Below are 288,358 nucleotides of genomic sequence, written 5' to 3' on the forward strand. Positions count from 1 at the left end.
CCACGTCTGGATATACATACTAAAGAATGAAAGCAGGGACTCAAACAGACGTGCGTACACCAGTGTTCACAGCAGCACTGTTCACAAAGCCAAAAGGTGGAAGCTACCCAAACATCCACTGGCAGATGAATAGACTTAAAAAACGTGGTAGATACACACAACAGAACACTATTCAGACTTAAAAAGGAAATTCTGACACATGCTACAACATGGACGGACCATGAAGACATTATGCTACGCCAAAGGACAAATACTGTCTGATTCCGCTTATACAAAGTACCTAGAATAGTCCAATTCATAGAGACAGAAAGTGAAACGATGGATGCCAGGGCCTGGGGGAAGGAGGGGCGACGAGTTAGTATTTAATGGGTACAGAGTTTCAGTTTGGGATGAAGAACAAGGAAATGGATGGTGGTGATGGGTACACAACCATGTGAATGTACTTAGGGCCACTAAACTGTACACTTAAAAATGGGTAAGCGGTAAGTTTTATGTATAATTTATCACAAATAGAAAAAAGAAACACAAAGGTCTCAGTGTTGTTACCATGTGGCCTTGCAGACAGGACGGAGAGCGTGCTCCCCGCCTGCACATCCACCACGGGTGCAGCCCCTCGCTCCTCGAGTCCTACAAGGACCACAACTCAGTTCTCCACTGAGCCAGCTGTGAACGGCATCCAGCATTCCACCTAGAACGTGCACTATGCTTATGGATCTGCAGCAAGAAAAACAATTCTCTTCCATCTGGATTCTCTTCACGCACATCACGGCTGCAAACCGATATGCTTGGCCAGGCTGTGTTCTCAACTGCTGGCCACGGGAGGGCAAGGTCACGGTGGCAGGAGTGAGCTGTGGCATGAAGGCTTGCCCTCAACCCTCCAGTGAATTCTGGGCAGTAACACCTACACACACAAGCACGTAGCACTTAACCAAATTCCTCAGGATTAAAATACACATACGTTTTTCCCCTTTCATTCAGAGAAGTCAGAAGGAGAGAAAAGGAAGGGATTAATTTAAACTCTTATAAAGGAAAACTAAAATTTTTTCTTGTTTTAAGAAACTTACTCTCAACCGCCTTGTCCCTACAGGCAAGTCCTTCCTAGTAGCGCTTAGTTTACTGAGTTACAAAAAGGTTGGGTCAAGGCTTGAAATAATAGAATTCTTTCTTAACCAACAATATTGGAAGCGTGTCCTAAAAACCCGGAAGCTGAAATTCTGTCCACTTGATTTCAGAGTAACCAAATTCACTTAAGGAATGTGTCAAACGTGTCAGAAATAATCCAGGACCTGGAACACATCTGTCAATGTGGCAGAATTTCAGAAAAACACACTGGTATTATTTAAATGTTGAAAAGAAAAAGACAATTGTTACTATTTAACTCTACAAGTAGACGTGAGGCAGAACTTGGTAAACAAAATTTTATCCTATTAAAATATGCATTTTTACATGACCGTGGAATTAATACATTTTAAAAATCATTTCTGCTACAGCTATTTAAGTGTTATCGCCCACTTGAACTGAATCAAAACGAGAAAAGAAAACGACAGGACACAAAGTGAACAGACCATAACTTTATTGGAGAATTACTCGGCTACAATTATTACAAAAAAATGACGAAAGGTAATTGTGACCCATAAGGTGCAGACTGCAAATTTCTGCAGCATGATAACTGAGTGAATGAATGGCATCACGTTCCTAAAGCAGCTGCAGCAAGTGATGGCAAACATCTTATTGTCAATCCAACTAGATGTGTTAGTTTTACTTGATTTTAGTCATTTTCCTTCACTCTATTTACAGCAGAAAAGCCAGAAATTTTACTTCCTGTTCACCTCGGCATTTTTGCTACACAACCTGCTGCTGCGGTGAACTCTGAGTGCACCTACAAAATTAAACTGTCTGTGGTTGCTTCCAAATAACAATGGGCTAGGAAAAAAACAATGAATGATTCAAACATATTTACAAGTCAGTTTCGAAAGACTATTTTCACTGCTAGTGGAAAATACAACGGTCTCAACGCAGATCCCCTAGGTATTGCTACTGGCGTCTCCAACAACTTTTAAAACCATTTTAATATTCTTGGTCTTAAGCATATCTTAAAAACTTTTCATGTACAATATAAAATAAAGAAATTTATTTGGAAATAATTAAGTTCCTGAAAAGTAATCAGTGGTTGAAAAAATATACCTATTTAAATGTAATTAAAATAACCATATAGGTAATAAACGTTACAGGAGTTTCTCTTCCGCAGATAACACAAACTGATCAAGGATTCTAACGTGATTTCAGAGGCAAGCTGAATAAAGATATCAAGGTCTCGGTTTGGTGGCTTAAATTTTGTGTGAAGGATTAGATACCCCAACAGAGCAAGACACCAAGTTTTAAATCAATGGGGCTTCAGCCTGACTACGGTGGGTCTGGATCTTGACCACCCTCTGCTCTCTGCAGTCGCCATCTGACTTCAGGTGGCGACTGGAAGGCTGACTGCCGGTTGAGCAGCTGTGCTTACAAACTGAACCAGCAGAACCGAAGCAGCCTCAAGTCTCCTGCTATCTGGGCAGGGTAATCTGAATGTTTCTGAGAGCAAGCTATTATGAAGAAAGTAAAAATACCAGTATTTTAAAATATAATTACAGGAGTGTTAAAGGTCATTCGAAATTTAATCATTTCACGTAATGTAAAAAAAAAGAAAGAAAAAACTGTAACAAACATTTTTAAAACATAATTAAGAGTTCAGTTAACAAATCTTTGTCATACTTTCACAAACAGTAAAAATGCCACAGACAAAAATGACCTATTTAAGTTGTGCAAGTATATGACACATTGCAGGCATTATAATTATCTTTTTCAAATTCGGTAAATCCAAACAGCAGCGAGGCCAAACCACATTTTTTCCTCTCAGTTAAGCATATTTTCCTTGAAATGAGGTAAAGCACGGTACCAAGGGCAATGCTTATCTGTGCTACATGAACAGAACAGAGGGGAGAAAGCTATTACAAACGCAGCATAGTCAGGACTGCTGAAAGTATATTATAAAAGAAATTAAGAACATTTACAATGAAGGCTCAAACCAACTGACCTCCACACAACCATGGTAAGGAATTTCCGTAGTTGCTTTTTCAAGACACGTTCATCAGTCCGTCACACGTGTGCTTGGGCACAAGCCCACCTCCCACTAGTACAGATTTTCCATATTACATTCGGTCTCACATTGCAATCACAGGAACAAAAGGTGACATACACGGTCGGAAAGTGGGGCAACATAGAGTGATTTTTTTCCTTAATTAATGGATGCAAAACATTTCAACAAGCTAAACTGGGGAAAACTTTACAGCATTAAAAGTCAGCAGCACAAAAGCGTTCATAACCATTTCATATGTCTAACTCATAGTTTTCATTTTTTAACTTAGTAACCAGGGGATCAGAGAATGCTTCAAAGCGTGAGTCACAAATTAAAATCAGCTATTTTTCTCCAGCAACAAAAAGTGAAATAGCTAAAGTTTGCTGTTGATAAACATTTTGAATGGTAGCAGGAAATTTGAACCCCTGAGAATGTTATGACCTAATCATACCCAAGTCTGAACTTTTTAGTATTAACAAAAAATACTCTTCTTACGGTTACAAAATATATTGAGGCATTTTTCTCCCAACGGGAACTGTAACTGTGAAACAATCTGATTTTGGTGCCAGGAGCAAGAGAATCCCTTAACACTGGGACGAGTGCATTAGACCCAAGGCAAAGCCCTCAGCCCCTGGCATCAGGTAGTTTATAAATCATCAAGAGATCTGTGACACAACTTCATCAGACATCACCCTCACGGGTAAAATTCACATCCAGCCTTACTGGTTAATTGTACATGTTTACCATTCTATAATTCAAGAATTGCTTGGTTTTAACTTGCCAAGAGACCTTACACTGACATTTTTTAAAAAACCAAATAGAAATCTAAGGTTCCAAATCAGAATTAAATACTTTAAAAACGAGTCCACCCAAATTAATTTGCTCAAAAACCCATTTAATAATTTAAATCTTGATTTCAGTTTAAGATTGGAGACAACAGACCATGTTGGAGAAGCTTCACGTCCCCTCACTCAGCCCCGGGGAAGCGGAGCTGCCAGCTTTCTGTGTGCACACATGCAGAGGTGTCTCCCTGGGGTGAGTGGTGCAGAAAGAGCAAGAAGCACAGTATTCAATCGCAATTTGAAACAGAAATGCAGCATCACATGAAGCATCAAGTTCAGAATGATGTGCTGGAAAATATTAGACACCTCTGCTCAGCCTTCTTAAACTTCAAGCATAATTAATGGGGCAAATTGCAGCAAACCTCTACTGGTATGTTGGTGGGAGTGCAAGACTGACCCACAGCTTTTAAAAAGGTAAATTAAGAGGTATTATAGTTACAGTGCAAAAAAAAAAATTAAAATTTCAAGCATATACATAAACATAGCACCAAACAGGGGAAAAACATGCATGCAAAAGAAAAGAAGAACTGAGGTATTTAAGTGAAGAGTGCCCTACAAGTCTAATTAAAGAAACTTAGGCAAATGCCTAAAAACGTCTTTTTTTTTCTTTTCCAAAGATGGAAATAATGAGCTAGTTTATCTAAATTAATGATCTAAATCACAGATGTATCAAAATTACGGCAGTTTGTGGCAGACGTTAACCTTCCATGGCATTAACAGCACAGCTTTGGTAGGTGAAATACGCATGCAACATCGTGAAAAGTACAGTAAGAAATTTACGTGAGAAGACTAAGGGTAAAGGTGCTCTGTTTTGCTTCTTTAAATAAGCAACCAATCAATTATAAAATCTGCAGCATATTTTAGGTGTGATATGTCTAAAAGTTTATTTTGTTAGAGCAACAGCCTACAGGGCAAAATTATTTGCCACAAACAATTTCCATCAGTGGAACGACCTAGCAGGAGGTTGTTAGTAAAACTGGGTATTTAGCCAAAGATCATGTTTATTATGGTGTTTAAAAAAATCCATAGACTACATATTCTGGTTTTTAAAATGTCTTCAGTACACATATAACAGAAATCCTAATATAATCCTGTAATAAGTTAAGTCACAGCCATACTAGTGAGTTGTAAATATCACGCTGTCTCAACATCTAATGCATAATAACATGAAGGGAATGTAAAATAGTTTGTTCCAAAAAGATCAGAAATTAAAGAATATCCATGAGGATTTTACTTTTAAGGCAAGAACCTTTTTATGCAAGACTACGTGGCGTGAGAAAATTAAAATCTGATTTAACAACATGCCAGCCAATGTTAATCAAAAGTCTGTCCCTTAATATTAAGTGCAATAGCGACCAGGAAACATCATCTTACACGATCTAACATGGAAAGAAAAGACAACACGGGCACACTCCTCCTCTCACGAACCGCGTCATTCTACGGGGCTTATCAACTACGTGGGACGGTGCTACCGCAGGAACGGAGGCCTGTCAGTGTCGCTTAGTTCTCGGGACTGCTGGAGGTTAAGCTCCTTGGCCTCCTAATACTAAGCCAAGCTGACAGAAATTAAACTAAAAAACAGAAACAAAAAACAAAAAAAAACTGTCAGTGATTATTCTGACCACTTGCTAAATACCATCATTAAAGCACTCGTGATTTAAACGAAGCAGAAGTGAGGAAAGACAAGATTGTGTTTGCGCAAAAAACTAAAACTACCATTAGTTCCAAAGTTTTTATACATATGTTAAATGTTTTATTCTGTAATCTAGCTTTTTATCAAACAAACTTTAAATTCTGCCTTCAATTCATTCCACTCAGTATCAACTTTAAATCATCCCTTTCAATTTAAATATTTTCCACCTTAATTCTGCTTTTTTTTCTTTAATTTTAAAAAGGGGTTTCAGCTGTTGGGAACCTGAGGTTGATTGGCTTTGAGGCTTCGTAGGGCTCTTCTTGCGGCTGCAGATTTGGCAATCCTGTAACTTCGGCCAACACCTTTAAATTTCCCCTTTCCTACCACTTCCACGGTGACTCTGACCTTGCCGTCATAAGTTCTCTCAGCCGGGCTGTAAAAGGGCCAAACAGCTTGAATGAGACGTCAGAAGTATTTATTATCATTGTCAATCAGCACTGAGTGTGCACTCTCAGGCTGAGAGCCTCACGCACAAGCCGACAGCACACAAAGGAAATGTGCACTACGGCTTACTGCACAGCCCACAGACAGGGCTGCTGTTTCTCCTTTAATTCAGCATGCTTCATAAATAAAAGAGAGAAGTCAATCAGACTACAAATGGAAACTGCTAAGAGCATGCCCCAGTGTAAATATTTTTCAGAATCCTTCATTTATGGTAACTTTGAGAACTTTTCACCCCTTGTTTTTAAGTAAGTTAACTTTTTTCCATGCACAATTTTGCTTACCTAAATTTGGCAGTTTCTGGTTCCATTTCAAGCAATTCTCGCACAGGGGAACGGGGCACATTAGCAGAAAATTTTTCTGTAATCAAAATGAAAGAATAATGTGAATAATATCCTTGAAGCTGTTTTTAATTTTGCTTTTGCTTCTTTCAAAGGGGAGCCCACAGTACCTATTAGCGGACGCATCATAGGATAGTACACCTGCCAAACCATCTCCAGGGACATCCCACTATCCATGTAAATGGCACCAGCAAGCGACTCAAAAATATCCCCCATGGCCTTTGGAACTTCAATATCCTCTTCTTTCTCTTCATCCTCCTCAGATCTCCTAAGCTAGTACAGAGAGAAAAGGGACTCGTAAGCAAAAAGGCCACTTCTAAAGGCAGTCCACAGAGGTGTGTCTCTTTTCTTGGATATGATTTTATTATATCTTTAACAAGGATAACAATATCAACGATTTATGGCATGCTTACTACATCATAATAGGTTCTTCACACACATTATCTTATCTAAAAAAAGAAAAAAGTTTTCTCAGACTTCTCAAAAAAAATCCCCTCCCATTTAGTATGTCTATATTCAGCAAAGGAAAAAAATTACTTCTAAATAAAAACAAAAACAACTTTTAACATAAAATTAGAAAACAGTCAATGAATGTATACACAAACTTCAAATTCACCGGTAGTCAAAGAACTGCACATTAAAACAGGTCTACTCTCGGCGGCGTGGCGAGGAGGAGGCAGAGTACTAATCACAACAACGCTGACAAGCGTGCATGTGGCTTTGGGGAGCAGAGGGGCAATTTCCCTGTCATTGTTTGGCAGGGAAATTCTATTTGGAAGGTATGTTCCTCCAAGCTCCCTTTTTATTAAACCACTTATAAATGTATACTATAAGAGAGTACTTGCCACAGACTAGGTATTCAAATTAACAGAATAAAAACTTACACATGTATCAAGTGCCTTTTTAAAGTTCATAATTCTCTGATGCAGCAATTCCATCTTAACAACTTTATCTTAAGGAGGTAAGTGGATATATAAGCATATTCACCATATCCATGCTTATTAAAAGCTCTAACTAAAAACAACTCACATATCAAGCCACAAATGACTGTTCAAGACACTACATTATAGCCATATACTGACTAGTGTCTCCTACTGAAAGTCCTAACGCCAGTCAATAGACGGAAAGTCGTCCACAACACTTTAAGTGGAAAGAACAGGTTATAGTATACCATGCAGAATATAATTCCATTTTATATTCTATGTATGCTTATGTCTCTATACATTAACAATAAAACATCACCAAATGGTAATTTTGGTTATTTCTGAGGTGGTATATTTGCATAATTTAATTTTCTTTTGGCTTATTTGTATCTTCTAAAATAAACACAACCTACGAAAGAGAAGGGCAGATAGTAATTTTTAAACAGACTGTTTAGCCATACAAAGCTCTACATAACACATTTATAAAGCTGACTTCTGGAAAAACAAGACACTTATTGTTCCTATACCATGGTTTTGAGGTCTCAAGTTTAATTCTCTCTTTTTACAGATAGTAAGTTAGAAGAGCCAGACCAGGACATTCCAATCAGTTTTTGTAACTTCTATACATGTGTTTATATAAACAAAAGGATGAACAAAACTAAGAGAACCAGTATGTCCCACTGTCATCAAAAGAGAACTTAAACCTAATTTTGGCTAATTCTTCAAATTCTAACCTTAAATATTTCTAACGAATGAGAGTAGGAATCATAATGAACACATAGGAGATGGTCCTAATTCCTCAGACCATCCATCCCGGAGGAGGGCACGGGTGAGAGTGCAGGGGAGGATGCTGCCTCCTGAGATCCCCTCAGCACATCTTCTGTGCAGCTCACAGTCTCAGACACTCTGCCCTGTGGCCAACCTCAAAGCCCAGACTCTTAATTTCTCTCACAGAAAGTCAAGGAAATGTACTACTTCCCAACAACGGTTTGGCGCCATTAAAAAAGGGAAGGTACAAATTAAAGAAAAAACAATTAAAACCATTACTAGAGTTATAATTAAATTCCTTGACTCCTTATAAGAAATCTACAAAAACAGGACAAAGGAATCAGAAGGGGAAGAATAAGGAATGAGAGTGCTCTCCTGGGCACACAGGTATGCAGATAGGTGTTTGTGAAGGCTCAGAGGAGACTGGAAAGATCTAAGCAATGTCTTTTCCTACAAAACTTCAAAACAGTTCACAAACACATTAGAACTAGCTCCATCATCAAAGAACCTTTGGCTGAACCTACAGCAGAAGCCTCTCAAATTCCAATGGTTAAAAATTTAGAAGTTTGGTTTTTAAAAGAGATTTTCCCATTTCAAGTAGAAGCAGAATATATATTCGTGATGTTTACCTGAGATACTGGCAAATATTTCTGATCCATTTTAAAAAGACAGACAGACAGACAGAATGAAACATGCTGAGCTTTCACCAGGGTTAAAGCCACTCTAGGGGCGGGGGGCGGACTCGCACTTCTCTGGCACGCCTGGACACTGGAAGCCCGAATCAAGGCCTGGGAACGGGACGATAACGGAGCGCCACGGGCTCCTCTATGCACTGGAAGGACCACACCAACCAGAGCGTGGGCAGTCGAGTTTAAAAGGCCAGCCTGAAGACCACAACTCAGTAACAGTCCTCCCCAGAGAGGGACTGCGTGCTGGGCACCACAGCCCTGGCCTTCAGCTGTCTCTCGGGACAGCTGTGCAGCCAGGACTCTGAGACTATGGAGCACCTGGTTGGATGGCTTATTTTTTTTTTATTTTTTTGTGAGGAAGATCAGCCCTGAGCTAACATCCGTGCTAATCCTCCTCTTTTTGCTGAGGAAGACCAGCTCTGAGCTAACATCTATTGCCAATTCTCCTCCTTTTTTCCCCCAAAGCCCCAGCAGATAGTTGTATGTCATAGCTGCACATCCCTCTAGTTGCTGTCTGTGGGACGCGGCCTCAGCATGGCCGGAGAAGCGGTGCGTCAGTGCGCGCCTGGGATCCGAACCCGGGCCACCACCAGCGGAGAGCGCGCACTCAACCGCTAAGCCACGGGGCCGGCTCTGGATGGCTTATTTCAAACAGGGAATTCAACACGCTTTCAAAGGGCACCAACCTCAGAATCCATTCCCTGCATTTCATTCTTCTCCAGCTGGAACTGCACAAAGTCGTCGATGACGTGGAAGAGCTCGGGCGACACCGCCTTGAAGTACTTGTGGTAGTCGTACTTGACCGCCAACGACGCGAAGATGGTGTTGTTGACTAGCGCAGAGCGCAGGTCGGTCAGGACCCCCGGGGAGTGCTGCCGCGGGTCTTCATAAAGGTGCTTGGTTATGAGGTAGTCCAAAATCGCATCTCCCAGGAATTCTAGGCGCTGGTAACAATCTGAGGGAGGATCCCAAGTGGAGCCATAAGTTTGGGCAAAAACACTTACACGATTTCCACGGAATAACTGATCCCAGACCCACTTTAGAGAGTTTATTGGGGTTAATTTTCACATATATTCTTCCATGACAAAATTATTTTTCATATCATACTTACTGAAGTCTATGGAAATTAAATTTTAATGGCAAATTAAACACATTTCTGATACATAAATTGGGGTCATAAAATCTTTAAGTGGCCCAAAGACTAACGGTTGTTAAGAAAACAACATTTCCCAGGCGATGTCATTATCACTGAACCTTTCCCTTGGGCACTGCGCTGGCCAGGCAGGTGCTGGGCATTATTCTGAAGTCCCCATCACACGTCGTCCCTTCGGCAAAGCCAGACCCTCACACACTCCCACCCACTCCACCCTGTGCTGCCATCATTGCCCTTCGTCTCACCCACGCTCTGGAGTGTGTGTAAGCGATACTATGCCCTGCCACTCCTGGGTTATATTTGCTAAACAAGATGACAGTTAGTACAAGAAGACCCTTTTCTCAGCTCGAATCAGAAGTGCTGAATTTGAAATAAACCAAGAGATTGAGAAAGAAGAGCTGTGGAAGTGAGCAAAGACCTAAGGCAAAACGGCCAATTGTCAGAACGTGCAGTTATCTGTGCTATCCGCACCTCTGCGTTCTCACATGACTACACAGAGGAGAGGCACAGGGACAGAAGTGACTTGTCCCAGCACCCCCAGTGCGTTAAGAGGCAGGGGCGGAGACAGGCTGGAGCCCAGGTCTCGTCCCAGCAGGGTGCAGCAGACACCACGCTTCCTTTCTCTCCACAAAGACAAACAGGTTTGAGTTTCACCTGAGTCTTTCCAGTCCAGTGTCAAATAATTTTTCACTTTTTGGTTTTACTTTTTTCTGATCATCTTAACCTACACTGTTTTTCTTATACAAACTTGATACTTTGCTTTGCTATTCTGGGTTTGAGCACTGATTACTCTGATAGAGAAGACCACATATTGACCTGAGCTGTGCTTCACAAACTGAGGCTGATTTGCATTTAGGCCTCTAGTCTCCCTCCTAATCTAATAGTTTGGGAGCCTATTAAACCAAGGAGGGAAAAAACAGGAGCCCAATGCAGAGAAGATGACAGCAGAGCCACAGTAAGGGCAATGAAACCTTCCATGAAGCAGTTTCTTTTAATCTATTCATCTTTAGATTTAAAAAGACCTTAAGAGAGGGGCCTTTTTGTTCAGAAAGAACAATCAAGGATGTGGAAATACATCCAGAATTTACGAATAGATCAAGAACCAAAAGCAGCACTGAACGGGCATCAGAAAGATAGTGGGGTAGGATAAAATGGGAAAAACACACCAAAATAACTAAGGCTCAAATTTCTCTAATTACGCAGCATATAAACTGACACATACGCAGGTACGTAAGACAGCTATATACTCCCAACTATCAAAGCGCAGGAGCATGCATGCTCCCAAAAAGACGAGAAAAATCAAGCTTCTTTCATTTTCATTTGCTTCCTCCCCCCACCATGCATATTAAGCACTAACTCCGTACATGCATAGATCATTTTTTTCACAAGGCTAAAACAATGCGATTAACACAAGGCCTCACTTTCAGAGAAACGAAGTTTGGTCTGGGGCTCCTTACCAGTAATGGTATTGTAGTGGTAGGAGGCATGTGTAAAAGCCTGAAGAAGGTAAGCCTTATTCTTGAATCTGTAGTTGATTTTCTTTTCAAAATTTTCAAAACCCGATATAAGGTGATTCAGTGTTTTATCTGCATCTGGATGATCAAACATACATCTCGGTGGAATCTTCAAACAACCATATTCCAAGTCTTTAAAGACAGGAGAGCGTGAGCTGGCTACGGAGGCAGCAGCACAGCCCCCAGAAAGGTTCTTGTGTTGGGTGTTGAAATTCTCCCTAGTTGGGCACATGGCCTTTTCCCGATCAGTCCTTTTAATTACCGGGAGCACCTTCAGCCCCAAGGAACAGAGGAAAAGCTGAGCAGCCCTCTCACCACAGCTGGTTAAATAGCAGCCCAGCAGGGCTTCCACACAGTCGGCTATGCTTTTGTCAGCAATACACTGCTCAGTGTGCAAGTCGTAAGAAATGGACTGTTTCCCTGTGTCAACACCACAGTTTTCTTCTGAGGGATTCCAGAACCCCACCACAAAGTCATCCTCTTCAACAGCTTTGCTAGGATCCAGATAGCACATTGCATCCCAAGAGCTATAGTCAAAATCCTCAAAATCTGATGAAAATGGCATACTACCTAAGGAGGATTTTTTGGGCATTTTCCATTCATATGCAGAATCAGTGGTTGAAAAAGGAGAAAGAGAAATTTTCTTTACAAAAGCTCCTGATCCCATTAACATGTTATCTATAAACTTGATATGTTCCTGATCGTACTCCAGGAAGTCATCCTCATAATCGGCGTCCTCCTTTGGAGCCCTCCACATCAGGTCCTCCTCCTCCTCATCATCCTCCTCAAAGTCCTCGTCCAGTTTGCCATTAGCCAACATGCAGTCTTTTGTCTGAAACCAGGGGGAATGGGGAAGGAGGGGAGACATAGCTGCTGTTTTTAAAAGGGTTTGAAACTCAATAAAAGCAAGGGTTATGGATAATTTCAAATGACAACCACAAATACTAAAAGGCAACTTTAAAATCATGGCCATTTGTTTTCAATTAACATAAAATAAGTTATTTAATCATATAAACAAAATAAAACATGTTCTTTGAACGTTCATTCTCTAAGTTATAAAATGACCTCTATCCAGTACGAAGCTTTAAGCTAAGGATTTTGTACACGGATATAAAGTTAAAATTAATGTCCACAAGCCAAAACTTCAGCTAAGAATTCTAACTCCGGCAGGATACACAATGAAAGTACTCATACGCCGATCAGACAGAGAGCTTCAATTTTGCTGACGAAGTTTTAAAATGTTTTCAAATTAATAAAATTAAATTCCAGATGTAGAAAAAGCATAATCTTTGCCATGAAGAGTATAATATGAAAACTGATAAAATTATTTTAAAAATCTTTATAATATTAAAAATGTACAAGAGGGTTTTATGAAAAAGTTTTTGTATCCCTATTTCCACTTCTAAGTACATTTGCTACAATGTGAAACTAAACTGCTTTGCTTGAAAACTAAAAGTGATCACTGAACTAAGCTACGAATTTGAGAAATTTTGCTCTTTTCCTCTACTGAGCTACAGTAATCAGGGTAACAGATTATAGCATAACTGACAAAAATAGAAGAAAATTTAGACTAACATGAAACACAACAATCCAATTTCTGTCAGAAGCTCTTTGCTAATTCCAGTTTCTTTGGCAAAAGCTTATTTGTGAATGACAACCTTCATAATGGGCTGGATTCAGTAACGATGTAACTTTTTTGCTAGAAAGATGCCCCATTTCTGTTGTGCAATAACAACAACAAGTTTTTACCTCGAGGGGAAAGGCAGGAGGGTGTGCTTCAATTTTGATAGTGTCAACTTTCCAGAGTATTTTGACAAAAATTTTTCAAACTTTCTGTCAAGCATTTTTTAAATCCTGCAAATATTTCATTTTAAGCCAGACTCAAAGAGATACAGCATATTTGTTTGAAAAGAAATACGAGCAGCGAGCCAAACCATATATCAACAACTACATACCTTTACATTTTATTTAAAAAGTTTATAAAATTTTTTCAAGAAAAAGGAAAGAACACCAAAAGAAACTACAGCGGCAGGCCTCTAGGAACTATTTCCCGTTAAAACCTTATATTTTTCTAAGGTAACATGAGATATTTTTGACTATTGTTTGGTCTTTAAGAAAAAAAGGCCAAATTGCAATTAAAAAAAATCAAAATGAATAATTTTTTTAACTAAAAAAATCCTTATATATCTTTAGTAAGATGCTACCATAAGCTAAAACTGGCAGAGCTCAAAAAAACAAAGGAGTGGCTTTTATCAAAAATAAGCTGTGTGATCTTGGGCAAAGTTCTTCAATACATCTGCATTTCAGTTTCCTTATCTGCAAAATAGTGGGATTCCACCTCACTAAATGGTTTCCAAGAGCCCTTCAAGCTCTTTAAAGAAAACACCAGCATGAAACTCTTCTCTTACAGTTCAAGGCAACTTTCTACCTGAGTTATTACCACCTTCGACATTCGTGTGCAAAGGTTTCCCTTAAACCTATTTGCTGAGGAGGGAGGCGGGTAGAACAGGAATGGAACAAGCATGTGCTTTCCAGTATCATGTAAGGACCTATTTCAATTTATTAAGTGAAAATATGAACGGTATTTTTAACGTATTCCAAGAACCAAAATGCCAGGTCACCTAAAATGTTAAGGAAAATAAAATAAAAATTTTGTGTTGTATCTTGAAAAAATTTTTTTAAATCAAAAGGACATGCCAATGTCACCTCCCGCTAAAAAATTTTTGTAAAGAGCCAATTATATTATGAAACAGTATTTACAAGACAGGATAATTGTTACTGGAATATTTTTCATAGAAATGCAATATTTTCTCTAAGTTTTCAAAATTTACACATTTTCCTCTAAGGCTCTACCTATTTCTAAATTAATAACAAAATGTAATTTTTCTAACCTAACTTGCATTAAAATATTCTCTTAATGCTTTTCCAGACAAGTTTAATTTCTGGAATAAGTCAAATATTGAATGAGTTAAAAACATACTCCATAAATAGGTAAAAATCAAAATAGAGCCACAGAGCATGCTACCTGGAAATACTAAGTCAGATATGTAGGATATACATGTGAGATAGAAGACAGGAAGAAAATGCATATTTAGAAAATATAACCTGTGAAAGAAACGGTAGTCTCATTGTTGGCCTAAAGCAAAAATGAAGTAAGAACTATCCAGTTTATCATTAATACAAAATAAATGTCCGAGAAACGAAACTGTCTGAGACGCCTGTAACTTGGGCAGAGGCACCAAGTCCTTCCCAGCCACCCACAGCTGGACCAACTGCTTTCACAGCTCCGAGGCCTCCGAGGTGCCCTCTGGCGGCCTTCAAGACAAGACAAAACGAAGCAGCTGTAGCTAATAATCTGGAGTCTTCTAAAGTCAATGGCAAGATTTAAACTATTTCTAGAAAACTGCAACCTTTATGTATGATTTTTTGTTTTTACGTCACAAGAAGAGAAACAGTCCTAAGTGCAAAAACCCTGAGCTGCAAAAGCAAGATTTTATTGCAATTATTTCATAGACAGCCTAGAGATCAGAGTTCATTGGAAAGTCACTTCACTGACCAGAGCTAAGGATCCATGATAATTTAATACACAATTTATCATAATAGTAATACATAATAGTAATGTGAAATGTTATGGGATTTTGCTTTTTTCTTTTCTGGGTCACATCATCAGATACTTTTCAGCCTCTGGGAAAGGAAGATAATAGAAGTCGTCCTCTATCAAAATTACAACACTGTTTCTAAATTCAATGAAAAAACAGTCTATTTAGAGGAATTAATTCAACATATCAAATATCTACTCTATTTTAAACACACCAGGGAAAAGAAACAAAAAATTAATAGAACAAAATTGTCCCCACTTCACCAAAAAATAAATCCTTCCAGGTACCAAAAACTTACCATTTCCTCTTTTTCCCATTTCTCTGTGTTACTTTTGTCTTGATTTACTACATAACCAGGAGGAAGCCAATTCACAGGGGGGTCAAATATCGACACCACCATGCGGCTGGGCAGGCCCTTCTTCTTTCCAAGCCGATAGAGATTACAGTTGCTGACCTTCAGCAGAAAAAACTTTCAATGAGACACTTGTCCGTAAATGATTACTGCAGAAAGTCACACATGGCACAGTAACGTAGTCTCAGCTAAATGTTCTTCACATGACTATAACTGGGCATCAAGGATAAGACTGTATAGCTTTTCTACCTATTCACAACAGGAAATATTAAATTCCCATGTATTCTATATCCTTTAGTCTAGTTAGATGAATATTTCTGAATATAAAATGCAGGTCAGAAAAACTGATGTACGTACATACGTAAATTCCTTATAAAGTCAGAAAAAACAGTTCAAACAATTTCAAACTTTTGAAAGCACAATCTGATAATATAAAGTGCAAATTGCTAACTGGGGCTATCAGAATAGAAGAGAAAATAATCCATATAAAAAGTCCAAGGTGTCACAATACTCTCCATGAAATAAAAGGGGAGAATGCCATAAACTAAAGTGAAAATTGGCACTGAACAGAGCTAAAATAATTTTACATTCCTAGAATCTAAGCCACAAATATGATTTCAATTGTAATGTTTTCTCAAACATTATTCCTTTGTTTTGGATGGCACTTTAAGATATTTTTGTTCAACCCTTTTAAAGCAGAGCAAAAGGTAATAAAGAACAACTCCATGTTTATTCACATCAATAAGACAGCTTTACTGTCTACTCTCTGGTCTGTTTTTCCTAAAGCTTCCATCTCTTCCCTAATTCACTCAAATCATTGCACATCTGTCTAGTTTTTACTTGGAAACTAGGGTCTAGAACTATCAATCTCATCTTTATCTCCTAAAGACTGGGTTCCCTTGTATTTAAGCACCTCATGAGCCCTTTGTTCACACACTCAGTATCACTGAAGGAGCACCCACCCTGGGAGAGGCACCGCCCGGCACCCCAGAGAACAGAGCCAGCCAGACCGAGGAGCAGTCTCTGCCGACCACACAGCGGGGGGACAGGAGTCCACACAGGACACTCCCGGTGCGCTAAGTGCTCTCCCACACGCCTGACACCTAGCAGCTTAAGTCAACGCTGGTTTCCGTTTCCATACTCGGAGAACACAACATCACAAATGCCAACAAGAAGATGAAATGCAACAGGGACTTGAAAGGGATGGAGATCACACTCAAAGTCGACAGAAATGGTCGGCAGGATGGAAAATGAAAAGAAGTAAGTAAGGACCCCTGTGAGGCACAAGGGAGGACAGGCAGAAGTCAACAAGGAGAAACGGGGGCGAGCACTCCGAGGGAAGGGACGCAGCGCGGGGGTGGACACCGAGTCCGAAGGAAGAACAGCAAGTGGCTTAAGCTGGTTAGGGCACAAGACGCACGTCGGTGTGAGCAGTGAAGGGCCTCCCACACCAGGCTGAGCGGCTGATGACGACGTCTGCCGGAAACAGAGGGGCAGAGCTTTCTGAGCAGACGGATGGACGAATTTTCAAAATATAAAATAATTTCTTTCTTACCTAATAGACAATACCATTACTTTATACTCATTTTTAGCCTGATATTTTCTTCCTGCAACCAGCCCTTAGAAATCTCATTTGTTCTCAGAGCTTCAACTATCACACTTAGAAGACTACTCCCTCAAACTGTATCTAAGTCCTAAATTTTCAATTATCTGGACATTTCACTTCAAAATCCATGAGGTCTAAAGACCCTAACCCTGACCTCCTTCATTTCTGTCTCCTCACCACCTGCACCGTCATAGCCCCAGCTTCCCAGTTTATACGGTTGTCATTACTGCATCTCCAGTCTCTCTTCCTCCAATCAGACTTCGAGGCAGCAGAGAAGACTGGGGAATGGTGTGGGCTCTAGCTTCAGACACACTCCTGACTAGCCGAGACTAGCTAGATGACCTTATACAAGCTAATGAAACTCTCCAGCCAAGAGCTTTCTCACCTGCAAAATGGGGACATGCTCTCTACTCTCAGGGGCTCACTGAGAAGATTACATGAGAGAAGGTCTGTAAAGGCTCAGTGTAGTGCCTGGTGTTACAAAGCAGTATCAGAGGCAGGTCAGCGTGGTGGTGAAGAGCCAGGCTGTCTGGGCTCTGCCACATACTTGCCCTGTGACCTCGGGCAAGTTAACCTCTCCTGCCTCAGTATCCTCATCTATAAAATGGGGATAGTAAAAGTATACATGAGTACAAATAAAATAATAAAATAAAAGACACAGAATTATAATGCAAATTAAATTAGGTAATTAATATACATGAGGTGACGAGAGCAGAGTAAACCCTTTGTGAGTGTTAGCTAAAATTATTATTTCCTCTGAACTATCACTCCCTTCAGTCCTTTCCTCACTGCCAGAACTCCAGATCTATCCCATTTTCTGCAAAAGCTTAGACTTCAGAGGCACAGCCGACGGCTGAGCTTGGTTCAGTTTTGCTTTTCCACTCGCTGCATTCTGCTACGAGAGTGAACTGATCCTACCACTCACTGACAAAACCCTCCAACAGCACCACAACTCCCGAGGGCACACTCCTCGGCCTGGCACTGAAGACCTTCCACCAGACAGCTCCAGCCCACCTGTCTTTCTCAGTCTTCTCAGGTACTTCCACACATGACTGATGCCACAGTTTACTCCGAGGGCTGCCACTCAGCCACGTGTTCATTGTTTATGCAGCGTGAATGCACCTCTTCCATTAACACCTTCCCTGATTACAAGTGACATTCCTTCCTTCTCGGTGCTTAGGGCAATTAGCAGCTTTGTAAATTACTTGTCAAGCAGGTACATGCTGCCTTGTGACACCTCTTATCTTCATTTAAATATTTTACCTTCACTACTTTTCTTCCTTACATCTTATTTCCACACTAAGTGGATCATGCCCTTCCTTTGGGCTATCAGAACTCTGGTAGGAGTCATTCTCCTTACACTGGAGAGTCACTGAGCTTGGGGAAGGTACTGTTCCCTCCTCTCCCTGCTCTCCAAACCCTTGAAGACAAGCTCCTCCATGAAAGATCAGTGTCTTATCTATGCTTGTTCGCCTTGTATGCCAACACAGCACCCTCCCAAGTAACTAAAGCACAAGTTCCTTGAATAATATTTCGTTACACCAGCCTCAGGATCTAGGAGGTACACACATTCTCACAAATAGCTTCATTTGAACTGAATTTCTATCATTAAATAAGGTACATACAGATCAGCTTAAGCCCTAACCCCTGAGTGCTTCCTCCATGGACGACAGATCTGTGTCAGCTCCTGAGCGGGGATGCCCGGGGCTGCGTCTGCACGCGTCAGGTGCAGCAATCCCCATGGGTAAGACTCTCCTTCCTCTCTGAAATTATCCAGTACTTTAAACCACTCTGATGCACAATGAATAATTACTCTAACTGCTCAAAATGGAAGAATTATTTCTTACCTTTTTGCTTCTCATATATGAAAGGCGGCCCTCGTGAGCGTCAGGATAAGTGCAAAATAGATAGGTGGTGATGGCATGCTTCAAAAAGGAGTCACCAAGCATTTCAAGCCGCTCCAGGTTAAATCCATCACTAGCATTTGAAAGGGTCAAAGCCTGAAGAATAAGTCCAGGATTTGGGCCCAGAGTCCTCGAGGAGTACCCAGGAGAAGGGCTCAGCTCAGAATCCATCCTGTCCTGGAGCGCTTTAACAGCTTCTGCAGTACCAGGCGTCGCAGCCTTCATGGGACTTCCATCTGAGGTAGATGTGTTAGCATTTCCATCAAGGTATTTATTACTCAGTAGAGTACATTCATCGCTGGGCTTGGGCTGGTTCTCGTAATTGTATAAACTCTGAATGGGAGATGAGGTAGTTGGTTGTACAGGTATTTCCTGCTTGTAGTCATTCAGCTGATTTCCTTGGCAAAAGTCTCTGTTAGCTAAGTCATAACTGCCATTGGCAAGATTTCTACTGTAAGAAAGACCATTAATTGCCATCAGATCTGTGGAAACCTCAGTTTGGAGCTTACCCGGTGACTCACTGAACAACGTTCTGCAGTTCACAGACATTTGGTCATGATTTTCTGGAGAGGAGGTTCGATTAGCACCTTGATGTGCAGCATTTTCAGGGACTACAATTGTGCTGTGCTTACAGTAATTATCATTTTCAGCTGAAGAGGAGTTAGCAATTGAGATGAAAGATTTGCTGTCGATAGATTTTTTCCACCCGAAGTCTAAGTTAGGGTATCTGTAAAGACATTTTTATAACTTTTCATCAGATCCTTCAAAAGGGCTAGGCTTAGAGCAAGAGCAATTTGAAGGGAATTTAGAAGGGAAATGCTTCCAAGACAGAAATCAACATAATGGGAATTCTGCACAACGTAAATTACTAAGTGGGACGTAGTTCACTGCCCCACTCTAATCCCCTGCCCTAAAGCACATGGTTAGACCATGAAGCTTGGGGTCGGCCTGCAGGACCTGGAGCCACAGACTTCATGGGTTAGGATCTCAGGCCCTCCGGTGACTAGTTGGGTAACTTCGTGCAACATACATAACCTCTCTGTGCCTTAGCTTCCACACTTGGAAGAGGGGTTAAAATAATCCCTACCTCACAGGATTGTCCTAACAATTAAATGATCTAATACAGGCTATAGCTTTTAAACCAGTGTTTGACACTGTAGTACGTACTCAGTAAATGTAGTTGTGATCATTACCATTATATTTTAAAGTTCCTCAACCCCTAGGACCATCTTGGTCTTGCCAATTGGATAACCAAAATTAATTTGAGTGGTTAAACCAATAATTTCCTTAGAATGCAGAGACCTTACTAGTGGGAAGAACATAATGGAGACAAAGAACATACTGACGCAATAGTCTTTTAATACGTATTTGATTTCATAAAAGAGGAAGCAGTCTTAAAATGTCAGCACAGTAACGATGAACTGTTTCCATTTTCACTTCACCTGCCATCACTGAAGGAGGAATAATTATTTTTTACCTTAGATCTCATCTCCTGTAACGTTACAAGAACAGAGGACTCAAAGATCTGATATATAGATTTTCACTTAGGAGTCAAATGATGCCTTTATTTCATGTGTTTTCTGTCTCATCTTGTAAGAACGGTTTTACATGAAATTAAAATTTGAGCTTAAAATTCAGTTCTTTTGCAATTAGGATTTCATGACCCGTGTCCTTCCTGGCCAAGAGCACAGGCGTACCTAAAATCTACGGGGAGGGATCGGACTCCCACACCAGCATCGCTGGCCGTCTGGGCTCGTAGCTCCTCTGCGGTCAGAAGGCAGTGAAGGCGATAAAGAATGCTGGGGAGACAAACTGCTTTTCTCCACAGTGATGCTGGAATTGGATGGATAGCACAGAGTTCTGGGACCAGGATCTGAATGAGGAAAAACAGAGAGAGAGAAATATAAAGCAAACACATAGAAGAATAAAAAATAAAGTTTAAGACCAATTTCACTAACAGATAAAGAAAAAAAATCACAAATACTAGCAAAATCTTGTTTTTTAAAATATTCTTTTATTTTTATTTTATTTATTTAAAAATATTTTTAAAAATAATCGTTTTTGGAAAATGGGATTTATCTTAGGATTTATAAGGATGATTTCATGATATAATTGTACCAATGGACCAAGTATAAAAGCTAAACCTCTCATACTTACCAAAAAGACATTCAAATAAAAGTCAACACATAATGCTAATTAAAACAAAGCAAAACCTAAGGGCTGGGCAACTTCCAAAAAATTCAGGTTACTTGATAATATAAAATTCAAACTTATCTTTAAAAACATTAAGTTATGCTGGTAACAATAACTCATTACCTGTTTATTCTGCAGACTTTCCCATTTGGCTTTCCTCTTCTCAGCACTGCTTAGAGGAAGAGCTTTCCCCTTCTGATTCAGATGGCGAGGTGTCAAAAGATTAAGTCTATAAAAATGTCAAAATAACTTTATCAGACAGACAGAAACAAGTACACTCTCACAGTGGTCCTACAACGTGAGTGTGCCTATAAACCACCAACTGCAGACCCAGGGGTACAACTGGGCAATTCTGTGTATAACGGATCTCCTGATCTCAGACAATTTAAGGGGGCAGTGCAGACAGCGAACCTCGACATTTGCCTACTGACTGCTGGAAATAATGCCTCAAGGGAAATCAAAATGCCGTTTCTGAAATTGCTCACCTTGAAGATGTGTGGTCCACATCCAGCAGCGGCTGGTTGAGATTGGTCAGATCAAGGTTATACTTTGTTTTATAATATTCTGCAAAAGTTTCATACTCAGGGGAAGGAAATTTACTCAGTGGGGTAAGATCAGTGTACACATCAGCTACATAAAATCGATGAGGTTGATCAAAATTGCGATATCTAAAAAAGAAAAACAATCAGCGACTTTTTGGTTTAAATCAACTATTCTCAAAACACAACTGTTTTTAATATGGAAATGTAAATTATGATTTTAAAGTAAGAGTTCAAAAGGTTAAAAATAAATAACATTAATGAAAACTTCAATTCCAACAAGACCTCTATCTCAAGTAAAAAACTAACTCCATTCTCCCTGCTTTACTATTATGCTTCTTCTAAATATCTACACGTTGATGACACATGAAAGCTAAAAGGCCCCTTTAAATCTCTCTTAATTTCATCAATAGAAATAGTACAGAAAACTTTCAATATCCAAACTGAGTAAATACTTTGTAGATTACTAAAGCTAAACATGAAAGACACTTGCCACATAAACTGCACCATTTATGATACTGATAGTTTGATGATAGCTAACATTTAAAATATGGCTTTGAGGTGCAAAAAGACAAAAAAAAACTCAAAGAAAGACTGAATAATAGCCGTACTCTAATTCTTTGAAAAGTGTCTATATTTAATTTTATTGCTCAAAAATTCCATCCCCTAAATTTTTACAAAATAAGAAAAAAAGCATTCTGATTTACTATTTTCATTGCACTTAATAACATTATTTCTTATAAAAATGTTAAGAAAAGAAACTATTATTTATGATCAAATTCTATTATTGGGGATTTGGGGATTAAAATCTATGCTTTTTATAGACTACATTATCTATCAAATACAGATATAGGTTATCTGACCTTCCCAGAGTAAAATCCCTTCACCTACAGTGTTTTCACACTTTGTTTTTTCAGGAAGTAAACTGGAGAGAACATGTCCACAGTAAGGCGAGACCTCAATTTGCTATTAGTAATATCCACGCCGAAGTCCCAGCACACTCCCTTCCCAGGTGAACCAGGGAATCTTTCTGGATCCTGGAAACAAAGGATCACCACCACTTGGCTTTCCATTTAAACACCTACCTTGGAATGATAACTGCATCTTGGTAATCTTCTAATTTAAAAACAAAGGGTGTTTCTTTTGAATACTTTGTACTGGGAATGCCTATGCGAGCTTCAGATTTCTCAATGTCTTCCATGAATTTAAAGTCAATGTCCAAAGTGCTGGAGTCATTAACTTGGGGGGAAAAAAGACTCTTTAGCTTGTTAAAATATAATAATACAGGTAAGATTCTTACTTAAGCTGTATATTCATACACATGTCTAACTTAGTTATCCAAGTAAGAGATTTCTGTAGTATATACAAGCTAATTGTCAAGCAAAACTTGAGTCTCTTAGCTCTCTCAGTGCCCACTGCAGAGTCTGGGTGCTCCTTACCAACGTTAAGAGGTAGAACACAGTATGCTGAGTCAGCGTCTGTGGGCTTAAATTCTAGTGCAGGTTTTTCAAGCCGAAGAATATGTGAGAATATGTACTGGTGAAGTCTTGTAATCAACTCAAGCATTTGTAGAGACAACGTGAAACCAGACTTCTTCAACTCAATAGATATGGTAACCTCTCCAGAGCGGGTGTACACAGGAAAGTGCGGAATCTTAGCAAAAAGAAAAACAAAGCACCCCTCAAGGTTAACAGGCATTTTATTCCATCACGAATTAACTTCAGAAGAGGAATGATGCTTTCTATCAGGGAATAGAAGAGACACCTCAATTTTTAAAAATTAAACATAATGAGGTAACAAAAGGCAGTTACTCTTAAGTAGTTTTTCCTTTTTTTAAAAAAACAAGATATTTTTAAATAAATAGTCATTACGAAGTGTCTACCTGAGGTATGGGTTTGGCTGTCAGTATTCCAAAGCATCTTGCGGTATCCTCAGGGGGATAGAGCTTCCGCCTTCTGAAGTTGAGTTCATCTGGTAAAGGTGTCGTCAGAACCATTCCTATCACATACAGGTAACAGGGTTGATCCGGTTTGGGATAGCTATCCCGCAGACATTCTGGAATCTGGAATTGTAAAGAAAAATTAAGCATCAAGCTAAAGTATAATCGCCTCTTCTCCAGATGTTGGCAAGAAAACAAATATATTCCTGGCTTTACTAAAAGCTGATGAGAAAAAGCTAAGAAAATACCCAAAGCATGAGACCTCCCAATTGTTTAACCCCACTGGGGCACTCAGCATTTCTCAGGTCTGAGCTGCAAGGTGGCCCATGTTATCTACCTTATAATACACTGTTAACTATACAGCTAATACCAAAATTATATAAAACAAACACTTTTTAAAAGTGTTTAAAAACAAACATTTTTTAACACTTTTAAAAAAAATACTATTCATTTGATCTATTTCTTTTGACTAGAGAATTCTTTTCTTCCTTGGGCTTTTTAGTGTAGAATATGCGAAAATAAAGGTACGCAAAACCTCCATATAACCCTATCACTCGAAGATAATCTTCATTAACATTTTGATATACTGTATCATCTCCCAGACTTTTTTCTATGCAGAAATGTATATAAATGTATACACATACATATCTTTCATTACAAATGGAATCACATAACAAAGACTGTGCCAAAACCTGATTTTCATCTCCAGTTACTAAAATGAGAATATCTTTCGGGGTCAATATGAATCAATATCAGCATTTTTAATGGCTATCTCATTATACAAGTAACCCATAACTTAATTAATCTGAGCTTGTTTCTAAACTTTCAGTATTCATACAACCCTACCCAATAGTCTTACAGTTTCTGAGGCTCAATGACATAAATGATCACATCTGTAGTTAAAAGGCATAGAAATGCTGGCAAGAGATGGCTATAATTAACAGAATATCAGATAATACAGAATGTATCTATTATTAAACAGGACGCAAGGCAGTACCATGCTTCTCAAGACACTTACTATTAGTGCCAACAACTGTCATATGAAACTAGTCCAGTGATCTTTTGGGTAAATGTTAGAGCAGGAAAACTGAGGGAAACAAAATTTCAGGGAGATGAGTAACATTCATGATTTTTGAAAAACTGACATGATTTTGAGCCTTGAAAATGCTTAGCTGGGTACAAGTTTTTCAAAAGTAAAAACTCAGTAAAATTGCAAAAATAAAACAAAAGAACCACATATTTAGGCTAAGATGAAAAGTACATAGCAAAACTTTGCTTTTGTTTGGGGTTCTTATGAGGTAACAATATTAGCAAATATTTTAAAAGTAAGTCTTTCAGCCAGTATGGCCCTAACTAGAAGTCAGACTCAGGGACACTGTGGTACCTGAACCCTGCTAGGACGTCATGTATCAAGCTGGACATGACACACTGAAAGAACCGATTTCTACTACTCTTGTAGGCCCATCCTAACTCCTGACACATACTTGTGCCTACACCTGCTGATGTGGCCCACATCTTGAACAGGCAGCTTTCCACTTGCCTGTTTCTTCATATAAATCCTCTGTTGTTTTAGCCCCAAACATAAAAAAGTAAGAATCTTACCACTGAAGTGAATGAAACAAGAAATGTCTCTTTAAATGAAATAAACTCATTCTGGATAGAACCTGACAGATGAGTCCAAGAACACTTTTGAGAAGAAAAACAAAAGCAACGTCTGAGGTAGGAAGGGCACCGAGTGCACATATGAAAGTGCAGGAGCTGATCTCAGGGAAGCTGTGAAGGGGAAATGAGCTGAGATCCAGAGTGGGCCACGTTACAAGGGTTTGGGAAGCCAAGCAGAGGAACCTAGATGTGATACGGCAGGAAATAAAACGTCAGAAAGTCTCGATTTTTATTCAGGTCTAACCAATACTAACTGCTTTTGGGTAGCACTGTCTTCGTTTTGTGGAACCTGGTCTTCCCGGAACACTGGTCTCTTCTTCATCATGTAAATCAAGCTCTTCCTCATATTTAACAGTCTCTTTCCCAACTGGCATCAAATGGTCATCCAGTTCGCCTAAGAAATTTAAGGAGAATTAACTTAACAATCCCGATTTTGCCTCTCTAATTAATTAGTAAATAATACAGAACAGCACTGTGCTAGGAAGCAACTGGAAGAGGGATGACAACCAAGACACCTTTGCTCTTAACAATAAAGGAAGCAGATGTGATACTTGAGGCAAAGTCTGTCTTGGCACTCATACATTCAATGGGAGCAGGATCACAAATTCTGTTCTACAATTCAAAAATAAAAACATCTAAACAAGAAAACAGCACGTCAGCACGTTACAAAAGCTATGGAGAATTTTCTAAAAAATGGATTAATCTGTACACTAATATAGACTAATTTGAGAGACTGATATATTAAAACACAAATGTTCATGATTCAACATTAAAACAAACGCTCGTGATTCAACAATATGAGAAACCTTTACGTATTTAAAACGGGTCAGCAGAGGGAGCGAATAAGCGACACTTGTTTGCGGTCAGCTGTGGAAAGCAGAGCTTCCCCCACCACCAGACCTTCAAGTCGCATCCTACGTGCACCCACGCTCACCAAAGCACACCAAGGGCAACGGGCTCACAGCTCCACAAAATCCTGAGGGACCTACACAGTCCTCGATATGCTTTTGTTTTACAGTGTTTTTAACTTGATCTTTATTTGCATGTACTTTCAAACACTCTTACCAATTTTGTGCAGTTTTTCACAGCAAATGAGAGCTACAACTCTTTCAGCCAACCGTATACAGCTCATTGGTGGACCCTAAAAGTAAAAAAGCATTTCCATCGTATATGCACGCAGCTATATTACCATTAGCACATAAAACAGCTAAGAAACCTCTGGCCCAATAGCTTTCAAGTTGAAATTTACCAGAGCAAAGTTCTTTACGTTGAAAAATGTCAGCAAGTTTTAAAAAAATCCTAATCTCCATATTTGAAATAGCCATCTTTAAAAATCTTGCACAGTAAAACCTAAGTTATAACTAAGATTTGACACTTTTGATGAATTTAAATTTCTGTAAGATTTTAAGGTATCTTATTTTCACTAATCTACAAATATGTAATAAAACAAAATAAAGATATATTGAGACACGACTAACACATACATTAATAGTACTGAACAACTTTCCATGTACAACAGAAATGAGTCATCCTGGAATAGCCAGAAATCAGTATTGGAACCAAGGACAGCAGCCACACAAGGGCTGCTTTTCAAGTCCACAACAAAAGAAGCAGAGCAGCCTAACTACATCTAAGGAACTCTGCGTCACTGTAAGTACCAAGCCACAGCTAAAGGATTCCGTCAGAAATGTTTACACTAATAAGATCTTAGAGGAAACTTCAGAGGTCACTGAGCCCAATTCTAAGAATCTGTAGGTTATATAGTCTATTGAAGATTTGAACAGGTAGATGACTACAAAAAAGATTTATAAATCTACTTTTTAAAGTAGAGTTAAAGCCAAATTTATCTATAACTTGCATAGCTTAGAGAAGCTGAAAAAAAAATCCATTAATAACATACTTTAAAGACACAATCATTTCTTTTTCTAAACTTACAACAATGGAGGCTCGAAGAGGTGAGTTAATTGGCAGATAAAGAGTTGAATAAAATGTACCATCAGGCAACTCTCGGGTTCTACATTTAGGAGCTAGATGAGTAAATGGATCACTTGGTAATCTAGCACAATATCTGTGAAGAAAAAGAAATTCTGATGCTGAATCTACAACTGAGAAATAAATGAAAAACATCTGTACTGATATTCATGTCCTCAAGTTTGATATTTTACGTCCCTCTCCCCTCTACTGGATTGGTATTTATATGTGCAGTTTGAACTTCATTGCTTTAAACTTTCAAAAAGCTGGAACAGTGTTGAAACTTTCTGGATCTTTCTGAGATGATGTTCTATAGCTGCACTGTCCAACAGGGCAGCCACTGAGCACCTGAAATGCGGCAAAGGCAGCCAGGCAACTAAATTTTTTATTTTATTTTAATTACAACTGAAATTTGAATTTAAATAGCCATATATGTTTAGTGCTATCGTATTAGACAGTGCAGAAATACTGTTCTGAATCCATTAAGAGAACACATTGCCAGTGTTTATTCCTCAACAATCTTACATTTGCCAGCAACCACTGGGGCCTGCAAGGAAGACATCACGAGAGGGTGGAAGGCCAGCCCAGTACTGATAAAGGAGGGCATGAGAACAAGACCACCCAGGAGCAGCACAAGGAGAGTGCTGCAGCAGGGCAAAGCCAGCTTAGAGGAACTGAGGCCAGGTAAGGAGGGTGCTGGGACAGGAAGGCAACTCAGCGAAGGCCAGAACCCACGCAAGGAGGGCACTGGATTGGGCGGCAGCCCTGCCGGGTCAGGACCTGTGCGATTAGGGTGCCCAAACATGGTGGCAACCCTGCAGAGCAGGGAGACTGGCTACATACAGGGAGACTGCTCATAAAAGTAATTATTTTGAGGATGATGGGAGTCAGATTTCTCACTACTGAAGAAGCCAGGAACAAAGAGGAAAGCCAGAATAAACTCTCTGGTGTCAGCCTAAAAATGGAGGTAACAACAGATAGGTAGTCAGATACAGAAATAAATATAGATATAAATGTGTGAAGATATATACATGTATATGCATAAATATATTTCCTAGCTGTCTACTAAAGAGCCTGAGAGCAGCAACACTCCACTGGCAATGAACATACCTAGTGCTCAGATCTTGGTTTCTAAACACCACTCATTCTCCACTAAAAGAAATCAGGCCCTTTTGGAGAAACAGGCGATATCCAGGCTAGGGCAGGGAAAATATGAGTTGAGTCTAGAACATCTTAGTGTGCCATAAAATAAGCAAGTGTTCAAAGAATCATGGTGACATGTTAAAAAGACATGGAAGCTAGCTTGAAGGGGCTCCCACCAGCCAAATCTGAGGCAATTTTAACATCAAAATAAATGATAAATGATAGTAACAGATTATAACCCACTGAATAAAACAGGAGTCCATTAGTTCACATTGGATAAAAAAATAAAAAGGAACAAATAAATGGAGAAAAAAGAAAGCTCCTCCTTACAGCAGAATGCCAACTAATAAATGCAGAAAGATTAATGAAATTAGAAAATCATTTTGCAGACATCACAGTAATAATCAATTCAGGCAAGAAATATCAATGGATAGTTAAACTAATGGGTGAAACTGGGAAGAGGAATAAATTTTACATAGTCTCAAAGTATCTCCCCATGAAATATTCACAAATTATAAAGGGGGAAAAAAGGTAACTTTATAATAGAGAAGGCTGGCAGACCTTACATAAGTGATCAGGTCACCACCACCACCAGTAAGAGCACAAATTGACAACTGAGTGCACCAGACAAGATGGAATGAGAAGAACACAGCAACACTTCTGTGATATGCTGGCCAAAAGTGCATAACCTGGGTCTAATCATGAGAAAATATCAGGTAAACCTAAACTGAAAGAGAGACTACAAAATGACTGGTCTGTAATCTTCAAAAGTTTCAAAGTCACGCAAGTCAAGGAAAGACTGAAGACTGGTTCCAGGTTGAAGGAGACTAAAGAGATGAGAAAAATGGGTACAACCCATGATCCTGGACTGAATCCTTTCACTTCAAAGAACAACGTGAAAGGGTCTATCTGGGTGAAGGGTATATGGGAGTTCTTTGTTTCGAAATAAAAAGTTAAAAAGAAAATCTTATATGTTTGCCATTCCTTTATTTTGTCTCTGCATGAAATTTATCTAATATACAGTCTAGGTATGTATATGCTTTCCTTAGCTTTTAGAAATGTTATTACCAACTCAGGACAAAGTAAATTAGAACATACTCAAAAACACAAGTTAATTTATCATAATCTTATGTTGTTGCTAATGGAAAATTCAACATACCCCCAACAGGTATGGCACAAAGCAACAAATTTCAGGATTTAGGAAAAAATTAGTGAACACTGTAAAATTAAATTAAATCTAATTAAAACAAGCATGCCTTCATTATGTCAGCCTTGCCAATGAGAAGTAATTATTTATTACTACGCAATACTGTTTTTGCCTTTTAACCAAAAAGAAGAATGAATGGAAAAAAGCAACTTTTTTTCCTCTCATCAAAATATTACAACCCCATAAATGAAAAGACTAGTGATTGTTTGCAAAAGGTAAACAATAATACAATACATACAGGTTTAGATTTAATCTTGCAATACTCATAGGTTCTCCACACAAAGGATTCGATACTATACCTATTGATGTGTCCGATGGCCGTGTTGATTGTGACTCGTGGACCGCCGTCATCGGGCCTCAACACGTATGGTGGGAAAACGTCATCGTCATCCACAACAGGCTCAATGTCAGTCTCACCAGTATCAACTGACTTGGAACATTTGTTTCTCAAGATCTGAACATTTTAAAAACAGAATTTAGGATGAGCAAATGTCTTCTTTGCCATCCGTTAGATGCCTGCTTCTGCACCTAAGAGAAAGCTCTCTTGACATGAAACATCTCTCTCTTCTAAACACACTTCAATACTCCAAAGTCACCTGCTGCAGAAAATTTCTCCCAGTGCATCCCTCCCAGCTCCAATCACGTGGAGACACTCACCATACAGGTCTAAGGTCTACACTGTACTGAACCTACACAGACACACAGACACACGTATGTGACTGCCAGGCTTTCACGAGTACAGAGTCTTTGTCGTCACTCTCAAATCACTCTACAACTCAAGCAACCAACTGTTACGACACTGACCACCCTAATAGTACACCTTCACTTTCTAGGCATTCTTCCTCAATAATCCATGCGACCATTTTCACTGCTATTTTATTGTGAGCTTTCAAACACTTTGTAAAATACTGCTGGTTCTTTGTAATTATTCTTGACTTTCTTATAATGTGCACATTGCATACCCCTGTTGAGACTATTCTCTGTAGATAAAACTGTTTTTATCTATTTCTAGGCACAGAAAAAACAAAGATACCATATTAAGTTTTAAATCTTACCTTTTCAATAGCTTTGTATGTTTTAAGGTCTTCTTCAAAACTTTTTATTTTGTCTGTATCGGCTAACATTATATAATTAGAGATTGGTGCCCTTGCTCTTCCCTTAGATTGCACATAGGATCGATACTCTGTAGGCAAATCAAAACGAACCACCAAGTTGCATTTTGGTATATCAACACCCTCTTCCACAATACTTGTTGCAATAAGCAGGTTGGTCTCATGTGCTCGAAATTTCCTAAGTACCTAAAAAAAAATCCACCAAGAAAAGCAATTCTAAGAAATTTTCCAAAGAAAACAATATAGTAAAAATAAGTGATAACTGTCATTTCTGATGCATACTCTGGGCATGCAAAATCTTTAAGGCCAGGCTAAAGAAGATGACATCACCACAGAAAACTCCAAATGCATAAACACTTGAGCAAAGAAATTCTGATTTAATGATAATTTTCAACTGAATATGACTTGAAAAATCAAGGTGCCTTTCCACTCTACAGAAGTACCCATGTACAAATCACAGAAAGCCTTCAGGTTGAAGGGGCTGACTTCTTTAATGACCACAAAAGAATCTAATCAACAAAGTGACCAAATGAACCCACTTCTGGAGTCCTGTTGATATTCTGACCTTCATATGATACCTTATGTCTCTGAGACTGGGCCAACATATTTACAAAGACTTCCAAACTCACTAAAATCCCCAAATCACTTGGAATTAAAAATTACAAGTGGGGCCGGCCCCGTGGCATAGTGGTTAAGTGCGCGCGCTCCACTGCTGGTGGCCCAGGTTCAGATCCCAGGCACGCGCCAATGCACTGCTTCTCTGGCCATGCTGAGGCCGCGTCCCATATAAAGCAGAGGAAGACGGGCACAGATGCTAGCCCAGGGCCAATCTTCCTCAGCAAAAAGAGGAGGATCAGCATCGGATGTTAGCTCAGGGCTGGTCTTCCTCAAAAGAAAAAAAAAAAAAAACAAGCAAGGTATAATTTACTTTCTGGCATTTTGGGACATTTTCAATTTAAGGAATCAGAACTGATTAAAAAATGAAGTGTAAACTTTTTTCATACTAGATTTAAAATAACATCATTTCCCAAACCTAAAAAATAAGTTAAATAATAAAGTAAGTTGGTTTTTAAACAGATCTATCAGACTCTGGCTATTGAACTCACCAAACTTGGAATATTATCAAAAAACTATGACATAGAAAATGAGTTCACCATGAATTATTCTGCTACTTTTAAGTTAAATAACAAACTGTAAGTAGGTTTTTGTTTGCAAGCCAGAACACTATATTAGGTTTTAGCATCTTTACAATGCTGCTTCCTATATTAAAACCTTAAAAAAGACGAAAAAATTTAAACCAACATCTTTAAAATATAGTGTTTCTTTTAAAGTGTTCAACCAAGCCAGGACTTTAAACAGAAAACAAAACACTTTCTAAAAAGATTTCAGTTTGTTGCTTCAGGGTTTTATGGAGTCAACGTTACACATGCTTTGTATTTCTATGAAATGTACTTGTGTGCCATCAGTCCAATAAAGGAAAATCGTTGATGGCAATTAAGACACAAAGTTAATTTACCAGACAGTGATTCTAATTCTGAACATATGAATCACTATACACTCTCTCACAGGAGACAGCTAGTCTATATACGAACAAGTATTCCATATTACAAAAAAAATGCTGAGGAACTGTAAAGAAAGGGAGCTCCTAGGAGCAGAGTTTGTCTGTATATGTTCTGAAAATTGTTATTGTACAATTATTTTAAGTTACCTCTTCCTGTTTTCTGAATTCTGCTTCCATCTGTTTGTTCCGAGGCTGATTCTTTCCAATGCCATGTCCAGTTATAAAATTGCTGCTGATGTAAGCCAGCTCTGGATCTTGTTTGCCAGCTTCCTTTATCAATCTAAGAAAATTATACACATTTGGAAGTTAAGCATTGCTGAGGGAAAAAAAACTTAAACTTTTGTTTGTAAGGTCTCCCTTAAGACGGAAATACAAGCATTTTTTGCCAACATACCTAATAAAATGGTCTTGGTATTTTTTTCCAACCAGCTTAAACAGAAATCACTGCACTCTCCACTGCACAGATCTGTGGACCAAACACTTATAACAGCAAGTACAGGGCTGATTTACACTGACGAGTGAAATGGTCACAGCGCCTCAAACTTCCTAACTGGGCAGTGCTGACTGAACAGAAATGCGGCCCAGGACGGGACAGAGCTAGGCAGAAACCAACATGGACTCCTCATACTCCCTGGCTTTAGGCCAGGACTTATAATGAAAAAAGCCACACACACTTCTCTAAAATCTCAACGCAATTCTCTAAATGCATGCACAACTTGCAGCAGTAGCAGGCACGCCCTTCTCTCCATGGTCATGCTAACAAAGAATAAGTACCAAAGGCCCTGACACCAAAGCGAGAATGTCTACAGCAAAGGAAACCTCACTCTCCCTCTACACGTAATAAGAGAGTTCCAGCTGTGCATGAAAGAAGCACAGTTCTTTCTTTTAGTCTTACCCCAACACCCTGAATCACTGGAAGCAGAGCTCTAGGGAAAGAAATGTCTCCTCCATAAGCATCTCCCTTCCCACCACTTCCCTGACCCCAGGCCACTGACCACAGTTCTGCGTTACACGATACTGAGCTGGGCACAGCAATACCAGAGAGCCCCGATCCCATCCTGTCGTGAAAGAGAAGAGACTCCCAACGCGTCCCTCTTCCTGCCTGCTCCTCTGTATTAACCCAGAATGCTAGCAACCTAAAGCTGGCCTTTCAGCTGAGAAATGGAAAAGAGCTACAGGATGGGATCACGTTACCCAGGTACAGAAGGTTAACAGTTAGTGTTGCCATTACAGCTATTTTGGAAATATCCACATTCAAAAACTCAGCACACAGGATAAATGGTTCCACACCTGATGTAAGTGATTCCATATGGTTCTTCTGAAGGCGTACAACATAGCATAAATTCCTAATAGAAAACTGCGTTTGTAAGTCACACCATTTTTTTTTAAATACATGAAACAGACTAATATCAAAGAGCTTGAAGAAACCTTGAGTGGCCATCTAGATTATCTTCCTGCCTCCCAATCAGCAAAACACTTGCACATCTAGGTTAGAGAGTCTGTTCTACAGGTCAAGTACTTAAAATGTTCAGAATCAGAACTTCCTTAATATGTTCCAAGCTTTGCTTAGTTATTATAATAAACCTATGATGTCAGTAACAGAAAGCAGTGTTACATGTAAAATAGCAAAAACATCTAAAATATGAAATTATCTTAAAAATAATATGTACTTCCAAATTTTAGTTTATGTAAATAAGCATCAATTTGAATGTAACAGAGGTAAAAATTGCATTTCAAGTTACTCCTAATTAGGCAAACAATGTATTTTACTTTGCCAAATGATCAGTCTGGCAGACTTCAATTAGCTGAAAAATGGAAGCACTGAGTAAATCTGCTCCTCCTTAATGAAACCCACAGCAATACCGCAAAGAGACAACATGCACATCAATAATCAGAATCTCTTGTAAACAAGAATTAAATGCTATACACCTATGCTGATAACGTTTAGAGAGAAAGCCTTTATTTCCCTGTACATCAGTTTAAGGACTGCCTATCATGTGCCCAGGAGGAAGCTCGAGGCTCCTGGAGAAAGAAGACTAGGTCCACTGTTGTCGGGAGCTGAGGAGTGAGCGACACAACTGCTCCCAGAGCTCACGGGACCACAGGACTGCAAGACAAAGCCTTGTTTCTTGTTATTTTTACACTGAGTTTAGGCGAGCTGTTCTGCACAAGCAAGCTGTGTGATGAACTACACTGTTCTCTAGTGCGCAGAGCTTCTCAAACGATCTGCAGTGAAGAAATGGTTCTTTTTTTTCTAATTTCAAATCCATCAGAAACTGAATTAACCATTAAGAAAATAAAACTAAAAAAGCATTAAAATCCAAGCACCAACTGTATTATATTCAGCTGACCTAAGTTACTGTCAAAACTCAGAGTTTCTAGACGCTCACCCCTCAGTCTCTACACCTCACTCACCACAGTTGGCTCCAGCCCACAGACCACACTGTGTGTACATGCACACTGCCTCCCCAATTACATCAAAAATAGCACGGCCCCAGAAAGGAAACATGTATGCTAGATTCAGAAAACTAGTAGATTACTAGTGAAAATTGTGATTTGATAATATTAAATGTGCTAATTCACACAGTCAACCATAAGGGGAAAAAATTCAAATATACAAACACATCATTTGAAATCTCTGTCAGGTACCAAAGTACGTTATCAACAATACCTTTAATAGTACCCTTCCTACTTATATTTTCTTGTGAATGTGAGACAATCACATGCAATTCCTCTATGTCCTACCAAAAACTCTACCACTGACAGTTACAGTATACTGATACTGTATCCCCCAAATGTGTTTAACCTAAGAAATTAGCACCTACTGTGTCAGGTGATAAAACAGCCATTTTATACGTTGTCTTCTATTAACAACCCGATAAGAAAGGGAGGTATTACTACTATTTTACAGATGAAGATGCTGAGGCGTTAAAAACTTAAATAACTTTCACAAAATATACATCTAAAAAATGGGTAGAAATAAAAGGAACCAGGGCTCCTTGGAGAAATGGCTGCCTCTACAGCCAGAGCAAGGAGAAGGCAAGAGCATGGAGCATCTCGTGACACCAAAAAGTAAGGAAGTGCTCAAAAAACAAAAGGATGAGATTAGTCAAAGGGACCCAGGAGCCAACCTCAAAGAGCTCCCCATGGCCCAGGGGCGAGCAATCTGAGCAAGAAAGGAAATTACTAGTATCAGATTATAACCCAAAGTATAAATCAAATAAACATGAATCCCACTGATAAAAGAACACAATTCAGTAAATACAGATAGATAGATAAATCGGATAAAAGAACAAGTTTTCCTTACAGAAGAATTCCAATAACATACATAGATAATACCCCCTCCAGGAATGGAGCTTAACCCCTCCCTCCCAGGATAAGCTGAACTTGGTGACTTGCTTCCAAAGAATACAGGAAGAAAAGGGAAAAATAGTGACTGTACAGTGGAGAAGCCAGGCACACACCATCAGGACCAGGTGACGAAGTCTACCATCACCAGTGATATTTCATGTCGATACCATGAATCCCTGTGATGAGAAGGGCACGTCACCTCTGTGGATTCTTCCAAATGCTAATACCCCAGCCTACTCCCGAGGAAAACATCAGCTAAATTTAAACCGAGAGGCACTCTACAGAATACCTGACCAGTACTCCTCCACACTGCCAAGGTCATCAAAAACAAAGACTGAGAAACTGGAACAGACCAGAGGAGATTAGGGAGACAGAATAACTAAATGCAATATGGGACCTCGGATTAAAGAGAGGACATTAATGGAAAAACTGATAAAATTCAAATAAAGTCTGGAGTTTAGTTAATGGTAATGGTGACACACCAATGTTAGTTTCTTGGTTGTGACAAACGTACCATGATAACAAGATGTTAATAATAATAGAGATGGGAGAAACCAGACAGAGGTATAGGGCAACTCGGTATTATCTTTGTAACTTTCCTGTAAACCTAAAATTATCCCAAAATAAGAAGTTACTATGAAAAAAAAAGGGGGCGATAGAGATAGGACGTGAACCCAGGTTTGTCCAATGCTAACGTCACACAACACTAGTAAATGACACAGTGAGGGAACACTGGACTTGGAGGGTGAAGCCATTTCAAGCCACTTGATAGCAGTGTCATTTTGGGAGGGTCACAAACTGAATCTCAGTTTCCTCATCTATAATATAGGAAAAATATCTACCTTCCTCCCTTGTGGAGTGTTGTGATATTTAAAAATATATATATATAGGTAAATCAAAAATCATAAAGCCCTATACATATAAGGCAAAGAAAAACAATAAACCTAAGGCTATGCACAAACATACATATATACAGAAGTAGCTGTCCATTTATTTTTTTAATTAGGAGAGCAGAAAACTACCCATGTATTACAATAGTTTATATTCCCATCAAACTTCACTGAAGAAGGGTTTTTCCTCCCATTAAATTGATGGAAGGAAAGAATCTGGATTTCTGGAAGTTTTTCTAAGCTTATTAAAGAGCTTACTGAAACAAGACCTCTATTGTATATTTAATTAGCTGCCCATAAAGTCCACTCTCAAACTGCTCTAGATTCATCATGCAACACTAAATTCTAGCCACATTTTATGAAAGTTGATCACAATTAACCTGATCCTCAAGTTAACAGGAAGTAACTGATCGGTTTTTGATAAACCTTTTCGGGCTAATATTCCTGCAACGAAAACTGGCACATCTCTACATTTAAAAAAACACATAAAGAAGAGAAAGGAAGAGAATAAACCCCATTTCTGCTCTTCAAGCCCCGGAACATTTATTTAATTCTTAAACCGTCCTGTATGGGGGCAGGGAATATGTCTATAACTAGCTTAGAACTGTGCCAATATTCAACTTTTCTGACCCCTGAAATGCCTTTCCCCCATTCTGAGAAATGATCCCAACAGTCATGCTCTCCCTGGTCTGTCTCCTGGCAGTCTTCCATCGTAAAGCACTGGTTTTCAGTGTTCTCTGAGGCCCAGGGGCATTATGATCGTAGAGAGAACTGGAAACCAGGAGGCAGGATATGGGGATTCTAGAATTGTCTCTGCCACTGACTAGTAATTTAACTCAGAGCAAATCACTTTTCCTCCTGAGGCCCTTTTTATAAAAATAAGTGGGTTGGATTAGATAGTCAGTGAAGTCCCTTTCCAATCTTAAACTTCTGATTCCAATGTAATTCACTACCTAAAGTTATTTTACTTCATATTCATCATAAGGATCAGGCCCAACGACTATGAAAATTACAAGACTGAAAATCGCCAGATGACTACCCCAGAGTCCAATTTCTTGTTACTCAAGTAAGTTTTCAAAGCCCCAAAACAGTCAGAAGCACTTTAGAAAAAAAAAATCTCAAATTGCCTCAGGAAACAAAGCTTAATTTCTCCTCAGAGATCACCAGTTGCAGAAAAGGCTCTTAGGGATCAACTTTGGCCAATTAATGGATCTCGTAGAAAAGTAGATTGTCTGAAGTATAAAAGAAGGACCCTTTTTTGCCCTTATAAACAACAGAGCATCTATCCACAAACCAAAAGGACCATACATTAAGTGACCACTGGACACAAATTTGAAGTCCAGCTCCTTGGCTAGGTCTGTATTCAGGAAACAAACTTCTATCGAAGGAGTGGGAGGGGTGGAAATCCACAACCTAATTTGGATTCACTGTCACCTTTGCCAATATTCTCAGAATTCTTCCCTAACATTTTCATTCTCTTCTGATTCAGAAACCTTTAATATGTGGTCTATGAAACAATCCAAACTACAAATCCAGTTGTTCTAAACTTTTTTCACTGCAAACTTGAATCAACATTTGTTAAGGAAAAAAAGCTAACATAAAAAATGAGCCACAATAATACCCAGATGAGGGGCTGGCCCGGTGGCGCAAGCAGTTAAGTGCGTGCGCTCCACTGTGGAGGCCCAGGGTTCACTGCTTCGGATCCAGGGCGCGCACCAAAGCACCACTTGGCAAGCCATGCTGTGGCGGCATCCTACCATAAAGTGGAGGAAGATGGGCACGGATGTTAGCCCAGGGCCAGTCTTCCTCAGCAAAAAAAGAGGAGGACTGGCAGATGTTAGCACAGGGCTGATTTTCCTCACACACACAAAAAAATAATAATAATATCCAGATGAAATTTATCCTAAGATTACCTGAAGGAGAAAGCTTGGTGTGAAATGCTTAATGCAATGCCTAACACATAGTCACAGATGAATAAATATCTGAACTGAATCTAACAAGTGAATACAAAACAAGAAATGCTTTACTTTAACGTAACTTAATTTGTCTATGCTTGCTCTCTATTTTAGATGAATTAGAACGGATTAGCATCCTTTAAGAAAAAAAACCTCAGTCTTGTCAAACCTAGCCTTTTGGAAAAGCTATCGTATACATAATCATCCTCTCTGTCAATCCCAGGACAGCATTACAAGAGAATTATGATGGTACCAAATGAAGGACACTTACATAACCCTTCTGCTAGCTCTTAACACTATCAGAGCATATCACTTCACAAAACAGAAAGCTGCCTTGTTCTACTATGGAAAAAAATGTTAATCTTAGAGATTTACCTGTTTAAGACAACTGCCGTGTATCTTCTTTCAACAAAAATAATTCCACACAAAATATTGGTAAATGGAGAAGGAAAATTTGTCTCTGGCTTCTCTTTTTCTTCAATTTCTTCATCCTCATCATCATCCTCAGAATCACTCCAAGACACATAATTATCTTGATTCCTATTATTATACCATTCAACACTTTCAAACTGCTGTCGCTCATACGGTTTATATTTGCGTAAGATTTCAAGCAGTTTTATGACCTTAGGAGTTACAAACTTCAGGTCAAGTGAGGCAGGTGAGAAGTGCTCTTCACATAGTGCATGGATTTTCCTTAGGAAAGTGTCTGTAAACAATAGAAATTTCCTGTGCAGCTCCTCTTGTTCATGTTTGATATATTTCTGTAGTTCTCTTACCATCATTCCAGCTACTTTATCTGCACACCAGGGTCCCAGAACTACCAACACCGCACGACAGTCTGATAGTATCTACAAAAAAATGTAAAGAGCCAAATGCTAAACAATAATCTTGTAGCATTCTCATATGGAGTTTAACCAGGATTTGAGCTGTCTTCAATCTGCCCCTGCAAAATAAATTTACCCCACTAAGATAAACACTGAGGTTAATTCCTAAGGTTGGGGGAGGGGCCAGTGGTCTTGTCAAGCTCTACTTTCCCATATATACGCGCCCAGAACCATCCTTTTCTTTTCCTCAGCAAAAATAATCAAATAATAGAAATTAAAAGATGCAACTGTACAAGGTTAATAAAACTTAATTTTAGATCTGTGATTACTTAGAAATATAACCGAGTCATTGGCTTCCAGGTAAATATGCAAGAAATTATGTAGAGGAGTAATTTTATTTTAGATATCAAAGAAGAGGAAGACAGTTTTCCTTGAACTTTATCTATGTCCAGAGTGCCACAACTTACTACCCTAGTTCAGAGCAGAACGTAAATCCATAGCAAGGCTATAACTGAGGAATCGCCAGTTCCGCAGGCAAGTAAAAGACACACCGGGTTGAACGTGGACTTAATGAGAATGTGGGCTGAGGAGAGTCTGGGCATTGCTGCTCCAGAAAAAGTCAGCAGGAGAGAAATTAGGACTCAGACTCAACAGTGTTAACATTCACAAATGGTTGCAAAGTCCTAGGACAATGGTTCTCAAGTTTTAATGCATCAAGATAACTGGAAGGCTGGCACATCTCAGACAGCTGGACCCCACTCCAGAGCTTCCGATACAGCAGGTCAAGGGTGGGGCCCACAACGTGCATTTCTAACAAGTTCGAGGGGAATGCTGATGCTGCTGGTCTGGGGTCCACACTTTGAGGACCACTGTCCTAAGGGATCTCTTCTCAAAGCTGTACCACTCAAGGAGGATGGGCTCATATCCAGTTACATACAAGGAAACAGCAGAAGAATTTGTTTAGGCCCAAGGATTTGAGCAAGAACTAACTCATCTGACCAAGAAAAAAAAATTGGACTCACTCTTCATACTTATAACCATACCATGAATCCTAACTCATCTCCTTAAACCAGGGAGGTCTATACTTAATAATATAAATGTCTGTCAGGTCATAGTAAACTCAACCCAATATGATATGTTCAATGAAAAACATCCAAAGACACAAGAAGTAAGGCCTTAAACTAAAATGTACAGAAAGTAGCCTCATTAGAAGCATATTTTCATTTCAATATTAAAAATAAACACAAGCCTTTTATTATACTTCCTATACTTACTTTGGATATGCTTACCTGTTTAGAAATTAAAGTAGAATCTCTTTCTTTTGAATGTACAGATATGTTACAGTCATTGATAAAATTAAGTGCTTCCTCTAACTCCATCAGCAGTCTGTCATAAAGCCCACTTCTGTCAGTAAATGGTCCACAGTCTACCACAATCTCACACGGCTGAGAAGTATATCTTGAATATCAGAAACAAAAGTTGTCAATACCACCACATATTCCCTACAGCATTACAATCCATTACATATCTAAACCAAAAAGAAGCTTCCTATTTTCAGCCCGTGTACCTCCTTGGGACACGGGCAGGTCACCACAAGCCTTCCTAAAGAGGCACTCTTGTCTCTGTGCTGTGTTTGCCTGTTAGGTCTCAACGAATGACTGCTTAAGGCTGACAGTCAGAGAACTGTGTGAGTTTTGTGATTTCACTATCATCCCAGGTTTTCTGTTTTGTTTTTTCAGTTTAGACTTCCATCTTTTGCCGCCTCAGGCATTCAGCAGGATGAGGAACAATGTTAGCCAATATACTCAAGAAACTCAATAATGATTACTTCTCAGAAGCAGAAACAGGGATGGGGGGTAGATGACAGGGTGAAAGCATTATCATTAAATTTATTCATTCCCATACTATTTGAAACTTTCACCATTTGCACGTATCAATTTTATTTTTAACGTATTTTTAACATATCCTTGTAAGGAAAGCTCCCCTAACTTCCAATCCATTATGATATTCCTTGGATCTGTCATGTCTTTCATAAAATATGACAACCAGAGTGGCACATAATATTCTAATTAATACAATGATTAATTAAAGGAAATACAATAAAGACATATTTAAATACTATAGTTTTAATTATTCTCAATTAGAATTTATACTTAAGCAAAGAATCATGTTTAGAGAACTAGGTAATGCCAAATTCAATAGATTACTTATCAGTTATACTTAAATGCTCTAATACCTGCAACTTCTCCTGAAGACTAACAAGTACTACAGGCCTAGCAATCTAATTCAGGTCAGATAAAAGCAAAAGCATAATAGCCTTTTACTTTTACATCACACATGCAAAACCATGGAAGTCAGAAACAGCATGTCCTAAAGGTCATGAGATTTGTATTTCATTCGGCATTTAGATACCCAAGTTCCATGAATCTGAAACATTACCTTTTCTTATTCTACAAGGAGAACTCTTCCCAAATTCCTACAAATGAGAGGCACAGTGCAAGGTGTTTTCCATGTGTCAATGTAATTGATCATGAAAGAATCCCCAAAACCACTGTCAATGCCATTTTACAGGTTCAGGGACAGTAAATGACTCACTTGAAGTCACACAGCTTAAATTAGTGGAGCCAGTATTCAAAACCCATGTCTGATTTAATTCCATAACGTGAGAAATCAGTCTTCTTTATTTATTATAACTGTTCCAAGAACCACCACTTGGTAATCTTGAGCCTTGTTAAAGACTGTATCCAATAAGGATATAAGGATATTTTAATATAAATTGAATTAGTTACATTTATTTTAAAACCTAATTTATATAAGCTTCCTTCCACTAACTTAAACAAATCAAAAAGGTTGTGTGTGTGTATGTGTGCGTGCACACATTTTAATGAGACTCAAAATAGCAACCTCCTCAAAAAGAGACAAACCTAGAAATCATAAACAACACCTTTCTCAGAAATTCATACCCATTTTCAAAACTATAAGGTGTTTCCGATTATTTTAAAGCATATTGTAAAATACTGAATTCTCTAAATAAATTGATGTTCTTTCAAAGCATCATGTGGGACATTTAGGTCAGAACAACAAAGCACACACATTGACAGAAAGGACACTAATTTACTGTTCAAATTCCCAGTTCTTATCAACATCAGCAAACAGGAAAGGCCGATGTTAATGCAATATTCTCTCAAGTCAGAAACACCTCCATCTGCCACTCTCTGTGGAAACAAGGTTAGATTCCTGCATTCACAGGTAACTGTCCTGATAAAGAATTCTTAGTCTTGCTCATTCTTTCTAACAGCCATTTGTTCACTTAAACAGGTACTCTCTGCAAGGCACTATGAAAGATCCTCAGGCTTAAAATCAGTTATAGCTGGTCTCCTTAAAGCTGAGTTAGTCACAGTACACACCTGTCCAAGACCACCAAGTGAATCGTAGTGCATACCTATCCAAGACCAAGTCAGTCGTGGTGCATACCTGTCCAAGACCACCAAGTCAATCACAGTGCATACATGTCCAAAACCACCAAGTCAATCGTGGTGCATACCTGTCCAAGACCATCAGGTCAATTGTGGTGCATACCTGTCCAAGACCAAGTCAATCGTAGGGCATACCTGTCCAAGACCACCAAGTCAGTCGCAGTTTCAGCGTTACTCTTAAGAATTTTCTCCAGTTTCTGAATCTTTTCTTCCAATTCCTCTGGATCACATTTCCCATTTAAAATGGAAGCAGTCAGTCCCAAAATACGAGGACATGATGGACAATTTTCACAGAGCTAACATAATAAAAGATACTGACAGTAAGGAATTTCACTTTGCAAGGCCATAACAACAAAGACATCACCATATTAAAACATGTCAAAAAGAATAACAATACTAAAAATATTACTTATGGAATTATTGTAGCTTGTTTAAAAGATGTGTTTATCAAAAAGTGACATTTAAATAGGCTATGGCAGATTATGTAATTCATTTATGACAAATTATGTGATTCATTTATTTTGTTTAAAATTTTATTATAGATTTAGAGTATTAGAGATTATTATAGTTTACTATTATAGATTATAGATATAAATGAACATTAATTTAATATTCATTTTTTCATACGTTGGAACCACATTTCCAAAGCTAGTAACTAGTATTATTGCTTTTGATACATAAAAACATTGCTTAGACTCAGTAATTTAACTTGAATTATTAAGACAATAAAATCTAAAAACTTACCTTCATAATTTCTCGGTAGGGGTGATCTAGGATTGCAAGATGACACTCATCAAACACCAAAAGGTTAATGTCTGACAGTGATAAGTAACCATTTTTCAAAACATTCAAGGCGACATAGCAAGTCATAATGAGAACCTAAAATAAAATGAATATCAGCTTACAAAACATGCCATTCACCTGCCTGGACACACTCATATGAAATCAGATTATGGAACCACTGTACTGCAGATGAGGATTAAGAAATTCATTAGTCACGGGCCAGCCCCATGGCTTAGCGGTTGCGTGCGCGCCCTCCACTGCTGGCGGCCCGGGTTCGGATCCCGGGCGCACACCGAAGCACCGCTTCTCCGGTCATGCTGAGGCCATGTCCCACATACAGCAACTAGAAGGATGTGTAGCTATGACATACAACTATCTACTGGGGCTTTGGGGGAAAAAAATAAATAAATAAAATTATAAAAAAAAAAAATTCATTTGTCAAAATTTAAAAATTCTAAACATACAGAAGCTCATACATTGGAACCAACTACAGTTAGGAAAACACAGAAACGGACTATGACAAAAAATTCTTGATAACGGAGACCATGTTTTATGATAAATCTACTAAATCTATTTCAGGTTTTCAGGTTCCTACAGCCATATTTCAACTGACGAGACCTGTTAATTCAATCAAATCAAAAAAACAATTCACACTGCTTTTTCCCTTTTTTCCGTTGAACTGACAGGTTTTCTAGAAGACACAGACTAAATGTTATTTTGATGGCTTGTCATTCTGTGGACATGTAAGTGTTACTATTAAGAAGGACTTAACCCAGTATGTGAGACACACTAGTAGACGGTGGACTGCTTACGGTTAGTTAGGAAGCATTTCTTAACCACTCCAGATCCACCAACCACCGACACACACGAGGCCCTCAACGTTTGCTGGCTACACGGAAACATCTAAATTAGAGGAAGTCTCTGTCAAAGACAAAGATCTCAACCAAGAAATGTCTCCAGTTTCAAGACATTTAACTCAAGAGTAAATTTTCTGAAAGCAGGTTATTTGCAAGTTGGAAATAGGTCGTAGAAATTTGTGTTTTTTAAGTAAGTACATTGTATGGTAAAGCTGTTTCTTCTCCAAGTAGTAAGAGCAACACAAATCAGTCATTTATCTGGTTCAGGATGAGACTTACAGCGAGAAAGAGCACATCAGGGCTGGTTTCTAGGCTGACAAAGGACAGGGAGGCAGAGTTTCCAATTCTCACTCAGACACCCCAGGCACAGGCCATCTTATAAAGCACGTCAAGGATCTGCAGGCATTTATGAAGAGCAGTTTCTCTACAAGTCTTACCTCGTGCTTAGTAAACTCTTGGTTCCATTTCTCTTTTGTCCAAGATGCATTTCCTTCCAGGTCTGAGTATTCCCCAACCTTGAGATCTGAATGCGTTCTGACAGCTGACACTTGTTGAGCAACCTGGTTGGCTGATTACAAATATAATACTCCATGTAAATACGAGAAAATTTACCTAGTTGGCTCTCTGGACGAGTAATGATTAAGAGAGTTAAGGAAATCCTTATTATTATATATTATACCTAATCACCAATTTTTTAGATAGCCAATTTAAAATCATATTTCCAAGGTTATCCTCCAAAATGCACTTACTAGATTCACCACCTGCCTTTTGTCCTTCACTTCAGAGAACCTTATACCACCTTCCTTCTCTGAAGCTGATTCACACCAACCTAAGAATGTAACTTCTAGGCTGGAATGCTAACTACTCCAGATCCACCCTTCTTGTTTTCTTCACTAAAATTAGATCATTTCACTAAAAAGTAAGGCAGTTTAATACTTATTTAAAGCACATGAGAACACCACATGCTGAGACAATCTAAAAAAAAAAGGAGAGGGGCAACAGGGTTATATTAGTGCCCTAGCAGCTTAGGTTCACATTTTATACTTTTTCTCTTAATATATGATCCCAAACACATAAAAACCAGTATTTTAAACTCTTACTGAATATCTAACTCTTAAGAAGCATCTAATTTTATTTCTGCAACTGGTATAGCAAAACCATAAATCAAAAAGTTACCTATCTCAGAATCAAGCACCTTCTGACATACTTTGTGAAGCTAAAATATCAAAAACAAAGTAACTGTAACAACTCAGATTAGATTATGTTCCCAAAGTAATCCATTCAAAAGAAATGCAGAATCAGAATTAAATACAATTACATTTAAGAGAAAAGCTTAAGTTTAATACCTGTGAAATAAAATGGCTAACATTTAAGAGAAATACTATAAAGTTAAGAAATAAGACAAATGATATTTCTGCTATCAGAGCTTCAACAAGCACATTATTCATCAAACTCTCTACACTTCCATAACTTAACTTAATATCCATAGGGAAAATCTGCTTAACCATAAAGTCTCATCCAATTTCCCCCACGCAGTTTGATAAAATAATTTTTTGTTACCAGAGTTGACCAAGAACACCGTCCTTTTTCCATTTCTGTTGAAGTCTCCCCTGATCTGATAGGACAGCTCTTTCGTGAGTAGTACTGCAATAAACGTCTTCCCTGAGCCAGTGTTTAAACAGACTATGGTATTATGATCCAGAGCTGCTTCAAGCAGTTCAACCTAAAAACACAGTGGAAAAAAAGATTATACACTTCTTATCTAAGTACAAAATTTAGAAAATTGGATTTTGTTCTAATTCAGGAAATTTCATTTTTTCTAAAATCTTCCTCCAATAAATTTTCCAAAAAACATACTTTCCACATCTTTATATAAGACTAATAACCAGAGGCATTAAAATGCCTGTTATATATAGCTGTGCTGTGTAAACAGATGTTGAAATGGCATTTACAATCTCTTTAGGAGTTATTTTTGCACGGACAGAATACTTCTCTAGAATAATATGAATGACCAAATTTACAGTAACCGTGGTTCCGCCGGTTCATGGTTGTTCGAACAAATCTCAATTCCCGCCCAGCTCATGAGGACAGACACACCCAAATGGATATTAAGGAAGAGTGAGGTTTCAGAGGAAAAAAAGTAAGAAACTTCACGAATAAAACTAGCAAATCAATTACCTAGCAGATGTTAGAAAAGAAAAGGTCTATTAAGAACAAAAGTATTTGGAATGAGAAAATTAATCAGAAGAGGAAAGCTTAAAAAAGTAAATGAGTTTTATATAAGTTGTGTCAACTCTATGCTAATTTATTCCATTTTAGTGAAAATGCTCCAGTATTAGTGTTCTCATTAGTACCTGATATTTTCTTGGCGTGTAAATGTTATCATGAATTGCTTCTTGTTGCCATGGCAGTCCAAAGAAAGGACCCATTGGTGAGGAAGCAGGGGTCATGAGCTGCAGGCCTGCCATGCTGAGGGGTTGCAAAGCAGGGCTTTTCATTCATCCAGTGTTTCTTTCATTGCATTTTTGTTCTAGCACAGCTTACTACAAAAGGGAAAAAGAATACCATTACACAACCATGCAGGGTTAAAAACCAAAGAAAGTACAGAAACAAGAGAAACATCAGAATATCATTCCTATGGGCCTTTTCAAACTCTCCCTATAATTGTTTTAGCTTTTTCTTGATCTAAGAGGATCATTTTAAAAGTCAAGCATTCTATCCATTCAACCCAACAATTCTACACCTAGAAACTTATCTAAAAGAAGTAGACAGCTGCACAAAGATATAAGTACATGAATATTTATTGCATTATTACTTAAGAACAAGAAACAACTTTAAAGTGTATTAATAAAATTAGCTAAGTAAATTATGGTATAGCTATATAAGGGAATACTCTGAATCCATTAAGATAATACACATCTATATTTACTGACATAGAAATGTGTCCATAATATACCTTTAAAAGAAAACATGCATAGTATGATGTCTTTTTAAATATATATGTGTATACATAAAACACGTAAATATATACATCAACAGGTTTCAAACATTCTTTGCAAATTCTGTGATGCTATTATTGATAAAATAATGAGACAACATATGGAAGGCACTTACTGTGCCTGCACACAGGAGAGATTCAAATGTCTGCCAACATTCTGTCATTGCATCAAAAGACCATAAACATGGAAGGTCATTTTCCTCAATTGACAACCCATCACAACTGCACAGCTGATCGGCTCTTTATATATGTACCTCTAAAATTATACATATCCCAGATAAATTAAAACAAAGCACACCATTCTGTGAAATGGAAGTTTTCTCATGGTATTGAAGCACTCTTCCATATTTCATGTATTCTTTTTCAAAGATAAATTTGATAATGTAAAATGACAAAACAAAAACTGAGTCTTTAAAATTCCTAACCTGCAGATAGAGGGTTAGGGTTTCAAATCTCTATGTGAAAGTCCATCATCAGCTTTCCTGACTCTCAGCAGAATTTACCTGCCCCATAGAAGGGAATTTTCTGCCTTGTACTGCTTTGGTGTGTTCATTGTTATCACTCTATGAAACCAGAAAGAAAGAATCCCGCTCTTTGTTCCTTGACAACATAAACTTTGAATCTCCTGACATGTTAAATTTATAACCATGGTACAACACTGTGACTTAAGTTGTTGCATCTAAGCCAACAACAAGTCTCAAGTGTAGAGGCTCTTTTATGCATAGGCGTAATACCAAATTCTGATTTCAGAGATTAATTCATTTGACAAGAATTCAATATCCAGCTAATACGAGTATGATCTCAACTAAGTGGCACAGGAGCAAATGGCCGCAGGAGCCGAGGACTTTGGCAAGGCAGGCACGCCTGCAGCCAGACAGTACCACCATTCCATTATCCTCTCAGAAGATGGCAAGCCAAGTACCCCAGAGTACAACACAAAAGACTATCATGTTAGCATTTTCCCTGGATCAAACAGAACTATGTTCTTCATGAGAAATCATCTGCTCGTTTTCTACTGAACCAAAGCCCAACAGCACTCCTCGCACTGCACACTTAGTGCCTACTTTTCTCAACTGCACAGGCCCACAGGACGCAAAGCCGCAGGCTCATAATTCAAGCTTCTTACTCAACACAGCTGCCAAGAACCTGAAGTGAAATCTATCTTACCTCCTTTCCTGAGATCCGACGGGTCACTCTGAAGGCCCACGGCTGAGGTCTGCGGGCACGTCCCCCTGGCCGCCACGCCTGCAATACCTCTACACTTCTCCTGCGTTTCCGTAGGCTGCTTACTGGTAGGCTATTTATCCTGAGGCCTGACTCCGCACTTTTCACCCAACCCAAATGCTAATCCAAGACCAGCCAAAGACACGCTGGAAGGTGTCAGGAAGCAAGCCTAAGTCCTCGTGGTGGATGGGAATAAAAAAGGAAGGAGAAAAGACGGCACCGCAAGTCCCAAACACGCCTTCCTCCACCTCCAGAAACCACATACGGCCAGGAACCAGCAGCACCCCCTCCTCCCTACCACTGTCACCATTTCTTCTCATAGAAATAACATTAGTAATAATAATAATTAACAACTCTGCAAGAAAAACAGTTTAAAAAATAAATGAGAGGAATGTTCTATTTTTTAAAAGGGGAGGGACTATATTCTTCAAAAATATCAATATCATAAAATAGAAAGACTAGGAAAATTTTCCAGATTAAAGACTATAGAGATGACAACTAAATGCAGTAACTGATCTCAGACTGCGTCCTAGACTGCAGAACATGCATAAAGGACATTACGGAGTCCGCTGATACACCTGTAGACAACAGCATTGTTAAGTTCACTGAAGCTGATAACTGCACTATGGCTAATGTAAGAGAATATCCTTATGCTTAGGAAATATACAGTGAAGTATTTAGGAGTAAAGGGCCATGATGTATGCAACTTATTCTCAAATGGTTCAGAAAAAGAAACTACCTGTAGATACAGAGAGAGAGAGAGTATGTGCAACCGATAAAGCAAATGGGGCAAAGAGGAAAAGCACATATTCCTGTCCTATTCTTATTCTTGCAACTTTCCTGCAAGTTTGAAATTATTTCCCGATAAAGAGTTTTAAAAAGTAAATAAATAAATACGACCAAATAGACTAGGATTTCCTTGAGTATAGGAGCTGTATGTCTCACACATATTTGTATCACCCACTGTACCAAACCACGCCCTGGACATGGCAAACAAAACACTGCAGGTTTGTAGAATGAAAACAGTGTCCACATGAGTGATGTAAAAACCTTCAAACAGCTCCTATTTGCGTTTCATAATTTATATCATGTTGCATATATTCACACAGAGACACAGACATACACACCTTTTTCTTTTACTGGCACACATGCTCCAAAGAACAAGATGTGTGTCATTCTTTGCAGCTCTTAAATTTCCTGGTACAATGTACCACATATACATTTAAATATTCGATGAAGTGAATCAGAGATTCACGAATGTCCACACAATAACTAACGTAAAGAACAGAATCATTCAAAAAAAAAAAGATCAAAAGATATGTCTATTTGGTTTAGAAATTTACACCCACTCCATTCCTACTCACCCTGAAGGGGGGATGCAGGAGAGGATTTGCAAGGAAATGGAGGAGAGCAATTTGATCCTCTCAATTATATTTTCCATACGGTCATAATATTTAAATTCATTTTCATTCATTTAGTATACAGTGGCTGGCACCAGTAATACACCTTCGATTTAGGGAAAGCAAATCCAAGATTAAAAAATTCAACACGTAATCCAATAACGTGAAAACAGAAAAACCTATAATTTTGCCAATTTTTACTTTCTTTGGCATGTTTAAATAGATTTTTTTTTCCTTAACTTGGCCTTAAACAAAAGCTCTGAATCCCTGCTGGTAAGTAAAAGTTCTATAGTTTCACGGATTAACTGACTATGGTTAACTGCTTTAGCAGAGCCAACAGAGTAACTCCATGTGACTGTTTTTCAATCACAGATTTTAAATTTCTGGTCAAACAATTTACACTCATGAAATTGGTGAGGTTGTTTCATAGCTTCCATATATTATTCACTTAGAAATAACTTAGTAAAACACATGAATAAACTCTCTTCCTCTCTCCACATATGATAAATCACAGATTTACCGTTTTAATGTTTGAGATCTCTGTGTTGCTGTTGTCTGAACTGCATTTTGACATTGTGATAGCAGTTTTTTGGAAAATCACAGCATGCCCAAGCTTCTGCTCTAAAAATAAATGCAAAAATAGCGAAGTTTAAGATTCCTGTACTTAAACTGAATACAAACACATCTACAAGAGAGCCCTATTGATAAGAGGACTTGAATAAAGGCCATTATTTTGTATTAAATTTTAAACAAAGGACATTTGGATTATTTTAGGATACTAAGTCTTACTCTAAAACAAAGAACAAGAGAATGAGCTGCAATAATAGCATGCCTAATTCCCAGAGATCTGGGGGAAAGAAAAAGTTAGAGAAAAGTTCAAGAAAAGATTTCAAAATGAATACAAGGAAATCAAACAAAGTAAATAAATTCTAAAGATAGTGACTAGGAAAATAAATAAATAAAAGCATAAGTATGTGTTATTTCCTAAATTCACATATACAGAAGAAATAAAGAAGGTCATCAGAAGAGGGACTTGGCTGAGAAATCCAAATCACTACTAATAAGTATTCAATACGTGTATGGACTCTACCAGCAATTCCAATTTCTCAAAATGAAATTAAAAACACCAACTCAAAGAACAGTTAAACCCATACTATAAACTCTGTTACAGGAACACAGTTCAATGATGTTAATGTTGTGGAGAAATTTAAATTTCGGGGTGCTTCTCCTAAAAAAGATTATAAATCAAAAATGAACGAAGCATAAAGTACTGAGATGAAAAGCTTAATTTAATTAACAAATGTTGATTTTGTTAGATTTGACACCAGATTTCATTTATACTCATTAACTTACTGCAATGCCTCTATTACCACAAGCTCAGAAGAACAAATGAGCAGTGGTCTTTTACTTATCTATGTCTAGTCTAATCATTTAAATGACATTCCTGTGGAGGTTAAACTTTTCCACTTCATACACAAATTTGTTTTGCTAATCAGTTAACAAAGCAGAATGGGGAGACCTTAACACTACTTTAGCATGTACATATTTACCTCAAAATGCTGATTCTAAGTTCTTTCAGTTTCCAAGTCTGTATTAATTCATACCCTAGGTAACCTAAAAGCAATCAGAGAGAATATTTTAGAACATAAAACTCATTTTAAAAAACCAACTTTAAGAAATTACCTACTTGACAAAATTTTCATATTTAACTTAGCAGAATAAGATCTCTGAAAAAATAATCTATTGGGAGTCAAGAAAACAGCTTATGTCTGAAAGAGCTGCCCTTTAAAATTAGTAGTTATTATGTTATAATACAAATGAAAAATTTTTTAAAGTGTTAGTACAATCCAATCAGATATAAGGGGAAATTCTTGGCACTAAATTACATTTTCCCCCAGTAAAATCTGGCTTTAAAAATACTTAAACACGATGGTCAGTCAGTATGGTGCTTTGCATGAGCTGTCTTTCTATCTCCTGGTATGTCGACTTGTTTTCTAAAGCTACCTCCTACTTTGACTCTTCATTCCATTCTGCACTGTCAGCTGGTAAGATGCAAATTCAACACCCCCACATGGCCTGATGCGCCACACTCTACATCATCATCTTCTCTTTTGGTGAGGAAGATTGGCCCTGAGCTGACATCTGTGCCAGTCTTCCTCTATTCTGTATGTGGGTCGCCGCCACAGCATGGCTGATGAGTGGTGCAGGTCCACACTCGGGATGCGAACCCATGAACCTGGGCAGCTAAAGCAGAGCGTGTGAACTTAACCACTATGCCACCAGGCTGGCCCCTCTGCATCTTTTCTTAGCATATTCACCTCTTTTTTAGAAACACCATAACCAAAATAATAAACTGATAACCCTTTAAAATTTAATGCAACTCCACTATTACAAAATTATTGCTGAGTTATCCACATTATTTCCCTAGACAATTCTGTATACAGATACATTAGAAAGTTAACATGCCAATTATAATGACACCTTGTTCATAATACAGAGCCAAAAGGTCAAGTTTTCTAATTTTAATTGATGACCGCCACGATTTAAATTACCAACACGCAAACTTCTGTTGGATAGGCCCCCTTAAGATAACTCTGAAACAAAGGCAGGCCACTTACCAGACACTCAGTCAAGTTTTAGTATAAACCAACAAACTTAACCCACATTAGCATCTAAATCCAGTATAGGGCTGTGCTCTTTCAGACCAAGGTCTGCAACAAGAGGCCGCTAACTAACCCTTCTGGTCTGAAGTCTAGAGGCATCTAGAGCCTCCTTGGTGCGCATACTCAAAGTGGGTAACAGAAAACTTCCAACTTACTCGCTTTATTACAATGTGTCACAGATTCTGACGCTACTAACTTTACAAACATTACTGTCCAGATTTCATCCCTCCTCTCAGGAAGCCCAACATGCACAACTACCATAAAGTACCACAGTGCACAAAAGGAAAAAAACACACAATATCAACAAAGTGACACTAAAACACTGTCAAAAGTACTTCTTCTGTAAGCTAACAGATAAAACTAATAAAGGTTTGAAGAGTTTTTAGTTCTGAGTAACAAATATGCTATGGAGACCCCAAGGCATTATTTTAACTCTAATCGCTAAGGGCACCCTCAGCTATGGATACAAAGTAACAGGTTTATATGGTTGTTGGTATAAAGGCAAATTAAAAATAAGAGGCTTAATTCTTCCAATTGAAAATAAAGGGAAGAAACTCTTCCTCCTCCCTTTTCTTCAGAATTTCTTTCTCAATCCTTTTCAAATGTATGTGAATCTTTTTCAAAGGTAAATAAGCCTCTAGCCAGCCTCACCTCTCAGGAATGTTTCCTTAAGGACCTGTGAGCCATCTCTGAAATGTAATCGTCATGAAAGATAATGCCCCATCTCCCAGTTTCCTAGGAGGAGATGGGCCTAATTTGTCACCCGACTACAAATTGCAAAACCTACCTCCAGTCATAAATTACAAGAAAACTAGCAATTTTATCTTGAAAACATGGATGTAAAGTGTTGTAACACAACTATATGAAAGAGTAAGATTTCTTTCTGTCTTCGCGATCTCTTCCGTGAACAGCCTGTGGTGCACATCACATTCTGGTTTAATGCTTGCTCAAAAATAAAATCGTTTTCTTCCCTTCTACTCTTGTGGAGTTATTTTCTGGGTTGGAAGGAGATTTTTGTTGTTTTTCTTTTGTGGTTGTTGTTGAGGTGGCAGTGACTTATAACACTGTATAAATTTCAGGCGTACATCAGAGGAGATTTTGTTTTTAATTATATTTCCCCAACACTCCCTTTAAAAAAAAAAAAAAAGTCCAATTCTCAAATAGTATTCACGCCAAATAACAAAATTCCATTTCTCGGAACTTAAACACTAGAGAAATTCTAACGTATACTGCCCAAGTATACTAGTGAGAGGAGTTTTAAGAAGGAAGATGGAGCTAAGAAGGCAAACATTTAGCTGTGTTAACAAGGAATCTGCACATAGAAAGGATCCAAGATGTTTACAAACAACTCCTACCAACCTCCCTTTTCTAAATTAAAGTTAGAGGAGAGAGTCTCTGCTGTTTTAAGCTAACTTCATAAGCCAAGCTGATGCTCTCACCTCTGAACACTTTCAACTACACAGTCACTCCCTCCTCACAGAGGCCTTATGAGGCAAGAGGGGCACTGAGGAAGGCCAGGGGGGATGTAGAAAGCAAAGTCACTTTTTTTTAAGTATCTTTCATTTAAAATCATCTGAATGCCAGCAACGGGTCCACTGTCAGGAAGACCAAGGTTTATCAGACTCCACTAAGTTTCCCTAGGGTTGTTTCCTTGCCTGTAAAATAGGAACACCTGACTATTATGAGAACTAAATAAGATCACACAGGTTAAGCCTGGTAGAGAAAAAGGGCTTGTAACACAGAAAATGCTCAATAAATGGTAGTTTTTAATAAACCACACTACCATCTCTATCTAGAACCATTCTCAAACATTCTTAAGACTTTAAGGAACTCAAAGAAAACCTAAAATGTTTTATTAATTGTAAGATTCAGTATAGAAAACTTAAAGTATGTATCCAAGATTTTATACAGTATTTTTAACCAGATGAACCTGAAAAACCACAAACTCCAAACTACCTAGTCATTATGAATTCACAGTAGGATCAAAACCAAACAAATTTAAATCATAAAATATGGTATGTAATGTGAAATAAAATTAAATAGCTTTGTGTCCAAGAGTTCTCTTTAAAAACAAAAACAAAAAAATACTATATGCTACTTCGGTTTGGCTCCACAGACATCACTGAAAATATTACTTCACTTAACTGTTTCTTAGGCAATGAAATGGTACACAGCTGGGCAGGAAATCATCATCAAATAGACAAGTTTTAAAAATATAAAATATAAGGAAAAACAAAAAGATAGGAAATATCCAAAATATCCACAGTATATAAAATAAATATTTCAAAGATTTATCAACTACTATTTGGTGAATATAGATTATGAAAAGACTAAGGTCAAACCAAAGATTGAGAGACCAAAGAGAAAAGAAAAGGGACAATAATTTCAAGAATTTAAACACTGGTATCTTTAGCTAATACACAGCAAAAGAGAAATATTTCCATTTTTACTTTTGTCATATCTGTCATTATTAATTAGAAATCCTTGCATATTAATCTAGCCTACAATATTATCACAAACTTCACACAGAAATGCTCCCTTCAGCATTACCATTTATAATAGCAAAAAATGCCCCCCCCAACCCCGTGTCCCCCTATGTCTAACAATGAATGAGGGAATGGTTTGGTAAACCATGGTTCCTTTTACATGATGCAATTCAACTGAGCCATTAAAAATGATGACAGTTTATAATGAACAAAATGCTTATCTTATGGCATTCAAGGAAAAAAGCAGAACATTTTTATTTATAGTAAGATCGTGATTTTTGTCTTCAAGTTAAAACTAAAGAAAAGAAGGGAGGGAGGGAGGAATGGAGGAAGAGAAAATTCACCCCAAAATTGAGGATGGGATTACTACCATGAGCAATTTCTTTTTCCTTAAAATTTTCCTGCATTTTAAAATTCCCCACAGTTTAAACACTTTATTACGTTTAGAATTGGAAAATAAACTTTCAAACTGAGGATGATTTATACGAAGACAACAGTTTAGAGATACATGATTCTGTTTAAGGTATCGAAAAAGAAAACTTCTCCCTTCTTAAGCCATTAAATGTGGTAAAATTTACCCTAGTTTCTATAACTTAAACCACAAATTCACTAGCTTTCTTTTCTTGCACTACTCTATGAACCAAACAAATTTGTGGGTTTCTCTAAATCTGTAACATAAACATATTATGTTTACATTTCAACGTAATTATGCCTAAAATTAGATTTGTCCAAAATTGCAGTTGAATACAGGTCAAATACCATCTTAACAAATTCCATCCATCAAAACCTCCATATAAAAAGTATCTCTAGGCTGCCAGCCAATGGCCCACTTACTTGGAATACTTCTTAAAAAGACAACATTCCAACGTATCAAAATGGCACAGGCACCGCCCCTCCCCTTCAAGTTACCTACAATGACATTTACCCTGCAGTTTTATTTCAAGACAGGTAAATCCTTAATACAGCACTAGCTTTCAAGGTGAGTTTTAAGGTTAAAATTTGATTCCAAGTTGCTGTACTTTACTCAATAAAACATGGTTCAACAAGTGCTAGAACTTGACCCAATTCATCACTACCTTCTGCCTATCTTTTACAGCAGGGAAGAACATCCACGAGGAAGAAAGGGCCACAATCTTTTATGTCAAGCTGTTTTAAGACAATACAGTGTGAACATTTTAACAGTAAAGAGACGTCAGTCCTGAGACAGAATGAGCCCAAGCGACTGCCGAGTATGATGGATGTTTAATCAACGCTGAGTCAGGAGAGCCAACATATCAAAAGTTCCGGGCAAGAGGTGCAGCACGACATCACAGCTGTGTGCAACCACTCATGTCATCTGCCTTCCCTATAACTCCAGAACCAGGACGTCCCAATCTCTACAGATGAGCTTCTACTGCTGGGGCCCCTCCCCCACTCACCCACCCCAAACTTTCCCTAAAAGCCTGACGACTCTCCTCTCACCCAGCACACATGAACTATACCACCAAATCGGGGCCTAATTATACCTTCTGCTCCATATTAGATGTTATTGCTTGCTATGCCCCCCCAAAATTGTAAGATCTTTGAAAGGAAAGACACTCTCATACTTGACACATAGAATTTAAGGAAAGCTGGAAATATCCATAATATATTTTCATTAATTATTAATTATAATTCTGTGGTGAGAATAAACCTTATTGCTCTAACAAATTAAGATATATCTTTCTGTAAGTTGAATAAAAAATTCAATTCAGATACTTCCTACTTTCAAAAGACTTTAAACAATCCATATTATTTTAACAAGTTTAATGCCCCCATCCTTGTTCCCACACCCCACAAAAGTTCAGGGCTGACCTGAAAAAGCTGGAAAGGCATCAATTTGTACAATGATAATTTTGACATCATCCAACTATACCCATCCTCCTATCACAGTCCTCCTCCAGGAACTCCAACCTACAGAATCCTCTTCCACATTAATGCAGTCTGATCTGACACTAACCTTGAAAATGTTTCAGCAACAATTTAAAGTTCCAAAGTTACATAGTATAATTGGAAAAACCCAGATTCAAATAATACTTCTCATTAATTTTTCATTTTAGAAACTGTACTTTATTAAGTTTAAAATACATATAAAACTCTATGCAACGTCAACTAATAATGTAGAAGGAATGACAGAAAAATCACCATTTTTAACCATCACATTAGTAATTGAGGCAAGAATCACTAATGAATGCTACAACTATTGGGTAAAGGTTACAAAAGAATACTTACATTGTCTCAAAGTATCTCTGCACAGATTACCTACTAATTCAGATGAAAATTGATATTTTTACACTGGAAAAGCCTGACAGATACCACCTTAACTCAAGTGACAAACATCACCAATATTGGGACAGACAGACAGAAAACATGTACCTCCTACTGAGAAAGAAATATCATGTATGTCAGAAGTGCAAAACCTGAATCTAATCATGAGGAAACATGAGAACCAAACCTGAGATTCATTTTACAAAACAACGGGCTTGTGCTCTTCAAAAATGTCAGTATCATAAAAGATAAAAGCTGAGAAATTATTCCAGATTAAAAGAGTAAAGAGACGTGACAACTAAATGCAGTGCACATCCCTGGACTGAGTCTTCTATCAGGGAAGGAAAACCGCGATCAAGGACATTACTGGGATGAAGGGGGATCAGAATACGCCACCCCGAAATATGCCACTTGGGCATAAGGACTGTCCTGAGCTGAAGGCAACAGAGAAACAACACAGGAGGCATTCAAGAGACTGTTCTTGTTCTTAGAAAACATATCTTGAATATTTAGCAATGAAGAGCCTAACACCTGTTACTACCAAAGGGTTCAGAAAAACAATAATGATATGCAGAGAGAGAGAGAGAATACAAATGTGGCAAAATGTTAATTACTGGTAAACGTAGGGAATTCTTTATACTGTTTCTACAACTGGTAAGTTTGAAAATATTTTAAAACAAAGTTAAAAACAAAACTCTACTAAACACTGATATATATGTTTGGCTATCAGTAGAACACAGAAAAATGGAACTTATCCAATTTTATTTCAGAGTAGTATAAAAAGTAATATTTAAGGTGGTTTTCCCCACTTAAACTTTTGTTTTACCTCCTGCCCCTTAAATTATTCATTCATGCATTCAACAAGTATTTATTAAGCAAGACATCTCGAATGCAAATTTGTATTCTGGAGAAGGTGAGAAGTGGACTTGAGTTCCGTTTTGGAGAATGAGTAGTCATAAGTACTGGCAGGGTGGGGGTAGAGGACATCCTGGGGGAGAGGAGCCAGCAGGTGGAGAAGCACTTAAACAGAAAGAAGGCAGGTCACGCTGAGGAAACGACAAGCAGTGTGCTGGAGCTCTCATCCCACGGGAGGATGATGCAACAACGCAAGTGGTGAGACAAGCAGCAGCTGGATCATAAAGGGCCTTATAACAGAGCTCGACGGGGATTTGAACCTCATCCTGGGGGCTTCAAGCGAGATTCCAGCCTCTGCCTTTTTAGTCTCAGTGCACACCAAGAGTTCTCACCTAGTTAATCTCAGCCCAAGAACAACTCTCTGGCCAAGGCCCACAGTCAAGAACATCGGAACACAACGAAGAGTCTCCCAAACTTGAGTCTTTCCTTCAGAGAAGACGTTCCTTTTCCTGGTTACAATCACTGCCTCTACTCATAGTGGTTTGCCTGGAACTGTCCCTGTTTGTGCACTGGAAGTCCCTTGTCCTGGGAACCACCCATCCACCTACCCCAACTGTGGACAAATCAGGATGGTTTGTGACCCCATCTCTAGCTCCAGTTCTCTATACTTGACTGCCTACCGCACATTTCCACTCAAGAAATGTACACATTTCTTAAGATATATTTCATACTTTACTACTTATTTTCATTGTCACCATCACTTAGAAACAATCCTTCAAAGAACAACAAAGAATATGTAATTATAATTCATTAGTCAAATTAATCCAAAGTGAATTTTGGCCAAAGATTAAAAATTCAGCTTCCAATCTAATTACAGATTTCACATACCAACAGCTTTTGAATATCATTAGTTTTCAGGGAACTAACTTTGTCCATATAAATCACACTTGTGCCTAAATTTTAAGAGTACAAAAAGCCTAATTTAAGTGGCATTAACCACTGCCTATTCTTCCATACACCACAACAAAGAGTATTCTTTATATTAAATCACTTAATGATCTCTTGAAAAGTTGTAATTTTTCCAAATGGAGCAAAGGTTTATCTGGTTATTTTTATTTTTAGTATCAATTATTTCTTAGGGGCCACCAAGGAAATACTTGAGATTAAGTGGACACACAATTTACCTAAACTAACATCTAAAGAAACAGAAAATTTGAAACGGCCTATAGCTTTTAAAGAAACTTGATTATTAAAAGTTGATTAGAAAACTCCAAGCCCAGATGGCTTCACTAGTGAATTCTTCTAAACATTTAAAGAATAACTCCAATCTTAAAAAGAAACTCTTCAGGAGGACAGAAATAAGAGGGAATACTTCCCAACTCTTTGCACGAGACCAGCATAAACTTGACACCAAAACCTGACAAGGACATTACAAGAAAGTAAAATTATAGACCTATCTCTCAAACAAAAAATGTAAAAATATTAAACAAAATATGAGCAAATAGAATCCAGGAATATATAAAAAGGATAATGCATCATGACCAGCTGTGGTTTATCATAGGAATGTAAGGATGGCTTAACATTAAAAACTCAACTGATTTATGAAGGCAGTATAAAGCTATAATAATTAAGGCAGTGTGGGTACTGGCACTAGAATAGACAATGCAACAGAACAGAACATGGAGAAAAAGACCCATACATATACGGTCACTCACTTAATGGCAAGAACAATACTGTAGTACAGTAGGGAAAGGATGATCTTTTCAAACAAAAGCTAGGTTAATTATGTATCCAGATGGAAAAGTGAATCTTGACCCCTACCTCACATCATATACAAAAATCAGTGCCAGCTGGATTACAGATAGAAAGGTACAAAGTAAAACAATAAAGTTATTAGAAAAAAACATAGGAGAATACCTTCATGTCCCTGGAGAGAGCAAAACTTTCTTAAAACATAAATGCATTAATCATAAAAGGAAAAAATTGACAAACTGGACTACATTAAAATTAAGAACTTCTGTTTATTAAATGATCTGGTTAAGAGAGTGAATAAACAAGCGAGAGTAGGAGATAGAGAAACAACTCCTACAAATTGGTAAGAAAAAGGCAGACAAGCAAACAGAGAGTGGGCAAAGGACTTCACAGCACAAGATATCAAAATGGTCACTAAACTTCATAAGCAATTAGAGTAATGCAAATTAAACCACAATGAGCTACAACCACACACCCATCAGAATAGCTAAAATGAAGCAGACAGACAATATCGAGTGTGGGGGAGAACGCGGAGTTTAGAGAACTTTCATACACTGCTGGTAGAACTGTAAACTGGAAGTATCTGCTGAAGCTGAATATATACATACCCTATAACCCAAGTAATTCCATTGCTAAGTGTACCCAACTGAAACATGTACATATATTCACGAAAAGACATGCACAAGAATGTTCAGAACTGCACTATCCATAATCATCAAAACTGAAAACAAGCCAAATGTCCATAACAGACAAGTAAATATCGACATATTCATACAATACTATAACTAGATGATGCAACAAGGAATGAATCTCACAAACTTAAAATGGTAAGTTAAAGAAACCCAACACAAAAGCTAACATAAAACCACACCATATGACTTCCATTAAAGTAAAAATAAGGAAAAGTAATTAAGTCAGTATGAAAAAGTAATTAAGTCAGTATGATGTGTACTTTTGGGGGGGGGGTGTAGTGCCTGGGAGAGGGCACTGAGAGGAGCTTATAAAATACTGGTCATGTTTGTTCATTGATCTGGGCACTAGTTACAGGTGTGTTCACTTCACGTATCCTTATAATTGATGCACTTTCCGACATATCAACTAAAATTGATTTCATTTAAAGTTTATTTTAAAAGAGAAGCAAACAATCTTTAATATAGTATGTAAAAATTCTTCATTTACCATGGTGAGATTTTGGTAAAACCCCCAGAATAAGAGGGGAAGGGAGAATATTTACCCTTATTGAGCACTTAAATTCTATTATCTCGTTTAATCCTCAAAACAACATCAAGGCAAGTATTATCTCCATTTTACAGGGATCTGAAATAACTTACCCAAGGACAGTTGACTAATAAATGGGAAAAGTGGAATTCTACTTAAAATTTTGTCTTTTACTTCCACAATATACAATACGCTATGGTCTCATGGGAGGTGTCTATTTACACCCATCTGCCAGTCAATGTAAGTTGCATCTCGATGTGTTCCTTTTGATCTCCCTTGGGGGTTGAAAAAGAGTGGACCCAGAAGCAAACTGAATATTCTATTTTTAACTGAATCTGCATAAACACATATAAGTAAACACTGCTTTAATTGTAAAGCCTTAGCAACTGCAATCAGCCCTGTCCAATGGCATTTCTCTTGGCCTTTGTAGTCTGGAACATAGGGCTCAATAAATAACAACCACTGACTACAGAGCTCACCGTCTTTCCCAGTATCTGTATTCCATTCAGCTGAAGACTAAACATGATTTACTGCTTGACACAAACACTACATAATGACTTCTCTCTCTAGTGAAAGGAAGAGTGCTACCTTAAGAGAGATTATCATCATAAAGGGGGCTCAAACATAGTGAAATAAACTAGATAAATTAATATTGCAGAAACTAGAGTGGACTGCGTAACTTTTTCCTCACTCAATACAGATAAGAGGTAAGCATTTTGCCAGAGCATCCGCTGCTGAGGCAAGACAGAGATTTCATATGTGTATATACCTATGTAAAAGTGCGTGTGTGTGTGTATGTGTGTGCATGCTAAAGAAGCCTTAAGAAAATTATCGATTTCCCTACTCTTGGCCAAAGGATGGACCTAACTCATGTAAAAAACTTTCCGGAATTCTCCTAACGTCCAGCAATGAAAAAGCTAGGGATTTACAAAGATTGAGTATGAAAACAATATTCTCCTTCAGAATTCTGTCATATGTTGATAGAAACTTTTTTTAACAAGTGTACCCCAAAAGGAAAGCATCCTTTGACAACACCTCATTTCACATATTTTATTGAAGAAGGGTTGGAAACTAAAGTCCATATATTACATAAGCAATAAAGAATTAATGACTCTTTTAAGATGGTAATAGTGTTTAGAAATTACAGCTTGCCTTGACTCCAGTTCAATTTACATACTGCATTTAAATGCCTAATTTAGGTTGTTCTATTATTTGTTCATATATTTTAATCAACAAAATTCTGCATTTTTCTTAAAACACTCAAAATTATGTTTGGTCTAAGATTAATAAATTACTTGAGTTTGTTACATGTAACAGGTACATATAAAGATTCAAGAATTGGGTTTTTTTTCTTTTTAATGTTAGCTGTACAATATACAAGACCCTGAAAGAAAGCTAGGTAATCTCAGCACAGTGTTACATACAAAACACAACCTTTTAAAATTAAAATACAAGAGCGCCTATGAGATACTTTTTCCTCATTAACAGTATCAGAGGCCTCTCAACGGGTCACTTGCTCTTCGTCATATTGATCAGATCGAAAGCTTTAAACAGTTCCTGTCAGATTCTCATTCATTAACAAATATTTACTAAGCTGTACTAGATGCACAGATAGAAGATGAAAAGGCTCAGCTGTCTCTGAAAGATTCTGCCATTCACTCAAGGCACAACACGACTTTACCTACTTGTCAAGCCTTATTTCCCAGGGTCTTCATCTCACATTTCCTACTCAGAACATCTCACAATCCCATCATCTACTCTCCTGTGGTCACTGTATACAAATCTTAGTGCTCAACAATGCAGTCTCTTCCCCATGTCTCACATTTAGTTTAGAGTCTCAGCCTGAAATGGAGAAGTCCCTGAATTATATGGGCACTTCAAAGATCACCGACTATAAGATCTCTTGGAGACCTGTAAATGTTATCATTTTAAAAGTGGGAAAATTAAAACAAAGTCTAGAAAGGCCAGGCTGACCTGCCCTTAACACACAGCTTGTTACTTAGAAGTAAAGCCAAATGAAAACCCAGGTTTCTTAACCACGCATTATTTTACACTGTTCACTGAATGCCACCAATCACATCTGCCTCCATTATCTGGAATGTTGTGGTTGTTCTTTTGTTAACCTATGACCTGTCCTTACATGTGCAGACATAGCCTAAATCAGCATCTATGGATGGGGTTCAGGAGGCATCCCTGTACCTCCTATAACTGTATATAAAAGTACGAGTATGTACGTGTACATTTCTCTGGGGATAAGATTCATATCTTTCATCAAATCAGGGATCTCCAAAGAGTAAGAACCACTGGCCTACATCAAGTGCACATGACAGACATTTAAACAGTGTGCACTGGTCTGAAACAGAGATTCAAGGACAATGCATTTATTTGTGCTTAATAGAAGAATAACGGTTATTTAGGGAAAGTTAGCAATATTTAAGGCACTATGACACTTGGTATCATTATTATAGAGACACAACTAAGACAGCTGAACAATCTGATCCAGTATACACATCCTCGATACAGAAAACTTGTCTGTGAAATATTACTCTCAAAGACTCTTTCCTTTCTCATCTTCCATTATAAAACTGGACATACATCTTAATATTTATAATTTGGGGGGAAAAAAATCACAACATAATCTAATCACATTAAGAACATAGCAAAATTTTCTCTAACGTACATATTTAAAGCAAAATAATATCAGCTAAATTTTTTCAAGTAGTAGTTACGTGCTAGAACTGGGCTAAGAGTTTAAGAAGCTCATTTTTTTCCTCGCAACCTCAAGAAGTAGACACTATTATTATGACCAGTTTACAGATGAGGAAGCTGACTCAGAGAGGGTGCCATACACCCTGTGTTCTTCAGCTATAAATTGGAGAAATAAGAATTTGAACTCTGGTCTCTCTGACAGCAAGGACTTGCTCTTACACATCCCTCTAATGCTGTAATAAAACATTAATATTTAATTTTGCAAAGTGGAAAAAGCTTAAAATACCACTGATCAGAACTACCCAGGAGCGACGGCTGTGCAGCAGGATGTGTGCAAGGAGGAGAGGCCATTCAAATCTCTGGGTTCATCATGTTAATCTTGTCCTCCAGGCTGTTACCAACAGAAGGAAGAGAGAAATTCTGGAATCCCAAAATATCTCAGTGTACCGGCTAAGCTGACTGCCTTTCTTTTCCCTTCAGATAGGGTTACCGATCTAACTCCTTAATCACAGAACCTTTCTACATCACTGCAGAGATCAGTCTCTAAATTGAGATCCTTCTCTCATTATTTGAGTTCTTTAAGTACGTTATCTCTTAACTTGTGAACTGGTTTGCTGACATTTTCTAATGCCCAAAAGAATTTCCAAATGTGTTTTCAAAATCCCTACTTCACTGTACACACTGAGCTGTCACCTAAAAAAGAACCACCACCACAACTATCAGGGGTAGCCTGCTTCAACAATGAGAAAGCCTAGAGTGGCAGTAAAACTCCCAACTCTTACAGCAACCTTCTTCTACAGAATGCTTAACACTCCTCTCAGCCCACAATGTTTCTACGCACCTAATCATATGTACCTCACAAATGGAGAACCAGGCAGCATGATCTGTCCAAAACCCGAACAGTAATGATCTTTTCAAAAGCCTTAATATACAAGCAATATTATTCTCCATAAAACTGTGTTAGTTTCTAGTACAGTAATGCATGGCATAAGGACGTTTCGGTCGACAACAGACCGCATATAAGACAGTGGCCCCATAAGATTAGCACTGTACAGCCTAGGTGTGTAGTGGGCTACGTAAGTACATTCGATGATGTTCGCACAACGACGAAATTACCTAACAATGCATTTCCCAGAACGTATCCCCATGAATAAGCGCTGCAGGACAGTACTGCAGAAAGTGCTATAAAGACAAACTACTTTATTCACTCAACAAACCTGAGCACCTTCTAGTGCCAGGCACTGTCCTGTTCCATCCTTACTATCCTTACTATTCTATACACCTTAACACAGCCAAGACACCGAATGGCACTTTGAGCCTCAAAAGTCAAAACATTAAGGCCAAAATTGAAGACTTGCATGTATTATTTCTAATAACAGTCTTACCGGCATCCTCAGACAATGTTTCCTGGTGGCATCTTCTCAGCCACTTATTTAAAATGTACAGCAACGTTGCATACTGAAGGAGAACCAACAATTCACTGACAATTTTAGATAAACAGGAAAGCCGTTTTGTACTCAGAATTTATTTCAACAAAGGCCTTCTTTCTTGACTGAAAACTTCAATTTCAGCAGCTGGACCTCAAAAATAATGCTCTTCTCTCCATCGTGCTCGAGTCCTACTTTCATCCATCGTGCTTGAGTCCTACTTTCTAGACCAGCACATATTCCTAAGGATGGGCAGAGAGAATGTGGAAAACCCTGACAGCCTGTACCGTCCAGAAAGGAGTGCATCTGTGAATGGACTCCTATCCAGCATCTGGCAAAAGCCTGAATGAGACAATTGGTATTTGACAGACGGCATATGAAAGATAAACTAACTAAATTCTAATAATTCAAGTCACCAGAACAATGTACACCTCTATTACTAAAGCTTTTCTATTATGCCTGAGGCTTTTATCCAGTTTCTCTAAAATGGCACGTGAAAAATGTTTCTCTATCACTGTAAAATGTAAAACATTTTCTCCACATATTGTTAATGTCATTTTATGTAAGAATTTAAACTCTTATTCTTCATACGAGAGAAAAGTCTGCTTCTCCTGATTAATTGGTATACTTCCTTTCATTCATCAATGCCAACTATAATTAGTCCTGTTTCCTCTCTTGCTTTGACTAATAAAATTTTTTTAAAAAAGCCTTGAGTTACAGCAGATGCTGAGCTATCCTTCCCCAAGCTCCTCATCAAATTCCCTGCAGCTCCCTCCACTCTACCCCTCAATCTTTACCTTTATTTTCATAGTCCTCTCAAACACCTATTCTATGACCATCTCAAATCCTTTCTTGAAGTAGACAAATAATAAAACATCTGCATCCATTGGGCTTTTAGAATGAGCTAAACTCCTAAACATCTAAAAAGCAGAGCAGAAGGTAAACAGGATAAGCCACTTGGCTCCAACTCACTTTTTGCACAAGTTCAACGCGGACCTTACTGGTGCCTTCCTCAGCATGCAACAGAGCCAACACAGCTCCATGATGATCAACTGAACAAATCCAGTTATCTGAATATCTACCCGCCAAACACTAAGAGGAACTGAGATCATAAAAAAGAGTAAATCCTGGGCCTCAAGGAGATTAAGGTCTTTTACTGACACAGAGGAATTGTTTGTAGGAAAGTATAACTATCTGAAACAGCCCTGAAAAAACTCATATTGCAATAAATGCCGAGTCTAGTGTTTTGATGATCAAGAAACAATCTGACCACTTCTGGGTATATACCCAAAAGAAGTGAAAGCAGGGACTCAAACAGATATTTGTAAACCCATGTTCATAGCAGCTTTATTCACAATAGCCAAAAGGTAGAAGCAACCCAAGTGTCCATCGATGGACACACAGATAAGCAAAATGTGGTGTGCGTATATACAAAACGAAGTATTATTCAACCTTAAAAAGAAAGGAAATTCTGACACATGCTACAACATGAATGAATCCTGAAGATGCTATGCTAAGTGAAACAAGCCAGTCACAAAAGGACAAATACTGTATGATTCCACTCATATGAGGTTCCAAGAGTAGTCAGATTCATAGAGACAGAAGTCAGAAGAGTGGTTACCTGGGGCTGGGAGGAGGGTGGAATGGGGAGTTAGTGTTTAATGAATAGAGCTTCAGCTGAGGAAGATGAAAAAGATCTGGAGATGGATGGTGGTGATGGTTGCAAAACAATGTGAATGTACTTAGTGCCACAAACTGTACACTTAAAAAGGGTTAGAACAGTAAATTTTGTTATGTATATTTGACCACCAAAAAAAAAATCTGACTTATTCAGATAATCAGAGGTCCCCTGAACATTTAAGGGTAGACAGTTTCACTTATTCAACAAGTATTAGCTAAGGTCTGACCTATGTGTTATGCAGGTTTTCCCCTAAAATCCACTTGGAATAGCAATGCAATACAACACAAGGACTCTGAAATCAAACCATGATTCAATCCTGGCTCTGCCACTTCTAGAACCATAACTTGGGGCAACTATCTCCGAGTCCTAGTTTCCTTGCGTGTACAATAAGGACAGTGTTGAGTTTGTCTCAGGGTCACCATGAAGATTAAATGAGAACGGATATAGAGGCACCTGAAACATCCTGGCACATAATAAGCAGGCACTTATAAACGTTATCATTCTCTCCTTTGCCACAGTGATGACCACAGGAAGCTAAGGTCACAAGTGAGAGAATGTCTATGAAAAACCTACTTTCTCAAACAAAACAAGCATCTCCTGTGTCAGACAGTGGCCGGGAATAAATATCTCAGTGCCATAAAAGTCATCCTTCCTAGAAGGCAGCACTACTCTAAAAGTACAACCCACCATGTAACACCACAACATCACCATCTAACAAGAATCATGAACCACATCAAAATAAAAGCCTTCCAAAGCCAAGACAACAAAACTCAGCAACGGCAAAACCGCCTCGTTATACAACTCACACACGGGGCCTCAGACCTAGCACAGCAGACAACTGAACCTTCAGTGATGAGATGAGAGCATAAAAAGTAAAACAAGCCCTTACTAAAATAACTGCAGGAAAAGACGGTCTTTTCTCCCCAAATTAAATTCAACTAATACATCTTTACTTAAAACAGCATTTTGATGCCATGAATTAATCCATGAACCAAAATTACCAATTTAAATGTTTACAGCGACCCTATTAAAAGCAACCTTTTAGTATTTCTAATCTATAGACAGTTTTATAAAATATGGCCTAAAATAAAGTTTCAAAACAATTATGTGTGTGTGTGTATATACAGCACATATGACACATAATATACACGTGCCACAGGTAGCTAGCTAGCTTTAAAGACACTCTGCAAAATAAAGACACTCTGCAAAATAAACAGATTATTCTAGAACCTAGCTAGTTCCAAAGATATTAGTGATACTAAAATTACAACTTACTAGCAGCCTCATTCAGAATCCTGTACCATCATCCATCCTTCAATAAATTATTGGAGCTCTTGGTTAAGATGGGTATTTTTATTTAGAAAACTTAATGTTTACACCAACACATTTTCAACTTAACCTTTTATTAAAGCATTTTTTTAAAAAATACTTTCCAAGTTTCTTAACTCCTAACTTCTGCCGTTTTCCCTTCACTGAGTGCGCTGTACTTGAAAAACAAGCGACACGAAGACAACTGAAAATCAAAACCGTCAAGATTCAGAAAATCCAAAGACAGAAGCATCTCAAAGACACAGACTTCAAAGTAACACTCTTGAATAAGATGAATGTTTTTAAACCGTGAAAGTCTAAGAACGCTTAGACTTATCTTGTGGGTCAGTAACGTGTCCCTTTAAGCACGACTTCCCCACAAAAGCACTGACCGAACACCATAGAGCCAGGAGTCCCCACTCATCTGTTTTTGCAAATCTTCAGGCTATTAAAGATGCATTAAGTGGTTTGTTAGCTCCGTGCTGCGGGCAAAGCCATCGGGGCAGCTCAGCTTTTCTAGACAATCTACAGAAATCTCACGGTCTAACTTAAAACATACACTGATTTCCTAAAGATTAAAAATCCTTAAGAAAGGCTCCTTGGGCAGGGTCCAGGCGTTTGGGTACAAAAACATCGGAGGGGAGGGGCGGAAAGATGGCCTCGGCCACCCGCCCCGTGGGACCCAGATCTGGTCACCTGCCAATAAACACGAACAATCCTCCGCGGGCGGGCCCCGAAGCTCGCGCTTTCCTGCCAGCACCGACAGCCCGGCTTCCTTCCCTCCCAGCCCTCTCCAAGGGGTCCGCGGAGGCCCAGCGGAGCGGCCCCCAGCAGGGCAGGGCCCGAGGATGCTCCAGGTGCCGCTGCGCACTCCGCACCTCTCGGTGCGCCACCCGACCCGTCAGAGCCCCGCTCTCCACGGGCTGCGGGCGAGCGGGGAGGACAGGCTCCAGTCCGCGTGCCCACCCGCTGCCCGGGCGAGCGCACGGGGTCCCTCCACAGCGCCCACCCAGAGGGCCGCCGCGGTCGGGGAGGCGCAGAGCCCGGCGGGGGCCCCGACCCCGCAGGCCGCGCCGCCCGGGACCAGGCGAGGCCGCGCATCGGCCCGCGCCGGTGTCCCCCGCGGGCCAGGCCGGAGCGCGGGCCCAGCGCGCCCATGCGGGCCTCGGCGTGGAGGCGGGCGCGGGGCCGGGCGGCGCCGCTCCCCGCCCCGACACAAAGCGGCTCCGCGGGAGCCCGCCTCACCTGCAGCACGGGGCGCCGCGGGCCTTCGAGAACCATCGGACCCCGCTCCGGCGCGCGCGTCACAGCCCAGGCCTCCCGGTGCCGCCCGGCGCCGCCGCCGCCGCCGCCATTTCCTCCCGCTCGCCGTCGCCGCGTCCCCGCTGTCAGGTTACTCCATTCACCTGGGCCTGGAGCCGCCTGCGCCGCGCCGCGACCCCTCCCGCTGGCGCCTGCGGAGACTGCGCAGCGCCCGGCTCGCCCGCAGCCCGCGCACGGCCCGCGGCAACGGCGCACCGCCGCTTGGAGAATCCCACCGGCGCCCGCGCCGCCCCGCCGCGCCCCCACGCTCCGCTCGCCCGCGCCGGCATGAGAGCGGGCCTGTGATTGGACGCGGCGCGGCGGTGAAAGGTTAACCCCGGCCCCCCAGCCACTCAGGAGCCGGGAGACAGCGGACGCGGGCGGCGGAGGCCCAGGCGGCGTTTGCGGCCCAGCGCCGGGACTGGAGCCGGCCGCCCACCGCCCGCCGCCTCTGCAGCCCCCGGGCCCCGCGCGCTGAGGCGGCGGACGCTCGCAGGCTGGCAGAACTTCCTGGCTCTCTGCATTCGCCCGCCTCCATTGTTGCCCGTCTGGCACCCACCGCCCCCTAAACGTGGCCCTGCCCCCCGGCGGTGATTGTTCTCCCGAGGGCTGCGCGCCCCTTTTGCCACTCCCCCCTTCACTTTGTCAAGACCTTCCCGCTTGCCTGCTCGTCCCCCGCGTTAGTGGTGCAGGGCCCTCCGCAATTGGGGAGACGACAAACCCCACCCCACTCCCACCCCGGAACAGGGATAACCAGAAAACGAGATGGGGACAGCGGCCCCGGTTATGTAAGTCGTTCATTTGCTGGGGTCGCAACCGTGTACCATACCTTGTAGCTGTGAATTAAAACCTGGAGGTCAATTAGGTGACTAGCTTAAAGAAAGTCCTGTTAGTTTATCCCAAAGTGTAGGCAGCTCTGCCAGAGGACTCAGTGATACACTGGTTTACTGCAGAGGAGGGATGGTACCAGCAACCATACTTCTGCTAGTAAGAGTTAGCTCTTGGCACCTACTCCCCAGACTGTCTGGGTTTGCGCGGTTCCATACAGTGGTTACTAGCCCCGTGTGCCTACTGAGCACTAAAAATATGGGTAGTGCTAATTGAGACGTGCTAGTTGGAGCTCAGATGTATGTGTTCTTTACCAAAAGAGAATGTAAAACATCTCACAAATAACTTCTTATATTGATTACATGTGGAAGTGATGTTTTTGATATATTGGGATAAATCTAGTTTCATTTTTTTTAATGTGAGTAATAGAAAAATTTTAATGTCTTAGGTGGCTAGCGTGAATTGACCAGGGTAGTGTAAGCCTGTGATCTTTATGTGGAGCCTGTGAGGTAGGTGCTGTGATTGCCCCCTGTTTTAACAGATGAAGAAAATTAATAACCTCCATCAGGTAAGCAGCTACTAAGTGAATAACTGAGATTTGAACCCGGGTAGTCTGGCTTCAGGGCTGATGTATTCAGTCACTGCGGTGATCAAATTTTAATCATATATTTACTGTAAATTGGTCAGATAGAAGTTTCACCTAAACATAGAATGTTCATGGGCAAAATTAGGAAGTAGTCAGAATGCTCTTGGCAGACCTCCGTAAAAATAATGTTTCTTGTATGTCAAGCACTGTGGGCAGTAGACCTCCCCAGTCATATGCGTAAAGGCTTTTGGGAGATAATCCTTTATGAGAAGGATGGCATCTCAAGGCGGGGGTAGGCACCACGGTCCACTAGCAGTGGAAATTTGTGGGCAGGTAAAACTTGCATCCCCTCCTGCTGTTGCCTCAGTCTGTCAAGATCAGCTGGGTTTCTCCATCAGCAGGTTTGTCTGATTTTCATCAATTTTTTTAATTTTTGAAATAAGTGGTACAACAACTCGATTAAAACATGGGCAGAGGATCTGAACAGAGATTCTCCAAAGAAGATATACAGATGGCCAACAGGCGAATGAAAAGATGTTCAACATCACTAATTATTAGGGAAATGCAAATCAAAACCACAGTGAGGTATCACCTCATGCCCATCAGAATGGCTAGAAGACAAGAAATAACAAGTGTTGGAGAGGATGTGGAAAAAAGGGAACCCTCATAGACTGCTGGTGGGAATGTAAACTGGTGCAGCCACTATGGAAAACAGCAGATTCCTCAAAAAATTAAAAATAGAGCTACAATATGATCCAGCTATTCCACTTCTAGGTATTTATCCAGTGAACACAAAAACACTAATTTGAAAAGATGTATGCACCCCTATGTTCATTGCAGCATTATTTGCAATAGCCAAGACTTGGAAACAACCTAAGTGCCCATTGACAGATGAATAGATAAAGTTGATGTGGTATACATACACAATGGAATACTATTTGGCCATAAAGAAAGATGAAATCTTGCCATTTCAAACAACATGGATGGACCTGGAGGGTATTATGCAAAGTGAAATAAGTGAGATGGAGAAAGCCAAATGCCATATGATTTCACTCATATGTGGCAGATGAAAAAACAACAGACAGACAAACATATAGATAAAGAGAATGGATTGGTGGTCACCAGAGGGGAAGGGGGGTGAGGGGAGGGCAAAAGGGGTAAAGGGGCACATTTGTATGGTGACAGATGGCAACTAGACATTTGGTGGTGAACACGATGTAGTCTATACAGAAGTCGAAATATAATGATGTACACCTGAAATTATATAATGTCATAAACGTATGTTACCTCAATAAAAAAATTAAGTAGTACATACATATGGTGTATCCATCAGAAAGCATAAAAAGGTATACAGTAAAAAGAATATCTCCCCCATACCTGTCCCCATGCCTCAAACGGTAACCATTGTTTCTTGCTCCTTCTTCTAGAGAACTTTTTTATGCATATACAAGCCAAGACGTTCCTCATTTACAAAAGTGATAGTGTGCCATACACGTATACTATACCTTGCTTTTTTTACTTAATATATCAAAAAGATATGTCTACAGCAATATATACAGAGCTCCTTGCTATTTTATTCAATCCCCATAACATTTTGTGTGTGTGTGTGTGTGAGGAAGATCAGGCCTGAGCTAACATTCCATGCCAATCCTCCTCTTTTTGCTGAGGAAGACCGGCTCTGAGCTAACATCTATTGCCAATCCTCCTCCTTTTTTTTCCCCAAAGCCCCAATAGATAGTTGTATGTCATAGTTGCACATTCTTCTAGTTGCTGTATGTGGGGCGCTGCCTCAGCATGGCTGGAGAAGCGGTGCATCGATGCGCGCCCGGGATCCGAACCCGGGCCGCCAGTAGCGGAGCGTGCACACTTAACTGCTAAGCCACGGGGCCAGCCCCCCAATCCCCATAACATTTTATTACAGAGATGTGCTATAATTTATTTAACGAATTCTCTATTGATGGAGATTTAGACTTCCAGTCTTTTGCAATAAAACACTGATCCATTTGGAAATGATTCAATATATGGGGTGAGGTATGGATCCAAATTAATTTTTTTTCTGGATGGCTACACAGTTTGCCATTTATTGGCCATTGTTGAAGAGTTCACTTCTAGGCCCTGTATTTTGTTCCAATGGTCTATCCATGCTCCAGTTGCTGGTTTGTTTTAAATCTGGAGACATAAAATCTTGTAAAGGATAACATTTCACACTTTGTATGGATCACTAGAAATCTTGGAGCTAATATTTCAGCTCATGTTAAGCAACAGTACAGTACCATGTGGTATGCATTTTCTGTGTGCTAATTTTTATTTTCCCTTTGCCATGATTATTTCTACAATTTGTTTTATTTTTTGTAGCACATTCCAGGATATAAATATACCTTGTTTAAGACTCTCTGTTTGCAAGTAACAGAAACCATCATGAAGTAGCTTAACCAAAAGGGAAGAGTTTGTCATAAGGATGTAGGAGCTTCTCACAAAAGCCAGGAGCGGGAATACAGGTACATCTTAGCAAATAACTGGAACCAAGAATTGGAAAGCTTCCGGGAACTTAAAAGTTGCTCTCTCTGTCCTTCTGTGATTCTTTTTTGTGATTCTGCTTCATCTGTGTATCTCCCTCTACTGACTGATTCTGCTTTTTCATCTACATAGGAGAATATAGCCACCCTCATGTTCAGCTAGGAAGTCAGCCCCGTGTGGAGTCAGAGCCCCAACAAGGAAGGTGGGGCGGCTGTCCTGCAAAGGTAGGTGGCCATCTACAGGGGGACTACACAAAGAAAAAACTATATGGAAGATAATGGAAGCCAGAGTTCTCACTGTTGGAGAAGGGGCTACAAATACAGAACAGGGAAAAGCAAGAAGGCTTGAGAGATTGGATTGGAATTAGAAGTATTGATGTGAATTCAAAGTTTTCAATATATATAGATATAAAAATAAATATAAACGTAGAAGTATCATATACAGGAGCCTGGAACATCTTATTGTGCCAGAAAGTATGAAAATGCTCAAAGAACGATAGAGACATTTCAAAAGGACAAAGCAGTCAGCTTGAAGGGGCTCCCACTGGCCAAATCTGGGAAATTTGAGCATCAAAATAAAATATGATAGTAAGAGATTATATTCCATTGGAATAAAATAGAATCCATGAGTCCAGACTGATGTTTTTTAAAAATGAATAAATAAATGGGGAAAAGAGACAGCTCTTCCTTAGAGTAGACTGTAACTAATAAATTTAGAAGGAATAATGGAATTAGAAAGTCACCATTTGGCAATCGTCAGACAAGAAATAGCAATATTTGCTAAATCTAGTGGGTAGAAGTTGGACAAGGAATGAGATATTTGCATAGGTTCAAAGCATGTCCCCGTAACATTCTTATTTTAAAAATGAGAACTTGACAAAAGAGACTCTAGCAGACACCACCTTACTCGAGTACTCAAAGTTAACTGTCATGCAAGGGTCAGACACACACCCCACCGGTGCCACATGGGGTTTTTGGGGGGAAACTTACATGCAGAGAAGTGGCAGAGTGCATGCTGCCCCCTGAACTTAAATTGTTGCACGGCATAGGCCAAGCATAGCTGCTGTGTGTGCACTGTGGCCAAGGTTCCAGCAGCCAGGTGTACAACAGACAGAGCCAGAGCCCAGGATGGAAAGTGGGCCCCACTCCCACACTGTGTTACATATTTATATGTTAGCCTAATTGGGCTTAGGGAATTCCTAGTTTCTCTGAGTAGTAAGAAATACATCAAAGGAAACCCCAGGTAGAGTGCCAGGAAGTAAGCACACCAAGGGCCAAGGTCTGCTCAGAGGGCCCTGGGGACAGCCTTGCCCACTAGGAATATTGACACTGGCCCAAGGTCTGGTCTCTCTGCAGACCTACTCAGTCCAGCTTAGCGGGCTCTCAGCTCTGCTATGAAAAGAGGGACGGAAAGGAGCCTCCAGGGCCATCCAGATTCGTCTCTGATCATTAATGTCACCTGTGATGGGACAAATCAACATCAGGTGCTACAGCGTCGCTTCTGTAGTATTTCTGCCAAAAATGCATGTTTTGAATATTAGAGGAAACATTGGACAAACTCAAATTGAGTGTTAGTCTACAAAACGATTGGCTCATAATCGTCAAAAATTTTAAGATTATGAAGGTCGAAGAAGGACTAAAAAACAGTTTTAGAATGAAGGACACTGAAGGTACATGACAAGTAAGTGCAATGTGTAATCCTGGTTTAGATCTTTTTGCCCTAAAAGATATTATTGGTATAATTGGTGAAAAGTGAATGGAGTTTCTGAGTGAAGGGCATATGGAGTTCTTTGTGCTTGTGTATTAGTCAGAGTTCTCCAGAGAAACAGAACTAACAGGATATATAGATAAATATAAGAGGAGATTTATTATGGGAATTGGCTCATGCAGTTATGGAGGCCAAGAAGTCCTACAGTCTGCTGTATGCAAGCTGGAGAACCAGGAAAGCTGGCAGTATAATTTAGTCTAAGTCCAAAGGCCTGAGAACCAAGGGGCCATTAGTGTAAGTCCTAGAGTCTGAAGCTCTCTTGTCCGAGGGCAGGAGAAGATGGACATCCCAGCTCAAGAAAAGAGAAAGACTTTGCCCTTCCTTTGCCTTTTTGTTCTGTTCAGGCCCCCAACAGATTGGATGATGCCCGTCCACACTGTGGAGGGTGGCGGATCTCATGACTCAGTCTACTGAATCAAATGCTAATCTCTTCCAGAAACACGCTCACACATACCCAGAAATTATGTTTTACCAGCTATCTGGGCATCCCTTAGGCCAGTCTAGTAGACACATAAAATTAACAATGACAACTTTCTTGCAACTTTTATGTTTGGAATTATTTTCAAACAAAAAGTGAAATTAAAAGCAAGAAAAAGAAGTAAAGCTGTAGAAAATTCTAAAGAATCTGCAAAAGACCTACTAGAACTAATATATGAGTTTACCAAGATCACTGGATATGAGGTCAATATGCAAAAATCATTTATATTTCTATATACCATCAATAGACAATTGGAAACTGAAATTTTAAAGTATCAGAATAACATCAAAAGACATGAAATATTTGGGGATAAATCTAACAAAATATGTGCAAGAGTTTTATGTTGAAAACTACAAAACACTGATAAGAGAAAGTAAAGAAGACCTAAATAAATGGAGAGGTAGACCATGTTCATGGAACAAAGACTCAGTATCATAAAGATGTCAGTTCTCCCCCAAATTGATCTATAGATTCTAGGCAGTTCCAATCAAAATCCTAGCAGGATTTATTCGGAGAAATTTACAATTTGACAAGTTGGAGGGTGCAACTACCTGACTTCAAGACTTACTATAAAGCTACAGTAATCAAGATGGTATGGTATTGATGTAAGGACAAACATATAGATCGATGAAAAACAATAGAACATCAAATAAAAAAACATATATAGTCAATTGATTTTTGCCAAAGATGGCAAGGCAATGCAATGGAAAAAGGATAGTCTTTCCAACCAATGGTGTGGGAACAATTAGACATAAAAAAAAAAAAAAGAATCTCAAACCATACTATGTATATATACAAATACTAACTCAAAATGGATCATAGGCCTAAATGTAAAACCTAAACGTATAAGACTTCTAGAAGAAATCACAGGAGAAAATCTTTGTAACCTTGGGTTAGGCAAAGGTTTCTTTGATAGGAAGAAAAAGTCTGAACCAGAAAATTTTAAAAATTGATAAATTGGACTTCTCAAAACTTAAAACTTCTGCTCTTTGGAAAAGACATGCTAAGAAAATGAAAAGACAAGCACAGACTGGGAGAAGATATTTTCAAAATATATATCTGGTAAATTATTTGTGTCCAGAATATATAAAGAACTCTTACAAGTTAAGAATAAAAAAGTCAAGGGGCCAGCCCCATGGCATAGTGGTTAAGTTCACCAGCTCCACTTCAGTGGCCTGGGTTCACAGGTTTGGATCCTGAGCGTGGACCTATACCACTCGTCAGCCATGCTATGGTGGTGAGCCACATACAAAATAGAGGAGGGTTGGTACAGATGTTAGCTCAGGGCGAATCTTCCTCAGCAAAATTAATTAATTAATTAATTAAATGAAATACCAAAAAAGTCAAATAACCCAATTAAAAGATATGGGCAAAAGGTTTGAACAGATCCCTTACCAGTGAAGATACACAGATAGCAAATAAACATGTAAAAAGTTCCTCAACATCATTAATTGTTTAAAAAATGCAAATTAAAACTACAATGCATACCTAATAGAATGGCTCAAAAGACTGACCTTATCAAGTGCTGAACAGGATAAAGAGTAATTAAAACTCTCATACATTGCTGATGGGAATGCAAACAACCACTTTGGAAAACAGTTTTGCAGTTTCTTATAAAGTTAAATACGTACTTTCCATATAACCCAGCAATATTACTCTTAGATATTTACCTTAAAGAAATAAAAACAAATGTCCTACAAAGACCTGTACATGAATGTTTATAGCAACTTTATTCACAATAGCCAAAAACTGCACACAACCCAAATGTCTGTCAGTTGGCAAATGGAAAAGCAAATTGTGGTACATCCATACAATGGCATACTACGCAACAATAAAAAAGGAATGAACTATTGATATATGCAAAACACTGTTGAATCTCAAAAGTATTATGCCAAGTGAAAGAAGCCAGACACAAAAGGCTACATCCTATAGGATTCCATTTATCTATCGTTCTGGAAAAGGCAAAACTATAGAGAAAGAAATCAGATCAGTGGTTGCTAAGGGCTAAAGGAGAGGGGGAGGGGATTGACTACAAAAGGGCACCAGGGAACTTCTGGGGGTGATGGAAATGTCCTATATCCTGATTGCGGTGGTGGTTATACACTGTATACACTTGACAAAACTCATTGAACTGTACACTTAATTTTACTAAATTTAAATTAGACCTCAATAAACCTGACTTTACACCAAAAATCCCAGTGGAGACTCCTCAGTGGAGCTCACTTACGTTTTCCTGGTCACCCTAGGCTCTATACAACTAGTGCACAAACCATCTTTGCTCAGACCACGTTGACTCAGACATGAAAGCCAGCTTTCCCTCTATTTCCCCAGCAAGCTCCTTCTCTCTCCCTAAGCATAACAACCCTTACCAAAAATGCATGACGGTGTTAGGAGGAAGGGAGGAAGGCAGAATGGGGGGGAAGAGGAGAGTTTGCCTCGTATCAATGAAAATAACTTCAGTTGAATGGAAGGCACCGTTGTCCTCGAAGTGACTTCTGGACACCCCATCACCATAGAGTTCCTTTCTGCCTTCACCTTGCTTCACTCTCGCCTTCTCTCCTCGCAGGTGGTGTTTTTTTCATCTCTTGGAGTCTGAGAATAAAACTTCTCGCCCTCCACCCTCCCAGAAGAACTGATTGTTCTTCTGCTATAACAACATGTAACCCCCAGAAACAGTCCAAATTGATCAACTCCACACGAATACACATGCTCCTGTAAACCGGCCAGTCGATGACAGCCCCTACTTTCTGAAAGTCAGCTGATTAACAACCCTCAGTCCAGTAACCACGTCTCCATAGCTAATGGTCCATCAATCCCTGACACTCTCGTGTATGGAAGTCCTCTGATCTCTGAACACCACACTTCCCAGTGCCTGTTTAAGATGAGCAGCCTGCTTTGATCAGAAAGACCATGCCCTGCAAGTACAGCTCTTCATCTCTTAAGCAAACAATCAATTCAGCTCTTTAACTCAGACATTGGGTGGCGGCGTCTTCCTCAGACAGGTCTTAGTTCTTGTTGACATCCGTAACTAGCAAGGGCTCACCCACCCTGATCAGCTTTATCAGAGTATTTCCCCCAAGAGAGTTCCTTTCCTAAGGGGAATTCTGAGTGTTGCTGCTACAATATTTTTTCTCACTTCGTTACAAAAACACTCATTTGTTCACTAAATATTCATTGAGCACTTCCTTTGTATGAGACACTATTTTAGGTTCTAGAGCTATCGAGTTGAAAAGGGTAGACATAGTCCCTATTCTCATGGAACTTACAGTCCAGCAGGAGAAAATGTCAAATAATATCAATAAACTTTGAGGATTGCTATGATGGCAGATGCGTATGGGTGGATATGGGGCATGCAATAGGGGAGCCTAACTTAGTCCATGCGGTTAAGGAAGTTCTTCCTAAGCAAGGAATCTACCTATGCGCTGAGGCCTGAAGTACTAGAGCCAGGTGAAGGGTAGGGAGCGTTCAGGTAGAAGGAACAGGATGCCCAAAGCCCAGAGCCAAGAAGGTGTGGCTCATTCGAGGAACTGAAGGGAGTCCAGTATTGACCCAAACACGGGGCAAGAGCTGAGGAAAGACGGGAAAATGGCACCAGAACACAAAGGAACTTGTGTATCGAGTTAAGGATTTACTGTTTCATCTCAAAGACAGAGAAGCCATAGAAAGGTTTTTAAGCCAAAGGTGATGTGATCAGATAGACCTTTTTAAAAGTTAACTCAAGGCGATGAGGGAAATGGAGAAGAGCAGAATGGAAGGGTTCATTTGCAAGAGTGTAAAAGATGTGATGGCTTTGATGAGGATAGTCTCAACGGGAGAGGGATGTAGCTGAATTAGAGAGATTTCGGATGTAAAAATATGTTTTACTTTCCTCTTTTATGTTGTGGTTTCAAGGCCACGAAGACTCTAGAAGGTGCAGTTAGGGTAGAACATTGCTGGTATTAGAACTCTGGGATCCAACCAAAGGGTTGACTCTGATTAAGGTTAGCAGTCTTTAACCACAAGGTTAAACTTCTTTTGTTGTTATTTTGCTTTGTTTTTAACAAAATAATTAAAATAGCTAAACAGGAACATTAATCTAGTCAAATAACATTTTCATTTAGAATAAAATGTGGAAAAAATGATACACCAGTCAGACTCATTCAATACCTTTTTCACTGTCACAGATTATATCCTGCTTCTCTTTAGACTTGAGTAAAATTAACTCAATATTTCTTGGCATCTCCTTTTTTGGCGTGACTTGCGCCTCAATTGTGTCTTTTGCCCTCACATCAGTACTGAATGCCTGAGGCTTAATTTAGAACTGAAGAACTTCAGACTATGCAGTGTTTTACCAGGGAACGTTATCTAAACCTACTTTCTGCTTTTCCCAGTACCCTGAAGAGCTCTCCTAGGGAGTGTCAGTATCTTTTCACTCCTACTGGGAAAATAAAACAAGAGAAAGATTATAGCCATGTGGTAACCATATCAGTGTCATGGTATTTGATTTTCCCCCCAATTGGAATACAACAATTTCCCCATATCTTAGCATCAACTCTTTTTCATTTGGGAAAAAAAAATAGTGAAATCTTAATTTATATTGAATTGTTACTCAGTAAATAGCATTCAGGCAGCATTAGCAGTTCTGCTGAATACGTTTCTGAAGAAGGTTGGAATTACAAAATCAAGTTCGCCCACATTTTTTTTAATGCAGTTAAACAGAACTTTAATATTGATTTTAAATAGCTCTGTCATTCATTCCTTCTCTCGTCACTACCATTCACCAACCTGTTTTCCTAGAAAAATGAAACTTATGATTTTTTTCTCTTAGTTCTCACACTCCAGATTTTCTTCCTGCAATTCTCTGACATTCTTCCCCATGTGATAATGAGCCAAGCAAATCAGAATAAGGCAAATGCCGGGGTCACTCCCTGCTATTGTTGAATGTTTGTGTCCCCCCAAATTCATATGTTGAAATCCCAGGGTGATGGTATTGGGACGTGGGGCCTTTGAGAGGTGATGAGATCCTGAGGGTGGAGCTCTCAAGAATGGGACTAGTGCCCTTATACGAGGGACCCCAGAAAGCTTGCTTGCCCCTTCGACCATGTGAGGACACAGCGAGAAGTCAGCAGTCTGCAACCTAGGAGAGGGCCCTCACCAGAGCCCGCCCATGCTGATGCCCTGATTTTGGATTTCCAACTGCCACAGCAGTGAGAAATAAATTTCTGTTATTAATACCAGTCTGTAGTATTTTGTTATAGTAACCCAAATAGTCTAAGGCACTCCCTATGTACATCTAGTATCTGGGAGCACCTTGACATACTGTATGTATTAGCTTGCTAGGGCTGCCATAACAAAATACTATGGACTGGGTGGCTTAAACAACGGAAATTTATTTTCTCATGGTTCTGGGAGCTGGAAGTCCAAGATCAAGGTGTCAGGAGGTTTGGTTTCTTCTGAGGCCTTTCTCCTTGGCTTGCAGATGGTCACCTTTTCCCTGTGTTCTCACATGGTCTTTCCTCTGTACACCCGCATCCCCGGTGTCTCTTTTTTTGTGTGTCCAAATTTCCCCTTCTTATAAAGACACCAGTCATACTGGATTAGGGCCCACCCATATTTATCCATTTTACCTTAATCACCTCTTTAAAGGCCTTATCTCCAAATACAGTCACATTCTGAGGTCCTGGGGGTTAGGGCTTCAACGTAGGAATTTTGTGGGGACACAGTCCAGCCCATAACACTATACAATGCTTCTGCCATCAATGGGGTCTCAGGATGCATGTAACTGACCCCTAGAATGCCATCTCAATCTGGACACTGGTGGGAGCCACCTCCCTTACTTGTTCACTGTCCAATTATGACATTCCCTCTTACCTAATAATTCAGAGGAAAAAAAGAGGCTATTAAGTGTGAATTTCCTGAAATCACCTTAACCTCAAAACTCATCTCTTTCCAAATCTAGGATCACCTCTTTCCATTTCATATACTATGTTGGTCTAGACTGATTTTTCTAACACATAGATCTGATTGGATCATTCTACTACTCAAAACTTCAGTGGCACCCCAGCCAAACTTTTTAGCATGGCATTCAAGGTCCCCCATAATCCAGCTTCTACTTGGGATTCCGACCTCACGTCCTGCTTCCCTGATCTCCCTGTACTCTATGTTCTGGCAACACTGACCTCCTTGTGCTGCTATGAAGACACTCTCCTTCCCAGAGACAGGATGTTTGAGTTCCTATGTTTTGACTTGTTACGGTAGTTATTCTACAGGTGTTTGCTGGAAAGCCTTCTTCCCCTCATCTCTGTCTGCAGAGCCCCTTGTCCTTCAATCAACTTCACTCGAATACCGTCTCATCGTGTCTCCTTCCCTGACTCCTCTCCCACAAAGAGAGTTAATGCTCCCTCCTTGGTTTTTTGGCAGCAGCTTCACCCCTGATTATAGCACTGATCAACATTGTGTTTACTCTTCTCTCTGCCTCCCCACCTTCACCCCCAGCCCACATCCTCACTGAGCAGAGCTCCTCGAGGGCACAAGGAGTGGTGTTTGGGTCTTCCTCAGCTCTGTATCTCCAAAGTCCCCATATAGCAAAAGTAAAAAGAAAGAAAGAGAGGGAGGGAGGGAGAGAGAACAAAACCCAAGTCTTCCTTCCATTTCCTAGGATTTAAACATATATTCACCCCTCATGCCACTAGTATGAAGGTACTCTTCTCTGTTTAAAGTTTAGCTGAAAATACCTTCTTTTGTGCAGTTTCAAGGCAAGTTACACAGCACACTAACTACCACAGAAGGCAGTGGCCCATTTTTCAGTGTAGCGCACACAATCATTGTTTTGTCTGTCCCAGCACATGCTTTCAAGTAGGAATTCTCTTCCCCATGATCCCATCTCTGACACTGTAGTTCTGTGGGACTGCCAGTCACAGACCCTACCCCTAACCTTGGAGCTGGACATTGGACATGTGAAGGCAGGAGCAATCACTGAACACCTTTCTCCTGGCCACGTGACCCCAGCCTGGCCAATCAGAAACCTTCTCTAGGATTTTTCTGCCCAGAATTAGTGAAGATGAATCCCTTTGCCTCACTGGTCAGGATTTTGTGTGTGGTCCTGGAAGCTGCTGGCACCATGTTCCCCAAGTGTAGGGAAAGCCCATTCCAGTAGAAGCAAATGATGCCAAGAAACAGAAGAGCAGAGGTAGGAGATGGAGGCAGGGAGTGGAGGAGGAAGGAGAGACAGATTGAGACTAACCGAATTTATTTGGTTTAAGTCCCTGATTCAAGGTATCCTTAAAGCCAACTTCACGCCTTCCTGTCCCCATTATTTTTAAGTTGTTTGAATTGCATCTCTGTCATTGCAAGTAAAATGATTATGAATAATAATAAGCTTGAATTTCCATTGATTCTTGGCAATTTCCCATTAACTGTGGTCACAGGACTGTATATATATATATATATATATATATATACACACACACATATATAGTGGGAGAGAGGTCAGGCTCTGCAGTCAGGTAATCTAGATTGGAATCCAGTTCCATCTCTTACTAGATCAGCTTATTAAACTTGCCTCCTTCATAAAGTGGGAATAATAGTTCCCATGACGTGGGGTTGAGAGAATTCAATGAAATTACATATGCAGAGTGATTAGCACATAATACGTATTCCGTAAGTTGTAGTTATTACTAATATTAAAGACACGTAGCAAGAATAACTGAAATCAACTCAGCAAGAGTAGCAACAAATACATTTGCATGTCTTAAGTATAGATTCTCTACCCTTATATCCCTGAGCTGCAGAAAGAGGGAATAGTACCTGGTCTATGCCCTCAAGATGCTGACAGTCCTATAGGGAAAAGAATTTTCAAAATGTATGAGAAGTCACAAGGTAGGCCAAGATTATTTGCCAAAGAAGAATTGTAAATAGCAATTTAAAAGAAGAAAAGTTTGCTTCAGTATCAGTGACAGAGGTTGATTAGATTTTGAAGAGCAAGTGGGATTTGCAGAGGTGGAGAAGAGTCTGGACTTGAATTTCCAGCAATAGAGAAAGAGTGTCACAAAATTAAGGAGCTGGACATTGGGAAATGCACATCAAAACCATGATGAGATGCCACTTCACACCCATTAGGATAACTTTTATCAAAAAAGGAAAATAATAAGTGTTGGCAAGGATGTGGAGAAATTGGAACTCTTGTGCATTGCTGGTGGGAATGTAAATGGTGCAGCCACTGTGGAAAGCAGTTTGGCGGTTCCTCAAAAAGTTAATCATAGACTTATCATATGATCCAGCAATTCCCCTTGTAGGTATGTACCTAAAAGAAATGAAAGCAAGGACTCAAACAGATACTTATGTACCAATGTTCATAGCAGTAATGTTCATTATTGACAGTAGCCAAAAGGTGGAAACAATCCAAACATCCATGGGCAGACGAACGGATAAACAAAATGTGGTAAATACATACCGTGGAGTATTATTCAGCCTTAAAAAGGAAGGAAATTCTGATACATACTACTAAGGTTTTGGATGAAACTTAAAAACATTATGTTAGGTGAAATAAGCCAGACACAAAAGGAAAAATATTATATGATTCCACTTACACGAGGTATTTGGAATAGGCAAATTCATAGAGACAGAAAGTACAACAGAGGTTACCAGGGGCTGGGGGAGAGGGAAAGGGGGAGTTAGTGTTTAATGGGTATAGTTTCTGTTTGGGATGATGATAAGGTTCTGGGTGTGGATTGTACACTTAAAAATGTTTACCATTAAAAAGAGTAAATTTTAGTTTATGCATATTTTACCACGATTAAAAAAAACTTAAAGAGCTAGAAAGCACCAGGGGTTTGTAGAGGGATAAGCAGACCAGTTTGGCCTTAGCAGAAGGTTCATGAAAGGCTGGATCCCAACACTTGTGTCAAGAGAGCTACTGGGAGACTGAGGGAGATCATTTAAGGAAGAATTTGTAACCACAACAGTGATTCCTAGTGGTTATGAGAGAGGAAGCGCCCTTTTCAGCTTGAGATCCTGGTAAGCAGATGGAATGTGTATCAGAAACAGCCATCTCCGTGACTCTTGCAGAGGAGCTCTGGTATGGCAAGGAGTGAGATAAGGAGGAGACCTGAGTGTTGAGGAAATTAACTGGAAATCCAAAAAGCTAGTTTGGAAGAGTAGACTGCATCTCCTCTCCTGCCCGACCATTATCTGAGCTAAGGGCTGTCCTGTGCTCCATGCTTCAGCTGCCTTATTCCACTGGGTCAGCACAAACCCCCAGGTAGTAGTAACTATTGCTATCCCATTTTACAGATGAAGTATTTGAAGTCCAGAGATTTCAAGTTTTTCCAAGGTTAGCCAGCCAGTAAGTGGGGAAGTTGGGTTTCAAGTACAGGTCTGTTCTGATTCCAAAATACGTTAAGTGTGCAGATCCTCAGGACAACTCCTGGAGATTCTGATTGAGTAGCTGTGGGGTGGGGCCTGGGACTCTGCAGGTATATGAAGCTCCCAGGTAATTCTGATTCACAGAGTTGGCTATGGGCCCCAGTAGGGGAAACCATTCTCTCTCCTGCTCCTGGAGCCCTCCTGGCACCGCTAAGGACTCAAGACAAACAGCACTGCTGTGAACCAAATCTGGTGTCTCCCAGCCATTGCTGCACTGGGCCATACTTCATCCGAGCAGACATCTGGGGACCCCTGCCGTTTGCAGGCACTGAGCCTGCTAGGCTCCAGGGCTACTGTGGCAGGTCGCTCACAATCTTTGTCCTTCCAGGTCTGTGCTCACCCACTTTTTCTCCTGCCATTGGCTCCTTGAAGGCCAGAGCCACGTCTTTTAAAGTCAACTTTGTTTTCCAGGATTCTGGCCACAGTCCCTGGTATATAATAGATGCTTCGCCAAGTATGTATACAGGTTATAGTTGATTTTTTGTGAAGTAAGAGGCTGCTTGTTTTTTGTATTAATTTACCTGCAGCTCAACCTGCCTGACACCCTCTGCCTTACAAATCTCTTTCTAGAAACTTGTTCACAAGAGTGTGAATCATGCCTCTATGCAACAAGGGACACATTTTATAGTTGGTTTGGTCACTCTTCGTCTACATGTACAAACTGGCCTGAAACGTTGGCAGATTTCCTATTACTCCAATCAGCATAGACCATTAGGAAAAAGAATTCACAGTAAGATCAATTTTATATTTGTAAATTATCATCAGTCTTTCAAGACTGGCCAAGGCAAATAGGTAACCACCAAGCTTCCACCTTACTTGGTAAGGGGGTACCTAGACTTTGTACCCCAAACCTCTTTCTAAAAGGCTGCCTTTCCTCTTAGTTTGCAAAACGTAAAACCCAACCCACAGTCTTTGATTCAACTTTCTCTGCTCACCTTTCATGATGAAGATTTGAGCCTACACTTAACATTCTAAGTTGACCTTCAGTTTTGAGACTTCCCATGGTGTCTACTCAGCCAAGCTAGCCTTCAGCTAAAACCTACTCCCATCTCCCATTAAAAGGAAACTGCAAAGAGATCCTGTCTCACCTGTAATGGTACTCCACCGACCTGTTCAATAGAGAACTGTTTATCCAGAGGCCAGCTGGGGGAATTTCCAGCACCAGGAACACCGACCAGAATGCAAATTCAGCCCTGCTCTCCCTGGCCTCCTCAAAATTCCCCACAGAAGCCATCCCCTCAGGCTAAGGGTCAGACTGCTGGCCCTGCCCCGTAGAACTTCTGTCCATCTCTCCAGCCTCAACTCCTCCACTCCTTCCCTCCAATTGTCCCTTCCAGCTGTGTGCAAGCCCCGAAACTTTAGAGCCTCTTGAGGGGTGTCTTTGAGAATGCTGCTTCCTCTGGCTGGCATGCCCTCATCCCACCTTCCTTCTTCACCTGGCTGATTGTCACTCATTCTTCAGAGTGCAGCTGAGATGTCACCTGCAGGAAGTGTCCCTATGTCTCTAGTTAGGATTAATGCTACTTGGTGGCACTTGGTACTTAGCACTACCTCAGCGTTTATCAATCGCGTAGAAGCAGGCCGTTCTCTGTGTCTCCCAACCTAAGCTAGCAGCCCTTTGAGGGCAGGAAACGTGTCATATTCCTCTTGGTGCTGCACGTACTTTGCACCAATCCAGGGGCAAAGCAGTAGCTCAATAAAAGTCTGCTGAATGAGTGAACCCTAAAGTAAGACACATCTGTCCTTTTGATGTGACTGTCACTGAACTGGCTCTTGAACAGATACCAAGGAATATAAAGTAGGCTAGACAGAGAAACAAATTCCTTCCCACGGGCTTCTTCCACAGCAGCCTCTCGTGTGGCCCCAGGGTGGCTGTAGTCCTCCTCTCTCTTAAAGGGTACACACTATGCGGAAGTTGACCACTTGCCCCGTGTAATCATGAGTTTTTTATGTTAAACTATCCATATTTTGTCTTTCCCTGAGAACTTTGGCCATTGAGCAATGGGAATGTTTCTCTAATTTCCCACCCACAGCCTCAGCAAAAATCCAGAAGTGTCTCAAGAATTGTGCAGCTCTACTCAGAATGACATTTCCTCGAGGTTTCCCCCCAAAATGAGCTTCCCCGCCTCTGGCTGGGCCAGGCCAGGGTGAGCTACATGTTCTCAGCGGTCCAGCATTGTTAGGAGTTTTGCTTTAGGAATGGCATTTGTCTGCTCATTGTTCACTTGTGCTGCAGAGCGTCTTCTCAGGGACCGCTGCTATCTGCTTTAAAGCCACACAAGCCTGGACTTGTGCTGCCAGAAAGACTGCAGGCCAGTGGCTTGTGCAGACAAGCTGTTTTCCTAGTTGATTGTTCGTTACAGCTTGTCTGCATTGATCAATTTTTGGGGGTGACAGTTAACAAAAATGAAAGCTAGCTACCTCAATTGACAAAGGGATTTTGTTGGAAGGATACTGTTAAATCCCGTGATATAGCCCTGCTATATCTGAGGGAGAGCTGAATAATCAATGGGGAGGGCAGGTGGCAGGACAGATGTGAGAACCTCGGCGGCAGAAGCTCATGCTCCATCTCTCTGGCATTCTGCCATTTATGTGACTCAATACCCACAAGTCCCAGGTCAAAATTCTGAACCCCTGGGAGGAAGAATCTCATTGGCCCAGCTTAGGTCACTCTTAGACCAAGGGAGAGAAATATGGCTGTTGACAGTCCCCCACTGTGAGTGGGTATCTTAGTTTCCTGTTTCTGCTGTAACAAATTACCACAAACTTAGTGGCTTCAATGTATTCTTTTATAGTTTGGGAGGTCAGAAGTCTGAAATCAGTTTCATTGGGCTAAAGCTGAGGTGTTAGCAGTGCTGGTTCCTTCTGGAGGCTCTGAGGGGAGGATCTGTTCCCTTGCCTTTTCCACTTCTAGTGGCCGCCTGTATTCTTTGGCTTATGGCCCCATCCTCCATCTTCAAGGGCATCATTCTGCTTCCAACGTTACATCGACTTCTCCTCTTCTGTAGTCAAATCTCTTTCTGCCCCCCTTTTATAAGGACACTTGAAATTACCTTTAGTGTTCACTTGGATAATCAGGATAATCTCTCCATTTCAGGATCCATAACTTAATCTCATCTGCAAAGTCCCTTTTGCTGCATAAAGTAGCATTTATAGGTTCCAAGGATCAGGACAAGGATACCTTTGGGGGCCATTATTCAGCCTACGACAGTGGGTTAGAAAGTTTTCAGAGAAGGACAGGTGGATGAAAAATCCCAAAGATACCCACAGATACCCGCTACTGTGACATCGACTGATGGTCGAGTGATTGCTATGCCCCAAGCATTGTGCTAAATACCTTACATGCATTAATTCATTTAATCTTTAGTGCTGCGGTGAGTGGATATTATTGTTATCTCAATTTTACAAATAAAGAAATTAAAACAACAGATTATCAATAGATTATCAATAGAAAACTCATTAGACAAAGGACACAGACACACACCAGTTAGTAGTGCATTTGGGATTTAATTCCAAGCCTGACTGACTTCAAGGCCTGAGTCACCAGGCTTTTTATTGCCAGGCTATGCTCCCCAAAAGCCCACCTGTACTGTTTCCAAGTTCGTTGACATATGGAGGCCTATGGACACGGGCAGATTTGTTAAGGCAAATTCTAAGGTCGGCAAAGCTTGTCTTCAACAGTCTTCATGGCATTTTGTCCTCTCTGACAACCTTTCCTCAATACTTCATGCTGCTCCTTGGTAAATTCAATCCTTCCTGCAGATTTCCCTTCCCCAAATAAAAACTCCTGCTCTAGACCCATCCCACTTGGTTAAGGTGACCATATAATTTATGGTCCAGACCTCAGCAGTAGTGAAACGGGATACTATTGAAATAACATTGGGACGACACACGTAAACTGGCCGGATGGAAGTCAATCCACACTTACGTGTTCTGTGACTTATCTCCTCAGGGCTCCATTTGTCGACAGCTTATTGAAAGCAAGGATTGAATAAGACACTGTAAGTGGTTAATAGATAATAATGGCTTATTATCCCTGTCAGGGGTATGTATTAGTATTCTGAAAGACATTTCTGGAATTGCAATGATTTAAATCCAAAAAGAAAAATCACAAATGGTAGTATTCCTAGTATTGAGAGAGCCAGGGGCAAGGTGTGTGTTTGGGGTGGAGGAAGGAGGGAGCGGGGACCAGAAGAAGGAAAGGAGAATATTTTAGCTGGAGGGCTTCCTAGACTCCCCATAACAAACTCCACAGCAGTAGAAACCACCTCTGCCTGTCCCTAAGGCCAGTCTTCGGTCTTCCCACCTTTGTTGTTGACTGCCTGATGGCCTTAACTGCAAATCATCATGGATTTCAGCAGTGGACCAGCAGGATAGGGCACAGAGAAGGAACTGGATGGAGGTCAGGGTTTGGGAGAGTAATGCACCTGTAAGCTGGAGTCAACAAGGTTCCCAGGATCCAAAAGATGTTGATAGATCTGGGCTTGGTCCAAGAACACTCAGTGTGTTGGGTAGGGCTCAGTAGCAGATGAGGTTCTCAGAAAGCATCCTGACCTCACATAATTTTCCGGTTTGTGATAAGATTCCAACTGATAAGTGAAGATATTTGGATAATAGTTTTGGGCTTCATGGAATGAACTAGAAAAGACTGAACAAAGTCTCCAAGTTTCAGCCTAGTCACCAGGATTCAGGGCTATTCTTGCACCTTTGCTTGGAGAACTAGGAGACGACCAAGAACTTGAGCAGAAGCCCAGAACCATAGATTGGGCAAACAAGGCTGGAGTATGGAGGAAAATCACAAATTGGTGGTCAAACAAGGGCTATTTGACCAGCCATCAAGCTTAGAGCATCACCATGTACAGCAGCGCAGGCAGGTCCCCTAGCATCCCACTCCCACAGCGCGGGGGGCCTCCCCAGTGGCCAGTGTAGGGGAGGAAAAACAATCTTCTTTTTACCTTCTGAGTTCTTGGCTGAGACCCCTGTCATCAAAGACAGATGAACAAGAGAAATACGAAGTTTATTAACACGGGCAGCACACATCATGTGGGAGAAACCTAAATCGAAAGTAACTCAAAACGGTAGCTTAGAATTCCAGCTCGATAGCATCTTCCACAAAGAATGATAAATGTGTAGAGAAATGATAGGACAAAGGGAAGCAGTTTTAGGCTTCCAAGGCAGGCAGACATGGAAGGTGGGAAGGTAAGCATGTAGGAGGAAATTCACGGCGTAAGATTCATTTGCAGATTCCTCTGGTGCTGTGTCTGGGCTGATAAGAATGTCTTCTTTCCTCCTGGTACAGAGGGGGTACCTCTCACATGGGGGTTTAATCTCTTGCTTTCAGGAAGAAAAAGGAGGTTCAGAGTGTCCTTCTTGTGCCTGCTGTTTCTCAAGTGCCTTTAATGCAAAATAATTAATATGCCAAAATGATGGTATATTTTGGGGTGACATATTCTGGTTTCCTTCACAGTGTAGGTGGCTTCCCCAGAACATGGATTCTGCAGTACACAGTGCTCAGCGGCACCCAGCACCCAGCATCCTCCACTGGTGGTTTCATAGTGCCTCCATGACTGGCTTTCCCCAACACCTAGAGGATGGATGCCAGCAAGTTCACCAGCATGGCACCACAGCAACTGCTCTGCCATTCCGTAAGCCATGCTTTGCCCTCAGACAATTCCCAGATCTCAGCCCTCAGCCTTCTTTATATCTGCAAATCCTGTATGCTTTAGCATTCTCTTGACTTCTTACTAGGCCATCCCTTGTGACACCAATCTCTGTTATAGTTAATAATTCTTTATATTACAGTTTTCCTTTTCAAATTTCTCTGTGGTTTCTGTCTCCTTACTGAATTCTGATTAATACAGAGAGTGTTGACCACAGAGACTGGGCACGTTCTGAAATGGGACATGTGGCCAGCCCTGTTAGTGCTGCCATCTCCATTCATCTTATTCTGTTAGTGGGGGTCCTTAAACTAGGTTCACAGACCCCAAGAAGCCTCTGAATAGAATTCAGGGTGTTCATGCACCAGGATGAGAAAAAGTTACATTTTGTTTTGACCAACCTCTAACTGAAATTTAGCATTTTCTTCGCTTATGAATGTAGGTGATGGCCACGGTAGGGTTAATAGTGCCTGTGACTCTGTCACCAGAAGGAATCAAAGGTATTTTTATATCACATTACAGTTGCAGATAACTTAAAATTTTGCTTATGCTCATCATGACTTTGAAGTTATGGTAGTTATTAGACCTGCTGCCATCTTTGTTGTTAATGCGATAATAATAAGCAAAAATGCAAATATTTCACAATTTTTTTTTTTGAGGAAGATTAGCCCTGAGCTAACATCCGTTGCCAATCCTCTTCTTTTTGCTAAAGAAGATGGGCCCTGGGCTAATATCCCTGCCCATCTTCTCATACTTTATGCAGGATGCCACTACAGCATGGCTTGATAAGCGGTGCGTAAGTGCGCGCCCGAGATCCGAACCTGGGAACCCCGGGCCGCGGAAGTGGAGCATGTGAACTCAACCACTACGCCACCAGGCCTGCCCCTTCACAATTATTTTTTAATGTAAATATTTAAAAAAATTTTTCTCTTATAGACTTTGAGAATTCTGAGAAGTAGTTTCGCCAGATTGCCAAAGGGATCTGTGCACAGGAACGGTCGGGACCTCTGCTCTGTAATGATAGAGGTTTTAGCCAGGCACGTGGATAGCCAGCTAAATGCTTAATTTCCCAGCATCCGTTGTTGCTAGCATGGCCGTGTGACCAGGTGTTGGCCAATGAGATGTGAACAGAAATAACGTGTACAACTTCTGGATCATACTCTTAAATTAAAAGAAAATGTCCTCCCCTTCCTTCCTCTTTTCTCCCTTTCCAGGGCCTGGACTAGGGACACAGTGGTGGGGAACTGGAGCTGTCACTTTAGACAAGGTGATAGAAGCTGCATGGTGAAGATGACAGAGCTACAAGATAGAAAGGACTTGGAAGCCCAATATCTTGGAGCCTAAACTCTTAAAGGAGAAACATGACCTTGTATTTTATTTAAATCCCTGGTATTTTGGGGTTTGTTCCAGCAGCTGAATCAATATCCTAATACAAAAGTCTGTGAAATCTGCAGAAAATCTGAACAATATTAGAAACTGAATCCAAATTATTTGGGCTGAAAACTGCCCTCTTTGAAGAATCTATTCAGCTGAGAGAACTGCTCTGGAGAGGGAGAACGTGGGTGGCTTAACATCAGCTGCCCCTGAGTAGGAAGCTGATCGCCCTTGTTGATGGTGGATTCCAGTGTGCCAAAGTGTCTGTCCAGGGTGCATTCTACTCAGCCCTTGGCTGGATCATTGGACCAATTTCCGAGCATGATACACATCCTATTTTATCCAGAAGAAGGGATTTTTTTTCAAGGATTTAATTCTCTTTGTTGTTCCATTTATCCTTTCATTCATTTAGTCATTCATTCTTCAACAAAGATTTCTGGAGCACTGGCCATGTTCCAAGATTCCCCTCCAGACTGGCAAATAAGTCACAGCATCTGAGCCTGGGAAGCTCTCAGTCCAGTGTGAAGGCAGGAGGCAGAGAGAAAGGAGGTATAGTAACATCCTAATGCTTCACAGTTGCTTTGTGGGGCAACACTGAATAGACTAAGTTACCAAGGCTCTGATTTAAGAGTTCATGATCTTAAACGCAGTAAAAGTTTTTCTAGTGATCTCTGGTATTTTACTTAGTATGAAGAAATCCAATTATATACCTTTCCTAAAAATTATCTATGAAAATGAGTATTTGAAAAAAATCAGCAAAAGATGACTTAGTTTTTGAGATAAATAAAAATAGTAATAGTAGTAGTAATAATAATAGATAACACGGCTGGAACACTTTTTATGTGCCAACAGGTGGATCATAATCAAATGCCTGATCACTCCTTCTCTGAATGTCCCGTTTGGGCTAAAGATGCCACCCAACTCCGGTTAGTGGCCCAATGCTGTCCCTTCTTTTTTTTTTTTTTGTGAGGAAGATCAGCCCTGAGCTAATATCCATGCCAATCCTCCTCTTTTTGCTGAGGAAGAGCGGCCCTGAGCTAACATCCATTGCCAATCTTCCTCCTTTTTTTTCCCTCTTTTTCTCCCCAAAGCCCCAGTAGATAGTTGTATGTAATAGTTGCACATCCTGCTAGTTGCTGTATGTGGGACACCGCCTCAGCATGGCCCGAAAAGCGGTGCCTGGGTGCGCGCCCAGGATCCGAACCCGGGCCACCAGTAGCAGAGCGCACGCACTTAACCGCTAAGCCACGGGGCCGGCCGCCAGTGCTGTCCCTTCTGAAGGTGAATTTGAACTCCCTCTTGTGATTCTGTTTCCTCCTCTTTATACTGTCGCTGTGCTGGTTCTGAACCTCTATTTCTCTTCTAAACTCGTTACCATAGCTTCCTAACCTGTCTCTCTGACCTCAGTCTTAACCTGCTACAATCCACCCTACGCTTTGCTTCCAGGTGATTGTTCTCTGGTCTCTGCCCTGCTTCAAAGCTCACAGTATCTGCAGACTTTTCACCCTGCAGTTCAAGGTCCTGCAGAAGCTGCTCCCCGCTTATGTAACTTCTTGTCCCGCCATCTTACTAAGCGCTAGCCACACCAAGCTACCCTGTTTCCTAAATACGTGATGGAATTTCACCCTTCTATGCAGTTAGCTGTTCATGCTGTTCCTCTTGCCTGAAATGCCCTTCCTCTCTTCTGTGCCTTTAGAAATCCTACCGTTCTTCAGTGTTTATCTCAACTGTCTCCTCCTTTGTGAGGTCACCCCATTCTGAGAGCTGACAGCCCACTGCCCAAGCCCCTACTCCCTGCAGCTTTCTCTCTACTTTCAAGGCACATTGCATACACTTTATTCCAGCACTTTTCACAGGGTCTGGGTTTTTCTTGAGTATCTTTTTCATCTACCAGACAGTAGTTACTTGAGGCTTCTCCCAGTTCAGAACATGCTATCTGGCCTGTGCTGGGCATGACTGCTGTAAATGAATGACTGGCCTGTCATGGAACCATCACCTCTGATCGCGTCCTTGAGTCGCTGTGAAATGCTGGTCAGCCCAGGACAAGCGAGAACACCGTGGCCTCTCCTTACTCTTGCTCCTGGACCTCTGTTTCCCTACCCACCTCTCCAACACTTTCCAAAAGTCCTTTCCCTTCTCATTTAATCTCATCCCACACCAACGACTGTGGCTTTAGGTAGAGTAGAGTAGCTCCTTTTACACGCTAAAACCTCAGCCCTTCTGAGGCAGCGCCAGATCAGCAGATCACCAGATGTCAGCCTGAACTAGTGGCCGCCTTAAAACTGCTCCACTAGGAGATCCTGAGGGCAGCATCCTCACGTTAATTATGTTTGTATCCTTCAGAGTCTTTTAAAATGCTCTCAGCATGACAGTGCTTGCAAAACTCCTAAACTAAATTCATTATGAAAGTGAAATAAGATCCATAAAGTCAAAAACCCAGAGACAATCAATTCAAAGTATTCACAGTAGATGGAGCTATATATTTCACTGTGGTCTACTCTGTATTTCATATATCATGTGAAATTATTAACATGACGGCAGTTCTTAATCAGTTCATGCTTTTGCTTAAATATATTAAAAGCCATGGGACTCACTTGCCTTGTTTATCCTTGTTAGCTACAAATTGTTAGAAAATGTTATTAAAGAGTTTCCCTAAAAATCGTACTGTGATTAAAAGCAATTGGTACAAGTAGTTCCAGACATTATTAAAAGCCAGAGATAAACACTAATGTAAACTATAGACTTTAGGTGATGATGATATATCAATGAAGATAACAAATGTACCACTCTGGTGGGAGATCTTGATAATGGGGGAGGCTATGCATGAGTGGGGCAGAGGATATATGGGAAATCTCTGTACTTTCCTTTGAATTTTGCTGTAAACCTAAAACTGCTCTAAAAGAAGAGAGTCTTAAAAAAAAAAAAGAGCCAGAGATACAATAAAATCTTAAGACCCCAATAGATAAATTGTGCAAAGGACATTTACGTTTCATATAAGAGCAGTCAACTCACAAATAAAGAAGTCAACTGTACTTGTAATCTTAAAAAGGCAAAAAGAAAAAAAGAGGTATTTTTTATAAATATATTTCTAAAATATATTTTCTAAATTAACCAAAAATGTAAATGACAATGCGCAAATCCGGTGAAGTTCTGTTAAAACTGTTACATTCATAGTAACGATAATTGGTGCAGCTCTCCTGGAAATCACCTTGGCAGGAAACATGAAAATAATCACTCTTTTGAACTAGTGATTATATTCCTGGATACTTTCGCTAAGCAATAATCCAAAAGGAAAAAGATAAATTCATGAAGTTGTTTATTATAGCATTTTTTTCATAGTAAAACATTCAAAAAAATATTAAAAGACTAAGCAAAATATGATATTAGAATGATGGAATATTCTGCAGCCATTAAAATGTTTGCAGTCTATAAAAAGATATGAAAAATGCTTGAGTGAGGGGAGGGTTGGACCAAGCATTTCAGAAGATAATCCTATATCCGTGCTTTAGTTAGGCTTTGTAAAAATTGTACATAAATATAAACGAGGACTGACATAAATGGAAAAATTAAAATAGTGTATATTTTAGGTGGTTACCAGTGGAATTTTCTCCCTTAAAATATTTTTGTTGTTATAATGTTCTGCAGCTAAAAATTTTTGAATAGCTACTGCATCCTTTTACCACTCAGATCAAGGCAGGTAGAAATTTGTTGAGATTTAGAATTTTATATCTAATCAGAAATATAACATTGTGCTTGGTCTTGGAAAGATCTTCTATTTTCCATCAATAGTGCACATATTTCTGCCCTCAATCTTATATAAATTAAATCACTAGACCACAAGATCTTCAAAAGGGGGAGAAATAATACTTATTAATCTGTTTTCTTCAGACCCAGACCCAGCATAGTGCTTGGCACATAGTAGACGCTGAATCTGAATTTTCCTTAATCTATAGTGACTATAAGTAACGGCTAAGAAAATTCCTTAACAAGCTGTTTTCCAAAGTTCCCAGCTTTTGGCTGTGAAGTTCACAGATTTCCTCCTGATTACTGGACCTAAACCAAGCTAATGAGGGTCTTCGTGCATGGGGTGTTCAATACATGACATTCAAATGAATGTCCACTTGATGTAGTCATAGAAATTAGTCCTAAAATAGGTCCAGAGAGATGGAAGTATCTTTCAGTCTCATCTTTATGTAGTCAAGAATAAACTTCTGAGGTTAGGGAGCAATGAAGGGTTCAAGACTCCTTGGTTCCTTTTCCAGTATTTCTGACTCCAGCAGGATAGACATGGGACATGGCAAAGACCAGGGGAACCATGTACACTTTGTTTAAGAACAAGGCCCCTGAGTAGCACACGGCACGTTCACTTAGATCTTATTGGTCAGAACTTAGTCACATGGCTGCACCTATCTGCAAGGAAGGCTGGGAAATGTAGTCTTTACTCCATTTACTAGGTGGCTAGGTGGCAGCTAAACATCTAGAACAGATAGTAAGGTACAACTAGTAGTCTGCCGTAATAGGATATTTTAAAACTTTTTATTATGGAAAATTTCAAGCATATAAAAAATGTATAATGAATTTCAATGTACCCATCATAAATCTTCAACCACTATTAACATTTGCCAACCTTGTTTCATTCCCCCCGCCCCCACTTTCCCACCCTCTACATTTTTTTTCTGGATTTTTAAAAATTGTGGTAAAATATACATAACATAAAAGTTGGATTATTTTTAGCATGACATTTTACCCATAAATACTTCAAAATGCCTCTCTGATGACTTTTTAAAATATCTGCCATTTTTATATGTAACCAAATTAACAATAATTCATTAATATCATCTAATTTCCAGTCTGTATTAAAATTTCCCCATATGCCTAAAAAAAAAGCCTTTTTATAGTTGCTCATTCAAATCAGAGTCCAGACAAAGTCCATACATTGCATTTGATTGTTATGTCTCATAAGTCTCCTTTATCCTATAACATCTCCCCACACCTGCTTTTTAAAATGTCACTAATTTATTTCTGAGACCAGGCCATTTTTCCTGAACAATAATATTCCACAGTGGGTTTTTAACTTATGTTGAATTAGGTCCTCAGGAAACATTCTTTAGAAGAAATTTCTAGAATTTTCTGGTCAAAGGGCATGATCATCTCTGTGGTTCTTGCTTACACGCGGAAGTGTTTATTAAGTCTACTGACACCAGTTGGGAATTATCCTATCACATTCCTCACAGCTTGGTGAACACCAGGGGGCATTTGAAATTGTATGCTAATGTGTAAAATAGCACCTCTATTTACAGTTTGTTAATTTAAAATGTGTAAAGTAGTACTTTTAGCTTACATTTTTCCAGTTGTCATTTTCGCTCATATATTTACTTACCATTCATGCTTTCTCTTCTGTGACTTGACTGTTCACATCCTCTCAGTAGGCAAATGGTGTCCCCCTCTGACCGCTCTAGGTAATTCTGTAGTAACTTGTTATAATCACAGCTGTCCCTCATCGTTTTTGTTTATTGAACTCAAAAAAAAATTGTGTTCATATTTTTAGAGTTTTAGGGTCAAGGAAAAATTGAGCAGAAGTACAGAGAGTTCTCATATACCCTACTCCACCCTTCCTCAGGTTCCCTGATTAGTGTGGTACATTTGTTACAATTGATGGACCTACATTGACACAGCATCACGCAAAGTCTGTAGTTTACATTAGGGTTCACTCTTTATGTTGTACATTCTGTGGGTTTTGACAAATGCACAATGACATGTGTCCACCATTACAGTATCATACAGAATAGTTTCACTGCCCTAAAATCCCCTGTGCTCCACCTGTTCATCCCTCCCTCCCTCCCCTGTGAACCTTGGCAACCACTGATCTTTTTACTGTCTCCATAGTTTTGCCTTTTTCAGAATGTCATATAGCTGGCATCACACAGTATGTAGCCTTTTCACACTGGCTTCTTTCGTTTAGCAATATGCATTTAAAGTTCCTCCATGTATTTTCATAGCTCATTTCTTTATATTGATGAATAATATTTTATTATATGAATGTACCACAGTTTGTTTGTCCATTCACCTACTGAAGAACATCTTAGTTGCTTCCAAGTTTTGGCAATTTTGGCAATTATGACTAAAGCTGCTATGAACATTCACGTACAGGCTTTTGTGTAGACATGTTTTCAACTTCTTTGGGTAAATACCAAGGAGCACGATTGCTGGATTGAATGGTAAGGCTACGTTTAGCGTGGTAAGAAACTGTCAAACTGTCTTCCAAAGTGGCTGTCTCATTCTGCATTCCCACCAGCAACAAATGAGAGTTCCTGTTGCTCCACAGCCTCATCAGCATTTGGTGTGGTCAGTGTTCTGCATTTTGGCCGTTCTAGTAGGTATATAGTGGTATTTCATTATTGTTTTAACTTACAATTCCCTAATGACATGTGATATTGAGCATCTTTCCATATGCTTATTTGCCAACTGGATATCTTCATTTGTCGGGGTGTCTGTTCAGATCTTTTTTTCACTTTTTAATTGGGCTGTTTGTTTTCTTATTGAGTTTAAAGAGCTCTTTGTATATTTTGGACACAAGGCTTTTATCAGATGTCTTTCAAATATTTCCTCCTGGTCTGTGGCTTGTCTTTTCATTTTGTTAACAATGTCTTTCACGGTTAAATTTACTTTTGAGATAATTGTAGATTCACAAGCAGTTGTAAGAAACAGTACAGAGAAATCCAGTGTACCTTTTCCTCAGTTTCCCCAATGGTAGCATCATGTAAAACTATACTAATATGTCACAATCAGGATATTGACACGGATACAGTCAAGATACAGAACATGTCCATCACCACAAGGGTCCCTCCTGTCGCCTGTCCCTCATCTTTTGAACAGTCTTTCCAGCCTGAGAGAAATTCTTGCATGCGGAGTCCTGCCTCCCAATGAGAATGAGAACTCAAGTCGAAGCTGGGATAGAGACACGGACATATACGTGTAAGATTGATTTGGAAGTGGGAAAGTGAGAAATCAGGCTCACGAGGCTCTTTTGTTTTGTTGGCGTGGTTGTGGCGTGGGCATTGGGCTTTCAGGGAGGCAAGAGAGGTGGAAATTTGCAAAACTGAGCTCCTGGTGTGGAGAGGGCATGGGGGTAGCCCTTGTGCTTTCCCTGCAGAAATTTTCTCATCGGATTGGGTATTGTTCTCTAAGTGTTAGCCTCAGGTCTGGTTCTTCGTCTCTCCCAACGATTCTTCTCATGATCCCATATCCTTTTATTTACTTATTTAGTTTATTTGGGGAGAATTTATAGCCTTTAATTATATAAACAGAATAAACAAACAACCACCTCCCCCCAGCTTTATTAACTACCCCACCCTTATCCTTTTAATTTACTTCTTTCTGTTTGATCATCCAGAGTCAATTTCTCTTGCTTGGAACGAAGAATTTTGACTGAGCATTTCCCTAAGACTCAGGCTCCACTGGAACCTAAGAAACAAGTGAACTTTAGAGTATTTGTGTTTACAGGAGTTTTGCTACAAAAATATTTGTGGAAACCAAAATAACGCAGATGGCCATCTGAGACTGGACACCAGATCGTTTATATCAGTGAGTTAACCTGTGAGATAGGCAGCAGAGGAGAGTAACCAGAATACAAAAGATGCTGAATTTAGAAGAATAATCTTCGGTGTGAAAATCGCTCAGCACCAGCCCTTCCTCTGAGGCAATAATCAAGATATACATTGGGTTATGGTGGAAAGTTAGATTTTAGGGATAGAGGCACCAGGGTTAAATTTTTGATCTTGTCATCTATCTGCCTGTGTGATACCTTGGACAAGACACTTGACATCTCTCAGCCTCTATTTCTTCATCTATAAAATGGGGATAATAATAATCTACCTGCAGGGTTATTGCACGGATTGAAGGAGAAAATGAACATCAAGAGTCTGACAAACTTTCCAGTTTATGATAGATACTTAATAAGAGGTCATTATTATTAGGTGCCCTACTGGGAAAATAATGAGGTAACCCCATTCCCTGAGATGAACAAGAGGAGACTGGAGCAGACATGACCAGCTGTCTTCCCAATATTCATCGTCCCCTTCTTCTTCATGAACAGAGAGATTTTTCTTCCTTACAGGGCAGCAGTATTCCTAGCTAAGAACTACATTTCCCACCATCCCTTGCAGCCCAAGGCCGGTCATGTTCCACAGTGTCAGCCAATGGGACTTACACGAAAGTCTACTGACACTATTTTATTTTCTCCCTGTGGCTTCCTTCTACTTTCCTGGCACAGAGATGTGAGGTGGCAAGGGAAGCTCTCCTGCCCAGTTTTCCTCCCTACGGCAGGAGGTGGGCCCCAGGCCAGAACCCTGGTGGCCACTCTCTCCCCGTGGGTCTCTGTGAGCCCTGCCCAGGAGGTTCACCTTCTTTCAGAGGGGGCCACTTCTGGGGGCATAGAAGGCAGGCTGATGTGATGGAAAAAGTCTGGTGGCCCCAGGTTCCTATTCTAACTCTGTGGGGTAGCATGTGGATGAATTCATTTTTTCCAACCTCAATCTTCTTGTGGGCGGGATGGGGCCACCCACCTCAAGGGACGTTTTATGATCGTGCAATGAGTCCCTCATCTAGGACCTGCAAAAGTGCTCAAGAAACGGTAACTCTGTTGCATATACAGCACTATCCTCTCCAGCTACTTGGTGAGCTCCTTCTGAGGATGGACTTGATCTTATTTCTGACTCTATCACCAACACCTCGCCCCATGCACCCAGCTGGCATTCCATACGAGAGTGTTTAATGAACAAGCTGCCCCTATCTGGCCCATCCTGACAGCCAGAACTTAGGCAAGTGTCACCGAGGCTGCTAGTTGCTGTCCCAACCTACATCCCTCCTCTTGTTAGTAATTCATTTAGCAGAGTGTTCAGCCAAAGGACGCCCTTCCTGACCCCCTAGCAGCTAGGGTCAGCGACTCAGCTTGGGCAATGAGATCAAAGCTGACGTGTCGTGTGGTTCCTCTGGGAAGTCTTAAAAGGCAGGGCAAACCTATTTTTGCCTCTTCTTCCATTCTGCAGCACAGAACTTGTGTTGTTTGGATGGACAGACACCACTTTGCACGTGAGGTCAAGGATAGTAGTCTAGAAGAACGCCGGGAGAAGCGAGAAGGACAGGGAAGCTGCCAAAGCAACCTTGGGTTGAGGGCCTCTCTCTTAAGAGAGACAAAAATAAAACTTCCATCATGTTTAAGCCATTGCTTTTTTGGATTTTCTGTCAGAGGCACTGAAGTTAATCCTAAATGTTACAGCAACTAATGGAAAGAAAAATATCACCCCATCTTCACATTTGAGCTTTTATGGCATTGCTGCCCTGTCCAAAATAAGACTCGAGCCACCAAGTTAAGACACGATTACACACAGCTGGTTACAGGCTCTGGCGATCCAGGCGCAGGATCTATCTTCCTATCATGTGACCCCCACCCTCCGCCTCTTTGGTTCATGCGGCCAGATATTGGATGCGTTTTCTTCCTGTATTTCCTCCATTCAAGCAGGGAGCAGGCTCTGCACAATGTCAAGGGCGGTTTATGAAGGGCCTCCTGGCAGCTGTGTTCAAAAGATGACAAATGCGAAGACAGCAGAGTGAGAGGAGGGAAGGCCCACCTCGGGGTGGGGTGCAGAGGAGAAAGTGGTGAGAGAGAGACCAGTCTGGGGCTCTGCAGGAGGCTGGTGGGAACGCCCTCATGGGGCACTGGGGACCTGTGATGCCAAAACCCACCAGGGATTCCCAAGCCTCAGATGTGACACATTAGCAGAGCAGCTACGGGGCCGTTGGGGCTGGGCCCTTCCCAGGGTTGACAGATGACCCATCATCCCCAGGGCATTTCCCACACCATGGGACCCGGTACCCTTGGGCACGGAGAGGGGAAGGAGACGTGACAGGCATCTCCTCTTAACGTGTGCAGAGTCAAACTTGAAACCTGCTCCTCCCATGTCTCCCCATCGCAGCTGTAGCACCTCCATCCTTCCAGCGGCTCAGGGCAAACCTTGGAAGCTTTCTTGATCCTTCTTTTCCTCTCACACCCCACACCCAATCCATTAGCAAATCCAGAGGGTCTGCTTTCAAAATACATCCAAATTCAGCACTGCTCACCACCTCCCTGCCCCCACCTTGCTCTGCGCCATTGTCGTCTCTGTCCTGCCCTATTGCCACGGCCTGCTGGCTGCCTCCGTGCTCTGCCCTTGTGCCCCCAAGTCTATTTCCATCGTGGCAGCCAGGGTCAGCCTGCTAAAATGTGACTCAACATGTGCTCCAAACCCTGCAGTGGATCCTGGCTCACTCACAACATCCTGCAAGGCCCTACCTGACCTGCCCCAGTAAACTCCTCTCCTACCTCTCCCCCATCGCTCCCGGTGCTTTAGCCACACTGGGCTCTTTGTTGTCCCTTAAAAACACCAGCCATGATCCCAACTCAGTGCCATTGCACTTGTTGTTCCCTTGGCTTGGAAAGCTCTTCCCCCAGATATTCGAGTGACTTGTCCCTGTATCTCCTTCAGGTCTTTAGTCAAATGTCTCCCCCTCAAAGAGGCCTTTCCTGACTACTCTATTAACATTGCATCACCTCCCCATGTACCCCCAATCCGATCCTCCTTCCCTGATCTTTCTTACAGCACTGAGTGATACGTATCTGACATACTGTGTCTTTTACTTATGCTGTTTATGTCTATCTCTCCCCACTAGCACATGAGCTCTAGGAGTACAAGGACTTGGGTTTTGTTTATGACTCTATTCTCAGCAACCAGAACAGAGCCTGGTACCTAGCAGACTTGCAAGACATTTTTGTTGCACCACCTTTTATTCCCTTTTCCTCCTTTTTTGCCTCTCTCTTGCTGCCCTGGGATGGCACCCACCCCCCAATGATGCATCAGCATATAAGCTTTGACTGAGGCTCTGTTTTCTGGGGAACTCAGGCTACTATAGTAACTTGCTGTAGGTCACACAGGGTAAGAGACAGACCCAGGATGCAAACCCAGGCAGGTGGTCTAACTCTAGAACCATATAGCAGCTGCTTCTGCTGTTTCTTCTTGGAGCTTCATGTGAAAAGGCTCAAGGCAAGGTAATAGTTAAAAAGGGTACCTTCCCTACAATATCCACAGCTCCACAACCAGTTGGCTTCCCTGTTACCCTGGCAACAGTACTATTTGTTGGGACAAAGGAAAGAGAGTGTAATTTCTGGCTGGCAAAGACACAAACACACATGGAAATAAGAATTATCCATGAGATGGTCAGCTCGTGAAATTTATACTCAAAAATTTCTTAAGAATACATGTAAGTTTACAAGATCATTCATCGTAGCACCAAGCCTAATATTCCTTAATAGAAAACAGTCAAATAACAAATACTCCAGTTAATTTCCCACAGGTATAAATTATGCAAATAGTCATATCTTCATTTACAATAATCAATAAATAAGAGTGCACATTCATACAATTTTTTTTACAAAGATCCTTTTTTACAAAGCTACAGCTATGTATATACTGAATAGACAAAATAGTCCTTGTACTACAAAATAACGTTTCACTTTTTTCAATAGTCCTCTTAGAGCTCTCAGTAAAAATGTTCAGACATTGTCCACTAAGTCCTGCCATGACATTACGGGAAACTGTAGCATCAAATCTGTTAAACATATTACAGACCTTGAAAAAAGAAACACTTATCACCATCCAATACACTATGCTCTGAACAAACTCCTGTTTCCAGGTTTAGGAATTTGTACCAACAATGTACCGCAGGAAACAACCATTTTTCCATTTTTACTATTTGTCTTTGGCTGACGTGACCAGCACCAATGCAAGTGATACAGGCAGCTATCTTAAGGTGCAATTTGGAGGGCAAAGGGCCCCGTCCCTTCTTCATTGCTCCCCTCCCCCCAGGTACCGCGCCCACCCCAGAGACATTCTACACAAACGGGCCAGCCTTTGGTTTAAGGGATCCAGTGCTAGAATGCAAAGAGCCTCTGATTCCGAGCGGAATTTCTGTGCCTAGTTATTTTGAGTCCGTTAGCAGAAGGGGGAAAAGATGGGAGCAGAAAGGTCCAGTCCTTTATAGCTATTTATTCCTGCAGCTGAACTTCTCAATTTGAAAGAAATTCCTCTGGGAAACGGCCTCAGATGCTGACTTAATTTAAAGAGACCAGTTTAGTTCTGGGAGCCCTAGGAAGCAGATCTCCCACATTCTATGCCAAACTTCCATCCCCACACCTTTAACAGACGAACTTTGTCTTACCAAACCCTTTCCGAAGGCACCTTTCTTAGATACTAAAACTGGGAAGCAACGCTCTAAGCTTTGGCATTCACTGACAAGTACAGAGATGCATTTATTTTAAGCAAATAGGCCACTTACTGAGATTTAAAAAATAAATCTAACTTGCTAACCTTTGGATTTTTAAATCCAGGAAGGACTTTTAAAAAGAAGTCTTCAATGTCCCACCCAGATAGGTAAATGAATTATTCAAGGTGTCACAGCAGGTGAGCCAGAGCTAGAATGTGAGTCCCTAATGCACAGGCCAGTGTTGTCCTCCTTTGGAACAATGTCAACTCTCCAGGTTACAGACACCCCCAGAGCCTCCTTTAAAAAAGTGTTCCACTCTTTGCATGACATTTAGGAACACAGGCATTTTGTGGCTGTCCTTCCTTACAGCACAGTCTTGCAGAGAATATGCTCTCATTGACTTTGGGTAGGGCTACAAGAAGTGGTAGCTGCTGCAGACGGAATAAAGCTATCAAAAGATATTTTTCTATTTGTTTTTGCAACAATGCAAAAATCATGACTTTTACATTTAAAACAAAGGAAAAATAATGATCCCTACCTCACAGCCAACGCATTATGACTTCATCCAAGTAAGCCACATTCTCCACGCCCATTTTAATTGTGCTCTGCCCAGCACAATGAAATAAATTTGCTTTTTGAAGGAGAAAGCCTAATTTCCTACCCTGAAAAGCACGTGCTGGAGGTGGACAGGTGATTAGCTGTGGGCAGGATGTGTAGTTAACTCAAGTCGCTGAAGTCTTCGACATTAGACACTGAGATTTTACTGCTAAAGGCCAGTCATTTTGGTTGCAAATTTGCAACCATAGGCTAAAATATGAATTTGAGGCATCCCCAGTCATTTTTATGCACATGTGAAGGAGATATTTAAGCAGTTTTGATATGAGGTTGGGAGTCAAAGTGCAGAAACTTGGGGAGGGGAAGCAAGATATGAGGTGGGGGATTGCAACACGACTAATAAAGCTTGCTACCTTCCCAACCGGGAGAATTTCCACCCACACTTGCCAACTAGGCCAAAGTCACCAAGAATCAGAATCTCATATGTGCCTGGTTCTGCCCCTTACTTGCTCTATGACCTCGTTGTTGCTCTTTCCTGTACTTTAGTTTCCTCTCTGAAATAACCGCCTCCCAGCACTGTTGGTAAGGGTCCAATGTGTAATGAGTATACAATGGCTTCAACTTCCTCTTGTAAAAGCATGAGTTAGATTTGAGACAGAGCAGCTGGCAAGGTGAAGGCAGACTGGCAGAGGGTGGAAGAAGCTAGGGTCAACTGAATGTTAGGACAGGAGGTATATTCAAGGCTTGGAGGGGAGGGAAATGCAGAACAAGGAGCTCCTGAGCCTTTTACAATGTCACAACAAACTGCCAAGGAAGCATCATTCATTCAACAACATGTCCTGAGTGTCTGCTCTGCACAGAAGATGCTCAGAGAGGTTAATTTGCCCAAGATCATCCAGATATCTGAAGACAGAGCTGGGACTTGAACCTAGATCTGGCTGATTCTCAAATCTGCCCTCTTTCCCTGTCCCATAATACCTCCCGGAGAAGGAGGAAGGGAGTGATTAAAAAAAAAAAAATGGGTTGTTTAAGAGACCCCTGCCAGATGAAAGCTAGATTTGACATCTGAGTATCAGGGATTTAAAAAGTTAGCAGTGCGATCAGGACCAGAGATTGTTGAGTTGTGTGTGTATTTAAAATAATGCAGTCCAACAGTACAGAATACTGGTTGTCTTTTTCCCATAAACCAGAATGTTTTCTGGCTTATTGATGCTACAGCCTGGGCTGGGAAGAATTGCTTGCCTGGTGTGTTTTCATCAAGGTTCTCAGAACAAATTATAAACACAAATAAGTCATTCTTCCTGGCATGGTGGGGTCTGGCCATTCCGGAACAGTCCGAGGAGCTCTGGAGCTCAGATGACCTCTGCTGACTCTCGGAGAAGCAGGAGCTGTGAGTCTCCAGGCCTTTGCCCCATTCCTCGAGCAAGCTCACCCCACAATGGTGGAGAAATCAGAAGGCCTGAAGGTTGCTGTGGCATTGTTAAAAATCAGAGCGATAAGGCTGGCCTGGTGGTGTAGTGGTTAAGTTCATGCACTCTGCTTCGGTGGCCTGGGGTTCGCTGGTTCAGATCCCAGGCACAGACATACGCACCACTCATCAAGCCATGCTGTGGTGGGACCCACATACAAAATTGAGGAAGATTGGCACAGATGTTAGCTCAGCGACAACCTTCCTTAAACAAAAAGAAGAAGATTGGTAACAGATGTTAGCTCAGGGCCAATCTTCCTCACCAAAAAAAAAAAAAAGAAAAAAAATCAGAGCAAAGAGGGCCATGTGCTCATGTGCAGCCTGAAGACATGGTGTCTGCACACAATGGAAACAGAAGGTTCAGAGCGCAATGCATGCAAAGCCCATGCCTCTCAGGCACCAGGCTCACTTCCCCGAGCTGCTGAGTGTCGTTCTTCAAGAAAATGCCTGACAAGAAGCTGAGTTGAAAACATCTGTGGAGCTCAAAATCCCGCAAAGAAGCTACATCTCATTTCTTGGCTCCCTGACACTGGCTAACTAACTGTTAAGGCAAACTCCACAGCAATTTTCTGCAAATGGGCATGACATCACTCATGCCAGCTCTCAGCCTTCAACCACCCACCCCAGGTCCTGGACCTTGTCATTAGGGCAGCCCTGCTCACCAGCCGGATGAGCCACAGGAACAACCTGCCTTTCAGGGGGGCCCCAGATGGCAGCTGCAGGCCCAAGACGTTAAATCTTCCCCAAAGGCGGTGTCAGCGGAGATTATGCAATGTCGGGAAGGAGAAATAACACATCTGGACCCAGAGAGCTTTATGTGCTCTTGTTTCTTGGCAAGAGCACCACTGAGAAGGTTCTGAGAAGCCGGGTTGGCTTGAAGCTCCAATACAGCCCACTTCGGGGACTCCAGGATGTGAAGCTGAACGCAGCAGGGTGACTCAGCAGAGATCCCTGAGGAAGGTCTCCAAGCAGAAAGGAGAGAGAGGTCACAACTCAAAACTCCAGTGGGCCTTTGGGGTCCTTCTGGAGATTGGAGATAAACCGAGTTCATGAGAAAGAGTTTGTGTCCCGTGACTGCAATGACATAACCACGGAGAGAAGAGTTCTTACAGAAGAAGCCATGACGAATTCTGACATTCGGTAAGACACACTCTTTACTCGCTTACTCTGACCTGAGTTTGTGAGATTAGCTCCACGATGTTCTGAGTCCTCGGCGAGGAGGGAGGCGCAGGTCAGCTTCAGTGACTGGAGGCTTCAGTTTTGTAGGAAACTAAATTGGGAACGTCCCTCCCGAGGGCACTAGCTAGCAGAAGTGACTAGTCACTTCTTCCTGATCTTCAGTTTTCTTATTTCTTAAATGAGGTGCTGGACGCCCCCGTGATTCCTAAGGCAACCGAATAATCGATGACTTAGCAAGAGGGACCATACAGGCACTCCAAATCTTCTGCTTTCTAAAATGTTCTACCCTTACAAGGAGCAGGCAAGCACTGCGTAGGGCGGAGGGTTGGGGGGACTATGCTGAACCCCGGGAGGGAAGAAGCCACGTGTACCAGCGACTATCCTGGGCAGCGAGGGTATACTCCCCGGTTGCTGGGAGCCATCTCCCCACAGAGGGCGGGTTTGGCCGGGAGCAAATGCTCGCCATGTTCCACACAGCCAACAACAGAGGATGCACCCTGTTTGTTCGCTGGCAAACACCAGCGTGGACTACTTGTTTCTAAACAAAGTGAGGGTGGCAAAGAAAATCTTGAAACTATATGACTCTATAGACCGGAGCTTTTGGGGAGGCGGGAGATCTAAGACAATTTCCCGGGGGTAGGGGGTGAGCAAGGGGGAAGGAAGGAGCACGGCTATTTTAACTGCGGCATTCAAGTGGAGCTTCCTCGCGCTGGGAACCCTCTTCTGCACCTGGCAGAGCGTTACACGAAGGCACTCAGCAGAGACAGCTCAGCGGGATGGATGTTGCCACTGCCCCAGCTGGACTCAGGGCAGGTTCACAAACAAGTCAACAGAGCAGCGAGCTACCTAATGAAGTAGTGAGGAGGCTCCAATGGGACCTGCGGTTCAAGATGGTGTACTGAGCACATGGGCTCCTTTCTTCCCTTGTGAAACTCCACGAAAATAAGAGCAAAGGAACGGAAGTGATGCAACGCTGAAGATAAAGGGATGGAGATGAGGCAACAGTAGGCAAGAGATGCCAACCCACGTATGGCAGGGGCAGAGCTGTTGGAGAAGTGAGCAGGGCAGAGGAACCCTAATCCCACCCAGGCACCTGTAGAGGCATGCCACCGAGCAGTCAGGGTGGCCGTCATACTCCATGGGGAAGTTAGAGGAGCTCCAACCCAGGGACGCCAGGCACAGCGAAGCGGGAGAAATTCAATGAGTCTAAATACTGACTGTGATGAGACTGCCTGCTCAGAGGTCAGGATGGCCACTCAGGTGTGCGCTGGGATATCTGGGTACGGCCCTACAGTCTGTGCACTGCACAAAGGTGCTTGGCTAAGGGGGTAACTGGGAGTTAAAATCTAGCCCTTGCTCTGCTCCTCAAGCCTTGTCCTAGCTCATGGCTGTATCTTCCTGGAGGAATGGGCACAAGGTACCCTCTGCCAGTCAAACCAAGAGCCCATGGGTGGCTTCTGCCCAGGGCGGCACCTTTTTCTAAGTCATCCACTTAGAGGGGACACCTTTTTTGAAATTGTATGAGGGCACTGGCATAGACCAGTAGCAGCCCTGTAAGCGTCCCTCTTTCCAAGGTAGGAGAGAAGTGGAAATAGCTCTAAAGAAGGGTAATGAGCTCCAGAGAAAAGACCTGCAAATATCAATATGTGGGGACCTCCCATGAAGAGTCCAGGTGTCCACCTGGTGACCCTATAGAAAAGCCCACCAGTGGACACACAGAGCTCCCAGTCCGTTTTCCGATGCGTCACGATCCATAGGATCACCGGATAGTTGAAGAAAACTTGTAACATGAAAGACAGAGACTGAGACCAACCCAGAGAAGGGAACTCAGAGAAAACAAAAGCAGCACAGGGAGCAGAAAAGAACTCCTAAACCCCACTCTCATGACCATCCACAGAGAGATCCGATCTGCACCCACGAAACAAGAACAGGATGCGATAAAACAGAAACAAGAGATCAGCAACAACATGTTTGGAAATTAAATAAAACATTCATCATGTATATCGGGAAGATAAAGCTCAGTAACTCTCCCTGAAAGCAGATCAAAAAAATAAAGAGACGAGAAACAGAAAGGATAAAAAATATTGGAGGATTAGCCTTGGAGGTCCAACACAGGAACAATAGGTGGTCCAGAAAGAAAGAATGTGAACAATGACCAAAAAATTTAAAAAATTTCCTATGAGAACTCAGCATGAGGTATGACATCAAGGGTACAACACCATCAGGACAGTTCAGAACACTAAGAAGAAAGAGATCTTAAAGTTTTCCTGGGAGGAGGGAGAAACCCAAGTCACATCTAACAAAGTCTTCCTGGGAGGAGGGAGAAACCCAAGTCACATCTAACAAAGTCTTCCTGGGAGGAGGGAGAAACCCAAGTCACACCTAACAAAGTCTTCCTGGGAGGAGGGAGAAATCGAAGGCACGTCTAAAGTCCCGGGAATCAGAACAGCATCAGAAATCTCAACCACCACGTTGGAGGTGGTGGGATGGTATTATTTTCCACCTGCCATTCTGTATCCAGCCACATCTGGGTAAGGGCAGAATAAAGACATTTTAAGTTATGCAAAATCTCAAAATATTTCCAACAATATTTACCTCCCATGTTCCTTTTCTTAGGAAGTTACTAAACAATATGCCACAGCAAAAGAAAAAAAATGGACCTGTAACCACAGTATACTATCTGGCTCAGGAGTAAACAGTCCTCATACACCTAACCTGAACAGAGATGTACCAAATAACATGACCTAATTATACTGGAAAAACAAAGTGAGGTACAGGTAAGAGCAAACTCTTCATCCATCATAATAGCAAGTCAGTAGATGTTTCTAAATTAATTCAAAAAATAAAAGAAACGTAAGTATTTTATGTAGAAATGCAAAAGTAAACATTAAAAGAAATAGTTAGAGAGTGGAAAGTGTTACTTCCAGGCAGCAAGACTTAGGGGGCTGAGAGTTCTCACTAAAAGCCTTATAGTATTTGTTTCTTTTTAAACTATGAACACATATTAGTTGGATAAGAATTAAAAATAAATTCTTTAAAAAACATTACAAGCCATGGGGTGGTTTGTCCTGCAGGCTTCTATATCCACCTTCTATACCCAGCTTCTTCCATATGTGCCTATACTCCAATGAGAATCCTTCTTTTGCCTTAAAAAAAAATCAGTTTACTGCCAACCTGAACCAAATGACGCTAGGCATCTTGCCAGTAGATGGTTTTCAGCAATATTACACGTTGTAATAGGGGAGAGAAGCCTGCAGAGATTTTTCTGAACAAGGTCTAGACCCATAAAATGAAACAATTACCGTCTGAGTGAGCTCTTCCCTGGCTCTTTAAGCATCTAATTTAGGCGACGACTGCATGGTGTCCAGGGTTATAAAATATCACACATAACCTTTACTATCTGTACCTTTGAGCCTTCCATGATGCCAGGGAGCTCATTAATTAGCTCATTTTCCAGGGGACACTTGGCCTTCGAGATGGAATCACTCCAAGTTCCCAGCAGCTTTCAGCTTGGAAGGCTTAGCTTCACTCGTGGAGAGAAGGCAGGCTCTAATCAGAGCGGGTTAGAGGCCAGATTGCGACTGTCATCGACTAGCATGTGCTACGTGAATTCTTTTGGCCATGCTAGAATTCTGTAAACTTGAGACCCACTGCTTGAAATGAGCAAGTCCTTGGCTTGCTAAGATGGCAACGTGATTCCTGAGGTAAGAAGAATGCTGGAATGTCCATGACAAGCTGTTAGAGCTGTCATGGGTCCTCCAGAAGTAAGAGGGACGAGCCTGAAAGTGAATACAACTTCCTCAAGGGAAAAGTAGGAGAACAAAGCAAAGGCTGATGGTTGGCCTAAAAATTTTGGTTTTGTTTCAATGAGGACATTTTTATCTAGTCATTTAATCTTTTTTGCAGGACATTCAGGGGCCCCATGGAAGTTTCCTAAAAGAGGTGACAGCTCTGGACTGGGCATCAGGTGGCCTGGGTGCGCTTGCAAGTCTGTTTCTGGTTGGCTGTGTGACCTTGGTCAACCTGCTCTGCCTCTCTGGGTTCAGCAGACAAGACGCTGTCTGAGGGCCCCTCCCGACCTAATAGTTGGTGATTTTATGTGTCGCCTAATACATGCTTATTGAGGGGGAGGACAATGGGAGAAGGAAGCAATACACAGAGTCACCATGACCTGCATTTTGGCAGGAAACGGAGCAGAGGGAGCCCAGGATGGAGGAAGACGGAAGGGCCGGTGGATGTCTCTCTCCTCTCACAGGCTGCCTGTTCTGGTCTACCTCTCAGGGTGCTTTCCAGAAAGCCTTTTCCAGAAACCCATTATGATGGACCACAAAGGATGCCTGTGCTTCTGAGGCAGTGGTGCACGAGGGCTTGTCTGGGCAGGAACCTGCTGGACCACTTCCAGCTCTAACATCAGCCAGAGCTGATTCCCAGCCCCACCACGTCTGCACTCCTCCTTGGGGCTTTTACGGGGCTTTTGGCAGTGCCCCCTGGGGCCTTGGGGATCAGCACTGATGCTTCAAGAGCCACTGAAGGAAGCCAGGGGCTGCGGAGGCAAACTGGGGAGGACCCCAGGCCCTGTCCTGTGTCAGCCGGAGCTCTGCTTTTAGTGTTGTCTAGAGTGGCTCCCCTCAAGAATTCATTTGCAAGGAGGGCTCCATTGGTGGAAAAGACCTGAAAATCACAGCTCTACCTCAATTCCATCAATGCAAAAGTGAATTTAAAATGCATCCCAACCTTCCCCCTCCCTCAAAAATCTAGGGTGAAAAGAGTCCACTGCAGCTCACGACACAGCCTTCACTTTCCTCCTCTTTCCTCCTTGGATCTGCCATTCCTGGATGTGCTTTCCTGGATCTGCCAGATTGGTGCTGCTCAGTTACCCCTTAACGAACACAGCCAATCGCCAGACCACAACAGGTGCGCAGACACCCAGCACCTTCCCTCAAATGCCGCCTGTTGGAGGAACACTCGGCAGTTTTCTTCCCAGTGGAGGCTCTGCCTGGGACATCCACCCTCTTTTCATCAGGAGGCCTCTCGAGGATGTGAGAGCTAAGTAACTCAAGTCCATCCAGGACCTTAGAAATCCGCATGTGGAACGAGCTAGGACCCAGATTATGGCTAAATATTAGGAACGACGCTTAGTATCTGACAAAGCAAGGCACGCAAGAACCCACTCCACCCAAGGATCCAGCCACGCACCTGAGTTTTGAGTACACAAAGAGAAAAGCATGCTTTGACTCACAGGAGACAAAGGAAACATGAAAGAAAAAGCAAGGAGAGGGATTCTAAGTTTCCTTGGAGGTCTGCAACTGTCTGCAGAAGTGCCCCAGCCAGAACCCCAAATAAAATGAAGAAAGAACTCCCACCCCGTCAGGGTCCTGTCTTTTTAATTGTGCAGACACGCGTGTCAGAGTCTGTTGACGTCCAGCTGTGGGAAGAGCAGCAGGCAGTAAACCAGGAGCCAGAGGAAGAGAATAAAATACATCACATCCGGCTGCTGGACCAACTGGGTCAGCGAGTCGCTCTGGGGGCCACGGCTCTCCCACGACGTGGCTTCTCCAGAGTTGTTGGCCTTCCTGCAGAAGGGAAGACACAGGCAGGGCAGTTACGAGCAGGTCCCCAGTCGAGTGGACCCCACTCCCTCCCTGTACTGCAACCTCACTGCTCGACTGGAGAGCTGAGGGCTTCCAGGGAGGCGTCCAAGAGGCCCCCCATTGTGTGTGCAGACCCACGGCAGAGGGCTGGGGTCCAGGTGGTCCTCTGAGCTTTCACACGTACCCAGTTCATCTCCACAACACTAAGAGAGAGGAGCTGTCAGCCCATTCTGCAGACAGGCACATTGAGACTCATGGAGTGGAGCAGCTTGCCCAAGGCCACACAGTTACTTTGTGCTAGAGCTGGAACCTGGGCCAGGTCTAACTCCCAGTCCAGGACACCTTCCTTTACCCCACAGTACTCTTAATGCAGGGTTAGATACTGACAGCTCTCTGTTGTTCATTCAGGACAGAGAGGCCTTCATAAGCCATCTAAAAGAATAGTGAGTCCTTCGATTACAGATAATTTAAAAATAGCCACGAGAAACAAATAAAGACACATCCCCCCACCACCAAGTTTTGTTTTTGGCTTTGGAATATAACTTTTAAAATAATTAATAGATTTGATTTTGGTCAGATTTATTGTTCTTTTATTTTACAGAAAGTAGTTAAAGTGACATTTCGTTTTTTCCTGGCGGATGAAGCCCAGAGCGGGCAGTGTGGTGGTAACCAACCACAGCTGCAGATTCCCACGAAGGAGGGTTGGGGTTGGGGGCCATCATCTGAGTGGAAGGGGCGTTGGGAGCCTCTGCTTGAAGCTGCATTTACAGAAGCCTAGGGCGTAAGCTTCTTAGGGTCATTTGGGGCGTGTGATGGAGATTATGAGAAGTGCAAACACCCCGTTTCTGAACTGTCTCCTGACACAGTGAGAGGCGAGGCCAAGAGGCAATTAACCGTTCGCCTGGGTCTAGAAACTGATCCACAGGCAGACAACGGACCACTGACCGAATTTCCTTCTCTTTCCTAAAACTGTTTCTAGAAAAAATTGAAACTATATTTATTTTTTATCACAAAGGGAATAAATGCTCAAAAACATGGAAGAACACGACTGCATTTCTCAACCCTGCAGGCTCAATTTTCAAAGTCTCTATCTCATAAAAGCTACAAGTATTCTTTTCCTATGAGTGTGTCAAGCCTAGTGGAAAATGTGAATTAATATTTCCATTTTAGGGCAGGGAAGAGAAACAAGTCTGGCCTCTTTTTTAGGAGCCAGAGTGGAGGAGTTCTATGAATTACACTCCTGGGTGTTGGGCAATATTGAGACAGAGGCTTCCCATGCCAATAACCTAAGTCCTTCCAAGCCAATTCTGGTCCGTAGCAAAAAAAAAAAAAAAAATCAATAAAATTAAGTGATTCAATAACTTTAACAGGGATGGGGCATTTCAGAATAGTCAGAATTTTAGGGATTTCTCTGGATTGCTGTTCTACATGGGCAGTTTCACAGCAATTCAGCAATCTTAGTCTAGGTCCTCTAGTTCTCCAACAGTAAGAAATACTTTCATGGACATCTTGGCATGTTTGTATTCCCTCTTCATGTCTGCTCTGATGCCATAAAACTGTAAAATCAGCTCAGTGAGCTTCTCTGTATTGTACCTGCAGTGGCGACACAGAATGAACACGCTTGTCAGGCCCCGTAGCATTTAGAACACACACAGAATTATATCCCTACTACTTCTGCCTGCCTCCACCTTGGACAGCCAGCTTACGCCGCTGCGTTATTTAAATGCAGCTGCAAGCTCATGACCCAGAACTGTCTTTCAAGTGAGTCATTTTCTGAACCATGCACTGCCCATCAATGTTAATTAATACCCACTTTTTCCTCCCACTCATATTCAATTTACATTCATTTTCTCTGAAACAGGTCTTTTCTTGCATTATCTTGGACTCTTATTATTGTTATCAACACAGCACCGTTGGGAGAAACAGCCACCCCTATAAGGTAGTCCGCATAATGAAAACAGAAAAAAAAATTTTAAACCCCATAAAACTCGGAGCAAAGCCACTAACCTGGTTAACATTCGGTTTCTCCTGTCATCCAGATCGGCTGCGTTCCTCAGTTGAACGTAGCTAGAATGATCCTACAGTGAAATTTATAAACAAAACCCCCGCAACCCAATTAGTAAAGATGAAATCTCTGAAACAGAAAATAAAATGATTTTAAACATACAAAGCCGGGCATGCCGCGTCGTTCTCAATACTGCAAACATCTAGTTCCAAAATCAAACTGCTAAACGATACATTGTTCTACCCTTCCACCCCCCCACCCCCCCCACCCCCCCGCTACTGGGAGAGGCCCCACCACACACACCCTGAAGCCGGGCCGTGGACCACGGTGCTCCGGGTCCCAACACATCTAGGGTTAAGTAGTTGCGAATGTAAAGCAGACCCTCTACTTATGCTGCACCTCTGTCTTTGAATGTGACCTTTCTGGGTGTGTGTGCAGGGAAGGGGTGATCTTGGATGATCTTGGATGCATTCTTTTTTTTTTTTTTTTGTGAGGAAGATTAGCCCTGGGCTAACATCCATGCCCATCTTCCTCTACTTTATACGTGGGATGCCGCCACAGCACAGCTTGATCAGCAGTGCGGGTCCGTGCCGGGGATCTGAACCCACGAACCCTGGGCCGCTGAAGTGGAGCGCACCAACTTAACTGCTACGCCACCGAGCCGGGCCCTTGGATGCATTTTTATAACAAAGAGGCCTTTGGGCTTTAAAATCATCACTTTATTTACATCTCCTATTGCCCGAACTGAGCAGCCGACTGGACTGTGCTTAACAACAAGGTTTCAAGGTGCTTGTCTTCTATCCAAAAGCATAGCTGTTGCACGGCAGTAATTTCAAAGCTCTGGGCTGGGGAGGAGGAAGGATGGAAAGGAATTGATTAGCGGGGGTGGATGGAAGAAGAAATTCACATACCGATTCCAAAGACCTATTATTATGTCGTCGAATGTAAATGCTGGAGTCACTGTGACTGGTCCTGAAAAATAAACACACGTTTTGAATTGGTGCCACCAAGAGCTCCCCATGGCTCCGCTGTACTGTCACCCCCATCCCGAGTCTTTCACACATGGATTTAGGCAAGCTATGATTTCAGACCCAGCAACGGAAAAGAGACATTTTATTCAATATGCCCACTTGGGTTGGAGTGTGCTTAGAAATAGTAGGGTGGGTATTAGACAGACATACTGTACCCTTGTCTGTAAGGAAAAAACTGAGAAAGAATTTTAAATAGAAAGCAGACCACATATTCTTAAAAATCATAGAGTTTCGAGGCAGGAAGGGATTTCTTTTTCCAAGCATCTCCAGGTCCTGGGACTCGCCCAAGGTCCTCTGCAAGCTAAAGGCAGATCCAGGCCGAGAGCTGGTGCCTGGACCAGGGCTCTGGTACCCTTTCCAGTGCTCCTTCCACGTACAGTGCTGCTCTCTGCCTGTGCAGCTCTTGGGCGCACCACCTGTTTTCCTTTCATACTCGAGGAGGCTAATTTTCTGGCCCTATCTTTGAGGCAGATGTGAATATATCTCTGACCTTCTAATAAAGCTGGCCCACCTAGGGCTGAGGCAAAAGATACCCAGCCAGAGGCCTGGGCTGATATCCTGGCTCCTGGTCGATCAATTGGCAAACTTAGCCAAGAACTTAGTCTCTGATGAGTTTTACTCGTCTGTAAAATGGATCATCACTCCCACACCACCTGCTTCACGGAGCTGGTCGTGCTGGTGGGGAGAACAGTGTACCGCAGGTGGACGTGGCCCTGTTTTGCTACTCAGCAGGAGAACTAGGCATTGGGTGTCGATGTACCCTGGTACAGAGATAGTCATCTCGGCTTCCTCAAGGGAAACCTACCATGTGGCATCCTGGGGTCCAGAAAAAAGGCATTTGACCCAAGAGTTTATTCCTGGGGAATTCATCACTGGCAGCCTTGCTGGTCCTGCCCACTGCTGTCCTGAAAACCTTACCAAGCTCCTCCCTTGCACTGGGCATGTTCCCAGCTAATAGGTACTGGGTACCTACTATGTGCCAGGGGCTGGGCTAGGCCTAGGGAACTTCAGTCCTCGTCCTCCATCCAAAGCCTGTGCTAGTTTTTCCTGGCCATATCACAGCACAGAAATGAAACAAAATGCACCTACAAATAAAAAAGACTCTTGGTGCCTGGAACCCAGCAGTGTCCCGTGAGAACTGCCTCCATACTCTGGAGCACCTGGAGATGCACGGGCCCTCTCTTCCCCGCGTGTTGGTAATGTTTTCTAGCAAAAAAGCACATCCCCATCAGGAGAGGACTCTCGCTCTTCCCCCTCCCCTTTTTTTCCAGCATGCTGGCTTTTAGGTGGTTTTTCTGTTTTGTATAATCAATGTGAGACTTACTCAGGTTTGAACCCTGAACTTTACTCTTTCAGCAAGCGTTATCAAGAGTCTACTGTGAGCCAGGTGCCGGGGACCTGGCTCCTCCGGGAGCTGACTGCAGACTGAAAGCACACTCATTCATTCATTCATTCACCCAAAGAATGTGTGTTGAGTGCCAACTGCAAGCCAGGTGCTATGCTAATTGCTGGGCTATGCTAGTGGGCCCTCCCCGCCTCCAGGGAGCTGGCTCACCGTCTAGGGGAGAGCAGATGATAAAAACATCCTTACACAAATGATTATAGAAATTAGTTTTTGATAAATGCTGTGAAGAAAAGAGTAGAGGCTATGAGAACATATAAAAAGGGATCAAAAGCAGCCTGGAGGGATCCAAGAAGGCTGCTTGGAGGAAGTGGTAGTGGTGGCTGAGACCCAAGGGAGCAAGGCAGGAGACAAGCTGGGGACACAGGGGCTTCAAAGGCAAAAGAGCTTGGGGGGGCATTCAAGGACCTCAGGTAAGGCCGGGGGCCAGGCGCAGTGAGGATGAGGGGAGAGGGTGACTGAGGGTGACTGAGAGTGGAGGGAGATGAGGCTGGGGAGACAGAGATCTTGCAGGTTCTGGAACAACGGGCCTTTCTGCCTAGAGCAGTGGGAAGCCACAGGGTGACCGAGTTGAGGTACAGCCAGGAAAACATCCTGTGCCTGGAAGAGAGATGCCCAGGGCTCTGTCCCATTCAATGGTGTTGCGCCAGGTATTGTAAAGGGGGTGGTAGCCCCTCCCACACTGCAGCCAGCAGGTGCGACAGCCTGGGCACAGGAGGGGCCCCAGGGGTGCTCGTTCATTCACAGGAACGAGCACCGCTCCAGGCCACCTTCCTACATTTGCTATGCAGCTTGCACCTCGGCTGAACTGCTTCCCAGTAATTACAGCTTTGAGGTGAGAGGGGAAGGGGGAGCTGGGAGGGAGCTGCTGCCAGCTTCACGCAGACCGTCCGCAGAGATCAGAGCCAAACCCCTGCACTGGAAGGTCACCCAGGCCTCATGCCCACACACACCGAAATAACGGGTGACTTTTCCATATTGTCCCCCTTCGTCTCATCTTCCCAGGACAGGTTTTGCTGGTCCTTCTCGACGCTGCACGTATCCAAGATGCTCGCTTTCCCCCACCGCTCTCCTGGTTTCTCCTCCCACCTCCTTACATCCCACAAATATTGACTGCGGGGCCTGCTGCGTGCCAGCTGTCTGCTCAGGCTGTTTCTACCACCTGGAAGTGGAAGAAGGGCCTCCTCTCTCCTCCCAAATCCGAGTCCCACTTAGCTCTCAATACTAGACTCATGACGTCTCAGCGCCCGGGCTGCCCTGACCCTCTGGACCTGCCTCTGAGGCCCAAAACGTGAAATCGCTATCGCCTGTTAACACCTAAGGTGCCCTGCCAGTGCCAGTGGAATAGATGAGCACATCCTATCTCCCTCTAGACCGTGAGCCCCTGGAGGACGGAGCTGTGCCTGAATCACCACTGTGGCTAACCTCCTCTGAAGTCCCCAAGTCTAGCAGACTCGGTCTCATAGTGGCTGCTCAAAGATGACTGAGAACTGACCTGCTGAGGGAGAAGACGAGCGGTCTGGCAATGACCAACGGCCCTCCCTGAGTTGTGGTGTAGGTGCCAGCCCTGCGCCTTTTGCCCATAAGTGTTTGTCTGCACTCAGAGCAGGGGCCAGCTGAACACCAAGACTTAGATGTCTATTGGACAGCCACGTCCAGGGGCAGGGAGAGGGATCCTGGGAGTCACGGGCAATGTCGGCGGCAGCCTTCCATTGTGCCTGGCCCCTCCTCCTCGGGGTCCCATCTGCTCTCCCTTTGTCCCCCACAGCCCAGGCAGGGAAGCAGAGCAGAGGGGACATGGAAGGCTGGGTATCTGCCAGCTCCTCCTCTGGCTCTCCCCGTCTGGGCCTCTCCTCGTTCATTCCCCAAATGCATATCCAAATAATTTCCCTTTGCAGCTGGTAGGACTCACCCACCACAGGCAATGAGGGGTCATGGAAAGAATGTGGACTGTGGATCTGACAGTTCTGAGTCCAAGACCCCAGCTCTGCCACCTCCTAACCTGAGAGGTGCCCCCTGAGCTGCCCTGGCTGTATAATGATGCACATTCCCACCCGCCTGCCTAAGGGGGTGCCCGTGAGAATTGATGAGGAAATGTATGGAAAATGCCTGAACACATAAGGGCATGGTAGACGGTGACTGCTGGGATGACGTGGAATAACGGGGAGAGCCCAGGGTCTCCTGACATTCAGTTAAATATTGTCCCTGGGACCAATCTGGCTCACCGGGGGCCTTGGAGTGACAGAGCAGATGTGTGCTCCAAGCTTCCTGTAGCTCAGTCAAAGCTCATTGTCCTCCCTGCTTCCTCCTCCCCTGAGATAATTCACCCACCCTTACTTCCTGGGAACCAAACTCTTGGGCGAAGCTGTAATATTAACATCCGGCTTCCATGTGACAACGATGAAGGGTCCCCTCAGCGCATATGCTGAAGTCAGGAAGATGCTGACTTTATAAACGGCTAAGTTAGGTCTCTACTGAGCCCAGCCAGCAGGTATCTGGGGAGGGGGTGGCCGGGAGAGTCTCAAGGTCTCTTACTTCACACCCCACACCCGCCTAGGGTTCGGCCATTCCAGGGCACCCTGATAGTTTCACCCAAAGGTACTCAGAGTGAGGAGAGAAGGCGAGCTTCATGTCCTTCCATTTTTGCTAGTTATGAGCAGGTCTGGTAACAGTGAGGCCAGGTGGGGGCACCCAGGTGTGACGAGGAGGACTTTGTATGAATCTGATTTCCCTCGTCGTCCAGTCCCACCCCTGTGCCCCCATAAATCAGAAACTGAAAATGCAATGAGTTCAGAGTAGCTCTCTGGCTTGGCCTACAGGGTGAGAAGATATTAGTACCTGGAAAGGACTTTGTGGTCGCCAGTGTCTTCTTCTAGGTCATCTGAGGATCGAACAGTTCCAGGTGCTACAAATATCGAACTTTCTACGTGTTCCACATGTTTCCTTTTTTCCTTTTTTTTACTGCTGATTGATTCTTCCATTACCTTTGCTTCTAAAGGGTTTGCTATGTTTTCCGAGTTTGGGGATTCCTGGGACTTAAGGACAGAAAAACCAAACACAAGTCAGCCTTTTGTGCCGAGATGTCGAGCGAGTGACCCACCCAGCTGGGCTCCACTCCACCTTGATTCCAAGGCCCAGCGAGGGCGTCCCTTCCAATTCTGCCTCTCCTGTGACTCCTTCCAGCACAGCCTGCCTTGGAAGAGAACCCACCCGACCTCCTGCTCCCTGTGCAGAGTTCAAATGCTCCAGACGGATGGAGTGAAAACAGCATGGGTTTTAGTCAGTAAGACCTGGTTTCAAATCCTGGCTAAGACAGCTATCTGATCTTGAGCAACTGACTTTATCTCTCTGACCCTCAGTTTCCTTGTCTGTCAAATGGGTATAATAATTATCAACCTCTTCCCACCATACCATAGTGTTTCCTATAAAGGATGTCTCTTACAGTGGGCAATGGTTGGACCCTTCACACTACCATCGTCCACTTAAACAGAGGAGCAAATCTGGAAGCCAGGTGGGTCAAGGGGTGCAAAGGTAGCCCCGAGTTTGGAGAGGTACAGACACAGGCAAACGTATAGCTCGTGGGGTGACATCTTCACTGTGCCTTTGGCTGAAGGTGGATCGTAGAGCAACATCTCCAGCATTTCTTTGATAAGGAAGATTCTTTGACCACTGTCCACACCAGACACTCTGAAACCCATCAGCAATGCTCCTGAGGGAAGTCAAGCAGCGTGGGAACTGTTGGGGCCCCTCTGGAGAATTCCTTCAGGGGCTGGAAGAACCTGCTCAACAGGTGTCAGAGTAAGAGGATCGGAGTCGCCAGGCCCGTGCATCCCCGGAGGACAAAGCTCCGGACCGACAATAGAAACGCTCTCAGCACCTTGAAACGCTAGCCCTCCTCCATCATCAATGGGCAAATGCTGCCCTTTCTGAAAGGTAAAATGAGGAGAGGGCTTTTTTTTAAAGACCAGAAGAAGGAAAACCTGCCAATTTCTAGTTCTTTTAGAAGATCTTTTTTCTTTCTTTTAAAGGAGGGCCAGGTATCAGAGAGATGCTCCATCTCGTGTTGTCTTGTCTGCCAGGAAGCAAGACTCCCAGACCTCACCTGTCATCCCAGGCTGTACCCCACCCCTGCTCACCTGCAGGGATCAAGGCCAGGGCTATGCTTGGGAGCCAACTGCAAGGTGGGCTGGGGAGGAGTGGGCACCTGTGTGCTGGACAGGTGAGAGCCAGAGAAGCAGATCAGAGCCCCGAGATGCAGGTGGCTCCAGTATCGCTCCCGCACTGTGCCCAAGGGATGCAACCTCTCCCCCCAACTCAGCGTGAGATGGATCCAAATCTAGGTCTCTGGATTCCATCCCTAACCCAGGGCTCTCTCAACCCTACCCAAAATCACCCGCCCACATGCTGGGCACAGGCAGGTGCACAACCTGCTTTTGGCAGCGACTGGAAGGAAAGCAGAAGAGAATGAAATGCTATGCCTGCCGTGGGAGAGGGACCGAGCCCCTAACTAGCCGTTTTAAGTAACACAGAGGGGCAGAGGTGCAACTCAGGCTTTCTTCCTGCCACCCACACCGTTCCCTTTTTTTTGTCCTAAAAGGGCTTTTTGGCCCATAACAATCCAGAGAATCGTCCTGTTACTGTCACGGTCCCCCAACCTGGGGACTCCAAGACCTGATCTCACTGAAGGACATTTCTAACCCCCTTGGATCTTGAGGTCTCCCTCAGGAAGAGCCTGCTGGGGCAGGGCTGGCTTCTGACAAGTTAGCAGACAGCAGGTGGGAGGGGGTGCGGGACCAGCACTGGGATCCTCTCCCCGGGGCAAGAAGGGGAAGACCGCAGGCCGGTCCACGGCACCTGAGGAACCACCGAGGCCTCTTCTCTGTCCAAAGACAGACATAGTGTGGATGCCTCTGCCCCAAAGGGTCAACTGGTTCTGCCATGCTTGCAGTCTAGGCCATCACGGCCCGAGAATTCTGCTCCTCCCAGTGCTCCCAGCAGCTCTTCCCCATTGTCTGGAGTTGGCAAACCGATAAAACCAAGCTAGCCCTTCTGGCCTACCCAAATCCTGGATGTCTTTAATGGCTACTGATTCCCCTTTCTCCTGGAGCCCTCCCAGGCTGCAAGGCCTTCTCATTCCTCTGAGCACCAGTGGGCCCCTCACTCCACCTGAATCTCCACTGCGTGAGCCGGAGCACCATCATTTATCTCCGAGTTTAATTTACCCTACGTTCGCCTTGCCCCCAAACCACCATGCGATATACCTTTGTTTCCTGCATTGCAGGCCCTGTCAGGCTGGTCTCTATAGCCCAAAGATTAATACACAAATGCTCACTCTCTGGGAGAGAGGATCACAACCTGGGAGAGAGGATCACAACCCACGAAAGCAGCTGGAGAACTGTCGGAAGTGTTCCGGCTAGAGCTGAGAGAGCAACTCTTCTGCCTGGGGAGGAGCTGTGAAGGGTCCCGGGAGGAGGTGATGTTTGCATTGGGCTTTGAAGGTGAATAAGCGATTGCCAAGTGAAGGGTGGGGAAGGGCGTCTAGATCAAGGAAAGCCGGGAGGCAGAGGAGAGCTGGAGTGTCTGGGAGCCAGGGAGGAAGCTGGCTTGGCTGGAGGGGACCAAGAGAAGGGGACCAGAGGGGTGGGTGGCCAGGTTGGAGAAGGAAGAGTCTCGAAGGTCATGCTTAGGAATTTGGACTTTATCCTGGAGACAGAAGTAGGGGAGCGATGGGATGGGATTTGTGTTTTGGGATCTACTGCAAGCGGTGGAGGGGCTGAACTGGGGAGTAGAGCTGGGAAAGAATGGGGAAGACACGATGCGATGGCGTTAAAAGCCATTTCAGAGGAGGTCAAAGTGATCTGGGATAGCTGATGTCCTCAGCACAGGCCCCACTTCCCCACCTTGGTTCCCGTGCTGCACCCTCCACCCAGAACTGCCTCCCCAGCTCCAGAGGCCCCCGCACATGCAGCCTTTCTGGATCTGGGTGAATCTCCCTCTGTTGAACCCCTGAGTCCCTTTGCTGGGCCCCATCTCTTATGTCTGATGCCATATTCCCTCACAGCACAGTTACTCGGGACTTGGTCTCCCCAGCATCAAACACCCAAGGCAGGATCTCCTTTGCCTTGGTTCTTCTGCCAGTGAAGAAGAGGCACACTGCCTTCTGCAGGGGTGGACCGAGTAGGCAGGTGAGCTCCCCTGGGGTCCTTTCTCCTCCCAGCTGTCTCACCCTGGGGCCCTGTCTGCACTGTACCCAGCAGAGGCCCAAGCAGTGTGGTTTTGGATCCACTCCCACATTCCCAGCACTGTGGTGGGGAGCTCTTATTAACAGGAGGACTCCTGCAGGAGGACCCTCCCACTGCGCCCCCACGGGATCAGGCCAGGGCCCCTGCACCTCTCACTGCTCACTCCGGGGGTCCCTCTTGAGCTGCTGGGCCAGATAAAACAGGAACATCAAGTGGCAGATAAGTGTGTGCCCAGCTCCTTGAGTTCAGAAGTGCGTGCCCCGCCTTGCCCTGTGTACACAACCCACTCAAACCACAGGAGCCAAATAACAGTGCTGAATACACAAAAGGCCTTTAAAAATCAAGGCCGGGGGCCGGCCCTGTGGCTTAGCGGTTAAGTGCGCACGTTCCACTACTGGTGGCCCGGGTTCGGATCCCGGGCGCGCACCGATGCACCGCTTCTCTGGCCATGCTGAGGAGGCGTCCCACATACAGCAACTAGAAGGATGTGCAACTATGACATACAACTATCTACTGGGGCTTTGGGGGGGCAAAAAAACCCGAGGAGGATTGGCAATAGATGTTAGCTCAGAGCCGGTCTTCCTCAGCAAAAAGAGGAGGATTAGCATGGATGTTAGCATAGGGCTGATCTTCCTCACAAAAAAAAAAAAAAGAAAATCAAGGCCGGCGTCAAGGGTGAGGTCTCGCGGGCTGCGGCAGGAGGCGGGGCTCCAAGTCTCTAGGAGCACGCCAGGTGTAGCTATGATTACTCTTTAAAATTATTTCTGCTGCTACCATGCTGGAGCCTCAAACACGACCTCATTTGATCCTCCTGGTGGCACTGTGGGCAGGGCCAGGACCCGGAGGAGGCCAGGGAGGCGCCCAGGGTGCAAAATTCAAGGCGCGCTCATTCTCAGGTGCCAGCCCTGCCCAGGCGCGCCGAGTGCGCGCCTCTTAAATTTTGGCCCCGGACGCCTGTGAGGGAAGCTGCTGTTTCCCTACGTCACGGAGGAAGAGGCCGAGCCTCAGAGAAGCGCAGAATGCCCCGCAGGACCCAGGGTTCCCGAACCCGCACTCAAGTACCTGATGGCTCCCCACGGGGGCACTCTCTTCCGCCTCCCTTTGCTGGTGGTCCTCTTGGCGGGGTGGGGGAGCGGGTTCCGAGGCTGGTTTGGCACCGTCAGCCCCGCTGTCGAGAGACGGCGCCTGGACGCCGGCCCTGGGGGGCTCCTCGCCCGGCCCGGAGAAGCTGCAGCTGCTCTGAGAGGCCTCGGCCTCCTCCTCCCTGGACCCCAGGTCGTACAGGTAGCCCTCTGGTTCTTCGAGGTCCATCTCGTCGTTTTTCAAATCCTCCGAGCCTTCCGCGTAAGCCTCCAAAACTGCGGCCAGGGGCACCTCGTAATGCGGGTAGTAGAACAGATCGTGAGGAATGACGGAGATCTTGGAGAGGGGCGGCGAGGGTCTGAAGTCCAGGCCTTCTTCGCTGTGACTGCCAAGGGTCTCCAAGCTGACACTGCTGTTCGGCGGGTTGCAAGGCAGTTCTCTGGCAAGCTGTGGGCCCTCGGTGCCCCGTTCATCCTCGCTGTGACGGCGATGGGGGGACTTCTGCTTCGCCTTCTCATATCCTTCCGGCTTTTTATCCACTAGTGCCTCCTCTGGGGCCAAAGAATAGCCTTCATCTTCTCGCTCAGGGTGCTTGTGCGGTTCCTGCTTGTCAGCCTTCACTGGGGGCTCATCCGAATCTTTCCTTTTGTGGACAGATTTAGCTCTCCTTTTGCCCAATTTCTCAGCATGATCCTCCAAAACCTCATCCTTGGCAGGTTTTTTCTCCCGGGGCAAAGGAACCTCATTGAAAGCCCGGCTGGTGGAGGCAAAATCTACTAGGTCGCTGTTAAATTTAGAGGCTTTTAATGGGATGCCTTCGAAATAGTCTTCTTCATCCATAGGTTCTACAGTCAGCAGCTTAACCTTGATCTCCAGGGATTCGGCCATAACGGTATTCTCTCCCAGGGGTGAAAGGGGACGACCTTCTTTCTCCTGGCTGGCTGCACTCTCCAACGTCCCATTCCAGGAGGGGGGACGCTGGGAAGCCTCAGAATGACTGGTCTTACCATCCGCCAAGGAAATGTCATCTGGGGCCTCATCAGAGGCTGCTTCCGGGATCTTTGGGGCTTCCTGATGCGTCTTTTCCTCGGCAACCTCAACCACCAAGACGTGTGCATCCTGCTTGCACAAGTCCTCTGTCCCCCTTGGGCTCCCTTCAAGGAGGTCTTGACGGCAGGGTGGGCCCTTACTGCCGGAAGCATCCTTGTAGGCGTCAGCCTCAAAGTGCACGGTTTTCTTCATTGGCAGAGAGTTGGACCTCTGGTTGTCCTTTCTGGATGATAAAATGGAAGATTCTGGAGATGGCTCACTGATGCTGCCGGTCTTACCTGTGACCCCTTGGAGGACCTGGTCGGTGATCTGGTGCATGAACTCGGAAGAGCTGTCTGACAGCGCACGGTTGGAAACGCCACCCGGGTAGCATTCCTTCACGCTCTCGGGCTTGTCACAGACAAAGACTTTGGAGGGTGGCGGGTGGCTGGTTTCATGGTTAACCATGTAGGCACGTTCCCCATTTTCAGTCAGAAGGAGGACTGTGCTCTCCTGTTCAGAAGGGGTTTCTTTGATGCGGACAAAGGTGGATTCAATAGGGGCTTCTTTATCTGAATCCACAAAGTCCTCCTGCAAAGAAACACAGGGCAACGTGAAATGAGAAGAGTGTTTAAGTATAAAGTATACGCCCCTCTCAACAAACAAAAACCAAAGTGGAAAAAACCACTTCAGAACTAACGCGAAGTACTTCGATTAAGATGTAGATGGTTGCAAAAGACTACTGTTCCTGCTGAAATGTGAAAACACCAGATACGTTCAACATAATGTGTTTTTTTAAAGCAACGGATGCAAAGAAATCTCAATGACCTGAACTCTAGAGAAGGATGAGCCCTCCCTAAGAGAGCAGAGACAGTCAGCTCCTTCATACCTGTGGGCCATTGCCTAGTCTGGGTAGGACAGGAGAGGTAACCCACCAAAGATAAAGAAAGATCAGCCAAATCTTTATTGATTGTGTAGGCCGGTATGAGAGACAGAATCCGCAAGGGCCCCAAATGCAAAACCAATTCTCCTCTTATGCTAATTCTCCACACAGGGACTTTGGCTGAGTATGAAGCAGCTGAGAGCAGAGCTGAGGAGCAGAGGGCCATCTTGGTGGGACGGCAGTGCCTGGCTCCCGAGGCACTGGTGGAGAGAGTGGACTGACCTCATACTGACATCATTCGAAACCAGAGGGCTGAAATTAAATAAAACGGCAAGGCAGCTCCTTGATGAGCTGCTTATCACAGGTCCTTATTTGGGATAGGGCTATATTCTCTTGGGGGGAGAATGTCATCTACCTCAATCTCCACTGTTCTTTTATACATCAGGTCTGGCAGAAAATAAAAAATTTTAAGACACAAAGAAACAGGAGAATGAGACCCATAATCAAGAGAAACCATAGTCATTAGACATAGACCCAAATGTGGCCCAGGATTAGAACTAGCAAACAAAGACTCTAAAATAACTACTTAATCTACACTACCAGCAATACAAAGGTTGTTCTTCAGGCTAAAGGGAAATGATCACAGATGGACGCCTGGATCTGAAGGAGGGAATGAAAAGTACCTGAAATGGTAAATATATGGTCAATAATAAAAGACTATTTAAAAAGTTTTCTTAAAAAGTCTTCTGTTTAAAGTAACAATAATAACAAAGCACTGGGGACTAAAACGTATGTAGAAGTAACATAAATGACAGTAATAGCACAAAGGAATGGAGAGGAAGTGAGTGGGATTGTTGTACATATAAAAATATATAAAATATGCGTTTCACTTAGAGTGGTATAATAGTAATTCAAGGTAGACAGAGCCATGTTCAAGATCAGTATTATAATCTCTAGAATAACTCCTAAAAAGATAAAATGAGGAGATGTGGCTAAAAAGCCAATAGAGAAGATTAAATGGAACCAGAAAATAATAGAATAATCCAAAAAGAAGAAGGAAGGAAGGACAAAAGAACAAAGAACAGATAGGATCAATGGAAAATAATAATCAAGATGGTAGATTAAATCTATGTAAATGGACAAAAAACACACTAATAACATGACATGCTAATTTTGTCAGAATGGATAAAAAACATGACCCAACTGTACAGTGTTTACGAGAGAGATGTAAGCACATCTACTCTGAAAGGAACAAGATGGAACAAGACGCATCATGCTAACACTAATCATAGGAAAGCTGATATGGCTATCTTCCTATCAGACAAAGTACACTTCAAGACAAAGAGAAATTGCATGCAAATAAAGCAATCAAGTAAGTCATCAGGAAGATACAACAATCCTAAATGCGTGTGTGTATACAGCACAGCTTCAACGTACATGAAGCAACACCCGACAGAACTAAGAAGAGAAATAAATCCACGGTCATATTTGGAGATTTTTAACATATCTCTCTTGCAGTAATTGATAGGAAAAGCAGGAAAAAAAACCCAGTATGTTTACAGAATATTAGAATGGCATATTAACCAACGCCACTTAATTAAAGAATGTCGATTCTTGCACTGCATAAGACACATTCTTTTCCAGTGCATATGGTCCATTTACACATATAAACCACATGTCAGGCCATAAAGCTGGGCACAGAGTCTGGTACGTGCCAGGGCCTGCTGAATGTTGACTGAAATGAACTGAACTCAGTGGAACTGTTAAGGAATAGCTCAGTGGGTGTCCAGATCAGCTGCGACCTCTCGTCTGTACCCCCTGCAGCTATAAAGGGACCGTCCTACGGTGATGCACTGTGGTCTGTGCATCAGGATGCCTGTCTCCAGATACCACATCTTGTTCAACCTCTGTTTCTCCAGCCCCAGTCTCTGGCCCCAGCCCTGGGGACAGCCAAGTGTCAGATTTGCTGAATCCTGGCTGTGACCTTTGACTCACACAAATACCATTAAGTTTTAGTTGATTCCAACTCTGCCTACTGCTTAAGAGCTTAGGGCTAACAAAAGCCCCGGTGCCTGGTGTTTCAGTATTTAGTAACGCGCTAGGAAAATTGAATTACAAAATAGTAACCACCACCACCATTTGCCGAGCAGCAACTGTTGTCCAGGCACAGGACTTGGTACTTGAAATATCTATTTATTCTTTACTCAACTCTGAAATGTGGGTAATATTTCCGTTTTACACATGACATCTCATAGAGACATGCATCAGAGAGGTTAAGGAAGCAGCTCAAGGTCACACAGCTTCAAGACGTAGATCTGACTTTCCAGCCCATGGACTTCCCGCTTCTAAAGCATGCTGGGAAGTGCTCTGTGGTGCAGGGACAGAGGGGAAACACACACACAGGTAGGGACAGGAATGAAAGCCACAGCACGGGAGGACCCCGTCTGGCTCTTCTGAGTTGTACAAAATGGGGTCTCAGTCTCAGCCTTATGTTGTAAGGGATCTAAGACCCTGAACTTTGGAAGCACAGAGATCTGGGGTCACACCCCAGCTCTGTCCTTGGTAGCTGTGATCCTGGAGAGGCCTTTACGCCTCTTTTAGCGCCCTTATTCTCATTATAAAATGAGGATAATGACACCGAACCATGTGGCGCTGGTGGAGTGCCAGTCAGCCCAGAGACACACAGGACAGTGGCCTCACCAGCCTCCAGCTAAAAGAGCAGCCCCGTTCCCCCTGCGACCTTAGCTCCTTATGCTCAGTTTTTTTCTGTCTAGTACTTACAACTACCTGAAATGATCATGTGTTTGCTGACATTAACTGTGTGCTGTATTAGAACCAAGCTACACCAGGTCACGGACCTCATCCATCTAGTTTATTGCTGAGCACCCCTGACCCAGCAGTAGGTGTTCAGTCAATTACCACTGAATTCAATAGAGGGCTGTTGTTGTCATTATTATCATCATCTCAGGGTTGTGCATGGGTTGGGTGCAGATTCAGTGGAGCCATGACAACTTCTAAAAGGCCCGATTCTGCTCCAAAAATAAAATCTGTCCCCACCTACAATCTGGGATTCTGAAAATAAAAAGGCATGCTTTTGAACAGTTGTTGTCTTTTATCATTTTTCACACTCTGATACAATCTGGTAGACCACTAAAATGTTCCACCCAACATCTAAAAAATCAAGTAGCCGATCCCTATGACAAGCGAGCATCTTAATCTTAATAAAGTGTGGTGTGGGAGGAGGTTTGCAACAGGTGTGGCTGTCTAACTTCTCATCCTTTATTTTTTTTTTTGTGAGGAAGATCAGCCCTGATCTAACATCCATGCCAATCCTCCTCTTTTTGCTGAGGAAGACTGGCCCTGGGCTAACATCCATGCCCATCTTCCTCCACTTTATATGGGAAGCCTCCACAGCATGGCTTGACAAGCAGTGGGTCAGTGCGCGCCCGGCATCCGAACCCTGGGCCGCCACAGCGGAGCGCGCACACTTAACCGCTATGCTACCAGGTTGGCCCCTTCTCATCCTTTTTTTTTTTTTAAATGTGATACATGTTATATATGATTTTGAAATTAAAATGTGGCAACACTCAAGAGACTTGAGATCAGGTTTTGATTATTACTGCTCATCACACAGAACAGCACCAGCTTTGTCTGATGGCCAGCTGATGGAAATGTACAGTTTCTGAATTAAAGGTAAGAAAAACAAACTTACGGCTTCCAACTCCGGGAAATGTTCTAGAAATTGTGCCACGTAAGTCACGATAGACTGCTCATCTGGTGTGTCAACCATGATGTCTGTTGAAAGAGACACAGGAGTTAGAGGGATATACAAACACGCCATTTTTAAATAGGATCAAGGGATGCTTGAGGGTGAAGAATCCCACAGGCCACTGAGGTTTTTTCTCTTTATTTTACACTCGAGGAAATTGAGGTCCAGAGAGGGTGAATCATTTGACTGAAGTTGCACAGCTGCTGATGAAGAGAGGGAGCCGGAATGCAGAATCCAAGACTCCTTATTCCTAAGATCATCCATTACTCCCCGCTGTCTCAGTCCCTCCACTGTGAGCAGCCAGCTCGCTGCCGGCTCCATCAGCGAGTCTGGTGACCCAGGACCCTTACTCATTGCTGGAGTCCCAAATTAGCCTAACTCCCGTGGAAAGCAATTCGACAGAGGTAGCCAGGTGCCTTCAAAAGGTGTGTACTTTCCAACTCTGTCATTCCTCTCATGGGACCTGGTCCTGAAGGAAATAATCTGAGATGCACACTCAGCTTCATTCTATAAGATGTTCACTGCAGCATTATATACAAACCCAACTATTTCTGAAACAACCTCAACGTCCACCAGTGGCAGAAGAGCAAAGGAAATTTTGGTACATCCACCAGATGGACCATTATGCAGCCAATAAAAACATATAATGAAGACATTAGGGCAACATGCAAAATACTTATGTCATAATTATAATGTTAAGTAAAAAAAAGTAAGATCCAAACTATATATATACTGAACGATCCCAATTATATAAAAAGATTGTAATAAGATGCACAGAAAAATACTGGGAAAATGATCTCAGTGGTAGGCATACAGAAGATATAAAAATGTCTTCATTAGATTTTTCTGTATTTTCCAAATTTTCTACATGGACAGCATGTGTTACACATGTAATAAAAATTGTTAAAAAGGAAGAAAGAGAGAGAGAAAACCACTGCTACCTTCTGGCTCCAGGAGCCTGGGGATGTGCAGGGCGTCGTGTGCGATGCGGAAAGCCTTCTCCAGATTTTCCCGCATGGAGTCTTCCAGGGCCTGCTTCATGTCCACCAGGCTGGGGTCAATGGCCTTGATCACAGCCAAGAAAGCCAGCCCACTTCTCCAGCTGCCCGCAAAGTCCTGCACGGCCACGCCATACCTGAAGAAAAGCAGGTTAGCAAACGGACTTCAGGATAAGGGGGCCAGTCTCGCTGGCCTTGGAGGGGGGCCAGGAGCCGCTGACCTTGCAAGGCAAAGATGCCCGGGCCCTGAGCCCCGGCAGAGCTGTAGCGAACCGTTCATATTTCCGCTTCCAGAGAAACTGAATAAGAGTTGCACAAAGAAGCAGAATAGGACCTGTGTTCCCCAATTCCCAGATATATACAGGAGCAATTTTATACACTGTTCATTTTATCACTGATACTCAAAACGCAGCAAGCAAGGATGTGCTGTGCAATAAAAATGGAGCCAGAAAGAGCCAAGTTCACACTCCAGCTGCCCCTCTGCGCTTCTGGTGCTGTGGCTTTGGGCGATTTATGGACTCTCTAATTCTTGTTTATAAAATAGGGATCATCTCACTGCGACCTCTCGGCCGCTGCTGCAGGGAAGTATTAGGTTGAATCCACAAGAACGGCCGTGACACGTGGACAATCTAATGTGCAATGTAGGTGACACACGGAAGCCACCCTAGACACACTTAGCTAGTCACACTAGCTAAGTGACAGCTAGTGTCATTATTAATATAAGTAAAATTAAAAATTTAAAAGTGAAGGGCAAAGATAGATAATCCTGCCAGGCACTAATTTCCTTTAGAATCCATCCCCTGAGACTCCACCAATCTCCCAACTTTCTTAAAAAAATAACCAAACATCTTTTTATTTAGAAATCATTTAAGATTCATAAGCTGCAAGAGCAGTCCAGAGGGGCCCTCGACACCCTTCACCCAGCTTCCCTCAACGACAGCTTCTTACGTCACCAAAGGTGTCATCAAGACCAGGGCACTGACTTTGGTACAAGACTGTGATTTAAGCCACAGACCTTACTCGGATTCGCCAGTTTCATAATCGGGGGGGGGGGGGGTATGTACCACGACATTTCATCGCAAGAACAGACTCCTGGAACCACCGCCACAACGGAGATACAGAAGTGCTCCATCCCCCCAAGACACTTCCTCTCCTTCAGTCACCCCACCTCCTGGCAGTGAGCTCTCTCTGGGTTGATTTACTTGTCAACAACATTTAACGGTTGTTCACATTAACCAACTCGAGCACGGTTGACCCCTCAATCAAAACTCCAAGGATCGACCCTCTATTCTACCTGTTTTCTTCTCCCATCTTTTATTTCCATACACCAGGGAGAAGGGATGCGATGTTTAAGTGCTTATTCAGTGCTGGTACTGCAAGGAGCTTTCACAGAGTTTATTTCATTTAATCCTAAGGATCCCGTAAGGCAGCGAATGGTAAGTTACCATCCTGCAGATGCGGCTTAGAGAGGTAAGAGATTCACCAGGATCTCCCCGGTCCGTATGTGGCAGACAGAGCTGGGGTGGCCCTGAGGTGGTGTGGCTTTTGCCACATGTGGCCTAGCTTTCTACCCATCCCTGCCCAGGGCGCAGAGGCCCAGGGGATGCTGGCCGGCTGCCAGTAAGGCCTGATACAAAGCTGATGGAAGCCCTCGCCGGCCGGCACGGGGGCTAACAGGATGCCGGGAGCTTTTCTCCTGTTCACCTGTCTCGGTTTTGGAAAGGCCAAACCTAACTCTATGTCACAGCCTTTATGGTTATTAGTTTTTAAGTAGGTACAGACTCTGAAAGATATCCTGAAGCTTAATAATAAATATGTACATGTTATTAGGATCCAAGAGACATCCTCATTTTGGGAGTTAACCTGGTGAAAGCCCCTTGGATTTATATTCAAATCCTCTCATCAGCTTTCTGCAAACCAAACATTCTGTAAATACAGTTTTGTGTGTGCAGAAACTGAAGAACATACAGCATTCCCTGTCCTAATAGTCTATACAAAGCAACAGGCATGTAACTGGCACATAAATGTTAACGCCCCTTTCCTTCGCCCACCCCGGGAGGGTCCTCCTCCCTCTACCTGACAATAGCCTGGGTGGTAGGGACGGGGCACCACTTACTTCCTCGTCTTCCTCTGCACCCACGCCAACAGGGTCCGGATGGCCTTCCTCTGGTCTTTCACCGATATCGCCGCGCTCCTCTCTGCCGTGGGCGTGGGTGGGAAGGAAGAGTCTGAGTCCATGCCCCCCGGGCCGGGTGACAAGCTGGAAGATGGAGAGTTTCTGCTGAGGTTGCCCGTGAGCTCCTTAATCTGGAAGGAAAACAGCCTTTCAGACCCCAGAGCCAGATCCAGCACACACGCTATCTGACCCGAGGCCATGGGGACCCTGGCTGAGGGACCAGCTCACACAGAATGATGGCCGTGGGTCAGGGGACAGGGCAGTACCCATGATGGCCTGACCATCTCAGGTGGCTGGTGATAGGGACAATGACACTTCACAGGGAAGATCATCTCTTCCTGGAGTCTCTCAGGCTCTGGCCCAGAAAGCATTGTACTGCTTTAAGCCCCACTGCCTATGCTCACCCTGGTCCTGCTGCCCAGATATCCCTTCCCTCCATCATTGAATTCCACTCAAAATGTGGCTCCTATCATGGGGTGCTTGTGAGAAATGCAGAACCCCAGGCCCTGCCCCTGATCTATGGAATCAAAATCTGCATTTCAACACCACCCCCAGGCAATTCATATGCAAAGTAAAGTCTGAGAAGCACTGGTCCAGTCCACTCCTACTCAATCTTCAAAACCCAAGTACGGTGTCACTTCCTCCAGGAAGTTTTCCTCACTCCCCTCGCCCCTCTGAGGTAGTTGCCCCTGCTCAGCACTCTTACAACACTCTGCTCGTACCCTGATCATAGCTTGCACCCCAGAGTTCTATAATATGGGACTGACTTGTCTGTGATCGCAGAGAGTCATGAGGGCAGGACCGTGTATGTTCAGAGACATATGCAGAGAGAGACCAAATCGACATAGAGAAACTCAATCGACATTTGCTAAATGAATGAATGAAGATCTGGGGTGGATTTAAGGCCTTGACTTTTTTTTTTCTTTTTCTTTTTTCTGGCAAGAAAGATTGGCCCTGAGCTAACATCTGTGCCAATCTTCCTCTATTTTGTACGTGGGACACCTGCCACAGCATGGCTTGATGAGCAATGCGTAGGTCTGCGCCTGGGATCCAAACCCATGAACCCCAGGCCACTGAAGTGCGGTGTGTAAGCTTAACCACTACACCACCAGGCTGGTCCCAAGGCCTTGAAGTTTTTACACATTTTCAGGATGTTTCCAGCATCTATCAGAGAATTTAACAAAAAACATCGGTAACTGAAGCCTGTATATAACACTGTACAGCTGACAAAGGGCTTTCCCACACAGCATCTCTTGGTGCTCACCACATATTATGACCACTGCTCCCATTTCACAGATGTGGAAACTGAGGCTCAGACAGAGAGCCTTTGGTTTTTTAAGTCAAGGCTCACATAGAACTCGATCTATTGTCTCCAACCTTGTTTGTGCTTTTTTGTCTCTGAAATGCAAGCATTGAGCCAAAAGCCCCAGCAAATCACCTCCAGGCAGATCATTTCTACTCTCGGAAGGGCAATTAAATAATGAGCCACGATTTTCTATTTCAAAAGAGGGAATTTGAGAAGATGGAATGCCAGCTGACTCCCTCATATTCAGGGAAGAGAACTTGAGCACAATTTTAAACGCCACCTTCACACTCCAGCCACAGACCCTGTCTTTCCTCTGTAAAATCTGGTTTCCAAATCGAAGCAGAAGGTACTGAGGAGGGAAAGATAAGTCCAAGGTCACAAACGCCTCTTCCACTGTACGAGCCATCTTTCGTACAGGCTCTTCAATCGTCTCTGCTGAACACCTGAGTTACTTTAGGAAAGGAACTCGACCAAGTTCAATCTTTGGCGGGAAGTAGTTCCCCAGTTCTTGGGACACTTAGAACAAAATTATTTTTTGAAGTAAATATTTAACTCTTCAAGTCCCAAGAGGATGGATACACTCTTCTGGAGAACAGAGCTCACGCCACTTTTAAAATCGCAGGGACCCAAAACCTTCAGCAACCAGATTCCTCCGGTTCTTTTTCAAGGAACAGAAAAGTCAAAATTTGTCAGAAACTAAGTCTCACTGTCTCCCTCGATCCGGCCCCACTCTCCCGTTGCTGCTGAGTAGACTCAAGGAGATTGCTACCGTGTGTTACGGAAAGGAAATTATTTTACCTGGAAGAAGAGGATTATGTTCCATATCAGCCCGAGAACCAAAGAGGGGTTGCCATCTGCTATTTCTGCTGCGTCGATGCTAACCAGTTTTACCTGGAGGGAAGCAATGTATGAGCTTATCGTGGGTGTCCAAGGAGGCTGAAACACGTTATTTTCTGAGGCTCTCATGGGCTTCTCTTTCTCGTCTGTGCTGCCCAAGGCCACGTCTCAGGGACCCCAACATGCAAAAGTGTAACCATGTTTGATAAACACGTACATCGCACTCACCACGCGCAGACACTATTCTAAGCTCCTTACGAGGATTAACTCAGTTTGTCCTCCCAATAACCCCACAGTGTAGGTACTTCTCTTATCTCTATATTTCAGGTGAGGAAACTCCAGAGAAGTAACACGCCCAGGGTCACACAGCTACTAAGTGTTGTCATTCTCTCCCAAGGAGAGATGGTAAGTGCCCCCAGGGTCTGTCTGCATGTTACACTAACACTACCAAACCTCCAGATTTAACACGTCTTTGGACAAACACCGAGCACCGACATCAGCCATCATGCCCCACGATGGGTGAGATAATTATCCATTGCTAATTAGAAATAGCGTGTTGGGATGAGGCTGATACCCAGAGCTTCTGCATCATTACCAAATATCCTACTGATTGGTTAAAATGTGCTTATTTGAGAAACCCTTAGGAGATGACCTATTTATTTAACTAAGTTCTGACCACTGGATGATGCTCTTGGTGAATCCCTGAGGCACTGGTTCTCAAAGTGTGGCCTCTGGACCAGCAGCATCTGTACTGATTGCCTGGCAACTTCTTAGAAATGCAAATTCTCCTCCAGACCTACTCAGTCAGAAACTCTGGGAGTGGGGCCTGGCAATCTGCATTTTAACCAGCCCTCCAGGTGATTCTGATGCAGGCTCAGGTCTGAGGACCACTGCGAGGTCATCATTTTATTCTACAAACAAAATCTGAGCCCATAGATCACGGGTCTGCAAACTTCTGTAAAGGGAGAGAATAAATAGTTAAGACTCTGCAGGCCACATCTGTCTCTACCACATTTTCTTCTTCATTCTTTATAATGCTTTATGAATGTAAAATCCGTTCTTTAGGAGGAAGAGAGGAGAAAAAAATTAAGTCAAGGTAGTCTTTCAAATCAGTCCTGCAAAATTCTGCCCAGGGGACTGGGAAAGAAAACATGAGGAGACCATCTTACACAAACTCTCCTCTCTTCCTTTCCCTCAGGGCTTTTTAAGGTCTCTGATCCTATCAGTTCATCAGGGGTTTCTGACAACACCAATCATAGGGCCTGGGCTTTCCTAATTAACGGAGAGACTCCTGAGTTCCCTGGCTCAGGTCTGTTCTGCAGGCTGATGCCAAAACTATAATTCAGACAGCACGAGCTCGTCATCACTGGCAGGCTGGAGCCCGGAAGGAAGTTGTCAGTATTGTGAACAGCACAGCCGATCAAACTCAGGTCCAACATTCCGTCCACATTCGTCACGGGCACACGTCCCACCTGATGAATCACCTGCGATACGCGGCCAGCTCGTCTCCTGAACCTCTGCTCTGACAGCCCCCTCTGTTTTTGTGGCTTATGAACACAATCCAATGCAGGGGGATCAAAGCGGTTAGCTAAGTTGATCATCCTGGCCTTCACTCCCACCTGGAGGAAGCCCAGCGTGTCCCTCTGAGCTGAGGTTCGTCGAAAACGTTCCAAAGTGAGAAAATGACAGAGAGCCTTGGAGGGATGCAATGAACAGGATGGAGGGGAGAGGGAGGGCCGGGCGGGGAGCAGCAGCTCTTGCGAAGGCCATTTGGAAAATAAAGTACGAGGGAAGGTGGTGACTGCAGAAGGTCCAGGGCCTCAAGGAGCAGACATTCCCGAAGACATCGCCTTAGGTGCCCGCTGCTGTTCGGTTCTCCGTGGTGAACAATGTAACAGCCAGAAGTCAGTAAGAAGCTTCAGGGACAATGTCCTCCTCCTCTTCCCCCAGCTCAGCTGTTTTTGTCATATTGACAATAGGTGGACCAACTGGCTTATGGGAATACTCCTTCTCCCCCTCTGGCTGGCACATCGGCCATGGGGCAGCAATAATGGTCATCACGTAATGCCTTCCCCTCTGGAGCCCTGACCTCCTGCTGAGTGGTTTTCATGGCTTAGCTCATTTAATGCTCATAATATACCCATTTCATAGATGAGGAAGCTGAGGCTCGGAGAGGCTGAATGATTTGCTGGAAGTCACAGAGCTGGTCCCGTGGGGCAACTGGTCTCCGACAGAGTGAACGCTGTGCTCTGTGATGCACAATTGTGGGAGAGGGAGGAACACGGGCTGGCCACATCTAACAGCGTCTGAATCCTGGGGCAAACAGGGCCTGACCGCTGCCCCTCCCGGCACCTATTTAGCAGTGACCACCCAGGTCTGGTCACTTCTTTGGCTCAGCAGAGCCACTGTGGCCTGTCCTCTCTCGAGCTGGGACAGTGGCACAGGAAGGGGCCAGTAAGGGCCCAGGAGTGGCTTGTGGATTCTGGGAACGGGGCAGAGGCTGCATCTGAAATGCCTGTTTCCCTGTCTCACCCATCTGTGCTCACCTCCCCCACCCGCCCCGGGGCATTCACCTATCTTACCTGCCTGCAAATGAAGCCAAATGGGGCACAAAGCTACATAACACACCCACATTTGGAATATTTCCAGGTTTTTTAATAAAAAATAAAGAGGGGCGCTTTCACGTTCTAAGGACTGTAAGACAGCCACCGCAGACAGTTTGGGAACATTTAGGGGTGGATTACAGAAGGCCAGGCCTCCAGTGTGTGCTCCCACACTGCCACACCTGTGCTTGGGTGGGGGTCCCACCTGGAATGCCCGTCCCCCTGCCCCCTACCCCCCGCCCCGGCTTCCCAGGAAGCTGTTTGTTGTCGCCTCTGCAGGATCACCACTTCTCTCCAGCGCGCTGTCCACGTGGGGTCTCTTCCGCCAGACTCGAAGCTCCTTGAAGGCGCAGACGTGCTTCTACCACAGCTGTGTGTCCCCAGCACCGAACACAGCCCCAGGTCCCCAGAAGACACTTGGTAAATGTGCCCTGAACCGTTGGAAGCAAACCTACGACCCAGCTGGGAAACTGACACAGGCAGCGGGCGAGTTCTGCCTACAGCACAGACCAGTCGACACGGCGCGGCTGACAGAGTAGGAAATCACTCAGGGGTCGACAGTGGAGAGAAGAGCAATGAGCATCCTAGGCAGGTGCTCCAAGGCCCCACGGTATCCCAAAACCACACTCCTTTGGAATGACGGCGGGGACATCGCTCCGAGGAGCCACACCTAACCCTCCCTCCAGGGGCAGGCGATGGAGGAGGATGAAGTTGGAAGAGCCGCAGCCTCGCCCGGGCCCGCACGTGGCTGAATTCTACCCGCACGGGCACACTCGGCCCTCAACGAGGCTCTGGGCAGGTTTGGTTTTTATCACTTATGTTTTACAGATGTGGAAACTGAGGCTGAGAGAGTTGACATCATTTCCCAGGACTGGGAGCCAGGGCAGGACCCGGGCTCTGAACTGCCACGTGAGAGCCGAGGCTGATGGGGAAGCTGACTGCACAGAGGCCAGCCTTTTAACGAAAACGTGATGTGCTTTTTTAAAAAACAGCTTTATTGAGATATAATTCACATTCCAATCAATTCACCCATTTAAAGCCTACAACTCAATGGTTTTTAGGATATTTACAGATATGTGCGTCATCACAGTCAATTTTAGGATGTTTTCATCACCTCAGAGAGAAACTCTGAATCCTTTAGCTAACACTCCTGTAATCCCCCATCCCTCCTCAACCCTTGACAACTACTAATCTGTTTTCTGACTCTAGAGATTTCCCTGTCCTGGACATTTCATAGGATAAGAGGTCCTTTGTGTCTGGCATCTTTCATGTTTTCAAGGTTCATCCATGTTGTAGCCTGTATCAGTACTTCATTCTTTTTCATGGCTGAATAATATTCCATTGTATGGATATACCACATTTTGTTTATCCATTCGTCTGCTGGTGAACATTTGGGTTGCTTCCACCTCTTGGCTACTGTGAATGACGCTGCTATGAACTGTGCTATGCTTTTGGTGGCCACCATCTGAACTCCCTCCTACGTCTGGGGCTTTCCCCGCAGTATGGGAGGCAGAGCCCACCTCCCTCTTCAAAAGCCAAAAGTGCTTTCCCCTCTCCTCTTGGCAGCTGGGATGTGGGCCCCAACCCAGGCTTGGCAGCCCAGGCCTTTGAATCTGAATGTGTGACATGGAGTTCACTCCAGGGGTTGTGGTGGGGGCAGTGATGTCCTTCTCCCAGGGGCAGCGGATTGAGGGGGGCCTGCAGTCCTGGCACCCAGCACCCCCAGGTTCCATCCCAGACTCCCCAGTCTTTCAAGTTATTCTGTGTGCTACTCGGCATCCTTTTATCGAATTTCTTTCTGCTTAAATCAGCTGAGCTCAGCTTCTGTCGCTTACCACCAAGAACCCCAAGTGAATCAGACTCTACAATGAAGTTTTACTGAAGAGGCCAACGCATCCAGCAGGCTGAGGGGATTTTACCCAGACTAATTGGTGAAACTTGATGAAAGGGGAGCTCTGGAAATTTCACCCCTCTAGGGCCATCCTTTCTCATTTTTGAAGGACATGAAGCAGAATTCAAAACACAGGAAAAGCTAATTTAAGTCTAGAAAGCTCTATCAAAGAGGGGAGAACTTGGTAATTTTTCCCTGGCTCATTTATCCCTTTTCTCCTTTGCTTCTCCCATATTCTGAGCTCTAAGAGAAAGTTTTACCCTCTGACGTGCTCACCATACCCTTATTCAAAGGAAAGAAAAAGAAAATGTCAACTAAGATGTAAAGATTTGAGAGCCAGTCAGCTGTGAGTCCTTCCCACCACTGGATGTCCATCGGAGTTTTCATCCTGATGGACACGGAGGGGTGGGTAGGGGGCCAGGGACTATCTTTCCAATCGCTGGATTACCTGAGTTCCGTTACAGTTCAATTTAGTTAATCTGACCGTTTTAGCAGGGTCTCTTTTACACGCTTCTCCTGTGACCAGTACTTAACTTTAAATTATGTCCTTTTCGTCACAGGAAAGGCCTGTGTATACAAAATGTGTTTCAAATACTTACATTGCTATCTTCCAAAAACTTAAGTGCTTTCGCTATGTTGTTCAACCGAAAAATACGATGGGACGAGGATTTGTATTCATGCAGCTGTAACACAAAACAGAGCAAAACAAGAGGTTAAACCAACAGAGGCGCTAAATGCCCAGTGGCGCCGATGGGTGTGTTTTTCTTATTCTTTACCTTTTTCACATGAATCTCAAGAGAAAGTTAGCGGTTCAGAGCTGAAGCCCACCCCTTATTTATGTTTCCTGGGACTTAACTCACTGGAGTTGGTGAATGGGGGGAACCCAGGTGGGTTAAACGAGGGACAGATTTGTCAGATTTTTCTCTCTGAACAGCTCCTGGCTTTTGGTACCCCTCCCTCCTCCAGAGACCTTCAAGGACATGTTCTCCCCTCTGCACTGATGGTTTCTGTCCAGACAGGGAGCATCCACTGGGAGCATCACCACACAGCCCCTAAATCATCAGGCAAGTCCCTCCCTGGGCAGCAGATGTTTCTGTTTTCTGGCCAAGAGCTTTGTGGACAGTTGTCCCAGATCTGGGGGTGGGGGGAGAGGGAAAGAGAGGGGGAGAGAGAAAGAGACAGACAGAGAGAGACGGGGGCGGGGGGGGCAGGGGAGAGAGAGAAGAACAGAAAGAGAGAGAGGGAACGGGGACAGAGAGGGACAGGAAGAGAGAAAGGGAGAGGGAGAGGGAAGGGGAGAGAGAGTCAGAGAGACAGACAGGCAGAGAGGGGGAGGAGAGAGGCAGAGACAGAGGGAGAGACAGAGTGAGACAGAAAGAGATCCCGAGAAAGAGAGAAACAGAGAGTGGGACACAGACAGAGAGAAAGGTGCCGGCAGAGCTAAACGCTGACGTTAGCTGTACATCCTGGGAGCCCCATCAGAGTGACCCACCCTGAGCGCACTGCTGCTGCTCCGGGGGGTTGGGGGGGGGGTTACATGACAAGGCAAAGGCAAATCAGCGGGGGTCAGGTGTGAACCGCCAGGCAGAGCTAATGGGTAAGTGGAAGCCTGTTCTTGGCTGGGCTCCAGAATCAAAGACTCTTAACAGAGGCCCAGCAAGCATGTGGCAGGATCGACCAGTGCTCTGGCCACGAAGTGGGAGCCTGTGTTGCTGGGAACACAGAACAAGGGACTCTAATACACTTTCTCAGCAAGCCCTTTGGGGACTATGCTGCTGGCTCATTGCAAGACCTGCTGAGAAACCAAATACTATTTTTACCGCAATGGGTCCACCCTTCATTAGAATTCATTATGCAACTTTGCACAGCCCCCTTGGGGTGTGGCTAACAGGCATGTCCCATTTTGCCGTTGGGAGAGCAAAGATGGGAAGGGTGAAGGGTGTGATAAGATTCCAGCTACATCAGATCTGAGAACAGAAGCAGGGGTTCTTGACTTTGAACCTACGATTAACAATAGATCAGGAGAGGTCGGCACTGGCTGAGCTGTGGATTGGCAGAGAGGGGACTCCATCTCTGTCCCTCTGTATCAGCCACGATGGGTCACACACCTGACTCTAGAGGGGGGTTTCTCAACATCAGCACCACCGGCATTTTGGCCAGATCACTGTGCTCCCTCAGGGCACATTGGCAATGTCTGGGGACATTTTTGGTTGTCACACCTGGGGGTGTTGCTGGCATCCAATGGGTAGAGACCAAGGATGCTGTTGCATAATCCTGCAATGCCCAGGACGGCCCCCCACTAAAAAGAACGATCCAACCCACATGTCAACAGTGCTGAGGCTGAGAGACCCTGCTCTGCGAAGGGGAGCAAGAGGACCAACCTGCACATAGCAGACTTGCACATGATCTTGAACCTCAAGATCAGTTGGTTCAACTCAATGTCGGTCATACTTGTAAGAAGGTTCTAGAAGCCAGCAGTTCTAGCTTTAGACTCCATCTTCCTGATTCTTAGCTATCATTCTACTTAATATAATCACTGGCTAGCTAAACTTTAATGATCTACTTCCAATCTTTAGCCTTAAAGGACTCAAAACACTGAGCAGTTATTTATTTACTTACTAAAGTATATTTGCTAAAAAAGAAAGAAAAAAGATACTGCGTGGTTACCCATGATAATATCACTCTTAGACACTGAGAAACGAATGTCACCTTCCAAGTTTCCTGCCATAGGATTTCCGTATGGCCAGGTATGTGTACACACATATAGATCTGTATTGAAAAGAAACCCTCAGCACTGTTCTCCTTTGCGTCTTATTTCTTCCTAATCCTTCTGTGACATACGTACCAGATTTCGCCCAGACAGGACTTCTAACAAAGCCATTAGGATTTTGCCATCTTGTATATCAATGAACAAATCTTTCACTTCTAGAGGTGGGTTGCACTATGGAAGAAGGCAAAAGAAAGCAGCCGATTAGTGACATGTGTCATCCACAAAAGTACTTCAGAGCTGCAGGTTTCACTCAAGAGAAAGCTTCCAGACTTCCAGATCCACCTACAGGCAGCAAGGCCCGTCCAAGGAGGTGGTAAGCCCGTCCCCCTGACGGTGGCGCCCAGGCAGCGAGTACGCTGGAGAGCCACGGAGGAGACAGTGTCAGGGGGCCGATTGAACAAGTGACCCTTGGGGACACTTCTAACCTGATATCAGACCCCCAAAGTGGATTACATCCACATTCCTCCTTAAGAGGAGAAAGAAATGCATGTCTTGATTATAGCCTTCCACAGAATAAAATAATTCTAGAAGTAGGGCTCACATGAAATTACCTAGAGCAAGCCCTTCACCTCAGATTTGGGGAAACTGAGGCTCAAAGAAGCTGGGCAGTGTGCCCAGTGTTTGGCAAAGTCACGTCTTTTGTATAGCCCTGTTTCCTCATCAGGACACCTCGGCTAACCACAAGTGCAGCCCGGATCCCACCACGATGACATAACCCTGCTCAGTGACCCCCTGGGCCTCAGACTGGGTGTCGGCAGGGACGCCCCCATCTTCAGTACTGCCCAGTCTCCACAGGTGCACTTGTCTGAAGCCCGCTGTCACTTCATCAGTATTTAGTCCAGGTCTGGAGGTGAGGCCCCTTGGCAGAGACAGTCAGGAAGGTGGCTGGTGTGTGCGGCCTGGGAGGGAGCGGAGGGTGGATGGACACATGGCGGGCCTGCTGAACGGCCGACGGTTGGGTGAGGGGAGAGAATCTCTCCTTCCACCCCAAGTGTGTAGGTCTGTCAGGAACTCAAAGGTTGAGAGGCTGATTTACATGTACGTGTTCATACATATTTATATGTTTAGCTACCAAAGTAATACATGCTCATTATAACAAATCAAACTAATTAAAATTGTATAAAAAGTTAATCAGCTGAGTGCCAGCCCCGTGGCTTAGCGGTTAAGTGCGTGCACTCCGCTGCTGGTGGCCCGGGTTCGGATCCCAGGCGCGCACCGACGCACCGCTTCTCCGGCCATGCTGAGGCCGCGTCCCACATACAGCAACTAGAAGGATGTGCAACTGTGACATACAACTATCTACTGGGGCTTTGGGGAGAAAAAAAATGAAGAGGAGGATTGGCAATAGATGTTAGCTCAGAGCCGGTCTTCCTCAGCAAAAAAAAGAGGACGATTAGCATGGATGTTAGCTCAGGGCTGATCTTCCTCACATAAAAAAAAAAAAAGTTAATCAGCTGAATGCCACTCCCTCTGTTCCTCCACAAAATCCAGGCTTCCTGAGATAAACCAACGTTGTCTCAAGATGCACCTGTTACCTGTTCCACTGAAAAGCAACACACTTGAGTTCAAATCCAGCCTCCACCCTCAACAGGGACTTGGCTTTGGGCACTTTCCTTAACCTCCCTGGGCCTGCGAGTCCTCGTCAGCAAGGGCTCAGAGGACAGGGGCCCAAACAGAACAAGACCATGCAGGAGGAGAGCCTGCCACAGCACCTGCCTTCTCAGATTAACAGCATCAGTAAAACCAGCTTACTATTAAGTGGCTTCCTTCCTGCAGACTCTTGGGGTGCCCTCTGCAGTACGGCTTTTCATCCAGTGGGTGTGTGCCTCACGGCTTTATGAGGGAAAGGGAGATGTCCTTAGCTGGTGGCCCTCTGCAGGGCTCGGCTCTTGAATCACCCTCTCTCCTCCCCACCCACTTCTTGTTCTGGGTTCCCTGGGTCATTAAAAGGCAGCCCCAGGTCACCCAGGCTCCTCCCTCTCCCTGGGGGAAAAGGCAACTCTCCACACAGGATCTGGAGTGTGGAGAAGGCCTGGGTGGGAAGAGCCCAAGCAACCCCGGCCCTCCTCTCTGAGCTCCACTTGGAGAGGTCCACAGTCTAGGTGAACCGACGCTGTGCCGTCCGACATGGGGTCCACCAAGAGCTTGGCTGGCCGTAGTCTGCAGTCTATGGGTTCAGCTGAAACTTGTCGGTCAGATGCTCCAGCAAAAGAATTTGCAAACTGTGTTCCAGGAACCCTAGGCTTCAGCAGAGCAGCCGCAGGGCGCCCCACGGTGGCCGAGGGGCGTCGAGAAGGAGGCTGACCCACTGCCCCCTCTTCATCAGAGAGGCTCAGCTCTTACTGGTCTTTATTTAGGGTTCCAGGTAAGACCTTGCTTGAAGAAAGCTTTCTGTTGACTAAACAAGCTTGATACTAACTCCTTTAATGCAGCACGGTTAGCACTTGCTGCAGCAGAATCTTGGGGAACAGGGTCCAGAAACAGGCATTTTTAATAAGCCCCGACGCTGGCATGAATTCTGTTTACCTTTTGGAATTGGGGCCTTTGGCAACATTAGGACAGTTAGGGTGGGTGCTCTCTCTGCTCCTGGGTACAATGAAAGAGGGTGTTCACATAGGAGACAGGATTAATGGGGGTGGTGGCAGCTGTAACCAACCAGAGAGCCGGTGGTAAGGAAAATCTTGGAAACACGGGGGATCTGTGGCCCAGGCACCCTCTTCCTCCGGGAAGGCCTCCTCCCAGTGAAAGCTTCGAGGGTCTCTGTTTTCTTTTTTCATTAAGGAAGGTGGCATTTCCTTACTCCTTATACGAGCTCCCTGACCCCCAGTGAGTCAAAATACAGGGCACTTCCACCCACAGGTGCACAGAAAAGGGCTTTGCTTCAAGGACAGCAGCGACTTTGAACCAAAAGGCAAATTATTTTCTTTGCAAACTCCCGAGGCTCCTTGGGTGCATTCCACCGGAGCATGAGGGCATCAGGTTACCGAGCCTCTTACGGAAATGTTATTCCTGTTAATGCGAGGCAGGAAACGTGAGGCCCGAACAAAACAGTCCCTGATAGATGGACTCACAAAATTCCCAGTTACCAGCCCGACCGTGGCCGAGCCCTGCTTTTGTGTTCCACCTGGAGAATAATTCCCATTGACAGTGTCTGTAAGAGCCGCAGCCGCAGCAAACCGGGCCTTGGCCGGACTCCATCCTGCGAGATGGCAGGAGGAGAAACTGAACGGGCTCCAGCAAAAACACTCCTCGGGCCCCAAACGTTCCGCGGGCTTCACGAGATTGGTATGGCCGAATAAACAGCACCCCCAGGGCTCTCTTCATGATCTAACTCCTTCGGTAAATTAAGGAATTTTTCCAGAAGCCAGAGACTCAGTAAATATTTCTGACAGCCTTCAACTTGCAGTTAAGCCCAATTCCCCAAGGAGTTCCTGGGTTTCCTTTACATGAAAGGTGGTTCTTGAGAGTCTCAAGGCTAGAAACATGGCTGTTAATTTTGCCCTGTTTATTAGGCATCAGTTTCAGACGCTATCTGATTTGTCCTCAGAGTGGGTGCTACCCACCTGCCCGGAAAAAGGCGAAGAAGCATGGCCAGGGAGAACATCCTTGATACGATGAACGGTAACAGAGGTTCACTAGGGGTGGGGGGAGGTGAGTGCCTGGGTATTTGCTATATTACCCTCTGCACTTTGCTGTATTTATTTTTTAATTAAAAAAAAAGAATGAAATACGCCATGGCTACACTCCGTCCACCAGGAGGAATTTCCAGCTACCCTGACACACATCAGGCATTAATTTAGGAGTTCAGTGAACTCAGGTTTGGGGAACGGGTTTCCTTTTTTTCCAAAAATAACACTTCGCTTTACGAGCACTGCCAAAATGCACCAACAGTCAAAACAACTGGCAAACGATTTATAATGCTTCATCCGTGACACACAATCTTTCACCTGAGGAGTTCGGGAACCTCCTGAGTCAAGGGGAACCCATTCTACAGGTGGGGAATAGAGGTGTGGGTGGTCAAAGGCCTGCTTGGGAAATACTACAGGCCTAAAGGTAAACTGTGAGAATTAGAATTTCGGTCAAGAGCTCTATATCCTAAAAACCACACTTATTTTCTCTGCTTTCTAATCATTTCAATGATTTCCTCTAAGAACCTTTCTTTTGGGTTAACTCGAAGGACAGTCAATTGTTACTCCTGCACCTTTTAAGAGGAAAGGAGAGAATAAAATACATTTCTAACCTAACTCAAGTGGGGTACTTGAAAATTACCAGCTTTAAAAAGATGAGAGGACTGGCTGGGTCTGTTCGGAGAACCAGATCGTGGAATTTCAGAAAGAAGTGCAGTGAGTAAAATGAAACCTGATAAATCAGCTGTTTCACAAAGAGAAAAATAATCTCTCCTCCCCCAGCCCTGGGCAACTTAGAATGTTCCCTGCCTCGGGGCCTAACCTAGTGGGTAAGGAGGGCTCAGATTTCTCCCTCCGAGCTGTTCATCCACCTCCCGTCCCTCCCTGCCCCTCCTCTGCTGCTCATCCTTTCGTCTGCTTCTCAGCAGGAGCTGGTTGAGTGCTTTTGTTTTATGAAGTGTGTGCATGAGAAGCTTGCAGACAAAATGCAATTCAAAATGGCCTGGCCAGAGAATGTTAGAAAGAAAGAAAAAGGGGGAAAGAAGGGCCACAGGAAGAGCTTCCTTCTTGGTGGTGGGGTTGCAGGAAGCCATTTAACTTCTCGAAGCCTCTGTTTCCTCATTCGTAACAGGAGGGGTGGGGGGGTAACGAGAATCGTCATGAGGATAAAGGAGATGTGTGATGCACCAGGCAGGTGCTGGATGCACCAAAAGGGGCAAGTAATACTGTTGATCAATAGCAACATTACATGATTAACAAGGGAATCCGGCTTTGTTAAAAGGCATCAAGAATTCTTGCATAAATCAATTCACCTGGCTCTGAATATGGAAAGTCAAGATGCCCCCCACCTCGCTGGGTTTGCGTCCCGAGGGCACCGCCTCCTGCCCATGGAAGGGTTTGGATTTTTCCAACAATGAACGTCTTCTACTTTTGCTCATCCATTCCTATTTAAAGACAGACCTCTTCTTTCCCAATGAGACTGAGAACCCCAGGAGGAGAGAACCATATGTCCTAACTCCATGTTCCCAGCACCTAGCTTGACACCCAGCAGTGAGAACGCACTCCATAGGTGTTTAAATGAATGAGTGAAAAAAAATATCAACAACACTAACAGAGCCACCATTTCCCCCTCCCCGCACTATGAACTGTACACTCAGTTACGGACAAACCTACCACTTACCAAGAACGCCAGTGCCCGCTTACCTTCTCTAGGTGCAGATTTATCCATCGAGTGAAGGTCCTCTTCTGCACATTTTCCCTCTCAACTGAAAATAGAGAAATGCCATCAGTGGGGCAAAAAGAAACACGTGCAAAACCCTGCCCTCCTCTTCCCAAGGGGAGATTCTAGGAGGACGGCAGGCAGAGGCCCGGAGGGTCCCATGTATGAACGGAGGCTTTCCCAGAAGGGGGGTGACAGGTGGTTAGGTGGCGCCTAGAATCCATTTTCCCCAGCCTGAGCCCAGAGCATCTTCAATAGATTAAATACCCATGAATTTAGACACACAGAACAAAACGTTCTACACAATGTAACGTGAGCATTTGGGCATTCGCCTCTCCAGCTTAAGAAGCACTGGTGGGAAGATACACACGAAAACCACAAGGTGATGGCACCGCACACCTGCTTGGCAGCGATGGGTTTGAGGAGCTGGGATGGAGGAGAGACAGGGTAAGAAGGAGGGGAGGCCACTGGTTAGGAATTGGGATGGGGGCTCTGGAAGGTGCCAGAGAGTAGCAGAAAGAATTTGACAGTCCTGGGTCAGACTGTCACCTCCTAGCTTTGTGCCCTTGGGCCAGCCACCTGTTCCCATGTCTGATCTGCCCCATGAAAATAAGAAGCTCACTTCCAGGCTACCAAAAAATTACCTGTGATCCTTCAAATCAACTCAACACAGTTCTTGGCACAATGGTTGCTCATTTTCTTTTTCTTTGTAGCTCTTATTTTCAGAGTCAGGGAACACTCTGCGCCCTCCAGGAAGGGCGAGTTCTGCAGGCGTCTGCTGCAGAGCCACAGTGAGCAGGGAGGACATAAACCAGACACACATCCCTCCTCCCAGGGGAGAGCGTTTCCCAAACAGGTTTCTGAGGAAAGATCTTTCCTTTTCAAGGGTTACTGCCATCTATCCAGCACTAATTGTGACCTGGACACTTTGTTTCCATTAATCTTTAAACCTGACAACACTGTCTGCAAGGTAGAAACTATTATTTCACAGATGGACAAGATGGGGCCCAGTGAGGTACCAGGACTTGCCCAAGGCACCAGCTGGAGAGAGGAAGCTGGGCGTCACCCCAAGGTCTGTCCACCCCCCATCAGCCAGCGCCCTGGAAATGGAAGGCCGGCGTTTGAATTCCAACTCCTCCAATTACAGCAAAGGCGTCGGCAATAGTAATGACAATGATTTAAAAAGTATTTACAGAGGACTCGCAATGTGGCAGGTCCCCATGTAGGCACTTTACACGAATTCACTGATTTAACTCTTCCTACAACCCTCAGAGGCAGGGACTAGCACAACCTTCAGATGGGAAAACTGGGGCATTTGCCCAACATCACACAATTAGTAAGGTTACTGTTCCTATTTTACAGATGAAGAAACTGAGGGTTGAATAGCTAGTAAGCAGCAAAGTTGGGACTTGGAACTGGATTCTGTGATCTTCCCACTCCCTCCAAGCTCTGTGGCATTGGCTGGCTTGGTGCCCTGGGACCCGGAGGGAGTTTCCGGGATGGGTGGCAGTGCCAATGCCTGGGTCTGGGCGCCAGTGGACTGTGGCAGCGCCACCCCACCCCCGGCAGCTTCAAGCTGCTACACTCTCGGGAAGCTTCCTAGAAATGTCGGAGCCAGATGACTCCTGAATGACTAAGTTCTGGATTTCAACATATGGGAAGAACATATCACATATGCTTAAAACCATTTCACATTTCTTTAGCAATAAGAAAATGAGAGGCAATTTATCTCCTGGGGGAGAAAAAAGGCTGCGTTTTCTGTAACGACTGTGGTTCTTTTTCCCTCTCAGCCTCATTATTAGGTAGATAGTGGTGCCCATAAATCAAAGTTTAATATTGTGCCTTTCAATCTTTTTAATTGAAGAGCTGGCAGACAGTAATTATGCACAGAACTGCTTTTCTCTCATTTTCCTCCTTTTCTGTAAGGGAAGGTCACTGGCAAGTAGGTATAAGGATTAAAGATCTAATTCCAGGGAACTGTGTTACGTGGGTAGGGAGAGGAGGGAGAAAGGAAAAGAAATTGATGGAAATGAGATAAGGAGGGGGCATTTGTTACAGAGTCTCAGAACTTTCCAGAAGATCAGAGAGATCTTTCCACTTCTGCAGCTTTTTCCATAGTATAGGTGTTCCACAGTTACCGTCCCTCTGTTGATGGACACTTAGTTATTTCCAGTTTTTCACTGTTATGAGCAGGGCAGCCACAAGCCTCCTTGTACAAGCACCCTGCTACGTAGTTCTTTGTGCACAAGCGTATGAATATATTTCTCATGCTTGACGACTAAAAGTGGAGCTGCAGGGTCTTAGTGGTAGGCACATTTAAAATTTTAATAGCTACTTCCAAATTGCTCTCCCAAAAGGCTGCCCCAGTTTATACTTTCACCCCCACCTGTCTTTAAACAAGTTTATGGGGATTGTAAAGTATTTACACACACATTCAAACCCTCAGGCTGGTTTCTCCATATGGCTTCAGAAAGAGCGAAGTATGTTTGCTGAAACAGAAGTGCATTCAGTGAAAGCCTGAGAGATCCTGGGCTAGGCTGTTAGTTTAACGGTGCTGAGGGTGTAAATGAGGAAGTGGGTGTCTGTTAGTCTATATACTCCTCATCTATCTGTGTACCCACCCACCCATCTTTCCATCTGTCCTCCATCCATCCACCCATCCACCTACCCATCCATCCACCACCCATCCATCTGTCGGTTCATCCATCCATCCATCCATCCATCCATCCCTCCATCCACCACCCGTCCATCCATCCATCCATCCATTCTCCTAGCAGATACTCATTCAGTGATTACTCCTTGCTGGGACTATGCCAGACATGTGGGCAAAATCAGAGATGAAAAGACTAAGAATTCATGGAGTCTGTGCTCCAAGAATTCACAGCCACACAGGAGAGAGAAAACATGGATGCCACAAGGCACATATGAAGTAGAAATGAATTAGAAATTTTGAAGGCTGATGGGATGGGAGCGAGCAATTTCAGATCTCATGGGGCACTCCTCCAGGGGCCCTAAAAGGATCCCACAGTAGAAGTGGGACATGGAGGGGCTCCTGAAGGCAAAGACAGCATGCTAGCACTGCCCTGATCCAGAGCTAACCTCTGGGCAGCCTCACTTCCGATCCAGCCAAGGCCAGCGGGCGAATCTGGGCAGCAATCAGCTTCGGCAGCAAAGCTGACCCATGGGAGGGCAAGATGATGACCGAGGATACCAGGGGACCGTGAGACTAATCACAAATAGTAGATGAATCCCAAACTGAACTAGGGTATGGAGACCATACTTTCTGGCCCTGAAACTGGGACACATTGCTCAGTACACAGGAGAGAGAGACTGCGAGAATTCAGCCTGCCTCAGAGCATCCACTTGAAAGCCACACACCATCAGCTGTGCGACCTTGCACAAGTTCATAACCTCCAAAGCGCCTTTGCCTCAGTCTCCTCTCTACAGAACGCGAATGACCGTGCCTCCCTCACGGGAATGCTGTGAAGATGCAGTGGGATCACCCCGAAAGGCATCGCCAAAGCTGTTCCAGAAGGGCTGCTACCCTGCCCCCTAGTCACACAGCATGCCCCAGACTTGGGGGACTTTGTCTGGTGTCTGACGCTCTTTCATGGCCTTTTCCATTTCGAATGCCCACCCCCCTCCTGCAGGCTTTTGCTACTTCTGGCCTGCCAAGACTCCATAAACTTTATATAGTTTCCATAAATCCCACGGCCCCTTTTCTCCACCGCACCTATCACGTTGTAAAGGTGTAGGAAACAGTTTCTCTGGAAGGGTCTGGCTTTCTCACGGAGTGTTTGGGGGGCTTGGTGTGGGTTTCCTGGGCAACAATAGGGTAATAACAGCACCGTAAAAGCGCCATCCCAGCTCTGGCTGGCTGGCCAGGGTGCCCGAGTGCCGGGGCAGCACGGAGGAGGAGGAGCTCGTGCGGCCCCGGACTCCAGCACCCGAGACAGAAAGGGTGGCCCAGCCTTCTGGCCCAACTCCACCATCCCAAATGCCCAGGCGTGACGTTGTCCCCGGCTCTGCCAAAAACAATGTGAAAATGGGAGGTGCGACATTTCTCCCTTCTCCAGGCCATCAGTGGCCGGTTCAGGAGTCGGGAGCCACAGAGAGAGGGACACTGGCTCTTGGTGTTAAAAGAGACTCATTTACACTTGTGGCCTTCTTTCCCTCGAACCTACATTCTCTATATTTCCTCTATAATATTGCTGCTGTTGGCCCATGAGAAAGGCTTGATGGCTTTACCTGTTTATAAAAGTTATACGCTCATTATAAAAAATTAAAATACAGGAAAGCATAGAGAAATGTATCTAAAATCTCTTGAAATCTCATTATACCCAGAGATCAGCACTATTGACATTTTCTTGACCATCCTTCCAGAACTACACACACACACACACACACACACACACACACACACAGAGCTAATGCACGTAGATACTTGTACACAATTTCAGTGTGCTCAGTAAACGACTCAGCGTTTCTCAAAGCATGGCACATGGGTCACTGTCACCAAGAGCCTCTGGGGTGACAGTTAAAATGCTAATCCTTGGACCCCATCCAAGACCTACTGACTCACACACTCTGGGGCTGGGGCCCAGGGGTCTGCGTTTAACCAGCTTCGTGGGTGATGACGGCGCACAGTTTGAGAACCCAGGTCTTAGTGGGAAGAGACAACTGGCACGATTCCGTGGTCACCTTTGGGCAGAGTAGAGAATGTGATGGGCACGTCACTTGGCATAGGAGAAAGAGCAGACCACAAGGTGGGGACAGGGATATGGCTCCCGGGCTTGCTAGGACGATTAAGGAGACATCGCTCACTGGCACTGGGCAAGAAAAACGTCCTCTCCTTTCCCTCTCTGTCTGAGGGGCTCTTCCTGATAACGGCTGTAGTCCCTGAATTCATACAGCTGAGAGGCGAACCAGAACTCGCCTAGGAGGACTGCAAACCAGAATTCCCACAGGGAGGACTTATCCCTTCACGTCCATCTGGATGCGTCAGTTGGGAGCATCTGTTTCCAGCTTCAGAGGCGCTGCCTGGGCAGGGGAGGAAGACCAATGGGGCAAGTGTGGCCTCATCTCTAGGTGCGCTAAGACCTTAGCACAGGGCCGGGCACGTCATGAGTGCTTAATAAACACAGCTGTTATGACTGCTAACCTTGGATGACCTACTGAACTTCTCCGAGGTTGAGTTTCTTCTCTGTAAGATGGACACAACGCCTCCCTCCACCGAATGAGACGATGATGCCCGTGTGTGCCGGCTGCATCAAGGAGCTCAGGACACAGACTCATCCGTCCTCACAGTTCACGGCACCTCCTGGACACACACACTGGCCCTATAGACGGCTCTCATTTAGCAAGTCCTCACAGAGCCAAATTCCTCTTTCCAAGTCGACCTGGCAGCCACCGAGGCTGGGAGAAGCCACCTGGCTCCTTGCAGCCGGGGCTGTGCTGGGGAGGGGGCGGCAGTGGCAGAAAGGAAGGGTGGATCCCACCTGGACCCCAGTGGGGTGTGTATGGGGGTGTCACACCCCCACGATTGGGACAGCAAGGTCATTGGGAGCTGATGACAGCTGGTGGGCTCTCCCTATCCCTGGTGGGAAGGTCACCGGGGGTAAAGCCCCCCACCTCTGTCCAGGAGGGTGGGGCAGCCAGGGCCCCGCACTTTCAATCTTTATTCCTGTTTTGTGCTGGGGGCAAGACTCTGGCATCCATCTGCTCCCACGCTCCATGCATTGTTTCCTGCAAAGCGGGGCACGGTACAGAGGGCCATCTCAGCTCCAGCGGACAGCCACAGGCCCCACTGGTGACAGTCTCTAGGGATTCCTCTAACAGCAAGCTGGTCCAGAAACCTCTTGCCCAACCTTACATATCAGCAGCCTCCTGAGACACTTACATCTACTTTTCCATTCTTGGTCTGCGCTGACTTCCTTTACTGTCTGGGAAACCCATTCTCCTCCTTGGAAAAATATTCTTTTTCTCCATGGCTCAGACTCCTTCTCATTCTAAGGGTGCTCTTTGGCTCACTTCAGCCATGCCCCTCACTCCTCAGCTCCGGCTGGCCCCCGGGGATCTTTAAACTAGGATGGAGAGAGATCTTTTCTCTCTCTGGTCACAGAGGCGGCCCCCCCAGCTGCAGGGCCACCAGACCATACGAGGGTACCTACCGCCCACGGGCAGTGCACCGAGAAGCCAGCACTTGGGCGGCCCCCGCCTGCCCCTCCAGCCCTCAATGCTGCTGGACCCCCGGGAGCCTGCGGCCACTCCAAAAAGAGCCCCCCCCCCATTCTGCCCCGACGCGCCCGGCCCCTGCTTGGTGGTTTCGCTCCTTTCCCCATCTTTCAACACCTCCCAGAAACACAACCTCATTACATGGCCCCATGCTGGTTCACTTGAGACATAAAACTCAGAAACAAATTAAACAGCAATTTCTTTTTAAACAGGAGAGGGGCCAGGCTTCGGGAATACCAGGCCAACGTCCTTCGGTTCCGACTCCTGGGGGCCGCTTCCCCCCATCGGCTCTGGCGGTATTAAAGCCAAGGCCTCCATGTGGTTTGCACCAGCAGCGATTTTGCATTTCATTTCCTTTGTTTTTCCTCCCTGAATGTTTGCTCTGACCCAAGTCCCTTTTATCGAGACTTTGGTAATAAAATGCAAAACCCTCGTTGGGACCACAGGCCGAGCAGCATGCAACTACTCAAATAAGTGTGCAGAGAAGCGGCAGGCCGAGCTGGCAGAGTCCCCTCACCCTCTCTCTGGCGCCTCCGCTGTCTCATCTCCTTTGTGCCTCGTGCTGGCCGGGGATGCGCCGATGGGCATCAGGACGAAGAGTGAGTAGCCTGCTGGACCTGGCGCAAACCGGTGGTCTCCCCAGTACGCGCCCACGGAGACTCAAATAAAACTGCCAAGCTCATTCTAACTGGGGACTTAAATCCAATTCTCTCACAGGTCCCAGAGGCCACCAATTAACATACCACGTCCTGCCCCACCGTGGCCCTGCTTCTCAGCTGCTCCAAAACACATAACCCAGGGCTCCAAAGAGCTAGTCCCAATTACACACCAAATTAAGTTTTAAGCTATATATATATATACAGGGCTGGTGCCTGTAACTAAAATAAAAAATAAACCTGCTCTAGTTTTTTTCTGAGAGTGACTCTGTCTAACTTCAGTACTAAACCTCAGTCCACCTTGATTTATGACAGATGACGCCAACCAGTCATAAAAACCCACGCTTAGACAAATGAAACCAGAATCAAGATGAACAGACAACCAACCAGCTGGGAGAGAATATTTGCAAAACGTACATCTGACAAGGGGTTGATCTCCATAATATATAAAGAACTCACACAATTGAACAACAAAAAAACAAACAACCTGATCAAAAAATGGGCAGAGGAAATGAACAGACACTTCTCCAAGGAAGATATACAGATGGCCAATAGGCACATGAAAAGATGCTCAACATCACTAATCATCAGGGAAATGCAAATCAAAACAACACTAAGATACCACCTCATGCCTGTTAGAATGGCTATAATCACCAAGACAAAAAACAACAAATGTTGGAGAGGATGTGGAGAAACAGGAACCCTCACACACAGCTGGTGGGAATGCAAATTGATGCAGCCTCTATGGAAAACGGTATGGAGATTCCTCAAAGAATTAAAAATAGAGATGCCCTATGATCCAGCCATCCCACTACTGGGAATCTATCCAACGCACCTGAAATCGACAATCCAAAGAGGCTTATGCACCCCTATGTTCATTGCAGCATTATTCACCATAGCCAAGAAGTGGAAGCAACCTAAGTGTCCCTCGACTGATGATTGGATTAAGAAAATGTGGTATATATATACAATGGAATACTACTCAGCCATAAAAAAAGACAAAATCGTCCCATTTGCAACAACATGGATGGGCCTGGAGCGTATTATGTTAAGTGAAATAAGCCAGAAAGAGAAAGACAAACACTGTATGATCTCACTCATATGTGGAATATAAACCAACACATGGACAGAGAAAACTGGACTGTGGTTACCAGGGGCAGTGGGGGTGGGGGGTGGGCACAAGGGGTGAAGGGAGTCATACATATGGTGATGGACAAACAAAAATGTACAACCCAAAATTTCACAATGTTAGAAACCATTAAAACATCAATAAAAAAAAAAAAAAAAAACCCACACTTAGGAAAAGGGATTTTAACATCTACCCAGATGGGTAGACCAGGGTGACACGACCAGCCCAGGGAGACTTCCCAGACATGTCCAGCTGAAACAGAGAGAGGATTTAAGTGGTGGTGTACAGATTGTTCACACACCCACCCAGGTGGCAGACATCGATGAGTATACTCAACCTCAGATAATAATATGTGGATCCTGTGCTCATGGGCTTCCTTTGCTAGGTTCTCGAAGTTAGGATGGACAGAGGGAGAGGAGGAGGGGGAGAAGGAAAGCAGGAAGGAAGGAAAGGGAAAAAGAAAAATATTCTCTTCACATACCATGAAGACCCACCTTATGGGTCCCTGACTCTGCAGTCTCTGGGGGACTGAACTCTCCATCGTGAACTATGAATGTTGCTGATTTATTTTTCTTAGGAAGGTTGGCCCTGTGCTAATATCTGTTGCCAATCTTGCTCTCATTCTTTTTTTTTTCTCCCCAAAGCCCCAGTACGTACTTGTGTATCATAGTTGTAGAGTTGTAGCTCTTCTATGTGGGACGCTGCCTCAGCATGGCTTGCTGAGCAGTGAGTAGGTCCGTCTGTGCCCAGGATCCGAACCGGCGAACCCCGGGCCACTGAAGCGGAATGCGCAAACTTACCCGCTACACCACCGGGCCGGCCCCTGATTTTTTTTTTATATCAGTGCTTTCATGAAAGTATTCTGGCTTCTGAATACTAACTTGAATAACTTCTAAAGCACTGTTTTCCAAACCACATTCTGCAGAGTACTAGTTCTAAAAGACCTCTCAAAGGAGGAACCCAATAAGTCTAGGAAATATTGCATATTTCCCCTCTCATGGATATTTATGATCAGTATATTAAAGGTTCTGATAAGTCCTGCAAAAAAGAAATTGCTTTAACTTCGTCTACGCTAAGCTCATTTAAAGCCAGACCCCTTTTTTGTGTAAAACTAATCAGAACATCTTTGCAGAATCCTGCTTTGGTGGACATACAGAGAAATGTTCATTAACGGGGGGAAACATCTCCACTGGGTCCTTACAGCCAATGAATTAGGCAGTCACACCTCCTGTGACAGAGACCACCATGTGTTCATCAAACCCTGTTTCCTTTTCCTCTTGGGCACAGAGCCAAACTACATTTCCCAGCCTCCCTTGCAGATGGCGGGCGTCACATGACTGAGTTCTGGCTGATGGAATGTGGGTGGTGCCACTTCCGTACAAGGCCCGTACAATCCTCCATGCCTTGCAACCACTACACGGAGGTGACTCCATGGACTTAGAGGAAGACAGAGCCACGAGAGGGAAGGAGTCCAGACTCCCGTGTGTCCCCTTGGACAAGGATCACCCCATAGAGACGCCCCATGAGGAAAACCACTGCTGGACCGTTGGGTGAGTGGGAAATACATCTTCACTGAGTTAAGTCACAGTCATCTTGGGGGTTGTTGTCATAGCAGTTGCCCACCCTGGCTAATACCTGTCTTGAGGGAGAACCAGGCCCCCAGTGTGAGGAGGAAAGAAGTCAACATTCACGATGCCTCTTCCAGGCACAGGAAGAATCACTTAACATCCGCCATTTAATCCTCATGGCAACCTCAATGGTGCTTCCTGTGTGCGTGAGGAAACTGAGTCGCAGAGACAGGGAGTGACCTGCCCCAGCACACATCTGAGAGAAGAATCTAGCCTAGTCACTGTGTGCCAAGACCCTCTCCCGGCACCACGCTGGGCTGGCTGAACCCCTTCAAAGCCAACATCTTGCTGAAGAACCTTCATGAAGAACCCGTTCCATGCCCAGGTTAGCTCAACTGCAGAATAAAGGCTCACCTGGTGTTCTGATCCTTATGAACAGAGCTCAACAGGCCTAAAAAGAAGAATTAGCTCCACCTCTTGGGTTCAGCTCTTTTTAAAAAAAGAATTAAACATACTCAATTTCATATAAATGACTTTGATTTGCTTTTTTTTTTCCTGAGGAAGATTAGCCCTGAGCTAATATCTGTTGTCAATCCTCCTCTTTTTTAGCTTGAGGAAGATTAACCCTGAGCTAACATCTGTGCCTATCTTCCTCTATGTTGTATGTGGGTCACCGCCACCGCATGCCTGCCAACGAGTAGTGTAGGTCCCCACCTGGGATATGAACTCACAAACCCAGGCCACCGAAGTGGAGTGTGCCGAACTTAACCACTATGCCACGGGCCAGCCCCTGATTTGCATTTTTAAGCACATAATCTTCAATAAAACTCCACACTCACCCTTCAAATACTGATGTTCTTATGTACATGCAAAGGCCAACCAGCTGAGAGAAGCTCTAGCATTGGGGTGACTAACTGTCCCAGTTTGCCCAGGACAGAGGGGGACCCCAGAACAGGGGATGTTCAGTACTAAAACTGGGGAAGTCCCAGGCAAACTGGGATGAGTGGGTCATTCTAGCTGGTAGACGTGGGCGTGTGTCCAGGAGAGCAGGCCTTGAAGGGACAGCCGCTGGGAGGGGCAGAAGGCACCGGAATCCACGTGGGAGACAAGGACAGGGAAAGGCAAGGTGGTTAATATTTGCTTTACATGGAGGGACACACCGTGAAATTCCCATTTACAACTTCTACCTGCCAACGAAAAGTGACACCAGCGTGAATTTAAATTCCTACCCTGAGCAGGAGAGGTAAGCACTGGAAATTGTGATGGGGAAAGGCAAGAGGTGTCAAATTCTCCTCGAGATGGAACCGTCGCCCACATTTCACGTTAATTAGCACAAGAGACGAGAGGCTGCCTTAAGCCGGAGCCTGGGGACTGAGTTGTGCCAACATGACAAATACAAAGCCTTCACACATCACTGGTTCCTTTCTGAAATGCATTTGTTTGAAAACAGACAAGAGTCATCTACTTACACAAACCATCCAAATATACACACGCGTGCCCATGAGTGTGTGCATGCGTGCATACATACACATGCACCCCCCTCACTGTAGTGTGGCTCACTTTGAACCCTCTTTAGGGACATTTAGAACTCAGGGTCACTAGAGGGATTTTATCATTACAAGGTCTCCCTTATGCCACAGTGGTTCTGACCCCAAGGACTTCTCTGACATTGAGGTCAAGGTCGGATCATTGTCACTGGGTGGAAACCCTGTCGAATGGCAAATTCCAGTTCTGTAAACTTAAAGAAACCCACTGAGACTAGACCCGTGATTCTCAACCCCGGCTGCACATGAACAGTCCCCTGGGGAAACTTTGAAAAACACAGATGCCTGGCCTCCACTCCAGACTAACTGAATCCGAATCCCTGGGTGCGGGGGCCCAGGCATCTGCATTTTTAAAGCTCCCTAGGGTGATTCTGACACTGAGCCAAGGTTGAGAACCACCGCTCTCACTCAGGAGTTGGCAAATTTTTCCCATCAAGGGCCAGATAGCAAATTTCTTAGAATTTGTGGGTCACATAGTCTCTGGCAATTAGTCAACTCTCTGGTTGTGGTGGAAAGCAGCCAAGACAATACATAAATGGGCATGGCTGTGTTCTAATAAAACTTTATTTATAAGATTAGGCAGTGGGCCACAGTTTGCCAAGCCCTGCTCCAGACTCCACAAGCCCTATTGCCTGATTTAAGCAGCCTTTCTAGATCTTACTGGTGGCTGTACCCCTCACAGCCCAACTCCTAAATTCAGTTTCAGGCTTCAGAAGCAGGGGTTTGTTTGCATTGTTTACTGTCATAAGAAAATCAAAGAGCGGTGGCGGGGTGGATGGGCCAGCAGGTGTGTGGGGGAAAGAAAAGAAGCAGAAAACTGAGTGTTAGGGACCTGCAAGTCAGGGAAATTCACTTGGATTGTCTCCTCCCGTCACCAAAACCATAAGAAAAATCACATTTGGGCAACCAGACTTTTAAGTAATTCTTGCCTTTGTTTTCCTTTTTTCAGCAACTGGCCTTTTTCAAATCAAGTTATGTCACCTCCTCCTCTCCCCCTCATCTCCTACTAAATAATGTGCCCTTTGTCTGAAGATTCCAGGGAACATGGAGATGAAAAATAACCACAATCATCTTTGATCTTTTTTCTTCTTCTTTTGTAAAGTTTAAATGGAAACAGGTTAAAAAAAAAAAACAACAGTGGTACTTGTAGGTAAAATTTCTCAGTAGATTAAAATTTTGTTCAAGGGTTGTAATCTTTGCCTCCATTTTCCACAAAAAAAAACAAAATTATTCTGCCTCTCAGAGCATTCAGCAATCCAGTTTTCTGGTTGGAGAGGCCCTGAAATACGGAGCGTACCTTGCCATCCAACACTGCCATAAAGACACTCACACAGAGTCTGCGTGAATCCCTCCCAGGATGAGGCGCTCAGCACCTCTCCAACATCAGGCTTCCGGTATCTCAAAGCTTGGCTTGTGGAAAAGGGGAAAGTTCAGTGGGTACAACCAGGAGCAACAGTCAGGAGACAGAGGATGACAGGTTTTGGTTTGAGATCAGGAAACTAGGCCGTCAGAGCAGACCAACAGTGGAACGGGCTGAAAGGCCAAACATTTCCAGTTCTTCAAATCTTAACATTTTAGAGAAAAACTAAAAACACACAGATACTCTACGTCAGATGATTCTGACAGGAAGCCCTGGTAAATGTTTTTCAGATGAGCTAGAAGAAGGTTTTGTGACTTCTCTTGAAAACGACTGTCATTCCTCCCTCCAGACACAATATGAAAACTACTACTTGTCACAGGCTTGTTAGGGGTGAATTTGTATTTGAAAATGAATCCGTACATGTATCGAGGAGACGAAAGCATACTATTCCACTGAGAGAAGGGACACGTCCTATCACTAACAGACTCTTGAACAGACTCTTAGACAAGAAGGCAGCAGCTACTGTAAAGAGTCAGGTTTTCCCCTCCGGGGCAACAGGAATCTCGTAACCAGTTGAATTTCCTTTTTCACTTTGCTGTCAGGAAATTCTTGATTAAACTTGAAGTCCAAGTTTAACAAATGAGCGGGACTGTGGCCTGTGCATCTGAAGGCTAACTCTCCCCCAGACTTCAATTTTTACAAAAATATTATTTGATTCAGATTCTTCTGTTTATATATTTTTAACTTTACTTTATGGATCAGGTAAGCCACCTTAAATGTTTTTGTTCAAGAAAGTGGGGTATAATAAACAGATGAACAAACATGTCAATGAGTAAATCCACAAGTAAACAGTGTCTTGTATGTCGTTGTCACCCCCGCCCCCTCCAGTGCCTGGTGTGTTAGATGCTTGTTGAATAATTGAATGAACGAATGAATAAATGAATGGAAAACCCATCTGTCAGTCCACTCATTGCATTTGGCCTCTGAAACCACCATGCTCCTTCTGATACAGCCTGGATCACTCAGTTTCCATCTGTGACCCTGACCTCTAATCTGTTGATCTAACCTCACCAGCGTGCCTCTAGGAACAAAACCTAAGTCTCCTCCCTTTTTGTACCTGCCCCCTGCCACCCCCAGCTCCTGCTCACAGTATTGCTCAGGCTGTTAATGTGAGCCACAACCCAGGGGGAACCCACCAGACTGAAGCAAGACAGTCCAGATGAAGACACCCAGGCACCAGTATGGGGACCAGCTCTGCAGTGCGCTGGGCCGAGGGCCCAGTGAACATCCATCCTGGGGGACGGTCACTATAGCTCTGTTGGTGAGACTCTGACCTGGAATCCAAGCTGCCACTTGGGGCTGTCCAGGGCACTGAGACACCAGGAAGGGAATTCTCCCAGGCTACCATTTTCTTCGCCCAGGTTCAGGTCCCCAGAGCACAAGCCTAAGTCCGTAACAACCACCACCCGCCCATGTGGCCAAGAGCCAGGTCCGGCCCAGGTTAAGCATCTTGGCACTTGGCTTAAACGAATGGCCAATTACGGTGCAGCGTCTGACTGCCCCTCAGGAAGAAAAGAGGTGCTGTGCCCTGAGGCACCATTATACGTGAAGTAATCTTCATGACTCCTTAGAGATTCTGACTGTGTGCTTTTCGTTGCTAAAGCTGCTGTGTGTCTCTGGCTCACTACGCGCCCCGCACTGTGCATGCCGCCTCTCTTTTCTCTGACCAGTGACCCTATGAGCGAGGGACTGTCATTGTGGTGTGCACCCCCTGCGTGCTCTGCAGGGCACCCCTTGTATGGCATGCCCCTCCCTGGCCGGTGATCCAGGCGATGAGGGCAGTGGGGCCCTGGAAGCCAAGGACACAGCCACTGGATCAGGGTTGAGCCTGAGTGCCTTCTTGGGAATTCAGAATGGGACCGATTCCAGCCTCCACCTGGCTGGTCCCTCGAATGGACCGGGCGGCATGGAGGCCATCTGCTGCCACGTGGACGGGAGAGCAAAAGGTCAGTCGGGAACTAAGAAAGACACAGAGATGAGAGATGGGGTGAGAAAGATGGAGGGGGAGAGCATGCAAAGGAGAGTTCCGTTCCAGCCTGTTCCTGAGGCCCCTGCACTCTGGCCTTTGAATTCAGTGGCACCCAGGGTCTTTTCTTAAAGTAAATGCAATCTTTTCGCTTAATCACGCTCTCGTGGGTTTCTGTTGGTTACAATTAAAAGCAGCCTCACTAATTTCTTCAAAAAGCAAACTGCAAATGAAAAAAGAGAGATGAAGGGACACCTAGAGAGAAAGAAGGCTTAACGGACACCAACTGATTGCAATGCGTGGTCCTTATTTGGATCCCAATTCAAACCGACTGTTTTAAAAATAAAATGATTGTATTCTGAAAGTTCAAAAACATAACTAAAATAAATTCTTAGAAAAATATAAAATGCCAAAATTAGGGCAAGAAGAAACTGGGAATTTAAATAAATCAACAAATGTTAAAAAACAACAATGAAGAATCCTTAACTTGAATGTTCCTGATTCCCATTTTACAGATGCACTACCAAAGCAGGGACAAGTTTGGTCACCCTTCTAGTAGGTAACAGAGCCAGGTTTCACACAGAGGCCTGGCCCCAAAGCCTGTGTCCAAACCGTTACACGGCACTGCCTCCCGACCTCGACCCTGACCAGTACGGCCAACTCACAGACTTCCCTGTAAATCAGGATGGACATCATTACAAGAGCTATTCTTACTCCTTCCAACTTAGGTCACTACCTCCTGCAACGCTGCCTGCCGTCTTGGCAAGTCCCTCTGCGATGGAGGCATACTGTCAGCAGTTATTAGCAATCTCACAAATTTCAGTCAGTTCTCCCGCACTAAACTGCATCTTCTACAAGGGAGGAACCCTATCTTCAAGAGTCGAAAAGCTAGAAAAAGGCTTCCCTGGGGGAGCAGGCCTGAGGTGGGGGAGCTAGGGTGGGAGAATACTACTTTTATTATAAGCTTGTCAGTATATTTTATTTTTTTAACTACATGAATACAATTGATAGAAATTTTAAGTTTTACTTAAAAAAATTATTATGTACTCAACCCTGTGCATGGTGCAATATTTCTGATCTTTTGTCCTCAATACCATTGGGGGAAATATTTACAAATGTAAGATCTAACACGGGAATTTTCTGTTTATGAAATTAATAGATGCCTGTGACAGAAAACATCAGAAAATACAATACACATGGATTAAATTATTCCAAGACTGCTTATTTCCTTCCATTCTTCCTTCTATTTAACATAATTTGACCACATTATGTATGCAATGTGGTATTCTGTGTGGTGGGCACTGTTGGTTGCCTGGCCTATATCTTTTCTCAATTTTCCTGAATGGTAGGAGTTGTTGTTGTTATTATTATTACTATTATTATTACAATTTATCGTGCTCTTTCTCCATCATTGTATATCTGCTGTGTTGGGGGAAGCGACAGATAACTTATCTTAGTTTATAGGCACAAGGAACCAGACACATTCAAACCTGACAGGGCAATTGGCACAACCCTTCACGATCCTGGATTTCCAGCCCTGGCTGCAACAACAGAGTGAAACTTTGTGACTTTCTCCTTGGGAAGAAGGTGGATGAATTCTGATATGAAGAAGGTACGTGTATGTTGGGTAGCTAATGGGGTAGACTCTAGCGGACACTGCTGGCTGCCTCACCAGTTTGCATTCTTCCCTTCTTCTCAACCAATGGAATCCTGATTTTAAGTCAGCAAGCTGCCTAGTTTAAAAATGATCATTTCCCAGCTTCCCTTGCAGGCAGGGGTGGTCACATGACAAAGCTGGGCCAATGAAGTGGAAGTGGAAGTTAGGGGGTGGGGTTTCCAGGAGTGCTCTGTACAAGGGAGCAGAGAACACTGGTGTGTGGGCCTTTTCCTTCTCCCGTAATGGAGCTGTGAAGTTGGAAACACAACAGCCACTGCTAAGAATGACTGAGCAGGGAAGAGAAGTAGCTGGTTCCTCGATGGCCCTGCTGGGCCCCAGAACTGGCCCCAGCCTGCTTATCTCTGGCATCATCATATGAGATAAATAAATCCTCCTTGATGAAGTCACTGTGAACTGGGTTTTTGTTACCTGCAGCTCAACACAATCCTAACTGATACAATACCCGTCCTCTTGTTATTATAAACCCATCATAAACCTTCAACGCTTTCCCAACCATATCCCTCTTGTTGGACGGTTAGGCTAGTTTCAGTGTCTTTGGCTGCCATAAATACTTCAGTGAGGAGCACTTTATGTGTAAGCACTTGTGGCCCTTACATTTCTACAGCACTTTACAATCTGCAAAAACTCCTTCACCCCCGTTCTCTCATGACGCCAGAGGAAAATGACTCAAGACGGGATGGCTCAGCGGCCAAATTAGAAGCAACGGGCTCTCTGTGATGTCTTCTCTCTCCTTTATGTTCCCCATAACATCTAAGTTCTGCTCAGAAAGCCGTCCAACTTCACTAAATAGTGGCTGCTGAGGCCAAGCGAGAAATGAGAAACAATTACAAATTGTGAAGAGCTAGGGACATGTCATCCAGGTTCTAAAACCCTGCAGATTAACCCTCTTGGAGGCCAGCCTCTGAAGCCAGGAAGTCTGTCTCTAACCGCAGCGTGCAGGGAACCAACGACTGGACGAGATTAAGGCAAACACGAGGGCTCCTAAAGACCGTGTATTGCTTGGGGCCTCTGAACACATGGTGGGATTGGACAAAAGCCTCAGAGACAATGAGCCAAATGTCTGTGTGTCGGAGGGTGGGCTGGTGGAGCAGGGGGTTGACTGGGAAGAATAGGTATTAGAAAATGTGGCAGAGACTGTGAGATCTTGGAAAGGCATCAGGAGAGGGCTGGTTCTTAACGACATTACAGGAAAGCTGCTCCAGGGACCACCTGGAACCAAGCATCACTCCCTCTAAACTCTAGGTTTCCTGAAAGCAATTTTTATTTTCCAGGTGGTGTATGCATTCGGCGTCTGCACGCAGTGATCCCACGTGTGTGTATAGCGGGGTGGGAGTGTTGAGGGGCCAGACAACACCCATCTTCTTAGTCCCTAGATGATGTTGATGTAAAACCGCCACCTGCCATCTTGTATTCTGCAAAGGCTCGGTGCCTCTGCACTTGATGTCAGTTTCATAGAGGGAGTCCCAACATTCTAGCTATAAAATGAATCCCATGTTCTCATTGACCGACCCTAGAAAATCAGAGATGTCATAAAAGAGACTTATCTCCGAGTCAAGTGGTTGTTGCGCTCTTTAAAACACATTTCTTCCCTTGTCCAATTTTGAATGTCTTCAATTTTATATAGAACTCATTTATTATAGAACAAGGAGGATCTGGTGTCAAAACCACCAAGGTCATCTCTTACCCTTGACTGTGAAAACCAGGAAGCTATATACATCACATTCCGGGCTGGGCACTTGTGAGGTGGGTGTTAATATCTCCATTTTACAGATGAGGAAACTGAGGCTCAGAGAGGTGAGGGAATTTAGTGCTCAAGATCACACAGGAAAAAAACAAAAGGGATTCTAAATGTCTTAGGCAAATTCGCCCTAATCCTGGAGTGAGCAGTGTCACAGAGAGAATTGTTGGGCCTTTGTTAGGGAATGGCCCCTCCTCCCGCTGTTCAATTACTTCTTTCATAAGGAGCAGTTGGAACCTTCCGGGTCTGGTGGTTTTCCGAGACATATTCCTTTAGTTTGCTTATTCTCAAAGCTGCAGGCCCAGGTCCTCGACTCTGGTCCAAGGGCTGGAGCCAGGCCTCGGGTCTCTTCACGCAGAGAGGAGTTTTCTGCCCTTGGCCCCTGCAGAGGGGAAGGATTAGACAGGCAAAGCCCAACTTGATTGAAAAATAACTTCCCTCCAGGCTGCTTTATGGCCTTGCGCCTCTTCCCTCCAGCTCTCGCGGAGTCTGGCTCTGAGACCGGTAGACTCGGGGTGGTCCTCGCTTCTCCGAGGGGCCGGAAATTACCAGAGGAGCGCCAGGGGGTGCCGAGCAGGCCATCTGAAGTAGAGCAGCAACTTATTAATGTTTTTAAAAAGTTTAAAAGTGAACACAGCGCACCGTAAGGAGTTGAGGGGCACTGGCTCCACCACGGACTAGCCCTGTGATGGTGGGCGAGGGGCTTCCCTCACTGCCCCCGTCTGTAAAGTGGGGGGGCATCCCCAGCACCACGGGGTCGGCGTGAGGATGAAATGAGAGCTGGTGTTTACAAAGGGCTCAGAACCTGACCCACAGCAGTGACCGCAGAGTGGACAGCCCCAGCCGGTGCCTGAATGAGCGCATCTACATTCGTCAGACCAGCCAAAGCCGGTTCCCGGCACCCCTTCTGAGCAGTGCAGGATCTGGCCTTGCCCAAAGAGAGGTCTGGGCTTTGCCCCAGCTTCTGGGAGTAAATTGGGTCATACCTGAGAGGACTGTGCTTGTCTACAGCAGGGGCCGACCACACCAGATCTTGTGTGGGGTTGGCACACCAGAAGGACCCACCATGCGATTTAGGGTGGGAGCTGCGGGTCACACAGTATCAGTCAGCCTGGAGACTGAGTTCAACCACGTGGGTAATCAATCAATCAACCATACCTACGTCACGAAGCCCCAATAAAAACTCTGGGCACCGAAGCTCAAGTGAGTTCCCTAGTGGGTAACTCTCTGTGCATACTGTCACAGGTCGGTGCCAGGAGGTTGACATGAGTGTTAACAGCTTTAGTGAGTTCTATGTCTTTCTACTGAATTATCAAACCTGAGGGGTGGTTTTGGGAGCCCTGGAACTTGCAGTTGGGGTCAGAAATGAGGGTGGTCTTGTGTGGAGACCATTCCCTCAACCTTCACAGTTTGGCGAACTCCAGGCAACTTCCCTGACACAAACCCTCCTGAAGCTTCATGCCCACTGTCACCCGCAACCACCCAAACTGGAAAGGATGAGTGGACAGAGGAAGGGAGCTTATGCCTGACTAAGTGGAGTATTTTCCAGATGCGATCTCATGGGTGCCTCAGTTTACATATCTGTAAAATGGGACCCACAGCGCTTACCTCTCCAAGTTGTGAGTTGCCCAAGGTCTCACAGCTAGGGAACAAGAACACAGGATTCAATGCCATGGCCTACGCACTCTGCACACAGCCACACTACCTCTAGCGGGGCTGAGGTCAGCCTGGGGGTGAGACAGGCCCACCATCAGAAGGGGGTCTCACTCCTATGGAAAATGCTGTTTAATACATATTAATCATCACACGTACAAATATGGATTAAGTCTCACCCACATGCTTGGGGATGTAGGGCAGTGTCACCTAACACTGCCTGGTCTTGTCATGACAACCACCTGGGGTGCTCATTAACACAGCTTCCCAGGCCCAGGCCCTGACTGAGAGGCTCCGAATGCCCAGGGAGGGGCCTGGGAATCTGTATGGTTAATATCCCACTGCGGACTGAGTCTCACAGGGGCAAGTTTGAGAACTGAGGTCAAGATGTAAAGTGTCTCGGTTTCCCCCCCGGCAGCACTGCTATTGGGCAAGTCTCAGGTTCCAGGCCTCGGTTTTCTCATCTATGCAAACAAGGTGATGATCTTGGCTGTCCTTTCTCACTCGTGGTACGGCTGTGAGGATTACAGGCTTGGGACAGGCCCAGCACCACGACCCAGGAGCCACAGTCACCCCTAAGGGCAGCAGGTACAGCCCGTTCTGCCCAACGCTTGTTAGAAAACACAGATCGGTGCCAAAGCAATTTGATCTATTAGGGAACAATTTAAGCATGACAAGAATTTTGCATTTGCTGATGCACAACTTCATCTTCAGGAAACACTAGATGTATACAGAAAGCTGCACCCAGCTTCTCAGAACTAAACAGAGCTACAGAGGAATACACAACACACACACATTCGTGTGTGCACATCTCAAACATCTACCAGCTACCTTGGTTCACCGTGTGTGTTATGAGCCACACTCGTCCACATCTCATGCTACAACCTGCTGTGGGCTGACTTGTGTCACCTGCAAATTCATATATTGAAGACCTAACCCCAGGACCTCCAAATGTGACTGTATTTGGAGACAGGGCCTTTAAAGAGGTGATTAAGTTAAAACGAGGCCTTTAGGGTGGGCCCTAATCCAACATGCCTGGTGTCCTTCTAAGAGGAAATCTGGACACACAGAAGGACACTAGGGGAGTGTGTGCACAGAGAAAAGACCACATGAGGACACAGTGAGAGGGCGGCCACCTGCAAGGCTAGGGGAGAGGCCTCAGGAGAAACCAAACCTGCCGGCACCTTAATCCTGGACTTCTGGCCTCCAGACTTGTGAGAAAATGAATTTCTGCTGTTTATGCCACCAGTCTGGTCCTTTGTGACGGCGGCCCTGGCAAACTACTACACAACTTTCCATCAGATCTCAGATCAGCCTCCTTGATCCACCTCACAACAGCTCACACGCCGCACCCTTCCCACGCCCCGTCCACAAGCAAGCTTCAGGCCTTTCTCAAGGCAGGATGCCGTATTTATTATAGTCTTTACACACTTAACCAACTGACAGGTAGAAAACTGTGCTAGTTTTCCTTTCAGGTTCCCATCTCTTTTTTAAGGTGTGACTGACAAGTTTTTGAGTACTGTGGTCTTCCCTAGACTGAAGGTTTGTGTCCCCCAAATTCATATGTTGAAACCTAACCCCCAACGTGATGGTGTTAGGAGGGGGCACCTTTGGGGTGATTAGATCAAGAGGGCAGAGCCCTGATGAATGGGATTAGTGTCCTTCTGAAAGACACCCCAGAGACTTCCCTTGCCCCTTCTGTTACGTGAGGACCCAGGGAGAAGCAGGAGCCAGGCCCTCACTAGACACCGAATCTGCCAGCCCGTGATCTTGGACTTCCAGCCTCCAGAACTGTGAGAAATAAATTTCTGTTGTTTATACATCACCCAGTCTGTGGCATTCTGTTATAGGAGCCCCGACTTACTAAGACATGCCCCAGACCTATTTTCCCTTATTCTCATTTTTTTTTTTGGTGTGGTGATTTTTAGGAGCACATATGTCATGTTATAGCAGAACTGACTGTACTATTCTAAGCACTTCACCTAAATTAATTCTTTTAACCCTGTGAGGCAGATTCTATTATTATCCCCATTTTATAAGTGAGGAAACTCAGGCACAGAGAGGTTAAGTAACTTGCCTACAGTCACACAGCTAGAAGTGGGCAGATCTGCAATTTGAGCCCAGGTGGTCAGGTCCAGAGCCCAGCTCTTGACACCAGATGTACAGTGGCTTTATGGGTGGACACAAGGGGAACAATGCCCCCGCACTTTCCTCTCTGCGGGCACCCTCTACTGGTCCCCGCCACCCCCTCCTCTGCACCCCATTAGGAAGGACTTCCCGGCACTCCCCACATCATTTTAAATCCAATTCTGTTCACAACAGAGCACAATCTGATCAAGTTCATGAATGTTTAATGAAAGGAACTCTCCCTGTTTTGTGAGCACAATGAATCTTGCCCAAGGAAATTGCAACCAGTGGCTTTGTGATTCAACAGATAATGGCAGTGCTCAACACTCTGAAAATGCTTTCTCTATGAGCACGGTTTGCTCCCTATGAAAAGGCCGGCCTCCTAGAGCACACTCTACCTGCTGTGCCCACGGGAGGGCATGTGCCTTATGCTTGCTGAGTACTAAGTGAGGCCCCAACCCCTCACATCTCAACCATCTCCTAAATATTCACTCAAGACGCTTACGTGACCAGAGAGAAGACCTGGTGGCTCCTGGCAGGATGTTCCTTAATTTATTCATTTAACAATGAAACTGAACAATGCACTGGACACATGACATGCGTCTGTGCTGGTACAGGCAAAACACTGCTGAACACAGGGGCCAGTCTGCATCTTGCTGGGCACACCAGCACAGGAGAACCATGGGGGCAGGAGAAGACTCTATTGGCGGACGGGTCGCCAGCTCGGGAACTTCCCAGGTAGGGGTGGAGACGGAGCAGGAACGTGAAGGTGCAGTGGGGCATCAGCAGACAGGGAAGGGGAAGACAGAGGGCATTCCACACACAGGGACAGCGAAGGCTGGAGGGTGTCTGACGATGAATGGGAGGGTCCGAGACTTGTCAAGCCCCAGCTCCCTGGCAGGGAGAAGCGGGGCATAAACAGGGAGGGGCCCTCGGTGCGAGAGCCTTCAATGCCACCCACGGGGTTCCTCTGGTCCAAATATAAAATGAGGCTATTATTCCCACGGAGTCCTTACATTAGAATGTGTCGTCTTCCATCCTGGGTGACAGTTTACACTAGTCAGAATCTGAGAAGCAAACCAGAGGCGAGAGTGAAATAGATGATGTATACTCTGTTCATCCAATTAAACAATTGTCCAGTACCTGCCGCCAACTGCCTCTAGATGAGGAAGTATTTCTTACTGTTTTTATTCATTGTCCCTCTGTGTCCTCTACAAAGAATAGATTTAAGCCATTCTCTTGGATGTGAAGGATGCCAACTGTAAATGAAGGTGTCTAGTCATTGACCAAGACCCAGCAGGAGCCACTTACAATGTTTTGCTAATCGAATAACTATGTGCTTAAGTGTTAAAAATATTTTAACTGCAGCTCATTAAGTCAAATTAATCTCTTTCAGTGAACTTGCATTACTTAACACATGAGGTGAGGAGAAGGGAGCTAACATTTCCAGAGCCAGGCGGTTGGCTAAGAGTGCTCATGAACGCCACCTTGCTTAACTTTTACAACAATGATATGTTCAAACTTCCTCTTTTGGAGGCTGCCTCCTTGCTCCCCTGCCCCTGCCACATGGCTATGAGGGGTATGGAGCTACCATGTTCTAATATGCCCCCGCGTCCTAGGTCATGACCCCGTCACATCTCAGAACCCTGCCCCCCCGGGTTAGATTGGCTTAGAGGACGCGGGACCCCGGCTGAGCCAATCAGCCAGTTCCCTGAGAGCTTTGAACTTGAGACCACAGAGAGCATCAGGGATGTCTCTCCCATGACTGAAGCCATGAGACTTGAACTTGGGGGCTAATGGCAGCCACATATTCCGCTGGGTGGAGAAAGCTGGTGGAGAGAATTAGACAAAAAGCAGAGAGGAGCAGAGATGACAGAGGAGCAACACAGTTGGGGAGACTTGAGTCCTAGTTTCCTTTCTTCCCGGGGCTCAGCTGCATCCGCCCACTGCCAGTGGCTTGTTTGGTTCCTCTTTCTTGAAATCCACAAGCAGATTTATTCCCTTTTGAGCTTAGGTTACATCCAGGTCAGCTTCTGTCACTTGCCACCAAGAGTCCTAACAGGCAGGCATTATCATCACCATTCACCAATGAAGAAACAAGGTGTGGGCACTTGCTCCAGGCCACGCTGCTAGAAAGTTTCAGAACTAGAGTTTGACCCCCAAATCTCTTTCTATTTTCAACATACCTTTGGGTATGTGCAACAGAAAGAACAGTCTCCAGGATTGATGCTATGGGTCCTGCTGGTTAGAACATGGGGTGCCCCTGGAGTTAAGGATATAAAGGCATCTGTGGAGACAGGAAGGTTCAGTTCTCCTCCATCCTTCCATCAAGCCCCCTGACCTCCAACCACCCGCAAAGAGCAAAGAGCCAAGGAGACAGCCCTCTCCAAGATGGCTGCTGTCGGGTGTTGCCCTGGCCCTGCATGGCCTTTGGAGTCTGGCAGAAGTTGGGTCCTCTCTTAGCTCCACCACCCAGCTGTGTGGTCAGGGGCAAACTGCTTAACTTCTCTGTGATAGGCTGAATTGTGTCCCCTCAGAAATTCATATGTTAAAGTCCTAACCCCCCAGTACATCAGGACTGACTGTATTTGGAGACAAGGTCTTTACAGAGGCAATTCAGTTAAAATGAGGTAATTAGGGTGGGCCCTAATCCAATATGACTGGTGTCCTTAAACACACACAGAAGGAAGACCATGTGAAGACACAGGAGAAGACGGCCATCCAGAAGGCAAGGAGAGAGGCCTGGAACAGATCCTTCCCTCACGGCCCTCAGAAGGAACCAACTCTGATGGCACCTTGATCTTGGACTTCTGGCCTCCAGAACCGTGAGAAAGTAAATTTCTATTGTTAAAGCACCCAGTCTGTGGTACTTTGTTACGGCAGCCCAAGCAAACTAATAGATGCTTTGAGATTCATTCTTCCCACCTGGGGATTACTGACGTGATACCTGTGGCCCGGGGTTCGGGGGTGTTGTGGTAAGAATTATAAATGAGACACACAAGGCACCAGTGCCATCGGCATGCCCGCAATGGTAGCTATTCTTTATGTTCCAATAATGACGCGGCCCCAAGAGCTGCAGAAGTTTCTCTGCCCTTTGCTAGCCTTTCAAGGAAGCCCGTTTCCTTGACAACAATCTCCCCAAAGGAGGTGACACGTTTCCGGCTTTCCTGAACAGACGGCTCTAATCTGAAGGGCTGGTGGGAAAAGCCAACTGCGTCTCTATGCACAAGGGACGGAGAAGCTTCCAGATATTGGTTCATCCCAAGAGAAGAGGGAATGGAAGTGTGTATGGTTCACTGGACGCCTCCAAAGAGCCCCATGTGGAGGAGAGGGGTGCTCTCAAGCACAGTGGGGTGCCCTGGCGGCTGACATGAACAAGTGCCGGCCTGGAGCCTCCTCTGGCCCGGCCTTGAGCCCCAGGGCTGAACCCTTAGGCCAGGCGGCCTGTGACAAAGAGCAAGAGCCAAAAAGAGAGTGCTGGTAGGAAATATCTTTGAGGAAACGGGGAGCATGTGGGGGCTGGCATCGCAGCCCCAGGTAACGGAGCGCATCTCCTGTGAGTGTGTGTGTGTGGGGGGGGGGGGGTGTGTGTGTGTGTGGTGTGTATGTGAGTGTGTAGGGTATATGGCATGTGTGGTGTGTGCGGATGTTTGTGGATAGTGTGTATATTTGTGTGTGCTGTGTAGTATGTGTGTAGCATGTGGTGTGGGGGGTATGATGTGTGTATGGTGTGTGTTTGTGTAGTACGTACATATTTGTGTGTGTGTGGTGTGTTTGGGTGTGTGTAGTATATGTGAGGTGTGTGTGGGGATGTTTATGTGGGGGCATGACGTGGGTGGATGTTTTTGAGTATATGGGGGGTGTGTGCGTGTGTAGTGTATACGGTATGTGTGGTGTGTGCGTGGGTGTGTTTGTGTGGAGGTATGACATGTGTGGGTATTTTTGTGTGTGTGTGTGCGTGTTGAAGGGGCTGCTTCTGGAGCAACGAGCAGGGCCTGCCAACCAGGGCTGGGAAAGGAGAGGGAGCCGACCAGAGAGCACCTCCTGTGGGCAGGAATGGAGGAGGTGACACGCCTATGTTTGGTTGGGACACAGGACAAAGCTGGAGAGCTCGGCCCCCCGCTGGACCCCGGCCGTCCACCGGCTCCCCCAACCCCAGGCTTGACCTCAGGCACGAGAGCAGGGAGGAAATGCCGCGTGGACAAGCCTGGCGGGTGTCAGAACACGTACTCCACAAGGACATGGGTGGACACCCCGCCCACCCTCGCCCGGGCCCTCCTGGGGTTTCGAGAAACGTTTGGGAGGAAACAAGAAGGCTGAGTTCCCACAGAGCCCCTGGGAACAGGCCAGAAAAACACGACCTTGATCTGCTTGGGGATCCTGTCATTATGCCTAGTGGGGGGTGGGGGTGGGAAAGGCGTTTACTTGTCTGCATCTTGCCCCCCTCCTGGGCATGAACTCCCCGAGGACCACAGGACGGCTTCTTCCTTTGAGCCCTCCCCCTGGCCAGCACAGGGTGGACACCTGTCCCCAATTATGTGCAAGTGCTGCTGAGCTAATTATGGACAAAAGCATCGCGTCCAACTGCAAATCTCTGAGTGCTTAAACCCCCAAAGGCTCTTCATAACTCAGGACTCCTCACTGTGCTGACGCGTGGCCCCTGGGCCTGGCCCACCCGCTGCCCAGCTGCACCAACCCTTCCTCTCTCACACCCACCCTGGACCACTATTCCCTTTGCTGCCACACATCTTTGTAGCTCCCTAACATGCCTGCTTGCCGTGCCTCCGGGCCTTTGCATATGCCGATCATGCTGCCCGGAACACCCTCCCTGTACTTCTCCATCTACTTGTCAAATTCCCCAGATGCCTGCCCTGCCGGTCCTAAGGTGAGCAGGCGCCTCCTCTCTGCTCCCCACTATTGCAGCACCCAAGATTCTGTGTATAATGACTTCCTCGTCATTACAGCCTCACTGCCCCCCACGGCTGCCTGGCATTCAGGGAGCACATCATTCACTCAGTCTTGCATTTATTTGTTCATTAAAAGAATGAATTCAATAAACAAATCTAATTAATGCATGAAATATTTGTGGAAAGAATCAAACACTTATTATATTACCAACTATCAGGTGGGTACAAAGAATTATAATAGACACATTCTCAGCCTTCAAAGAGCTCATGCTATTGTCACACAATAAGATAAAGGTATGGGAAAAATGACTAAAATCTTGCAGTTATGTCACAAGTCAAATCACTGGTAAACAGAATAAATATTGTGGGGTAAGACAGGGTAGGAGAAAGATTCTGGGAGGCTAGAGTGACCCTGGGAGGCTTCCTGGAGGAAGTGGTTTTGAGTCAGGTCTTGAGTGACTACACGACCCAGGTTATCCCCATTGACTAAAGGTAATACAGTTGATTCTCATTACTCACAGTAATTATCTTCTAGAAAGTCACCATGAACACCAAATTAGCAAATACTGAACTACTGCTCCTATGGGAAATATGGGGCTAGGTTCCTGTGAACCTTTGGTCACAACATTTTTGTCAACTGATCAACACATACCTTGTTTTCTGTGTGTTTCTGTCGAAAGACACCTTATTTAATATCTATTGTCGACTCATGAACACCGAACTCATGGCCAACAGCATTGTAACGAGGCTTACCTAACACGTGTATTTTCTCCGTGAGGCACATCACTGCCTTCCTGCACTTCAGCACCAAGTGTGGGGCCATTTAAAACAGCGAAATCACCAAGAAAAAACACAAAAATGCTAAAAATGTGGCACAAACTAGACCTCAAAAAGGACCCTTGTTTGCAGCACAAGAGCCGGAACAAGAAGAGGCAGATTGTCGCTTTGTCCCATGGCAGCTGGGAATGTGTGCATTACATGACTCAAATTTTTTGCCACTCTGCACATCTGCAAATGACTGCGAAGGCACCACAAGCACTGATTTGAGGTTACAAAGGTGCACTGCCTATATGGAATCCGTGAATAGTGAGCATCGACCGTAATTAACAGCATCCCCCTTTTCACTCTCAAAAGTTTGAGAGTCACGAAGGTCTTGGGGACTGGCGCCTTTGCAGTGGGACCCAGCAGAGCACATAATTCCTGTGGGGTAGGGTGGCTCTTTCGACTCGGCCATCCCAGGCTGCCTGCAGGTGTGCAGGCTTCTCCCTCCCATCCCCACTGAAGGCATGCGTGCCCCAGACAACACGGGGATCCCCACAGCCCATCTCCTGCTCGCAGCGAGAACCTGGAAGTCATCACTATCCACTGCCCTGGCCTCCGAGAGCATCCATTAACTTCGCTCTGAGAAGGAACGAACCCCGACAATCTACAAGTAGCTCCCTCTACCAGATGCCTTTCTCAGGAATTTCTCCTCCAAGCTCAGGTCTCAGGAGAGCCGACATCAAAACCTGGATGACAGGCGCTGGGGCTGGGCCAGCGTCCGCGTCTGCATCTCCAAGTGTCCCGGGGAATCAATCTGAACTTCCATGGGTCTCCAATCTTGATTGATTGTCAGCAATCAAGTGTCATCGCCTGTTCAAAGGCATTAAAGCCATTCTCCGAGCTAGGCTCTCAGGGACTCCCTAGAAGTTGACTTTTTCTCACCTGCCCCAGGGTTACCCCAGTTTTTGGCCTGGCTACTGAAACTTAACCTCCCCAGCTATTCTGTTCTCCAGAAGGCCAACCTCACCTCCCTCCACAAAAGGCAAACAAATACATGCCAGGGACCAGAGGACAGCTCGGCAAGCTACGACCTGAAACATAACCTAGAACAAGCAAAGAGGCAGCCAAGAGATATCTACTTGGCATCTATTAAATGCCTAACGAAAATAGATGCCATTTCCTGAGCGCCTGCTGTGTGCCGGGCAGCCACTGTGCCACATGCTTTAGAGGTATCACCTTATCCAGTCTTGCTAAGTTCAGGGTAGGGGCCACTCTTTTCCCCATTTTCCGGATGAGGGAGTCGGGCCTAGGGAGTCAGGGAATGCGCCCTGGGTCACACAGCTTGTCCTTCTGGGAGGTGGAATGTGAAGCCATGGCTGGGGCTCAGAGGCCAGCTCTTAACTACTGTGCAGGGAGTGCCACCCCAGGCTTGGCCGAGCCAAGCCAGTGGACGTGTGGCTCCCGGGGCCGGGCACCTCGCAGGCCTCAATGACCGGGATACTGATGAGAGAAGAGAGCAGCCACAGCCACCCAGAGAAAGGGCTCTGGTATGGCCCCAGAGGAGATGGAGTGACCTGCTCGCTTCACCCCAAATGCAGAATTTCAATGACGAAGCCCTAAAATTTACTTGGAATGTGAATACGCATTTAGAATAATTGGATATTCGAGTTGGAGGGGTCGGGGACAGTGTTATGGAGTGAATGTGTCCCCCCCAAAATGCATATGTTGAGATCCTAATCCCCAATGTGATGGTTTTCAGAGGTGGGGCCTCTGGGAGGTAATTAGGTCATGAAGCCCTCACAAAAGTCCTTAAAAAAAGGACCCCAGAGAGCTTCCTAGTGAGGACACAGTGAGAAGACGCTGTCTATGAACCAGGAGCGGGCCCTCACCAGACACCTAACCTGCTGGAGACTCGATCTTGACTTCCAGCCTCCAGAACCGTGAGAAATAAATTCCTGTTGTTTATAAGCCACCCAGTCTGTGGTACTGTCATAGCAGCACAACAGACAAGCTTTGCAGAGGCTGAAGTAGCCACCAGGGATGAGGTGGGGGTGCTGGGAGAAGAAAGGAGACCTCGAACAAGTCCTATAAGCTGAGCCTCAATTTCCTGGAAAATGCACATCATCGCCGTGCCCATCTCGTGGGGTTGTCGTGACGACTGAGTTAGCGCCCATGAAGAGCTGAGACAAAGGGCTGGCACAGCAAACGCCCAGTAAGTGATGGTTGTCACAGTCATCGTCACCATCATCATTATGGTCTCAGACACTGCAAGTCCAGACTGAACACCACCATTCCCAATGCGGCCATTTGAAAAAGAAGCCTGTTACTGACCGAGCGCTGCCCAGGCAGGTGCCAGCCTTGAGCTTGGTGTTCAACACACCCGCACCCTGTTTAATTTAATCCCCACCCAAGCCTGGTGCGCAGCAGTGGGAAGACTGTGACCTCCGGGCAAGATCTGGATTCTGACTCTACTCATCCACTCGGCAGCTGAACAACTCTGGGTCAGTCCTGTAAATGCCCCGTCTTCAAACTCGGGGAAGTCACATATCCAAATGCTCAGTCAGAGACGGGGCTCAATAGACAGCCAGTATTTTCACAAAGCCACAGAGGCTCAGAAAGGTCAAAGCTATATCCCTAGAAACTCAGGAGGAAAGAGTCACACCCAGGCTTCCCAGCCTCCTTGCACTTCACAGGTCAGCCCACCGCCTCTGTGGGCGTGTTTGGAATAAACAGTGTGATGGTTAATTTTTTATGTGTTGACTTGACGATGCCATGCACCCAGATACTTAGTCAAACATTATTCTGGATGTTTCTGTGAAGGTGTGTTTTGGATGAGATTAACATTTAAATCAGTAGATGCTGAGTAAAGCAGATTGCCCTCCATAATATGGGTGGGCCTCATCCAATCAGTTGAAGGCCTTCCTAGAACAAAAACTGAGCTCCCCAAGCAAGAAGGGATTCCGCCGGCAGACAGCCCCTGGACTTGTACTGCAACTCTTCCCCAGGTCTCCAGCCTGCCAGCCTACCCTGCAGATGCTGGACTCGCCAGCCTTGATAATCGCGAGAGCCAATTCCTTAAAATAAATCTCTCTCTACATACACGTCCTGTTGGTTCTGTTTCTCTGGAGACCCCTGACTAATACACACAGGTATGAGCTGTGGCATGTGGAATGTGGGAGACGGGCGGAGAAAGGCACTACCTGGGAATCTGACCTCCTGTCTGCAGTAATCTGCAATTGCTCCAACCATATCAATTTCTCATTTTCGCTTCCCAGTGAATCACATTTCGAGCAGCTGGCTGGGATCAGAAGGAACAAGGCATTCTTTTCACGCTCAGACAGCACTGTTGAACATTTACCTTCCAGTAGCCTGAAGCAGGCAGAGGAGGAAGGGCCTCCCTCTGACTTTCTCCAGCCTTGAGGAAAAAGAACATTCTGATTTAATGAATTCGAGTTTGAATATAATCAGATTTTCTCTATAGCAACAGCCCCACCACACAATCCTCTGGGAGCTGCAAGCAATGAGCAGCCATCTCTGGGTGAAAGCCATCTCACACGCAGGCCACGGGAAAAGCTGCCATGGATACATGGACACCAGAGCTTTGCATGTGACAGCCACGTCTAGGCTGTAGACCAGAGCGAAGTGGGAGGAAGCAAGCCGTGCCACGGTCCTTTGATTCGGCAGCTTATAGGTGTTTCTGTAAAATTATGCTCCCCTCCGACTGGTAGATGGACTGAAAGTGGTTAGGCAGCCTAACCCAAGTCAGAACAGAAAGGGCTTGATCCCAGCTCGCGACTCATGATGAAGGTGATGGCACTTTGTGTTCACATCTTGCCTTTCAACTCATGGTCGCAAAGGACACTGATGTGGCCTCTTGACTGTGGTCGACAGGCTTCCCTCCTGGGTCCCCAGGCCCGGCTGCCTGCCCACCAGAGGTTCGTGCACCCCTCCAAAGTGTGGAGACGCTCTCGGGAGGCGATGGCATCTCCCGGCTGCTGCAGCTAGCTGGGGTCATGTGACAGAGTTCTGGCCAATGGAATGGGGTGGAAGGATGTATGTCACTTCCGGCCCGGCCCTACGCCCTCCCACGTGCTCCTGCCCTCTCTCTCCCATCCCATCTACTGGCTGGAGGGTGGACCTTGTGTGAGTGAGAAATTAAGTTCTGCTGTGTTCAACCCCCGCAGTGTGTGGGTTTATCTGTTACAGCAGGCAGCGCTCCACTAACACAGGTTTCCAGAGCCCAAGGAGGTAGGATGACTTGGTCAGGGGCCAAGAGCCAGCAAGGGGGAGGCCAAGCCCAGGACTCAGCCCATCAGTGGGGACCCTCCCCTGAGGACGAGCCACATCTCTTTGCCAAGCCACGGTCCAGCTAGCGCTGTCTTTGCTGACCATCTTCTCATCATCATTACCTAATTCAATGTTTTTAAGGTAATTCAATGAAAAATAATTCCCCATTATATTTGCCAAGTGCCTCATTCATTTTTTTTGAGATATAATGCACATACCATATACCTATTTAAAGTACAGGTCAGTGGTTTTGAGTATATGCACAGAGTTGTGCAAACATCACTACAATCTAATTTTAGAACACTTTCATGAAAAGAAGTCCTATAGCCATCAGCAGTCATTCCCCATTCCCCACCCCCTCCCCAGCCCCAGGCAAACACCAACATACTTTCTGTCTCTCTTGATTTGGGACATTTCATATAAATGGAGTCATATAATATGTGGCCTTTTGTGACTGGCTTCCTTCACTTAGCATAACGTTTTCAAGGTTCATCCATGTCGTAGCATGAATCAGTGCTGCATTCCTTTTTATTGCTGAATACTATTCCATAGTATGGATATACAACATTTTGTTTATCCATTCATCAGTTGATGGACATTTGGGTTGTTTCCATTTTTTGAATAATTCTTCTATACTGCTACGAATATTCATGAATGAGTTTTTGTGTGGATGTATGTTTTCATTTCTCTTGGGTCCATACCTAGGAATGGGACTGCTGCTTATATGGTAACTTTTGGACATTTTGAGGAACTGCCAGACTGTTTATAAGGCAGCTGCACCATTTTACATTCCCACCAGCAGTGTATGAGGGTTGCAATTTCTCCACATCCTTGCCAACACTTGTTATTTTCTGTCTTTTTGATTTTAGCCATCTAGTGGGTATGAAGTGGTACCTCATTGTAGTTTCTAGTTCATTTCCATAATGACTAATGATGTTAAGCATCTTGCACATGTTTGTTGGCCATTTGTTTACCTTCTTCGGAGAAATGTCTATTCTCCCCTTCGCCCATTTTTTTTTTTTTCCTGAGGAAGATTCACCCTGAGCTAACATCTGTGCCAGTCTTCCTCTATTTTGTACGTGGGATGCCGCCACAGAATGGCTGTCGAGTGGTATAGGTCCGCACCCAGGATCCAAACCTGCAAACTCAGGCTGCCGAAGCAGAGCACGCTGAACTTAACCACTACACCACGGGGCCAGCCCCTCCTTTGCCCATTTTTTAATTGGGATGTTTGTCTTTTTATTATTGAGCCCTAAGAGTTCTTTATACATTCTGGATGCAAGTACCTTATTACATATGTGATTTGCGAGTATTTTCTCCCATTCTGTGGGCTGCCTTTTCACTTTCTTGATGATGTCCTATGAAGCCCAAAAGTCTTAATTTTGATGAAACCTGACTCATTTTTATAAATTATTCCCGATGAACCGATTATTCTGAACAATTCCATCCCAGAACAGCAGCCATGCTCTCCCGGCCTGTCTGCAGAGACCACATCCCCAAGAAGCACGAAGATGATGCTCAAGATACGGGGATTTTCCGCTCTCCTCTCACATCATTTAAGAAGTATTCCCTACCTGGGAACAAAGTTGGCCTGAAGATACAAGTGACATTCATGCAATGGAATATTACGCAGCCACTAAAATTATGGTGCAGATCTACATAACGGCAGTATGTTTAAACAAATGAAGTGAAAGTATCAGGGAACCAAGCACCACCTAAGGTCTAAGCCTGTCTTTATTTTCCCCAATTGAGGCATAATTTACTACAGAAAAACAGGCAAAAGTTAAGTGTACAGCTCAATGAATTTTAACCTATGTGTGTATCTATATAACCACCACCCAGACCAAGAATATAGAACATTTCCATCACCCCAGAAAGTTCTCTCATGCCCCTTCCCAGTCCATATCCACCCTGTCCCCACCTATGGTACACACTATTTATTTTTTGTGTGTGTGAGGAAGATCAGCCCTGAGCTAACATCTGTTGTCGATCCTCCTCTTTTTGCTGAGGAAGATGGGCTCTGGGCTAACATCCGTGCCCATCTTCCTCTACTTTTTATATGGGATGTCGCCACAGCATGGCTTGCCAAGCAGTGCGTCAGTGCGCACCCAGGATCGGAACCTGCGAACCCCGGGCCGCCACAGCAGAGCGCACGTACTTAACTGTTGCCCCACTGGGCCAGCCCCGGTACACACTATTTTGACTTTTACCCCTGTCGATTAAATTTGCCTGTTCTTGAACTTCATATACATGGAATCACACAGTACGTAGTCTTTTGTGTCTCTTTTTTTTTGTTCTGTTAATGTTTTTGAGATTCATCCATGTTATTGTGAGTATCATCAGTCTGGTCTTTTTGTTATTGCTGTGCGTTGTTCCATTGTGTGACTACTGCACGATTGGTTTATCGTCTTTTCTCAATGGACATTAATCCTGTCTTCCTTTAAAGAAAAATATAAATATTTGAATGGAGAAAAGTGTGGAAAGAAAAATGCCAAAATGTTGAACAGGGATTGCCCTGGGTAGAGCGAGGCACTCAGTCCACTGGTAGCAGAGGGAGGGAGGGAGGGAGAGCAGGAGGCTGGAGCAGGCTGTGAAGAGGAGGAGACCCAAGGCGGAGGAGTTTGCAGGAGGCTGCTGGCTGGGGAGGTGGGACGGGGGAGGGCGCTCAAGGAAGAGGGGGACGAAGGAGGGGATTAGAGCAATGCTAGCTGCTATAACAGACCTCCGTGGGGTCTGGAAAAGAATGGGGTGGGTGGGAAGCTCCAGAATGCCTGGAGATGAAGTCAGCCATCCATCCACACGCTCAACAGATCTCTCCTGCCCACCTACTATGTGCCAGGCCCTGTGCTGGGGGGCCGGGAATCTCAGGCATTTTAGCAGTAAATTCACTGGACACTTCCGAGCTCCTTGATGTCTGGGGCAGCATTCAAAGTGTGGAGTGTGGTGGAGACAGATTCAAGTTCATCCTGCGACACACCAGCTGCATGTCCTGAGTTAGTCCATTCCTTCTTAATTTACCAGACACTCAAGTCAGGCTGTGCACCCAGGCCTGTGACGGATACCAAAAGAACCAGCCCGACACGGGCCCTGCCTGTGCAGAGTCATATTCTAGATGGAGAGAAGACAGGCCAAACTCAAACTAATCAATAAAATAATCGTAGGTTGTTCATGAGGGATCCAGAAAGAAAACACCAGGGTCGAGGTATTGAAAATCCTCCCTTATTTATTCTAAAGTAAGTTTGCATAAATACTCACATGGTTCAAAATTCAAAAGGTATAATAAGTGAATAATAAAATAATAAAAGTGAGCTCTCTCTTCCATCCCCCTCTCCAGCCAGTCAATTTCCCTCCCCCAAAGCAAACAATTAATCATAGTTTATGTGAATTCTTCCACAAATATTTTAGGCTTTTATAAATAAATAAATGCATGAATACACATACCCACCCTTCCTGTCACTCAGTTTAGCATAATCCTAAAGGACTGGACCCTGAGGAGTGAGGAGGAGTCAGCCTTGCAAAGTGTGGTGAGAAGAACATTCCAGAAAGAGGGATGAGCAGGTGAAGCCCCAGAGGACGTTCCGAAGGCTCAGAGGTGCGGGCAGGACAGTGTAGACCGGCTGTAATTAGGACCACTCTGAGGAAGTTCCCAGGGTGAGCCAGTGGATCGCCCCCCTTCCCACCCAAGGCTGCACATCTGGGCGAGCTCACCCACTCCTCACCCCTACTCGGGAGAACTCCTCATCTGGTGTCAGGCCACCTGCTCATCAGTGAGGAGGAGGTGGCGTTTATGAGACTATAGCTCACTTATAACTAGGAGCTGCAGGTGGCCAGCTTTGCCATCTGGTAGGGCCTGACACCCCAGTCTGAGGTTGGCTCACCCCTAAACAAATAATACTCCCAATGCAACAAGCCACCTTCAGGAAGGGCCCCGAAAGGCTCAGCGACATTTGTGACGGATCAATAACAATCATACTTATTCTTCACCCCCTAAGCTTGGGGCTGCATCTCAGGAATTGAACCACCTTGAATATCTAGCCCACCGCTAGGGGAGGTGGAGGAAGGAGGGCAGGTAAATGGGATGTATATTTGACCCATGGTTCTACAAATACTGCCTCTGCCCTCACCTGCCTGGTGTCCACTCTGACTACACACCTTAGGTCAATAATGATGATAATTGCTACCATCTCTCAGGTCCTCACTGTCTGCCAGAGCCAGTCCCACAATAAACTGCCTGTATGGGATCCTCTCTCAAAGACGTCTCAGCGGACCCATCTTCCACCAGCCCAGCCTGCACTCAGGACCTCACAGTGTCCACTTTGAACTCAGCTGTCCAAATCTGACCCCTCCGCCCCCTTCGGTTGTCCGACAACACGTGGTTTACCTGCGTGGTCTGGAAGTTCTTTTACTTCCTTTTCCCTGTGCGTGTTGGTGGCAGGGAAAGGCAAGGAAGAGTCTTCCCCTTCTTATCTCCTCGGTTTTACTACCTTGGCTCTGGCTTACCAACCGGTTGCGTGCCATCCTTTATTGCAACTCTTATATTTCCTGACTATTATTTTTCTTCCCTGCTGTCCAGTCCCTGCCCCCTGTTGCTTTTTTTCCTCCAATCTGCTTCCTCCTGGAAATGCTTAGCCATCGGATCTCTGCACCCCCACAGCCCTTCTCCCTCCTCTGGTCTTTCTTTCCATTGCCTGCTTGGAAACACCTGTGTTCTTTCTTTCTCTCCCATCAGACCCCACACTGCAGACCACATCTTATAACCTTCCCAGAGCTGCGTGGCATCCAGGACCATGAAATCAGCCAGTATTTTAATTGCCACCCCTGCCCAAGCACAGTGGTCGTGTGCCCGTGGTTAGCTATCATCACACGGTCAGGAGCAAACACACTCCCTGGGGAGCTGCCCACCTCTCCGCCTGGTGTCACTTCCTGTCAGGTTTCTAGGCATCTGGCACATGGCCCTGCCCACCGGTTGGGAGGGAAGCAAGTCCTGAGCCCCAGGAGCTGGTTACACCCAGCATGCTGCCTCAGAAGGACATCTCCAAACCGCGTGCAGCTCCTTGCAGGGGAGACCCTGACTGCCTTCTTCCTCCCGGGTGTGTCTTGCAGTATTATTGTAAGACAGTCACTCATTCATTCAACAAACATTTACTGACCCCTCCTATGCGCCAGACAGTGGTTTAGGCCCTGGGGAGACAGCAAAGATGGGTATCTTGCAGACAACACAGACAAAAGTCCCAGACGCACAGTGCTGCAGTCTGGTATGGGAGGGCCAACAATCAGTTGGATAAATACGTAAAATGTCTAGTCTGGTAGCTGGGGATAAGGGCTAAAGAGAAAAATAAAAAATAAAAAGGGAAGGGGGATGGAGATTGTGGGTGAAGGGGGGAGGAGTGGAAAGTGGTGATTTTTATTTCCCCCAATTTATTTTTTTTAAAGATTTTATTTATTTATTTTATTTCACCCCAAAGCCCCAGTAGATAGTTGTATGTCATAGCTGCACATCCTTCTAGTTGCTGTATGTGGGACGTGGCTTCAGCATGGCCGGAGAAACGGTTCGTCAGTGCCCTCCCGGGATCCGAACCCAGGCCGCCAGCAGCGGAGTGCATGCACTCAACCGCTAAGCCGCGGGGCTGGCCCTATTTGCCCCAATTTAAATTTAAATCAGTGGTTCTCAATCTGTGATGATTTTGTCCCCAGTGGACATTTGGTAATTCTATTCATGTTTTTTTTTTTTTTATTGAGGTCACATTGGTTTATAACATTATATAAATTTCAAGTGTACATCATATTACGCCTTCTGTATAGCCTACATCACGTTCAAGACCAACAGTCTAGTTGCCTTCTGTCACCGTACACAGGTGCCCCTTTACCCCTTTCACCCTCTCCCACGCCCCTTCCCCTCTGGTAACCACCAGTCTGTTCTCTGTATCTATGTGTTTGTTTGTTGATTGTCACAACTTGCGGGGGTGGGGGGATGCTACTGGTATCTAGTGGGCAGACACCAGGGAGGCTGCTAAACATCTACAATGCACAGGACAGCCCCCATGACATAGAATTATGCAGGCCAAAATGTCCACAGCACTGAGGTCGAGAAACCCTGATTTAAATACAGCGATGAGGTGAGGCCTTACTGCGAGGCTGTGTATGTACACATACCCGCCCTTTCCACACAGGTTCTAGATAGCCAAAGCTGATCTCTTGATGCCCCAAACTCCTTTCGATGGAAATCTTTGTAAACTCACTTACTTCCCTTATGAGAAAGTGGCAGACACTTGAGTATAGCAGCTCAGGGAAGGTTGGGCTAATCAAGAGAAGAGAAACAGGACGAAAAAAAATGAAATGGGGAGATGAGGGCAAAGCACAGAGAACTGGGTTAGGGGACAGCTGGGCGGGTTTCCTCCAATCCAGGATGATCAATCAATGAGTGATTATTTATTCATTCATTCAAGAAACCCTGAGCACTAATCCTGTGCCCCGCTCTGTTCGACACAGGACATAACAGGATGAAAACGCATCATCCCTGCCTCCCAGGACCTCATGGTCTAAAGGCGAAGAAACTCAAGCTACAATCTCTGGTGGAGGTAAGCTCCTAACCCCCTTGACTGGGGGGAATCAAGGAAGGCTCCCCGAGGAGGTGATGCCTGGTGGAGCTAAGCGTTAAAAGATGCATAGGTGCTTTCCAAGGTGGTGCTCTGGGTCAGTCTGAAACTGCCAGCACCAGCAGGAGACCCTTGGATGCAGGAATCGCTCAGCCTTGCCTAGGCTAAGCGGTCCCTCTGCTCAGAGATGCTCCAGCAGGACCTGGGAAATCAGGTGGCAGGTATTTCCTGCCCACACACGTGTACTCTACTAGTACACAGAGCCAGGATCAAGTCTATCTCTGGGAAACATTTCTGAGATTTCTACAATCAGCTATGACAGCAATTTTTGGCTTGAAATTAAGATGGTCTCATTCAATTCCATTCTTAGCTGAACTCTTTCTGTCTGTATGGAAATTTGGAAGCAAGTTTTAGAAATTCTGACTTCCAGCCGCTGACGATCCTTTGTGACAGCATGCTGTATTCTTATACAGCGATGAGCTACTCCAAAGCTGGCAGATGAAGAAAGAGAGAGAAGCAGGCAGGCACGTGCTCCACCATCCCCCAGTTCACCAGAGAAGTGCCCCATCCTCATCTGCTGCAGGCCACACCTGCTGGACTTGGCCTTGTGTCCCTGGTCATAGCTAGTAATTCTCCTCAAACCATCAGCTGCAGGTGAGATGAGAATAGGTTAATTGGGTTCTGAAGGGTGAATAGGAGTTCACCAGGTACAGTTGGTGGAGAAGAGAATGTCCAGGGAACAGCATGTGCAAAAAGCATGAGCAGTTCGGTTCTGCAGGAACAGAGGATGGAGAGAAGGCAAATGCCAGATCTTGAATGGTTTTTCTTGAACTAAGATTTGAACTTCTAGAGATTCAGGGGGAAGGGCCAAACGAGACTTAATTTTTAAGAAAATCACTCTGGCAGCATATGGAGAGGAGACTGGAGCGGGAAACAAGTACAGCCAAGAAGCCAGTTAGGAAGCTGTATTGGTCCAGGCACGTGTGATGGAGGCCTGGACAGGAGCGGGGGCTGGGAGGTGGGGTGGGAGGGGTCAGATCTGAGGGAGGACCCAAAGACGTGTTCAGAGCTGACCATGAGGCACTGCGGAGTGAGGCGGGCGGGCTTAAGCAGGCAGCTGCCTCCAGTATGCATGGCATGCATTCAGGCAGGCACTGAAGTGGCCCCTGGGGTCCTTCCCTAGGGATCGAGCAGGCAGGATTCCACAGGGGAAGAACCAAGAGACCTGATTTCCAAGGCATTTCTTGCCTCGGCCCTGGAAGTTTTTACATTCCTCCTAATCAGGGGCAGCTGGCCACAGAGAAGCCCAGAACAGGGTCCTGAAGGGGAAAATGGGCAACTTCTAACAACCTCTCTGCTGAAAGCCCTCACTTCAGCAGGACTAGCCCGTTCTTTTCTGAGCTGTCAGATGCAGGACCAGCAGAGGGATCACCGATCTGAGCCCACGCCCTTTCTGTACACAAGACACAGAGGACCAGGGGAGGGAGTGACCCACCCAAGATCACAGAGCAGAGCCGCGGCTGGAGCAATTCTTGGGGCTTCAGCTCCAGGGCTGTTTTCTGTTGCATAATGCCACGGCTTTCAGAGTCTGATTTTGAATAGGATAAAAAATTAAACTCTAAACCACCCATCCTTAACTGATGCCTGAAATTATACCCATTAGAATCACTCCTTTAGGTCACTGAATTCTCTCCAGGAAATGAGAGCATGAAATTCAAATGTGTGTGTGAGAGAGAGAATGAATTTGAGCCCAGGAAGGCAGGGGCCACATCTGCATGCTGGAGCTTCTGCAGAAACAGTAGAGCTTCTTTCCTGCTGTTGACAATTGCTTGGTAAACACACAGTGAACTGGAGAAAATTCCTTCCTCCTCTGGAGACACACGACAGGACCCACAAAGTGCGATAGAGGAAAAGATTCATTATGACTGGAGGATCTGAGAAGGTCTTCTAGAAGAGCGGACATTTGAGCTGGGTATTAAACAGGGTGAGATCCTGGGTGGGTGGGAGGGCAGGTGGAACATCAGGGAGAGTGTACAGGTGCCTGGATTCCTGGAATAAAGGCAGAGAATCTCTGGGAGGTGTGGCTAAGGTACAGGCTCCATGGTGCTGCCACGCCCTCCACCGATGCCCATGGCAGGCATCGCTAATCAACCACAGCACTCTTTTCCACGGATCCCAGACTTGACCTCAACACCCTTCTGCCCGGAGCACTCCAGGCAGCCACTAACAATCGATCCACATGATAAAGTCCACGCGAGATGTCTGAGCTGTGAGAGGAGGAGAGGAGAGGAGGCAGGCTTGGGTGCCAAATGCCAGGCTGAAAAACTTCTTCCTCTGGCTATTTGATGATATTAAGGAACTGCAGTTTAATGTTTTAGGTGTGACCATGGTATTGTGGCCATATTTTTAAAGAGTCCTTATCTTTTAAAGAGACATACTAAAATATTTATGGATGAAATGGCACAATGTCTGAAATTTACTCTAAAATTGTTAAGTCCCAGAGAGTGAGGTGGGAGAATGGAGAGGGGAGATGTCATAGCCATACCATAGAGTATTATTTGTCCATAAAAAGGAATGAAGTACTGACACATGCTACAACATGGATGAACCTAGACATCATGCAAAATGAAACAAGCCAGACACAAAGGCCACCTATTGTATGATTCCATTTTTATGAAATATCCAGAGTAAGTAAATCCATAGAGACAGAAGGTAGATAAGTGGTTGCCAGGTGTAGAGGGGGGAGGGATGGGGACTAACTGTTAATGGGTGCGGGGTCTCCTTTTAGGTTGACGAAATGTTTTGGAACTAGATAGAGGTGATCGTTGGACAACACTGTGAACATATGAAATGCCACTGAATTGAACACTTTAAAACGATTAATTTTATGCACTTTGGAAAAAAAAAAGATGTCCTCAAAAATAAAAATGTTCTTATCCAAATAAAAAATATTAATAAAATAAAATACACAGGAGTTAGACATGTGCAGATGGAGAGTCTGGCGAAGAGGACACTTTTGCTCTAAAGGATTTTGCACGAGATTTGTAGACAGACACCCATCGTAAAAGGCACATCTATGATTTGGGAGGAAGAGTGAACAAGTAACAAAAAAAGGCCAGTGACCATACTCCAGCTGCCTCCCAGGTCTTGGTCCCCCAGGGCTACCACACTTTGCTTCCATCACCCTTTCTGGAACCCCAGCCCTCGCCTGCGCCAGCTCCTCACACCTGCCCTCGGTGACGCCTCTCCTGCGAATCTGCAGAAGCGAGGAGAGGCGATTCTGATGGGCTGACTCTGCAAACCAGGAAAATCCTGTGGATTTGAGCACCTACATCTGCATCTATACAAATAAATAAAAACCTGTCTGCCCACACCAGCCCTCTCTGCCCACAAACCTTCTGTCTGATAGGCAGCGTCTCTGTAACCCCCTGGCACAGCCCTGTGGTCAGCCTCCATTGAAGTCGTGTGCATCACACAAACCAGGGGCCAGGTGTGCTGGGCCTGCCTCAACCTGCCCGCCCTCCTCAGCACAGGTCAGAGGCCCAGGCATCTCTGGGGTGCCAGATGCGTCACAGGCAGCAGCTGCATCCATATTTTTCACTGGCTCAGAGAGGGCGGGAGGAGGGTCTGTGAGTGCCCTCCTTCCTGGAGTGCAGCGGTTGTTAAAGCTAAGCGTGCATGAGAATCAGCAGGAGGCTGTTTACACTCAGATCGCTGCGCCCCACGCCCAGAGTGTCTGATGCAGGCGTCTGGGGTGGGGCCTGATAACCTGCATTTCCAACAAGTTCCCAGGTGATGCGGAAGCTGTTGACTCAAGAACCACACTTCGAGAACCACTGTTTCAATAGCTTAGTATCCTAAGATTTCCACAAAGCTCAGACAATACTTGAGCACTCAGAGAAATCCTGGGATTCGGGTCTTTCGTGGGACCCCGCAGCTCAAGACGCATGTCCAAAGTCACCAGCATCTCTCCGCATGCTCCTGCGTTCCTGGAGGACACCGGGGCTCCTGGCCAGCTCTCTGCATTTTCCCTTCTCAGTCAACCCATGAACAATTAGTGAACACCAAGATGCTCAGTGCACACTTAAATACCACCTACCAGGTTAGTGTTTCCTGTCCATGAGCTCATGAGTCCTTTCAATGACCCTGTGACTCAGGGCAGGTTTGATTGCTCATTTTGCAAACTCAGGAAGGTAGTGACTTGTCTAAGATCTCACAACTAAAGAACAGTGGGGCCTGGAAGAGGACCCGGGCCTCTGCCCCTAAACCCTGCTCAACACCACCACAGCAGAGTCCCCCCCAGAAGCCCTGTAGTCTAAAGTGTCTTACTTATACAAGGTGTCCACTCTTACGGGTAGCTGCAACCTAGAGAGGCAACAGCTACAATCCAGCTGGTCCAGGGGCAAAGGAGCCCAAGGAAGGCACCTAATGAAGTTTTGGGATCAAAAAAGAGGCTTCTTGAAAGAGAGAAGACTAAGGGAAGTTTGAAAGAGGAGTTAGCCAGAGTGACACGGCAGGGCTGGAGAGAGAACAGTGTTCTAGGCAGAGGGAACAGTAGATGCGAAGGCTTAGAGGCAAGAGAGAGCAGGCCTGCTTGAACAACTGGAACAAGGGCAGCCAGAGCACAGGGTTCTGCTAGGTGACAAAGGATGAGGCCAAAGACATGGGCAGGTTGCCTAAGGGTCTTATGAGAAGAAGAAGTGGGAGCTCACCTCAGCCATCGCTGGCAGGAGGGAAAACTGGTATTGCTTCGGAAAACTGTTAGGATGCAGCGACAAAAATAAAACACATGTCAACCCTTTGATTTAGCAAGTCCATCTCTGAGTACAATCCAGAAGAAACAAGTGCTTATATCCACCAAAAGACATGCCCAAGAATGTTCTGAACAGCACTATTCATAAGAGCCCCACACTGGAACCACCCACAGGGAAACAGATAAATCGTGGTACATTCATACAAAGGAATACTACACGGCAATGAAAAATAACCAACTACTGCTCCCCACAACCTGAATGAGTCTCACAGACATAATATCAAGCAAAAGAAGCCAAGACACATGTACACAAAGCCTACATACTGCATGGTTCCACTTATATGAAGTTCAAGAACAAGCAATGCTCATCATGGTGACAGGAATCGGGATGGTGGTTACTGCTGGGAGTGGTATTACTGGGAAGGGGCAAGGGGGAGCTGCTGGGGTTCTAGAAGTGTCCTACATCTGGATCTGGGTGGTGGTTACATAGGTGTGTGCACATGTTAAAATTCACCAATCTGTATGCTTAAGGTTAAGGCACTTTGCACACTTTACCGTATGCATATTACACTCAATAAAAAACCCATCGAGAAACATACTTATAATTAGTGCACCTGCTATATGTATATTATACCTCAATTTTTTAAAATGTTGAAAATGGGAAGTTTGGGGTTCATAGCTCCTCGACAAACCAGAGGAAGGAAGCAATCAAGCAAGACTGAAGGAATCCCCGCTCCCCACAAACCAAGCCCCCCACCCTATCCCAGTGTTGCCCACTTCCTCCACCATCCTAGACCTCTGTGCAACTGCCCTCCTGTTCCTTTTATACCCAATCCCCATCCTCTGAGAAGCCAGCCATCCATGGTGAGACCCCGTCAGGCCACCACCAGCTTGTCAACCACCCCCACGGGTGAAATTACACAGGGGTGACACAGAGCTAAAACAAGAGGGATGACATTCTGCAGTGGCTGGGACTGTGCAGAGGCAACCCTCACCAAATAAACGTTTACAGGCACAGAAGAAATGAAGCCCAACAGCCAAGGCATGTAAAATTTCAAGGCAAAGCTTCCACTCTTTGGAGGATGTCTTTTAGGGATTTCTTCAAAGTAATGTAACCTTCAGAAAGGAAAAGCTAGTTGGTCCTCTCATTAAAGAGAAGTTGTCTCAAATCCAAGGCTGTTCTTCCTGGCTCTTGCAGTTGTAAAAACTCCCCTAGCAGAGTCTGCCAGACGGCCAAGGGCTCCTGGTGAACAGGCTGGTGCTGGGTCCCCTGGGGGTGTCGTCAAAACATTCCAGGTCCTCAGGGACCCCTCCACTAACCTTTCAGTATCCTGGCACATCAAAACATTCTGTCGGCAAAGAAACAGCTTCAATACAAAGAGCTTCTCTTTGACATCCGTAGAGCCCTCTACAGTTTTTAAAGCATCTCATGTACGATAGATTATAGTGCTTAACCCTCCCAGTGACCGTGGGTCAGCCCAGTTTACCGGCATCTTTTGGCTGACTGTACTTTGTGACCCTGTCACATTTTGCAGTCCCTCTAAGACATCCAGATCCTAATCCCTAGAATCGGTGAATGTTACCTCTATGTGGCAAATGGGACTTTGCAGACGTGATTAAGGATCTTGAGATGGGGGGACTTCCCTGAATTCTTTGGATGGGCCAAATGAAATGACAAGGGTCTTTATTGGAGGGAGGCAGAGGGAGATCTGACCCAGAAGACAGAAGAAAAGGCCATGGACAGAAGCAGAGTTGGAGAGAGAACGTGAGCTGCTGTTGGCTTTGAGGATGGAGGAAGGGGCCACAAGCCAAGGAACACAAGTGGCCTCTAGAAGCTAGAAAAGGCATGGAAACGGATTTTTCTCCTAAAGCCTGTAAGAATGTAGCCCTGCTGGTACCTGGGCAGTGGGGCCACATCAGATTTCTGACCTCCAGAATTGTAAAACAATAAATTGGTGTTCTTTGAAATCAAGTTTGGGGTAATTTGTTACAGCAGCCCAGGAAACTAACCTCCTTATGATGCTGTGAGGTACTGAATATCAGAACAGCTTTTCTGTTCTCAGAATTTCCCACTCATGACCTAGCGGGCTGGCGTGCAGTGGGGGCTCCATCAACACTGGCTGCACGAAGGCAGTAGATGGTGAGAGTCAGAAGCACAGGACTTGGAGACAGACAGACAGACCTGGGTAAGATCCTGGCTCTGCCATTTCTCAGCTGGGTGACCTTGGACAAGTTAACGTCTCTCTCTGAGCCTCAGTGTCTTCATCTATAAAACAGGTACGGTCAGTCACCTCTGATTCCAAGAGCTCATGCAGCGGGGTGCGTAGTTTAGCGGCCCAGGAATAATGATGCAGAGAAGGTAGGACTTCTAAGAATGTGTGGTACACACAGCTGCAGCAGAGATGAAAACACGCTTGGAGCGAGTGTAGCTCTCTGAAAGAGCAGCTGTTGATGCTCTTATTATCATCATTAACATCCTCCTGGCCACCTGCTAGGCTCCGACCCGACCAAGCTCTTGTGTCGAATTCTTCATCTCTTCCTCCCCAAAAGACCAAGAACAATTCAAGCAGCAACCACCTTGGAAAAGGCTCTAGCTGACTGGAGCAGGACCGGGGCTGTGGCCCTGGTTACTGGAGACAACATTCACAAGCAGAGCAGGAGGTGTGGTGCTTCCTGTCTGGCTGGGGCTTGGCTCCCCGGCCAGGAAGCCACCTGCTGCAGGCCTGTGCTGAATGGGAGCTGTGCTGCCGGCCATGGCTCTGTAAACAGATGCCTCCTCCCGCCCACGCAAATCTGCGTCCTACAGAGCCCACTAATACCCGGGACTGCAGGCTGCCTACGCCAAAGACGAAAAAACCCAGACACCCGCATCCTCCCTGGAAACGTCATTGGCCAGGGTAGCCGCCTGTCATCCCCCGAGGCTCCCCGTGTCAGGCATGGCTGGGGATGATCACTTTCGCAAACAAACATCACCCCACCAGAATGCAGGTGAGGGAGGGGTGAGATGGGCCTAACAAAGCCAGCTGGGGAATAGGAAGCGATATCGCCCTCCGGAAAAGTCATCCGGTCTCGCCGTATCCAGAACCCAGGAAATAAATTCCCACAGCCTGTGACCCAATAGGTCTCCCTCTCGGTATTTGTCCTAAAAGATCATCAGCAATGCGGGCCGAGAATGAATGTGCAAGAAAGTTCATCACAGCAGGATGTATCAAAAATCGTGAAAAACTGGAGGAGACCTGAATGGCAAACCGTGGCTAAATAAATCATAAAGAGAATTCTCAGGCAGCCAGAAAAATGATGTTTATCCAACATTTAAGACATGGGAAAATTCTGAGATCATAATAGAAAATGAAAAAGAGTGAGATCTAAAATTATATATCCAATCTACTGAAATTGCTGATGGTAATGATAAGCATTTATTGAGTGCTTAGTGTGTGCCTAGTACTACTCACGTGATTTCTCATAGCTTTGCTGCAAGCCTGTGGGGAAGGTCTGACTTTAGACCCACTTCACAGATGAAGGGACGGAGGCATGGAGAGAATAGGTCTTTAGCTCAAGGTCACTCAGCCTGTAGGCAGTGACACTGGGACCAGAACGCAGGTCCACATGACTGCATGTTATACCACTTATGTTAAAACCATTGACACATATACAAGAAAAAAGCCAGAAAAGCAAATATATTAAAATGTTAATGGTAGCCGTTTCTGGGTGGTGCCATTTGGGATGATTTTTATTTTCTTCTTTATATTTTGGGTATTTTCCAAATTTTATACAGTGGACATGTGCTACTTTTAAAACCAGAAACTGTGCTATTTTAAAAAGCCTCCAGGGATTTCATAACCCCCCCGAGAATAGTTTAAATAACAGCGACACAAACAAAGACCAGTAATGAGGGCTCTGCCCTCCCAGGACTCACCCACCCCCACTCCAGCCCCCCCACGATATGATCAAAAGCCTTACTGTCCTACGCATTGATTTCCCTTCCTCGGAGATGACGCCCTCGACTTGAAACAGCTTCAGGTCAAAAGCCTGAGAACAGCTCTTGCCCTCTGCACGCTCAGCGGGCAGAGGGGACCCTCTGACCTCATCTGCTCTCTGATTCCCAGGCTGGTGGCAGGGTGGGAGGGGAATCACTGCACTCGTGCCCCCACTAAAAACACAAGGAGGGGTGGCTGGGAGCTGGAGAGAAATCATCAAGGTTCGACACAAGCAAGCTTAGGGCAAGATAAGGCTCTGAAACGTCAGGCCTGGGAGAGCACAGGATGCCCGTGGGGGCGTGGGGACAGGAGGCCCTGAGTCCGTGCATCTCCTAGGACACGGCCAATTCACTCCTAGCACACCCAACCAGCCATCAACCGGCTCTGATGGAGGCCACCAAGTAGCAGGAAAAAGAAGTACATAAGCGACACAGAGCAGAACGCAATATGGCACGTCGCCTTTCATGGCTGTGAGAACAAATATAAATGAGAGATGATTAGAAACCAAAAAAATAAGAATGACGATAATTATGTCAGAGTGAATGGACTTGAAGATACTTTTCTTTCTTTTTCTCTCCTATTCTCCAAGCTTTCTCTAATTTGTTTTCATATCATATAAAATAAACATATATATATTCCTAAGCCCTTCTGGGAAGTCTGCCCGGCTCCGTTCTTCACTGGTCCCTCTGGACCCACGGCCAGGAGCTGTTTCCAGCTGACTCTGGGCCCCTGACCCGGCCGGCAGGAGTGAGTGAGGCGCATAAACCCAGCACCAATGCAGAAGGGCAGGGCCATGCTGGCGCACCACCCCTGATGCGGCCCTCTCTGGTTTGTAAAATGAAAAAAAAAATCCATGGCAACATGGGGCTGAGCTGTCCTTGCGAGGCTGAGAATGGGGTCCAGGCCCCTTCCCGCCCTCCTTGGGGTCATCAGACAAACCTGTGGTCTCTAGAAACGAGGTCTGGTGTTCTAAATGGTAAGGAATGAGGCAGCATGAGGGGGGAAAAAAAAAAAAAAACCCTCACTCCCCACAGTCTCTCACCTAACGCTCCAGCTAACATTCACTGAATGCCGGCAGGGAAGGTGGCAGTCCCAGCCTGGCTAGGGGGCGGCGTGGGCTGCAGAGAGGAAGCAGGCACTCCCTCCACACCATCACTCACGAGAACGGACCAATGGGATGCTGGGGAGGAGGAGGGCGAGGCGAGAAGTCTGCCCTGGAGGGCTGCTCCACCTCCCCACGCGACCCCCTCCCCACCCCCTCACCCCACACAGCCAGGAGGGTGGGTCAGCCTGCCTGCTGAAGAACCTAAAATGAACGGGTAGGATTCATCCATGTTTCTAGAGGTATTTGCTGAGCATCTACTACGTGCCAGGTCCCAGACGAGGCTACAGTGATGAGCAGGATGCACAGCCCCTGGTCACCACGGGGAAGCAGGCATTAACAAAGAAAACACCACTGTAGAATTACAAACTAGAATTGTTGCAATGAAGGAGAAGTCTAGGCCCTAGGACATAAAACCCCAGGATGCAGGAGAGGGGCTGGGGTGCTCATCCAGCATGCATGGGGAGGCCTTGCACACAGTCACTGCTCAGGGACCTACGGCAGGTTGGCCTAAGCCCACGGGCTTCTGGGTGGAAGGATCATATAGAGAAGAAAGACCCTGGAGACAGATCTGCGTCCACATGCCAGCTCCCCCTCCCTTCCTGCCCCTTCCTAGCAGTGTGATCTGGGGCAAGTTACTTCCTTGTCTATAATAACATGTAGAAAAGGACACTGATTTTAAAGTGCTCGGTTGAGGATTAGGATGTAATTCCCTGTACTGTTCAGTCTCCATTGCACACCCCTCCCTCCAATTCCTCCCCCATCTGGGAGGCTGATCCCTCCGCAGGCTGCATCACTGGGCACCCTTGTCCTCTGGCCACCTGCCGTGTTCCACCAATGGGAGACGCTGGCAGGACAATGGGGGCAGAGCGGGTCAGACGATTTATGCCCCCGCCCTCACCCCTGCCTCCCCAGCTGTGGGTTCAGCCAGGGCTGCATCCATCCACCTGGGCCCACGGCTCCTGCCGGGGACCCCTCACGAGGTATGGCTACAACTCCACCCTCTCTCCTCGCCCGTAACAGCTCCCCGCTGCTGCGAGTCCCCGAGTGCTGCAACCTCTTGTTGGGGCCCTCCTCCCGCCTCCGCCTCTGGAAACAGCCCTTCCGCAAGCCCTGCAGACTCAGTCCTGTGTGCTTCGTGCCAGGCTCCTGCCTGATAAGGCCTCGTGATATACTCCGTCCATTGTGGTCATGATTACAAGGTGAGGGCATTGCCCCTGGGGAAAATGGGTCCAGGCTGTACCGCTCACAAGCTGGTTAGTTCAGTCTAATCTAAGAGGTTGGCAGCTGGAAAGCATAAGATGGAGGCTCCAGGATAATCAGTTCAGAGGTCAGAGATATCATTCACTCAACAAACATTTCACCTCCTGCACGCCGGCACTGCGCCAGGTGCTAAAGATAGAGGTGAAGGGGAGACAGCCTTTATTCCCGGGGAACAGCCCAGGAAAGGCGACAGATGTAAAGACAAGCAACTGTGCACAATGGCATAACTGTGATAAGAGCTGAGAACTTCGAGGGGAGACACTGTTAGTCTGCATAGGGGTGGTGTCAGGAGAGGATTCTCAGAAGTGGTGTTGGGCTGGGCCTCTTTGGATGTGTAGGAGTTCGCTGGGCTGAAGGACCACTCAGGGAAGAGGGAAAAAAGACGAGGAGAGGTCTGGTGGGGCAAAGGTCAGTGTTCTCATGTTGACCAAAGGACCAGGTCACTTAAGTGACAGCTGGCCAGGACAGAAGAAAGACCCACAAACAAACCCTGCCACAGGACCTATGCACTTGCTGCTTTCTCTGCCCACCAAAGTCCTTTCCTCTCAAATCTTTGCAGAGCTGCTATGTCTCATTGTTCACCTCCTCAGAGGCTTCCCCTGACCACAAACAGCTTCCTGGATGAGAATCCTACAGCCACTGTGACAAAGGACCACACACACGGTAGCTTCAAACAACACAAATTGATCTTACAGCTCTGGAGGTCAGAAGTCTGAAATGCATCTCACTGGGCCAAAATCAAGGCTCTATTCTTTCTAGAGGCTCTGGGGAAAATCCATTTTTCTTTTCTAGCTTTTAAAGGCTTCCACATTCCTTGGCTTGTGGTCTCCTTCCATCTTCAAAGCCAGCAACAGCTGGTCAGGTCTTTCTCAAGCTACACCACTGACTCTGACCTCTGCCTCTCTCTTTCACTTAGAAGGACCCTTGTGACAACTCTGGGCCCATCTGGATAATCCAAGATAATCTCCCATCTCAAGATCCTTCACTTAATCACATCTGCAAACTCTGTTCTGCCGTGTAAAGCCACACTTCCACGTTCCAGGGATCAGAACGTGGACATCTTCAGAGGGCCAGTATCCTGACTGCACACTCCCCTCTCCCTCACCATCACTCTCCCGCCCTTCACCCCTCTTGATTGTCCTCCGAGCACTTCTAACATCCAGGTTCGGATTATTTGTGCACTTGTTTATGGCTTATCTCTCTCCCTACGATGTGAAGCTCCAGGATCTTATCTGTCTGGCCCACCTTGTGTTCCCAGCACTTAGAACACTGTCTGGCACAGGAGATGCCCAATAAAGATGCGCTGGAAGGGAGGGAGGGTAGGCAATGAGGCCCACCTGACAGCCACGCCCTGGCAGGCCTCCTGGCCCGGCCCTGGGGGGCAGCAGTTTTGAAAAGCCTGAATCTTGCCTGGCTCTTCCCTCATGGTCACTGAATCCAACCTCCTCATGGAGCCACCAAAGTTCATGTCCTAGAACAGTCACCCTCTGGGCCAAGGGAGGCCAGCTCACGGTTGGGGATCACTAGGCAGAAGGAGAGCCAGCCCAGGCCGAGGGCTGGTGGATGCAGAGCCAGCTGAGCAAACAAGGACTGGACCCAGGTGGGCATAGGGGCTCACGTGTCTGTAGGCACAAAGGGAGTGGCCCTCAGTAAGCAAGGCGCAGGGCCCCGGCCCATCCTGGGCTTGAGGGAACTCCTGTCCAAGATCTTGTGGCAGTGACCTCCTGGGAAGGAGGGACTGACTTCCCCACTCCCAGCCAGGGCCCACATTTTCATCTTGCACTGGACTCCACCAATTAGGTGGACAGGCCTGGGTATGGTTCATAAATATACAGACTGTCAAAGAGACTTATGAGGTAATCTAGTCCCAGGGCAGTAAATCCTTTACCCATGTGAAATACTCCCAATCCAGTGCCATGGCAGACATTGCTAATCAAACCCAGCTCGCCATCCCACTGAGCCCGGACTTGGCCCCACCCCTTACCTAGACAGTCACAACCAATCGATCGAAGAGGCAGCACAGTCCAACCCTTCATCTTATGGGCAAGGAAACGGGCCCCAGAGAGAATGACCTGCTGAGGACCACACAGAGCGTGGAGCTCACCCTCCGGCTGGCTGACTTTTTAGGTTTCCCAGGCAGCCTTTGTCAAATGATGAACTCTGAAAGCCGACTGCCGTCAAGCCCACACTCCTTTTGTAACGTGAATTACTCATGAGTTTTAGGAAGTTCCATTTCCATCTAGCAGGTTAAAATGGAGACACAGAAAACACTAGTTGGGTGGATGCAGCTGTGGGGAAGGCAGGACTCGGGGCAGGGCCCAAAAGAATGTTTGAGTGCCTCCCACACACCAGGCAGAATGCTGGGAGCTCATTCTTTAAAAACTTTTTCTTATTAGTAAAAACTCAACATATTGTGTGCAGAAAAATTAGGAAATACACACAAGTGAAAAGAGGAAAATATCAGATGCCCACTGGTCTACCACTCAGAGAAAGCCGCAGTCGGCAGCCTGGGGTCCATCCAGGGGCTTTTAAATGCAGCAAATGCTCCTCTTCCCTCTCATGAGTGCAGGAACTGCAGAGAAAAGGCCTCGACGGCCATCAGATGTGACAATGAGGGGCTCGGGCCTCTCCTCCCACCCCGAGGACCTGGCTGACCACCTGGGCACTGACCACCTGGGCACAGTGGCCCTGTTCAGAGGCAGGACACCGGTCTTGCTCTGGACCCGAGGAAAGGACACTGTGGGTCCTGACATCTAAGGAGGCTCGTCTACAGAGTAGACCCCAGCCTGGGTGCAGAGGAGGCCCCAGAGCCTGTGGGGCCCATGGCTGGGACAGTCGAGGGGAGAAGAGGCTGCTGCCAATAAGTGCCAGGCGCTTCCTGGACACGTCCAGTCCTGGTGTCAGGCCCACGACACAGGGGAAAAACAAAACAAGCTCAGAGAGGTCACCCAGCTGGCAGTGGCAGGCTGGGATTCCCATCACCCTGTAAGCCCACTGTCAGTGACACTCCCCACATGTAGTAATTATTCTGAAGACCAACAGTTCCACAGAAAATGGAATAAATAGCCCTGACCTCATCTAGACCATTCCCGATGTGCGCACCCCACTCTCTCCATCACTGCCATCGTTCCCCTCCACCTGACATGCCCTCCGCCAGCCCCATCTCTCTACCGGGCTGCTTTGTTTCCAAGGGGGCATCAACCTTGGGAATCCCATGGCCCCACGTAACACGTGTGCCCCCTGGCCCTGCTGTGCACACAGTCTGCCCGCACACAAAGCCGTAGGCATCCGCGGCACCCAGAGGGAGCCCAGCCCTGCCCCACGCAGCCTGTCCCTGGCCGTGCCACCTCGGGCAAGTCCCTAGTCCTCTCAGTGCTTTAGGCTCCCCCTCTGCCAAACAGGGATGACAGCAGCATCGTTCAGTGCACGGCAAGGCTCTGAGCTCGGTGTCTGCCTGAGTAAAGCTGGGGGGGACACTAGGATGCTAGTAGCTTGGTCCTGTGGGCCTATCAGAGCTAAGTGTTGAGTAAATATGGCTGGATGACTGGATCTTGGATATCTTCATGGTGCATCCTCTCTTTATGGTGTTCTCCGCAGCCTGGACATTAATAATCAGAGACCAGTTATAGAAAACACAGTGGGAGTAATAAAAATGGTGACCATGGGGAACCTGAGTGCCCCAGGGATTATATATACATTATCTCTTTGATTTCAGTAACAAGCAAGAGCGGAAGGAGTTATTGTGCTCATTTTACAGACAGGAAAACTAAGACCTAGAGAGGTTAGAGATTGGTCCAACACCCCACAGCAAAAATATGGCAAAACTGAGAATTGTGGTAGAGACTGTTGGTTGCCTCCATGACCCCAAATATCCATTCTCTTTTTCCTCCATAGATATAGGAACGCCTGTTCTTAACTGGGCACCACAGGGTCTATTTCCCAGCCCCCCTTACAGTTAACTGCAACCATGTGACCTAGTGCTGGCCAATGATATGTAAGCAGAAATGCCATGAGGCAGTTTCTTGAAACTTCCATTAACAGAGAGCTAGCATTCACCCCTTGACCCTTCTTTGTTGTCCTTTCCTCCATCCTGCTGCCTAAAACACTAATACAATGGCTGGAGCTCTAGCAGCCATATTGGACCATGAGGTCAAGAGCTACACCAAGGGATGGCAGTGCAATGAGCTAGAGGGAGGCTGGGTCCCAGCAGATTCTGTGGCGCAGATTGCCATACCAGCTTTGGACAGCCTACACAGAAATGTATATCTGTTTATGGCACTGTTATTTGGAGTTTTCTGTAATTCACAGCCAAATCTAATCAAGACTGATCTAGAGTCACCCCCAGGTCTGTCTCTTTCAGAGGCGGAGAAAGCAAAGGCAGGCCAGCTAGTGTGCTCCCAGGGAGGGCTCTGGGCTTGGTGCCCTTGGGGGTGAGAGGGAAAGGGGGGCCGTCAGACTCCTACCTGTGGCTCTCCCCGCAGGTTTCACTTTACTAGGCTTGAAAGAAGTCTGTAAAGTCTCATTTACAAGGTAAATCTATGCCTGAGGCTCAGCAGGGTTCCTGTGGCTTTTATGAGGAAGAGATTTGAAAGATCAGTTTAGAAAGCACTTATTTACATCAGTGGTCAGAGAACTAAAAAGGCCTCTTGTGTGCAGTCCTGTTTACATGGACACACCAGTGACACGAAAAAAACCACGATGAGGAGATTCTCAGCTCGTTGGTGGTGCCTTTCTTTGAGACTGATTGAGGTGTCATTTACAGACAGTAAAATTCACCCTTTCTTGTGTACAGTTCTGCAAGTTTTGATTAATAAAGTCACGTAACCACCACCACATTCAAGATATAGAATATTCTATCACCCCAAAGAGTTCCTTTGTGCCCCATTGTATTCAATCTTCTTCCCCTATAACCCAGCCCCTGACAGCCACAGATCCATTTTTTTGTTCTGATGATTTTGCCTTTTACAGAATATCACATGCATCAACTCACATGCAGAGCCTTTAGAATCTAGCTTCCTTCACTCAGCATGATGATCTTGGGATCCATCTGTATTGTCTTTGCTGAGCAGTATTCCACTGAATGGATGTACCACAATCTGCGTGTCCATCCACCAGTGGAGGGACATTTGGACTGTGAGAGAGGAGCGGCCCTGGGCAGCTTCCTCCTGTGTCCCCAAAGCCCAGGGATCCTTCCCTCCCACCCTCTGTGGAGCTGATACACAGAACAGGGACTGGGAACAGAAAAAGGGGGATTAGCGAGCTGATCTCATCTTCTGGCAGCTGCTGGGCCAGGAGTCGCAGCTGGGCTGAGGGCAGGCCCTTCCAGAGGGAGAGCTCGCCCCTCTGTCCAAAGGTGATACGTCCAGGTACTTAGTGTATCATATTCTTTGAGCCTCAGTTTCTTCATCTGAAAAATGGGGAGTTAGTAAAAGTAGCTCTCTCATGCGTGGTCGTGAAATGCAGGTAATCCCTTCACAAGGTGCCTGGCACATTGTAAGCACCCAAAGAGCGTTAGCTAGAAATAGAGGTGGTGAGGGTGAGCTTGGTTCATTGATTGGTCTCCTCAAAGGACCACCAGTCCCTGGGGAGCAGCTAAACATGCAAATTCTCAGCCCTGCCCAGACCTACTAAGTCAGAAGCTGGGGGTGGGGCCCCACAGCTGTGGTTCCACAAGCCCTCCAGGTGATTCTGAGGCAGGGTTCCTCCGCGGAAGCCGTGTGGACATTCTGGGCTGGATCCTCCTCTGTGGTGAGGGCTGTCCTGGGCGTTGCAGGATGTTGAGCAGCCTCCCTGAACTCCACCCACTCGAGGCGAAGAGCATCCTAGCCATTGTGACAACCAAAAATGTCTCCAGACATCGTCAAACGTCCCCTGGGGGCAAAATTGGCCGAATTGAGAACCACTGACCTGAAGTTTGAGAGCCGCTGTTCTACAGAGCATGAAGCAGACCCCCTCCCTGGAGGAGCTTATAGGGGGAATTGTTTTTAGTAACAGTAACCTCCACTGGAGGAGTTACCAGCTAGATGCGAGGCCTTACTCTTTGCGCAGCACCATTTTATTGACGAGGAAACGGGTTCCTAGGTCTGAAGACGCCTGGATCCTCACAGGCAGAGCCAGATTCAGCCCAGGCTGTCAGGCTCTCAGCTGCGGTATCTTCATGCCACTCACACCACCGCCCGACTTTCGCCGGCCGTCTCCCTTCCTTCTCTCTCCTCACCACAACTACACCTCTCCAGACAGTCCCCTTCCTCAGAGAGCTGCCCCATGTGGCTTTGTCCACTCAGGCCACCTGGGGGACTCCTTTGCTTTCATGCCTGGCTCTCCTAGGGCCATAAATCATCTCCCTGGGACCCGTGGCAGCCGGGGAGGGGCTGAGAGAAGCCCAAGCTTTGGCTAGACTGTTCTGTTTCATTTTTATTCTTGACTCCCACTCTTTCCCATTAGAACTGGCTTCACAGTTCATTTTGTCTGCATAAGTGCCAAGCAAGGGGTGCTTGGGGGATCCAGAACCCCACTTCTGAAAAGAAAGGCCGTGGCAGCCCTAAGTTTAAAACTCACCACAAATGTCAATCAAGAGCCATAAAATGTTTGACCAGGTCATCATTTTTCAGGGAACCCATCCTGAGAAAATACCACCCCAGAGTGAAGACGGCTGTACTGAGTGAGATGCTCAAGGTGGCGGCTCCATTCGGAAAGCAGCCTCACACCTCTCAGGAGGGAGCTGGTGAAGACAATTCCAGCCCGGGTGCTCGGTGAGGCATGGTGTGTCCATTCTCTGGGCACTGCTGGACCATCTCTGGACCAGGCCCAGAGAGGCAGCTCAGACCAGACTCTCCCACAAAGGGCTCACGTCTGATGGAGGAGTGGACAAGTTACGACAGTGTGACAATGAAGTGACAAGGGCTGAGACACAATGCCAAGGGCAGAGGGGGCCTCACCCAGCATGAGGCGCCAGGGAGGGCCACCTGACAGCATGGAAGAAGGCCCTGGATGAGACATTACCTGGAAAAATAAAAAGCAGGACTCAACCCAGTAATGCACACAAGTGTGAAAAATATGAACTCACATGAAAACAGACCAGAAGGGACAACACAAAGTAGCAGCGGCAGTTGCGTTAGGGCTGTGGCCCCAAAATATGGTTGTACGACCTTTATAACCATATGACAACAAAACCAGTGATTGCCACAGATGATTAACCAGTGGATGCTCCCCTGTGGATCACACCACCGTACCACACCAAGTGCTCCACACACATCATTAATAAGGCAGGCGCTGGTTTCCTCCAAGTACAGATGAGGAACAGGCCCAGGGAGGTCAGGGGGCTTGCCCTCGTATCCATGGCTTTTGTGGCACGCGAAGGCTCTGTTTTCAGACAGAACACTCTCTGAGGGCAGAACACTCTCCTGCCTTGCCTCCATCAGCACCACCAGCCAGAACTGCCCCACCAGCACCCCCAATCACCATTTTAACTCTAACCCCAAAGCTTCTAGAGCTGAGCCCACTTGGGGCCCAAACAGACGGACCAGTGGGGGTCTGTGGCCACTGGAAAGAGGACTCTGGCACATACTTGACCCATGTGCTCAGAGGCTGCCGATTTCCCTGCACCAGCTGTGCAGAGTCAAATCTAGACCTCCCTCGGATCCACATCCTCCTCCAGCCCAAATCCCGGCCTCCCAGGGCGCAGCACAGGCCAGCATCACCCGATCTGACTGGCGGCCAGTGGGTCAGCAGGGGCAGCTCATTTGCCTCCGCAGCATAACATCACCAACACATTTTGCTAAAGAAATGAACACTGCCAACAGGAGGGACAATGCCAACAACTGCTGTCCGTCATGAGGGTGACAAATGTCAGTCAGCTACAGAACGCTGAAAGGGGGGTGAAGACTTGTAGATCTCCTACCAGGTGTGGGGGCTTCACGGCCATCCCTTTATCTGAACAATCCCGCAAGGAAGGCAAGATTCATTCGCATTTTCTAGATGAGGCATTTGCGACTCAGAAAGGTGAAATAACCTGTCCAGGGTGGCAGGTGACGCTACAACAGGTGAGTTTCTTTCCTGTGATGGAGTCAGGGGTCAGGCAGAAATCAGGGGTACGAGTGCCCCTGGAGAGTCTCAGGGACAAACACAGGGCAGTAATTCAGAAGAGGGCTCGGGCTCAAAGACATTGCACAGGAAGAAGAGAACCACAAGCTCCAGAGTCTGCAAATTTAGCACTAAAAGGTCCTTAGAAATCCTAGTCTAACCTAGTCATGCTGAGTCGAAATATAATGCACGCCATATATGGAATGTTACATTTTCTAGTAGCTGTATTACAGAAAGTCAAACAAAACAGGGTGAAATTCATTTAAATAATATATTTTATTCAATCCAATGTATTATCATTTCAACATGTAAGCAAAATGTAAAAACTATTAATGAGATGTTTTACATGCTTTTTTTTCATAGTAAGTCTTCAAATTTTGTGTCTATTTCACATTCACAGACATCTCAATCTGGACGAGACACGAGTCCTCAACAGCCACTGGTGGCTGTCATAATGGACAGTGCACGTTTGACCCCTCAATTGGCACTAAAGAAACTGAGGTCAGAAGACCTCACTAAGTAACTCTCTTAGTGTTTGTCAACTACCACCATGTGGCTCTGAATGGGGCCAGAGCCACACACCTGTCAATCACAGGGCCAAACTCAATTTTGGTGTGAGATTGGTATGGCTTAGTGGAAAGAGCACAGGTTTTGGAGCAAGAAAGATCCGAAATCAAATTCTGACCCTGCCACTAACTAGCTGTGTGGCCATGGAACTTGTACTTGAACCACGTGCCTGCACCCCAAAACACACAGATGAGTAAAACTAAAGCCACCCCAACTCCATAGGCCAGCGTCAGAGCCAACCCGTGTACTATCAGCGGCAGGGAGCGCCTCTTTGGAGCTGAGCCTATTTGAGAGGAAGCAAATCATAGACCTTTTGATCCCTCCGATACTGGCCCAGAGCCGCAGTCTATTGCTTTGCTGAGTGGGAAAAAGCCAGAACCACCACCTCCACCTCCAGAGACACGCCCATCTTCACCCAGGGCGGGGCTCAAGGGCTCTGCGCACTCGGGGCTCCGGATCTAACATGGCCCTGAATGCAGCCTTTGTTGGCTCAAGTCAATGGAGCCGTGTCCATGAGCCACAGTTCTGCCCACCTCAGCGTCTGGGCGAGTGGTCCCCTCCGCGTGGCATGTTCCTCACTCCCTTCCATCTGGCTGACTCCCATTGATTCTGCTCATTTCAACTTAACATATCACCTCCTCTGAAAAGGCTTCCATGGCACCTGATGCATGGTTTCCTTGCTAGACACTCTCACAACAGTCCCCCATCACAGCCGTCATTATGCCCTGACGGGATCATGGGAACTGACTCCTACCATGGAGCAGAGGCTAGGTCTGTATCTCCCTGGTGCCTGGCACCAAGCAGACACTCAATAAATATTTGTTGAAAGTCGCTGTTGCATGAAGCTAGCTCAAGAACCAGAAAGGCTCTGGGTTGGTTTGACACAGAGGGAAAGCTGGCAATATTCTGGAAAACAGAAATAAAAGCTAGCATCTGCACCTGATGCATTAAGTAATTTTCCGTGGAATAATCCCAAAGGGTCAGGCATTATTGCGTCACTTTGCTGGATTCTTCCAACAACTGGCAAGTCCTCAGTTATAATGGACACAATTCACAGAACAACTATTACATCAACTATTGATTTCCCAAGAGGCTCAAAGCTGGAGCTTCGTATCAAAGAGTCTTTTGAGTGAGGGGCACAGGCAGTTACAACTCCTCTGTGTACGAGACAGCTCTTTGGAGAAGCACGGTTTCTCCCTCTCATTTGCATACATGTTAACCCTACTAGTCCTCAAACAAGTGGTACCACTCCCAGGTAGAAACATTGGGGGACTTGACTGTCACATGATTAGCATTTTGCGGGCTCAACCAGGATGCTAAATCTCCTTCAACATGTGGAACATCCCACTCAAGGAAGACCATCCTGCTCCAAAAACCAATAGTGTCCCCCAATACTCACACACTGAGGAATGCTGGCCACAAGCCAGCCTAGTGGATGTCTGGAGGGGGAAATGGTGGCAAGGGGAAAATGAAGTCAGGTCACGTCATTATTAATGAGGACCCACTAACACCATTCCCCCCCTGGGGCCTTTTCCCACCCAGCCTGGACTAGTCACCTTCTGAACACCCCAGCACCTTCCTGCCTCTGCACCTTGGCTCATACCAACGTCCTCACTCACCTGGAGGGCAATCCCTGCCAATCTCTACCTCCCCGAATCCCCAACCAACACAAGGTCCTGCTACACAGCACCTTGCTGGACGGCTCACTGCAGTCATCTCTCCCATCTCCAAAGGATTCCAGGCCTCCAACTAGACAACACACTTAGTGCTTGTCAACTACCTCCTGGGGTCTCCACAACATGATCCCCAAGTGTAGACACCAAGTCTGACCTCAAAATATTGACTAAGTGACCAATTCATTCATGTCATTCATTTGAGCCCCTACCAAAATATCAACCACTGGACCAAAATAATTCCTCTTTTATTTTAAAGAAAGAAAGAAACATTTACTCAAAAGGTCCTGATTAGTATTGAGCATTCAGCATTCACAATTTCAATGAATCCTCCAAACAACTCTGGGAGGGCATTACTATTATTAAAGTCACATTACAGAGAGAAGAGCTCAAAACTCCACAGGGACACGTCATTTGGCTAACATTCCACACTACAAAGTGAAGGAACTAAAATTCAAGCCCCACCCCTGGCTTCAAACATCTCTTTCCACTACGGCCAGGCAGGCTCTCCTTTCTCTGGTTTTGTTCTTATCGATCGACTGTGTGTCGTGGGTCACGGCCGCAGGACAAAAAGGCATCGTTGCAGGGGTCCTGAAGGGTCACCTACTGATTCTGGCTTCACTGGAATCTCTCCAGAGTGTTTCCACGGTGCTTCTCCTCCTGGTGATCCAACCCTCTCAAAAATCTAGAAGCTCAAGTGAAGTCAGCCTGACAATGTCAGATGGAGGATCAGGCAGGATAACCTTTAATTCTGCCATGAAGAATAGCTTAACTTGCAAAGCCTGGCGCCAGCCAATTCTCCCCCAGGTAGCCGTGGCTTTGGGCTTGGGAAGGCTTTATAAAAGCAGGCAGGGTTCCAACATCGAACAATGGAGAAACCAAGCGAGCCGCTCCTTCTGTGGTCTGGTTTTTCTTTCCTGAGGAGCCAGTGCACCCCGTGGGCAGCAGAGGCTGCAGCTTTAAAACAGGGACAGCAACGAGAAGAAGTGCGCTATGCTTAGTGCCGGGGGTCCGATTAAAACTCCACCTGCCAAGCTGAGAGGAGCTTTCAGCCTGCTGATCGAGGCCTGAGGGGACCTCAGAGGCAAGTCCGTTGGAGGAAGTCCCTCCACCTCTATAGCTGCACCCCACCTGGACCCCTGACCCCCAGGCCTTGGGCCCCCAGCCCCAGGTAACCAGAGTGTGTGGCTGGGAAAACTGCCATTAGGTGTGACCAAAACCTCTCTTCGATTTCCCGGTAACCAGTATTCAGCAGCAGTCTCTGGAAAACAGTCAGAATGGAGGGAACCTAGCCAAGCAAGTAACTTCACACTTCGAATGTTCAAGGCGACGGTGAAAGCAACACCCACCTGCCAGCTTCCTACTCGGCTGTTCCGACACTTGGAAAGGCAGGGAAGTGACTTCTCAGAAAAGGGGACAGACGCAACACAGGCTTCTAATCTCAGCCCATCTCAAAACTCTACTAAAACCTAGAGCAAAGGGATTTTGTTTGTTGTATGTATTGTGTGTTTAGAATATAAACCCCCAAGGATGGAAAGGACAGAAGAAGGGAAGACAGCAACAAAATTCTGCAGGGTGGAAGGAAGACCGACCTGTTGATTTAGCAAACTCAAGAAACCTACATCCTAAGTGGCAGCAAGGAAGGACAACAACCGATCCAACTTACAACCCTGAAGTCCCAAAGGTTCAGGAATGAGAGGCGACAGGCATCTCTGGAAATGGGCTTGGGGTGGAGGAACACAGTACAGGATTAGACGAAAGAACCAGTGGGTCCCTGTATCCCCTCCCCCACGTCTCCCAACTGGGTGACTGTCCCTCCTCCATCAGGCACAAGTTTATTCTCTAAGGAGGACAAAAAAGAAGGTCTCAGCGCAAATCGTACTGAAAACGGACAGATTCAGTGATTTTCTGCATACTGGATGCAGAAGACCTTCTTGCTCCAAGCCCTCTTCCTTCCTTCAGCTCCCAGACCCCTACCCCTCACCCCCGGCAGCCTGGCCTTGACCCTCCAGAATGGAGACTGTAAGACTCTTCCACAGGGAGTCTGACCAGCCCAGGAGGAAAGACCTAAAGACGCTGACAGAGGGGCACCCCATGACACAATGCAGCAGGGCACCCAGCAGAGAAGCCCCTGGTCAAGAAGCCCTGCCCCCTGTGCCCCGAGCTTGCAGTACCCTTTTCAGTCCCCAGCTCTCAAATGTGAGAAGACAGCAAGAACTACGAGCTAGCCAAAGAAAGAAGCTTCTAACGTGAAAGCTCCAGACCAAACAAACACACATAAACGAAGACAGGGAGAAGGAACACACACATCCAACGTGTGCCAGCCCAGCTCTAAGACCTTGACCTCCAGTAGCTCACATAACCATCACAACTCTGAGGCAGATCTCGATTATTATTATTCTCATTTTACAGACGAGGTGTTTGAAGAATAGCGAGGTCATATAACTTGCAAGCACAAAGCAAGCAAGTGGCAGGGCTGGGATTCAAACCAGGCCACTGGGCTCCATGCTCTCAACCACTGCCTTTCAGAGCACCACCCCAGCCATCACCGACCCTCATTAATATTCTCAGCATGTAAGAGAAGATGCTGCAGCCCTGAAACAAGACTGGGCTTCTCTAAAGCATAAGAAAGGGCTCTTGCAAATTAAAAATGTGGCAGATTAAAATATGGAACATAAAATCGATGAAATCTTCCAGAAAATTGAGCAAAAAGAAAAAGGGCTAGAAAATAGAAGAGAAAAGATAAGAAAATCAGAGTATTAGTCCAGGAGGACCAATACCCAAATAAAAGGAGTTCTAGAAGATTACAGAAAACCAAGGAGCAGAAATCGTGATGGAATAATCCAAGAAAACTTTCCAGAACCAAAGGCACAGTTCCAGATGGAAAAGTCTCATTCAGTGCTCAGTATAATGGAAGAGAGAAGACCAGCACCAAGGCAGGTCACCCTGAAGTCTCAGGGCAGTGGGGACAGAACGAGGATCCTGTAAGCTTCCAGAGAAAACAAACCAGGCCACACAAAGGATCAGGAATGGCCTCCCACTTCTCCATCACAACCTTGGAAGCTAGAAGACAATGGAGCAAGGCTTTCAAGACTCTCACAATCTCCAACCTCGAATTTGGTCCTGAGCTCACCTAGCAATCAAGCATTAGAGGAGAATCAATTCATTTTCCCATAAAAGATCTTAGAAAATTTACCAGCCGGGCACTCTTTCTCAAGGAGGATGTGCTCCTATATTCAAAGAATTCAGCCATAAGATAGGATATGGGAGACCTAACCCAGGAGAGAGGCGAGGAGGACCACAGGTGATGGTGACAGAGGGCCCAGGAGGCAGCCAGGCCCCACGTGTGGAGGGCAATGACTCCAGACTGGACAGGTCAGAGGACCCTGACGTGCTCTAGGGAGGAAACCGAGAGAATGTACCTGGTGCACCCAAACAATTTCTGGCGATACCTGAAACTACAGACAAGTTAGGGAGGAATTAACAGACACATAGGCCAGCAACAGACAGTTTTTATTTCCAAGGAAAACAGAAAGTAGAGCAAGAAAGGAAAAGTGATCACAATTCACTCCACAATGAAGCTCTGAGCAGCCCTGACCAAGCACTAACAGTGTAAACCCAACTACTGGTCTCACCAAAATTATGATGAAAATACACCAGAAGTTGCGGGGACAGGAAAGATTTGAGGTTGAAAGAAGAGCAGAGCTACATCCTCACCTTCCACAGTAAGAAGTTGGAGCCTAGAAGCAAAAAATCAAGATGAAGTAACGCATGCATGTTATTTTGGAAAATACCAAAATCATCAGCTAAAAACGCTTGCAAGCAATTGCATCTGGGAAAAGGGACAATGAGAGAGCAGCACTGTTTTTCACATAAACCTTGGAGGATTATAATTATGTGTGATTTGGAAAAGGCAAGAGAAGGGTATACAGACTTTGACGAACACAAGTGACCTCACTGAATGATCTAACAGCCAAGAGAAGCTAGGATTATTCCTTTTTTCATGAAAAAGACGTGGTCAGGCTCAGAGACATTAGTTAATCCTAAAAAGAGACTAAAACTAAAAACTCAGTTCTGCCAGACCCCAGCATCTACACTTTCCCTTTGAGTCCACATTCACATATTCAGCAAATATGAACTGGGCACACACTGGGCCTGGGACAGGATTCTAGGCCCCGGGACACAGTGGTGGATGGCACAGGCCTGAGTGCCTGACCCAATGGGGCTTCTGGTCTACCGACAGGAACCAAGCCATCACTAACAACAAATCCAAGTGTGGCAGGGCCCACCCTGGGCCGCGGCAATCTACCAAGGGTAACGCTTGTCTGATCCTCGCCTCCTCCTCTGCTAGCCCATCACCAGTCCCATGGCATCAGGGCACCCTGTCCCGCTCAGCCCCCACAGGTAAGCCATCACATCCATTTCATGGCACTTGCCCACATCACTTCTGGGAACCCCACAGGCCATCACCTGGGCCTGCTAACACCCCACATGAGGCTTTGTTTTGGAGGGTATCACATTTTGTTTTGTTTTCCATCAGAGTCAAGCTCAAAGCCCAGGCCAACTCTCCAAGGGAGAGCTCCACACGGTCCCTTGTGTACATCAAGGGACAGTGAGTACCTTTACAGACCGACCTCCAGTAAGTGCTGGTGGGTCTGGGGGGCCAGGGCAAGTCTCAGGTACCAGAGTGTGGAACGAAACCTCAGCTGTGCTGCTCACTGGCTGGGGGATAGGGGGAAGCTGCTGAACTCCCCAGGGCCTCAGTGTCTGCATCTGTAGAGTGGGGATATAACACCAACCTCAGAGGGTTACAGTAGAATTAAATGATGTAATGGAGACGACTGTGCTTTATGATGTGCCATCGCCATATAAGCCAGGATGAGGAGGACAGGATGGTCTCCTATGGATGCCTCCGGTCACTTCTGCCATAATTCAAGGTTACAGGGGTTTCATCTCGTCAACCTCTTAAAATGGGATCCTTGTCCCCACTCTTCTCAGATCTACCCCCGGGAATCACTGGCCAGGAATCATCAGTTAAGAATTTACCCTTTATTTTGTCACAGTGTGAGGAACACGGCATGTACGGTGATTATAAACAGAATCGACTGAGTCACTGAATTTGCTCTGATAAGGCTCAGTACCCAAGGCTGGCTGACTTCTTGCTCAACATCCCTTGGCCTGCTCCAGCTTTCCTCCTCGGTTCCCAGGCAACTGCCCTCTGCACATCTGCCTGGGCCTTGATCTAGTGCTCACCAAGTCTCTCCCTCTCCCCCAAGACCAAGTCCCCCCTCCTACCACCTCCTCCCCCTAACTCACTCCACCTTCTCAGACTTAGTTCTGGTTCCTGGTTCTACCACTTATCAGCTCAGTAGCTTGGCATTGGTAATACCCTCACTCAGCCTTGGTTTTGGGGGGATAGATAATAATGCCCATCATGGGGGTTACCTGGAAGACGGGGCACAGTGTCCAGCACGGTGGTCATCTCCCCATTCCCCCACCCTCCTCATAATCACGACATCAATGCCCTATAACCAATTAAGAAGATTTTTGCATAATCAGTACTCTATGTCATACATTTTACAACAACAATACTCCAAATTATCTTCTGTCACTCAAGTGGGGTCCTCGCTAAGTCAGCTTGACAATGAAGGGGACAAGCTACAGCATAGGGAGCCGTTTCAGCTACACTGCCATCTTCATTGACGGCATCTTTGGGAAATTACTGGAACATCTGATCGCATTTCATCCTTGTTTTATAAAAATAAGTTGAAACAGAAAAAAAAATGAAAGTATCATTATCAGTGATCACTATTGGTTTCATAAACTCAACACCATGGAGACGATGGAATCAGAGCAATGAAGGTTCTAGGTTGACCTTCAACTAAGAAGAGAGGGGAAGTTCATAAAAATGGATGAAATGATGGACGTACAGAATGGTGTTGTTCAACCATGCTTAAACAGTGAGGCATGATTAGGATTTTTCCTTCATTCTCTGGGAATTTAGGTTCCTCACAACTTAAAGGTCTAGCCTTGGACTGTTAATGTTTGATGCAATGTAACCAAAAGTCGGGACCTGCCTCTAAGCCAATACCCTAATGATGTTCTCTTGTTTTCTAAACAGACTTTGATATTTCACATCAAGTAGAAGATTGTTTATCCATAACACCCAGGATTTGCCTCGCTCTGGGTTAACAGCATTTCCGGAGTTCATGTATCTCAACTCTAAAAGAACCCAAGGATTAGAACAGAGATGTTACTGCTGCCAGAGTATGTTGAATCCCTGGATCCACACAACAGAGTATGTACCTAGAGGCCACTATGACATCACCCTCTTCATGCCAGGGCAACAAAGCATAGACTGGGCCCCATGACATCGTCCCCTGGTTATTCACAGCCATGCATGTATCTCAGATCACACCACCACTGCATTTGGACTCCGTAGGCCCAGGCAGGCCCGTCCCCTCAAATCCTGCTCTCCTGCCCTTTGTCAGGCAGCTTCCTCAGGTTCCACAGCCACGTGGCGGCAGCCCTGTGACCAGAGCCCAGGTCTCTGCCCTCCAGTTCAGGCTCAGCACCATCACCCTGGCTGTCCATCAAACTCCTTTGGAAACCTAACGGGCATTCCAAGCGTGCGAATGTCTCCCAGATGTGCCTCTTCTAGGGAAGAGGAGAAGCCTGACAACCTCTACTTCATTTGTGTATCAGTTTCCTCTTGCTGCTGTGACAAATTACCACACACTTGGTGGTTTAAAACAACACAAATTTACCTTACAGTTCTAGAGGTCAGAAATCCAAACTGAGTTTTACAGGCTAACATCAAAGTTACCAGAACTGTGTTCCTTCTGGAGATTCTAGGGGAACACCCATTTCCTTCTCTTTTCCAGCTTTTAGAGGCTGCCTGCACTCCTCGGCTCATGGCCCCTTCCAGCAACGGCACCACTCTGACCTCTGCTTCCATCATCACACCTCTTCTCTCTCTCTCTGACCTTCCTACCTTGTTCTTATAAGGATGCTTGTGACTAACTGGACCCACCTGGATAATCCAGGCTACTCTCCCCATTTTAAGATCCTTCACTTAATCCCAACTGCAAAGTCCTTTTTACCAAGTAAGGTGACATATTCCAGGTTCTGGGGATTAGGATGTGGGCATCTTTGGGGGGCCATTGTTCAGCCTACAACAATTTAGCAAACAGTTCTGAAGACCTACTCCGTTAGGGGCTGGCGGGACAAAGACGCATGCACTCCTCTCGTGGACCTACTCAGGGTGGGCCCCAGGGAGGCCAGAGGCGGTGGCACCCAGGCGGGCGCAGGCGGGGTTCAGGGAGGCTGCTCTAGGCGCAGTCATGGTCATTCTCTGCAGGAGAAGCCGCACAGACAACGGTGCAGGGACAAGAAAGGGCGTGGCCTGTGGGGAAACAGGAAGACATCTGGGTGCAGCTGGGTCTGGTTCATTCCAGGAAGGACAGGAGGAGTGAGGGGGGCCAGAGCACACAGCAGGGCTTCTTCCCGAGGGCAAAGAGGCGTCTTGGTAGAGGACGGACACGGCGAGAGAAAGATCTCCAGGTTGCCTGGCTGAAGCAGGATTGGAGGTGCCGGGAGGCACGAAAACAGTGGTCTTGGCAACTGAGAGGAGGATGTTTGCAAAAGTAGGCGAGGACGGACAGGACGCGGGAGGTGAGGAAGGGGACAGTGGAGGATACCAACAGAGGGTTAAGTAATTGCACCACCAAATTGGCAGGTCATCTCGTGCCCTCACCTCCCCCTGCCCTAGTTCCTGACTAGAAGGCCTCAGAATGCTACTTTTTAAGTATGTCATACCGGAGAGGATTAAAAATAGTTTAAAAGAGGAGAGGAATATAAATATCGCAAAGGCTTCTGGTTGCATGGAAGGCCCGCAGGAGAGGGAGGCAGGAGTGGGGCGTGATGTCATTGGAGCCCTAAAGGTCCTTCTAGTTAGACCTCCTTCAGCTTTTACCTGAGCTGAAGGTCCACACCAAAATGACCCCAGGGCTTCTGTAAATTCCCCAGATCTCCCTGGCTTTTCCTCATCCTCAGGGGCTTTGGTCTATAATCTCCAAGAAGCAGTGGATCACAGGGCTCAAGAAGGGCAAGAATAAAAGGTGAATTTCAATTGCATGGGCCCTCTGGGACCACCTCTCTGCACTGCCCCTCACCGGGCCGCAATCCTACTGAGGAGCCCACACCCCAGCCACCACCGCATGCTCCCCTACTCCCCAGCTGCACACTGCCTGCCTCTGCGATCACAAGTTTTCCCCTGCCCCCCCCTGCCCCCACCCTTAACGCTGGATTGGGCCTCTCCCCCCATAGTCCTGCAGCACCCACTTTGAGCATCCTCAGTCCTAGAAAATAAGTTCCCTGCCATCCTACAGGAGGCTCCCTGGATTCCCACCTTCCGCAGGGGAAGATAGTAACTATTTTTGGTTTTGTGGGTACTCCTCTGTCCCAACTACTCAATTACCATCAAAGTGCAAAAGCAGCCATGGGCATATGCGAACGAATGGCCACAGCTGTATTCCAGTAAAACTTTATTCACAAAAACAGGCAGCGGGCCGGATTTGGGCTGCAGACCATAGTTTGCCAATCCCAGCTCTGACAGACAAAAATTAACAAAGGAAAAGGGGACAGACCAGGGAGGAAAATAAACCCTCAAAGATTCTTTAAAGCCACACTTATGATTCCTGATGCTGCCTCTAATTCCCTCTGTGACTGACACAATCTACCACTGTTAAAAGAAAAAAGAGGCGCAAAGAAGGGGTGGGGGGAATAAGGAAAGGTTTCTATGGGAACAGGGAGTTCACTTTTAATGGTTCAACCACCAAAGAGACAATTACTTTATTTTTCTCTTTGCCCCTCTGAAGCAGGGCAGATGTGACCTATGGGTGGTCAGGCAGGAGGACTCTGCCCAGCGCCTCAGCTGTTCCGCTCAAAACTTAAATGCCAGAGTGTTCCGCGGGTCAGGGGGGCAGTTAATGTAATCTGGCCTCTTGGGCAAAGGGCTGCTTCCCAGGAGCCCTGGATGGGGTCAGAAGCTCTGCCTCCCCCAACCGACTGCACGGTGGCAGGCAGCTCCTCGCTGCTCTGCCGGAGACAAGGCCAACCACCAGCCGTGGCCACCAACAAGTGATTCTGCGGCAAAATCTCCAGGTTTGCTGCCAACCGGACCAAGGGCCTCCCTCTCGCTCCTGACAAACCGCTTAGGTGATGGGGCTCTGTTTTACCTGGCCCCAAACGCTCTTGTTCCTCGGTACAAAAGAGCATGGTTGAAGGCAGGAACCCCTAGTTTTCCGTGACCGTGGGCAGGTCACTAAACCTCCCTGGGCGCCTTCAGCTCTGCCCAGCTGGTTCAGAGCAGGTGTCCCAGACCTTCGCTGGGCTTTTCATAGAAACCGCAACTGATCAGCCAAGAACAAACCACGGCTGCACATCATTTGCCACGCGCACATCTATAACAAAGCTTATGGGCTGCAACCTTCTCTACGGGGACCTTTAGTGGCAATGAGTCTCCAGCACCTGACAGTGAAAAGAATCCAGGAAGGCAGCCAGCCACGCTCAGTGGCACCCACAGTCCACGCCGCCGCCCGATCCTGTGTGCCAGGGACTGGGTCGCAGACGGCAGGCTCTGTCCAGGTCCCACCACTCCTTCTGCTACCTTCCAGGGGGCCCATCTGAGCCCCTGACAGTGCAACCCTCTCATTTTGCAGATGAGGAGACTGAGGCACAGCTAGGGGAAGAGATTTCCCAGGACCCACAGTAAGTCAGCAACAAAGCCCGGACCCAGACCCCTAGGCCTTCAGCTGCCCAGGTCTGGCTGTGGCTTCCCCAGCTGTACAGTATGCTCCACCTAGAGGGGCCCCTCAAGAAGATTCCACACCCCGAGTTAGGGATAGAGCCCAGACTGGAACACGGCCTTTTGTGGGCAAAATCCAGAATTAACTCAAAGCCTACAGCTTGACTCCAGCTGGGGGCCTGAAAGCAATGTTCTCCATGATGATTCATGCTTTAGAACCAAGCACACAGCCCCGGGCCAGGGCACTAATAGGCACCAAGTTCCTGGAGGACGTGAAACCTCTGTATTCGGTTTTTTTTGGTTTTATACAGAAACCTCCAGCGCACTTGCTGTGCCCTCCAAGATCTGGGGCAGGCAGAAGCAGGAAAGAGTCCTCCTCGGCTCTCCTCTTCTCTGGGTGCTGGATAACTGACCACAGCGACGTCCCTGATCCCACTGCGGTATGCACAGGAGGTCCAGCGCTATGGGGATGGGAACCGGGAGGGGCGGGTACTGGGGGCAAGGAGGGGGTGGGGAGTTGTGCGAGAGGAGGCTGGCGTGGCATCCTGAACCAGACCGCAGAGGGCCTCACACACCAGGCTAAGGGGCTTGAACTTGATCTTGTAAGCGGTGCAGCGCAACCTTTTTCCCATCACAGCATTCATGGACAACGATGCTGTTCGCCCTGGGGCAGACCAAGGAGCTGCCCTAAGCCCACACTTTGGCCGTGGAGACGCAATGAAGGGATTAGCAGGGACGTGTGTTGAGTGGCTGGGTGATGGGTAGAATAGAGGAGGTGACACAAGGCCCAGAGCCATAAAGAGGCCACTTCAGGCAAGCCTGAGGAGGGCCTCTGCCTGGGCCTGAGCCAGTGGGATGGAAGGAGAAAGTGGACACCACGGCAAGGGCCGATCTTCTCGCCCACACAGGCACTGTCCTGCCCCTGGGCCTGCCTTCAGGCATTCCAAGCTCTACACCGTACAATGTGCAATTCATCAGTCAGGTTTCTGCTTAGCCCTCAGGGTCCCAATCCAACACCCCTTCCTCTGAGAGGCCTTCCCCGCTCCCAGCCGCGAGGCCACCAGTTCCTTTACCTGTGCGCCCATCGCACCCGACTCACAGACTGAGTGCGCGAGGATGCGTGGGCCTAGTCTGACCTGGGTTCAAATCCCAGCTCCACTTACAAGTCTGTGACCTTGAGCAAATCCTTTCACCTCCTCTTCTGAAATGAGCACCTGCCTCAAAGGCTCGTGGAAAACACTAAAGGGAGCAGTCGGTGCCATGCCTGGCACGCAGGCTGCTCTCAGTCAGCTTAACTGTCACCTCTCTGTTTGGCATTCAATCCAGGTGCCCCAAATCGCAGCTCCCATTTGCTGACCCTGGGAGGTGCTCTTCCCAACAAATTCTGACTGAGGGAGACACTGAGGCTGGGGTGGAGACACCGCTTAGGGAGCACCAGCCAGCACCGCCCAGCTGGCAGCAGTGGACACCCCGCCTGGCTCCCCCAGAGCAGCAGTGGGAACAGCCTTAGGTCTGCCCAGCCCACCTGACTCTGTCCAGCTCCAACTCCGGTGCCAGGGCCTAGCCAAGGTGCTCCGGAACAATGAGGTCAGGGGTCACAGCATTAGACCCAACGGGCACCAGAGCAACAGGAGACAGCCTCAAATGGAACTGAAGTCTGTGCTGCTAGAAGCAGAAAATTCAAGCCCAGTCTGCTTGGGTGCCCATGACGTCTTCACGCTCCTTAGAGGCAGGGAAGAGAACCAGCTTTGCAGGCCCTGGTGTCTGCAAGATGCTATGTGCCCAGCACACGTTTGCTACACCAGACAGAGAAGGGCGGTGGATTTTTGGGGTGGTGGAGGCCCCCTACATGAACGGGACTGTCTTCCAAATCCTGGCCCAACACTCCCCTTTGACCCACAGTCAAGTGACCCCAGAACTGCTGGGGCATTCAGCTGGACCCCGCGGCCAAGTCAAAGAGAGAGAGGGGGCAGCCGAAGCAACCTCGTCATCGGAAAGGGGCCAGAGCTTTGCCACCCACAGCCAGGCAGAGAACTAAGGCACAGACCCATTAACCAACCACCTCCAACTCACTTCTACCCCACGTGTCTCCAAGGAAGCGGGGGCCACTAGGTGAAGGCTGCCAGCATCCTGCAATTCCGTTTTCTCCTCTCCGAAAAGGTCAACAGCTTGGGCCGCCCCCGTTTCCTCACAAGGGACACTGCGAGGGTGGCACAGGCAGCCTTTGCCCAGAGGGACATCCACGCTCTGCTGGAGGGTCCATTTACAAACATCTTTATGAGCCATCGAAGTGAACATATCCAGGAGGACTTCACCTGCCCGTGTGTCAGGTACAGCAAGGCATGTGACAGGCCTCCTGGGAGAGGCCACGCTTTCTGCCCAGCTCACCGTGACCCCAGACAGGCCTGGAAGTCCTCATTCCAAAGTTCCGTGGGGGGTGATCTGGTGACATCACCGTCATAGCCGCACGGATTCCAGAATTCCACAGGCAGGGCCGTGGATAAAGGCTTCAGACGAGCAAGTGAGCAGAGGCCAACCTATCTCCAAGTCAATTTAAACAGACAGATGTATAGAGAGAAGTCAAGATACAGATGCATTACTGAACCCTTCTTCCCTGACATGCGATGTCCTCGTGACTGACCCTGGAAGCAGCTGGTCCCAGGACCACGAGAGTCAAGGCTTTCTGAAAAGAATCAGGACTGCCTGACCACGACCGCCTAACCATGGCCATGATGCAGCCGCCCCCCGCAGATGGAGGCTGGGAACCCTCCTCAGTCCCTACGATTACAGGTCTGTGAAACCCCACTGTCCCCATCGCCACGACACCTGTGACTACCTGTGCTCTAAGGAAGCACACAGCCTAAAACACAGCCCTCTGCCTGGATGCCTCCTGCCTCCCTTGAGTACCACCCACGCCGAGTTCAGAGGAACAAGGCCCCTGCCCGCAGCCCACACAGCTGGTCATCCAGACACGTCCAGGGCTGGACACCCACCAGCTGGTTTGGGCAGATGCTCTAAGCACAGCGAGGGGTGCCTTCTGCACTTGGCCCTTTAGCTGGGACTTCCTGAGTACCACAGAGACAAGGAGAGAAAATATCTGCTAAGCATCCAGTCAAGAGACAGAGATGCGGGCTGGCCCTGTGGCTTAGCAGTTAAGCGCACGCGCTCCGCTGCTGGCGGCCCGGGTTCGGATCCCGGGCGTGCACCGATGCACCACTTCTCCGGCCATGCTGAGGTTGTGTCCCACATACAGTAACTAGAAGGATGTGCAGCTATGACGTACAACTATCTACTGGGGCTTTGGGGGGAAAAATAAATAAATAAAATTATAAAAAACAAAACAAAAAAAAAAGAGACAGAGATGCCAAGGGAAAAATGAAGAAAGAAGACAGATTCCTGCCCACTCCTCCGCTCCCAGCCTCTTCTCAGCTATGCTGGGCAGAGCAGCAACCCCGCAGTGCTGGTGTCCCCCTAAGACTAACAGCTTCATTTGTTCACAACAGCCCCGAACTGCAAACAACCCAAACAACCCAAACATCCCTCACCAATGACCAGACCAACAGACTGCGGTACGTCCATACGATGGAACAGTCCTCAGCCAACAAGTAACTACGCATTCTGTGGGTCCGGGGCTGGGAGCTGACACTGATGGATACGCTGGGCACTAAGGATCTCTTCTAGGTAATGAAAATGTTCCCAAACTGGATTGTTGCAATGTTTGCACAGCTCTGCAGATTAACTGCAGATTTAAAAATTATTGAATTGTAAACTTAAAACAGGTGAATTTTATGATAGGTAAATTATACCTCAATAAAGTCGTTTTTATGAAAACTCTAAAAAAAGGAACTACTGATACAGGCAAGAACATGGATGAATCACACCAACAAAATATAGAGCAAAAAGGCCAGTTCAAAAAAGTACATACTGTACAATTCAATTTTATATGAAGTTTTAGAGGCAAAACTATAGTAATAAAGATCCGAATATTAGTTAGGTCAGGGAGCTGTTACTGACTGGGAAGGGAGACAAAGCACCCATCTAGGGTACTAGAAATCTTCTCATCTTGATCTGGGTGGTGGCTTCATGGGTGTATCCATATGTAAACATTGGTTGGGCTTGCACTTAAGATTAATGCACATTTTATATAACTATATACAATCATATATATAAATATAAGGTTTATAAAGTTTTGAATACTTATAAATGTATGAAATTTATATATATATATAAAGTCATATATAAATTTAAAAGCATATTTTTTTAAACAGCAAAGCCCACTGATGCTCAAATTGTAACTGGCATTGCCTAAGCGTGAGGACAGCTCACTAGCAGCTGAGAGAGAAGTGTCTACTCAGTGAACTCCTACCCAACCTTCAGGACCCATCTCGAATTGTCCCCATTCGGTGAAGCCTTCTCTCACAGTTCTAGGTGTAACTTACTGCCCTTATTGCTGAGCCTCCCTTCACAAAAGTCAATCTCCTTTACACTGGGAGCCGATCCTAGAGGAATGTAGGAAATTGTTGTACCAAGCATTGGTTAGTATGTGTTTATTAAACACCCACTGGTTGCCTAAGGCACACACACCATGACAGCCCAAACCAGATGCCATCTCAGCAAAAGAGAGTGATGCCCATCCCCAAATAGGATGTCCGTTTTCTGGCAAGAGGATCCAGGCACAAGGCTTATTAACAAAAGGGATCATTTTCAACATCTCCAGCCCAATCCTCCTCTTTTTACACAAATTTCAGCCAGAAGAGATCAGGGAGCACAGAGCAAACTCAGTTTCCAGGGCCCACTGCACTAGGCTACCCCTCCCCCCATTTCAGGTCACCTCTGCCTACACTGTCCCCGCCCCACCTGGGGGTGGAGCAGCTCCACGTGGGCTCCCAGGAAACATTCTATCAGGGGTAATGTTTAAACTTGACTGCTCGGCCACCCCCAAGCCTGCACCCTGCCCGCTGGGGCTCCCTGCCCTACAGCAGTAAAGGCAGTGCACCTGCTGGGGGGCACCCACAGCCCCATCACCCTCTGTCCAGGCCTCTCAGCTCTCTCTGGGCCCCGCCCCCGCCAGCCTTGGAATCTCTAGAAACCCAAGGCTGCAGGGGGGAAGCTGCTAAAGAATCTTGCCCTGCCCGGGTCTATGTGCATGAAGAGAGGCCGGAAGTGGAACTCTGTCCAGTTCTGCAAAGCCCACAAACGAAAAGAGAGAGCCTGCAAACACAGCTCCGGGAAAAGCAGCTTTCTTTGGGTGGGTGGGTGGCTTAGGCGGCGAGATTGTGGGTGACTTTTTCCCTCTAAATATTTTTGTGCTTTCTAAGTTTCCACAATGAATAAACTCTTTGGAAAGATACACTTCATCTGTGGCGGGCGTCAGCCCCAGCCCTTGTCAGACGCGCGGGCCACCCGAGTTTCTTTCACCTTCTCAAGCCAGCGTCCTGCGCCCCAGCGGGCGGGCCCCTCACCCACTCCCCAGTGGAGCCCCGGGCCAGGGGAGGGGCAGCTCTCCCCGGAAAGTGGCTCCCCCACCGATCTGCGCCGCCGGCCCCCTTCTCCCCAGCCCAGCCCCTAAGGCACCGCCCCCCCATTCAATTCCCCTAGCCTCAGAGGTACTTAGGAAGTGTGCGAACTCACGGGCACACACAAACACACACACACACGCACACACAGTCGCCCTTTCTCCTCCCCTCCCTGACCTGGGCCGCCGCCCGCAAGAGCCCATGTACAAACTTCTCCAAAGTCGTAGCTGTGGCTGGAGGGGGAGTCGTGACGTCCCCCCAATGAACATGGGACCCCCACACACACAAACACACACACGTGTGCCTCCCCACCCCCTGGACAGTCTGGCAGGGGCGGCAATGCTGGGGTTTGGGGGCGGGGGTCTCACCCTCCTCCCCCCTAAGTGAGAGGAGCGGGGTCAGGACGGGGCAGGGCGGCGCGGGTCGCAGTTGCCCGGTGTGGGGCGGCTCCCGGGCGACCCCGATCGATCGGGCGTGCCTTTCCGGGGAGGCTGAGGCACGTTACCTTGCAGGTTCTGGACTCGGATGTCGCTGATCTGCCCGATGAGCTCCTCGCGTTGGAACCAGTCCCACTCGTGCGCAGCCATGAAGCGCGGGCGGGAGGCCCGGGGCGCCGGGGCCGGGCGCGGGCGGCGGGCGCGGAGAGCCGGGCGGGCGGGCGCGCGAGCGGCACGCACCGGCGAGGGCGCCGCGGAGCCGGAGGTGGCGGGCGCGGGCGGGGCGCGGGCGGGGCGGGCGCGCGGTCGGGCCGCCCCCGCCGCGGGCGGGCAGCGGGCGGGCGCGGGCGCGGGCGGCGGGTGCGGGGCGCCCGGCTCGCGCTCACTCCCCCGTCCGGGGGCGGGGGCCCCGGGGGGCGAGGGGTGGGGCGGGGCGGGGGCGGGAGGCCGGGCTCAGGCCGGTTTGGTTTTTTCCGGGGTGTTTCTTGGTTGGATTGTTTGGTGGCAGACGCGCGGTGATGCGGCGCGGGGTCCCGGCCCCTAGATTGTGATGTCTCCGGGGGCGGTGGGAGGGGTGACGCAACCGGGGAGGGGGTGAGCCCGCGGTCCCAGTACCTGGTCCAGGAGGGCCCGCCCCCCACACTCCCAGCGTCTCCCCCCACCCCCTGTCCCGGGTACCAACCCCCACACACACCCTTCTACCCCACGTCCCCTGGCCCCGCGCGATTCAGAGTGACGGCCCCCTGCGGAGGGGAGGGCCCCAAACCACGCCATCCGGGCCTGAGGGCGCCTTGAGGGAGCTGTGAGGGCCTGGGGAGGGGCCGAAGGAGCCTGGAGATGGAGTCAGGGGAGCCTCTCATCTGTCTCCAAATTGAGGGGCCCTGATGAGAAGGACTTCTTCCCTGAGTTTGGATTTTGGGAACCTCCTCCGCGGGGATCCAGTCCACAGATGAGATGACCCCACGTTCTGGGGAGGAGGGAGAAGCAGCCAACTCCCCGGGACCTCGGGGACCCCATCGAGTCCTGGGCCACTGAATCTCCAAGTGGCCCTCTCTGGGGCTTTACCGAAAATGAGTATGGGCCTTTCTGGTGGGGTGTGTCTGTATGTGTTTCTTCACTGTTGCTTTAAACTCTTGAGAGTTCCAGGATCTTATCTTGTTTGGGGCTTACAATTCATACCCCAGGCAGAGTCTTGATTGGTTTTACAAACACGGAAAAAGTCAGGCTCTGGAATTTGCCCAAGGCTGAGGAGTAAGTTAGGTCCCAGCCCCCAGCTCAGTACTCTGAGCTTTTCCATAGCGCCCCCCTCCAGACACACACACACACACACACACACACACACACACACACACACACACACACACGGAAAATGGGGCTTTTAAATGGGATATTCCAAGAGAAGATTATGGGCAGGGCTGGCTGAGCATTTAAACATTGGGTTTCGTTCATCATTACCATGTTCATGGTACCGAAATACTAGAAACCTAGATGGGCTACTCCCTTATTAACAGGTGACTATGGAGCCCTAAGCAGACCTGTGCCCTTGAGGCAGGGCCCTAAGGTGAGTGAGTCTACCTTCAGGTAGATTGAGAGGGCAGGGGGAACCAAGAAACAAGGAAACTAGATAATTACAGGTGGAAGTGTGTTCTAGAAAGGAGAAAAGCAACTAGAGGTAAATAACTGGGGGGGCGGGGGATAGGGCCCAGGGGAGATCCCTGAGGACTGACCTTTGCACTGAGCCTGAAGAATGAAGGGAGCCAGGACTGGGACAGCAGTTTGCATAGGGGCTCAGTGGAGACAGGCTCCGGGTGGCTTCCTGTGTGCTGCCCTCTTCTAGGTACTGGGGGCACAGCCAGGGACAGGATGTCACAGCCCGCGTGAGCTGACACTCCAGTGGGGAAGTTTATCCAGAGGATGAACAGGAATATAATGTCAAGGTGGGAAGCTCTAGATTGCTTTTTCTTTCTCTTTGTTCTCCATTTGCCATGTTTCCCACCATAAGCACATAGTTTTACAATCAGACAGAAAGCCAATAAGTTCTTTTTTAACCTCTTGAGGTCCCCTCCAGGAGTCCTCAGCCTGCCTCAGCTCTCTTCATCTGTGATGCTGCTGGGGGCTCCTGGGTGCCTGGGCGCGTGCCCTCGGGCTTGAGGGAGGAGCTGCCTTCTCCCTGATTTGATCTAAAAGCAGGTGGTCATTTCACACTCCAGGGAGCAGGGTCTGCTTCTGTGTCCGCAAAGCACAGGACTTAGTAGCCAGGCATCATCTAATTTTGCCCCATCTGCTAGGCATCTCCTGTCTTTACACTTCAATTTATTTTCCGTAATTGCTGTGGGGCGACGTTGGGCTGAAAATCACTTTCTCTCCAAAGCAAAGAGCCAAGAGAATTAGCCTTCCTCTCCATCAAGAGGCGGGTCTCAGGGAACGGAGGGCTTTAAACAATGTGGTGTGAGGTTAGCTTCAGGGATGGGCCGTTTTTCACAATACAGCTGTTCTTGAAACAACTGTTCGTGTGACAACAGCCATACACAACGACTGTTCCTGTGAATGGAACCTGGCATTTTTGGGAAACATTGCATAGGCAGTAATAACTCCCTGGCAGGGAGGGGTCCATGATCACCAGTGATTGAGCACCAACTGTATACCAGATGTTGGATCACCAGCCTAAAGAACTTCTTTACTTTACATCAAAGTGGAAAGACAATTTTAGGTGGTTTTTAAAATGGCATAGGAGCCTGAGCCAGCAGTGAGCATGAGGCTGGCCTCTAAAAGCTACTTGAGGGCTGCCCCATGGCTTAGCGGTTAAGCGCGCATGCTCCGCTGCTGGTGGCCCGGGTTCGGATCCCAGGCGCGCACCGACGCACTGCTTCTCCGGTCATGCTGAGGCCGCGTCCCACATACAGCAACTAGAAGGATGTGCAGCTATGACATACAACTATCTACTGGGGCTTTGGGGGAAAAATAAATAAATAAATAAAATTAAAAAAAAAAAGAAATGCTTTAAAAAAATAAAAATAAAAGCTACTTGAACATTCCTTGAACTAATGTGTCACTATCACCCCTCTTCCCTTCACTGTCTCTGGCCCTCCCTGATTGGTCCCTGTGCCACCTCCTTGCCCATCAACCCTGGTTTTACACTTTTTGATCCAGTGACGCTGTACTGCTGCAGGTCCTGGCTGCACCGTGTCACCTCTAGGTCTTTGCTCATTCTGTTCCCTTTGAAATGTCCTTCCTCTCCCTTGCTCCGTGCACTTCACCTTGACCTAGCTTACTCCTGCCCAATCTTGTCCATCTCAAGAGAACCTTCTCCAACAGCCGTAGACCCAGCTGAGGGCCCGTCTCATACAATTCCCATAATATTCAGTACAATCTCATAATATCCCATGAACCTTGCTATCTTGTTTCCACGTTACATTAAAATTATGTTTACTTGATAGTTCCACCCCATAAACTGTGAATTACTTGAGAACAAGGGCTGTGTCTTGTTAATTTCTCTATATGAGCACTTAGCACAGAGCCTGGCATAGACAGAGCTCTCAATACTGAGTGAATGGATGAATGAATGACTCTCATTATAGGCCTAAACTCAGAAAGAAGGGACAAAATGACAGTTGACCCCCATGTCCTGGGCCCAAGTAAATTTCTGGGGAGGCGATCAGATAATGTTTGCATGTTGGCAATGGGCAAGGACGTGCTGCTGGGTATATACTAGGCAAGTATCATGCTGTGATATGTCCCTCCCTCGGGCGTGTGCAGCCTCCTGGGTCTGGAGTTTTGGCTGGGAGAGGTGGTATGCGACTTCCAAGGGGGATTGGGTTATTTTCCCTCTTGCCTGAATTAACAGTACTATTTTTCTTTTGCACTTTTATTTTTGGGAAGGAAAAGTACTTTGCCTGAAGGCTTGGCTTCCTGGGAGTTTCCAGAAATTGATTTTCTAGAAGTTGCCCAATTCTGCTAGAATCCTTGTCATTGTTTGTTTGTTTGTTTATTTATTTATTTATTTATTTATTTATTTGTGTGAGGAAGATCAACCCTGAGCTAACATCCGTGCTAATCCTCCTCTTTTTGCTGAGGAAGACCAGCTCTGAGCTAACATCTATTGCCAATCCTCCTCCTTTTTTTTTCCCCCAAAGCCCCAGTAGATAGTTGTATGTCATAGTTGCACTTATTGTTTAAAACTGACTTCTGCCAAGGGAAAGAAAGAGAGTTGCAAAGAATCCCTAGTCTGAACCTCAAAGATCATGGAATCTAACATCCCTCCCCATGTAAGAACTTCTAAAACATCTGGCCCAGTGATCTTCCTGCCTCTGCTTATGGGGACTGATGGCTTCAGGCAGATAATCTGGACGGAAGGCTTGCGTCTCCACATCCCAGACCCCCTTTGGGAAAGAATAGGAACAGTGAAGATGACCCCAGAGTACCCTCCCAGCCACTTCCAGGAGAGGAGTGTGGTGGGGGCTTCCTACAATGGGAAGTGGCTTTCCCTGGTCACTGCCGTGACCCTTTACGTGTGCACAGGCCTTTAGGGTTAGAACAGCCCCTTCCTCGGCCAGTGCTCGTCTGGTCTTCACAGTGACCTCATTAGGCCAACGAGGCAGGGATCATTTTCAGATGGGGCTTAAAGCTGCTTAGTCACCTGCCCGAGGTCACAGAAGAAGGCAACCCAGACTTTGTCCCATAGCCCTCACTGCTCACCCGCACCGATCCCAAATATGTCCAGACTTATGCTGTGGCCAGGCTAACACTCAACAACTTGGTGCTAGTCATATGTACCCATGTATTGTCGTGTTTCCATAACATTTTTAAAAATTCTTAGCTCCATTAAAATCATAGTATTCGTCAGCACATAAAAACTATTAGGAATTTCTGATTAAGTCCGGTTAAGAGGTTATAGTAGATCCTAGGTAGATTAACCAATGATTATCTTTCAAACAGACCAAGAATGTCTCCTGGCCAGGGGTCTGCATTATGATGTCACAAGGCTGCACGGTAGGGTAAAGCCTCATTTAGGCACTTAACAAACATTGGTTGAATGCCCATCCATGGGCTGGCCCTGCACCGGGACCTAACCATGGACAAGACCCAGAATCTGCCTTCAAGGAGGCGGCCAGGCTCCGGAATTTGGGCTTTGTCATGAAGACACAGAGGAGCCTTTGGAGGATGAAACTGGGTCCGATTGTCCCTTTAGTTGTGGTGTGGAGAAGGGGTCAGAGGTGTAGGCAGGAGCTCAGGGACCCTGCTGGTCTCAGTGACACAGGTGTGTGACAGTGGTGGCCTACACCAGAGTAGTGGCTGTGGAGACAGATTCTCCAGCCGTTCGGGCAGTGGAAGTGACACACCTGGTGGCTGGCTAAGGAGGTTTGCAGCACCTGTCCCTGTGATCTGCTCCCAGTGCTTGTGCGTTTCTCTTACCCCTACTGCACTGCCGACTCCTCAAGAACGCCTTGTAAGCAGGGCTGCCTAGTTCACCTTTGGGTTACCAGAGCCCGGTGCCATGCCGGACACATAGGAGGTCCTCAATAAATGTAGTTGCATGTCTGAATAAACAAATTATATTTAAACTTCACCCAGCCGCAACTCTAAAAACTCTTTGAGCCTCAGGCTCCTCAAGAGGGTCAGGGTCTCTTCTGTGCCTTAGGAATGCCAGGTGTCTGCCTGTCTGCTGATGTTTTCCTGCTAAATTCTCCCCATTGATTGCTCCCTCCCTCCAGGAATACTGAGGGACATAATGCAAAGGCTGGTGGCAGAGAGAGATGCTGAGAAACAGAAGGACTCCAGGTTCAAGCAAAAGGATGGAGGACATGTGGTATAGTGGAAAGTGGAAAGACAGTGGAGGTTCAAGCTGTGTGATCTCAGGCAAGTTCTTAACCTCTCTGGGCCTTTGTGCTTTCGTCTGTGAAATGGGGCACAGAGTCCCCATCTGGCGGGATTGCTGTGATGTCAAGGGTATGCATATAGAGAAGAGATGCTTCAGGAAGATTCAGATCATTTCTGTGGCTTAAAATGAACCTCACTCAGAGAGAAACTGCCCCTGAACTTGCGAGATTACCTATAATGTAAAATATTAATGTATTCTCTGAGATTTTAGTAACTTTTCGTGTGTGGAGGTGTTGATGGCTGGTTAAAAAAAAAAAAAACTGCTTCCCTAAGTTGACAGCACCGGATGTCCCAATTTCCACAAATAAAGTCCTTCATTTCTTCCAAGTTTGAATAGTCAAAGGCTGCTTCCCTGGGGACAGCTCTGCTATTTTTTTTTTCGCAGGCATTAGAACACTATTTAAGGAGTGTGCATTTTCCAATAAAACGAATAATAAAAACCTTTTCCCCCCTAAAGTGTGAGATGATGGCAATGTGAAAATGATGGCAATGCTGTGGAAGAGAGAAAATACCCTAGATGAGGTGTCTGTCACATTGCAGAAATGTAATTTTTTAAAAATATTTTGGAATGGAAAGCAAACTTGGTTGATGATAATCCTATCAGCGTCGGGGTGGTTTAAAAGCCAAAGCTTAGTGCAAATGAAGTCCCTGGGCCAGCCCCTTGAGCAGACATTGCCTGCATGGGCCAGTCAGTTTCAACAAACTTATTGTGCATCTCCGGTCTGCTGCGCAGCTAACATTGACCAAGAACTCATTCTTTGCTGAGGATTGTGTCAAATGCTGTGCATTATCTCATTTAATCCTCTCAACAACCCTTCGAAGGAGGTACTATTATCATCCTGATTTTGATGAGGAAACTAAGAACAAAAAGAAGTTTGGTAGCATCCCCAACGTCACACGGGTCATAGGTTGGCAGAGAAGGGACTCGACCCCAGATACTGTGCAGAAACCAGGTCTGATCTTTCTGCTCCGCGTGAGGAGCCTTTGACCTTTTGGAACTGGCCAAGGTTACTAAGTGGAACAGTTCATGTTGGAGATTCACCGGGAAATAAGTTCAGCCAATTGTTGGCTTCGGGTAAATAAGACCACCAGGGGCAAGTTTTCCCCGCTAGGTCAGGAACGAAAAAACTCTCTCGTTTGCCCTCTACAGGGAGGTTTCTTATGTTTGTGTGAAATGCTGGGAGGCATTTCCACTGCTGACCCCTGAGCATCTCACATGGCAGTATATATCTTTGTGAAGAAGCCTCAGTGTGGCTCTGCTGGAAAACTATGTATGTTTTGTGCTGTTCAAATGGATCATTAAAATTTTTTTATTTTATTTTAACATGTAGATTCCAAAGGAGAAAGGGCAGAAGCCTTTATCCAAGGCAGCAACAAGTCCTGTCAGTTTTCTCTGATCTCCAAATCCATCCTTGGTAGCTAGTGTCCAAGATGGCCGCCATCAACCCTTCCCACCGACTCTTCCTTCACAGTAGGTGAGTGCTCCTCCTCCCTGAAGAGGCAGAGTCTAATTTTCCTTCCCTGAAACCTATGCTGGACCAAAGAACTTGCTTGACCAAAAGAATATGGTGGAAGTGATGTTCTGGGACCTCTGAGGCTGGCTCATAGGAAGCCTTGAGGCTTCTGTCCTGGCCTCTCAGGACACTTGCTCTGGGGGGAGCCAGCTGCCATTTAATCTGAAACTGCCATACTCTGAGGAAGCTAAGCTAGCCATATGGGGAGGGAGAGAGAAAGAAAGAGAAAGAGGCCTCACCAGTCCCCAGCCACCCCAACCAGGCACCAGGCACGGGAGTGAACAGCCTTCTTAGACAAGAGCTCAGCTTCAGCCCAATTGAGCTCTCGGTGACGTGAGCCCCAGTTACCATCTGACTACAACTGCATGAGAGATCCCAAGTGAGAACCTCCCAGTGGAGCCCAGTCCACCCCAAAATCGTGGGAGGAAACACACTGCTGTTTTAAGCCACTAAGATCTGTTCTGAAGCACTAGATGACCAGAATGCCATGCCCTCATCTCCATCCCTGCTGGCATCCTGATCCAGACCACCACCATCTCTCCCCTACACTCCCTCCACCCCCACCTGCCCATTTCCATGGTCCTCTGACAGTCTCCAACCTCACAGCCCAACCTATTCCCCACACAGCCCCCAGAGGGATCTAAATGTCATCAGAGCACGCCACTCCCTGGCCTCCCATTGCATGTTGCATGAAAACCAGCCTCCTTACCATGTTCACACTGCTCTACAGGGGGGTTCACACGCCCTGTTCAAGCCACCTGTTTCCTTCAGCTCCTCAAGTGAGTTGTTTTATATGCAAACCCCACGACCCAGCAATTCCATTTCTAGCCTATACTAAACAGAAATGTACACGTATGTTCCTCAAAAGATGTGTTCAAGAGTATTCATAGCAGTGTTATTCTTAATAGCCAAATGTCCCTCAGGAGGAGAATGGATAAATAGCGGAATATGTCAACGAGAAGGAAAGAACAACATGGGTGAGTCTCAAAACCATAGTGTGGAGCAAAGAAACCAGACACAGAAGAGCATACTATAGGGTTCTGCTGGTAAAAATTTCAAAAACAATCTATGAAGTTCAAAACTAAGAAGTTCAAGAACACTTCTATCTATGGTTAGAGAAGTCAGGAGAGTAGTCAGCCTTGGAGGGAGGTGGTGGATGAGAAGGGCATAAGGGGGTCCTCTGGGATGCTGGCCATGTTTTGTTTCTTATATAGGTCTGGTTACACAAGTGTTTATTCGCTCTGTGATAGTTCACCAGTTTGTGCATTTTTCTGGGTGTCTGTTCAATAAAGTGTTTAAAAAATGAAAGTTCTGCTCTGCTTCCTGCCAAACAGCTTTTGCATACACTGCTACACCTGGAATTCTCCACCCTCTCTTAGTCTTTCCCTCATGAATTCCCAGTGGTTGTTCAGATCTAGCTCAGACTTTCCTTCATTAGGGAACTCTTTCCCTGTTGTATCAGTCAGTCTTGGCTGTGTAACAAACCACTTGAAAATGTAGTGACTTACAGCAACAACCATTAATTAGCTCATGACTCTATGGTTGTCTATAGTGGGTCTTGTGCAGGTCTCACCTGGCTCGCTCATGTGTCTGCAGTGAGCTGGCACCTTGGCTGGGCTGGATGCTCTAGGGTGGCCTTCCATCTGTAGCAGTAGGCACACTGTTGGTGAGGGCACCTCTGTCCTCCTCCATGTGGAGGCTAGCAGGCTAGCTTGGGCTCAGCACATCATGGTCTCAGGATCCCAAGGGCCACAGAAGAGGGCAAGTCTTCACACACAAGCTCTTCTTAAGGATCTGCTTGTGTCGCATTTGCTAATGTACATTAGCCAAAGCCAGTCATATGTCCAAGCTCAGATTCGAGAGGTGACAAAATGAACTCCACCTCTGGATGGGAAGAATTATTACGGCCCTGTCTTCTAAACCATCTGCCACTCCCACGCTGTCCCACCCTACACAGAGATCAGCTTCCCTGATAAACTCTCACCACTCCCTGAACTTGTCCTCCATGGCACTCAACCCACTGTGACTGACTATTTGTATAGTGAGTTGTCTATTATCCTCCTCTCCCATATCCCTGTAACTATGTACAGGCAGGGGCTGGTGTGTGTTCACGGTGCCCAGCACAGTGGCTGGGACATAATGGATCTAATAAATATTTGGAGAAGGAAGTAGAAAGACGAGAAAGAAAAAAGGAAGGGGAGGAGGTGGGAAGAAAGGAGGGAAAGAAGAAACCCTGAAAAAATGGAGACACTTCTATGGCAGAGGATAGACTGGACCACTTCTGGGAGGCTGGGTGCCCTACACATCCCTCAAACTCACTCTTCTCATTTTAGCCTCTGCATCCTGTCTCACCCTGTTCCTCCCACCTGGCTGCCCTCCCACTTTTTTTCTTCTGCTTGCTCAGCCCTTGGTTCCTTCAATGGGCAGCTCAAGGTTCGCCCACCCCACCTTAAGCAACCTTCCCATCTATCCCTTCCTCCTGAGTATCTCCATGGCTCAAGCAGTCCCCGCCATCCGCTGCCCACATTGTCATGAATACATGTCCCCTCACAATCTCAGTTGAACGCCCCACCAGCCCCATGAAAAATCTCGGATGGGTGTATCAATATTTCCATTAAATGGATGAGAACGAGGGGCTCAGGGAAGCCCTGTGTCCATGATCACCCACCAGGAAGAGGTGGCACTGGGACTCAGTGCAGGTTGGTCTGGCTCAAGAGTCCCCACACTGCAATGCCCGCAGTGAGACCACACGCCCCTGAAGGGAGAGGCTCCCTCCGCCCTGTCTTGGTGGGCCTGGGCTCTTTGGGGGTAGCGGGAGCTGACAGAGGCCTTGGAGCTCTGGGGGTGGGACACTAGCACTTTGCCCTCGTGGAAGAGAGGAGCCCGATTCTCAAGAGGGGAGGGGACTTCCAAGGTCACACAGCAAATTAGGGCAGCCTAGGAACTTGTGGGGAACAAGTGAGAACTTGAGGCCAGTGGTCTTTCTGTCACGCTCTGTCCTTCCTTATTGCCTTCCCAGCCCCCTCCTTCCACCTCCATGCTCAGCTTCCAGCAGGGGCTTGTGAACAGCCAGGGGAATGAGACTAATTGTTGGGAGGGCCAGTTTCTGAGGCCCAGGAGGGAGGGGAGCGGCAGAGGGGGCAGGCAGACAAGGCGTGGGATTGATACCATATAAGCCTTTGTTGCACATCTATGACCGTCTTTAGAATTGTGCTTCAGTATAAACTGCTGGATGATCCTGGGCTGGCTAATTTGAACCTACACCCTCGGGGCGAGTGTTTGAAGTAACATAATCAGGAATTGTGCTCCACAGAACAGTGAACCTCAAATATGGTTTGCTAAATGGGCACCAGAGGGCTTGGCTAATTAGCATAAGAGATGTTGCAAATACTTTCTCACTGGTGAAATGAACTGTGTGCAAGAAATGTGGTGACCCAGACCGTGCAGGTCCTTCCTCTCTGGGTGAACCAAGTTCAAGAATCCTGTGAACCCAGTGGCCTCACGCCTTCAGAGGAGCAGTCAGGCCGCAGCTCCAACTGGGCCAGCGTCACCGCTGAATGAGGCTCTGAGATGACTAGAAAACACAGATCCTGCCTCCACTTCGCGTCCTGCCTCCACGAGGGCACCTGCCTTCAGAAGAGGGTAGCACTTGCCTCAGAGTGATGCTGGCTTGCAGGGTGCTTGTCAGATGCCCCGAAAGACAGACAGTGGTCCCGGCTGTGTGCCTGCTATATGCGAGGTGCAGTTCTCGTTGCTTTGTTTGCATTACCTTGTTGAAAACTCACCATGGTAAGTGGATCAACAAACTGTGGTCCATCCAGACAATGGAATATTATTCAGCACTAAAAATGAAAAATGAGCTATCAAGCCTTGAAAAGACATGGGGGAAACTTAAACACATATTGCTAAGAGAAAGAAGCTGATCTGAGAAGGCTGCATACTGTAGGATTCCAACTATGTGACATTCTGGAAAAGGCAAAACTGTGGAGACAGTAAAAGTATCAGTGGTTGCCAGGGCTTAGTGGCGAAAGAGAGATGAATAGGCAGAGCACAGAGGATTTTTAGGGCAGTGAAACGACTCTGTGTGATACTATAAATGGTGGATACAGGTCACTATACATTTGTGCAAAGCCACAGAATGAACAACACCAACAGTGAACTCTAATGTAAAGCATGGACTTTGGGTGATGATGACGTGTCAATGTGGGATCATTGATTATAACAAATGGACCACTCTGGGGAGGCTGTTGATGGAGGAGGAGGCTGTGCGTGTGTGGGGGGAGGGGGTTCATGGGAACTCTGTGTACTTTCCACTCAATTTTGCTGTGAACCTAAAACTGCTCTAAAAAAATACAGTGTATTTCAAAAAACCTAACTCACTGTGACCCTATGCCCCCTTGTCACAAAGGAAGAGGACGAGGTACAGAGTGGGTAAGTCCCTTCCCCAAGGCCTCACAGGGAGGACGTGGTAGAGATGGGATTTGAGCCCAGGCTGTGCTGTCTGATACCGTGACACCCCACAGCCTGCCTCAGGCAGCTGGGGACTGGAGGCCTATGGAGAAGTGGGCTAAGGTGGCTGAGATGGGAAGGGACCTACAAATGTCCCTCCCTTGCTTCATACCCTCCCTGGCTCTGACGCTGAAGACTGGCTCCTGCTCTCACCAGGCCCTCCAGCCTTACGTCCCAGCTCACACGCTTGCCCCTGGCTACACCGAGCTCCTGTCACCACACCAGGACCTGGACCACACCAGGCAGTTTCACATCCAGCATCTTCGCTCACCTGACTTACCCTCTGCCGCCCTTCCCTGCCCCTCATCCTCTGCCCACTAGGTAAACACCTACTTATCTTTCAAGACTCCACTCAGGCCTCACCTCTACAAAGAGAGTGATTCTGGACAGCCTATACCCTTTGGGATAGACCGGCCTGCGGTCTACCCTCACTTTGCCTCACCTGGCTGTGTGACCTTGGACAAGTGACTCAACTGGTCTGAACCTCAGTTTTCCTCATCTACAAAGTAGGACAATGATGCTTACCTCATGGTTGTTGTATGGGTTAGAGAAAACACATCAAGCACCTGACATGGCTTCTGCCACATAACAGGTGTTCAAAAAATGGTACTTATTTTTAGGAAGTTTTTCCTGCCCAGTTTCCCCAGTAGAATGAACTCTATACACATGTGTCTCTGTGCCTGTAACCTCCATGGGCGTTAACCCATCACTACCTCACTCCCCTTGGTCTGTCTTTGTGAGCACTTCTCACGAGCTGGCATTTTTGACTTGCTTCTGTTCGTTTTCTCTCTCCTCCATGCCCCCAGTGCTGTTCCCCCTAAGGTACAGCTCCTTGGGGGCAGGGACCTTGTCTGTCTTGTTCATCTCTGGATTCCAGTGCTTAGAGTGCTGCTGGCACTCGGTAGGAATTCCATTAAATTTGGTTGGGGAAATGAATGAATAAATGAATGAATGAATGAATCTGTGCTCATCTCCTGCATTAGTCTTATTTCTCATCTGTCCCCAGCTCTGGGCACGGTGACTAGTGTGGATGTTCAGCTGTGACTATAGAATAAATCTTATCCATACTTATAAAATACAACAATATAACCAACACATCAGATCAACATGAACGAATCTCTCCGAGGAACTTAAGTAAGACTGATGGGTACTGTATGGCCATTCTCTGTCTCTATTCCTTGCTTGCTAGAAACCCATCCATGTCTTCACCTGGCCTTAGCGAATCTTTGGTAAAGGGATTGGCAGAGACCCTGCAGCCCAAGAGGATGGGACCGCCATTCAAATGTCCAATTTCTCTTTGCTTTTTCAAGTTGCGATTTGCATGCACCCAGATTTGTTTGGTTGCTGAAAATGCACACAGTCAGGAAATAGCACACGAGGGACCATCACACAAGGGCGATTTGTAGTTGGGGGAGGGATTATCATATTTCCCAGAGTTTCTAGGTGAAGCCTCAGTATCAGAAAAATCTGTAACCCTACTCCTAATGCCCAGCCATATACAAATGAGTAGACTCTTCTTGCCATCAGATATCTGTGCCAGGGGGACCCCAGGTCCTGTGAAGTGACAGATGCTGGCCACTCAGTAGGAAAGACTGGCTCCCTCCCTCACACCCGGGCCTAATTTGGGAAGGAAAGGAATGCAGACACTCTGAGAAAGGGTGACCTTTTCCAGCTAGGGCGTGCGGCCAAACTCTGGTAACACCTTTCTATTAAAATTGATGTTCCTCTTAATCAGCAGTGATGGGGGGATTGTTTCTTAAATGATGCTAAATACAGTGATGGGTCCCAGGTGAGAAGGCAGAGTTCTCGTTAATTCTCCGCAGGGATGTTCCACAGTGGAAGAGGGCTTCTGGCAGCCCCTACCTGTGAGGAGGACCTGTTTCCTGAGGTAGGTTGACATGCATCTGGAAACCAAGAGTTGCCTGCACGTTGCCTATAATTTCCTTTTGATTTTATGTGTCCTCCCTCCCCCAGAGCCATTATTTTTTAAGAAAAGCAAAAATTAAAGCTTCATACCTCTCAGGAAGAGTCGGAGGGAGGCCACATGCCAGCATCTGGTAACTTGTTCACCCCAAGAATGACTTCATGTGAATCTGTATAACACTCTTTCAGAGGGTAAGCAGAACCATCTGTAGGGCCCAGGGAGCCTAAAGCTCATTGAGGAATTCCAGACAAGGCCCTCCTAGAGGGGTGCGGTGTCTCCAGCAGTGAATGAGTCTGCTCACTGTGGATGTGCAGCCTGGTCCCCGAACTGTGAATGCCACCACGACTTCAGAGCCACACAGGCCTGAGCTGGACCCGGCAATGCCCACGACTAGTGGATTATGTAGTGCCTCCGAGGCTCGGTTCCCAGCTGGGAAATGGGCTGGCTGTGAGGATTAAGTGAAAATCAACGTCTGTCTGGGCCATCCCTTTCCTAGTGGATGGAAACACCTTCTGGACACAAATGAGCAGCCATAAACATCTAGCCCTTATCCAGTTCCAGTTGCATGACCGTCCAACCAGTGTAACCGTGACTGACGTAAGGGATCGTCTCTGGATCTTGTGACGCCCCGTGGGCTATAAAACGAACAGCTGCTGTTTGCCTTGTGCCAGGCACGCACAGTTGCACCCAATCAGCACCACCTTCCAGGTAGATGGGCGTCATTGTCTCCATTTTACAGATAAGGAAACTGAGTCTCCAGAAGGGGGAGTATAGTAGACCTGCGCTGATTTTTCCTGTCCAACGCTGATCCCCTCCTCCTGATAATAGCACCCTGATGTCCGTGGGGGGAATGGCCTCCTCTCCGTGATGGGCTGGCTGGTGGGATTACCAATCAAGGTGCCCACAACCTGTGGCCAAGGAGTGGAACTGGGACCCAGCTCAGCCCATCAGAGGCTCTATTTCTCAGTCTCTGGAGTTTCTATCTCAAGCACAGGGACAAAAGCACTAAACATGGCTGAGGCTGATATGCCCAGGGGAAGAAGGAAGGGTAGTGGGCTAAGGAGAGCCTCTTGTTGGTTCCTAATGCCTGGACCCCCACCTAGCTCCAGCCCCACTCCCAGGCAGCCTTATTCCCCCTTCAGACTCACTTTCCTTTCAATTCTGAGACCCTCTTGGACCTACCCTTTTCTGTATAACTTAGCCACATTGATTTCTGTTGCTTGCATCCCCTGAACTCTGGCTGACCAGGAAGTGACTCCTCAGGGTCAAGCAGCTGATGAGTGGCAGAGTCAAGACGAGGACCCACTTCACCAGGCTGCCAGGCCAGTGCTCTTCCCACCATGCCACACGGCTGGCCTTGGGGTGGTCCTGCCCTGGGGAGAGCCTTCTGAGTGGGGAGGAGCAGCATGAGTAAAGGCTGGTGACAGGAACGCATGTGGCCTCATTGTCACAGAGCTGGCATGGAGGCCAATGTGCCGGAGCAGAGCTGTGGAGGCATCCAGTGGAGGCAGACTCCAGAAGCTTCAATGCTTCCACAGCCATATGGATGGTGTGGCCACACACCCTCTTGTCATATTTAATGAGATATCTTTTGTTCCTGTCAGCAAACTATTCTGCTATTGAAGTTCTCAGTTCATCATATATTTTTAACAGCAAAAGGGGACACCTTTCTGAGACAGGTTTCCTCATTTTACTTTATAATAGTGCCATATTGGCTGAGCAGTGCCATTCCAAGAGAGAACCATTCCCTCATACCCTTCCCTTCAAGAATCGAGGCAGTATAGAGTGAAAACACCACCAGCCTGGTTTGGAGTCCTCCCCCGCCCCTAACACCTTGGGCAAGTCCTCCGAACTTTCTCTTGGTCAGTGTGCACTGGACTAGGTGAGGGCTGTGGCCAAGGCTTCAGAGTTAGATAACTTTAGGTTCACATTCTCACCTTTCCCTTCATTCACGTACTGTGTGCCCAGGCCAATTTACTTAAATCTGTGAGTCTCAGCGTCCCAATATGCAAAAATTGGGGTCAACACCACCCATCGCATAGGTAGGGGTGAGAATGAATTGCATTGTATGCAAGAACCTGGTGCCTCGTGTTTGCTTGGCAACGATTGAGAGTCCCGTGCCCCTCCCTGTGCAGGTTGGTGGATTTAAACTCCTTACAGCTGATGATCCATCAGCCTAAAGCAATCTAGGTCACAGGAGCTGGCTTTGAAGAACAATTCCCATACCAGCCCGCGGCCCACACTGTTGAGTGTCTACACAGCAGCTATTCCCAACCTTTTTCTACCATGCCACCTCCTCCTACAGAAGCTTGAAATTCTAGATACTCACGTTCCCAGACTCCTTTGTCTATCAGTGACCACATGACCCAATTTGACCAATGAGATGACAGGAGAAGTGTCTCTTTTATCTCATTAGCCCCTGGGGGGCTTCAGGGTATTTCTTTCCCTGAAAAAAGGTGAGCGGCTGTGGGTTAAGCCCCCTTTCTTCCCACCTGTAGGCATCATCATATGAAGATGTCACGTGCAGAGCCCAGGTCCGGGGTGGCTTTGCCGGCCTGTGGCCAGTGCAGACACTCTGAAGGGCCCCACACTTGGGATTTAGTGCTCTGTGGTCACCATCTTAAAATTCTGAATAATTTTATCTTTGAATTTGCGTTTTGTGAGTGAAGTCTGATGGGACAATGGAGCATGTGCTGGAGGCTTGGAGCCTCAATTCACATGTGGTCCCACCTCCCAATGCCTGCCCCCCTCCCCAGGAGGCGTCTCAGCCACCTGCTCCCCACCTCCTGGTGCTCCAGGCCCCAGCAGGGTCAGGGCGTGTCAGTCCTGTGGTTGTGGGAAGAGGAGCCGAGGAGCCAGCATGCCCAGTTGCAGGACGGGACCCCCAGCTGCCTGCGGGCCCTCATGAGAAGCATGACATTAAATAGCAAATAAAAACACCATGACAGGTTGAGAAACAGACTACGGAAGAAAAACGTTCTATATTTTAGTATCTTTTACAGCACTTTTTTCCTGCTTTTTAAACAAGTGGCCCTGCATTTTCATTGTACTGGGCCCTGTAAACTATGTAGCGGGCCCTCGCTGAGACAACAGGTTGGGGATGGCAGAGACCAAGGATCGAAAGAAACTGGATTCTTGATTTGTTGAGCTATTAAAACAACCCCGGAAGAGTCTCCCTTTAGTCTCCCTTAGCTGTTGATAATTATCTTCATTGTTTAAGCCGCTGTCAACTAGGCATCTTATTACTTGTAGCCAAAAGCATCCTAACACAAAGCTATTTTATTTTTCAGTCTCAGGGTGATGCATTAGACCCCATTGACCAGCTGATTGATAGCACAAGAGACAGCAGCATCTGTGTTTCTTATGACACTGAATAGTTAGGACCCCTCTCAGATCACCAAGCAGCATTTAACCTTGGACATTTCAGTAAGGTCCATTAACAGCAATAACAATTTCAGGACTCATTTTACGGTGCCATCTTGTGTGATTTTGATGTCAGTATTATTTTCCTCACTCTTCAGATGTGGAATCGGAGGCTCAGAGAGGTTAAGTAACTTGCTTAAGGTCACACAGCTCATAAGTGTTGGAGGCAGAGATCAGATCTGTGATGTTACATGGCTAGAAAGATGATGGTCTTTCCATTACATCCAGTCTCTCTTGAAGGAATAACTTGCTCCTTTACCATTCCGTCCCTTTGTCCCTGGTGCCTGCTGGAATTCTGATATGGGCCCCACATTGCTCTGGAGGTCACCCCCTGGCTGCCCATCTTCCTCAGGACCCTCACACCAAAGTCGCTGCCAGGACAAGAAGGCAGTGAGTGGGCATCAGACACCAGCGGGGCCCTATAGGTTGGCTCAGCGTCCTGTGTCCTGTCGAGGTTCCCTTGGCTTTGCTCTGCTCCTTCCTCTGGCACACCATTTACAGCTGCACCCCCTGGTCAGGCCCCAGGGGGCAGAGGGCTGATGCCCACCTCTCTGCCAAGACACAGCTGCAGCCGAGGGAGAAAGAGACCTGAGCCCACCGGTATCGTCCTTGCTGGTCACTAGAGCTCAGTTTCTCTCCCCATGTATTTTTCCAGGACCCCTGCTTCCTATCTGCTCAGAGAACATTCCCAGACTCCGCTTTGCTTGTCTTTGGGCCAGTAATCCATGTTAAAGCCTGAGTCATGACAGGTGGAAGCCCTTGGAGTTCTCTTTGCCCTCCACCAGCCCTGCCAGGACGGCTCTTACCACCGCTGTCAGAAATGCACCTTGCCAGCAGCTTGGGGGAAGCCAGGCAGCCCTTAAAGGTAATAGCCATAACTGCAGCCAATTTTCGGTAATTGGTGGCATTTGCCAGGGAATTCCTGCCTGTCGCAGCAGCTCCGTCGTGCCGCCTCTGATCTCTACCAGTCTCCGTGAGACGTAAAACACCACTGTCATCTCCAATTACTCCAAGGGGCAGCGTCACCTTGACCTTGCCACCATATGTCCCCAGCCACAGAGGAAGACCAGGTGGAAGGACCCCAGGCCCGTTCCTGGAGGCCGAGCCCTCTAGAAACCCAACTGATATCAAGTGGGGAATTGGGACTCAGAGCTGAGGGTTGGGGGGAATGTGCTAGTAAATAATAAAAAGTATAGGTTTCTGAGCATCTCTTTGTGGCAAGCACGTCTCTTTTTTCTTAATGTCTTGGAATCTTCTCTGCCAGGACGTATAATTGTCCCCATTCTACAGAGGTGGAAACTGAGGCTCAGAGATAGTCATACAGGAGGGAAAAGGCATGGCGGTGGGTGGTGGTGGGAGTGTGCGCTGGGCGGGGCAGTGCCAGCCCAGGTTTGACTGGCTCGGGGTCAGAGTTCCTTCCACATTGCACAGCTCCTGGATCTGTGGGTGAGATGCAAGCTCCATCTTCCCTACCGGGCTCTGAGCAACCTGAGGACAGAAACTGGGTCTCACTCAAATCCGTGCCCTCCCGTAGCTCCTAGCGCATGCAGAGCTGGGCACGGTGCAAACACCCAGCCTCGTGGAGTCAAGTCCAGGGATCTGCTCCTCGGTCTTTCTTCTATCTCACTCATCTCTCCATGATGTCACCCAGGCTCCTGGCTTTAATATATCCCTCGACCCTGACAACGCCCAGCTTTATATCTCGTATATCCAACTGCCTGCTTGGTATCTCCACCTGATGTCTAACCGACGTCTCAAATTCAACACCTCCCATATTGACCTTCTTTTTCCTCCCCAACCAGCTCCCCCTACATCTTCCAGATCTTCGTGTCTGGGTACTCTAGCCTTTGCTACAACATTCTGTCAGTTGTACCTAAAAAAACAATTCCATAATCCTGCCATTCCTCCCCACCTTCACTGCCTCCATCATCTCCCGCCGAGATTATTGTAGTTGCTTCCTGACTAGTCTCCTGTCTGTCCTCGCTCCCTCGCTGCAGTCTAGGCTCAGCCCAGCAGCTGAATGGATCCTGTTAATACTTAATCCAGATGTGGTTGCTTTTCTGCTCCAGCCATCCTGTGGCTCCTCACTCCCCCATGGGGAGATTCACTGAGGTCATTGACGTAGTGACCTCTGAAAGGGGACTGCCACAACCAGTGGAATGATAAAGGCCCATAGCATGAACCATGGAAGCACAGGGCAGGGGGATTCATTCTGAATGGGGGATGGAAAGGCTTCCAGGAGGAGGTGTCATTGGTGCTAAGCTTTGAACCTATCTATGGTGCCGTCAGGGGCTTGAGACTTGCACAGAGCAGGGCCTGCAGGGCTGCACACTGGCGAGAGTGTCCACTGAGGGCTGATCCCACCAAAGGGTCTGACCCAGCTCCTGGGCGAACACGTGTTCACACCACCAAACCTTTCCTGCACTCCTCCTGTGTGCCGGCACTGGGCAGGCTCTCGGGGTGCAGCCCAGGACTCAGCATCCTCACTCTCCACGATCACGAAGCACATGTTCCATAGGGGTAGACAGACAATGATCAGCTACGCAAACGACGAGGCTCTTCTGGCAGCACAAAGACTATTATTATTTATAATGCAATAATAAATACCTGCACCCATTGGTACAAGCTCAAACGATGCAAATCATTTTTAATATTAACTTGAAAAATGCAAATCATTTTTAATATTAGCTTGAACTAAGGAAGGTCCACATCCAACCACAAGAAGTCCAAATCAACAGCAGTTCAGCTCCTCTCATTCCCCGCTTTTTGGGCTCTGGGTCCCATGCATAGTGTGTGAATTATCACTTTTCTTCCTCACGCAGGCCTGCAAGGTAGATACTATTGTCTGCACTTTCCAGACCCAGGGAGGTGAAGCCGCTTGCTCACAGAATCAGAGCCAGTTAAGGGCAGAGCCAAGCTTTGAACCAGGTCTGTCACCAAAGTGCCCGCGACACTGGGCCACCAGCCTGGGAGGATGCAGAGCCACAAAGAGATCACATGTGGATTTCTTCTCTCACGGCTGATTCAGAGCCCTCCTCCTATCGTCTTCCAGGCTGGTGCACTTGGACCTGAACTGCCTGTCCCACAGGTTTGTCCTGCCCATCCCCCACCGCACTGCCCACTGCCGCCCTCCAGGCTCAGCTGCGCTGGGCACACACCCAGAGACCTTTGCCCTGCAGTTATTTGACGAGAAACTTCTTGCGTCCTTCTTTTCCTCTTGCCAGAGGCTTCTGCATACATAACTGCAAACTGCTGTGCTATTTCCTTGTAGAAGGCGAGACGATTTTTATTCTCTCTTCCTTCTACGTCAATTCTCTCTAAATGTTTCTACGGCCACTTCCTCCTTTCTTTTTTACAATTACTTATCTTTATAAGTATGTCTACACCTATATTTATAGGTGTAAGTAGGTGCTATTCCCTGGCCCTCAAGCATTTCAGAAGGAGGCTGGGATCTGAAGCTACAAGTGAGAATTGTCTGTTTATCCACCTAAGACCTCAAAAATAATTCACAGTGAGCAGGTCAGGTTCAATGTGACGCGTCCACAAAATGGAATTCCAGACCCAGGAACATGTGGTGAAAATCAACGTGCAGACTCTCAGGCTGTGGGGGCTCAAACGCCGGCCCTGCAGCTCACCAGCGCCGTGAACATTCACTAGTCTCCCTCTCTGTGCAGAGGCCTGTTTAATGTGGTGGAAACCACGTGGGCTTCGGCATTGGCAGGATTGGAGTTCAAATCCCGGCTCTCCCAGTTTCCTCGGGCAAGCTCTTTAACCGCCCTGGCTGCAGTTTCCTTGGTAAATAGTAACGATGATGTTTATCTGGCAAGGTCTCGGGAGGATTGATGTCAGAAAGCCCACAAAGGGCCTAGCACAGAGCTGGGCACACAGTTGGTGCCCAACCCCCTTTGTGGACTGCAGTTAGACTCTGAAAATGTCAGGTGTGTGGCTGGCATTTGGCGAGTGCCCAACACCGCACTGACGGGTTGCTGTTTCCTGCCTGGGGCACGTTATCTTGCAGTGAGGCCCCAGAAAGGGCTCCGGGAGGGAATGAACTGAGAAAGTGGGCTCTTATAGGCACTCTCGAGCTTACACCCAATCACCATCACGATGGAACAGTTTTCCCCAGGGCCCAGTGTGACAGCTTGTGGATTCTGTAGATTCTTTGCTTCAGTTTTTCTCCTTCCACTAACCTAATGGCTGGTCACTTTGTGTTTCTGTGCCAGCCCCACCTTGGAAAGCAGGGGAAAGGACATGGCTTTTGAGTCAGTCATTTTTCCCATGTGCTAGAAACCCTGTGGGTGGGGATGAGGAAGACGACACAGATTTGTTTGCTCAATCAACAAACATTTATTGAGTTCCTGGTAAGTGCCAGACACTGCCAGGCACTGGGGACACAGTAATGAATAAGATGAAGACCCTGCCCGCACGGAGTTTGCATTTTCTTATGGAAGGCTGAATGAGTAGTTAATAGAATGTCAGGTAGCAATAAGTCCTATGAAGAAAGATAAAGCAGTTCAAGAGGACAGAGAGGAATGAGGGCGTGGGGTGGGGCTATTTTAGATAGAGCGGTTAGGGAGGCATCTCTGAAGAAGTGACATTTGAACAAAGACTAGAACGAGTTTGTGAACCACGTGAGTATTTGAGGAGAAAGCTTTCTGGCAGAAAGCAACAGCAAATGTAAAGACCTTGAGGTGGCGTATTAGTCAGCTATTCCACAATGATGCTGCACAACAAACATCCCCAAACTCAGCAGCTTAAGGCAATTATTTACTCATTTCTCGATGAGGCCTCTGCAGGTCAGCTAGTGGTTGGCTGATCTCGAGAGGCCTCAGCTGGGATTGGTTCCAAGCTGCATATCTGTGTCTCTCATCCTCTTTGGATCAGCAGGCTGGGGAGGGCATGTTCTCAAGCTGGAGAGAGGAGAACAATAGGACAAGCAGAAAGAGGTGAGCTTTCTTAGGGCCTAGGCTTGGAACTGGCACACGGTGGCTTCTACTTGTATTCCATTGACTGAAGCACATCACGTGGTCAGGCTTAACACGAGCGGGGCAGAGAAGTCCATTCTACCTCTAGGGGATGCAACTGCAAAGTCACATGGCAAAGAGCATGGATGGAGAGGGAGGTGAAGAATTGGGAGCAGTGAAGCTATCTCTACAAGCGGGAACTAGCTTTGTATGTTTGAGTACCAGCCACGTGCTGGTATAGCTAGAGTGGAGCGAATGAGGTGGAGAGAGGTAGAATTTGAGGTCAGTGACCCAGCAAGGGCCATATCATATATGGTCTTGATAAGAATTTGGACTTCTTCTGAGTGTGATGAGAAGCCACTGGAGGGCTGTCTTTCTTTTAATTTTAATCAAAGTATATCACATATTATAAAGTACACAAATGTCAAGTATACACATCAGTGATGAGTTTTTACAAAGTGGAAAGTTAGTTTCCCCTGTTTTTCAACCTTATATAAATTCAATGAGTATGTATTTCTTTGTGCCTGTCTTCCTTTGATCAACTTTGTCTGTGAGATTCATCCATATCCTTACATGTAGCAATTAGGTTCTTTTTTTCCCCATCACTATATAGTATTCCATTATATGACTATATTTAATTTATTTATCCATTCTCTTGTTGATAGACATTTGCATGGTTTCCTGTTTGGGGTTAATGAGAATAATCCTGCTGATAATATTTTTGTTCATATTTTTTGACACACGTATGTAAGCATTTCTGTTAGGTATCTACCCAGGAGTGTATAGTATATGTTCATTGGATATATGTATGGTCAACTTTAATAGATATGGGCAAAAAATGTCATTATTGGAGATATATATATATTACAATACCTTCTCCCATTTTATGGCTTGCCTTTTGACTCTCTTTAAAGTATCTCTTGGTGAACAGAAGTTCTTCATTTTAATGTAGTTCAATTTATCGTTGTTTTCCTTTATGGTTAGCACTTTTTATATTAATTTAAATAAATCTTTGCCTACACAATTTAAAGAATTCTTTGTCTACACAAAGGTCATAAAGATAATCTCCTATGTTTTCTTCTAGAAGCTTTATTGTATTATTTTCAACATTTAAGGACTTGTACTGAAAAATATTTAATAAGGTCATACAAATCAAAAAGGAAAAGACAGATGAACCTATTTTTAAAATGAATAAAATTATTGAACAGGATCGTCACAAAAAACAACATCCAAATGGCCAATAAGCACACGGAAAGGTGTTCAACATCATTAGTCATCACGGAAACACAAATTCAAACTATCTGAGATGCCACTACACATCTACCAGAACGACTAAAATTAAATAAAACAGAAAATATCAAGTGTTCATGAGGGTGTGCAGCAAGCTGCCGGTGAGAATGCATATTGAGTACAACCACTTTGGAAAACTTTTTGGAGATTTCTAGTAAAGCTGAACATACGCATACCTTATCAATAAACACATTGGACGGGCCTAGGTTGAGAGTCATCCCAGAGAATTATTGAGGACATGAAATATAGGGAAAGATTGAGAACCCATTCTAGATTGGAGGAGACTGGAGAGAAACGACAGCAGAATGTAACTTGATGTTTCTGATGACCAGGCTCTATCATGATGGTTTTGCCTCTTCTTTTATAATCTTAATTTTTTTTCTTGCTTTATTTCATTGGCTAGGACATCACCTGAGAGTTTTAAGCAGAAGAGTGGCATGATATGATTTATTGGTTTGAAAGATCACTCTAGCTGCCGTGTGGAGAGCAAATGGGACAGGGCGTGGCAGCAAGGAGGCCAGTTAGGAGACTCTTGCAACAATCCAGGCAAGAGATGACAGTGACATGGACCAGGGTAGGAGTGGGAAGAAGAGAAGCAGTCAGATGCTGCACGTATTTTGAAGATATTGCCAGTAGAATTTGCCAATATGGGGTATGAGGGGCAGAAAAAAGAGGCAAGAATGACAATATGAGATTGTTGGTTTGAACATTTAGATGAATGATGTTATTTACTGAGATGGGCGAGGCCAGGGAGCCTTAATGTGGTTAGATGAGCAGTGAGAATCAAGAGTTTAAATTTTGGGACATCCAAGAAGAGGGAGGTGTCAAACAGGCACTTGGTTTTGGGAATCTGAAGCTCAGAAGAGAGGACAGGGCTGGAGATAAATATGTTACAGTCATCAGTGTAAAATGATATTTAATGGCTTGAGAATGGACAAGGTCACTAAGGGAGTGATAGTAGGAGGAGGAAAGGAGGGGGGAAGGGAAGAAAGGGGAGGAGAGCGGAGACCAGAGGAGGAGAGAATCTGGAATGAGCAGCCCCTAAGAAGAAGGAAAACCGTGAAAGTGTGGTGCCCCAGAAAGTAAGTGAAGGAAGTGTTTCAAGAGGGAAGAAATAGTGATCAGCCGTATTAAATGCTGCCAAGAAGATGAGGATGCAGATTGACCATTGGATTTGGCAAGCTGGGAGTCTAAAGACCATTGGCTAAAAGTGAGACTGAGTAAATGAATTCCCTTCATAAACTGTCAAGGGCAGGGGCTGTCAGTGTCAGATGCAGTGCTCATTATCAGAGTTCCTAGTACTCCACAGGGTCCCTTGCACCTCTTGAGTCACGGGAATGGCAACCCCAGTGAAAAGTGAAGGAACAACCATCATCACGCAACATCTGGTTATAATGGCCTTAGAACCTTGGGGTTTGCCAGAGTCAGGAGGGCACTTGGATGCTTTGCTGTGAAGACCTGAATTGAACCACACTCTTGCTACCACTCAATGGTTTATATTTCCAGGTGAAGGGGGTAGAAAAATATAGACAATTTTTTTATGCAGAGAAAATCCCTGAGCTTCGTTTTAGCCATCAAGGCCTCATTGAAATGCTCAGCAGGGGTGTAACTTAGGGCAAGATCCACTGAGGAGGATTTAACTTCTTTTCCTACCAAACTGATTGATTGATTGACTGATTGATTAATTGATTGATTCCTTGATGCATCCATTCATTCATTCACTCATCACTTATTCATTCAACAATCCTTGCTGAGTATAGGCACACTAGGGCTATGTAAAAGCATAATACCTAGTTCAAAGTCACGTGTGTGTGTGTGTGTGTGTGTGTGTGTACATGTGAGTGGGGGGACATGACAGCAGGTGAAGGCCATGCAGTGGGTGGGATTGATGCCAGGATGGAGGCAGGGAGCACTAGAATAGGAGAGGGGTCAGCTTCCTCTGGGGAAGTTGGAACAGCTTGCCAGTGTGGCCATGGGTTGACTGGGCTTGAAGGAACTGGATGAGTCCTCAAGACTGGGAGTGGGATGAGAAGTATCCAGGGCAAATGAATTGAGCACCGACAGAGGCAGGAAACTGCAAGGCATTTGGAGAGCTTAGACCGCAGATGGAGATAAGACTTGCAAGAGCTGAGCCTGACAGGTAATGATAGTAATTATTAGTAGTAATAGTAGCACTGGCTAATATTTATTCACTTAGTTGAACAGAAACATTTACTGCGTGGTTGATGTGTGCTAGGCCCTTTTAAATGCAGAAAACATTATATCCTGTAGCGTTTAGGTGGAACTATTTTATTCTCCGTTTTTATCAAGGCCTAGAGATGATGACTTAAATGAATAGACTCCCACATTCTAGAGTGGATACCAGACCACCCAGGTGGAACTTGCTAAGGAGGTGTCTGACAACTGATTTCGTGCCCTCTGTCTGCTCTTTTACCCCAGAACACAAAGAAGAGGCCAGGAGATTGGAGGATTCCTTCAGCGAAGTGCTCCCTGCACGCTGAGCCCCTCCCCACCTCCCCCCCCAACTCCTCCTCCAATCAGGGAGATGTGGGTAGCACTTCTCTCTCATCTAACGCTATTGGGAGGGGCTTCAAGGAGACCCCAGAGCCTCCATGTCATATGTCTTCTACAGCTTCAGAGAGGCAGTGGACTGGTGAGTGACTCACTCTCGAGAAATCTCAAGGGCTTTAAGAGGCTGCTTGAAGTGGCTTTGGAAGCAGAGCAGGGGGCCCATGTTGATAACGGGACAAAGGATGCAGAAGCATTCCCCAGGGGCCAAATGCTGCCAGCCCTTTGTTCCCTGCATCAGGCCCTGGCCAAGGGAGGGAGCAACTTCAACTTTGAATGAAGTCAGAAGTTTTGATTATTATATCGAATGAACATAATATTTACTAAAATGAGACCAGGAGACCACTGGGACTATAGGATTATTATGAGTAGTGGTATTATCCAAGGGTCAGCAGATAAACCATGAGGACTGTCCAAGATTTCATCAAGGGGCAAGAACAAGCCCCCAAGAGCAGGTTTGAACGAGGCTGTGGAAGGGGTGGTGGAGTCGCTTAGTAATTACACCTTCAGCCCTGCCGCATGATGGAACAGATACAGGCCTTCCAGCGGTCCTGTGAGGTCAGTCCTATTATTCTCACTGTTTTACAGATGAGGAAAATGAGGCACAAGGGTGTTGAGAGGATAGATTGGAGGTGGTGGTGGGACTTGTGGCAGCTCCAGAATTTCAATACAGGATGGATTGATGGGTCTCCCTGCGAGTGGAAGAGGAGAAAAGAGACTGTATTGAAGCTGTTCCCATGACAAGCAGGCTGACTTCCTCTTGGATTGATGCCTCTGTGGAGTGGCTTGGGAGGGAGGAGGCTGGTGGAGATTAGAGGAGGAGATGGTTAAGGCTCCCTCACAAAGCTGGCTTTGGGGCTCCCACTGGGTGAGGCAATGCAACAATCCTGGGATGGATTGTCCGTTTTGCCCAAGTTGTCAAGTTTATTGGCATAAAGTTATTCATTGTTATCCATTTAATGCTTGTAGCATCCGTAGCAATGCTCTCTCTTTCATTCCTGGAATTGGTAAATTGTGTTTTTTCTCCTCTCTCACTCTTTATCAATCTAACTGAGGATTTGTACATTTTATTAACCTTTTCAAAGAAACTACTTTCGACCTTGCTGATTTTTGCTCTTTCATTGGTTTCTACTCATCTTTATACTTAACTTTCTGTTTGTTAAAGTTTAATTTGCTCTTTTTCCTCTAGATTTTTAACACGAAAGCTTAGATCATTGATTTTAAAATTTTATTCTTTTTATAATATAAGCATTGAAAGGTACACATTTTCCCATAAGAAGTGTTTTAGCTGCATCCCACGTATCTTACTATATTATATATTCATTATCATTCAGTTTGAAATATTTTCTAATTCCCTTTGTGATTTCTTCTATGACTCATGGATAGAAGTGCTAAAGAAAGTATAAAAATGTTAAATAAAGAAGAATCAGGAATGGTGTTGTTCTGAGCCATACTGTAGCCTGAGGCAAAAGGAAAAATTAGGAATACTGATCCTGTCATTATTTACAATTTTGATGTTTTGTTCCTCATGGATTTTTTTTATATTACTTTTGATTTTTTAAATTATTGCATTAAAATGTGATTTATCTTGATTACAGAGTTTCTTGGTGCCCCCTTTAATTTTGCACCCAAGGTGAGTGTTTCACTGGCCTCACTCCAGTCCTGGCCCTCGTTATTTCAGTTAGATGGAGGAATTGTTATGTCTCCAACTATGATCATGGATTTGCCTATTTCTTCCTTTAATTCTGTCAATTTTTGCTTGACCTGTTTTGAAGCTATATTATTCACACATATACATTTAGCGTTGTTAGGGTTTGGTTTTTTTTTTAATTGGTCCTTTTAACATTATGGAATGTTCCTCTTTTTCTCTGCAGTACACCTTGTCATGAACTCAACTTTGTCTGCTATTATTATATTCAAATAATATATATATAGCTTTGATATGCATTGTGTTTTCATGTTATATATTTTTTCTGTCATTTGACTTTCAGATCTGTTTCTTCATTATATTGAAAGTTCTCTCTTGTCAACAGCATAGAGCTGAATTTTGCTTTGATTCTTTATTGTTTACTCTTTAATCCAGTCTGACAACTGGTGTCTTTTCATTGTTTATTTTACATGTAAAGTAATTATTGATATGGTTGGATGGAAGCCTCCATTTCTACTTGATTTCTTTCTGTCTCTTTTCCTCTTTGTGTCTTTATTTCTCATTTCAGGCTTTCTTTTGGAGTAATAGAGCATTTTTTAGTGTTCTGTTTTCTCTCCTCTCTTTACTCTTTAGTATTTGTATTATTTTTTAGTGATTACTGTAGGTGTTATAATATGCACTTTGAACTTTTCATACTTTTGTTTGTGGTTAGCGCCGTTGAGTAGATTCTGAGTTCTAACGCCCTTGTGGACAGCAGAGAGGATCCCTGCCCAGTCTTTTTGTGCCATCCTCTCACCTTCCGGCTCTATATCAGACAATGCTCAGCTGCTATTCACAGGGTTTTCATGGCCAATTTTTTGGTGGTGGGTGGCCAGGTCCTTCTTCCTAGTCTGTCTTAGTCTGGAAACTCCACTGAAACCTGTCCACCATGGGTGACCCTGCTGGTATTTGAAATCCCGGTGGCATAGCTTTCAGCATCACAGCAGCACGAAGCTGCCACAATATGACAACTGACAGACGGGTGGTGTGGTTCCCTGACTGGGAAATGAACCCGGGCCGATGTGGTGGTGAGACCACCAAATCTTAACCACTAGACCACCATATCACAGTTTTCCTTGAATTAATATTTTACCATTTCATGTCAAATGCAGAACTACAGTGCCATAAATCCATTCATTCTTCTTCTATCCTTTGTGATTTCTTGTCACATATTTTATTACTTCCACATAAGTTATAAACTCTACAATAAATGCTCAATCATATTGTAAAGAAATTAAGAAAAAATAGCCATTTATCTTTACCCACGTATTTAACATTGCCAGCACTCCTCCTTCCTCCTTTAGATTTGTATTTCCATCTGTGTCAGTTCCCTTTAGCCTGAAGAATTTCTTATAACACTTCTTGTAGTGTGGATCTGTTGGCAGTAGTTCTCCCAGCATTTGTTTATCTGAAAATGTCTCAATTTCCCTGTATTTTTAAAGGAAATTTTTACTGTATATAGCATCCTAGGTTGACAGTTATTTTCTTCCAATACTTGTAAAGATGTGATTCCGTTGTCTTCTATCCTCCTATGTTTCTGTTGAGAAACCAGTTGTCATTCCTATAATTGTTGCCCTGTATTTAATGCATATATTTTTTTCTGGATGCTTTTAAGATTTTCTCTTTATCTTTGATTTTCAGACCTTTAATTGTGATGTGGATTTCTTCATATTTTTCCTGCTTGGGGTTTGTTGACCTTTTTTCGACTTCTAGTTTGTTGGAAATTTGAAAGAAAAAATGTGACCATTATCTCTTCATGCATTTTTTCTGTCCCTTTCTCTCTCTTCCTCTTCTTTTGATACTCTGGTTGAACATATGTTAACCTGCTGGATAGGTCCCACTGGTCATTTATGCTCTCTTCATTGTTATTTTTACAGTTTGGATAATTTCTATTGTGTTTTCTTCAAGTTCACTGATTTCTTCTGCCTTGTCCAATCTGCTTTAAGCCCAACCAATAAATTTTTACAGCTTTACTGACATAAAATTGACATAAATATTATACATGTTTAAATAGTAAACTTTGAAGAGTTTTGACATATGTATACAACCATAAAAGCATCACCACGATTAAGATAATGTATTTATGCATCACCCCCCAAAACTTCTTTGTGCTACCTTTGAAATCCATTCCCCTCTCTCTCCCTCCATCTTCAGGTAGCCACTGATGTGCTTTCTGTCACTATAGATTAGTGTGCATTTTCTAGAGTTTTACATAATTGGAATTGTACGGTATGCACTCTTTTTTTCTTTCTGGCTCCTTTCTCATAGCATAATTATTTTCCGCTTCATCCATGTTGTCTCAGGTGTCAATAATGCATTATTTTTATTGCTGAGTAGTATTCTATTGGGTGGATGTACTACAGATTATTTATCCATTCACTTATTGATGGACACTTGGGTAGTTTCCAGTTTTGACTATTATAAATAAAACTGCTGTAAGCATTCGTGTTTCGGTCTTTGTGTGGAAAACATACATTTCTTCTGCATAAATTCCTAAGAGTAGAATGGCTGGATCATAGGTAGATGTGTGTTTAGCTTGCAACCACCAAACTGTTTTCCAAAATGGTTATACCATTTTACATTCCCACCAATGGTGCATGAGAGTTCCAGTTGCTCCATATCCTTGGCAATACTTGGTATAGTCAGTTTTTCAAAGGAATGGAGACTACTGGAAATGATAAATATGTGGGTAAATATAAAATATATATTTTCTTTAAAAAATTCCTTTAAAAGATAATTGAGTGTTTAAAGTAAAAATACTAACAATGTATTGTGGGATTTATAACATATATAGCAGTAAAAATGTATGACAGATTAGCACAAAGGCCAAGAGAGAGGAAATTCTTACATTATGTGAATGATATAATATCACTTGAAAGTAGACTGTGATAAACTAAAAATGTGTACCCTAACCCTAAAGCAACCACTAAAGAAGACAGAGGTATAGCTAAGAAACCAACAAAAAAGTTAAAATGAAGTCATAAAATAACACAGTCCAAAAGAAGGCAGAAAAAGAGAAAAAAAGGAACAAAGAACAAACGGGACACTACAACCAACATGACTTAGTTGACATGTATAGAACACTTCACTCAAGGACAGCGGAATACACATTCTTTTCAAACGCATACAGGACACGCACCAAGGTAGACCATATTCTGGGCAAGTCTCAATAAATGTCAAAGGATTCCAATTATATAAAGTATGGTCTGTGCTGGGGGAATTAAATGGAATTAAATTAGAAATCAATACTCAAAAGATATCTGGAAAATCCCACAATATGAGAAACTAACACACTTCTGAGTAACATGTAGGCCAAAGAAAAAATCATGACATATCAACATTTGTAAGATGCAGCTAGCAGTGCTTAGAGGAAAATTTATAGCACTGATTGCTCTTAGGAAAGAGGAAAGTTCTCAAAGCAATGACTAAGCTTTCACCTTAAAAAACAAGAAAAGAGAGAGCAAATAAAGTCTAAGTGAGAAGAATAAAGGAAATAAAAAAACAAAATTAGAAATAAATGGAATTAAAACCAATGGAAGAAAGAGAGAGAGAATGAAACCAAAAGTTTTTCCTTGGAGAAGATCAATAGAATTGCATGTTTCCTTTTTTTCAAGAGTGATATCCTCTCCAGTTTTTGGTTGCTTTCCAGTACTTTCAAATGACTTTTCAAAATATGTTGTCCAGAGTTGTTATAATTAGGAGGGTTAGTCTGATTCAAGCTATCCCTCCATTTACTGTAACTAGAACCACATTTCACTCTTTGTCACTATCAGTGTGTCTCCTTTGGCAGCCTTCCCTCCTACTTCTTATTTGCTGTTTCTAGTATTTGCGAACCAGCAGATCAGATGATCACACTTGTGACAATGTAAAAGGCTCTGGCAGACTAACTCGTGAATAAGGTCTCTGAGTTTCAGTTCAAAAGTCTCTTATGTGGACTCCTTGGAGGCAGCGTGATGTAATGAAGTGGAGATGGGCCACAGAGTCTGACTTGACCTAGGTTCAAATCTTGGCGTCTTGGATTTGGACAATGTACCTCTCCTCTCTAGACTCAGTTTCTTCACCTGTAAAATGGGGTTGACATGAATTTCCAGATTACCATAGGGACAAGAGGACATAATATGTGAAAGTGACTAGCATAGCCCCTGGCACACAGTAGGTGCTCAGCACAAACGACCTTCCCTCCCCAAACCCTTTCCTTCCTGTCTGGAGAGCAGCTATTGACTTAAGGTACCTCCAGATAATTAAGTTAGGGTGTTTCTAGGTATTAATACATACTGAGCCAATTTGCTTTTTAATTTTTCTTCCATTGTGTATGTTCTGACAACTTGTAAAGGCACCAAAGATTCTATTCAGTACTGCAAACACTTGTCCTTCTGCTTCTACTTCATATTATACACTTAGGATGGGTGTCTGAGAGCATGTCAGGCAATAGAAGTAGCAGGATCTTGTTTAGGGGTTGGTGACGTCCATCCATTTACTCTCGGGACACCATGTAATGAGCGAGGCTCCGCGCTCTGACATCCTTGCTGGGCAGCTTTTGGGCAGATGTGTGGATGGCTCACCTGCCTTGGGTGAAGTGTGGCCTCCCGCAGACCAAGCATCATCCAGCTGCCTTCTGCTAAACAGCTGGTTGACCCAGCAAAGGAAACCAGGCCTCCCAGCTTCCAGCCTCAGAGCAGACTCTCCCTCACATCTGTCTCCTTCTCCACCCCGCCCCTGAAAACTTAATTGAAAATCAAGCAGGGCTGGGAAGTCACTGCTCCTGGAGTGTTTTCAGGAATTATCACAGACTCTGTTCAAAGTGTATAATGTTCTTAAACTGACAGGATTAGAGGATTAAAATTCTATACATTCTAGAATCCAGGCTTGGAAACTCTCTTGAGAAGAGAAAAGCCTGGCTGGGTGGAGGAGAGTTGAACTGCTGTAATGTCTGGCAGGTATCTTCAAAGGCCGGCACGCTGCCCATTCGTTGTCCACTCAGTCACTCACTCATTTGTTCATTCATTCATGCACATTAATTCCTTCAATTCTTTGTTCACTCATTAAACAAATATTTCTTTTTTTTTTCCCCTCGCCAAAGCCCCAGTGCATGGTTGTATATTCTAGTTGTAAGTCCTTCTAGTTCTTCTATGTCAGCTGCCGCCACAGCATGGCTACCGATGGACAGTGGTGTGGTTCCGCACCAGGGAATCGAACCTGGGTCGCTGAAGCAGAGTGAGCCAGACTTTAACCACTAGGCTGTCAGAGCTGGCTCTAAATGAATAATTCTTGAGCACTTATTTATGTGCCAGACATAGAGCCAGGTACCGAGGTTGCTAAAGTGAATGTGGTAACCCAGCTTTACCTGCTCAGTACCCACTCCCCATTCTTTTGGCTTCATTACTCTGATTTTGTAGTGTACCCAATGTACCCAATGGATACAGCGTTGGTGGTGCCGTCATCCAGGTGGGCCTGTCCTTCTGTGGCCCAAGAGTTTTCCCCTGGAATTTGAATATTGAGCAGTGTGGTATGAAGATGACAAAGAGTTATTGTGGGCACATTAAAAGACTCTCCACACGTCCCTGCCACCTGCCTCCCTAGAGCTTGCTCACTCCTTTCTGAATCCAGTCTTTGATTTTTATTGGAATTCTTCAAGCTTTCTCCAATTCTCCTCATCAATTCTGGTTTTGCTTAAGTAAACCAGTGTTTGTTTCTGTTGCTAGCAACCCCAGAACCCTAACATATTCCCTGCCCTCCAGGATCTTAGTCTAGTGGGAGAGACAAGTAAATAAATGATTTGGGTTCAGGATACTCTGGTCATGACCATACTGGAGGCTCTAGGAGCCCAGAGAAGGGGCCCTGATTAATTTCTTATCTTCAGTTCTCTTTAACCAAAGAGCGCTGAAAGCTACCCCCAGGTGTTCCCATTATCCATTGCTGTATGTAACAAACCATCCACAGCTTTGCAGCTTAAAATATTGATGCATCATTATCTCTCGTGGTTCCATGATTTGACTGGGCTCAGCTGGTTGGTTCTTGCTTAGGTGTTTGCACGTCAGAATGCGGCTGGGGTTGCAATGATCTGAAGACTTTACCATGCAGATGTCCAAGATGGCTCACATAGCATGAGGACATGCTGGTCGTCCACTGGGACAGCAATGAGGGCTGTCAACAGGAGAACCCAAATGTGTGCCTTCCAAGTGGGGATTCCTTACAGCATGCAGCTGGGTTCAGAGAGCGATCATTCCCAGATCAACACAAGACACCCCAGTGGATGCTACAAGGCTTCCTATGACCTAGCCCTAGAGGTCCCAGAATTTCACCAATGCCACACTCTATCGGTCAAGCAAGTCACTAAGGCCAGCCCAGATTCAAAGAGAAGGGAATTAGACTCCATGTCCTGAGGGGAGAGTGGAAAAGTCACACTACAGAAGAGGATGTAGGATGGGAGATACTGTTGTGGCCCTCCTTGGAAAGGAAGATCTGTCTCACCGGGCGGTCCTCTTAGAACATCCCTTGGGCCACTAACATGCCCCCAGTAGGTGGCAGAAGATTGTGTTGGATTCTGAGTCTCTCCCAGATGTCAGATGTGACCAATTACTTTGGAAATCCCAGTCCTCAGAGACTCCTGGCATCATCATGAAGCTTTGTAACAGTGTCAAGCCAAACCTCAAAGTTTTAGATCTGTGCTCTTTCTATACATTACTCTCCCCATATTGCTGGAAGGCAGGTAGCATTATGAATGAGGAAACAAGCTCAAATAAATTAAATTTCTTATTCTGGTCACTTGCTATAAGATTTGAACTCAGGGCTGTGGGCCTCAATGCCTGAATGGGCTTCCCTAGGAGATGCATTTTTCATTGCAATGGAAACTGGAAGGTCTTGGGGTTAAGACTCAGCCCATTTTGGCTTAGGGTGGGAGGTCCATAATGTTGGTTGAATGAAAGAATGATGAAGGAATGGATGGCTTAATGAATGAACAACCTGGCATTCTGCTCAGGACACCTTCTGGCTCTTTGAAAATTCAATGGCACTAGTTATTCCTCTCGCATTGCTGGATTTCCTGCAGTCTCAGGGAGGCGAAATTCAGGTCTGCTTCGGATTCACACTGCCAGGAGAATGAGCAGCCCTCCCCTTTCTGTTCCTCTAGCACCTGTCGCACTCTGTTAGGGTACCCACCTCCCTCCCTCTCTCCTTTTCCCCTAGCTCCCTCCATCTTCCTTCCTCTGTTCTTGGGATTGAGCCCCTCCATGCACCAGGCACTGTGCCTGCACTGAGAATGCACATGTGGCCAACATTTCTCGAATATGCCATCATATCTGTGACTCCTCGAGGCAGACATCACGTCTTGCTCCCAGTGTATCCCCAGTGCCTTGAACTGTGTCTGACCCATAGGACAGTGGCCAGTAAGTGTTCATTAGATGAATAAACAAATGCGCCAATGTTCCAAGTGAATGGTTTTGGAAAGCACACAAGTGTTCCAGTTCAGTGAAAAACGAACATTTGGTTTCAGCTGGGGGTTCATTCCGCCTTGGGTTGCCGGGTCATTTCAGTCCAGGGTTCTGTTGAGGAATGTGGGGTTTTGTCTAAGCTGAGCTGGGTTGCCCTCCGTGGTCTGAGACCAGTTAGCCCAGGATGGGTGTCTTTATCAGGGGCAGAGAGATAAAGTCTTCCCCAGAAGGCTTTCTTTTTGTAAGTCCCCAAGGCCCAGGCCCTGGAACAAATCCACGGTGCTGCAGAGGCTGGGGCCAGGGCAGCCGCCAGGCGTGATGATGGCGGACCCTCGGTGGCGGCTTCGCGGACCTCAGACAATGCACAATGTGTGACCCCGCTGCCACAAGCGCTCCATTGAGCCGGCGAGGGCCCTGCAGGCGGGTGGAGAGGGAAATACTATGAAGACTTTGTGCAGGGGTCCCACGTAAGGGCAGCTGCTTAGCCGCCCACACAAATATGCAAAGCCTTTCTAACCCTGGCTGAGGAAAAACCCACCCCAGAACCAGAACTGCCCTTCAAAGGAGAGGAGAGCTGGGGAGGGGACAGACCCGGACTAGTCCTCTGCTGGGGGAGGGACCTCGCACGTGTGACCTCATTCCACACAGCAGCCCTACTCGCATAGGCCTTGAAGTCTGTTTTCAGGTGGGGACATCGAGGCTCCGAGAGGCCAGAGCGCTTGGCCTAGACTACACGAGGGCAGCGATCCTGAGAAGGGCTGGAAAGCCCCAAAACTCCAGGAAGGCGATGATTATGACCACGAGAGCAATGGTGATGGAGATACGGAAGGATACTTCTGTTTGTTTTGGAAAACAAGGTTGCATGTGTTTCTGATACAAGCTCTGCCAGAGGAGGGCCGGGTACAGGAAAGAATGTGGCTTTAGATTCCAACAGCCCTGGGCTCAAATCTCGGCTGTTTGCTATAGCTGTGTGGCTTTGGGCAAATTGTCTAACCTCTCTGTACTTGGTTTATAATAGTACCTACCTTACAAGCTTGTTGTGAGGATTAAATGAGATAATACAGATACCCAGCCCATACACAGGGCCAGGCCTATGGGCGCCTGGTCATAGTTTTGTCATTCCTGTTGCCCAGGTCACATGAGGACTCACAAAGGGACCCTCAGAACTGTGACATATCTGGACCTCAACATAGCTGGGGCAGGCATCTCCCGCTCCGGGCTTCAATTTCCCCATCTGTGAAATGTTAGGAGGCGGAAGAGTTGGGCTAGAATGAGCTTCTCACCCTCAGCATCAATGCCGCTTGGGGCCAAATAATCTTTGTTGTGGGGACTGTCCTATGTACTGCAGGATGTTCAGCAGCATCCCTGGCCTCCACCCACTAGATGGCAGTAGCACCACCCCCTCCCCCTCTGCCGCTTGTGACCATCAAAAATGTGTCCAGACGTTGCCAGATGCTCCCTGGAGTGGAAGATGATGTCATATTCTTTGCCTGTCAGAACAGGTGAGGAGAAAGCAGCATCTACTTGTGCCTAGTGCTCTGCTGGGGACTGTAGGTGGTGTGACCCTGCTCACGAGGACCCCACCTTCCAATTGGAAACATTCAGTAAGCATCCACACAAGAAACAAATCCTCCAAGCCTTCAGCGAGTGCCTTCTCCACGTCAGACCCTAGTGGGTCCTGAGGTCTAAGTTCAGATGTCACCCCCTCCAGGAAGCCATCCAGATTTTCCCAGGCTGGGTTAAGACCTATCCTCTGTGCTGCCAGTCATCATCTCCCCTGGCCTCCCAACAACCCTTGGAGATGATTTTTACTGATGAGGGATTTGAGGCTCAGTCAGAGATGGTGAATGACTTGCCCAAGGCCATGCTGCAGCTTAGAACCAGGTCTCTTCCCACTGGGGCCCAGAACCGGGATGACTCCATTTGGGGGTGCTGTTGATGGCATGTTGGCTGCACTAGCCAGTCAAGGAAACCCTGGATCCCACAGGAGAGGCAGCACTGTTGGAGTGACAGGATCTGAGGCTGTGTGATATGGTGGAAGGAGCCCCAACCTGGGTTGTGTGGAACCCCAGCTCTGATGTTTATTGGCTGTGTGGCCTCTGAGCTTTGCCTTTCATATTTGTAAAATGGGGATAATTATACCTAAACTGAAGGGTTCCTGGGAAGTTATGATGAGATAACACAGAGCGCCTAGCACATAGTAGGTGCTCAGTAAACCGCAGTATAATGATGATTGCTGCCATCATCCCTAAGGATGCAGGATATAGTTGTCAACAGGGCTGCCAGGTAGGCGTGGCCTGGGCAGCCTGCAAACACCAGCTCCCTGAGCTACTGCAGGTCTAGAGACCGCCCTCCACTCCTGGGGTGCCTGGGGCAGAGGTCACACTCAGTAGCGGGTGTTTGAGCTCTGCCAGCCTGGAGGTGACAGTGCCCCCTACTGGACGGTCCACCTTGGCGCTGCTGGTGCCCCTGCAGGAGTGGCTGGGGCCTGGCTGGCATCTCCACTGGCTGATTTGACTGATCTTTCCGGCTAAGGATCCGCTCACAAAGCTCATCCTGAGCTGGCCCCTTTCCCTGGTGAATCCTTTGTGTCGACTGGAGGAGCCACATCCTGCCAAGGACTGCCTTTCTTGGTTCAACTGGGTTCATTCTTCCGTTTCTCTAACTTAACTCTAGCATCTGTCCTCTCGGGGAACAAAAGTAGAGAGAACTCTGCACGGATTAGCTGAGTTATTATCTGGAACACACCTACTGACCTTCTGTCTCTGGGAGAGTAAATGGTGGTTCTGTGTAGCAGACAGAGAAATGGCCTCCACGGTCACCCGCCCTCCTGGCAGTGCTGGGGCGTTCTGAAGGGGTCTGTGCACGTGAACACGTTTCTCTGCTGGGAAGTTCTTCATCACGGAGAGGGGTAGTGTTCGTCTTGCTCCAAGTCCCTTTCAGCCAATATTTAATAAGCCTGCCATGGAGCAGACGTGAGCCTGGACATCCAGCAGGCGGAGAAGCCTCTAGAAGGACAATCATCCACCTGTGTAGAACTTCCACTAGAAATGATGAGCCCCTCTAGTCCCCTGGGCATTTCCACAGAAGGCAAGGGCGGTAATGGGCTCCTTGGCCACTTGCTCTGATGTCAGGATGGCCAGTTGGGAAGTAGCCTTGAATCCTCTCATGCTGTTTAATGGAATAAGCAAATGTGGTCCCCACCCTGAGATCTGGACTTTATCACTCAAGCATGACTAAAAATACTTAGATGGGTGTCATGACCTGAAGGGTAAACTGCGTGTGGTCTCTGGTTTTCCAGGTGCAAGGAGCTGGTCCACGAGACATCAACTTCTGTCTGCAATCAAGCAGTGAGTTGCTCAGTTGGAAGGAGAGGGGGAGAGATGATGAGGGAACCAGTGGTCTCAAATGCCCTCATTCCAGGTCTGTAGCGTCTACCACTGGGACCTTGTCACTGACATCTGGTTATCTCCCTTGATCGTCAGTCTTAACAGTCTTTAGCCCCCCTGTCTGTGCATCAATGAAGAGAAGGGCTGTCTGGTTGAGCCAGAGTACAGAGCAGAGGGCGAAGAGATAGACTCTCCTAGTGTTGTGACTAGCTCAGTGTATAGACTGATTTCGTCTTCCCTTAAGCTGGGTAAGGAGAGTGTCTGCCTCACAGGGTTGTGTGGCTTCAAGGAGACGTAAAGCCATCACTAAGTGTCCTCTCTGCTCTCTTCTTGAAGACATTCTGAGTTCTGCTCACAGCCAGCTTCTGGCCTCCAGGAAGCCCCGTCACTGCTCTGAGCTTTGGGAGGTTGGACTAGCCTGGCTGCAAGTCCCTCCACGTCCTGGAACCGACAGTCTCCTCCTCTCTCCCCACTCAGGGGAGGGAGCCTGGGCTTCCCAGCAGACAGAATCCCGGCTCTGCCGTCACCTGCGCACGACCTTTCCAATCTCCCTTCCTCATCGTCCCTTTCAGGATTCTCGGGACACTTAAAGGAGACAGTGTGTCGAGGTTCCGGCACCCAGTGGCTGCTCGGTAGATGGCTGTTCTTTCCTCCTTCCCTCCTTACTTCCCCTCCCTCTCTCTTCTGCCCTCTGGTCCATTATCTCAGCTTTTAGTTTGCCTCAAGAGGCATGAATAATAAATGACGTTTTTCCTCCCAGTGCTTATCAGTCTTCAGGCAGGTTATTTTCAGGTGGTAAGAACAATAAATACTTGCAGATCTCTCATCCTTTCTCTAAAAAGGTTCAAAACCCCCCCACTAATATTAGAATTTTCCCCAGAGACTAAAAATCACATTTATTCAATCAAAAGCAGTATTCGTAAATGGTGATGGGGGTGTTTGCCCCCCAGGAGGCATTTATTATTGTCACAACTAGAGGGGTGCTACCGGCGTCTGGCGGGTAGAGGCCGAGGCTACTGCTCAACATCCGGCAGCGCCCAGGACAGCCTTCCCGCAGCAAAGAATGACCCGGCCTCAGATGCCAGCAGCGCCGAGGCTGAGAACCCAGGTCTAAGTTAACAGCCACAAGGACGCAAGCATCTCCGTTGTAGGAGAGGGCCGCGGCTAGCCCACCACGGCCCTGGATCGCCCCACCTCTGGGACGATCTATGAGAGAAAAGTTTGTCTTGCTGAGCCCAGGAAACAGCAGTTCTGAGCAAAGGAAGCCCTCTGCACTCCTCCCTGAGCATTTCCGGACGCTGTGGGCAGCTCCTGGGAATAGCTGGCTTAGCGGTCGGAGGCTAGCACAGACGGTGCTTCTCTGCCCTCTTGCTGTGTGCCACTGGGCAGGCCACTCAACATCCCGAGACCTAAGGAGGACCATGTCTGTCATTGGTTCCCAAAGAGTGGGGTGATTTGGGAAGCCCAGAAGTGATTTTGATGGCACAGGGACTGTCACTTTCAATAACACCAGGCCACACACAAAATAATTCTTCCCTGTCCAGTTTGCCTCCAAGCCTCTGGGTAAGCCAAGGAGAGAGTCTCTGCTTGGCGCTGCTCTGCTTCTAACGCTTCTTTGACTTTCTGTTATCTCCCTCCTTAATCCAGAGCGGGCAGGCCCCAGGTTCAGAGCCATGGATGGGTGACCACACATCTGGCTGGAATTTAATTCTTGGGCTTACTGTCATCAGAGTCTTTGCTGTGGCTACTGTCTTTTCACAGCAGGCGCTGCCGCTTTCCCATTTTTGGTGGTGAAGTAAAGTTCCCTTTGAAAATGAATTTTAGCAATGTAACCAAGTAGACTTAAAGAAAAATATTTAGTAAATAGCTGCATGGGCGGTACTTGGAAGTGGCGGTCCAGGAATGCCTGGGGTTTGGAGCAGGGAGAGGGAGAGGCCCTGGCTCGGTCCCTCAGCTTGCTCACGTGCAAAGGGGAACAGCAGTCTCTTCCCTCCTGGCAGTTAGGTTAGAGTAACGAGCAAGCAGCATGGGGCAGGGCAAGCGCTGGTCCCTGGTCCGCTACACACCTGCAGGGGGCTGTTGTCCGTGTGACAACCTTCTGTGCGGTCCCCTGTCCCTGGGCAGCCCAGTGTTCTCAGAGGTTAGGGCCACACTCCTGTGCCAGTGCCGGCATCTGGGGCTGGGGCCGGGAGGGGCCCAGCATTGCCCGGTCTTCACTCGTGTCATCCCCACAGTATACCGGGGGATTGTAATGAGGATTCTGAGGTGTCGAGAGAAGTAGTCCCAGGTTGAAGGCAGTTATTTACCATGACTGACTGGTAAATAATAAAGTCGGGATTCAAACCCAGCTCTGTTTGCCTTCAAAGCCTGCACTTTTCGCACCACACCATCTGCAGGGGCGGGCTACCCTCGACCCTGACCATCTGTGACCGCGTTGAGCAAACACTGAGTGGAGGGTCAGGACTGGGAGCCACCAGCCGGGGCCACTGGTCAGGACGGCTTGTTAGAGCGTCCCCAGGAGCTCGCTCTGAGCCTGACCTTCTCCTTCCCTTCCCTGTACACACATAGCAGGGAGCAGACAGTGCAAATCTTTCCTACAGACTCCTTTGGTATTTCCTGCTAAGTTCAGCACACGTGTTGCTCCAGGTACTTGTGTTCTGAAAGAAACCCTGGCTTTGGAGCACTGGGCTCAAATCCCAGCTCAGCCACTGTCTGGCTGCAGAATCTCATTTAATCCAGTCTCCTCCTCTGTAAAATGGGCATAGTAATAGTAAATACCTCATATGGGTGGTGTGAGATTTACCAAAGACTATACATAGTAGACATCTAATAGTTGATTTTCAATAAATGATAGCATTTTGTTATTCATAAAATGAGAGTGACCACATCTGACACAATTCACACCAAAACCAGAGCCATGTCAGCTTAATTAACAGTGGGGAAAGTTGCTTGCTGGAATTTTTCTTCAGGGTAATTAAAAGTTAAAATAATAGATGTGGTTTGGATTAATGCCTGTTTTATTGATACCATCGCCTAAGAAACTAAATGTGTGTGTGTATGTTTGGTGAGTTTGTTGTTTTTTTGACCCTACCAATTTCTAGAATTCCATTGCAAGTGATGCATTTTGATTTCAACGGCTACAAATCAACAATCAGCTTTTTTTCCTATTTCAGCTGGTTTGGGAGAAATTTGTTGGTTTCTTGTTGATAATAATCATAATCGCTGTTTTCCCCTTCCTTTTCTGGTGACAGGATTGCCAAAGAGCAAGGCTGCCTTGTATTTTTCTCTCCAAGTCACTCTCGTCCTCAGTGCCTCGGTTTTTCTGTCTAGTAAAATGGGTGTGATAATTCTGGCTGGTTTCCACAAGTTTCCGTGGGACTGAAGAGTGATCACTTGACTGAAGATCTCTCCGTCAGAAGTAGCGCACTGTCGTTTTCATTCATCCGGTTGTCCCTTCATCCATTCGTTCTGCAGTTTTGGGTTCTGTGCAAGTACTGTGCCAAGTGCTGAAGCTACAAAGATGAGTACAAGATTGTCCCCATCTTTGTGCAGTTTAAGTCAGGAGGTCTAGACCCAAGTGAATATGAAATGGTAACGGTGTGGAAGGAATATCGTGATCGTTGGTTTTGTGGAAAATGGTGGAACCCTGAGGAGAGAGAACTAATCTCTCGGAGATCGGGCTGAGTACTGATGGGGAAGAAGGCATCTGAAATGGGCCTTAAAATTCAAGTAGGAGTGAGCGTGATGGGAGAACAAGGAGAGGATTAGGAGAGGGTGGGCCGAAGGGGAGTTTAGGTAAGAGTTTTTCAAACTGGAGGTGGCGATCTTGAAATCAATAGTAGGTCATGATAAAATGGTAGATGTATTCAAGAATAGAATGGAATAGATAGATCAGAATGTATCCAAGTGAAAGGGAAAATAGATCTCATGATTGTTTTAGGTGTATGTGTGTGCTGGTTCCTGATGTAAAATAGTCTTACTTCCATAAATTAAAAAAATATTAAAACCCTGTGGTCTAGGTCTGGGGGCTCGCCATCAATAGTGTGCTGGTAAATTTTTAGCAACTGGCTCTCTAGGAAAAAAAATGTGTGCATACATATACAGACATAAGTTTATTGTACATTTTGCTGATACAAGCGATGTGTAGTACACAATTTACAAATAAGAAAATATAGAATATTCTTTATTGGAAATTCCATATAGCCAATGGATTCTCACACAATATTTTATTTGGTTGCATATGGTTGAAATGCCATGGGTTGCATTTCAATCTTGATTTGGCAAAATCAGATCACAAACAAATGCTTGATTACTATCCAGTTCAGTAAAGAAGTGGCTCAAATCACTGATGAGTTAGTTCCAACGTGAATGGTGGTTGATATTTTCATTTACCTTCATGAGTAAGACAAAAGAACAAGGAACTCGTATATCAGAACTTTACTCATTTATCAAGGATGTGAGCTGCTCCTTTGCTGAAATGAATAACAGTTTTCAAATTCTGGAAGAATATTTTCTCAGTCCTTTGGTGTTGTTCATAATGTCATAGCTACAGATGAAATACACTTTTAAATTGAATCTTCCCAGGAAAAATTGTGGAAGATTTTTAAATATTGCTGGGTATTCTTTTAATGGAACTCTGGGCCCTCCAGGGATTATCTCGTCCCAGAGGGGTGTGTGCCTTTGTTTGTCTGTAATTTACAACTCAGCAGAGATGTGAACTTGTAGAAAATGGATAGTCATGCAAATGTTTTACGTCCATGGCTATGCAAATAAATTGTGTCAAGTAGCAAATAGAAATCTCCATGAGGCAAATCCTCATTTGAACCAGTAACTTCTTACTGGTTCCTCATTAATTAATGAGTTAGGTAAAATATTTGACTTGTATTCATTTTATATCTGGATGAGAGTCCTAATTTTATCTTTTTTGGAAAATTATCCTCTAATAATCTTCATTATTAACATTCTCTCCATCACTTTCTTAAGTCTAGATGATCAACAAAGCAAAAAATTACACTCTTCTTTTTAGCACTTGCCAATTTCCATGGTGTAAATACTCCTACAGTGATAGATTTCAAGCTAAGATTGTGAGTGACTTTATTAAACATGAAGTTGGAAAGAGATGTGCAGTAGCACACCACTATGTAGTATTACCACCATCCAGATACAATAAACATAAATAACCTCAGAGCATAGGAAATAGTAAAATATAGAGAAATAATCAGAAAATGGTGATTTTTGAGTGTTTGTTATATTTTATATTTTAATATAACTATAAGCTTATAAACTTAATTTTTATTGTATTCAACAGTCTTAAAATTCCTGAAAATTTAATAATGAGCTCTTATGAGATCCCTGTATATCAAAAAACATCCCCATAGGAACAAAGTAGTTCTTGGGCTTTTTTACAAAGCAAAAATCCCAAGCAGTGAATTTCAATGAAGGAATGGGGTGAAGATCTGTAACCAGCTGGATCGGGGTAACTCTTTGATTTCCATCTGGTCAGAGCCTAGGGTAAAGTCGTCTAAGTCTTCACCTTGTGGGGAGATTTCCCAAGGTGGCATGGCCAGGTGAATCATGCCCTACTACTGCACCCCTGAGCCGCTGGAACTCACTCCTCCATAGCCGGGGGCTGCAGAGTGGAAAGGGAAACAGTTCTGCCGTGGCCTGGGAGTCAGTCGGGAGGCCTGGCTTCCAGTCCTGACCTTGCTGTGAGCCCCCTGTTCTCTGGACTCAGTGTCCTCTCGGGAGTCAGTCCTGAGCAGGAGCGGGCAGGTAGTATGCATATGAGAATCAGCTGATCCTAAGGTCACGGGGTGGAGGGCATGGGGTGAAAATGGAGAGTGCATGCCCTGCCTACGAGCATCCACATTCGGACATCTGGAATACTCTGAGCTGCTGACCAGCCAGCCTTGGCTAGCAGGCCACCAGTTTGAGACTCCTCAACTAGGGTACTTGTGGGGCCAGTCTGGGTTGACACCCACCGCCAGGTGAAGCCTGCCCCTTCTCCTGCATGCCTGGCCCTCACACCCACACTCAGACTAGGCAAAGGGAGGGCTCAGGAGATGTTTGCTACGTGGAACAGGGATGTAGCAATGCCACTGAAGACATCATCTGGGCATACGCCTAATGCTCGGGAGTGTTTGCAAGCTGAGGCCATTTCAAAGGGAAAAAAGTCTTTGTATTAGATGTGCAGTTCCTCTGGGGTCCAGAAGGTGCAAATGGGTTTTTTCCATTCCCTTCCAAACAGACATCTGTATCTGTGGTAAGCCCCGAATGAGGAGATGGCTTATATTTCAGTAAAATAGGGTAGAAAAAAGATTTCTCTAAGCCTAGAGAACCCCGGGATGGCCACTGCTCCCACTGGGAGGGGTGTCTGGGCTGAGATGGTGGAGGGAGCACAGATGCAGGTCCCCAGCCTGAACTCACTGGGTTCACTGGGTGGAACAGGAGGAAATACAGATGTGTCATTTGCGTGTGTTACTTCTCTCTCTGCAAGCCCCTATGGGTGAATTTGCAAGTTAAATACATTTGGGTTACAGCTGCTCAGTATGAGGCAAACAACCTTCCTCTTAGAAAGAGTGCGAACCACCTGTTAGGAGAACTTTTGAGGACTGTCATACTAACTAATAATATGATATGATATGATATGAGAAAAATATATGTTGTTGCCTTGTTACCAAAGGTCTCCCTCTGTAATCTCAAACGTCTTGAGCCACTCTAAATTTCGACGCTCATGCACACGCAGCGTTGCCAAATAAAATACAGGACATCCACTTACATCTGAATTTCAAATAAACAATGAGTAATTTCTAGATCAAGTATGTCCCATGCAATGTTTGGGAATACTTATACCAAAAAGTATTCATTTTTATCTAAAATTCAAATGCATTTGGGCATTCTATACATTCGTGTGCCACATAATGGCGTTTTGGTCAATGATGGACCGTGTAGACGATGGTGGTTCCATAAGATTAGTACCATGTAGCCTAGGTGTGTAGTGGGCTATACCATCTAGGTTCGTGTAAGTACACTCTGTGATGTTCGCACAATGATGACATTGCTTAATGATGCATTTTTCAGGACGTGTCCTTGTCGTTAAGCAATGCATGACTGTATATTATTTGCTAAATCCAGCAACCCTGTGTACACACAAATGTACGCATTTGTGCATGTGCCTCTACACACACAAACACCCAAATATGTGCTCATGTACACATAGGACTGGTATGTCCATTGCCCGTGGATTCAGAGGCATACACACACACACACACGTACACATTTCATTCTCCTCTCACTGAGCACAGGTGGGTCCCCAAGGTGCCCTCAGAGTTGAGTTTACAACCACAGGGTCTGTGGTTGCTTCCTGAGGCCGGCTTCCTCCCCAGTTTTCCTAAAGACCTGCCGCTGCTAGGCGGTCATTACTCTTTCCGGAGGTTCCCATGGATTTTACGGCTCTGGCCTGGCCTGGAGCAGAGGCCTGGGCGGCCTTGGCCTCCCTTCCCTGCCGGCTGCTCCATTCCCTTCTGGCCTGCGGGCGGCTGGCTGGCGGCCTCTGTGAGCAGGCCTCTTCCCTCCCGCTCCCCAGCTGCTCATATCCCCGTTTACGGCCCCAGGGCGGTGCCGAGGGGCCTGCAGGCTGGATGTTCTGAGATTTTTATTGGCATCTCCATCAAGACGAGGGCCGTGGGGGTCCTTCAGGCCTTCCGGAGCCGCTTTATTGGAGCTGGCCTTCCAGAAGCACGAGGGAGTAGCGATTTCCAGGGGAATCTGGTTTCTCCGCTGGGCTCGCCCCCGTTTCCTCTGTGTTTGGCTTGGCAGCTTCTCGCCTGGCCTGTTCTGATCCTCACCCCGTGCTGGGCTTTTGTGGCCGGTGGGTGGACGAGGTGTGCGGGGCAGCTGTCTCCCCACAGCCGCAGAGACACAAACAGGGCTTTGTGTCTGCGGGCGGCAGGCGGCGTGGAAAGAGCTCAGGCCCCTCCGGTGCTCAGGGGAAATGCTCTGGAGTTTGAAGATGTTAAAATGCAAATAAAAACCACGCCGAGTCAGTCTACACCTTGGGAACCCAAGCTGGCTTGTGAGAAGAGTGGATGGCTGGGTCTCAATTACTGCCAACTCCTTTGGGATCTAGAAAAGGAAAGAGGCGGGCGGGATTAATATTCTGCAAGGGGATTTAAATTTAAAAGCCCCAGCGCGAGTTCAGATCATTCTCAGCAACAGATGACAGGAGTGTCCTTGGCGTCTGAGGCAGGGAAGGAAATGCTGTGGAGAGAGTCCCATGGGGCATGTGCGGCCCTTTCGCTGTTTGCTGGGCCCCCAAACCGAAGGAACAACCAGCCTATTTTCAATAGAAGATTCAAGGTTAGTATTGTGGACTGGATTGTTTTCACCGACATGCATATGTTGAAGTCTACTCCCCAATAACTCACAATGTGACTGTATTTGGAGATAGAATCTTTAAAGAGGTAATTAAGCTAAACTGAGGTGACTAGGATGAGCCCTAATCCAATATGACTGGTGTCTTTATAAGAAGAGGAGGTGAGGACACAGACAGGCACAGAGGGACGACCATGTGAGGACAGCGAGAAGATGACTATCTACAAGCCAAGCAGAGAGGCCTCAGGAGGAACCAGCCCTGCCGCCACGGTGGTCTTGGTCCTGCAGCCTCCAGAACTGTGAGGAAAATAAATTTCTGTTGCTTAAGCCACCTAGTCTGTGGCATTTTGTTGCAACAGCCGCAACAAACGAATGCAGTTAGCCACCAGAAGGAAGTTATCAGGTAGAACTTTAATTTTATCTTTCGTAGTTGGTGAACTGCGGGGGGCAGCCACACAGTTGAGTGTGCCAGTGGAGACACTGGCCTCTCCGCTGCTCAGGTGGTTGGTTTCACCCCTAAACAATCCAGCGCAGCTCTGCAGCTCCTCCCAGCTGTCCTTTGCATTTGTCATTCACTCATCAGAGTTTGGGTCCCCCGAGATGCGGAGCCTGAGACTTGGGTGTAAATGGCTTTTTGGGAGGTGGTTCTGGGAAGCACATGAGGGAATGCGAAGAAAGGAAAGCCAGGAAAGTGTGAGTTATTGTTGTGGGAGCTCAGTCCACTGGGGACCGTCTGAGATGCTGTCTGGAGCACCCTCAGAACTGCCCCACCAAGGGGCAGGAAGCTGGGGTATTTTTCCAGCCACCTCACCCCTCACTTTTGAGGGTTACCACTGTGTGTTTAGTCCAGGGCTACTCCAGCTGCTGCAGAAGGTGGTCAGGCCAGAGACAAAGGAGAGGGCCCACCCAGGGCGGGAAAGGTCTTCCCGGGGTTGACAGAGGGCTGGGGTGGGGCACCTTGGCCTCTGCTCATCTACTGCACTCACTCAGGCTGTCACTGATCTAGTGACCCCAGGGCCTCTGTTCCCGCTGGTCAGAACCAGGTCCCGGACCCTCGAGTCTCGTTGGTCCTCACTATGATCTGCTTCTTGCCACTATGATCTGATCTTGCCTCACACAGCAACTTCATCTTCGACTGTCTTGGTTCCATACTTCACCCTAATTGTTTCTCCAGCACTCACCCTCTGCTCTCCCTGCTGGACAGGAGTCCTCTCTCATGCTGAGGACCCTCCCACCTGTGGACACCCCTACCCAGTCCCTTGCCAGCCCGTATGTGACACCTGGTATCTCCCTTGAGGCTGTGAAGTTGTCCCAGGACCAGCCCCCTCATAGGGGTATAGCTTTTTTCCTCCCTTCCTCCCTTCCTTCCTTCCTTCCTCCCTCCCTCCCTCCCTCCCTCCCATATTTGTTGAGCACCTATGAAGAGTGCCTGCTTTGTGCCAACCAATATGCCAGGGGATACTCAGATGAGTAACAGGGTCTCTGTCCTTGAGGAGTTCACAGTCTGAGGGCAACAGCCAGCTTTGCCCCACTTCTCTGCAAATTCCGGCCATCCCAGCGGGAACCACTCTGCCCTCTGAAAATCTAGAGCTGCGCTGTCAATTCCATAACTACTGTCACATGTCGGGGGAGGGAGCCGGTGCATGAATGTTCGGTTTTACTTCCTTCAGGCAGAGTTCTGTGAGGCCTTATGGATGGATGCCTCTCAGAGGGTCCCATGGAATTGGGCCCCCACGCCCACAGCAGTGACCATGATAGTGCTCCCTCCCCCTTCCCTGTCTCAGCCTCCCCACCCACTCATACCTCTTCCTGGGGTCACATCTCAAATAAACTACCTTCACCCAAGGCCGTGTGTGTTGTAGGCTCTGCTTTCAGAGAATCGAGTTAAGACCTTGTCCGTCTCTGCCCAGTGCTGGGGTGTGATGGGTGTGTGGGGGATGGGTGTGTGGCATGTGTCTGAGTATCTTCTTTGCTGGCTTTGGCGGGGGAGGGGAAGAATTAGGGACCCCAACTGTGGTCACATGGCTAAGCTGACTTCTGTTATCTAGCCATTTCAGTAATAAAGCTGATTCTTTTTTTTTAATCTCCATCTGTTTGGTTCCTGGATCTGCTTCTCAATTGTTTCTGAACACAGAGAAAGAGAGAAGAGGTATGATTAATTAGCACTCCCCCAAACTCCGATATTTATACAAATGTATATATGACTATTCTTTTTACTCTATTATTTTTAATCAAATTTATTGATATATACTTTACATACAGTAAAGTGTTCAGTTTGATGAATTTTGACAAATTATGTACCTGAGTGATCACCACCCCAATCAAGATGGAGAATATTTCCGCCATCCTAGAAAGTTCCCTTCTGCCCTATTCCTGTCAAACACCCACACTCACCCCAGCAGGGCGACTCCTAATCCATTTCAGTCACTGCAGAATAGTTCTGCCTATATTGCAGTTTCACATGCATGGAAGCATCTAGAATGTTCTCTTCTGTCACTGACTTCTTTCACAAATGTTCTTTCCTTTTTATTACAGAGTCATATTTTATCATATGTCTTTGTGCAGTCACATGTTTTCATTTCTCTTGGGTAAATGCCTAGGAGTAGAATTGCTGAGACATATGGTCGGTTTATGTTTAACTTTATAAGAAATTGCCCAACTGTTTTCCAGAAAGGTTGCTCCATTGTACACTCCCAGCAATCTATGAGAGTTCCAGTTACTTCCCATCATTTCCAGAGCTCGGTATTTTCAGAGTTGTGTGTGTGTGTGCGCGCTAACATCCATGCTAATCCTCCTCTTTTTTTGCTGAGGAAGACCCGCTCTGAGCTAACATCTATTGCCAATCCTCCTCCTTTTTTCCCCCCCAAAGCCCCAGTAGATAGTTGTATGTCATAGTTGCACATCCTTCTAGTTGCTGTATGTGGGACGCGGCCTCAGCATGGCCGGACAAGCGGTGCGTCAGTGCGCGCCGGGGATCCGAACCCGGGCCGCCAGTATCGGAGCGCGCGCACTTAACCGCTAAGCCACGGGGCTGGCCCCAGAGTTTTTAATTTTAGCTATTCTAGTGGACGTGTGGTGGTACCTCATCTCTATTGTACATGCATATCTTCTTTTGTGAAGTGTCTGTTCAAGTCTATTGCCCATTTTTAAAATTGGGTTGTTCGTTTCCTTATTGTTGAGTTGTAGGAATTCTCTATATATCCTGGATACAAGTCCTTTATCAGGTAGATGTATTGCAAATAGTTTCTCCCAGTCTCTGCTTTGCTTTTTCAATTTCTTAATGGCGTCTTTGTTGTTGTTGGCTTTACAATTAGGAAAAAAAGCTCTATTTTCTACTAGCATTTTTTTTTCTTTTGCTTTTTGTTTTTAAATTTTTAACAGCTTTATTGAGGTATACTTTACATATCATAAAATTCACTTGTTTTTGGTGCACATTAATGGTGTCTTTTTTCTCGCACTATTCAAAAAGTTTGGGAACTGTTTAGAGGTCCAATCTAATCTTCTTACCCATACTTTTTTTTCCCCAGGAAAGTGGGGGATTGCTAGTTTTTTTAATGTGTGATTTTAATAGAAATATCTGTTCAAAATCATAAAAGAAATACATGCTTCTTGAAAAAAAATCAAACAATGTAGACAAGGGTATGTTAGAGATGCACTGAAGGTCAATTGTGGCCTTTTGGTAGTTGGCCAAAATCTGATATTTGGCTTCAGCTTTGGCTTTGGCCTTTGAAGGTCAAATCATTGATGCCAACTTCAATGTCATTTCTGACATTCCTGAACTTGTGTGTGATTGACAATCATGTGACTGCATCATATCTAATCATCATAACAACAGCAGTGATATGAACAAGTCATGGCATTCAGATTTATTAATTGCTAAACATCCTTTTGGAAGTATAAGCAAGCCTTCTGGATGTAACTTGGAGTGAGAATCTCTTTTGTGCTTTATATGTTGAAATTCTATCCGTTGAAGTAAAAATGTGCATTTCTTATTTTATAAATGTGCTGCTGAAAGTTGTTCTATGACTGAAAGTTGTTCATTCTAGGCACGGAAATTATTATGAACTTTCAAATGGTTAAATGGAGAATAGCTGACAATATGAGTGGTAGAAGAGAGTACGTTAGCTGGACGACTTTAGGAGAAACGTTATATCATTATATCCTTTTTGGGAAAAAAAAAATTATAAAAACATACCTTGGTTGAAAGTGAACATTTCTTCAGTGAGGTGGGGCCCCTCAGCAGATGGGCCACAAAACATCCCACTAACTGATGATCCCAAACCACTCTTTCTGCTCTGCATGTCAGCCCTTAAAATTTCACACAAAATTGTAATAATAAAGTTTTTGTATAAAATTATGCAAGGCTTTGTTCTCCTCTTTGACTGAAAATTTTTTTAAAAATAAGCTTTATTTTTTAGCACAGTTTTAGGTTCACGGCAAAATTGAGCAGGTGGTACAGAAATTTCCCACATACCCCCTGCCCCAATGGTGTCTTTTTAAAAGAAGAAAGTTTTAACTTTGTGAAAGCCAATCGATCAATTCTTTCTTTAATGGTTAGTACTTTTGTGTCCTGCCTAACAAATCTTTTCCCACCCCAAGGTCACGAAGACTTTTCTTCTATTTTTTTTTTAGGAGTTTTATAGTTTTAGCTCTTACATTTAGGTCTATGAATTTTATGAATTGTTTGCATGAGGTGATGGGTGTTGCTTCTAGGCCTTCTCAGTGGACAGAGCCAGGATATCTATAACATGCAAAAAATGCTTCGTGAGCTCATGCTGATGTTTCTAAGTCAAATCAGGACTACAGGGTTTTGTTTTGTTTTGTTTTGTTTGACTTAACTTCTTCTCCACCACATCTCTATCTTCTTTCTTTCATATCCATCATCCTACTTATCAAGGACAGGGACATGTTCGAGTTAAAATATCCCATAATTACTCATTTTCATTAGCTCATCTTATACACACAACAGTCATGGATAATAATATTGATACAACCATCAGCAATTATGATTGCTGGAAACAGTTAAAAATGTTTTTACACATGCTTCTCTCTTCCATTCCCATTGTTTTGTTGTTATACTGTATCTCCATTGTCAGAACACATGCCCAGTACATCTACAGGTAAGTATGTATTTAATGGTCACCATAGTCCATCTGGTGATGTCTCTATTATCTTGATAATCTGATGCTCATTCTCTAGTAGATTTCTTAGGAACGAATCATGGGGACAATATTTTCTGATTCCTGTGTGCTGATCATGGTTTATATCATCTTTATACCCTCTATATTTGAAAATCAGTTTTCTTGAATATAAAATCTTTGGCTCACATTTTCCCCTCTTGCTTATCCTAAGGTATTCCATTTTCTGGCATAAATTGTTGATATTAAAAAAATACGTTTTTCCTAACATTAATCCAATTTTCTTTACCTTATAAGTCACATGCTTTTTCTGCCTAAGCTCCTAAAGACTTTTTCTTTTCCCTTAAAGTCTGTGGTTTTAATAGATTATGTCTTGGTGTTGGTTGTTCTTGGTCAATATTCTTAGGCAGACAGTGTGCTCTTTCAATATGAAGCTTCAAATGTTTTTTCTTTCAGGAAAGTGGCCTTGAATTATGGTTTTTAGTATTTTTTTTCTATTTCCTTGCTTTGGTTTTCTTCTTTAGGGTCTCTCATTATCCATATATTGAATCTTCTTTGCCTATTTTCAGTATTTCTCACTGCCTATCAAATCTTCTTTGTTTCTTTCTTCATTTTTTATTCTTAAAATTTACCTGCTTTTTATCTTCTATATCTCTCAAGGCATTTTCTGTTATGTTGTTTGCTATTGTTTCTTCTAGTTTTGCCTTCATTTCTAAAATAATTTTTTCATCTATTTCCAATTCTTGAGTTCTGTCTCATTTTTTTTGTTTTTGAAATATAATTTCTCTATTTTTGTATGTCATTTATCTATTTTGTGTATCATATTATTAATGACTTTTAGCTTTGTAAAAAAAATAGTAGTAGGTTTCAGTTTTGTCTGTTTTGTGAGTATGTCTCTCTGGAATGCTTCCTTGTCTGTAGGTATATCATTCTGTTCCTTATTCTCTTTTTTCTTATAATAACTGGGTATAGGATTTCCCTGGATAATTTTTGATTGCTTCTTTTAATGTTAATTTGGTTTTCAGGGACTTTTTCAAGGAGCTTTGGTTCAGATAACTCTTCTAATTTTGCAGAGCTCCTTCTTCTGTTGTTTTCATGTGATATTTAAAAATACGATGTCCGGCTGTCTGAGTTTCCTGAGTCTGTTCCCCACATCGCCCCCAACCTTTCATCTGCCTTTCTCCTTCCATCACTTTGATTGTTCCAATATTACTCAATGTTGGATTCCCCTGCTAGCAGTTTCCTCTCAGTGTGGGGCACAATCCTGTGCTCTTTCTGATAAACAGCTGGAAGAGTATAGACCCCTGACTTTAAATTCTTCCTAGGAATTTCATATTGTTATTTCTGCAGGTGAGGTGCCTGCATGTAACTGACACAGAAGAAATTGAAGACAGCTGCTTCCCTGTGTGTGTGTGACATTCCTCAAGTGAGAAATGAGAAGACAGCTAACCCACGACAGGGAGGCAAGTTCAGCCTGGTTACAGGGATAGCCAGAGTTTGACTTGGGTCTCATAGCAAATGGAAGTGTCAAAGTACTTTCCTTTAGGTGAATGTCTGTGCACAGCTGGTTGCCAAACTGATTATGACGCTTATGATTATGACTTAATTCATTTATTAGGGAAATATTGGATGAGCATCAGCTGTGGACCAAGCCTTGTGCCAGGGGCTGGGGATACAGTGACAGACGACACAGATAGTGAGTGCTCAGGGGAGTTCTAGTCCTCTTTTCCTGTTCATACAATTGACAATTTATGCACCTCAGTAAAATATTTCCAAGCTTCTCAAGTCACAGTGCTTGCTTTTGGGAACAATGACTTAGTGAGTTTATGCTTGTTGAAAGTAGAATCCTAACAGGAGGATATTTGCATTTCTTTCTTTTAAAATGCTCTCACCCGTACAGAAAACAAACAAACACAATATGGTATTTGTGTCTCCATTTCTGGTTTTAATTTTCTCTTTTGGGGCCCAAATCAGATTTGAGTTTCTAAGGAAGTTTATCAGTGGTGGAAGGGGAGTCAGGATTTTATATTGCATGGAGCGCCCCCCTTTGAAGCCCTGGTCCTGAGTGGACGTTATCATCTGCTTTCAAGCAGATGTTTCTATGATCGCCAAACTGGCTCATCACTGAGGCCTGACTCTATCTTGAAATGTGATAAGTGAGGTGAAAGGGTCATCTTTATTGTTCAAGAGAATGCTGAAACTTCACAAGGACATTTATTATCTGAGAACTCTGGACAGGATTTACAACCCTTGGGGAAGATGAGAGGGTCATCAAAGTTCAGTATCTTGGTTCTCCTCCAATTAGGGAAGCAGAAGACTCCAAAATAGGATTCGGTTACCAAATTGCGTCTTCTGAGTGGTTTGTCTCTCCAAGTCGATTCAATTCACCCAGCATCGTTCAGCTCCATCTCCGTGCCAGGGACCAGGCGGCATTTTCCTGAGCGAAGACTATCCCAGCTTTTAACAGCAGGCTGAGGGGGAAGAGGAAACAACATTTATTGGTCACTTTCTCTGCCGGGCATGGGCTTTAGTTTGTCCTCACAGCAACCCCAGGGAGGATCACAGGTGAGAGGATGGAGGCCCCGAGGGGTTGTCTGAGGTCAAACGGGATGAAGGCAGGACTTGGGCCAGGTCTGTCTGAGTCCGTGGCTCCTGCCAATAAAGGTCTGGGTGGGGGAGCAGAAGCCCTGTCTTGAGTCTCACTGTCCAGGAGAGTGCTGGGGCAAGAGAAAATCTCACAGTGGGTCCTTTGTCTCTAAGGAGTCTGAACAATCCAGTAGTTTTCATATGATTAAGATAAACTGAAGGTGAGGGAGGCACAAGAGAGAATCATTACCTGGCACAGAGCACACATTGCTCTCTAGCAAAAGGCAGAGAGAGACTTAATGATTTTAAAGCGTCCAGGAGTGGGCCTCAGTTTTCCTCCTAACAAACTGCTTCTGCCTCCCCCTGCCTCTGTCCCAGGATCTGGGGTTTTCAGAGCTGGGCTTCGTGTCTCCACCCTGCACCTATCACAGCTTCTTCGGTTTCCCCTCAGCCCGTCCCACAGTGGGCCCGGCTCTGCTGGGCCGATGTGCGTGTTGGGAGGGAGGCTGGTGTGGTCCTCTCCTCTGCCCCCGGAAAGTGTTTGCCAGGAGCTCCAACCCTCCTTCCAGCTGCTCTGTGAGCCTGGCTCTGTGCATTCAGAGTCTGAGCTCGCCCCCATTCCTCTCTCGCCTGGGCTGCGGGAATAACCTCCTAACAGGCCCCTATGTTTCTCCTCCTGACCCTGCAAACCACCTCCCACTCCAGAAGCCAGAGGGGCCTTGTCAAAGCTTAAAGCTGACCCTGTGTGCCCTGCTAAATCCCTCCAATGGCTCAGGCCTAGAGTGTGGGATAAACCCGACCCGTTCCCTGCAGCCCACAAGGCCCTGTACCACCTCCCGCCAGCTCCCCAAGAACAAATCCTGGAGGCCTGTTATGTGTCAGGCGCTGTGCAAGGCTCTAGGCACTCATCAGTGAACAAAACAAAGTCCCTGTCCTCGCGGGGTTTACAGTCCAGCAGGAAGATAGAATAATAACTGACAAGCCTATAGGTTAAGGGATGACATGAGCAGTAAAGAAAAACCCAGAAGGTTTGGAGTCTGCTGTGGGATGGTGAGTGCTATTTGAGAAGGGGTGGTCAGGAAGGTCTCTGGGACAAGGGGACAGTGGGGAAGAGACCTGACGAGGGGTACGTGTGAGCATGGGTGAGCTGGGACGCAGGGCCCAGCCAGCGGCCTTTCTGCTCCTGCTCAGGTCTGCTGAGCTGCTGTCCCTGAGGCCCTGATGCAGCGGCTCACCCCGCCCTGAACACTCCTCTCCCGGAGCTCCATGAGGCGGGCAGCTTCGTGTTATTTAGGCCTTTGCTGAATCAGCACCCAAGAGGGGCCTTCCTTGTCCACCTCCTCACAACCTGCTTTGCAGGTAAAAATCTTGAGACTCCGAAGAGTGAAGAAACCAGCCCAAAGTCAGCTGGCTGCCAGGCGTTTGGGCCATGATTTGGAGCCAGCCCCGAGTGAGGGCTGTGGTCCCTGTAGTCCTGTGTTCTCATCCATCCTAGGCCTGCCTTTCTCCAGCAACTTCAGGGGGCAAGCCCTTGACCCCCGCCTCTGGCTCCTGGAAGCCCATCTCCCCGCTTTGGCCACCCGCTCCCTCACATTCCTGGGATGCTCATTATGTTGGCGATCGCTGATGCCCTCCCTGACCACAGCCTCCTGTCCATCTGGACCACAGTCTCTGGACCCCCTTGCTCTCTTCCTGTTGGCCCTATGGAATCTCCTAGAACCCATCACTCTAGCCCCGCTGGCCCACACTCTCAATGTCCTTTCCTTGTGCCCTCTTTCTGCAAACACTTGTGTCCACCCAACCCCCTGTCTTCTTTGCTCCTCCCTTGGCTGCTGAGAGCTGTTGTGGAGTGACTGATGCCACCAAACACCCATGGTCTCCCTGTCACCTGGGCCCTCCGCCCTCTTGGTGATCATCTGACTGAATCTGGGTCATTCCCTGCTTCTCATCCTTCACCACCGCTTTCCAGCCCCCATTAATCTACAAGCTTCCCCTTCCCTCCCAGCCTTTCCATCTCAGGAGAAGACTTGACACCTAATTCACGGAAAGAAAGGAAGTGCTTGTGTGTGTGTGTGTGTCTTACCTGGTGTATTAGTCAGGGTTCTCCAGAGAAACAGAGCCAATAGCATATAGATACATAGAGAGAAAGAGATTTGTTATAAAGGATTGGCTGAGGACCAGGAGGGCCGATGCTGTCGGCCTTTGAGTCTTTGAGTCTTTGAGAGCAGGAGAAGACCAATGTCCTAGCTCCACAAGCAGTCAGGTGAAGTTCCCTCTTACTCAGCCTTTCTGTTCTATTCAGGTCTTCAGGTAACTGGATAAGGTCCACCCACATTAGGGTGGACAATCTGCTTCACTCAGTCTTCCGATTCAGATGTTAATCTCTTCCAGAGACACCCTCGTAGACACACCCAGAATGATATTTGACCAAATGACTGGGCACCCTGTGGCTAGTCAAGTTGAGACATAAAATTAGCCCTCACACCAGGCCTCTGCACACCTACAGGCTATGTCCAGTCATGGTTACTTATTCCTTCCTCTCACCTGTTTTAGCAGAAAAGACATCTTTCCTCTAGTCTGGGGCCAAGCCCTCCCTCTGCGCTCTGGTGCTGTCCCCTCCTATCCTTTTGGAAGGTCTCTCCATGAATTTCTTCCTATCCTTCTTGCAGACAAAGGTGGCTCTATTATATCTTAATTGAAAGGAACATAAACCCTTGTGTCTTGAACACTTCCTTCTCCATTGGTCCAGGTCTGGGCAACTGGGGTCAGAACGAAGACAGAGCAAGAGTGACCCTGAGGTGGAGACACGGAGCAGCTTCATTTGTGTACATGTTTTGGCTTCTCAGCATCTGTTCCTCTTCCTTAGGGGAACTCACCTCACCCCCACCCTGTGCGTTCTTGGTCAGGTGTTAAGTCCGTGTACCTGCTCTCCCACTACAGAAGCCCACAGGCACTCAAGAGCTCCTTTGGCCAGATCCTCCCTCTTACCCTCACCATCAAGTGCAGACAAAGGGTCAACGTGTGGTCTGAGGTAGACCAGTTGGACTCCGTCTCCTGGGTCTTTGAGTCTTTGGTGGCATGTGACCTGAGGACAGAAACCTGGCTGGAATTCACCTCTTCCATTCTCAGCGCCCAGGGAGACTGTTGAGCAACTTGGGCTTGCCAAACCCTCTGGAACAGCCTGTCCCTGTCTATTCCAAGCCAGAAAGTTCTGCTGCCTCGGCCTTCCAATACATTCCCTCTTGCTTAAGTTAAGCAGAACTGCTTTCTGTTGCTTGCAGCCAAAATTCCTAGCTGAGGCAGATGAAGGTGCCCTCATGTTATAGTTGCAAGAAACATAAACCCGATCCAACTAACTCAAGTAAAAGAGAGGTTATTGAAGGTCATAGGGAATCTTCCAGAAAGAAGATACAGGAAGGATAGCTGGACTTCATGGGAAATGGAAAGACCTTGAGCTGCTTTTTCTCAGAGGCCACACGGTCACTGCTTCTCCCTAGCAGCTCCATTCCCCCCTCTGCAGATCAGCTTCCTCAGTTTACTCCCGGTCCCTGCACCCCTGCCTGGGCTCTGGCTTGTTCAGGGGCCAACTCTGACACAGCTCTAAATGTCCACAGTCTCTGTGTCACTTAGCTGAGAATTTCATGAGAGAGAAACTGTTGGTCCAAAGGGACTGTGGAAGAGGCAGCTGAGTCAGAGAAGAAGTTGGGCATGGCCTGCAAATCAACCAGCTTTTCTGCTCCACGTTACCTGAGATGCCAGTGTGGGCAAAGGCCAGCAAGGGAGGGGAAGGCGACAGTGCTGGGAAGGATGTGTAGAGTGTAGGCTTGAGGCCTCAACTGGATGGCCAGGCAAGCATTTCTGAAAAGCCCCTCATGCTGAGATGTACATCAAATACCCCCCAGACAAGATCATCCCCACAGCCACCCTGGGGCACTCAATCATTCTGCGTTTGTCCTCTCTGGGTGCCCTGGGGCTGCTCTCTCCTAGGAGGCCTCACTGTTTGATCCCCTTCGTGTCTACCAACCCTCCTGGACTGAGCAGGACTTTCTCACTGTGGATGGCAGAGTCTCAACTCAAACTGGTAAAAATGAGGATTTATTGGCTTGTGTAACTGGGAAGTCTATGAGTAGGGCTGGTATAAGGCTAAAATAATGTCATCGGGCCTCAGTTTCCTTCTGCCTGTCTCTCTCATACACACACACACGCACACACATACACATACACACATCCCGCTGCTTCTGTCTGTGTGTGGGCCTAGTTTTTTCTACTACAGGTGAGTTCCTCCATGGAGAAGGAGGAGAAAGGGTCATGGCTGCAGAGAGAGCTCCAGGTATATGTCATCCCAGCTCAGCCACCTTGAAGGTAACCAGGGCCTTCTCTCTCCCAGCCTCCACATGGAGAATCCAGCTCAGGACGGTCAAATTGGGCCACATGCGTTTCCTGTATGATTACCTCACTGTGGCCAGAGAGATGGGAGGCTCTGATTGGCCAGGCCTGGGTCACATGCCCACCCCTTTGGCCAAGGTACTAGATTGGCAGCTGTACCACAATCACGTGGATGGAGGACAGAGCAGTTCAAGGAAGAAAGATCCTATTTGAGGATGTGGGAAGGGATGTTGGGCAAGTATAAACAACGAATGACCTCCTCGCCACCTCGTCTGGGGGTGTAGGTTGGCGGGACTCCTGGTTTTTTCAGAGACATTTATTCCCCTGCCTCCTTCTATTCTATCCGTTCTTTCTCTGGCTGGTTCTTTTTCTATCTTATTGTCTGGTGAGTGTTCTAGCACCTTGCTCACCTCCATGAAAGGTGCCAGAGGATAAATACACACAGAAATACAGAAGCAGACATTGCCGGTTGGGTTTCTCACGTGGAGTCCACGTTTCCTCCCTCTAGGCTGGGCTGGGAGTACACATATCTCCCCACCTCTGTTTTCCTTTTTTCTGAAAGTGGTTGGGTTTCAGATTCTGTTAATATTAATTCAGCACCCACCAGGTGCCTGGCGCGTTCACATCTATTCTCTCTCCTAATCCCAGGATGACAGCTGAGGAGCCAAGGCTGGGAGAGGTGAATACGCGCTGTCTTAGTTTCCTAGGGCTGCTGTCGCCACAAACTGAGTGGCTTAAAACAGTAGAAACATATTCTTGTAGAGTTCAGAAGGCCGGAAATCAAGGTGTTGGTACAGCTGGTTTCTTCTGAGGGCTGTGAGGAGAGTCCATTCTACGCCTCTCTCCAAGCTTCCGGTAGCTGCCAGCAATCGTTGCCGTTCCTTAGCGTGTGGATGCGTGACTCCAACCTCTGTCTCTGTCGTCGCATGTGTGTCACACTGTGTGTCTTCACATCGTCTTCCTGTAAGGACACCAGGCGTATTGGATTAAGAGCCACCCTACTCCAGTGTGACCTCATCTTAACTAATTACATCTGAACGACCTATTTCCAAAAAAAGGGCACATTCTGAGATCTTGGGGGTTAAGACTTCACCATATATTTTGTGGGGGACACAACTCAACCCCTAAAACCCATCAAGCAGTGAAGGCAGCCTCAAATCCAGGTCTGACTGCAGAGTTGATGCTCTCTCTGCCTGAAGGTGATGGTAATGACAGCTGGCATTTTCAGGGTGCTCCTTGGTGCGTGCAAGTCCTCACATTTTGCCGTTTTAAAATCACAACAGTCCTACATGGTAGGCATCCGGCCCGTTTTGTAGATGAGGAAATTACGGCACAGAGACGTTAAATGCTCAAGGTCACACAACTCCTTAGGAGCAGAGTTGGGACTTGAGCTGGGTTGCCTGACTTCAGGTCCAGTTTGCTCTTGGCTCCACCTTGCTGAGATAAGGGGCACCATATAAACAGTGATAAGATGCCATGGGAAGCCTGAGTGGCAGAGACCTTTGCTGCCTATGGATAGTTGGGCTAGAGCTGGTGGAGGGAAAAAAATCTGGAAATCCTTCCCAGAGGAAGTGACATTTTCACTGGGTCCAGAAGGATGGGTCAGATCCTTCTGGCAGGATCTGTGCAGAGATGGCAGGGAAGGCTGAGGCAATGAGCAGAAGTAAGACCTAAAGGCAGGAAAGTATTTGGGGGAAGAGAGGGGTAGTTCTGTCTGTCTAGGCCTGAGCCAAAATTTTCCCACGGGTACAAAAGGAAAGAGGGTCTCTTTAATTGGGAACACAAATGGAGTGTCTGTATTTATCCTCCAGGTCCCCCTGTTCTAGTGGAAATCCACTTCAAAGCTGCTTTCCACCCGAGAGCAGTGGATATCCTGAGAAGGCAGTGGAAGCCCTAACAAAGGGGACCGGCCGAGGGGCTCGTTGCCTTCTCCTTTCCACATGTCCACAGCCGACCCAGCCCACGCCCAGAAACCAGAGGGCGGCGGAGACGCCTGTTCAGTCTCTGTCTCCAGAAGGCCTAGCTGAGATCCGCTCTAATCCACCCGACTGAAAAAGTTTCCAGTGTGTTTATCTGGTTGCCATGGGTTTGCTCTCTACGTCAGGCACTCTGCTCATCTGTCAGACACGACAATTGAATAATATTTTTATTTTTAGGCATGGGTCACTGAGTCTTTTCATTCTACTGCCGGGTTCACCCCCGCACCAGAACTCCAGGGAATCGGGCCTCTGGATGCCTGGGAAATGAATGGCTTCAGCAGGAAGGGGAGGTGGGTGCGGTTCTGTCCGAGCTGGACACTGTGTCCCAAAGCGAAAGACCTCGTCCTAGTGGGGGGTCCATTTTGTGTCTTTGCAGAGCGTGGTGACTGCAGTTGTCTTGGCCAAGGTCTAGGCGCAGCTGTGTTAATGTGGCAAGGCTGGTGCTGTGGGAGGGCAGGTGGGTGGGGTGGACTCACTGTGGGTGGTAGGAGGGCGTCCACATGGTCGGTGACATGTGGCGACACTGACAGGGAGCAGGTGGCCACTCAGGCAAGTAAGCAGGGTCAACAGAGGACCATGGGATACCCAAAGGTGGGTTGTGGGCATTAGGTGGAGGCAGGAATGAGCTCTCAGGGGTCTAATCAAAGAGCAGATTCAGGAGTAGGATCCTCATAATTAGGGACCAGATACGAGTCAGGCAAGAGCAAGGCTGGACCCCAGGCTTAGAGCAGCGTTCCTCAGCCTCAGCACCATTAACATTCAGGACTGGACCATTCCTTGTGGTGGGGGGACAGAATCCCTGGCCTCCACCCACTAGAGGCCAGTAGCAACCCTCTCCCCAAGTCATGACAATCAAAAATGTCTCCAGACGTTGTGAAACGCCCCTAGGGCAGGGAGGCAGAATTGTCCCCCTTTGAGGTCAGAGGGATCTGGAAGTTGGATAGCTTTGGGATTTGGGGAGCAGACTCACGTGCTACAGAGGAAACAAAGTTCCAATAATTGGAACAAATGGCAGCTCCTCAGCCTGGCCCATAATGGTTAGGGCCTTTGGTAGCAAAGAACAGAAGTTGATGCTGACAAGGATACCCAAAAGGCATGTATAGACAGGAAAGATAAGATAGAGGTAGGAGGACACTCCTCAAAAATAACAAGAGCTGAGAAATCTGGCTTAGAAATGGGTGGGAACCAAGGAGCCTCAGTTTCCTGATCTGTATAATGGGAATAATAACAGGGCCCGCCTTATAGAGGCATTGTAGGGATTAAATGGGTTAATACACAGACCTGACATATGGTAAGCACAATGTAAGAGCTCACTATTATAACTATTGCTGTCGCTTTATTTTTGTTCCTTCCCTGTTTGCGACCTGGCTGTTGACTTTCTTCCATCTCCATGTCTTGTCACCCTCTCCCTGGCCCCTACACTCCAGCCATTCCAGGGCAACTTCAGGCCTCTCAAATGCTAAGCCATTTCATATTTCCACCCAGCTGAAGAGACTTCCACGGAATTTGTTTCAAGGGTCTGTTGATGTTGTCTTTCAATGTGTTTAGATGGAGAATGAGACTGGCATCTTGAGGAAGCAGGTCCCCCAGAAATAGCTCTCAGAGGAGGTGATGAAGTGTTCAATGCTAGAGAGCTTTCCTAGAAGTGATTCGCTGCCACCGACCATTTCATGGGCAAGAAAACTGCTCAGCGGGCAGAGGCACAGTCTGGAGCCGGGTCAGAAAAAGCGTCGTGGGCGGGCGAGATGCAGCCTAACGCGCCAGGCAGAGATGGGTGTCACGCAAGATGGCTGTATCTTTCCTGCTTGAACTTAGAAGAGGGAAAAATCTGGTCAAAGGGGTTAAGTAATGGAGAGAACAGTTCAAAGTATTGCCTGGAACTTGCTGTTTTGGGAGCGAGGAGGAGCAGCATAGGAAACCACGCCAGCCATCACCTCTCACCTCTGACAGTGGGGCCTGTGCTCGAAGGGCCTTTAACAGCAAAGAGGTGAGATTTTTCACATCGGAGCCATTCGTGGTGTCAGAGGCTGTGGACAGGTACCTGGCACTTCTCATCACCTGGAAGCACCGTGGTGAGGACAGAGTAACACTGGAATGACAGCCGCCTGCAGTCAGGGAGGCATGGACTTGTACCCCAGCGTTGTGTTGATTTTAAGCCGGCTTCATATTGAATCTGGACTCGCATTTGTTATGCGAAGAGTAGTCACTGTGGGTAATTAAATGTTTATGCTCTTACTTAACAACACTTTCCATTTTAGTCAAGAAAGCTGACTTTGTCAATCTGCAGACACTTCTCACCTCTACCTGGAGCAGGCCCAGCTTCAGGGGGGACACAGAACAACACTTATCACCGGTCGCCAGGGGTGGCCCCCAGAATGACGGGCAGAGGGTGGAGCTGGGTGGAGCCAGCTCTTGACCACAGTGGGCAGTATTTGGTGACTGTTCCAGAGCTCGTCTTTGACTATCACGACACTTGGGGTCAAGTTTTGGCTCCACCTCAAACTAGCAAACTTAATTTTTCTGAGCCTCACTTTCCTCGCCTGTAAAATAGGTCTGAAGCTCTCTACCTTGTGGGGATGCTGTGAAGCTGAAGGGAGATAATGGGTGTTAATGGTTCCCAGACGTTATGGTGCACAAGAATCCAGGGAGAGATGGTTAAAATGCAGGTTCCCAGGCCTCTCAGGGGTTTTTTGATTAAGTAAAACTCAGCTGGGGCTCTGGGACATTCTGACAAGCTTCTAGATGATTCTCACCCAGGTACGTCACTAAGAAACACTGACGTCTAACAAGGATTTAGTACCGAGCCCGGCACATGATAAATCCTCAGTACGTGTCATTGGTAGTTGTTGTAATTGTTGCTATGTATCAATTGTCTATGACAACAATAATGGTATGTGGAAAACTATCTCAAAATCCAACCGCTTAAAACAATGACCATTAATTTAAGCCGTGAATATGAGTCAGTGATTTAGGCTGGGCTGAGTGGGGTGGTTCTTTTGGTCTTGGCTGGGCTCACTCACAGGTCCAACGTCAGCTGGCTGTCAGCTGGAACCATGGGGGGCACTGGGTCACACGTCTCTCCTCCTTCAGCTC

General features: G+C 45.7%; 2 protein-coding genes across 12 annotated transcripts; both read right to left on the minus strand.

Annotated features, from left to right (window-relative positions):
- Window positions 1-2,640: 2,640 nt before the first annotated feature.
- DICER1 (dicer 1, ribonuclease III) lies at window positions 2,641-69,904 on the minus strand. Of its 9 annotated transcripts, none has more exons than XR_009223739.1 (30): window positions 69,659-69,903; window positions 51,579-51,642; window positions 50,549-50,649; window positions 46,761-46,949; window positions 45,967-46,129; window positions 44,844-44,974; window positions 43,511-43,645; window positions 42,902-43,062; window positions 40,580-40,748; window positions 38,842-39,314; window positions 32,418-32,550; window positions 30,653-30,895; window positions 29,897-30,051; window positions 27,212-27,344; window positions 26,342-26,417; window positions 25,531-25,670; window positions 23,558-23,737; window positions 23,115-23,328; window positions 22,761-22,914; window positions 21,622-21,804; window positions 21,260-21,365; window positions 20,641-20,816; window positions 18,887-19,670; window positions 15,380-15,535; window positions 11,426-12,314; window positions 9,502-9,770; window positions 6,546-6,708; window positions 6,379-6,454; window positions 3,077-6,026; window positions 2,641-2,959 (listed from the first exon to the last, which is right to left on the minus strand). XR_009223739.1 is itself a non-coding variant. In XM_058567635.1 (30 exons), the coding sequence occupies exons 5-30, from the start codon at window positions 46,902-46,904 to the stop codon at window positions 5,861-5,863; spliced, it is 5,772 nt and encodes a 1,923-aa protein (XP_058423618.1). In that variant the 5' UTR covers window positions 46,905-46,949; window positions 49,993-50,134; window positions 50,549-50,649; window positions 51,579-51,642; window positions 69,659-69,903; the 3' UTR covers window positions 2,641-5,860. The 9 variants fall into 9 exon arrangements, 8 of the variants coding, with proteins under 8 accessions (XP_058423618.1, XP_058423616.1, XP_058423617.1 ...); XM_058567635.1 differs by adding an exon at window positions 49,993-50,134 and having other exon boundaries at window positions 2,641-6,026; XM_058567633.1 differs by having other exon boundaries at window positions 2,641-6,026.
- Window positions 69,905-113,006: 43,102 nt separating this feature from the next.
- On the minus strand, window positions 113,007-224,422 carry CLMN (calmin). Of its 3 annotated transcripts, XM_058567642.1 has the most exons (14): window positions 224,297-224,422; window positions 148,770-148,831; window positions 143,515-143,610; window positions 141,269-141,352; window positions 136,137-136,229; window positions 133,973-134,163; window positions 131,800-131,993; window positions 130,802-130,884; window positions 125,157-126,797; window positions 120,691-120,887; window positions 116,331-116,391; window positions 115,422-115,492; window positions 114,911-115,007; window positions 113,007-113,392 (listed from the first exon to the last, which is right to left on the minus strand). In XM_058567642.1, exons 1-14 carry the CDS (start codon window positions 224,376-224,378, stop codon window positions 113,228-113,230), a joined length of 3,117 nt encoding a protein of 1,038 aa, XP_058423625.1. In that variant the 5' UTR covers window positions 224,379-224,422; the 3' UTR covers window positions 113,007-113,227. The 3 variants fall into 3 exon arrangements, with proteins under 3 accessions (XP_058423625.1, XP_058423626.1, XP_058423627.1); XM_058567643.1 differs by lacking the exon at window positions 114,911-115,007 and having other exon boundaries at window positions 113,007-113,396; XM_058567644.1 differs by lacking the exon at window positions 113,007-113,392 and having other exon boundaries at window positions 113,425-115,007.
- Window positions 224,423-288,358: the final 63,936 nt, after the last annotated feature.

Source organism: Diceros bicornis, chromosome 24 (assembly GCF_020826845.1).
Source record: "Diceros bicornis minor isolate mBicDic1 chromosome 24, mDicBic1.mat.cur, whole genome shotgun sequence".
NCBI lineage: Eukaryota > Metazoa > Chordata > Mammalia > Perissodactyla > Rhinocerotidae > Diceros > Diceros bicornis.

What these genes read in the sequence shown, in the direction of transcription:
- DICER1 (XM_058567637.1), bottom strand. Translation starts at nt 46,904, where the DNA reads ATGAAAAGCCCTGCTTTGCAACCCCTCAGCATGGCAGGCCTGCAGCTC. An exon ending in GGTGTTCTTGGTCAACTCTG is followed by an intron (nt 44,975 to 45,966) that starts GTAACAAAAAAT and finishes ATTTGTAATCAG; the next exon opens with CCAACCAGGTTGCTCAACAA. An exon ending in TGAAAAACTGCACAAAATTG is followed by an intron (nt 25,671 to 26,341) that starts GTAAGAGTGTTT and finishes TAAATTTCTTAG; the next exon opens with GCGAACTGGATGACCATTTG.
- CLMN (XM_058567642.1), bottom strand. Translation starts at nt 224,378, where the DNA reads ATGGCTGCGCACGAGTGGGACTGGTTCCAACGCGAGGAGCTCATCGGG. An exon ending in AGTTTTTGGAAGATAGCAAT is followed by an intron (nt 136,230 to 141,268) that starts GTAAGTATTTGA and finishes GCTTCCCTCCAG; the next exon opens with GTAAAACTGGTTAGCATCGA. An exon ending in ATTTCCCGGAGTTGGAAGCC is followed by an intron (nt 126,798 to 130,801) that starts GTAAGTTTGTTT and finishes GTTTCTTTGCAG; the next exon opens with GAGGACTTTGTGGATTCAGA.